The following is a 288,358-nucleotide window of genomic DNA, read 5'->3' on the forward strand; positions in this document are numbered from 1 at the left end:
AAATTGATGGTTTAAATAAATAGTTATGATATATTTTACCAGAAAGGACAAAATTATTTAATTCAAAACATCTGTGAAACTGAAACCAAAATCTTAATGTATGTTTAATAATAGGATTAAGGTCTTGTCTACCAAACTTAGAGAGCAGAAAAGGAAGAGGAGCTCCCAGTAGAGAGGCCAAGGAATACCCCTTTACCGAGTTTTTCTCCAATTCTACCCATAAAGGACAGTCATATATGTCTGAATAATGAATCCAACAAGTAATATATCGGATATTGATTGCCCAGTAGTACAGTCTAAGATTTGGCAAAGCCATACCACCGTCCTTTTTTAATTTCTGCAATAAAGATTTACTCAATCTAGGATTTTCATTATTCCAAATATAGGATAAAATTTTAGAGCCTATTCTGTCAAAAAAACATTTAGGAACAAATAAAGGAACTGCTTGAAATTTGTATAAGAATTTCAGTAGAACTATCATTTTAATAGCATTAATTTGACCAATTAATGATAGCGTCATAGAAGACCATTTAGAAAGTGCTTGTTGGGTATAATCAATTAATGGGAGAAAATTATATTTATTCAGATCTTTAAAATTTTTAGTAACTTTAATACCAAAGTAAGTAAATTGATTTTTAGCAATACTAAAAGGTAATTGCTCATACTGATCCAATGATTATAAATAGGAAGTAACTCACTTTTGTATAAATTTAACTTATATCCAGAAAAACTTATAAATTCTGAGAATATGGATAACATAGAAGGAATAGATTTCTTAGGATCCGAAATGAAGACTAACAAGTTGTCTGCATACAACAAAACCTTATGCATTTTATCTCCTCTCTTAATACCTTGAATATTATTGGAATTCCGAAGAGCAATAGCAAGAGGTTCTAGAGCCAAGTTAAATAACAAAGGACTAAGAGGACAGCCCTGCCGGGTACCTCTGTATAGTCTAAAATTGGGAGATTTTTGATTGTTAGTTATAACCACAGCCATAGGAGCTTGGTAGATCAATTTGATCCAGGAAATGAAACTCAGACCAAAATTAAATCTTTCTAAAATTTCAAATTAATAAAACCACTCCACCCTATCAAGGTTTTTCTCTGCATCAAGGGAAACAACACATTGAGGTTCTTTGGATGGAGAGGAATAAATAAAGTTCAGTAGTCTCTGAATGTTGAAGTATGAATATCTATTCTTAATAAATCCAGTTTGATCGTTAGAGATAACTTTAGATAAATATTCTCGATCCTATTAGCCAAAATTTTAGAAATAATTTTAGAATCCACATTTAGAAAATAAATTAGTCTATAAGAGTCTCATTCAGATAAATCTTTTCCGTTTTTAGGAATTAGTGAAATTAATGGCTCATAAAAAGTTTTCGGGAGAGACCCAAAGGATACAGAATCAGTGAAAACGACATAAATGAGGTGTAAGAATCTCAGTAAAAGTCTTTAAAAATTCTACTATATATCCATCTGGTCCCGGAGCCTTACCTGATTGAAGAGAGGATATAGCCCTTGGTATTTCCTCTTGTTTAATATACAATGTCACAAATGCGTGGAATCGCACTAGTTACAAGTTTACTTTCAGGTAAATAGCAGTTTTGTCATCACGTTACATTTCTTCATGGCAGTTGTGCCTGATGCAGATGGCATCTCAAAATGATTGAAACACTGATGCCTTAGGCTGATAAGGCCTCCAGCTAAGAGTCCTTCTCCTTGGTCCTCCTCATCCATCTTTCAGTAACTTACCTCAGACCCTTGCTCCTCTGCTCATTCCTCCAATTTTCTGACAGTTACTAATCACAAAAAGGGTAACATCTGATTTATGCAGAAGTCTCTAACACTGAACAATGTCTTGAAGCAACTTGTGCATCCATCTCCGTGAATTTTGTTAATTTTAAACAACAAGCAAAAGTTCAATAAGCAGAATCACAGCAGCAGCCAACAGAAATTTAATCAGCAACTAATAAGTTATAAAAAGAGAAAAGCTGGAAGAATTGAAAGCAGCATTTGCGAAAAGCAAAAAACAGAATTAACATTTTGGGTTGGGGCTATCAGCCTGCTATGTTAACATTGCTTCCCTTTGCATAGATGATGCTCATCTACTGAAGATTTCTTGCATTTTCTGTTTTAGCCATAGACTTCTAACATCTGCAGTTTCATTCATGGATCTGTAGCTAATAACTCCCTATGCATAACTCTAGTGGGGAGCCCTTCTGGCTAAAGAAGGATCATATGTCTATGTGAGTTTTAGAGAAAGCAATAGATAAAGGGTTAAGTATATTTCATGCTACAGTGCTTCCTCCACATACATCAACAGGCATCATTCATTGAAAGCCTAACACCCTCACCAATTCTGTATCTGATATATTTTTAGCACAAGCACATTACTTTGAAACCAATTCACTAACCACAGGAAAGACTCTCTATATGTAAAACCCCCAACTCAAGTCACAACATACATATTATTTTAAAGTGTTTATGTTTTTTGAAAAAACGTCCCTGATGCAAGGAATAGCTTTTTCTAGATCTTGATTTCGAGGTCATGGCAAGTAATTGTCTTCAAACAGATATTGTTGAATATTTTAAACATGAAGTCAAAATGACACAACTTTATTCAAACTTTTGTTGGTTAGACAGTATCTAAGGAAAAGATTAATGAGTCGATGTTTCAGGCTGAGACACTTCTTTCTAGCATCTGCCGAATCTCTTGTGTTCATGACACTCATTTGAGCTATTTATAACAAACTAGGTTTAGGCACACAGTTCGAAGTGATGGAAGACAAATGGATATTGAATTGAGTATTTTTAAATGAAGAATTAGTTTGATATGGGGTGACAGGGCAGCCTAGCAGATAGTATAATGCTTTACAGTGCCAGATATTCATTGGCAAACAGGTACTCAATTTCCACTGCTGTCTGTAAGAAGTTGGTGTGTTCTCCCAAAAACACGTGGGTCTCCTCCACTTGCTCCAGTTTCAGATCACAATCCATGCTATTTTGGTGCCGGAAGCACGGTAACACTCGCAAGCTGCCCCAGCACACTGTGTTTGTTGTTGATGCATTTCACTGTGTTTTTTGATATTTTGATGTACATGTGGCAAATAAAGCTTATCTTTAATCTTTACTTTTAGAATATTGTAATACCAAATCATAATTCCACTGTAGGCCACAGAAAAGCTGATGGATTTTAGCACTCTCAGCATAGTAAAAATACAATGCAAGTATTACCTCTGTTGAACAATTGAGTGATTAAAATAGATCCAAAATTTCCTCTAATGAATTCTCACCCATGGTTCATTACAACAAATACACTCCAATTAAAGTAAATGGACTATTCTTAGATGTGTGCCATGATTCATAATAAACAATAAAATGATTGGGGTCAGATTTATTAAATAAAGTTTTCTTCCTTTCAAACATTTAACATCTCTTCAAGACTCAATCCCTTTTTGTTTAGCTTTGTTTTCAAAAAGCTATGCTGTTGGTGATGAAGAACAGAGTGCACACCAAAAAAAATGCCTAGCGCCAGTTTCTTTTTTTCATTCAAACAAGATGACCACTGAGATATTTATGATGAGATCTACAGCTCCCTGAAATAACATGCATTTGATCCAACTATAAAATTGCATTCTTAATTCCAATTTATTTTATTACATTTTACTAATTTGAAAAAGTACTTTGATATCATTATAAAATGCTTTGCTTCATTTAAAAGGAATATTTAGAGAAAATTTGCATATAATTTTTTCAAGCCAGTTTAATATTTATTCTGTGGGTAAATACAACAAATTCACATTCTCCAGCAGGACTGTGTGAGGAAGGAGGAAATAAAAAGGAAAGGGGACAGCTGAAACCCAGAGTTTAAATGCTGAGATGCTGAAACACACCTGTATTTTCACATTGAATAATGTTCTACTTTATATTTCCTCAAACATGTTCATAGAAATAATGAATTACAAAATTTCTCTTCCAACTTAACTATTGCACCAGGACTGCTTGATATACATAAGGATGCTGATTCATTAGCTGCTTGAACAGTTCATCAATAGGAATTAAGGACTTTCTTTGTTGTTATAGTTGTCTTCAGTCACCATCTCAGCATTTCACGAGATAAAGGAAAGCAGTTAGAAATTGCAGGCACAAACCCACTTCAGACCAAAAAACCTGATTATAAAATCAGCTGAACTATGCAGAATTTGAACAAGTAGTGCATTAATCTGGGACCTAGCAATGGGCTTTGAATAAACTTGGAAAGATATTTAGGTTGCATAAGCACATAATATATCACTCAGATTCATCAATATAAGTGTGGAACAATACACAGATGTCCGAACATTGGGACCAGTACATTTTAGCCCTATTAAGCGGCTGCCCCAATTAACCAGTTTCATGAAAACAGTTTAAAAGATATAAAAAGGCATAAACTACCATTTAAGTGAGTAACAAATTATGTATTTAAATGAAATATAGAAAAATATAGAACACTACCAATACTACTCCAGTTCTGTTAAAACTGTATATTAGTTCCTAATAGTTATTGACAGCAGAATTTATCCAGTGAACGCTGCCATGTTCTTTAGATTGACTGTAAACGAACAAAATCAGCAGACAGCTAGTGTAGATAATGGACTGCCTTCATGCAATGCTTTTGACGATAGCTTTGCTTCCAGATGAACTCAATGCCTTCTATGCTCACTTTGACCATCAAAACACAGAGGAACCATCACAAACTCCCACAACCTCAGATGATCCTGTGATTTCAGTCTCTGAGGCCTATGGGAGGTTGAACCATGAAAAGCATCCAGCCTGGCCAAGTACTAAAGACCTGTGCTGATCATCTTGTTGGAGAGTTTACTGAGATGTTTAACATTTTGTTTCAGCTGTCTGAGGTACCCACCTGATTCAAGCAGACTTCACTTATACCAGTGCCTATAACCCATGTCAATGATTATTGTCCAGTAGCACTCATATCCACAGTGCTTAGGTGTTTCAAGAAGCTGCTGGTGAAACATATCAACATCTGCCTGAGAAGCAATTTGGATCCACTCCAACAGGTCCAAAGCAGATATCATCTCATTAGCTCTAAAGTTAAAACATCTGAACAGCCAAGATGCATACATCAGGATGCATTTTATCAACTAGATCTCTGCACTCAATCATTCCCTCAAAACTCATCAATAAGCTTCAAGACCTTGGCATCAATACCTCCTTTTGCAATTGGATCCTCAGTTTCCTCACTTGCAGACCCCAGTCAGATCAGATTGGTAACAACATCTCCACAGTCTCCATCGGCACAGGTGCAACATAAGGTTGTGTGGTTAGCCACCTGCTCTACTCGCTTTACACTTAGGACTGTGAGGCTAAACACTACTCCAATGGCATATTCAAGTTTGCTGATGACACCACTGTTACAGGCTGAATCAAAGGTGGTGACCAGCCAGCATTAGGAGGGAGATTGATAATCTGGCTGAATGGTGCCACAAGAATAACATCTTATTCAATTTCAGAAAGACCAAGAAGCTGACTTTTGACTTCAGGAGGAGGAAACCACAGGTCATCAGAGGATCAGAGGTGGAGAGGGTCAGCAGCTTTAAATTCCTCAGTGGTATTATGCGAAGGATCTGTCCTGGTTCCGGCACGTAGGTGCCATTACAAAGGGAGTACAGCAGTGCCTCTACCTCCTCAGATGTTTGCACAGATTTGGCATGACATCTAAAACTTTGACAAATGTGTCAAAGCCTGGTATGGAAACACCAATGCCCTTCAGTGGAAAATCTTACAAAAGGTAGTGGATTTGGGCCATTCCATCATGGGCAAAGCCCTTCCCACCAACGAGTACATCTACATGAAGCATTGTAGCAAAAAAAGGCAGCATTCACCATTAGGGGCCCCTGCTACACAGTTCATTCTGTCTAATCGCTGCTGTCCATCAGGGAGAAGGTACAGAAGCCTCAGGACTCACATCACCAGGTTCAGGAATAGTTATTATACCACAACCATCAGGCTCTTGAACCAAAAAGTATAACTTCACTTGCCCCATCATTGAAATGTTCTCACAACCTATGGACTCACTTTCAATGACTCTTCATCTCATCTTCTTGATACTTATTGTTTGTTTGTTTATTTATTTATTATTTCTTCAGTTTTGTATTTGCACACTGGTTGAATGTCCAAACTGGCACAGTCTTTCATTAATTCTATTATTGCTATTGTTTTATTACGGATCTATTGAGTATGCCCACAAGAAAATGAAACTCATGGTTTCACTTAGTGATATATATAATGATATACATGCATTTTGATAATAAATACACTTTGAACTTTGAATTCCAAATCTTCATTCTCATTGTTACTGTCATGGTCTGCTCCGAGAAGCCTGCGTTCTGGTTCACGGTCCGGTCCGTGGACTCCGGACTCCAGGTCTTCTGGCTGTCCATAGTTTCAGTTGGGCTTAATCACAGGCACCTGATTCTCATGTTGGGGCTGGAATATAAGTGGCCCTGGGTTCAAGTGTGGTTGCTGGGTTGTCTTGTTGGTATCCTATCCTTGCCTCTGTGGGGTAAGTCAGGCCGTTCTTGCCATTACCCTATGGTGGGATCTGTCCCTTCCTGTTCTTGCCTCTGTTGGGTAAGTCAGGCCGCCATTGCCGTTATCCTGAGGCTGGACTGTTCCCTTCCTTCTCTCTGAAGCCTGACCTGAAGCCCTGCCGGCAACATTGCCTGTGTCCTCGCCTGTACCGCCGTCAAGTTCAGCCGCTGGAGCAAGACCGGAGCTTTGCCACGCCAACAGAAGGAACTATCTATCGTTGAGCTTGGAACTGTCTCTTTGTGTCCCTGTGTTTAGTGTCTGTGTATGAATCCTGGCCCTCTGTCCTGTTCCCAAGGAGGGGTCCTGGTTCTGTGTTCTGTATCCCTGTGCTCAAGTCCAAGGCTCCGAGGAGGTTCCATTCCACGTCCAAGGCTCTGAGGAGGTTCCAGTCCATGTCCAAGGCTCCGAGGAGGTTCCATTCCATGTCCAAGGCTCTGAGGAGGTTCCATTCCATGTCCAAGGCTCTGAGGAGGTTCCATTCCATGTCCAAGGCTCTGAGGAGGTTCCATTCCATGTCCAAGGCTCTGAGGAGGTTCCATTCCATGTCCAAGGCTCTGAGGAGGTTCCATTCCATGTCCAAGGCTCTGAGGAGGTTCCATTCCATGTCCAAGGCTCTGAGGAGGTTCCATTCCATGTCCAAGGCTCTGAGGAGGTTCCATTCCATGTCCAAGGCTCTGAGGAGGTTCCATTCCATGTCCAAGGCTCCGAGGAGGTTCCATTCCATGTCCAAGGCTCCGAGGAGGTTCCATTCCATGTCCAAGGCTCCGAGGAGGTTCCAGTCCATGTCCAAGGCTCCGAGGAGGTTCCAGTCCATGTCCAAGGCTCCGAGGAGGTTCCATTCCATGTCCAAGGCTCCGAGGAGGTTCCATTCCATGTCCAAGGCTCTGAGGAGGTTCCATTCCATGTCCAAGGCTCTGAGGAGGTTCCATTCCATGTCCAAGGCTCTGAGGAGGTTCCATTCCATGTCCAAGGCTCTGAGGAGGTTCCATTCCATGTCCAAGGCTCTGAGGAGGTTCCATTCCATGTCCAAGGCTCTGAGGAGGTTCCATTCCATGTCCAAGGCTCTGAGGAGGTTCCAGTCCATGTCCAAGGCTCCGAGGAGGTTCCAGTCCATGTCCAAGGCTCCGAGGAGGTTCCAGTCCATGTCCAAGGCTCCGAGGAGGTTCCAGTCCATGTCCAAGTCCAAGTTGTAGTCTAGGTTTGAGTCCTGGTCTCATCCAGGGCTACTGTCCATGTCCAGCTATGCCTCTCTCCGCTTCTGCGTTCCTTCTCTCCCTCAATCAAGACCAAGTCTGAGCTTCATGTCCTCGTCCAGCCCTGGAGTCCCGCATCCTGCCCCCACGTCCAATCCTGTTGCCTTGCCACATCCAGTCCTCCCCTGGATCCGGAGTCTGAGCCCGAGTCAAGACCCAGGTTCCGGGTCCCTGTCCAGTCTCTGGCTCAGAGTCCTTGTCCAGGTTCCTAGTTCCTAGTTCCTCATCCAGGTCCCACTTTCCTACTCTAGTCTTAGCCCATGCCGAGTTTCCTAGTCTTGTCCAGGGCCTGCGTCTTGTCCAGTGCAGTTTCTTCCCCCTTCCCTTGCTTTCTTGATACACCTAGTCCTCTCCCTAGTACTTCAATGTCTCTTGCATTTGGGTCCATTCCCAACGCCCACCCTATGACAGTTACAGTCAAGATGATTGTTGATAGTTTCAAGTTCTTTGTAGTACCTAACTTGTTGAAGTAGTGAAGACATTTAATTTTCACTTCCAGCTGCTTTTGGCATCTCCAAGCATGAATGCTTGAAACCACAGTGAGTGAGACAGTTCTGAATTGTCCTTATTGCTTATTTCTTGCCAACTATCACTGACAAAAATCACTGCTTTTTGATCACAAACATATGCAACCGGATCTAAGCATGGTGCAATGTCTAACAGCCACAACAACTCAATGTGACTGACACTAATTTGAAACCATTCGGCTACAGCCTCCTGCCCCAATTAAGCAGCATGGTGTCCCAAATAAATGAAAGGAATCCAACTATTTTCTCAATTAGTATTTGTTCTTTAAGAGTTGCCCTGATTAACCGATGGTCCAATTAACTGGAATCCAGTGTATATCCAGATGTTAAAATTCAGATAAGAATGATAATCTATAAAAACTCAACTGCTGCTGCATCATTTCTTCCCATGAAGGATGTGAATGATGTATAACAGCCATGATCAAGCAATCAAAGGAATTGGTTTCAATCTGAATATTGATTTATTGATGAAGAAACGCAAAACACTAGTTGGCAAGGCCTGCAACACTAGGAATACCATGAGCATCAAAATGATGATTGGTAATTGGTTTATTATAGTCACATGTTCTAAACCATAAAGGAAAAACTTGGTTTTGCATGCCAGTCATGCAGATCATTTCACAATATCAGTCCATTGAGGTAGTACAAAGGAAAAGCAATAACAGAATACAGAATATGGTGTTGCAATTACAGAGAAAGTACAGTACAGGCAGACAGTACAGTGCAAGGCTATGACGAGGTAGATTGCAGGGTAGACAATACAGGCAGACAATACAGTGCAAGGCCATAATGAGGTAATCTGCAAGGTCAAGAGTCTATCTTATTGCATCGTTCATCTATTCAATAACAGTGGGACAGCTGTCTTTGAGCCTGCTGATAAGGCTTTTGATAAGGAGAAGAGAGAATATCCAGAGTGTGTGGATGTTTGATTATGTTGGCATTTTTTCTGAGGCAGTGAGAAGTGTAGACAAAGTCAATGGAGGAAAGGTTGATTTCTAGGATGGACAGAGCTCTGTCCACAACTCTTACGTTTCTGGAGGTCTTGGACAAAGCAGTTGCTATACCAGATTGGGAGATCCAGTTCTGTTGTTATATATCATCCTCCAGAGTGTAAGCATCATAATATCATTATACTCTACAGAGGAGCAAGAGGAAGAAGATATGGAAAAAGAGAATTAGAAGGAAGAGTAAGAAAGGAAAGACATGACAAAAGGAAAGAGAAGAATATGATGAAGAGAGGATTCTGAGTATGTCTTTATTTATAGCTTGCCTTCCTCTTCTGAGTTCTCAAGGAGAGAAACTGACTGTAACTGCATTTTCTGTCAAACTGGTAGAGAAAGCTTCGCTTGTCCCCTGCCAGAACTCTAGATCATTTATGGCCCAGTGACTTATCACAATCAGAACTGATTTCTCATGACTGAATATCGGCAGTGGCAAGATCTGAACTGGGGAATGCAACTACCTGACAGTATCTTCTTCTTTAGCCTTTAATGACTTATTAATCAGGACATGAGCTTCAGATATCATTTATGAAATAAGTACCGTATATAAATATATAAATATAGTGAAGTGGTGGGAATCAGGTGAAGGGAGAACATTTAAGCAATCAAAGCTTTGACATATCAACAATTTCAGTAATACCTTAACCTTGGCTCCACTTCTCAATTCAAACTAAGCCTGGGAGCCTTCCTCCTGTTTGCTGCCATTTCCTCCTGAAGGAGAGAAGAATGTTGGTGAATGCATTGCAGTATGTAACTTGTCCATGCCTAGTTGACTAGCTGGAGAGGTATGTAGTTATATATTATTGTGCAAGTAGTGTAATGGTGCTAAGTGTGTGATTGTACAATGGAGAATTTAGCCATTAGTTAAGGCTGCTGATGAATGATGATGATGGAGCATAGTTGCCTTTGTTGGCAGAGAAACAATGATTCGTGTGTGAAGTTAATACTTATCTGGCGCTGGTATGGAATTCTTAGAAAATCATTTTGGATTTGAATTCCTTGGTTACCACATCCTATTGATGCCATTTGGAGTCTGGAGGTCTTCTAACGGTTCACAACAGAGAGTAAAATGCTAAGGTCAACAGTGATACAATCAGTTGCCTGCTTTGGGAATGTAATGATATGCTTTCTCTACGTAGTCCTTAAGACAGCAATGGTTGGAGTCAGCAATGTTTCTCCCTTTAAAGATATACAGGAACAATGAGAAATAATGCTTCTGAGTTTGAGCAATACACAGAACTTCTAAAGTTGTGCACAATTTACATGCAATAATACAGATAAGCAATTGACAGTCCGAGGTGGTTAAATCTAAGTGCAAAGGCAAAAATCATGTCAACAATACCTACTGTCCACTGAAATTAGAACACAATAACTAAATGGGATACTATTGGATTCTACAAATAATATTGTTACATTTTAGACAATGACACAGATGTTTAATGACCATAACACGACTAGAAATTTAATCAGTAAAGTCAATGCTAAAGGAAAATTTAATCTGCCTGTTCCAGCTTAGTTAGAATGGATGTCATTTATTTTATTTTCTCCTTTTACAAGACTGACTCTAATTCCCTTTCTTCGTGATCAATTTACTTACCCTTCCATCTGCTATTATACCTAGTTGTCTTCTATGTTTATCTACTATTTGGTGCTGTAATGCAGTTTGTGAAGTGCTATTGCTAGACAGAGCCTATAATTGTTTAAACTTCTATTGAAATCTTTTGATTAGTTAGAGAAATCCTAAGCTAACTTTCCGAAGGAATTCTTTAATTTAATATTTAACAAAAAGGCAAGAAAATGTTTATTGAGGGAGAGAAATTGGGGACAAGGGAAACTGAAAGAATAAGGAAAGTGAGAAAATCTCATTATTTGGGTGGAAGGCATGTAAAAATATGACAGAGCAATAAGGGAAATTTAACATAAATGATAAAGGAGGAAACATTCAACAGCAGCAATGATGAAAATTGTTGGAAAAGAATGAAAAATGAGAAATAGTGAGGCAAGAGTTTAAACCAGATATTTCAATAGCATTTCTGTCACATACCAGGACCAAATAACAAGACCATGTGCCCTCTAGTCAATGACTTTCCATTAAGATTAATTGATATGTACCATTGGTATTCATAAACATGAGGTAGAAAATCATAATTTTAAAGGGAATATAAAAGAGCATTTAGAGAAATATTAGGGGAAAATAGTTTGCAAAGACTTTAGTAACTCAGAAGAATGACAACAAAGAGAATAAATTATAAATGCTTTAAGGCAACATATATTTAAGAAGCCAGTGGTCTAAATGTTCTATTACACTGGGCAACAATTTTGTGTATTTTACATGACACTATTCATGCAAGATGAGACTGGTAAACATCAAATCAAGGTCATTGGAGGAAGTTTGGTGCAGAAAAGACCTTTAATTGGCAATGTGCTGATGGGGTACTTAAAGGAAAAGGATCAAGCTTGGAGTTGAGTGGAACAGGACCATTAGGAAGTGGTACATCAGCGGATGGGATATTGGGAACGGGGAATCAAGGATCAGCATGCTCACGTATGAAGTCTAGTCAGTGTCTGAGAGAAGTACCGAGATGTAAGCTCAATGCTTACAAGAGAGTTATGAGTGAATTCCATGAAATGAAAAGAGAAAAAAAATTCTTTTCTTCCCTTTTTGTCAAGCTTTACTACTCCTGTAGTCAAACTGAATGTAGCAATTATGATTTTGCAATGCTTATAATTCTTGGTCAAACAAAATTTTCAAAAGCACAATTATCTATTACTTCTTGAAGGTGTTATTTCTCTGCCATGCTGGTATTTCTAAACATTGATGATTTCTTCAGAATATTGAAGAGACCACTTTGCAAAACTGTTTGTCATCTCATATCCTGTTTTGACCCAAATTGTCAGCAATTCTTTTTCCCTTATAGATGCTGATTCACCTGCTGAGTTCTTCCAGTAGATTGCTTGTTGCTCCAATTACAGCATCTGAAATCACTTGTGTTTTCATATCCTGTGCTGTTGACCGAGACCTCACCAATCTATTGCTCAGACTACTCAGGGTATGTTATGCTTGTCTGTGATATATTCAACAGGCAACTTAGTTGCTGTCTGTGTGGGGGTTTCATGTTCTCTCCATCACTGCATGGGTTTCCACTGGTTACTCTGATTTCCTTTCAAAGATCTGCTAATGTTTGACTACTGTAAGCTACTGCTTAGGATAAACCGTAACTAAAGCATCAAGTGGGACTTGATGGGCATATGTGAGGAAAACACTTTACAGGGTTTAGGGAAATAAGGAAAGGAAGAATGGGACTGATGGAATTGCTGTGGTGGGAGGCAGCATCAATCCATGGGGTTGAAGGCCTCCTTCAGTGTGAAGTAAATAGGTAGTAATGACTCAACTCTGCTACAGAATGTATTAGCGGGGCATGGGTACCACCATATGATTACCATTTATAATAGCTTGGGCCCTGAGAAATTCAGACTCCTAAATAAAAGTTCAGTGTTGTCTTGTTGCTACTGGCTATTCACAGGGAATCTGATGAAACAACTAACACAGGAAGAAAATAAATGTGTCTTTACCTGATGTGCTTCTGAATAACTGATTAGCTCTGGTTTTGGATTCTTACAACTATCACAAAGAATTCATGAGTCAAATAACATAGGTGCATCTTGGCGAAAGATGATTAAACAGATGAAGATGAAGGAGGAATAAATAATTTATGCAGGTATAAGGATGGGACAGGTTTGTGTAGAGCAAAAACACCATTGGTTGCTTCTTTGCTTTATATTCTATGAATTACATGTATAAAGGGGAACCCTGAATGGAGAAACTCAGTATAGCCTCATCTATTAATATTATATGATAGATAATTTTGAATGTTTGAGACCGAAAGCAGTGAAGTAAAGGCAAAAACACCTGTGCAATGGAAGGGAATAACTGCCTGAAATATCAAGTGGTGTTATTTTATCAACATCCTGCAAATATTGCTACTTGATAACCAATAAACTACAAACTGCTTAAATACAGAATGAAAGACCAGATGTAAATTAATGGTATCCTCTGACAGAAAACACAAAGTTAAAAGTCTAGTGGCTTCCTTTCTTTATTTTTTATTCTATTGTCCTTAACTTCTTGGGAGGTGCAGGAGTCTTGAGACCCATGCAGCAGGTTCAGGAGTATCACGAACAAGAGAAAATCTGCAATTGCTGGAAATCCGAAGCAACACACACAAAATGCTGGAGGAACTCCGTAGGGCAGGCAGCATTGATAGAAAAGAGTAAACAGTTGATGTTTCAGGCTGAAGCCCTTCAACAGGATGACAAGTAGTTGGTGGCCTGTGATCATCAGGCTCCTGGACTGGCTTCACTTGTCTCTGTACTGAACCGACTCTAAAGCTCTGGACTCATCTTTTCGGACTCTGCAGTTCATGTTCTATGTGTTATTTGGTTCCCTTTTTTTACTCTTTGCACAATTTGTCCTCTTTTACATATTGGATATGTGGTGGTCTTTGTTGTGTGTGGCTTTTCTTGGGTTCTATTGTGTTTCTTTGTTTTGTGGGAGCCTGCAAGAAGATGAACTTCAAGGTTGTATATAATATACATGCTTTGATCATAAATTTGAACTTTGAACTTCATCAATTAGGAATGGCCAGTTGTCTGACATGAATCACATGTGCCTTTCCTGTTCCTTGAAGTGTGTTTTTAAACATTTTGTTCAGCTGCCAACATTCAAAAGACACAAAAATAGCAAAAGTATGTACACAATTACAAAGAATAATCACTCACTCCACTTTCATTGGCACGTTGTAATATATATTCTTTCAATTTATTGCAATATACATGCAAAGGGAGCAATAAATTACTTCACTCCTGTCTTCACATTTGCAGTTACACAGCATTATGAAGAAATCACAGCAGTTCTTCTCCTGCTGTTCACTGGACCGTTAATCTTTCATCTGAATTGTCAGTAGGTTGCAATAAAGAAAACCTTCCACTGAGCACCTGTGCACCATCTGACACAAGTGGGACTTCCCTGTGGCCAAACATTTTAATTTTGATTCCCATTCCCATTCCGATGCATCGGTCCATGGCTTCCTCGTGCCAAGATGAGGCCACCCTCTAGGTGTCGGTCTGGTCCGTGGATTCCGTATTCTGGCTATTCCTTTTTTCCCTTGTTCCATTGGACGCTGTAATTGAGGTCCCTGATTCTCGTTTCGGGTTGGCAACACAAATAGCTCTGGGGTCCAGTGATTCCTTGCTGGACTGTCCTCGTCAGTAACCTTATCAGAACCCACAACCAGAAACTCAGCTCTGTGTCCCGTGTCCAAGAAGAGTCCCAGATCTGTGTTCTGTCTTCAAGAAGTGTCCCGGCTCTGTGTCCTGTGTCCAAGCTGAGCCTGAGTCTAGTCCAAGCCAGGTCCAAGTTCTAGTCAAGAGCCAAGCCTAGACCCAGGTACCGAGTCCCTGCCAAGTCCCGAGTTCTGAGTCATGAGCTGAGTTCCCTGTCCAGTTCAAGTCCCAAGTCCATGTCCAGGCTTTCCATTTAGTCACTCTATGTCTACGTTCTTGTTATCTTTTTGTCCTCGCTCCTTGGCTTCCCTAGCATTCTTAATAAATATAGTCCACTTCCTAGTACTTCAGCATCTGTATCTTGCATTTGGGTCTGCTACGAACACCACCTTATGACACTGGGTGGAGAAGCAAAATCATATATTCCGTCTAGGTTCCCTCCAATCTGCATTTTGGAAGGACAAGCCAGGAGGCTGAATACAGAGTTAATGGTTGGTTACTTAAGGATATGGATGAACAGAGGGACCTTGGGGTTCAAATCCATACATCCCTCAAGGTCGCTGCACAGGTTGACAGGGTAGTTAAGAAGGCCTAGGGAATGCTAGGCTTCATTAATAGGGGGAATTAGTTCAAGAGTAGAGAGGTCATGTTGCAACTCTACAAATCTCTGGTGAGACCACACTGAGAGTATTGTGTTCAGTTCTGGTCATCTCACTACAGGAAGGATGTGGAAGCTATGGAGAGAGTGCAGAGGAGATTTACCAGGACATTGCCTGGATTGGAAAACTAGTCTTATGAGGCAAGGTTAGCAGAGCTGGGACTTTTCTCTTTGGAGCATAGAAGGATGAGAGGAGGCTTGATAGAGGTCTACAAGATTATGAGAGGCATAGATAGGGTGGATAGTCAGTACCTGTTTCCCAGGGCACCAATAGCAAACACCAGAGGGCATATGTACAAAGTTAAGGGAGGGAAGTTTAGGGGAGACATCAGGGGTAAGTTTTTTACACAGAGGGTTATGGGTGCCTGGAATGACTTGCCAGGGATGGTGGTGGAGGCTAAAACATTAGGGGTATTTAAGAGCCTCTTGGACAGGCACATGGATGAAAGAAAAATAGTGGGTTACGGGGTAGTGTGGGTTTAGTTCTTTTATTTAAGGAATATGGGTCAGCACAACATCGAGGGCTGAAGGGCCTGTAGTGTGCTGTAGCATTCTAGTGTTCTATTGTTCTAATCTGATGGCATGAATGTTGATTTTTCCTTCCAGTAAGCAAATCCCCCCCTCCTTTCCTCTATTCCCCACTCTGACCTTTTACTTCTTCTCACCTGCCTTTCATTTCCCCCTGGGTCCCCTCCCTCCTCCTATGCTCCACTCTCCTCTCCTATCAGATTCCTCCTTCTCCAACCCTTGATCTTCCCCACCCACTTGGCTTCACCAATCAGCTTCCATATATCTTTCTTCCCCTTCCTCACCACCTTTTTATTCTGTTGTCTTCCCCCTTCCTTCTGAAGAGGCATCTCAGCCTGAAACATTGACAGTCTATTTATTTCCATAGACGTTGCCTGACTTACTGAGTTCCTCCAGCATTTTGTGTGTTGCTCATGTCCTAATCTGGTGGTTCTTGAAAAAGTTTATGATGAATAATGTAGATAATAAACACAAAAAAAATCTGCAGATGCTGGAAATCCAAAGCAACACACACAAAATACTGAAGGAACTCAGCAGGTCAGGCAGCATCTTTGGAAAAGAGTAAACAGTTGACGTTTCAGGGCGTGACCCTTTTTTAGGACTGGGAAGGAAGGGGAGAAGTCAGAGCCAGAACGTGGAGGGAGGGAGGAACAAGTACCAGGTAGCAGGTGGTAGTTGAAACATAGAGGGGGAGGGTGAAGTAAAGAACTGGGAAACTGATTGGTGAAAGGGCTGGAGATGTGGGTATCTGATTTGGGAGGACCAAAGACCGTGGAAGAAAGGGAACGTGAGGAGACCATCCGGGAAATGATGGAAATCCGGGAAGATAAGGTGAAAGAAGGAAGCAGGAATGGGAGTGGTGAAGGAGCGGTCGCCGTAACTTCGAGAAATCGATGTTTGTGTCATCAGGGTTGGCGGCTACCTAGACGGACTATACGGAGTTGCTCCTCCAACCTGAGTGTGGCCTCATCCTGGCATCCATGGACTGACGTGTGGGAATGGGAACGGGAATTAGAATTGAAATTGGTGGCCACCGGGACATCCCGCTTTTTGAGTAGGATGGCGCGAAGGTGCTCGGCGAAGTGGCCTCCCACCCCACACCGGGTCTCACCGGTATACGGGAGGCCACACCAGACACAGCAGATGGTCCCGACAAACTCATGGGTGAAGTGTCGCCTCACCTGGAAGGACTTTTTGGAGCCCTGAATGGTAGTGAGAGAGGAAGTGTTGGGGCTGGTGTAGCACTTGTTCCGCTTGCAAGGTTTAAGTGGCAGGAGGGAGATCAGCAGTGGGGAGGGACGAATGGACAAGGGATTCGCGTAGGGAGAGATCCCTGCGGAGAGCAGAAAGTGGGTGGGGGGGGGCGGAGGGCAGATATGCGCGAAATGAAAGAGATGCGGCAGCGTTGATGGTGGAGGAAGAGAGGTCCTTTCTTTGAAGAAGGGGGACATCAGGAATGAAAAGCCTCATCCTGAGAGCAAATGCGGCGGAGACGAAGGAACTGAGAGAAGGGGATGGCATTTTTACAAGGGTGAGAAGAGGTATAGTCCAGATAGCTGTTGGTCAGTGGGTTTATAAAAGATATCAATAGATAAACTGATGATATAATGGATGAAATCTTCCATCATTTCCTCAAACGTCTTCCAAACAATAGAATGGTTAAAGCATTCTGGATGATTTTATCTTCCGCAGTCCCGCCCCCCACACACACACAGACCTCTACCCTCGGTTTTGTGTCACCTCGTCCTGCAAAAGAATGTGTCATAAAGTGGCAGTGGTCTGCTGTCAATACGTGACTGAGTGCTGTCTGTCACACCTGTTTGTTGCCATTGCTATTTGGCTTTCATGGTCTCTCGATGGAAAAAAATGTTCTCCCAACACCACCACCCCCCCTCTCTTGCAATGAAACTTCAGTGCAATATTGTTAAACCACTCTCAGCAGTGCCATTACTGTATCATTTTTACGTACAATACACATTTTTTAATAAAAGCACTTTGGTGTTTAAGTAATCCAGGCTAGCTTTCCTGGTTGCGGCTATTCAGTGGTAGGGTCGGTACTCGCTGCCTGCCGCAGTCACACTAATTAGCAGGCGACATCGTAAATAACGAGCGCAGATTGATCCCCCGTCGATATCTGTATGCCACTTTCCGAGGCCGGGGGATTTAGGTTCTTTATATCTTTCTCTTGGCTGGAACATTTTATTTGTCCATTGGGCTTTGAATGTCGCAGCATAACAGATGTTAAGTAGGTCGGCGGGGAAGAATTGCTAAGTTTAATAAGGTTTTAGCAATATATTATCGCCGAAAACGACATTTGCACATAGTACTATTATGGTTAAAAAAAATTGGCCTATTTGTGAATGCAGTCAAACGTATTGGAAATAATGATTTCAAAGTAAATATGATTGGAGTAAGTTATTTTTTATAAAACTAACGATCAAAAATACTTTATTAAAATGGCCGCTGTTTAGACAAATGTGTAAGAAAATGCGTTAAAATGAAAAGTTGGGAACTGACTGCCTGATATAATTGCAAAGATGTAACACATGTTTGAAATAAGCGATGACGACACAGCAGAACATACTGTACAAATTGTTTTGTGTGGAGGTGAGGTGGTGAGTGGGACGACAGTGGTGGGGAATCCCGAGGAGTGCTCTCCGCTTTCAGGACTCCTCTGCAGCTTCGGGCTGCCAGCGAGCACGGGGAATCGGCGGGCAGTGGGCGGGAGAGCCCGGCTCCGGCGCTCGGCGGCATCCGTGTAGCGGGCGGCGGTGACAGGCTCTGTCAGTCAAGGGTCGGAGGCGCGCCGAGGTAACCGGAGCAACCGGGAGCGCCGCCCTCGCAGGATCAGCGTGTGCCGCTCCGGCCGGGGACTGACAGTCGGGGGTAGGGAGGGAGGATGCCCCGGCGGTCCTGACCTACCCCGGGCAGCACCGACGAGGGGAGCAATACGTGTGGGAGGGGCGCTGGAGGAGCCCGGCAGGGCTGAACTGATAAGCAACCTGGACCATGGCGACTTACAACCTCACCGACTACGAGCGTACGGAAGCTTGGCTCGATGACAATTCAGACTTTGCACATTCATACTTCGTTCGGAAGGCCACCAGGTAAGAAGACTAAAACGAAAGACCGGCAAGCCTGTTTTGCAGAGATCAAACGCATGCGATCGGACAGGGGCGCGTGGTTCTCGACCTTTATATGTAGTAGCGCAGCATTGAAATGAATTACATTTGCTGGCCCCTTTGGGGGTTGTTGACAACGACGCGGCGCGGTAAAATAACTTATTTAAGTTTGATCGGCGTTTAGGCGATCAGATATGACTAGACTGAAAGTGCTCGAACTCTACGAATCGGTAGAAGCGGCGTGAAGGGAAAGCCAGGGTTCGCAAACCCTCGACAAACATCCTATGATTTCTAGGATTTTTTGGAGATAGGTTTTGGCAGATGCTAACAACGCTTTCCTAGATTGCGCTTTCTACTTGTTGTGTGGTGGGAATTTCGAATTGCGGAGTATTACTGAACGCGGATTATAATGATCAAGGATTATAACATCAAGAAGTCATTCTTGTACTATTTTATAGAAATCAGTCGCCACGAAAGACCTAATAATATTTCACGGCGAGATTGAGGAATGCATAAACCAGAAGTTGACAGACCAGTATATAAGAAGTATATTTGTATTGGGCACAACCCAAGTCAAATCAGATATTAAATGACTATTGGATTTTAAAGAAACTGTAAGTTGCAAATCTGAAGCTGTAGGAGAAAATACTCAGCAGGTCAGACAGCATCTGTGGGCAAGAAACAGAGTTAAAGTTTCAGATGGGAGATGGGAGGTTACAGCAGAAACAAAGTTAATACTCCAGGTCACTGATGGCAGAGGTAGGCAACCAAAACCATTAACTACCTTTCTGTTTCTGCTTGTGCTGCTGGTCCACTGCATGAAATCACCCTGATATGAGTTTTATAAATAAAAATATGTTGCAGTTCCATATTAAAATTATATTTCAGAAGTAGGAAAGGATAAAAACATTAATCGTTTTTTTAATGAAAGAGCATTGATGTTTCTTACAGTTTAAAGCACATTCCTCAAATTTTAAATAACATGCTTATGGCTATCGTTTGTGAAATAACTTCTGTAAATCTTATAATATTTGAACATTTTCAAAGACTAAAAATATTAGTTGTAGCACACAGAATGCTGAAGGAACTCAGCAGGCCAGGCAGATCCTGTGGAAAAGAGTAAACAGTTGAAGTTTCAAGCCCAGAGCCTTCATCAGGACAGATGCTTCGCTGAGCATCTACGCTATGTCTGCCAGAACAAGTGGGATCTCCCAGTGGCCATCCATTTAATTCCGCTTCCCATTCCCATTCCTATATGTTCATCCATGGCCTCCTTCACTGTCGGGATAAGTCCACAATTAGATTGGAGGAACAACACCTTACATTCCATTTGGGTAGCCTCCAACCTGATGGCACAAACATCGATTTCTCAAACTTCCAGTAATGCTTCCCCCCCCCCTTCATTTCCCATCTCCTTGTCCGTCTCTCATGTTGTCTCCTTGCCCACCCGTCACCTCCCTCTGGGGCTCCTCTATTCCCCCCCCCCACACTTTTCTTCTTTCCTCCATGGCCTTCTGTATCTCATCAATCAACTTCCTAACTCTTTGCTTCATCTCTCCCGCTCCAATTTTCACTAATCGCCTGGCGTTTCTCTCTGCCCTCCCCCCACCTTTTATAACTACTCCTCAGCTTTTTTTCTCCAGTCCTGCCGAATGATTTCGGCCTGAAACATCGACTGTACTTCTTTTCCATAGACGCTGCCTGGCCTGCTGAGCTCCTCCAGCATTTTGTGTGTATTATTTTTTTACAGCATCTGCAGATTTTCTCTTGTACGTGAAAAATATTTAGTGCAGTATTTCTATATGGAATAGAAGTTTGTTCTCTGATAATTGATTTATATAAATTTGTTTGAACATCAATCTCTCGAACGCCCAGTAATTGCCCCCATCCCCGTTCACCATTCCCATCCCCTTTTCCCTCTCTCATCCTATATCACCTCCCTCTGGTGCTCCTCCCCCTTTCTTCCATGGCCTTCGGTCCTCTGCTGTCAATTTCTTTCTTCTCCAGCCCTGTATCTCTTTCACCAATCAACTTCCCAGCTCTTCACTTCACCCCTCCCCCTCCCGGTTTCACCCTCCCTTCCCCCCACCTTATAACTCCACTCATCTTATTTTTTCCAGTCTGCTGAAGGGATTCGGACTGAAACGTCGACTGTACTCTTTTCCGTAGATGTTGCCTGGCCTGCTGAGTTCCTCCAGCATTTTGCGATCTGTTGCTAAAAAAAATGTAATCTAATTTGAAATTATTTTGCTAGAACAGCAAAAATATTATGGTTTTAGATACCATATTAAATATTAAAAGTATTGATACTGATACCAAATATAGAATAAATAGAGCAGGTTTTCATTGGTGCAGAAAACATATGTAAATATATTACAACTATTTTCATAATGCAAATGTAATGATTTGGGTTTGTTAAAACAAACTAAAACATAGTGGCAAAGCTTCATATAGCTGCTGCAATATATTGTTTCACCTTTGTGATTTTCTTACTAACAATATACCATTTGAGTGTACTTTTTAATTAAAGAAAATTTCACAGTAATGGAATGGAATAGAATGAAAGGGGCAGTGATATCCTGCATAACAAATTTGCTTTGGGACAGGAAGGGGAGAAATGTAGTGAATGGTGTGGGAGAAGGAATGCACTGGTGCTTCTCAAGGGCACTAGCGTTTGGAAGTATAATGAGTATTGAGGAAAAAGAGTATTTTGACAGGCTGGTGGAATAGGCAGCTGTATGATGGATGAAGTTTAATATAAAGTACAATGTAATATATATTCATTAGGAGAATCTAGAATATGTTCTGAAGGGACAATGGGTTGAAAATACTTTAAAATAATATTTGTCAATAAACCTTTGAATTTGGAAGGACAGATTCAGAAAACTGTTAAAACATGATGGAGTCCTGAGCTTTATAAAGAATCCCATAGAGTTAAAAAATAGAGTAATGTGTTGTACCTCTGTAGAACATTAGTTTGACTGCAGTTGTCTGCACCATTCAACGGTATGAGGCAACACCAGAGAGGGTTCAGTAGAACACTCTCAGTGATTTCGAGTTTCACATACACAGGTGGACTGGAAAATTTGAAAATGTTTTCCTTGAAGAAGAGGAATTTGTGAGGTGATTTAATAGCTGCATTCAAGATTAAGTGAATAAATGGGGGTGGATTCTGTTGACGGAAGCCAGAGCTCATGGCTTAAACTGATTGGCAAAAGCATAAGGTTCAACATTAGGAATCTTGTTTTTCAGGCAGTGTCTCAGTTGGAAGTTACTGCCTGAAAGGTTGGAGAAAATTTGATCTTGAATTCCAAAAGAAATTAGTTGACTGTTTGAGGAAGAGAAGAAAAAAATGACTACTGGAAAAGAGCTCGGGCAATGGACCTGACTATACTGTATTTATTACAGAAGCATTATCTGAAGCTTGTTTTGGGGTCCAAGCAGGACAAAGAGAAGTGAACAGACTGGTTCAGTGTTGATTCTCATTGACACACGGATGAGTTCAGAAGAAACAGAAGGAAGTTTCTACTCTCCTTGCAGTGCATGTGTGTACAAAGCTAAGCAGGGAGTTAAACCCCACTCAAAAGTTACCTGAGTCAGAAACTGTCTTCAGGGTTTTTAAAGAGAAAAACTTGTGCAACTACAGAAAGTTTAAGTAAAATACGTACTAAATTCAATACAGAATCTTTATTCATGTGAATATACTAATACTATCAATTCTTCTCACGATCAGCGTTAACCAAGGAAATTATGTTTAAGGCATCCGTACAGGAAGTGGCATTCATGCAAAATGAACAGCACCTCTAGCAGCCAGAACACTCCCCATAAGATGTCAAACTTAACTACTTAAACTAAAGGTCAAATTATTATTTCAATATGTCTTTGGCAAAAGAAAGGACAGTCTCAGTCTTGAAATTGCCTTACTGCATAATCTTTAACCGTTTTCATTTCGAAAATGTCGGCCTTGATGACATACAAGGGGTGATTGATAAGTTCATGGCCTAAGGTAGAAGGAGTCAATTTTAGAAAACCTAGCACATTTATTTTTCAACATAGTCCCCTCCTACATTTACACACTTAGTCCAGCGGTCATGGAGCATACGGATCTTGGACCTCCAGAAAGTGTCCACAGCATGGGGTAATTGATATGTTTGAGGCCGAAGGTAGAAGGAGGTGAGTTATACAGCTCTCGTTACATGCACATGCAGTTCAACTCTTTGAGTGATTATGCAGAAAGTTTGAAGTTAATAACTCAACAATTAATAACTCATCAGGGGTGATTGATAAGTTTGTGGCCTAAGGTAGAAAGAGGTGAGTTATTAACTTCAAACTTTCTGCATAATCACTCAAGGAGTTGAACTGCATGTGCATGTAACGAGAGCTGTATAACTCACCTCCTTCTACCTTAGGCCACGAACTTATCAATCACCCCTGCTGTGAACACTTTCTGGAGGTTCAAGATCCGTATGCTCCACGACCGCTGGACTAAGTGTGTAAATGTAGGAGGGGACTATGTTGAAAAATAAATGTGCTAGGTTTTCTAAAAGTGACTCCTTCTACCTTAGGCCACAAACTTATCAATCACCCCTCGTACTTGCTCCTGGTTATGTCAGATGAGCAGACCGGTGACACGGTGCTAACCCAGAATGAAGATTGGGTGAGGTACCTCTGAAGTGACTGGTGTACTCTTAATTTGTCCTCCAATTCACTGTAGCCCCTCAAAGTCAAGAAAGGGACAGAGACAGATTTTCTTTGGATTCAGAAATGTTCCTGCTTTGTGATGCATTGCAATTTCTCTGCACACACCTGTCACTGACCAACAAGAAGGGTTCTAACGTTTGCCCAATTCAGTTGGTCTGCACTGAGAAGTTGCTTACAACTGTGCCAAACACTGTGAAGGCTTTCTTTGACTAATGCTATAATCTTCTCTTTCATATACTGTACTTCTCTGTCAGGGTCTGAAATGACTTGTGCGCCCATTCTCCAGGACATTAGTCTTAAGTGGACTGACAGTTGGCTGATGAGCACCATCGAGGAGGACTTCACTCACTATGAACCCACCCATATACAGTTGTTGGATATAAAGTACATCGTGTTGACCATTGCTGTGCTCCTGTCATTTTATGCACAGATGGTGTCTCTGCCTAGCAACAGGAGAATCTCAGCAAAAGAGTCAAATCAAATCAAGTTTAATTATCATTCAAACATACATGGATACAGCCGAACAAAACAGCATTCCTCAGGGGCCAAGGCACAAAGCATACACAGCACATTCAAAATAGTGAGAAAAAGAAACATAGTCACTAAAGAAAACACATAAACAGTCCAAGACCATGAGCAGTGTGTCCCGCAAATTGATGGTACAGTTACTGGCAATCCAGCCTGTTATTCCACCAATTGAACACTGGAGGGCAGCAGTGATGGGCGAGGCCAGCCCCAAATGAGCATGGATGCCATGCTGTGCCGCCTCCAGTGTCTCCTCGCCTGGATTGCAGCAGAAGACAAGCCTGCGGCTTGAGGCCTAGTCCTTGCTGCAACTGATGCCACACTGCTGCCTCGCTGTCTGTTGCTCCACCAAACAAGGGAAGTAGGGTTGTGGCACCTTACATTATCAATGCACAACAGGGTCTTGCGATCGCAAGACAGGTGTCCAAGGTTGTGGGGGAATCTTGTCGACTATGTCTAAGGTGTGAATGACCACGTGCAGCTTCACGAGCTGGGGTTCAAACCTGTTTTTGGGAATATGGACGCACTCAGTGACGGTTAGCAAGTGTAGGTAGATCTTCCCTCCTGTTGACTCCATGACAAATCCACGGGCTCTGCTTCCAACAACTACTGATGTTCCAGGACATGTCTATAGAGTATACGTATAAGGAAGTAGCTACATCTGATGGATGCTACTGCTGCACATTGTTATCATCAAAGGAGTGTCCCTTGTCCTTTAGGTGTAGATATACAGCCTATACCTAAACATAAACAGCAATATTGTATATGCTACCCAACGCAATGAGAACTGCACAGATCTGTATATCAGCAGGTCAGAACAACCACTTTTCAAACCAGTGGTCCAACATAGGAGAGCTAACACCTCAGATCAAGACTCAGCTGTATGTCTACACCTAAAGGACAAGGGAAACTCCTTTGATAACAATGTGCACGTTTTGGACAGGGAGGACAGGTGTTTGAAAGAGGGGTTAAAAAACCATCTTTGTCAAACTGGAAAACCCATCCCTGAACAGAGGGGGTGGGGTATGATACCACCTATCAGCTACTTACAGTGCTGTCCTAACATCACTACCCCAGTGTCTCTACAACAGTTCACACCTCCATTCCTGCAAAGATAAGACTAGTGACCTTCTCATTACCTTTACGACTCTTAACAACTCTCATGTGATTACTACATGTTTAAACAACTCACAGAGTTTATAAACCTGAAAACTGCCCACCGTGGATCAGAACTGAAGAAGCTTCTTGGATAAGTAGCAAAACATCTTTTAGACAACACAGCAAGTCCATTTGCCTTGATTTGCTACTGTTCTTGAAGACTCAATTAATGAATGATGTTGGTGTATTGGTAAAGATTGTCTTAATGGCTTTTGTCAGCACCAGCATAACCCTAAATCAGCTTGCAATGTGAGATAGAATATAGAAATCTACAGCACATTACAGGCCCTTTGGCTCACAATTTGTGTGGAACATGTAACCTACTCTAGAAACTGCCTAGAATTTCCCTCAACACATAGCCCTCGATTTTTCCAAGCTCCATGTACCTATCTAAGAGTCTCTTAAAAACCCTATTGTATCTGCCTCTACCAACTTCGCTGCCAGTGTTTTCCACACACCCACCACTTTCTGCGTGAAAAACTTACCTCTGACCTCCCCCTTGTATCTACTTCCAAGCACCTTGAAACTGTGCCCTCTCGTATTAGCCATTTTAGCCCTGGGAAAAAGCCTCTGACTATCCACACAATCAATGCCTCTCATCATCTTATACACCTCTCATCTTCCATCGTTCCAAGGAGAAAAGGCCGAGTTCACACAACCTACTCTAATAAGGCATGCTCTCCAATCCAGGCAACATCCTTGTACATCTCCTTTGCACCCTGTCTATAGCATCCACAGCCCTCCTGTAGTGAGGTGACCAGAAATGAACACAGTACTCCAAGTGAGGTCTGACCAGGGTCTTATATATACCTGTAACATTACCTCATGGCTCACATGGTTGATTAAGGTGTCGTTAATGTTATTGTATGTGTATGTAGACTGAATAGAAATCACAATCACTTGTGCTAACCATCATGCCAAACCTACTGTAATGAAGAGTCATAAAGGCAAATTTATTCTGCGTGAATTTCTTGCAAAATTTCCATATTCTCTCTGGAGACATTAACTTCAATTTTCTGTCCATGTTCACTCTCCTTCCTCGGTGAAAGCTTTATATGGTCTTAAATTACAGCTGAAAAAGGAGTTAAAATGCAGAAAACACTTGTCTGCATTTCATTTATTTCCACTTTCTTACTTCTTTGTTCACTTTCTCATCTGTATGAGCAATTAAAATTGCCGCCTCACAGATACAAACAATTATCTTTTACTTTCTATGGCAGCAAACACCAATAGAAATAATTGGATTGTCCCAAAATTATTTTTCTGCTTCTCTAGAATAGTAAGAGATGTAGCATTAACAAAAGTAACAGGAAGTGTAGGCCAAATGGCCACACAAACTTTGTTAACTGTTCAGTGACATCATAGCTAATCTTACTCAATCTGGTCCATTTTCCCATCTGATTCATATATTCTGTGATTTCCAAAAAAAAAAATCCCAAAATATATAGGCAAGGGGAATGTATTTATAACACAGAATTTGAGACTTATACATCGTCTTAGCTTTTTTATATATGTAAATTTCACATCAACAATGTTATAGAGACATACAAAAGTACAGAACAGAAACAGACCCTTTGGTCCATCTAGTCCATGCTGAACATTTAAAATGCCTAGACCCATCGACCTGCACACAGACCACAGCCCTTCATACCCCTACCATCCATGTACTTGTCAACATTTCTCTTAAACTTTGAAACTGAGCTTGCATGCACCACTTGTACTGTCAGCTCATTCCACACTATCACAACCCTCTGAGTGAAGAAGTTCCCCCTCATGTTCCCCTTAAACTTTTCACCTATCACCCTTTACACATGACCTCTACTTGTAGTCCCACCCAACCTCAGTGGAAAAAGCTTGCTTGCATTTACCCTATCTATACCCCCTCATAGTTTTGCATACCTCTATCAAATATCCTCTCAGTCTTCTATGTTCCAAGGAATAAAGTCCTAACCTATTCAATTTTTCCTTATAACTCAGGTCCTCTAAACCTGGCAATGTCATTGTAAACTTTCTCTGCACTCTTTTAACCTTATTTACATCTTTCTTATAGGCAGGTGACCAAAACTGCACACAATATTTGAAATTAGGCCTAAACAATGTCTTATACAACTTCAAAATAACATCCAATCTCCTGTATTCATTGTCTTTATTTATGAAGGCCACTGTGCCAAAAGCTTTCTTTGTGATCCTGTCTACCTGTGCCACCACTTTCAATGAGTAATGGATATGTATTCCCAGATCCCTTTGTTCTACCGCATTCGCTGTGTAAGACCTACCCTGGTTGGTCCTCCCAAAGTTCAATACCTCACACTTGTCTGCATTACATTCCATCTGCCATTTTTCAGTCCATTTTTCCAGCTGGTCCTGATCCCACTGCAAGCTCTGATCATCATCTTCGCTGTCCATTACACCCTCACTCACGGTGTCATCCGCAAATTTGCTGATCCAATAAACCACATTATCATTAAGATTGTTAATATAGATGACAAACAACCATGGACCCAGCACCAGTCCCTGCGGCACTCCACTAGTCACAGATCTCCAGTCAGAGAGATAACCATCTACTGCCACTCTCTGGCTTCTCCCACAAAGCCAACGTCTGATCCAAGTTATTATCACATCTTGAATGCCAAGTGACTGAACCTTCCTGACCAGCCTCCCATGCGGGACCTTATCAAATGCCTTGCTCAAAATCCATGTAGACAATATCCACTGCCTTGCCTTCATCAACTTTCTTGGTAACTTCCTCAAAATACTCGAAGATTTAGACATGACCAACCAGACAAAGGCATTTAACTTATCCCTATTAAGTCCCTGTCAATCCAAATACTTGTATATCCAGTCCCATAGAACACCTTTCAATAACGTTACAATTTCTGATGTCAGGCTCAATAGCCTATAATTTCCTGGTTTATTTTTAGAGTCTTAAACAAAAGAACAACAATGGCTATCCTCCAATCCTCCGGAACCTCACTTGTCACTACAGGTGTTTTAAATATCTCTGCTAGGGCCCCAGTAATTTCTGCACTTGCCCCCTACAGGGTCCAGGTGAACACCCTGTCAAGACCTTGGGATTTATCCCCTCAATTGCCTCAAGATAGCAGACACCTTCACCTCTGTAATCAGTATAGGTTCCATGACCTCTCTGGTGCTTCGCCTCACTTCTATAGATTCCATATCCATCTCCTGAGTAAATACAGATACAAAAAAATTCATTTAAGATCTTTCCCATCTCTTCTGGCTCCATACATGAATTACCGTTCAGATCTTACAGAGCACCAATTTTGTCCCTTGCAATCCTTGCTTTTTTTTTTGAAGTTGTTTATTTTTTGGGTTGACATGTCACTAGGACAAAAACAATATTCTGAAAATAAGGTGCTAAAATCTGAAGCCCAAATTCCCACCAAACAACCAGGATACATTCTGGTAAATAAGGCTCCTTGCAGGTCTTTTAATTGACCAACAGAATTACACTCTGTTTTCCCAATGCAGCTCCAAGGATTTTAGATGAAAAAATATTGAATTAAAATTCAATAATATGTTTTCGAGTATTTTGCTGATGATTCAATCCTGTTATTACAAAATTTGTAATGAAAATATATTTATTTCAAATATCTATTTAAATGTAATCATTCTAAAACATCAGCTTTTTGTTTGAAATGTATTGGGATCAATTATAAAAATCATTTGATAGGCTGCGATCAAATGATTTGATCATTTGATATTTCCTGTCACTTTCAAGGCAAAAAAAGAAGCTATGTAGATTACATTGAGCATTGAAAATATTCACCAAAACAGATATTGCAGTTATTTATAGTTAGCTCTGAATATTTGGTGACATATTCACCAAATATAATTAATATATCACTGGGTGGACGTTAGGAACAGGAAGGGGTCAATAACTCTACTGTGTGTTTTTTATAGATCACCCAATAGAACCAGGGACGTTGAGGAGCAGATAGGGAGACAGATTCTGGAAAGCTGTAATAATAACAGGGTTGTTGTGATGGGAGATTTTAATTTCCCAAATATTGATTGGCATCTCCCTAGAGCAAGGGGTTTAGATGGGGTGGAGTTTGTTAGGTGTGTTCAGAAAAGTTTCTTGACAAAATATGTAGATAAGCCCTCAAGAGGAGAGACTGTACTTGATCTGGTATTGGGAAATGAATCTGGTCAGCTGTCAGATCTCTCAGTGGGAGGGTATTTTGGAGATAATGATCACAATTCTATCTCTTTTACCACAGCATTGGAGAGGGATAGGAACAGACACGTTAGGAGAGTGTTTAATTGGAGTAAGGGGAAATATGAGGCTATCAGGCAGGAACTTGGAAGCATAAATTGGAAACAGATGTTCTCAGGGAAACATACGAAAGAAATGTGGCAAATATTCAGGGAATATTTACATAGAATTCTGCATAGGTATGTTCCAGTAAGACAGGGAAAGGATAGTAGGGTACAGGAACCATGGTGTACAAAGGCTGTTGTAAATCTAGTCAAGAAAAGAAGAGCTTACAAAATGTTCAAAAAAACTAGGTAATGATAGAGATTAGAAGATTATAAGGCTAGCAGGAAGGAGCTGAAGAAAGAAATTAGGAGAGCCAGAAGGAGCCATGAGAAGGCCTTGGCAGACAGGTTTAAGGAAAACCCCAAGGCATTCTATATGTATGTGAAGAGCAAGAGGATAAGACATGAGAGAATAGGACCAATCAAGTGTGACAGTGGAAAAGTGTGTATGGAACCAGAGGAGATAGCAAAGGTACTTAATGAGTACTTTGCTTCAGTATTTACTACGGAAAAGGATATTGGCTATTGTAGGAATGACTTACAGTGGACTGAAAAGCTTGAGCATGTAGATATTAAGGAAGAGGATGTGCTGCAAATTTTGGAAAGCATCAAGTTGGATAAATCATCAGGATTAGACGAGATGTACCCCAGTGTCAGGAACGGGGGCCGGATGGACCCAAATGCAGGACGCAGAAACTGAGGTACTAGGGGGAGGACAGGATGGGGATGCCATGGCATGTAAGGGTTAATGCAGGCAGGGCTGGATCCAAGAGTTCATATGAGGCAGGCAGGCAGGAGGATCCCACGGTTTAGGGCAGGCAGATCCCACCATTCGGGGCAGGCAGGCAGGCAGGCAGATTCCTCATGGCGGGCCGCATGGATCCCAGGCAGGGCCACCTCCCCGGCAGAAAACAGAGGCCTGGGCCAGTCGCAGACACCTGGGCAGGTGCGGGGCACAACCCTTAGGGAGCAATAGGTGGAAGGGGCAGAACCCCCGCTGGGCAGCGGCAGTCCAGCCAGACCTGCCCAACAGAGGCAACAGGTAGGAGGGGGCAGAACCCCCACCGGGCATCAGCAGTCCAGCCAGACCCGCCCAACAGAGGCAACAGGTAGGAAGCTGGGTCCAGGGTAAGCAGCAAAACTACAGTGATCCACCAGGTACATTGGTAAATTGGGGAAGGCAACCGACAGCGTGGCAGCACAAGCAAGGAGAATAATGCGGACCAGTGGGACCAGCACACAGGAGAGAAGCAGGGGAACAAGATCAACCAGACAGAGCATATACAGAACAATCCAGCAACCAGGGCAAAGCAGGATTCCGAGCAGGGCAGCTACCAGGATAGGACAGAACAAAACAACCACCCACCCAGTCTCCGTTCCACGGCCCCTTATAAACACCTGCAGCCAAATTGGCCACAGGTGTGCCTCCTTGATCCAGGCTGATCTTAACAGGCTCAAAGGGGCTTGGAGAGACAGCTGCAAGACCAGGAGTCCGGAGCACTCGGACCGGATCGAGACCCGGAATGCTGATTTCGGACCGGACTGGACCCTGACACCCAGGCTACTGTGAGAGGTGAGGGAGGAGATTGCTGAACCTTTGGCAATGATCTTTGCATCCTCAATGGACATGGGAGAGGTTCCGGAGGATTGGAGGGTTGTGGATGTTTTTCCTTTATTCAAGAAAGGGAGTAGAGTTAGCCCAGGAAATTATAGACCAGTGAGTCTTACTTCAGTGGTTGGTAAGTTGATGGAGAAGATCCTGAGAGGCAAGATTTATGAACATTTAGAGAGGCATAATATGATTAGGAATAGTCAGAATGGCTTCTTCAAAGGCAGGCCATGCCTTACAAGCCTGATTGAATCTTTTGAGGATGTGAATAAATACATTGATGAAGGTAGAGCAGTAGATATAGTGTGATTGGATTTCAGCAAGGCATTTGATAAAGTATCCCAATCAGGGCTTATTCAAAAAATAAGGAGGCATGGGAGCCAAGAGGACATTGCTTTGTGGATCCAGAACTGGCTTGCCCACAGAAGGCAAAGACTGGTTGTAGACGGGTCATATTCTGCATGGAGGTCGGTCACCAATGGTGTGCCTCAAGGATCTGTTCTGGGACCCCTAATCTTTGTGATTTTTATAAATGACCTGGATGAGGAAGTAGAGGGATGGATTAGTAAATTTGCTGATGACACACAGGGTGGAGGTGTTGTGGATAGTGTGGAGGGCTGTCAGAGGTTACAGCGGGACATTGATAGGATACAAAACTGGACTGAGAAGTGACAGATGGCGTTCAATCCGGTTAACTGTGAGGTGGTTCATTTTGGTAGGTCAAATATGATGGCAGAATATAATATTAATGGTAAGACTCTTGGCAGTGTGGAGGATCAGAGGGATCTATGGGTCCGAGTTCAAGCTACGCAGCTTGACTCTGTGGTTAAGAAAGCATACAGTACATTGGCCTTCATCAATCCTGGGATTGGGTTTAAGAGCCGAGCGTTAATATTGCAGCTATATATGACCCTGGTCAGACCCAACTTGGAATACTGTGCTCAGTTCAGGTCACCTGACTACAGGAAGGATGTGGAAGCCATAGAAAGGGTGCAGAGGATATTTGCAAGGATATTGCCTGTTTTGGGGAGCACGTTTTATGAGAATAGGTTGAGTGAACTCAGCCTTTTCTCTTTGGTGCAACGGAGGATGAGAGGTGACCTGACAGAGGTGTACAAGATTATGAGAGGCATTGATCGTGTGGATAGTCAGAGGCTTTTTCCCAGGGCTGAAATGGCCAGCACGAGAGGGTATAGTTTTAAAGTGCTTGGAAGTAAGTACAGAGGAGATGTCAGAAGTAAGTTTATTACGCAGAGAGTGGTCAGTGTGTCGAATGGGCTGCTGGCGATGGTAGTGGAGACGGATACGATAGGGTCTTTTAAGAGACTCCTGGATAGATACATGGAGCTTAGAAAAATAGAGGGCAATGGGTAACACTAGGTAATTTCTAAGGTAAGGACATGTTTGGCACAGCTTTGTGGGCCGAAGAGCCTGTATTGTGCTGTAGGTTTACTATGTTTCTAATCAATCACACTTGCACCATTTGTAAATTTCTAAATTATCAGCCAGAACTGTTACCCAGCTTCCTTATTAACTCGAAACAGTTGATTGTCATAACCATTAGACCGTAAGGTATAATAGCAGAATTAGGCCATTTGTTTCATCAGATTTGCTATGCCATTCCATCACGGCTGATTTATTATCCCTCTCAACTTCATTCTCCTGACCTCTCCCCGTAATCTTTGACACCCTTACTAATCAAGAATCTATCAGCCTCTGCTTTAAACCTACCCAATGACTTCATGAAAGGTGTCCTCATAGGACATGCAAGCATTCCTGATTATCATGCTAATTTGATCTTAAAAGTTTCGGACAGATCTTAATTCCATGTCCTTAATAAGAAAAAAAATCAGTTGTTAATTTCCTACTCAGTTATTTGCTGTATTTACATATCGTTCTTCTACTTGAAGCAACTCAATGGTAGTTCACTATATTCAATTCATCAAGTCAGCCTCCTTGGGCCTATGTGTTTACTTCTTGTAACATATAACCATATAACAATTACAGCACGGAAACAGGACATCTCGGCCCTTCTTGTCCATGCCGAACGCTTACTCTCACCTAGTCCCACCTACCTGCACTCAGCCCATAACCCTCCATTCCTTCCCTGTCCATATATCTATCCAGTTTTTTTTTTAAATGACAAAATCGATCCTGCCTCTACCACTTCTACTGGAAGCTCGTTCCACACAGCTACCATTCTCTGAGTAAAGAAGTTCCCCCTCATGTTACCCCTAAACTTTTGCCCCTTAACTCTCAACTCATGTCCTCGTGTTTGAATCTCCCCTACTCTCAATGGAAAAAGCCTATCCACGTCAACTCTATCTATCCCCCTCATAATTTTAAATACCTCTATCAAGTCCCCCCTCAACCTTCTATGCTCCAAAGAATAAAGACCTAACTTGTTCAACCTTTCTCTGTAACTTAGGTGCTGAAACCCAGGTAACATTCTAGTAAATCTCCTCTGTACTCTCTCTAATTTGTTGACATCTTTCCTATAATTCGGTGACCAGAACTGTACACAATACTCCAAGTTTGGCCTCACCAATGCCTTGTACAATTTTAACATTACATCCCAATTCCTATACTCAATGCTCTGATTTATAAAAGCCAGCATACCAAAAGCTTTCTTCACCACCCTATCCACATGAGATTCCACCTTCAGGGAACTATGCACCATTATTCCTAGATCGCTCTGTTCTACTGCATTCCTCGATGCCCTACCATTTACCATAAGGTCCTACATAGAAGATTGGTGGGTAAAATCAAAGCTCAGGGCATCGGGGGGAAGGCATTGACATGGATAGAAATCTGGTTGGCAGATAGAAAGCAAAGGGTAGCGGGGAATGGGTGTTTCTTGGAATGGCAGGTGGTGACTAGTGGGGTGCCACAGGGCTCGGTATTGGGACCACAGCTGTTTACCATTTACGTTAACGATTTGGATGAAGGCATAGAAAATAACATCAGCAAATTTGCTGATGATACTAAGCTGGGTGGCAGTGTGACATGTGATGAGGATGTTAGGAGAATTCAGGGTGACTTGGATAGGCTGGGTGAGTGGGCAGATACTTGGCAGATGGCGTTTAATGTGAATAAGTGTGAGGTTATCCACTTTGGGAGTAAGAACAGGAAGGCAGATTATTATCTGAACGGTATAGAGTTGGGTAAGGGAGTAATACAAAGAGATCTCGGAGTCCTTGTTCATCAGTCACTAAAGGTGAATGAGCAAGTGCAGCAGGCAGTGAAGAAGGCTAATGGAATGTTGGCCTTTATTACAAAGGGAATTGAGTACAAGAGCAAGGAAATCCTCTTGCATTTGTACAGAGCCCTGGTGAGACCACACCTGGAGTATTGTGTACAGTTTTGGTCTCCAGGGTTAAGGAAGGACATCCTGGCTGTAGAGGAAGTGCAGCGTAGATTCACGAGGTTAATTCCTGGGATGTCTGGACTGTCTTACGCAGAGAGGTTAGAGAGACTGGGCTTGTACATGCTGGAATTAAGGAGATTGAGAGGGGATCTGATTGAAACATATAAGATTATTAAGGGATTGGACAAGATAGAGGCAGGAAATATGTTCCAGATGCTGGGAGAGTCCAGTACCAGAGGGCATGGTTTGAGAATAAGGGGTAGGTCATTTAGGACAGAGTTAAGGAAAAACTTCTTCTCCCAGAGAGTTGTGGGGGTCTGGAATGCACTGCCTCGGAAGGTAGTGGAGGCCAATTCTCTAGATGCTTTCAAGAAGGAGCTAGATAGGTATCTTATGGATGGGGAATCAAGGGATATGGGGACAAGGCAGGAACCGGGTATTGATGGTAATTGATCAGCCATGATCTCAAAATGGCGATGCAGGCTCGAGGGGCCGAATGGTCTACTTCTGCACCTATTGTCTATTGTCTATTTACCATGTATGTCCTATTTGGATTATTCCTACCAAAATGTAGCACCTCACACTTATCAGCATTAAACTCCATCTGCCATCGTTCAGCCCACTCTTCTAACTGGCCTAAATCTCTCTGCAAGCTTTGAAAACCTACTTCATTATCCACAATGCCACCTATCTTAGTATCACCTGCATACTTACTAATGCAATTTACCACCCCATCATCCAGATCATTAACGTATATGACAAACAACATTGGACCCAGTACAGATTCCTGAGGCATACCACTAGTCACCGGCCTCCAACCTGACAAACAGTTATCCACCACTACTCTCTGGCATCTCCCATCCAGCATCTGTTGAATCCATTTTACTACCTCAATATTAATACCTAACATCACCTACTGGTCCTGCCAACTATCACACTCCCTATCACCTTGCTTCTGCTACTGTCCCTTTCTAGCCAGAGACCCAAGCTGCTACTGCCTTATTCATGAAACCCGTGTGGGAAACACTGCCTTCCACTGAACTAGTTCAGGTATTATCCTGTGCGAGGAAAAATGTTTCAGTGATGGACAGTACTCATTTGCTTCATTCCGCGCTTCAAAACCTGCTATATTTTTGCTGAGTCCCTCCTTTTCCAATTTGATCACACTTTGCCTAAAGAAGAATTTCAGTGTGATGTAAAATAGGTAAAATGTTGCATTCTGAGTTCTCTTTCATAATAACCCCGCAATTTTCCATCAATTCATTTTAAAGTAGTGTAGATTTGATTTCCTAAAATGCACTGTATTTATAAGAGAACGCCTTTGTAGCATCAGCTCAGATTTTATATCATCACCACCAAGTACGTCTCTGAAGCATCTTTCCAGGACTGAACCGGCAGCTATTGAATATTCATCATCTCTCAGTGCTTGACTCGTAGAGACCACCCTCTCACCATTATTTTGTACCCAAATGTGAGCATGACAGTTTTAGCATCACTTCTCTTTTTATTCACTGATTTTCCAAAGAGCTTTATTGTTATTATGGACTTGGATATTGTGATCATAATAGCAATGAAGCATTTGGTGCAGTAACATTCTGAAATTTGCAGCAATTTTATGATTACATTTCCATCTCTATTTCATGCACTGCAAAGGGAGAATGGATAGACCAGGGTTGTTTCCCTTCAGTGAATGAGGCTGGTGGGTGACTTGAAAGAGGTTTATATGATGATGGGGGGCATTGATAGAGTGGATGGCCGTACTCGTTTTCCCAGGGTCAGAGAGCAGCTCTTTCATACAGAGGTGGCAATATATGGAATGAACCATCAGAGGAAATTGAAGGCATATGTACAATTACAACATTTCAAAGATATCTGGACAGGTACGTACAGATGATAGGAAAGATTTGAAGGAATATAAGCAAAAGGAAGGCGGATGAGATTAGTTCAGGAAGGCATGGGCAAGTTGATCGAAATGTGTTTCCTCGTGTTTGATTGAAAGGAGCTCTGTGCTGCATAACTCCATGACTCTACATGTTAGAAACATTTCTGAAAAAGTGTGCTTATTTCTTTATATTTAATTGAGGGAATTTTTAGCCTAACTGATCAACCCATTGTTGCTGAATTCCGGGGCCTGCTTTTAATTCATGTCTGATAGCAACTGGCGTCAAAATCAAGAAAGTGCACACTGGAGAAGTCAATACTTCAGGCTAGTTTTGTATAATGATGAACACCATCACTTTGACACTAACTGCAAAATCCAAGACATGGCGTTATTGATTCGTTGATGCAGTGACTTGTCATGTTGCTTGTCAAAGTTGTTAACTGTTCCTGAACTCTCTTGGCTAAATTGGCATGATTATTCTACAATTCTTCTTACTTGTATATCTGCACTGTATGTTATCTAGCACTGATCAAACTGCTAATATATTTTAGATAATTTATTTGTATATTATTAATTTCACAGATTCAGTCCTTCATCTGGTCAGTTAAATTAGTACACATGGGCTCCCTTATCTTTATGTTACTAAAATTAGGTAAGGCACCCCAGGTACACCTTGTAATCGTTCTCTTGGTATTCTCCAAGAATTTCTGCAGTGAATTATTCTCTTTCTTTTACAATCGCTGTCAGTTGACACCATTTTCACTCTTCTCTATGAGAAGACTATAGCTTTGTGGTCCATTTCAGAAAACCTAGATCGACACTCTATTGCAGGGAACGTTGTATGTTCCAAAAGAGATGTCATCCTTTGGAAGATACTTTAGATCTAGGTCTCCCAGATGGATGCATATTAAATATTTTGGGAAAAAGTACATCTATTTTTAAAGTATACCCCTGCTCCCTACTGAATCGATCGAAAAGGGTCAGTGGCATTTTCTATCTGTGCCCTTGGGTTGGTAGAAGTGAGTGAGAGAGAGAGAGAGTATGAAGGATTGAGGTCATCTCCCCATTCCCAGAATGGATGACATCTTGAAGTGTTGTCCGGTCCAGTCAATGGCAGGAGTGAGCATCACTGATTGTCGGTAGGTGTGGGGCTGTCACATTCCCACCCAATATCAACATGTGGCGCAGAATTTTCCAGAATTTGGCAGGCCTTAAGATAAACAGAGCTACCCATATCATGGCCACAAATTCCCAACGAGGGAAAGATGGATATTCAGTCGATTGAATCCTCCCAGGAGCACTGTGTCATATAATGACCAGTAATGAATCACTAACCTTCACTTATTCATAGTCAAAGTCAGCGACCCCATTCATGTCATGATCATGTTACATTTTCAGCCATCTGGCCCTTCCGCTCAGGGTATTTGTGTTCTGCACTGAGTCCAGCAGCTTCTGCATTGTAATGCACCAATGCAGAAGCAGGACATGGCTGAACCGCCAAGCAACACTGGCTACATGAGAAACAATGGTGACATTTTCCATCTGTGCTCTTGGGTCGGTAGAAGTGTAATATTCCACCTAGTTTCTTACCACAATCTTTGAGGAGTCATTAGAGTTGGAACTACATAGCAGTTTCATTTTCATAAGCTCGTGTGCTTACATTTCACAGGGAAATGGTCAATGCATGGTTCGCAGAGAGAGTACACACTTCGAATGAAACTGCGAGGGATTTGAACTTAGTGCATAATTTGGCCCGATCGGAGATTGCAATCCCAGGAACTCCTACCAGAAAAATCTCAGCTTCCGAATTTGACAGACCCCTCAGACCCATTCTTGTTAAAGACTCTGAAGGGTCTTTAACGTTTGTCTTTGATTCAGACAGGAAAGATCAGATGCCGTTGAAAGTCCGTAAACCTGCCTGTGAGGCCACACCAGTCGATGACCAGTGCTCCAGACTTCTAGAGCTTGTCAGAGACATTTCCAGCCATTTGGATGTCACAACACTCTGTCACAAAATCTTTCTGCATATTAATGAAGTGATCTCTGCAGACAGATATTCACTTTTCCTGGTGCACGAGGACAGCTCAAACGAAAAGTTTCTTGTGAGTAGGCTGTTTGATGTTGCAGAAGGTTCCACTCCTGAAGAAGCTTCAACTAACTGCATTCGCATAGAATGGAACAAAGGGATTGTAGGATATGTAGCAGCTACAGGAGAACCACTGAATATTAAAGATGCATATAAGGTTTGTACATCCCTTTATTTACAATGCAGAAATAATAGGGTTAATTACTCTCGATATCATTGATGTTACATTTCCTTTTTTACATCAAATTGGATTTTCATTTTGCACAATCAAGGACATTTTTTGTGTGGGGAATAATCTATGATAGTATTTATTTTATTGAGAGATATGTTATAGGGTAGGCCCTTCCCACAATTTGAGCCGTCCCACCCCAGCAACCCCGACGGCCCTGATTTAACTCTAGTCTAATCCCGGGACAATTTACAATGGCCAGTTAACCTACGTCTTTGGATTGTGGGAGAAGGTGGAGCATCCAAGGAAACCATGCATTCCACAGGGAGGATATACAAAGAACTCTGGAATTGCGCTCCAAACTCCAACATTCTGAGCTGTGATAGCACTAATCTACCGTGGTGCCCATGATGCTGGTACGATAAAACAGAATGGAAAATTTGACCACAAGCCCAAAGGACATAGGACAGAATTAAGCCGTTTGGCGCATCAGGTCTGCTCTGCCATTTCATCATGGCTGAGTTATTCTCTAAATCCATTCTCCCACCTTCCGCCTGTACCCTTTGGTGCTCTTACCGATCAACCCTGCTTTAAGTAGACCCAGTGACTTCGCTTCCACTCACCATGCTCTGGCTAAAGAAATTCTTCTTCATCTCTGCTCTTAAGGGGTGTCCCATTCTGAGGCTGTGCTTTCTGGCCCTAGCCTCCCCCACTACAGGAAACATCCTCTCCATGTCCACTCTGTCTAGTTCTATCAATATTTGATGAATCTCAATGTGATTCTCCCTCATTCCAGTGACTACAGGCCCAGAGGCAGATGCAGCTCCCTAGAGACTGTGTTAGGGAACTGGAGCTGCAGCTCAATGACCTTTGGCTTGTTAGGGTAAGCGAGGAGGTGATAGAGAGGAGCTACAGTGAAGTAGTCACCCTAAGGCTACAGGAGACAGATAAATGTGTGAATGTCAGGAGAGGAAAGGGGGAATGACAGATAGTGGAGAGTGTGGTGAACTACATATACCTGTCTGGACTGCTCCTGTGGCTCCTCCCACAGACACCTGCTGACTGCTCCTGTGGCTCCTCCCACAGACCCCTGCTGACTGCTCCTGTGGCTTCTCCCACAGACCCCGGCTGACTGCTCCTGTGGCTCCTCCCACAGACCCCTGCTGACTGCTCCTGTGGCTCCTCCCACAGACCCCCTGCTGACTGCTCCTGTGGCTCCTCCCACAGACACCTGCTGACTGCTCCTGTGGCTCCTCCCACAGACCCCGGCTGACTGCTCCTGTGGCTCCTCCCACAGACCCCGGCTGACTGCTCCTGTGGCTCCTCCCACTGACCCCTACTGACTGCTCCTGTGGCTCCTCCCACAGACCCCGGCTGACTGCTCCTGTGGCTCCTCCCACAGACCCCCTGCTGACTGCTCCTGTGGCTCCTCCCACAGACCCCTGCTGACTGCTCCTGTGGCTCCTCCCACAGACCCCTGCTGACTGCTCCTGTGGCTCCTCCCACAGACCCTGCTGACTGCTCCTGTGGCTCCTCCCACAGACCCCCGCTGACTGCTCCTGTGGCTCCTCCCACAGACCCTGCTGACTGCTCCTGTGGCTCCTCCCACAGACCCCGGCTGACTGCTCCTGTGGCTCCTCCCACAGACCCCCCCCCCCCCCGCTGACTGCTCCTGTGGCTCCTCCCACAGACCCCTGCTGACTCCTCCTGTGGCTCCTCCCACAGACCCTGCTGACTGCTCCTGTGGCTCCTCCCACAGACCCTGCTGACTGCTCCTGTGGCTCCTCCCACAGACCCCTGCTGACTGCTCCTGTGGCTCCTCCCACAGACCCCTGCTGACTGCTCCTGTGGCTCCTCCCACAGACCCCGGCTGACTGCTCCTGTGGCTCCTCCCACAGACCCCTGCTGACTGCTCCTGTGGCTCCTCCCACAGACCCCTGCTGACTGCTCCTGTGGCTCCTCCCACAGACCCCTGCTGACTGCTCCTGTGGCTCCTCCCACAGACCCCTGCTGACTGCTCCTGTGGCTCCTCCCACAGACCCCTGCTGACTGCTCCTGTGGCTCCTCCCACAGACCCCTGCTGACTGCTCCTGTGGCTCCTCCCACAGACCCCTGCTGACTGCTCCTGTGGCTCCTCCCACAGACCCCTGCTGACTGCTCCTGTGGCTCCTCCCACAGACCCCTGCTGACTGCTCCTGTGGCTCCTCCCACAGACCCCCCTGCTGACTGCTCCTGTGGCTCCTCCCACAGACCCCTGTATAAAGGCGACTGAGGCCTGTTGCCCAGCCTCATTCCCCAGGATGTAGTGTTGTTCATTCTTCCAGTCAATAAAAGCCGATACCTCGCTTCCTACGTCTCAGAGTGAGTTATTCATGGTGCATCAGAGAGCATCCCCTGTGGCTATCCCTCTCAACAATAAGTACTCCATTTTGAGTACTGTAGGGGGGAATGAGTAACCTGGGGGAAGTAACAGTGGCCATGCCTCTGGCACTGAGTCTGGCCCTGTGACTCAGAAGGGTAGGGAATGAAGAGGATGGCTGCAGTGATAGGGGGCTCTATAGTTAGGGGGACAGATAGGTAATTCTGTGGACGTGTAAAGGAAACACAGATACTACTTTGCCTCCCAGGTGCCAGGGTCCGTGATGTTTCTGAGCACGTCCAGAATATCCCGAAAAGGGAGGGTGAATAGCCAGAAGTCTAGTATACTGGTACCAATGACATAGGTAGAAAAGGGAGAAGATCCTAAAAACAGAATACAGGGAGTTGGGAAGGAAGCTGAGAAGCAGGACCTCAAGGGTAGTAATCTCGGGATTGCTGCCTGTACCACGTGACAGTGAGGATAGTAATTGAATGAGGTTGCAGATAAATGCGTGACTGAAGAATTGGAGTGGGGCGAGCATTCAGATTTCTGGATAACTGGAACCTCTCCTGGGGCAGGTGGCCTCTGTACAAAAGGGATGTGTTGCACTTGAATCCGTGGGGGACCAATATCCTTGTGGGCAGGTTTATTGAACCTGTTGGGAGTGGTTTAAACTAATATGGCAGGGGGATGGGAACCAGTATGATAGAGCTGAGGATGAGCCAGCAGGTTTACAAGTAGATGATGGGTGTAACATGAATGTAAGGAAGGTCAAGTCAATGATTGGGTACAAATGCAGACAGAGCAAAGAGTTTAATTGAACCACAAACGCAAAATTCAAAAGAGCAAAGAATGTAGGACTGAAGGTGCTGTATTTAAATGCTTGTAGCATTCAAAATAAGGTGGACGAACTCATGGCACAATTAGAGATCGGTTGGTAGGATGTTGTGGGCATCACTGAGCCGTGGCTGAAAGAAGATCATAGGTGGGAGATTAACATCAAAGGATATACTTTCTATCAAAAGGACAGGCAGGAAGGCAAGGCGGTGGTGTGACTCTGTTGGTAAGAGATCTTTAGAAAGAGGTGACATAGGGTCAGAGAATGTCGAATCTTCGTGGGTGGAGTTAAGAAAATGCAAGGTAAAAAAACCATGATGGGGATCATATATTGGCCTGCAAACAGTACCCAAGATGTGGGGTTGAGATTGCAAAGGGAGCTGGAAAAGGCACATTTAGGGTAATGACACAATAATAATGAGGTACTTCGATATGCAAGGGGATTGGGAAAATCAGGTTGGTGTTGGATCACAAAAGAGGGCATGTGTTGAATGCAAGATGGCTTTATAGAGCAGCTTATACTTGAGCCTACTCAGGGAAATGCTATCTTAGGTTGGCTATTGTGTAATAACCCAGATCTGATTAGGGAGCTTAATGTAAAGGAACTCTTAGGAGACAAAGATCATAATATGATTGAATTCATATTGTAATTTGAGAGGCAGAAGTATAAGTCACATGTATCAGTATCGCAATGGAGTAAAGGGAATTACAGAGGCACGAGAGAGGAGCTTGCCCAGGCAGATTGGAGGGGGATACTGGTGCGGATGACAGCAGAGCAGAGGTATCTGAAGCTTCTGGGAGTAGTTCACGAGGTGCAGGATAGAAATGTCCCACAGAAAAAGAAGTTAACCATAGAACACTACAGCACAGTACAGGCCCTTCAGCCCTCCATGTTGTGCTGACCCATATAATCCTTAAAAAAAAGTACTAAATCCACACTACCCTGTAACCTTCCATTTTTCTTTCATCCATGTGCCTGTCCAAGAGGCTCTTCAATATCCCTAATGTTTTAGCCTCCACCACTATCCCTGGCAAGTCATTCAGGCACCCACAACCCTCTGTGTAAAAAACTTACCCCTGATGTCTCCCCTAAACTTCCCTCCCTTAATTTTGTACATATGCCCTCTGGTGTTTGCTATTGGTGCCCTGGGAAACAGGTACTGACCATCCACCCTATCTATGCCTCTCATAATCTTGTAGACCTCTATCAAGTCCCCTCTCATTCTTCTATGCTCTAAAGAGAAAAGTCCCAGCTCTGCTAACCTTGCTTCATATGACTTGTTCTCCAATCCAGGCAACATCCTGGTAAATCTCCTCTGCACTCTCTCCATAGCTTCCACATCCTTCCTATAATGAGGTGACCAGAATTGAACACAATACTCTAAGTGCAGTCTCACCAGAGATATGTAGAGTTGCAACGTGACCTCTCTACTCTTGAACTCAATCCCCCTGTTAATGAAGCCTAGCATCCCATAGGCCTTCTTAACTACCCTATCAACCTGTGCAGCGACCTTGAGGGATGTATGGATTTGAACCCCAAGGTCCCCTTGTTCATCCACACTCTTAAGAAACTGACCATTAATGCTGTACTCAGTCTTCTGGTTTGTCTTTCCAAAATGCATCGTCTCACACTTGGCTGGATTGAATGCCATCTGCCATTTTTCTGCCCAACTCTGCAGCCAGTCTATATCCTCTTGTAACCTTCGACCACCTACAGCTCCATCCACAACTCCTCCAATCTTCGTGTCATCCGCAAACTTACTCACCCATCCTTCTGCCTCTACATCCAGGTCATTTATAAAAATCACAAATAGCAGGAGTCCCAAGACAGATCCCTGTGGCACTCCACTAGTCACCAACCTCCAGGCAGAATACTTTCCTTCCACAACTACCTTCTGCTTTCTTCCTTTAAGCCAATTTTTTATCCAAACAGCCAAGGTTCCACTTATCCCATGCCTCATGACTTTCTGGATGAGTCTCTCATGAGGGACCTTGTCAAATGCTTGGCTAAAGTCCATGTAGACCACATCCACTGTCCTACCTTCATCAACTTCTTTTGTTACCTCTTCAAAAAACTCAATCAGGCTTGTGAGGCATGATCTTCTCTTCACAAAGCCATGTTGACTATCCATGAGTAGACTGTACTTCTCCAAATGCTCATAGATCCTATCCTTAAGAATCCTTTACAGTAGCTTGCATACCACTGATGTAAGACTCACCGGTCTATAGTTCCCAAGTTTCTCCCTATTACCTTTTTTAAACAAGGGAACTACATTTGCCATTCTCCAGTCCTCCGGCACTTCCCCTGTAGCCAAAGAGGATTCAAAGATCATAGCTAATGCTCCTGCAATCTCTTCTCTCAATTCCCACAACAACCTGGGGTGTATCATATCCGGCCCTGGGGATTTATCAATCTTAATGTTTTTAAGAAGATCCGGCACTTCTTCTTCCCTAATCTCCACATTGTCCAGCACATAGGCCTGCTCAACTTCAACCTCATCCTGATGAAGATCCTTTTCACTTGTGAATACTGAAGCAAAGTATTCATTTAGGACCTCCCAACCTCCTCTGCCTCCAGGCACATGTTGCCCTCTTTATCCTTTAGCGGTCCCACCTTCGTTCTCGTCATCCTCCTATTCTTCACATACGCATAGAATGCCTTGGGGTTCTCCTTAATCCTACATGCCAAGGCCTTCTCATGCCCCCTTCAAGCTCTGCTAAGTCCTTTCTTTAGCTCCTTCCTGGCTACCCTATATTTCTCATAAGCCCCTCCAGTTCCTGCTTCTTATATCTAACATATGCTTCCTTTTTCCTCTTGACGAGTTGCCTCACGTGTTTCGTCAGCCACGGTTCCCTTTTCCTACCATTTTTTCCTTGCCTCAGTGGGACAAACCTATCCTGAACCCAGCTCAAGTGGTCCCTAAACTTCTCCCACATTATTTCTGTGCTTTCCCCTTTGAACATCTGTTTCCAATTTACTCTCGCTAGTAAATTGTTTCCTGTTTCCTGTCTCATCCCTTCAAAGTTAGCCCTTCTCCAGTTAAGCACTTTACCATTTCATCTGATTTTATCCCTTTCCGTAGCTATGCTGAAGCTAAGGGAGTTGTGGTCACTCTTACCAAAATGCTCCCCCACCAAGAGGTCTGTCACCTGACCAGGTTCATTACCCAGAACTAGATCCAGTGTAGCCTCTCCTCTTGTCAGCCAGCCCACTAACTGTGTCAGGAATCTTTCTTGAACACACCTGACAAATTCAGCCCCACCTATCCCCCTTGCACTCAGGAGGTGCCAGTCAATATGAGGGAAGTTGAAATCACCCATAACTACTACCCTGTATTTCCTGCTCCATTCTAAAATCTGCCTGCTTATCTGCTCCTTGGTGTCCCGAGGGATATTTGAGGGCTTATAGACTACTCCCAGCACAGTGATTGATCCGTTCCTATTTCTGACTTCCACCCAGACTGACTCCGTGGACACTCCTTCTGCAGCGTCCTCCCTTTCTATAGCCGTGATACTACCCCTGACCAGCAATGCCACTCCCCTCCCTTTTCCACCTCCCATCCTATTCCTTTTAAAACACCTGAACCCCAGGACCTGCATCATCCAATCCTGCCCTTCCTCCAACCAAGTTCCAGTAACGGTCACAACATCGTAGTTCCACATACTAATCCATGCTCTAAGTTCATCTTCCTTGTTCCTAATACTCCTAGCATTGAAATAGACACATTTCAACCCCTTTAACTGGCTACAATTATGTTCTGTCCCCTGCTTGTCCTTCCTCATCAACTCAAAACTCAGCATTAATTAATTAATTAATTAGCATTAATTAATCCTTCTACCTTAATCCCTGCACTCACATTCTGCTTCCCACCCCCCTGCCAAACTAGTTTAAACCCTCCCCAACAGCTCTATCAAACCTGCCCGCCAGGATATTGGTCCCCCTTGGGATTCAAGTGCAACCCGTCCTTTTTGTACAGGTCACACCCGCCCCAAAAGAGGTCCCAATGATCCAGAAATCTGAATCCCTGTCCCCTGCTCCAATCCCTCAGCCATGCATTTATCCTCCACCTCGTTCTATTCCTATTCTCACTGTCGCGTGGCACAGGCAGTAATCCTGAGATTACTACCTTTGAGGTCCTGCTTTACAACTTCTTTCCTAACTCCCTGTAGTCTTCTTTCAGAACCTCTTCCCTTTTCCTACCTATGTCATTGGTACCAATATGTACCACGACCTCTGGCTGTTCTCCCTCCCACAGCAGGATATCTTGGATGCGATCACAAACATCCCAGACCCTGGCACCTGGGAGGCAAACTACCATCCGAGTTTCTTTCCTGCGTCCACAGAATCGTCTGTCTGAACCCCTGACTATCGAGTCCCCTATCACTACTGCCTTCCTCTTCCTTTCCCTACCCTTCTGAGCCACAGGGCCAGACTCTGTGTCAGAGGCATGGCCACTGTTGCGTCCCCCAGGTAGGCTGTCCCCCCCCCCCAACAGTACTCAAACAGGAGTACTTATTGTCAAGGGGTACAGCCACTTGGGTACTCTCTAGTACCTGACTCTTCCCCTTCCCTCTCCTGACTGTGACCCATTTCTCTGTCCCCCGTGGCCCCAGAGTGACCACCTCTCTGTAACTCCTCTCTATCACCTCCTCACTCTCCCTGACCAGACGAAGGTCATCGAGCTGCAGCTCCAGTTCCCTAACACGGTCCCTTAGGAGTTGCATCTCGATGTACCGGGTGCAGATGTGGCCGTCCGGGACGCCAGGAGACTCCAGGACCTCCCACATCTGACACCGACCACAGAAAACTGGCCTCACACACATACTACCTCCTTTTGCAATCAACAACTGCCTCACCTCGTCCCGTTATGGTTGAAGCCCGTGGAGCCAAGGCCCTTTCACTCCGCTGCCTCTCACTCTGCTGCCCGCTCCCAACGCTGCCCGCTGGATATGGCTGCCTTCTTTCTGTTTGCGCTCAACTGGCTGCCGTCACGCGCCTGCGCAGTCTGGCCTCTCTCTTCATCCGAGAACTCAAAATGTCTTCCCACTAGAAATCCTTAGGTGCTCTCCTGCTTCCTTCTTGTTCCGAATCCCTCAAATGGCAGATTTGAATCTCTCAGTTCTGAATCAATGAGATTTGAATCTCTCAATTCCAAAGTTCTCAAATGGCAGGGGTAGGCAACTGTGTCTGACAAGGGAAATTAAGGACTGCATAAAAGTCAAGGAAAGGGAATATAATGTAGCAAAAGTGAGTGGGAAGTTGGATGATTGGGAAGATTTTAAAATTTAATAAAAGGCAACTAAAAAATCTATAGGAAGGGAAAAGATGAAATATGAGGGCAGACTAGCCAATAATATAAAGCAGGATACCAAACGTTTTTTCAAATTAAAAGGGAGGTGAGAGTTGATATTGGACCACTGGACAATGATGCTGGTGAGGGAGTAATGGGGGACAAAGTAACGGCGGACGAACTTAATGGATACTTTGTATCTGTCTTCACTGTGGAAGACACTAGCGGTGTGCCAGAGGTTCGTGAGCATCAGGGAGCAGGAGTGAGTGCCATTGCTATTACAAAGGAAAAAGTGTTAGGCAAACTCAAAGGTCTTAAGGTGGATAAGTCACCTGGACCAGATGGACAACATCCCAGAGTCCTGAGAGAGGTTGCTGAAGAGATAATGGATCCATTGGTCATGATCTTTCTAGAATCAGTTGATTCTGGCATGGCCCCAGAAGACTTGAATATTGCAAATGTCACTCCACTCTTTAAAAAAAGAGGAAGGGAAAAGAAAAGAAATTACAGGCCTGTAAGCTTCGCCTCAGTGGTTGGGAATGTGTTGGAGTCTATTATTAAGGATGTGGTTTTGGGCTACTTGGAAACTAAAGATAAAATAAATCAAGGTCAGCATGGTTTCTATAAAGCAAACTCTTGCCTGACTAATCTGTTAGAGTTCTTCGAGAAATAACAATAGGGTGGCAAAGGAGAGGCAGTGGATGTCATTTACTTGGATTTTCCAAAGACGTTTGATAAGGTGCCACACATGAGACTGCTTAATAGGGTAAAATCCAATGGCATTACAGGAAAGATACTGGCATGGATAGAGGAATGGCTGACAGGCAGGAAGCAATGAGTGCAAATAAAGGGAGCCTTTTCTGGTTTGCTGCCAGTAACTAGTGAGGTTCCTCATGTCAGTATTGGGACCACTACTTCTCACATTGTTTGTCAGTGATTTAGATAATGGAATTGATGGCTTTGTGGCAAAGTTTGCAGATGATGTGAAGCTAGCTGGAGGGGTTGATAGTGTTGAGGAAGTGACGTGATTGCAACAGGACTTAGGCAAATTGGAAGAATGGGCAAAAAGGTGGCAGAGAGAATAGTGTTGGGAAATGTACGATAATGCATTTGCGTAAAAGGAACAATAGTGTGGACTATTATCTAAATGGGGAGAAAATTCAAACATCAGGAATGCAGATGGACTTTGGAGTCCTCGGTGAACCTGTGATAAAAAAGGGAAATGTAATATTGGCATTTATTTCAAGGAGAATAGAATATAAAAGCAAGAAGATGATGCTGAGGATTTATAAGACACTAGTCAGGCCGCACTTGGAGTATTGTCAACAGTGTTGGGTCCTACATCTCAGAAAGGATGTGTTGTCATTGGAGAGAGTCCAGAGGAGGTTCACCAGGATGATTCTGGGAATGAATGGGTTAACATATAAGGAGCATTTGGCAGCTTTGGGCCTGTACTCACTGGAATTTAGAAGAATGCAGAAGGATCTCATTAAAACCTATCGAACGTTGAAAGGAAAAGATAACATAGATGTAGAGAGGATGTTTCCTCTGATGAGGGTACCCAGAACTAAAGGGCACAGCCTCAAAATTGAGGGGCATCCTTTTAGAACAGAGGAATTTCTTTTAATGAGAAGGTAGTGAATTTGTGCCACAGACATCTGTGGAAGCCAAATCTGTGGGTATAGTTAAAGTGGAAGTTGATCATTTCCTGATTGTCCAGGGCGTCACTTGATATGGTGAAAAGGCAGGTGTATGGGATTGAGTGGGATCTGTGACCAGCCATGATGGAATGGTAGAAGAGACTCGATAAGCTGAGTGACCTAATTCTGCTCCTCTAATTCTCAGGAGCAGATTAAGACATTTGACCCATCAACTCTGCTGCACCATTTCATCATGACTGATCCATTTCTCTCTCAGTCCCAATCTCCTGCTCTCATCCCGTATCCTCTCATGCCCTGACTGATCAAGAATCCATCAACCTCTGCCTTAAATATACTCAGTGACTTGGCCTCCACAGCCGCCAGTGGGAACAAATTCCACAGATTCACCACTCTCTCTAAAAAATCTCAACTCATCCCCATTCTTAAAGGATTCTATTCTGTGGCTGTGTCCTCTGGTCAATGAAGATTTGCTTAATATTTGCACACAAATATTAAGGAAATCTTGGTGATTAAAACATGCTTAGGATTTAAGTTGGAAAATCAATAATACTTAGTTTTGATTTAGTTTTCAGGGAGACTGGTCCTTGAACAACCACAGCATGGTAAACACAGCAAATTAAAATAAATGATTCAGGGTTGAAATGATTTCTGAAATATATGAACACCAGTCCAAAATATTACCATATACATCCAAAACATTCTCTTTAAACAATAACAATCCTAATAGAGCCTTTTTTATTGCATCATAGAAACACTTTCCTGCAACAGTCAAACTCTTCCAGGAAGCTCAATAAAATGTTACTTATTAATTTTCACTGTTATGTTTTAACTCGTGTGCCTGACCATGTTTCATAGTTCTTTTCTGACTTTTATACTTTATAAACAAGAAAATAATATGATTAGCAGGCTATTGAAATGTACGCTTTTCATCTGCTCATTCTGAATTGCAGCCAGGAATGTGAGATTATCATATAAAGAAGCATTTGCACGATTCACGGTTAATCAATTTTCAGTCTGGAATTGTTCAATAACTGCAATAAATATGAGTTAAATTTTAATTAAGAAAACAACTAATTGTGCCCTGCATTTGTGGGATTGCCTTTTAATTTGTAATGTTCTGCTTCTTATAAAGATGCTGTCTCAATATCAGTACCAGAGAACCATCAAGAACAATAGAACCAGTACAAACAACCAGGGCATGAACTCCAGCAATACTTTCCCTTTAGGAACAGCAGATAGTGATTTCTGATAGAATTTCCTCCCAAAATTTAACATGCTTCCGAGGAACAAATAGTGAAAACAGAATGACCCATTCTTCAGTCAGAGAATAAAAGTGAAGAAAAAAACAAGGTTAAAAATCCACAATCAGATGTTTGTTAATGTTGCATATTGCTATGTTTGGGGTTCTGTGTGCAAGCGCTGATAGTATCTCACAAAACATTCTCTAACCCTTGCAGGACCCTAGATTCAATGCTGAAGTTGACCAGATCACAGGGTACAAGACACAGAGTATTCTCTCCATGCCAATAAAGAACCACAAAGGAGAGGTAGCTATACTTTACTGACACATTATGCTTTCAAATTGATCTAAACCGTTGTGTAAGCTTTAACATAATTTATGTTACTATATTCTACACTTTCTTCGTAGCATGATGATTTCTTAGTAGTGTCTTTCTGGAGCAGTGCCCAGCATTCTGTGTAATGTAACTAGATACTTCACAACTCCAATGAGACTTCATGGGATTAAAACAGCAAGCCCTGCAAAAACAAAGCGGGACCATTTAGAAATTAAATTTGCTTTGTGACCTTGCATCCTACTTTTCTTCTTTATGCATGTTTGCAGTATAGTAATATGACAAACAGGAAATCTTTCAAAGCAACTCACACAGAATGCTGGGGGATCTCAGCAGGCCAGGCAGCACCGATGGAAGAGCGTGAACCGTTGGTGTTTTGGGCTGAGTCCCTTCATCAGGACTGGAAAGAAAGAGAAGAAGTCAGCAGCAGAACGGGGGGGGGGGGGGGGGAGAGAAACAAGTACAAGGTGGTCCCTGATAGATGAAAACAGCAGTTTTTACCCAACTTATAGAAAAAATGTGCTATGTTTCTTTATAAAATTTCAATGTAACTGCAACCCTAACCCTAGCCCTGATGAGCGGAACTTCCTGCAGCAGTTTACCACCAACTCTCAAGGGCAGTTAGGGATTGAAAATAGATCAGCTTTGCTAAGTACACTGTGACCCATGAATACATTTAAAATATTACAAGGGAAAAGAGGATGATTATAGGATAAATAAAGATCAAACAAAGTGTTTATGAATGTCAGTGGTTGTAGAAAATAGTAATCAGAAATTATTGAACTCAGTGTTGTGCTTGTGTCTGTAATTTGCTTGGTTGAAAGAATAGGCGCAGTTCTTTAAAGTCATGCTGTACTCAAACGATACAGGGGTCAAGGCCAGAGAAAACTTAATAGGAATGAGGTAAATGATGGTTGCCACCTCTCCAACTTTTATAATGAAGTATTATCAAACATATATTATAATATTTCTGCAAATGAAAATGAAAGAAAGGGTCTTTCGTTAAAAAGTCTTTGTGTCTCCTTTAGAGGTACTATAAGATTAGTACAAAGCTAAATGGTTTTGCTACAATTATCAATAAATTGAAAAATTCTTAATAAGGACTACATAATAACATATTTCTGATATCATGTAGTGTGATTTCTTGATATTGATTAATATTGTTCAGTCTACCATAAAGTTTCATAAAGGAGACAATAGAATTTTTTTTATCTATTAAGGGCTAAAGGCAATTTGCAGCTCTAACATACAGTAAAGGAAATGACCTCCTTCATGAAATAAGAACTGTATTGATTTTTGTTTGTGTTTGGTTTTGCGAGAGTTATAATTTATATAAGAGATTCTGTAAATGCTGGAAATCCAGAGCAACATACACACAAAATGTTGGAGGAACTCAGCAGGTCAGGCTACATCTATGGAAAGGAATAAAGAGTTGATGTTTCTGGCTGAGACCCTTCATCAGGACTGGAAAGGAAGTGGGAAGAAGCCAGAAGAAGAAGGTGGGGGAGGGAATGAAGCATAGGTGAGGGAGCGGGTAGGTGGCTAGGAGAATGGGGGATAAAGTGAGGAGCTGGCAGGTGATGGTTAGAGAAGGTAAAGGGCTGAAGAAGGGAGAAGAGAGTGGACCCAGAAGAAAAGGAGGGGGGAAGGGTGCCAGACGGAGGTGAAAAAGCAGGTAAGGAGCAGAGAAAAGTTAAGTGAGGAACCAGAATGGGGAATGGAAGAAGAAAAAGGGGTGACAAATTACCAGAAGTTAGAGAAATTAATGTTTTTGCTGCCAGATTGGAGGCTACCCAGACAGAATATGAGGTGTAGCTCCTCCAAACTGAGAGGCTGCAGCAGAGGAGCCCATGGACAAACATGTCAGAATGGGAATGGGGATTGGAATTAAAAGGGGAAATCCTACTTGTTGCAGATAGAGTGAAGGCGCTCAACAGAGCAGTCCCCTGATCTGTATCGGGTCTCACCGATGTAGATGAGACTGCACCTAAATGACCCAAACAATCTCACAGTTGAAGTGTTGCCTCATCTGAAAGAACTGTTTGGGGCCCTGAATAGGGGGGAAGGAGGAGGTGAATGGGCAGGTGTATCACTTTTTCCGTTTGGAGCGTTATCAGTTGATTGGATTCGAGCCTCATGTTAAAATGTAAACAATATTAGGGCAATTTTTATCAATTAATTTAAACATTGTGCTTTAATAAGAAAATAACCATGATTTGGCCAATATTTATTGCTGAAACTACAGCATGAATTTATTTTTAATTGTGGGATCCATTTATTGGCTATAAAATATTTTAAGGCATCCCAGGAGACATGAGTGACACTAACGATTTCTGTAATCTCTTCATCTTTCTTTTGGAATAACATATTGTGATTTGAACTATTAATAGGATAGTAATTGTTCTGATTAGTTATACCCAGTTAAAGGAGATGGCAGAGGTCACTGAAGAAATGATGGAGTTTACTGATCAGATGGTTGCTGTGGCAGAGATTTGGGAAGGTGATGGAGAGCGAACCAAAGAGGTAAAATGAGGAGGGGAGTGGCCAGGATAATTGCAAGGGTGCAAGATGTAACAAATTTATCTTGAGGAGGTTGATGCCTTGGGCTTCACAACAGTGGCCCAGGTAGGTATGGTCTGATTATAAGACAGAAATAAACCTCAACTCTCTGGCTGTTACCACTGTTCAAGGGTCATATTGTGTGCACATCTCATATTTGAAGCTAATTTGTGTGTCGCACCACAGTGCATGCCCAGTGGTTTCCATGCTTAATCACTTTTAAACCACTATAATAATCAGATTAGATATCTGGAAATGTCCCTTATTCATAAAAGTTGAACCTGATTGTGTTTAATGTCAGGATTTTAAATAAAATTAGATAATAGAGCATAGCAAGATGTTACCTTACGATAGGGTATTCCTAGGTTAGTGTATCCTTTGTTCACTTAGAACCTTCTGGAGATCTATCAATTACTTTAAGCGGTATCTGATTTCTATTTAACCATTTCTGTTTACCAGGTAGTCGGAGTTGCTCAGGCAATCAACAAGAAATGTGCAACTCATGGAACATTTACCAAAAATGATGAAAAGGTAGGATGGTATAATTAAAGACTAAATTCTTCATCTACCAATTCTGATTATTGTGATTAAAGGACATGAGGACACCACCACCCACAGGTTTTCCTCCCAGCTACACAATTCTCTGACTTTGAAATACTGTGCATCACTGTTCATAATTATGAACCTTCCTACCTTACTGCACTCATCAGAACATGTGCAGTGGTCAGGAAGACAGCTTACCAACGCTTTGGCCATGGAGAATAGTATGAAATCTGTCTCTAGTATTTAAGTATCAAACACTAAATCTGATAATTTGAACTTGTTGTTCCATCATGGCGTATGCTTTTAAATTTACTGATCAAGTTTTCTGAAGAACAATTACATTCAAACAGAACTGTAACAGTTTTGTATTTTACTTCTTAGTTCAGTGTGATTTGAGAGTAAAATGATATCAACCTGGTATATTCCTGAATTCCTCTTCTTGGAGTTCTTTGGGCTGTTGTGATTAGTTCTTCCTTTTCTGTTTTCTACTCCTCCACATCATTGTTTGAAAGCATTGACCCTTACTGAGGGAGAGCTCCATAATATTGATGGACATGTAGCAATTTTCTCAAACGCGTCACTAAAGTTGTTGAGATATTTACCCCTGGAGGCCTACAGCTCACCTGGATACGATGATCACTATCATTAAATGGCAAACAGACAAATGCTTAAAACAAGAGATTCTACCGATGCTGGAAATCCAGAGCAATATACACAAAATGTTGGAGGAACTCAAATGCTCCGGCAGTATCTATGGTGTCTTCATCAGAGTCTCTGCCTAAAATATTGACTGTTTACTCCTCTTCGTAGGAGCTACCTGGCCAGTGGAGTTCTCCAGCATTTGCTCTAGCTAATGCTTTATATTAACGTCAATATGATTCAAATATATTGGCGTCTGAGTCAGAGATTACAGTACAAGTTTCAGCTCAAATCTGAATGTACAATGTAGGGTAATGATTTTAAGAAATGCATCATCTTAAGTGGTATTGAAATCATAGATTCGCATACCAGAACAGTGAACAACTTGGCGCTGTGTGCCTTTGCAGGTGATTGAAAAATTTGTCCAGTTTGTGTGCATTGTACTCAGCTGTTATTTCCTTATGAAATGGTGGTTATTTGTCTTATTATTCAATTAATTATTTAAGGCAGCTTAGCAATATTTAAAGAAAAAAATTAATTATTATTTTACCATGAAACTTCAGAGTACTGGTTGTCTCAGAGCACATGACACATGTAGTACATTGAAGTGTACTGCTGCTTGCCTGACTGCAACTGCCTATGAATTTTATTATTTTCTTCCACTTATAACACAAGATTAGATTCATCCTCTTGACCAATATTCTCCTCTTAAACAAGATTATGAAAAAATAGATTTCTGCTTTTAGTATGTTGTGTGTAAATCTGTTATGTACTGCGCTTGAATTGTGAATATCAGGAATTTTTTTTAGAATATAAGTGTTATAAAACTGCAACTTTGTGTTTAACACAGGGACTAGCTTTCAAGTGTGTAGAAACATTTCCCCTGAGAGGGAAAGAATTCACATATTCAGTAACAAACATCACTGTTAGAGTGCCATGATTTCTTTTCATTACACCAAACTAAAAATTTGCCTTTTTATATTATGACAAAAGCTTAAGTGTTTAAAAATACCACAGACTTTAGATACTTTAGATTTTCAAGCTAAAATTCATACCTGATTGAATTCGATTTGGTTTGTCTGCTGATGGTGAAATATTACAATGAATTAAACTGCAGACGTAAGTGAATTAACTGAATTAGTTGTAAATTGAATAATTGAATAACTGAATCTATTAAAATTTCTGCTAGAAATCTTAATCATTGCAATTGTGGCTGTATAGCAATTCAAATTTACTTTTAGTTGTTGAAAAAAATGGTATAATTGAAGAGGAATGTAATTTGATTTCTACAGTCATACTCTCATATCCCCATTATCACCCGACTTACCTGTCATCGTGGTCCATCCTGTCACTGAAACTGGCCAAATTTGCATGGACCCAAAAACAGGCTGGAGCATCAATGGTAAACATAATGTACTCGAGTTTCTCCAATCTTAAATGTTGCCAATCACTTAGAATATAGAGGGGTATTAATCTAGCTACTGTCAGGTCTGTACAGGCAGGCACCTCCCAATCTCCACTTTGCTAACAAGACTCACCTACCACTTGTTTCCAGTTCATCACCTGCAGACCATTTAAACCCAACACTTATCCACAGTCCTTGGTGACCCGTGGAACCAGCCAGCCTCAACCAGTTGCTCCTAGCCTTAAATTATCTTGTTTTCTGAGAGTTCAGAATCTGTTCTTTCTTGTTTTGTGGCCCGCTATGGCTTGTTAGTTTGCAGTTGATCATTAAAGTTCTCACTCACTGCTAAATCATCTGCACTGCTCTGCTTTTGGGTCAGACCTCTACATTGCCTGACAGGATGGGTGAACCATCAATTGACCTAGCAGAATTTGCTTGTCTAAGGGAAATTGTTGGTCGTCAAGAGCACAAGATCCAGAAACAGTAGGAAACTATTGACCAAACAAGAGAAAATCTGCAGATGCTGGAAATCTGAGCAACGCACACAAAATGCTGGAGCAACTCAGCAGGCCTGGTTGCACCTATGGAAAAAAGCACAGTCGACATCTCGACCTGAAACATCAGCTGTACTTTTTTCCATAGATGCTGCCTAGGAAACTATTGACCATCTGCTTGCCACTCTCTTCCCACTCTACATCTCAATACAGCAACCCCATGACAGTCCCCCTCCTCACTCTGAGCCCCAGATTCCAATGCCCAAACACTTCAATGGATCCTCAACCTGCTGCTGCAACTTCCTGTCCCAGTGTGCCTTACACTTTCAGCTTCAGCCAGCTCTGTAATTTATGGACCAAGCCAAGATTGCCTTCATCATCTCTGTCTTGACTGTATGAGCTTTGACCTGGGCAGCCACCAACGGGGACAATAAAACCCCCATTTGCAATAAATTCACCGCTGAGGTGCACTGAGTTTTTGACCATCTGCGAAGTGGCAGTGGATCGGATATTTTGCCTGTATCAAGGCTCATGCTCAGTACTGGATTACACTATGGATCTTAGGACCCTCGTGGCGGAACGTGGTTGGAATGCGGAAGCATTGCTGGCCCATTACCGGCGCGGCCTTCTGGAGTGGTTGAAAGATGAGCTGTCAACCTGGGAGAAGCCTAATGACCTCACAAGTCTCATCACTCTGGCCCTTCAAACTGACAAGTGTCCAATGGAATGATCCTGCATATTATTAGCCAGAACCCCAGTTCCATTCCCAGCACCACTTCAGACTGCAGGACTCTCATCAGCAATATCTCCAGAACTCAGACAGCTCCCTCAACCCCGCCTTCTGCTCCCCCCCAAAGTGCATGAGCATTGGTGAAGAAACAGCTTGTACACTTGCTGTGGAGCCGCTGTTTGCCCATCAATCAAATGCCCAGTGCACCCAAGAAGCAGCATCAATGGGTAGAAATGAGGGGCTTTCTATTTGTTAAGCTCCACCTGCCCCTGGTCCCTTGTCCTAGCACATAGCCTGAAGCACTCTCTCTGTCCTCCTCCACACCCCGATAGGTCTACACACACAGGAGCCTCTGGTGGATTCCATCACAGCAGGCAACTTTCTGGACTGGACTCTTGTGTGCAGCTTGGACTCCCTACTGAACCTGTCTCTTACCCCTTCCGCATCACGGCCACTGACAGACATCCCTTGGGGTCTGGGATAGTCAGAACGCGCACACAGTCTTTGCACATTAGCGTTGGAGAGCACTGTGAGTTCATCCAATTCCTCCTTATCAACTCACCCAACACTCTAATCTTGGGTTACTCCTGGTTCTCCACTCAGGACCCTCACTTTGCCAGGTCAATCCAGTTCACTGCTGATCTGGGGTTTCACCTGCTGGACCACCTGCCTGCAACCTCAGTTGAATTCACCCCATAAATGCGTGGAGATGGAGGAGACCCTCAACCCCACCAAACTCCCACAGGAATACCACGAACTTGCCATCGCCTTCAGTAATAGGGAAGTCAGCACCCTGCAGCTGCACAGGCCTATGCAACTGTGCAGTTGTCCTCTTCCCAGACACCACCCCTCACCAAGGTTGGTTCTTCTTCCGCTCCCCTCCTAAGACCAGAGCCATGAATGATTGCATTATTGAGGTTCTTTGTCAAAAAGAAAAATGTGTGTTCTCTGTCCCTACATCAACTACCATGGACTCAACAAGTCACCGTTAAGAACCACTATCCACTCCCCTTGATGGAGAGCACATTGAAAACACTCCATGGGGCCTAGATTTTCAGCAAATTGGATCTAGGGAGTGCACACAACCACATCTGCCAGGGGGATGAGTGGAAGACAGCATTTATAACATCCACTGGCTACTATGTATACAGTGATGCCCTTTGGACTTTCCAACAGTCAACTGCTTTCCAAGCCTTCATTAACAAAATCCTCCAAGACATGCCACACGGGTATGTGTTCATCTACTCAACGATGTCTTTGCCTTCTCCAGGGACCCCCAAGACCACATCTGTCACATCCGTTCAGACATTCAGCGTCGTCTTGAAAACCAACGGTACTGCAAGTTAGGAAAGTGCCAGTTTCACACACAAGATATTTCCTTCCTGGGTTATGTCCTTCCACCCAAGGAATAACTGTGGACCCAGAGAAAGTGTGCATCATCATTAAATCGGCCCCAACCTCACACCCTCAAACAGCTCCAGTACTTTTTTGGCATCTCCAACATCTCTCACCATTTATCAAAATGACAGCCAAATTGTTGCTCTTCTCAAATCACCTACCTCACTGATAATCTGGTCTACTGCTGTGGACCACTCTTTCCAAGGCATTCAAGAGATGCCTCAGCACAGCACTCCACGATTTGAACCCCTCTGGACCTTTTGTGTTAGTGGTGAATGTATCTGACATGGGCATCAAGGCCATCATCTCCCAGTGAGCATCGGAAGGGAAGACACACCCTTGTGTCTTTTTACACATTCAACTTTGCACAGTGTCATTATGATGTAGGAGACAGAGAGTACTCACCATTAAATGGGCCTTGAAGGAATGGACACAACGGCTAATGGGAAATGCTGAGCCCTTCCTGAGCACTATTGACTACCAGAACCTCATATCCGAACAACAGGCCTGCCAGCTCAACCCATGTCAGGCTCACTGGGCTCTCTTCTTTGAGCAATTCAACTTCACTAATCTCCTACCAACTCAGCTTCAAGAACACTAAGGCGGATGCCCTGTCACAACAGTTTGAACCGGTTGAAATGGAGATCAACCCAGATCCTCACCCTGATATTCTGGGACCCTGAGAACCAGATCTGAGAGGCTGTACACCTTACGCTGTGAGGTACACCAGTGGGCCCACTCCTCACAACTCTCCAGTCATAACGGTGTGCAATGGACTCTGGAATTTCTGTAGTGTTAGTTCTGGCGGCCCACTATGATCGCAGGTGTAAGTCCATTCATTGCTGCCTGCCCTCAATGTGCCCAGTCTTATTCCTCCAACCAACTAGAGAAACTAACTATCAGCCCCTCAGGACATTGTGTCGGACTGGGGTCCACAACTTGTCTCCTGCTTCTGACATGCCTTCTGCTCTCTCCTTGGTGCCTCAGTGAGTTTGAGCTCTGGCTATTATCCCAGACCAACAGTCAGTCAGAGCGAGCCAATCTACAAGTGGAGAGGTTTCTGTGATGCTTTGCCAGCTCTAACCCATCCACATGCAAGAGGTATCTGCTCTGAGCTGAGTTGCCCACAATCCACATACGTCCTCTGCCACAGGTATGCCACCCTTTGAAGTGCTTCATGGCTACAAACCCCCTTTGTTTCCCATGGTTTGCTGCTGCCAGATTTCTTGGAACAGGGTACAATGTGCCATTCTAGCTGCCAACAGCACCTGCTGCTGTCAAGCCAGCCAACGGCAGTGCCCAACTAGACTACCCAAGATCTGCCCCAGCAGACCAATTGCAGCAAGTTCTCACCCCTGTTCATTGATCCCTCTACGATTACACAACACATCAATCCAGTCACTCACCATCTCCAGCTCTCACTGTTGCTAGGATCACACCTACCTTCCACGTGTCCTGCCTCAGGTCTGTTGACCATGGACCACTCAACCTACCTGTGTTTCCACCTCAAAAACCTAGGATGGTGGAAGCTGGTCTGGTGTACACAGTTTGCCGGTTCATGAATTCACGATGTTGTCAACAGGGTGTTCAGTACTGTACCTAGTTGATTGGAAAAGGTATGTCTCAGAGGAGAGATCTAGGGTGCTGTCCAGTTTCACTGAGGAGTTCTACCAGACCCATTTGGATCATCTTGTGTCGGAGTGAGACAGTGGTAGGAGAGAGGGGTCCCATCAAGCTTACACAGGCAGGCACCTTCTAGCCTCCACCCAGCCAACAGGAGTCACCTGCCACTCATTTCCAACTCATCACCTGCAGCCTATTTAATCCCAGCTCTCATCCACAGTCCTTGTTCACTCATCGAACCAGCCTGCCTCAACCAGTTGCTCCTAGCCATCAGTTACCCTGTTGTCTGTAAGTTTAGTTTCTGTTCCCTCTTGTTTTGTGGCCTCTCGTGGCTTGTTACTTTGCAGTAGATTATTAAAGTTATTGCTCAGAGCTAAATCGTCTGTACTGCTTTGTTTTTGAGTCAAGCCTCCTCCATTCCCTGACAGCTACATGCTTTACTCCTCTGCCTAAATTCCTAAATGAATTGTTTCTTTCTCTGTATTCCAAGAGTTAACTTGAACTTATCTAAATAATGCAACAAGAAGAGGTAAGATGTTGTTTATAATATCAGTATTTTCCTGATGACAATTTCCATCGTGTGACATTAATATTGTAAATATTTTAGGATTTTGCTGCCTATTTGACGTTTTGTGGGATTGTCCTCCACAATGCCAAAGTGTATGAGACTTCACGGCTTGAAAACAGACGCAATCAGGTATTACCGAGACCAAGAATGTAGCTACACATCTCAGTGTTAACATAAGTACTGGGCAGCAGAAATTGCTTGGCACGTTCACGTGGGGGAGCTGAGGTGACTGTAGGAGAAGGGAGTTGGGGGGAGGATTTCAGGTGAATTCTTGGAGTTGATTCTGTAAGGTTCAAAATACTGGAAAAACAATGTGTTTTTCCAAGATATCAAGCTTTTTCTCAGAAATTACCTAGAACTCCCACGAAAGGTTTGTAACAGATGCTGCCTGGTCTGCTGAGTATTTCAGGCACAAAAATGGCTGAGAGGTGTATCCCAAAATTTGCCATGTGCTCCTTACTTTCCAGCATCTTACATGGGTTTTATTGCCAGAGGTGGTGGTGTACAGAGGGGCAGGTTGGTTGACAAGAGGATGTGAAGTAAAACAATCATCCACTTGTATACTTCAGTGTATGAATTGACAATGGTCTGGAGCTGAGCATCTGAATAGATACAGCATCATCAGCTCACCCTTTTATAAACTCATGAAGCTAAACTCGAGATGAAAAATGCAGGATAAATTCCAAAGAGCAAGGCACAGCTGATTGAACAAATGCTGGGCAAAGTGCACGTAAGTTCAAAAACTGAAAAAAAATTCTGGAAATACTCAGGCAAGATACATGTGATCAAGGAAACAGAGTTAATGTTTCAGATGAAAGTCCCTTCATCAGAACCTGAAATGGTAACTTGATTTCCTTTCAAAGACTCTGGCCTCTGTTATCAGTATTTTAACTGTATTAATGAAGCTTAATTCACTTTGATTCCAAAATCATAAATCTTTTAATTCAAAGAAAGACATGGGAGTCCAGGGACATGGTCTACTTTGTCTTTACGTTGAGCGAGGTGTGTAGATGCATTGTGGTAGTGTAATGATGTATGCTATTAATGTATTTATACATAAAACTTGTGATTAATTATTTAAACGAACAAGAATGCTTAATCAACCAATATCTACAAGATCACTAAAATATTACTGAAATATTGAATACACAACAATTACCTTCTCCAAATTCTTGTTGGAAGAGTTGTTCAATTTAGGTTATTGATACAATCAAAGGAAATAGCATCCATTATCTATGTATCATGTTTTTTTTCAAAAGGTTCTACTTGATCTTGCAACTCTGATATTTGAAGAGCAACATTCCTTGGAAGTAATTTTGAAGAAGATTGCAGCAACTATCCTTTCATTCATACAGGCTCAGAGCTGTACCATATTCATTGTGGATGACAATTCTTCTGTAAGTGTTGTAGTATAGATGATTTAAAATTTGTCTATATTGTATGGTCCTTGCTAATATATGGGATAGGAATATAGGGAAGTACAAAATACTTCAGCTGTTGAATTTCCATAAATGTTCTCTCGAATCACCCTCAAGATAACTAGGACATAGTTGCTTTCTCCTAATGTTGTATGATGATTTCTGCAGGACACTTTAGGAGCAGATTATTTCAGGTTGAATTTGTATTCCATATGTTGTTCGTGTCAGTCTCAGGAGTTTTCATCATAAGGTTGGAGGAAAGTATGCAGACTGAGACAAGTAACATATCCTTCATTCCTTGCAAATGGAAATAGGTTGCAATTTGTGGATTGGAGATGAAAGATGGCTGGTATCATTGCTTAAACCCCAAACAACGAATTACAGTCCCCTCATAAAATAAATTAATTTCCTTGCTTCTGGGGCAGCTGGAATCAGTCTCCATTTGTCCCCACCTATTTACTCCCTGATCCGGTAGTAGTAATAGTTTTCACATTGTTTTGAACGGGCACACCCCATAAAGCACCCTGGAGTGTCTGGTGCCTACCACCTTGGTTCAAATGAGGAACCCATACCCTATTACTGCACATTCTTCCAGCTCAGTCTGAAAGATACCAGTGAATATGATGGCTGTGTGGGTACTAGGAATCATAATCCATAAATAATGGCCAAAATTGATTGGAAAAGAACACTGGCAGCAGATCAGCAATGGCTGGAATTTCTGAAAGCAATTCAGAAGGCACATACATCCCAAAGAGGAAGTATTCTAAAGGCAGGATGATACAACAGTGGCAGACAACATGAAAATCAAGGAGAGAACAAAAGCTAGATGATTGGGGGCTTTTAAAAATCATGAGAAGGCAACTAAAATTGTCATACAGAAGGAAAAGATGGAATGCAAATGTAAGATAGCCGATAATATTAATGAGGATACAAAAAGTTTCTTCAAATATATAAAATGTAAAGAAGAGGTGAGAGTAGATATGGGATAACTGGAAGATAATGCCGGAGAGGAAGTAATGGGGGACAAGGAAATGGCAGACAAGCTAAATAGGTATTTTGCCTCAGTCTTCACTGAGGAAGACACAAGCAGTATGCTAGAAGTTCAAGAGTGTCAGGGGGCAGAAGTGTGTGAAGTTGCCATTACTTGAGAGAAGGTTCTTGGAAAACTGCAAAGTCTGAAGGTAGATAGGTCACCGGGACCAGATGGTGTACACCCCAGGGTTCTGAAAGAGGTGCCTAAAGAAATTGTGGAGGAATTAATAATGATCTTTCAAGAATCAATGGATTCTGGCATGGTTCCTTAGGACTGGAAAATTGCAAATGTCACTCCACATCAAGAAGGGAGGAAGGAAATGATAGGCCAGTTAGTGTCACATCAGTGGTCGGGAAGATGTTGGAGTCGATTGTTAAGGATGTGGATTTCGGAGTACTTGGAGGCACGTGATAAAATAGGCCGTATTTAACATGGTTGCCTGAAGAGAAAATCTTGCCTGACAAATCTGTTGGAATTCTTTGAAGAAATAACATGCAAGAAAGACAAAGGAGAATTGGAAAATGTTGTGTACTTGGATTTTCAGAAAGACTTTGAGAAGATGACACACATGAGGCTACTTAACAAGTTCAGAGCCCATGGTATTACAGGAAAGATACTAGCATGGATACAGCAGGCAAAGAGTGGAAATAAGAGGAGCTTTTTCTGATTGACTGTCAGTGACTAGTGGTGTTTCACAGGATCTTTGTTGGGACCAATTCTTTTCAAGTTATATGTCAATGATTTGGTTGATAGGGTTGATGGCTTTAAAGCCAGGTTTAATGATGATACAAAGATAGGTGAAGGGGCAGGTGGATTTGAGGAAGTAGAGAGGCTACAGAAGGACTTTGACAGATTAGGAAAATAGGCAAAGAAGAGGCAGATGGAATGCATTGTTGGGTAGTGTGTGGTCATGCACTTTGTTCGAAGAAATAAAAGCGCAGACTATTTTCTAAATGGAGAAAAAATTCAAAAATTTGAGGTGCAAAGAGACTTACTACAGTGTCCTCTGCAGGATTCCCTAAAGGTTAAATGGCAGGTTGAGTTGGAGGTTCAATAGGTACATTTAATGTCAAAGAAACGTATACAATATACATCCTGAAATTCTTCTTCTTCGCAAACATCCTCAAAAACAGAGGCGCGCCCCATAAAATGAATGATAGTTAAACATCAGAACTCCAAAGAACCCCCCCAGTTCCCCCCCACGCACAAGCAGCAACAAGGCAACAACCTTCTCCCCCCCCCCCCACCCACCAGCAAAAAATTTTTGTTCAGGGTCTGCTTAGACACGGTGGAAGCTACATGGCAGAACAGGTTTTAGAAAAGGTATTCTTTTCTGTGAAGGATTTTGATATTTGAGACAGATATTTTCCAGAATAACTGATGCCAAGATTAAGGAGGACATTTTTGTTGGTCCACAAACCGAACAGGTAATCATTGACAAGCAATTCGAATAATTTCTAGTGGGACTGGAGAAAATCATATGGAAGCTATTCAAGGATGTTGTTGAAATTTGTCTTGGCAACTACAGAGCACCACTCTACATGCAACTGGTTGACAACATGCTTCAAGCATGCAAAACTGAGAAATGCAACATGTCACGAAAGATTCATTTTCCCATTTAGATTTCTTCCCTGCAAATCTTGGTGCTGTAAATCACGAGCATGGGGAAAGGTTCTACCAGGATCAGGGCAACTGGAATCCATCAATGCTGGCTGATTATTGTTGGACACTTAAGTGAGAAGCCTCAGCCACTGAGTACAAACAAAAACCATCAACAAAATATCTTTAGCTTAGTTGAACTATTGGAAAGCATCAGCACCATTATGCAATTAAATGCATTATATTCAATAAAAGTTAATATCTTATTTCTCTGAATTCCTGCGTGATACAAGTAGTCTGAAATTATATTTGTGTTTAGCTTCAAGTGGTCTATTATAAACAAAAAAAATTTGAGGAAGCAGCACTTTAGAAAAAAGTTGTTATCCAGTGTTAACTGCTTTCAAATCACCTTGGCAAATAAATACTTAGGTTTATTGCTGTTTTTTCAGCACATTGTACAAGAAAAATGATATTTTGTTCCAGACTGGAATGCCATAACAGTCATATCCTTGGCAAGTCATAATAGTTTTGGATCTTGATGTAAGTAGTAAGTATACCACTATATGAACAATGAATTCGATCTAATGTTTGAAAACATACTGTTTCAAAATTAAATCAGCTCAATTCTTTGTCTTCCGTTTTCTTGATCCTGGCACAAACAAAAAAATAGGCTCTAAATCCAAAATGTCTTAATTAACATAACATATAAAAAAATTAATGCAGATACCCAAGAAGGTTTGCATCTTTTGTTTCAATTTTGTAATTTAACTTTTGATAAAGCGTAAGGAAATTATATGTACCTGTAAGATAGATCTCTATTCTGCAAGAATTTAATTTCTTTGGTGGGGTAGGTATTATGAACAAGATGAAATTGTGTGTCTCAGGCTGGAACTAGGAAAGTCATTGGAAAACAGCTTGGGTCTAATTTCCCCAACTCTTTGCAGAATGTTGCACGAAGGAAATAGTAAGACTCCCTGCATGACTCAAGCAAAAATCATTTGAAGTTTTCAAAGATTTCAAAGGTACATTTAATGTCAGAGAAATGTATACAATATACGTCCTTAAATTCTTTTTCTTTGCAACCATCCACAAAAACAGAGGAGTGCCCCAAAGAATGAACAACAGTTAAACAATAAAACCCCAAAGCCCCCCCAGCTCCACGTATAAGCAGCAGCAAAGCAGCAATCCCCCTTCCCCACCAGCAAAAAAAGTATCGGCACCCCCCACCGAGCACTCAACCATGCAGCTAAGTATCAGTAAAGACACAGACTTGTACTCGTAGTACTCGTTCACCCGGTAATTCAACATACCACAGGCTCTCTCTCTCTCCCTAATCAGGGAAAAAGAGGTGTCTCGGTTTCACAGCGAAGGGGTAGACGTAACAAGCAACTCGCTGATTTACGATGTTGAAAGTCTGTTGCGTCGCTTTTTCCGAGCTCCGCGCCCAATGAACTCGGGTCTCTGGCACACAGCCAGCAACCAGCTTGCTGCCTTCGATCTTCCATCTCCCACGACACACTGATTTCCTGCCTCCAGAGCCATGAAATCCTGGAACCCTGGATGCACGCTAGTCTTCTAGGCCACGTCCTTGATATATCGAATAACTGCCAGTTGTGAGACCCCGAGAGCGGGTCCCATTCCCACAAAGAACCGAAGTCAGCATGTAACTCCAGGTCAGGGTCTTCAAAAGAAGCTTGAAAGAGAAAAGTAGAGATATTAAAGATAGAAACGGAGCTGTTTCAGAATATACAAGCAAAGGAGCCACTGTTAGGCGCCATCGTCCTCTTAAACTCCACCTCACCTTCAGGAAAGAACCAGTGAAGAGATCTAAAATTTTTTAGGCTGATAATAGTTTTGAAAGGGGAAATGACTGGCCTGAGGGTAAAAAATAGGAAGTCAAGTTAATCAAGTGGCTTTACTAAAAACCAGCACAGCAAGGTCAAGTGCGTCATCTCCTCGTGTCCTCTACTGTATGATATATGTTCTACATTGTAAATGATGAAAATATGTCATATCTAGCATTGATTTTTTTCAGACTTTGCCCATTTTTAAGGTTAGCAAATTGAGGGATGACAGTCTGAGAGAATAGAAGATTCTCAATTAGGCATCCAATGACAATTTCTGAGGGTAAAAATGGCAGAGAAGTGTTGTAATTTTGGCCACTTCCTACATCTCCTTGACTGCATCTCAGTTCACTCCAAATTCCATAATCCCTTGTCAATCAACAAAAGAAACATCTTGCAGTTTCACTGTTCTATACAGTATAAGGGTGGCATTTCTCTGCTGTGAATTCATAGATCTATTAAAAGAAAAGTGAATATTCAAATATAACGACATTCATAAATTAGTCACACTGTCAGTGCAGGAAGCTGTTCAACCTTTTGTTTAGACTGACCAATATAAGCATACTCAATAGAACTATTCTTAAACAAAGAATTGGAATAGAATGGGAATTGGATGCCAGTGGTTACATATTGTCAACTTCTTCTTTTGGACATTTGTTTCAGTTCATGCTATCAAAATAGGATTTGAAAGAACAGCTCAATGAATAATAAATTTGAAAAGGAAAAAACTAGACTTAACAAACAATTACACAATTGCTAACATTTTGGCATGTTGCATAAAGCAAACTTGCTATTTAGGAGAGTATTTTAAAACCATAACTTGAATAAAATTTAGACGACAGATAATTGGAATAATTTGTTGGAATGAAAGATCTCTATCTTTAATGATGCTGTTGTGTACCATAGAGATTTATAATTGCATTGTTTAGTAGCTAATATAAGTGAACAGAAAACATAGGTGAAACTAAAGGAGTGAAAAACAGAAAAATTATCAGTTATCCCAAACAATTGTGAGATGGCTTAATAAACTGACACATCTTAAATGTAGATCTAGTATATATACTGTAGGTGGTAAAGTACTTAACAGATAAGTTTTGAAAATAAATTAAGATAGTGTTGTTCTATTTTAACAAACATTAGCACGTTTCTTAGAATTTTTATGCTATTATTAGAAAAAGATATTAAATAGGAAAGACATAAAAGTATTTTGACAGCTATTAATTTATGATTTGGACAGTAATATTAGCTCTATCCATATCACAGCATTATTATAGCTTTATTCATGTGAATTTGTTTAATTATTTGAATGATCTGATGGATTAATTGATCATTGAATGTCTTTTAAAAATAATCAGATTACTGCCATGGCAACAATATTATTTAGCTTTAACAAAGAAGCATGAATATCTAATATGCGTTAACACATATGAAGTGTAGGGCTATGCCAAATGCTCGTGGTGTATTTAGACTGCAGTGGAATATTTGGCAGAACAGTATTACTTTTGTTTTTCCTCTCTGACAGTGTTTGAAATTTCCCTTAAATTTAGACTGTGCTGCTAGAGATATCAGCTCTTAGTGACTAGAGCTCAGTTAGATTTTGAAACATCTGGTGACTGAAATCTTGCTAGATTAATCCCTTTGCTACATTGCAATAAATTGTATGGTTTAATTGCATTTTCAGGACTCATTTTCCAATGTCTTTCACATGAATTCAATGGAGCTAGATGATCCAGCAGAGTTCCAGAGGAGGTAAGGCATTGTCTCATGAATCATCATTCCATGAAGCACAAAAACTGGGTTAGAAATGATGAACTTTGCTTTCACAATAAAAACAGTGCAGCTTTTATCCAATCATGCATGCTGCAGTTAAACCATAAATCTGAATTCTTTTTTACTCTGTAAATATCCTGGGGAAATTCATTAAAGGAAGCAATAAGTATACTTTGTTATTTGACTAGATAAATCCCAGTACTTGACATAGACTCTTCCAAATTTTAAACAAGTGAGAGAAACAATAATCAACTCTCAAATTAGCCTTTACAAAACATATGTGTGTACAGTACCTTGAAGAAGTATTCAGCTCCTATTTCTTTGTTCACATAAAAGAGTATTACGACCTGCATTTTGATCAATTTAACTGAGAATTTTTATTTGTGGATCACATGCTCCTTTTTCTCAACAGAGCCCCAAAACAGGGAAATTGTAAGGCATTAACAACTAAAAATTCAAAAACTATAATGTCAGCAGTTCAAAAGTATTCAGCCCCCTTTACTCATAACTTAAACAACCTCTCGCAGCTATTACAGCTAGAAGTCTTTTTGGATAAGTTTCTATTCGCTTTGTACAATGTGATGAAGCAAAATTTGCCCATTCATCCTTGCAAAATTGCCTAAGTTGTGCCAGGTTTGTTTGGGAGCAGTGATGGACAACAGTCTTGAGGTCTTGCCAGAGATGTTTGATTGGGTTAATGTCAGGTTTCTGACTGGGCTACATAAAATTTTCTTCATTAGAAGCCACTCTGGCAGTGTGCTTTGGGTCATTGTCCTACCGAGAGACAAACTTCCTCCTCAGTTTAAGCTTTCTGGCAGAGGCTAGCAGGATCTCTCTGTATTTAGTCGCATTTATCTTCCCATCATTCCTGAGCAGATTCCCAGTCCCTGCTGCTGAAAGGCACCCCCATAACATGATGCTACCTCCACCATAATTTACAGTAGAGATGGTGTTACCTGGCTGATCTTTACAGTACCTTCTAAGTGATGATTTGCAAAGTCTTTATGGGCAAGGATATGCTTTTCTTTAGAGCCAGGACTTCTTCCTTGTCACTCTTCCCTTTTTGTGTGAGGCCTCATAAATTGTGGAGCCATGAACTGCATCTCCAGTTGCAGCCTCTGAATTCTGCAGCTCACTCAGAGAGACTGTTAACGACACAGTAGCCTCTCTTACAAGTGTCGTTCTTCTCGGGTGACTGTTTACTGGGTCAGCCTGACCTAGGCAGTACTAGGCAGTGGTTTCATACTTTTTTCCACTGCATTGAGCTCTGACATATGTCAGTGCATTAGAGACAGTCTTGTACCCTTCCCCAGATTTGTGCTTTTCCCCTGACTTGCCTTGAATGTTCTTTTATCTTCACTTTGGTCTGGTCTGTTGAAAACATACTATATTGTAAGACCTTACAGAGAGAGGAGATACTTATTCAGCTAATCTTCCAATGTCCAACATCAACAAATTGGGTGCATTGGAAAGGTAATATACAGTATTGCACCTGAAGGAAGTTAGATTAGGTTAGATTAGATTCAACTTCATTGTCATTGTGCCGAGTACAGATACAAAGCCAAAGTCAATACAAAGTAGTTAGCATCTCACCAGAAATGCAAAGAATAGTAGTTATTTACAAAATAACTGGAAATAAAAAGTAAGTGCTGTAGTACACAAATATAAAAGTACTGAGACAGTCCAATATGGGTGCAATACTGCTTAGCGCTGTGATGTGAGGTTCAGCAGGGTCACAGCCTCAGGGAAGAAGCTCTTCCTGTGCCTGCTGGTGCGGGAGCGGAGGCTCCTGTAGTGCCTACTGGATGGGAGGAGAGTAAAAAGTCCATGGTTAGGGTGAGATGCATCCTTGATAATGCTTTTCGCCCTGCCCAGACAGTGTTTATGGTAGGTGTTCTCAATGGTGGGCAATTGGGTGCCGATAATCCGCTGGGCAGTTTACACCACACGCTAGAGTGCTTTGTGGTCCGATACACGACAATTGCCATACCACACTGAGATGCAATTAGTGAGCATGCTCTCAATGGTACAGCGGTAAAAGTCCATCAGTATCCTGGGAAAGGGGGTGAATACTTTTTCAGCCTCACCATTTTGGTTTTTAATTTTTAGTACATTGTTAATGCAAGAAAGTCTGCAGATGCTGGAAATCCAAAGCAACACACACAAAATGCACAGGTATCTATGGACATGAATAAACTGTTGACATTTCAGGCTGAGTCACTTCTTCAGGACTGTGAAGGAAAGGGGGAAATGCCAGAATGTAAAGGCAGGTCATAGAATCTAATAGGAGAGAAGAGTGGGCCAGAGAAGAAAGGGAAGACATAGAGGATTTAAATTGCAGCAAGAGGCGGACAGGGAAGAGGTAAAAGAAGCTCGGAGAGAAGCTGTTTTTTTTTAACTGATCACGGCAAAGAGGCTAGACTGCGCAGGCGCATGACGTAGCGCGCCAAAGGTTTAAAAAGAAAGACCGCCATATACAGCGGCCATCGTCGGAGTGGACTGAGGTAGAGTGGGTCGGCTTTGGCTCAATCAGGCTTCGGCGAGAACAGGCAGAATTGAAGTTTGAACGTGGCACAACTGCACAAGTGCGTGAAAGTCGGCCCGTGAGGCAGCGGGAGAATTTAAATAGCAAGCAGAGGCTGAGTAAGAGTTTCACTCCAGGTGAGGTAAGGCTGGGTAAGCTCCTTTAATTAATCTAATTAGTTTAGGAGTAGGTAATGGAGGCAGCAGTTAGGGCAGTTGAGTGCTCCGTTTGCAGTATGTGGGAAGTCAGGGCAAGCACAATTGTCCCTGATGACTACACCAGGTGCATCCAGCTGCAGCTCCTGAAAACTGTGTTAGGGAACTGGAGCTGGATGAACTTCGGATCATTCGGGAGGCAGAGGTAGAAATAGATAGGAGTTTCAGGGAGATAGTCACCCCTAAAAGTCAGGAGACAGGTAACTGGGTGACTGTCAGGAGAGGGAAGGGGAATAGACAGGAAGAGCAGAGCACCCCGGTGGCCGTTCCCATCAACAATAAGTATACCGTTTTGGATACTGTTGGTGGGAACGACCTACCAGGGACAAGTTGCAGTGGTTGTGTCTCTGGCACCGAGATTGGACTCTCAACTCAGAAGGGAAGGGAGGAAAAGAGGAGAGCAGTAGTGATAGGGGATTCGATAGTTAGGGGGACAGATAGGAGGTTCTGTGGAAGAGATCGAGAATCCCGGATGGTCTGTTGCCTCCCTGGTGCCAAGGTCCGCCATATCTCGGATCGAGTTCTCAGTATTCTCAAGAGGGAGGGTGAGCAGCCGGATGTCGTAGTCCATGTAGGGACCAATGATGTGGGTAGGAAGAGTGAGGAGGTCCTGAAAGGTGAATTTAGTGAGCTAGGTGCCAAGTTAAAGGACAGGACCTCCAGGAGGAGGTCCTGCAGTGCCACGTGCAGGTGGGTTTAGAAATAGTAAGATAGTGCAGATCAACACATGGTTGAAGACATTGTGCAGGAGGGAGGGCTTTAGATTTATAGATAATTGGGCAGTTTTCCAGGGAAGGTGGGACCTGTTCCGGTGGGACGGTTTACATCTGAACTGAAGGGGAACAAATATTCTTGCAGGTAGGTTTGCTAGAGAGGCTCCAGTGGATTTGAGCTAGATACAAGGGGGGAGGGGAACCAGAGTGTAGGAACAGATGTATGGGAGAAGGAAGAAAAAGAAGACAGTAAAGTTCTTTGTACTGTTAGAGATAAACAGAGAGGAAGAGGTGGAGAATTTCTTAAATGCATTTATTTTAATGCTAGGAGCATTGTAAGAAAGGTGGATGAGTTTAAAGCATGGATTGATACCTGGAAATATGATGTTGTAGCTATTAGTGAAACATGGTTGCAGGAGGGGTGTGATTGACAACTAAATATTCCTGGATTTCGTTGCTTCAGGTGTGATAGAATCGGAGGGACAAGGGGGGGGGGAGGTGTTGCATTGCTTGTCAGAGAAAATATTACAGTGGTGCTCTGGCAGAATAGATTAGAGGGCTCGTCTAGGGAGACTATTTGGGTGGAATTGAGGAATGGGAAAGGTGTAGTAACACTTTATAGGGGTGTATTATAGACCACCTAATGGGGATCAAGAATTGGAGGAGCAAATTTGCAAGGAGATAGCAGATATTTGTAGTAAGCACAGGGCTGTGATTGTGGGAGATTTTAATTTTCCACACATAGCCTGGGAAGCCCATACTGTAAAAGGGATGGATGGTTTGGAGTTTGTAAAATGTGTGCAGGTTAGTTTTTTGCAGCAATACATAGAGGCACCAACTAGAGAAGGGGCAGTGTTGGATCTTCTGTTAGGGAATGAAATAGGTCAGGTGACAGAGGTATGTGTTGGGGAGCACTTCGGGTCCAGTGATCACAATGCCATTAATTTCAATATAGTTATGGAGAAGGATCGGACTGGACCCAGGGTTGAGATTTTTGATTGGAGAAAGGCTAACTTTGAGGAGATGCAAAAGGATTTAGAAGGAGTGGATTGGAACAATTTGTTTTATGGGAAGGATGTAATAGAGAAATGGCGGTCATTTAAAGGTGAAATTTTAAGGGCACAGAATCTTTATGTTCCTGTTAGGTTAAAAGGAAAGGTTAAAAGTTTGAGAGAACCATGGTTTTTAAGGGATATTGGAAACTTGGTTAGGAAAAAGAGAGATATCTACAATAAATATAGGCAGCATGGAGTAAATAAGGTGCTCAAGGAATATAAAGAATGTAAGAAGAATCTTAAAAAAGAATTTATAAAAGCTAAAAGAAGATACGAGGTTGCTTTGGCAAGTAAGGTGAAAATAAATCCAAAGGGTTTCTACAGTTATATTAATAGCAAAAGGATAGTGAGGGATCAAATTGGTCCCTTAGAGAATCAGAGTGGACAGCTATGTGTGGAGCTGAAAGAGATGGGGGAGATTTTGAACAATTTCTTTTCGTCGGTATTCACTAAGGAGAAGCATATTGAATTGTGTAAGGTAAGGGAAACAAGTAGGGAAGTTATGGAAACTATGATGATTAAAGAGGAGGAAGTACTGGCACTTTTGAGGAATATAAAAGTGGATAAATCTCCAGATCCTGACAGGATATTCCTGAGAGAGGAACCTTGAGGGAGGTTAGTGTAAAAATAGCAGGGCCTCTGACAGAAATATTTCTAATGTCATTAGAAACGGGGATTGGCGTATTGCTCATGTGGTTCCATTGTTTAAAAAGGATTCTAAGAGTAAACCTAGCAATTATAGGCATGTCAGTTTGACGTCAGTGGTGGGTAAATTAATGGAAAGTATTCTTAGAGATGGTATATATAATTATCTGGATAGACAGGGTCTGATTAGGAACAGTCAACATGGATTTGTGTGTGGGAGGTCATGATTGACAAATCTTACTGAATTTTTTGAAGAGGTTATGAGGAAAGTTGACGAGGGTAAAGAAGTGGATGTTGTCTATATGGCCTTCAGTAAGGCCTTTGGCAAGGTTCCGCATGGAAGTTTATTTAGGAAGGTTCAATCGTTAGGTATTAATATTGAAGTAGTAAAATGGATTCAACAGTGGATGGATGGGAGATGCCAGAGAGTAGTGGTGGATAACTGTTTGTCAGGTTGGAGGCCGGTGACTAGTGGTATGCCTCAGGGATCTGTATTGGGTCCAATGTTGTTTGTCATATATATTAATGATATGGATGATGGGGTGGTAAATTGGATTAGTAAGTATGCAGATGATACTAAGGTAGGTGGATAATGAAGTAGGTTTTCAAGGCTTGCAGAGAGATTTAGGCCAGTTAGAAGAGTGGGCTAAGCGATGGCAGATGGAGTTTAATGCTGATAAGTGTGAGGTGCTACATTTTAGTAGGAATAATCCAAATAGGACATACATGGTAAATGGTGGGGCTTTGAAAAATGCAGTAGAACAGGGTGATCTAGGAATAATGGTGCATAGTTCCCTGAAGGTGGAATCTCATGTGAATAGGGTGGTGAAGAAAGCATTTGGTATGTTGGCCTTTATAAATCAGAGCATTGAGTATAGGAGTTGGGATGTGATGTTAAATTGTACAAAGCATTGGTAAGGCCAAATTTGGAGTATTGTGTACAGAATTATAGGAAAGATGTCAAGATGAAAAGCTATTTTTAAAAGCTATTATTAATGCTTTTTGAGATAGTGATTTAGATGCATATCATATTTTTTTACTGAGTTAAGTATTGTATGTAATTAGTTTTGCTACAACAAGTGTATGGGACATTGGAAAAAAAGTTGAATTTCCCCATGGGGATGAATAAAGTATCTATCTATCTATCTATCTATCTATCTAACAAAATAGAGAGAGTACAGAGAAGATTTACTAGAATGTTACCTGGGTTTCAGCACCTAAGTTACAGGGAAAGATTGAACAAGTTAGGTCTTTATTCTTTGGAGCGTAGAAGGTTGAGGGGGGGACTTGATAGAGGTATTTAAAATTATGAGGGGGATAGATAGTGTTGGATAGGTATATGGACAGGAAAGGAATGGAGGGTTATGGGCTGAGTGCGGGTCAGTAGGATTCTGGACAGAATAGAAGATGTTGCTCCTCCACCCTGAGAGTGGCCTCATCTTGGCACAAGCGGAGGTCATGGCCCCGGACAGGTCAGAATGGGCAGTGGTCCCCAGTTTATCACGGGTCTCATTAATGTAGACGAGAGCCCATGGGGAGCACCGAACGCAATAGGTGACCCCAGTAGATTTGCTGGTGAAGTCTTGCGTCACCTGGAAGGACTGCTTGGGGCCCTGAATAGACGTGAGGGAGGAAGTGTATGGACAGGCGTAGATTTAGGCTGCTTGCAGAGATAAATGTCGGGTGGGAAGTTAATGGGAGGGGACAAATGGACAAGGGAATCATGGAGGGTGCAATCCCTGTGTAAAGTGGGAAATGGAAGGGGGGAAGAGGTAAAGTTACATTCAGTGGCAGGATTCCGTTGGAGAAGTGAAAGTTGTGGGGGATGATGTGTTGGATACAGAGGCTGATCGGGTGGTAGGTAAGGACAAGAGGAACTCTTTAGCAGCAGGAAGATGGGATAAGCACCTGGCTTCACCTATCACTTTCTAGCTAGCCTCCCTCCCCCTCCCCCAGCTTCTTATTCTGGCGTCTTCCCCCTTCCTTTTCAGTCCTGAAGAAGTATCTCGTCCCGAAATGTCGACTGTTTAATCATTTCCATAGATGCTTACTGACGTGCTAATTTCCTGACTTTCCGCTTTAGTAAATTGTTGACAGGTTTTGGAATTTTTCTTTTGATTTGACATGATGCGCAATGTTTTGTAGATTAGCTCCAAAACATTCTACCTCAATGTATTTTGAGTTTAGAAAATGAGATCGTAAAATGTGAAAATAATTATGGGGGCTGAATCCTTTTTCAAGGTACTGTAAATACATAAGATAGCTTATATACATAGATTGATTGTATGGATTGATTATGGATAACTCTGAACATCCTCTACATAGCACCATCCAGAGACAGAGAAGCAGTTTCAGCGACAGGTTACTATCGATGCAATGCTCCTCAGACAGGATGAAGAGGTCAATACTCCCCAATGCCATTAGGCTTTACAATTCTACCGCCAGGACTTAAGAACTTTTTAAAAGCTATTATTAATGCTTTTTGAGATAGTGATTTAGATGCATATCATATTTTTTACTGAGTTAAGTATTGTATGTAATTAGTTTTGCTACAACAAGTGTATGGGACATTGGAAAAAAAGTTGAATTTCCCCATGGGGATGAATAAAGTATCTATCTATCTAACTATCTATCTATCTATCTATGTCCATAAAGTGCACAGGAGAGTTTGTACATAAGGTGATAAAGTAGTGGTGGTTGGAAATGTGGAGGAGTGGGTTTATGGGTGGAGCAGTTGATCAGCCTTACTGCTTTGAGTCTGATGGTCCTGGAGTGCATATGCTACATGGCCTCCTCCCTGGTGGGAATGGGACAGACAATGAATGGGCAGGGTGGGCAGATACTTCATGATGTTACTGGCCCTTTTCCAGCACCTTTCTGTATCTGTGTCCTTGATGGTGGGTAGGCTGGTGCCGGTGATGTGTTGGGCAGCTTTGACTATCACTGTACAGCATTCCTGTACTGTGCAGAGCAGATTCCACACCTTGCAGTGATGCAGCATGTTATGTGTGGAGAATGGTGTGAGGTTTTCTCCCATCCCATCCCATGCTAATTATTTTCTTTTACCCATTTTCTTAAGCAAACAAATAAACGGGCTCTTCAAAAACTAGTCACTGTAATTCTAAGGAATGAAAATGGAACTTCCAAAAACTAATGAACAGCAAAGAACAAATTTTGTAACTGTTTTCAGTCAGATTAGATCCTGGGTATGTATGTTATGAAGATTGCACTGGTGAAACATGGTAGTGAGCTTACAAAACTGCTCAATATACTTCATCTGAAATCCACTCACTGAAATCTGTAGCCTTTAATTTTCCCTTTAAGTAACATACTTTTGAACCGTCTTAACAAGTCAGAGACTTTACGATCTTCTGAAGTATTCTCTTAGAATACTTTCCAATAATGTTCACACAACTGATGTCAGTCTCACTGGCCTGTAATTTCCTGGTTTCTGTTTAGAGCCTTTTTTAAACAGCATAACAACATTGGCTATCCTCCAATCCTTTGGTACCTCTCCTGTCACTAAGGATGTTTTAAATATCTCTGCTAGAGCCCTGGCAATCGGTGTACTTGCCTTTTGCAGGGTCTGGCAGAACACCTTGTCAGGCCCTGGGGATTTATCCACACCTCCTCCGTTAACTGTACAGGATCCATGAAGTTGATACCACTTTGCCTACTTCCATAGGCTCTATGTCTATCTCCTGAGCAAATACAGATGCCAAGAATTCACTGAAGATGTCCCAACTATTTTGACTCAACACATGGATTACTGTTCTGGACTTCCAGAAGACAAATTTTGTCGCTTGTGATCCTTTTGCTTTTAACATATCTGTAGAATCCCTTTGGATTCTCCTTCACTTTGTCTGCTGGAGCAATTTCATGCATTCTTTTAGCTTTCCTGATTTCTTTCTTAAATGTTCTCTTGCATTTCTTAAACTCCATAAGCACCTCATTTGTTCCTACTTGCCTAAACCTGCTATGCACCTCCTTTTTCTCTTAACTAGGGCCTCAATATCTCTTCGAAACCAAGGTTCCCTACACTTATTATCTTTACTTTTTATTCTGACAGGCACGTACAAGCTTTGTCCTCTCAAAGTTTTGTTTGTGAAGGCTTCCCACTACCAAGTACGCCTTTGCCAGAAAGCAGCCTACCCCAGTCCAGATCAATCCTGATACCATCAAAATAGGCCTTTCTCCAATTTAGACTTTCAACCCATGGACCAGACCTATCTTTTTGCATATTTACTTTGAAACTAACGGTGTTGTGGTCACTGGATGTAAAGTGTTCCGCTACACAAAGTTCTGTCTCCTGCCCTGCCTCATTCCCTAATAGCATCTCCAGTATCACTTGCTGTCTCCTTGGGACTTCTACGTACCGATGAAGGGATTCCTCCTGAATACATTTATCCCATCTAGTCATTTTATAGCATAGGATTCCAGTTTCATCGATACAGTTGAAAGAAGAGGAGGAGGAAGAGGAGGAGGAGGGGAGGGGAGGAGGATGCAAGCTTGTCTGAAACACTGGGGAATGAGACTTCCTCTACCCAGCATATTGTTAGCAAATATGCAGTCTCTGGAGAACAAGACTGAGATTGCTGTATCATAGGGAAATGAGAAATTGCTGCATTCTATGTTGACAGAGACATGCTCACTCCTGACATACTGGATACATTAGTAAGACCTGGGGGCTTCTTGATGCACCTAATGGACTGGACTGCTGATTTGGAGAAGGCAAAAGGTGGGGGTCTGTGTTTCATGATGCCTGGATGCAGTGGTCTTGTCGCACTCTTCTTCCCTAGAACTGCAACAGCTGATGATTAAATACCAAACATTGTACATACCAACGGTCCTGACTACAGTTCACATTCCAACAAAGGCCGATGTTAAGCAGGCACTTAAGGTCCTGAGTACCATCATCAGCAAACAAGGAACAGCCTACTCCAGCAGCTTTCAGCAAACAGTCAGGGACTTCAATCAGGCATGTTTGAAGAAATTTCTGCCCAATTATCACCAACATATCACATGCAGCACCTGGGATCTCAACACAGTCAACCACTGCCACACTACCAGAAGGATTCCTAGACTGATTTTGGGAAAACTGATTGATTGTTTTGCTATCTACATACAGGCAGAGGCTAAAGAGCATGGCTATGGAGAAAAGGACAACAAAGGGGTGGTCACAGGAGGCTGAGGAGAAGCTACAGGATTGCTATGAGTCAGTGGACTAGGCTGTGTTCAGGGACTCATCAGACGCTCTGAATAGTACACCACATCTGTTGCAGACTTTATGAGAACAGTGTAGACGAGTGTGGCCCCACAGAATTATTCAGAGTCTTCCCCATTCGAAAGCCCTGGATGAACCAACAGATCCACAATCAGCTCAGGGCCAGATCAGTGGCATTCAGGTCTGACGACCAAGTGAAATACAATAGTTCCAGCTATGATCTCCGGAAAGCCAACTCAGGTGCGAAGTGGCAATTCCAGACCAACTTGAAGCAGTGAGGGGTGCTCAACAGTTGTGGCGGGGCTTTCATCTTCTACAAAGTGAGTTCCAGCAACAGATGACAACGAGGCCTGGCTCCCACATGAGCTCAATGCCTTTTATGCTTGCTTTCACCATCAACACGTGGTAACTGGTTCACAAACTCCCACAGTCCCCGATGACACTGTGATTTCAGTCTGTGAGGCAGATGTGAGAGCATCCTTCAGGAGGGTGCAACCATGGAAATTATCTGGCCCAGATGGGGTATCTGGCTGACATGTGCAGGTCAACTGGATGGAATGTTCGCTAAGATCTTTAACCTCTCGCTTCAGCAGTCTGAGGCACATATCTCTTTCAAGCAGGCTTCAATAATACCAGTGCCTAGGAAGAATGTGATAACCTGCCTCAAAGACTATCATCCAGTAGCACTTACATCCATAGTGATAAAATGCTTTGAAAGGTTGGTGATGAAATATATCAATTCCTGCCTGAGAAATGACTTAGACCTGCGCCATTTCACCCACCGTCACCAAGGTCAACAGCAGATGCCATCTCTTTGGATTTTCATTCAACCCTGGAACATCTAGGCAGTGAAGGTGTATGTAATAGAATGCTCTTCATTGACTACAGCTTGGTATTCAGTGCTATTATCCCCTTAAACTAATTAATAAGCTTCAAGACTTTGTCCTCAATAGATTCTTGTGCAACTGGATCCTCAATTTTCTCACTTGCAGACACCAGTCAGTTTGGCAACAGCATCTCCTCCACAATCTCTATTCACATAGGTGCATCACAAGACTATGTGCTTAGCCCCTGGCTCTACTTGCTTTGTATTCAGGACTGCCAGGCATAGCACAGCTCCAATGCAATATTTAAGTTTGCTGACAATACCACTGTCATTGACAGAATCAAAAGTGGTGGCAAATCAGCATATAGGAGAGAGATTGACTATCTGGCCGTGTGGTGCCATAACAACAACCTTTTCCGCAATGCCAACAAGACCAAGGAGTTGATCTGAGAAGAGGAAACCTGAAGTCCAAGAGCCAGTCCTCATCCCAGGATCAGAAGTGAAGAGGGTCAGCAACTTTAAATTCTTTGGTGTTATCACTTCAGTTGATCTGTCTAGGTCCAGCATGTCAATGCCATTATGAAGAAAGCATGACAGTGCCTCTACTTTCTTCCAAGTTCGTGAAGGCTTGATATGTTAACTAAAATTCTGACAAACTTCTGTAGATGTATGATGTAGAGTATATTGACTGGTTTGATCACAGCTTGGTATGGAAATATCAATGCTCTTGAACAGAAATTCCTACAAAAAATAGTGGATATGGCCCAGTCCACCGCAGGTAATGCTCTTGCCATCACTGAGTACATCTACACAGAGCACTGTCGCAGAAAAGCAGCTTCCCTCATCAAGGACCCCCACCATCTAGGCCATGCTCTCTTCTCACTGCTGCCATCAGGGAGAAGGTATAGGAGCCTCAGGACTCACACAACCAGGTTCAAGGACAATTATTACCCCTCAACCATTAGGCTCCTGAATCATAGAGAGTAACGCCACTCAGCACTGAACTCAACGTGTGGACTTACTTTCAAGGACTCTTCATCTCATGTTCTTGATATTTATTCTATATATATATGTGTGTATGTATTTGTGCAGTCTATGTTTTGCACACTGGTTGCTTGTCCATTCAGTTGGGTGCAGTCATTGATTGATTGTATTTACTTTGATTGCCTGCATGAAAATGAATCTCAGGGTTGTATAAGGTGATAGATGTGTACTTCGATAATAACTTTACTTTGAACTTTATTAAATTTACATAAAGAAAAGAGATTGGTAAGAACCATTACAAGAAATATAAATTGGCTTGTTAGGTAAGTGGGTGGTGGTGATATGTGTTGATGCTTTTACAGGGATTTAACTTAAACTTTGGGGTAATGAAGTTCTCCATTTTTTTCTTTAGAACTAATCTGAAAATAAGAAATCTGTGTGAATCCACTTAAGTAAATTATGCTTTTGGAGAAAATTTATCAGCAACACAAAGAAATATTGGGGTCAAGTGTACTGCTCTTCTGATTGTTGAGAGTGGATCAGTTTATCCTAAGCTAAGCATCTGCATGTTGCAAAATGGAATTTTGATGTGAGTCGTAGGTCAGATGCTAGAGACGTCCTCCTCCATCGATGAGTCCAGGGGCTGAGCAAACAAGTATTCTGGGCTTATACACATTGTTTCTGCTCCTTTGATTTATGGCTGATACATCTCGTGCAGGGGTGGCGAACCTTTTTGAGCGCCTATGCCCAAATTGGTGATAATCCAAAAAGTTATCTTGTGTGCCATGGTAATTTTGAGCAGAGATTATCACTAACTGATGACTAAGAAACAATAATTATGGACTTTTCTATGGAAAAAAAGATGAGTCCTGATACATATTACATGAATTTATTGTTTTACTATTAATAGAAGTGTAACACAGACAGATTTAAATAAACAAAGCATTTCAGAAAATCTGTTAAAAATTATTATTACTTTTTAAAGGACAATTGAAAAATAACATCCTTTCCATATAGTGTTGTTATTGTAACTATTTTCTATCCAAATACTGATGTGTTCTCCCAGGTCTGGGAGGATTTCAAAATGTATCATCCAAGATCACCTGTTCTCGCAACTGTCTAGCTGGCAGTAAGCTGGCATGAGGCGTTTCATGTGTGTGAATACATCTCATTGCTCTCAGGTTGTAAAAACAATTATTTGCTGCTCTTTTGGCAGTAAAAATCATCATTATTTATCTTTTTATTATGGGTGGTTCAAATAATTGAGGTGCTGAACTACATGCTGGGTGCCAACAAAATTTTGCACATGCCATGGACTCGTCACCCCTGATTGTGGACCAATGCTAATATGAATAAAGTTGCCAAACTTGATTGCAAAAGTACATGCTCTTCACTTTCCTGAACGCTGATGTTTCTGATTGATTTCTAGCACTGAAAGTCACGTTAAAGTTATTTACTTCCTCAGCTCCAAACGATCAGTTTTAAAGGAGAGGGAAATTAAAGCTTCTCTAATCGGCAGAGGCATTTAAACACTGTTCAAAGTTCTTTGAAAGCAGTTAGCTGTCCAATGACATGAGAGTAGACTGTGAGCAGGTCTTCTAAATGTGCTGCGTGAGGTCTAGTTGTCATAAGTGGGCTGATGTGCCTTGCAGAACGTCTCTATGGAAAGCCGCAATGTGCAGGGCCAGAAATACTGAAGTGTGACTGATGGAATGCATAGGGGTACATGTGCATTTGGCAAGCCAGAACAAGCACAGACCATTCCAATATAAACTGCTCTACATTTCCTAGTAGAGTTTGCGACAGCGGTTTCAAAATTACTGTATTTAACTCTTCCACGCCAGAAGTTGCTGCTAGTTTTACCCAATAATTAATGGGGGTGATGCTGGCCTTCTCATCATTACTGCAAATGATCATCCATTGTAATTGCTATTCAGAGTATAACACTCTCTCTCTCTCTCTCTCTCTCTCTCTCTCTCTCTCTCTCTCTCTCTCTCTCTCTCTCTCTCTCTCTCTCTCTCTCTCTCACTCTCACTCTCACTCTCACTCTCACTCTCACTCTCACTCTCACTCTCACTCTCACTCTCACTCTCACTCTCTCTCTCTCTCTCGCTCTCTCTCTCACTTCTCCTAATAGGCTTTTGTTTTTTACTGACTGTCTCTTATAACTTCTATATTTCTTCTGATCTTCATCTCTTAATTCCAGTTTTTACTTTATCTCATTATTCTGCTGTGTTAATTGTCCTTTTACTCCTTTTCATTATGTGAAAATCTGCATCCATCTTCTTACTTATTAAGCCTGCTCTCACTATTCCTGAAACAGTTCTTCTTGCAACATGACTTTTCTTTCAGCACAGTGGTGAAGCTTGCAGGGTGACACCAGCTCAGTGCACAGTTCCGGTATATCTGTGTGGAGTTTGCATTGTTCTCGTGAATGTAAGGGTTTCCTCCAGGTTCTCCAGTTTTTTTCCCATATCTCAAGACCCTCTGGTTGATAGGTTAACAGACTACGGAATAGATTTTGAGTAGAGTTGAGGGGGATATGGGAAGCATCTCAATCTGAAAGTTTGACTGTCCATCTCTCTCCGTAGATGCTGCCTGACACCCTGCGTTCCTTCAGCGTTTTGTGTGTTAGTGGGCACAAAGGTCTGTATCAGTGCCTATTAACCTTATCTGGCATGAAGTATTTATATGTCAGATCCCCTGTTAGAGGAGAGACAGATCAAAAATCTTCCCTTCTGCACTGTCCCAATTTAATTTAACTCTTTTGAGATATTGGACATTACTGATTCGGGAGGATTAACTCATGGTAGGCTTGTTCCTAACAAGATGCATCAGGCTACTGCCACACAAATTTCAGTAACACCATATTACGATGCACACTGTGGCAATGGAAGATCAAATTTTAAACCATGCAGAAATATTATAATTATTAACCTGTCATTTTACTTTTAGGCTGAGCATTTGACTGAGCTTTTCAGTGTATGGGTAGATGGAACCAGAAGGGAAAAAACAACAACTTTGAGCTGGCCCATTGCTTCGAAAAAGCAATATTCCACTACAAGTTCAGGGTCTTCCACCTTCTCTGCCTGATGGTTCTTTGAAGTAAATGTGTGCTATCTCCCTTTTGTCGTATATAGAAAGAATGGGGTGATGAGGTAGGAAGCTCTTGTTGCCTTGTTGTCTCCGTGGTACTGCCTACCTTTAAGTGGTCGAGCAGAGGAGAGCACAGACAGTCCTCTTGCATTCAAATTTCCCATTAACACCAATTCCAGACAACAAGACGAAAATATTCATCTTTAGTCACCAACATTAACTGTGTTTGAAGTATGGAATGAGGACCTTTTTCTTCCCCACATATTTACACTAATTCCAATAGAACCAGATGTTAAGAGATTTGTGAATACTGAGTGCATTTAGCATTTAGGGGAGATGAGGCTGAGTACAGGGCGACGGTGGGAAACTTGGTCACATGGAGCGAGCAGAATCATCTGCAGCTTAATGTGAAAAAGACTAAGGAGCTGGTGGTGGACCTGAGGAGGGCTAAGGCACTGGTGACCCCTGTTTCCATCCAAGGGGTCAGTGTGGATATGGTGGAGGATTACAAGTACCTGGGGATACAAATTGACAATAAACTGGACTGGTCAAAAAACACCGAGGCTGTCTACAAGAAGGGTCAGAGCCGTCTCTATTTCCTGAGGAGACTGAGGTCCTATAACATCTGCCGGAAGATGCTGAGGATGTTCTACGAGGCTGTGGTGGCCAGTGCTATCATGTTTGCTGTTGTGTGCTGGGGCAGCAGGCTGAGGGTAGCAGACACCAACAGAATCAACAAACTCATTCGTAAGGCCAGTGATGTTGTGGGGGTGGAACTGGACTCTCTGACAGTGGAGTCTGAAAAGAGGGTGCTGTCCAACTTGCATGCCATCTTGGACAATGACTCCCATCCACTCCATAATGTACTGGTTAGGCACAGGAGTACATTCAGCCAGAGATTCATTCCACCGAGATGTAACACTGAGTGTCATAGGAAGTCATTCCTACCTGTGGCCATCAAACTTTACAACTCCTCCCTCGGAGTGTCAGACACCCTGAGCCAATAGGCTGGTCCTGGACTTATTTCCACTTGGCATGATTAACTTATTATTATTTAATTATTTATGGTTTTATATTGCTATATTTCTTCACTATTCTTGGTTGGTGTGGCTGTGACGAAACCCAATTTCCCCTTGGGATCAATAAAGTATGTCTGTCTGTCTGTGATATATTTAACACCCAAGAAGTGTAGATTTAAAAGATGTGTGAGTGTAGCAAGGGTTGAGAGCTGTAAGTGATATCAGCACAAGTGAGAGGAGAGGAAATATCAGAGGTATGAAAGAACTACGGGGTGAGTGAGGGAAGTGTGCATGTTTATAGTAAGCATCTTCTGAGAGTCAGTAAAACACAGTAGAAAAGTGAGGCATATTCGGAATTGCAGTGTGTCACCTAATAGAAGATCATAAGCAGTATTCATGAAATGCACAGCAGCCCTCCTGATTATTAACGGGTAGAACTACAAGTTATGGTATTTACATGGGCCACAGTTAAATGCAGAAATCCAGGAGTTTCTGCCACTGCTATCATGCTCCAACACGGGCTTTGTTGTTCCTGCCTTCATAAATGAAAGCTGAATAGACATCACTCTTATAGCATAGGTTTAAGCTAATTACCCAGGATTATTAAACTTGAACCTGACAGAGTAGCAATCACTTTGTACCTGAAATGTGAAGCATCAAGTTACATTTGTCTCAGAAGATTTCTACCTTTGTAAATCCTTTGAGAAATCAAGAAGTGGCCTTTTCTTTAACATGGCTTTTGTGTTTTGTTACTTTGTACATTTCTTATAATCGGGTGTATTTCTTAATATTTATATTGCTTTTTGTACACTGATTTACAGGTCACTTTTTAAAACTTTCTGTATTGCTGTGTATGAGAATTTATCAATCTAATGAGTTGAATAGTCTCCATAGTGATTCACACGATCTCTAACATTGTAGATTACCAGGAGACTGGAAATATGCATTGTTAAATCCATTAAGTACAATAGATGCACACAAAGTGAATTTATATTTATAGAAAAGATCCATATTAATTTATTTTCAAATCTTACATCAACTTGCATTGCAATATTTTTATTAAATTATAAATTTCTATCATAATACCTGTGACAAAAACCAACCACATTATATTTTCAACACCTGCCATTTCCACAAGTGATTGTAATAGAAATTTGTTAAGACTATTCAGACAGATTCCATTGTAAAATATGAATGGAACACAGTATAAATATTAGGTCAGAAAAAGCTATTTTTAATAAAGAGACTGAATCAATAGAGTAACGTTAACTGTCCATTTCCATCCACAGATACAAAATGTTGGTGGCATGTAGCAGGCCAGGCAGCATCTATAGGGAGAAGCGCTGTCAACGTTTCGGGCTGAGACCCTTCGTCAGGACTAACTGAAAGGAAAGATAGTAAAAGATTTGAAAGTAGTGGGGGGAGGGGGAAATGTGAAATGATAGGAGAAGACTGGAGGGGGTGGGGTGAATCTGAGAGCCGGAAAGGTGATTGGCAAAAGGGATACAGAGCTGGAGAAGGGAAAGGATCATGGGATGGGAGGCCTAGGGAGAAAGAAAGAGGGAGGGGAGCACCAGAGGGAGATGGAGAACAGGCAGAGTGATGGGCAGAGAGAGAGAAAAAGGAGGAGGGGGGAAAAAACTATATCAGGGATGGGGTAAGAAGGGGAGGAGGGGCATTAACGGAAGTTAGAGAAGTCAATGTTCATGGCATCAGGTTGGAGGCTACCCAGGTGTTGTTCCTCCAACCTGAGTGTAGCTTCATCTTGACAGTAGAGGAGGCCATGGATAGACATATCAGAATGGGAATGGGATATGGAATTAAAATGTGTGGCCTCTGGGAGATCCTGCTTTCTCTGGTGGACAGACCGTAGGTGTTCAGTGAAACGGTCTCCCAGTCTGCGTCGGGTCTCACCAATATATAAAAGGCCACACCGGGAGCACTGGACTCAGTATACCACACTAGCCGACACACAGGTGGAGTGTTGCCTCACCTGGAAGGACTGTCTGGGGCCCTGAATGGTGGTGAGGGAGGAAGTGTAAGGGCAGGTGTAGCACTTGTTCCGCTTGCAAGGATAAGTGCCAGGAGGGAGATTGGTGGGAAGGGATGGGGGGGACGAATGGACAAGGGAGTCGCATAGGGAGCGATCCCTGCAGAAAACAGAAGGTGGGGGTGGTAAAGATGTGCTTGGTAGTGGGATCCCATTGGAGGTGGCAGAAGTTATGGAGAATTATACGTTGGACATGGAGGCTGGTGGGGTGGTAGGTGAGGACGAGGGGAACCCTATCCCGAGTGGGGAGGCGGGTGGATGGGGTGAGGGCAGATGTGCGGGAAATGGGAGAGATGCGTTTAAGAGCCGAGTTGATGGTGGATGAAGGGAAGCCCCTTTGTTTAAAAAAGGAAGACATCTCCTTTGTCCTGGAATGAAAAGCCTCATCCTGAGAGCAGATGTGGCAGAGACGGAGGAATTGTGAGAAGAGGATAGCATTTTTGCAAGAGACAGGGTGGGAAGAGAAATAGTCCAGGTAGCTGTGAGAGTCTGTAGGCTTATAGTAGATATCAGTAGATAAGCCATCTCCAGAGATGGAGACAGAAAGATCAAGAAAGGGGAGGGAGGTTTCAGAAATGGACCAGGTAAATTTGAGGGCAGGGTGAAAGTTGGAGGCAAAGTTAATGAAGTCAACGAGCTCAGCATGCGTGCAGGAGGCAGCACCAATGCAGTTGTCGACGTAGCGAAGGAAAAGAGGGGGACGGATACCCGTATAGGCTTGGAACATGGACTGTTCCACAAAGCCAACAAAAAGGCAGGCATAACTGGAACCCATGCGGGTGCCCATGGCTACACCTTTGGTTTGGAGGAAGTGGGAGGACCTGTGAGTCGACTGGTATGGTATACTGCATCGGGTGCTCCTGGTGTGGCCTTTTATATATTGGTGAGACCCGACACAGACTGGGAGACCGTTTTGCTGAACACCTACGCTCTGTCTGTCAGAGAAAGCAGGATCTCCCAGTGGCCACACATCTTATTTCCACGTCCCATTCCCATTCTGATATGTCTATCCATGGCCTCCTCTACTGTCAAGATGAAGCCACACTCAGGTTGGAGGAACAACACCTTATATACCGGCTGGGTAGCCTCCAACCTGATGCCATGAACATTGACTTCTCTAACTTCTGTTAATGCCCCTCCTCCCCTTCTTACCCCATCCCTGATATATTTAGTTTTTTCCCCCTCCTCCTTTTTCTCTCTCTCTGCCCATCACTCTGCCTGTTCTCCATCTCCCTCTGGTGCTCCCCTCCCTCTTTCTTTCTCCATAGGCCTCCCGTCCCATGATCCTTTCCCTTCTCCAGCTCTGTATCCCTTTTGCCAATCACATTTCCGGCTCTCAGCTTCACCCCACCCCCTCCGGTCTTCTCCTATTATTTCTCATTTCCCCCTCCCCCCACTACTTTCAAATCTTTTACTATCTTTCCTTTCAGTTAGACCTGACGAAGGGTCTCGGCCCGAAACGTCGACAGTGCTTCTCCCTATAGATGCTGCCTGGCCTGCTGTGTTCCACCAGCATTTTGTGTGTGTTGTTGTTTGAATTTCCAGCACCTGCAGATTTCCTCGTGTTTGCTTCCATCCACAGATGTTGCCTGGCGTTTTGCGTTCCTCCAGCACTTTTTTTTATTGTTTATCCATTAGGAATTTAATTAATCACTATCACCAAAAGTAGGTTTCAATCATAAGTGATAAGACTCAGCCCAAGAATAGCTTTAACAGATGGTGAGACCTTGCTCACTAGCTCACAAGCATTCAATATGGAGCATAGCACACTACAGTAGTGTACAGAGGTACAGGTGCCTCGGCCCATGTTATCCCTTATAACCTACTCTAAGAACATTTACAGAAGGAAAAAAATTGTTTTAATTAGCAAACAATAAAATACAGTAAATAAATAGCAGTAAATTTTAAAAATGATCTTATGCCAACACAATGACTTTAACTTGCCTTGTGTTCAGTTGGCAGATTTCCCAGCTGAAGTGTTACAAACATTTCAGTTGTTTAGACTCCCTTCTTCCATGAAGAGTCTGATTGACTTAGTGATGATCAGCTCTTCTGAAGGTTGAGAGTGCCACCTTAATTCAGGTATCTGAACTTCCACATTGTTGCAAAAGTGAAGTCCTTAACCCAGCAGGTTTGCAGAAGATCCAGATCTGTCTGTTAAAATATTCATTTATTGTCTTAGTATTTATACTCAGATCAAAATGCTCCATTAAAAATGTATTAATCCAGCATTAAATAAATTGAAGAGTCAGTTAGATTTAGATTTACTACTGCAAATGAATGTAGAAATTACAGATGGGTGCAAGACACAACAGAGCTTAGGGCCTTCTGGTAAAATAAGAAGGAAGCTTTGTTTAAAAAAAATGTATATTATTTATCTAATGGATAGGCAGATTGCTTGTAACTACTGAGCCTACTAACATAAATTTGTTTTTTTCTTAGCAGGAACTACAATATAAATAAAATCAACTATATGTTTGCAAAATATGCTAAAAACACAATGGAAACATTGAATATTACAGATCTTAGCAAGGATAAAAGGTTCATGTGGACAGTAAGTGAATATTTTAAATCCTCAACAAATTTATACAGATTTAGCCCTAGGACTATATAATTTAGTGATATTTGGAATATTCCCAGTAGCTTTTAACCCTATTTTTATTTGCTTGATAGAATGAAAATGCAGAAAGTACAAACAAGCAAATAAAAAGCTTGCTCTGCACCCCAATTAAAAATGGAAAGAAGAATAAAGTTATAGGTACTGGAGCTTCTCTGAACATTTTAATATATGTTTTTGTTGCTTGTATGTGTGGGGTTTTATGTACATTTTTATTCATTCTATCAGCAATCCTTAAATGTTCACTTCATATCTTCAAAGATGTTAGTTTGGTAGAGAAATAATAAATTTTTGGTTCTCTGCGGTCTTAAGTACTAATTTCACTGGGATGCATTAATTATTGAAAAAGCTTAGCTAAATACTGCGGGAGATTCTTGTTCCAATCTAAGTTCTTAGCACTGTTATTACTGAATTGAGAAATTTGGAAAGTACAAATTTAATTGTTCAATTATTCAAAGCTACAGCATGGTAACAGGCCCTTCCAGCTCAAAGTGCCCACGCCACATAACTACACTCATGAACAATTAATCCTTGCATCTTTGGAATGTGGGAGGAAACCAGAGCACTCGGAGGAAACTCGTGCAGTCAATGGAGAGAATGTACATACTCCTTACAGGCAGTGGCACAATTGAACTCCAGTTGCTGGTGTTGTAATAGCACTACAGTAACCATTTATCTGATAAAAAACAATAAAAATTTATTTCCCTAACTCTAAATAGGAATACATCCCTTTGAATTGCAGAACTATGGATGCATATAGATGGACAGATGAAGAATGGTGATGATAAATGTAGAGGGCAGGATCAAGATGAGTGGGTATAAATGAATGGATATTGGTGGATGAAGTGATAAATGGATTCAGACAGATGAACATAGATGAATTAAATTAACTGGGTGAATTTAGATGGAAGGAATTGATGAATGACTGTAGCTGGATAGATATAGATGGTAGACTTTGATGAATGAACATTGATGGATAGGTCTAATTATATAGATGCAGATGGAAGGATGTAATTTAATGGATATTGATGAAATGAGAAGGATGAATGATATAGAAGACTGATAGAATAGATGTGTATTGATTGAAGATGTAAATCAACAGAACTTATAAGCAGGTATAGAGGAAAGATACCTGTTTGCATGCCAGTTAATGGATTTAGATTGTTTAATATAGATAGATCGACTCCGATATAAGGACATAGATCAACGGATGGTGACAGATAGATTGATTATTTCTTTTATGTTCCTCATGAGCATTGAACCTGCATCAGTAACCAAGTTTGCCAAGTCATATGTTCTCTTCAACCAGGCATCAGGCCAAATGTTGTGCATGGAAAGATAGGAATTTATTATGTAATAGAAGAGATTTTCTTATGGACCATGTGTACATTCCTGCTAGTCTAGACAAAGCTTTAGTAAATCCCTAGATGTCAGCTTATTGTAAAGAATGGAGGAATGGTTTTCGGGGACCCAGGTAAAGTTTTGTTTAAGTTACATTTAATTAATTAACTTAATCTAAATTATTAATTCCTTTTTCACATTTTAGATAATATTCTTATTCTTTAAGTGGAGAATGCCAGAAGTTCCCCATAAAGTCCAGGCTTATATCTCTGACGGAGAAACATCATTTTTTTTAGCAAAAGTGGACTGAAATGTATAGAAAGAGAATGAAATTCATCTTTGTGATAGAACGGAGATGATAATAGTGTATCAGCTACTCCTTTGCATTCCAGATAATTTTCTCTTCCAAATGTGGAGGAAATGCACAATGGGCTACTGATACATGGTTGGATTTTTTACATATATTACATATAAATATATCACATTGCTCCTCTCTTATTAAGGAGGTTATTTTTGTTAACATGATATTTAACCTTTGAGCAGTGTTTTATAAATGTATGCAACATTAGAACTACCTTTCTTCTTTAAATGAAGAACTACAAACTTAGTCCTTTAATCTGTTTTCAGAATATTTCTGATTTCCTTACAACTTTTGATGTTTAACCAATTTTTAAACCTTTTGGTTTTAGATTTGAATTCAAAAAAAGAGCAGTTTCTCTGTCATATTGGCTTGGATTTGGCATCATTTCTTGAAGTTTGCTTTGGATCCAATTTGGACTCATTTCATAATGTAGTAGAAATTAAACTGCTGGATACTAATGCAGGGCGTCGACCCAAATGGTCAACAATTCCTCTACCTCCATAGATGCTGACTGATCCACTTTGTTCCCTCAGTAGTGTGTTTATTTGTTCCAGATTAAGGTATCTACAATCTCCTGTGTCTCCATTTTGTAATGCAGTGGGACCTGTTCTGCCTCTTAAGGTTCCTCTTGCTTCCGGTAAGATGGTGGCACACTCGGTCGCAGTGGTTTCTACAGGGTCAACAATAGGTGCTACTGACCTACTTAAATGTATTTATAGACAATAGACAATAGGTGCAGAAGTAGAACATTCGGCCCTTCGAGCCTGCACCGCCATTTGAGATCATGGCTGATCATCTACTATCAATACCCGGTTCCTGCCTTGTCCCCATATCCCTTGATTCCCCTATCCATAAGATACCTATCTAGCTCCTTCTTGAAAGCATCCAGAGAATTGGCCTCCACTACCTTCCGAGGCAGTGCATTCCACACCCCCACAACTCTCTGGGAGAAGAAGATTTTCCTTAACTCTGTCCTAAATGACCTACCCCTTATTCTCAAACCATGCCCTCTGGTACTGGACTCTCCCAGCATCTGGAACATATTTCCTGCCTCTATCTTGTCCAATCCCTTAATAATCTTATATGTTTCAATCAGATCCCCTCTCAATCTCCTTAATTCCAGCGTGTACAAGCCCAGTCTCTCTAACCTCTCTGCGTAAGACAGTCCATTAATCCCAGGAATTAACCTTGTGAATCTACGCTGCACTTCCTCTACAGCCAGGATGTCCTTCCTTAACCCTGGAGACCAAAACTGTACACAGTACTCCAGGTGTGGTCTCACCAGGGTCCTGTACAAATGCAAAAGGATTTCCTTGCTCTTGTATTCAATTCCCTTTGTAATAAAGGCCAACATTCCATTAGCCTTCTTCACTGCCTGCTGCACTTGCTCATTCACCTTCAGTGACTGATGAACAAGGACTCCTAGATCTCTTTGTATTTCTCCCTTACCTAACTCTACACCGTTCAGATAATAATCTGCCTTCCTGTTCTTACTCCCAAAGTGGATAACCTCACACTTATTCACATTAAACGTCATCTGCCAAGTATCTGCCCACTCACCCAGCCTATCCAAGTCACCCTGAATTCTCCTAACATCCTCATCACATGTCACACTGCCACCCAGCTTAGTATCATCAGCAAACTTGTTGATGTTATTCTCAATGCCTTCGTCTAAATCGTTGATGTAAATCATAAACAGCTGTGGTCCCAATACCGAGCCCTGTGGCACCCCACTAGTCACCACCTGCCATTCCGAGAAACACCCATTCACCGCTACCCTTTGCTTTCTATCTGCCAACCAGTTTTCTATCCATGTCCATATCTTCCCCCCAAAGCCATGAGCTCTGATTTTACCCACCAATCTCCTATGTGGGACCTTATCAAATGCCTTCTGAAAATCGAGGTACACTACATCCACTGGATCTCCCTTGTCTAACTTCCTGGTTACATCCTCGAAAAACTCCAATAGATTAGTCAAGCATGATTTGCCCTTAGTAAATCCATGCTGGCTCGGCCCAATCCTATCACTGCTATCTAGATATGCCACTATTTCATCTTTAATAATGGACTCTAGCATCTTCCCCACTACTGATGTTTTAGGCTGACAGGACGATAGTTCTCTGTTTTCTCCCTCTCTCCTTTCTTAAAAAGTGGGATAACATTAGCCATTCTCCAATCCTCAGGAACTGATCCTGAATCTAAGGAACATTGGAAAATGATTACCAATGCATCCGCAATTTCCAGGGCCACCTCCTTTAGTACCCTAGGGTGCAGACCATCTGGACCTGGGGATTTGTCAGCCTTCAGTCCCATCAGTCTACTCATCACTTCCTAATGTCAATCTGTTTCATTTCCTCTGTTACCCTATGTCCTTGGCCCATCCATACATCTGGGAGATTGCTTGTGTCTTCCTTAGTGAAAGCAGATCTAAAGTACTCATTAAATTCTTCTGCCATTTCTCTGTTTCCCATAACAATTTCACTCAATTCATTCTTCAAGGGCCCAACATTGTTCTTAACTATCTTCTTTCTCTTCACATACCTAAAAAAGCTTTTGCTATCTTCCTTTATATTCCTGGCTAGCTTGCATTCATACCTCATTTTTTCTCCCTATATTGCCTTTTTAGTTAAGTTCTGTTGTTTCTTAAAAACTTCCCAATCATCTGTCCTCCCACTCACCTTAGCTCTGTCATACTTCCTTTTTTTTAATGCTATGCAATCTCTGACTTCCTTTGTCAACCACTGTGGCCCCTTTCCCCCCTTTGAATCCTTCCTTCTCTGGGGGTTGAACTGATTTTGCATCTTGTGCATTATTCCCAAGAGTACCTGCCATTGCTGTTCCACTGTCTTTTCTGCTAGGCTATCCGTCCAGTCAACTTTGGCCAGCTCCTCCCTTATGGCTCCATAGTTTCCCCTGTTCAACAGCAACACTGACACCTCCGAGCTGCCCTTATCCTTCTCAAATTGCAGATAAAAACTTATCATATTATGATCACTACCTCCTAATGGCTCCTTTACTGCAAGATCGCTTATCAAATCCTGTTCATTACAAAACACTAAATCCAGAATAGTCTTGTCCCTGGTCAGCTCTCGTACAAGCTGTTCCAAGAATGCATCCCGTAGGCACTCTACAAACTCCCTATCCTGTGGTCCAGCACCAACCTAATTCTCCCAGTTCACCTGCATGTTGAAATCCCCCATAACTACTGCAACATTACCTTTGCCACATGCCAATGTTAACTCCCTATTCAACCTGCACCCAATATCCATGCTACTGTTTGGTGGCCTGTAGACAACACCCATTTGGGTCCTTTTGCCCTTACTGTTCCTCAGTTCTATTCACACAGACTCTACTTCTCCTGACCCTATGTCCCCCCTTGCAAAGGACTGAATCTCATTTCTTACCAACAGGGCCACCCCACCCCCTCTGCCCACATTTCTGTCCCTACGATAGCACGTATACCCTTGTACATTCATTTCCCAGGTCTGATCTCCCTGCAGCCATGTCTCTGTTATCCCAACAACATCATAGTTACCCATTCACACCCTGGGCTTCAAGCTCATCCGCCTTATTTCTGACACTTTGTGCATTCAGATATAGAATTTTTAGTCCATTTCTCCTCTCTCTGTTTGAATCGCAGCCTATTGTGCTTAACCCAGCTCCCCGAACTCCATTCGGGCTATACGCACCTAAAATTTTGTTGTCCTTCCTAAATTTACTTATTCTTTCAACACATTTAACTTCAAGTTCCATCAGACCATCCCTCTCTACATGTGTCATCCTTATCACTTGTTCCGCCTCACCTTTCTCTACTACACACTTAATATTCCAGAACCGTGTAGTCCCCACCTGTCCTTTATTCTTCCTCTCACTATCCTCTCTCACATTCTGGATCCCCGCCCCCTGCAAATTTAGTTTAAACTCCCCCAAGAAGCACTAGCAAACTTCCCTGCAAGAATGTTAGTACCGCTCCAGTTCAGGTGTAAACCGTCTCTTCGGAACAGATCCCACCTTCCCTGGAACAAAGCCCAATTATCTACAAACCTGAAGCCCTCCCTCCTGCACCATCCTCTCAGCCACGTATTAATCTTTATAATCTTTCTGTTCCTTGCCTCACTCGCACGTGGCACAGGTAGCAATCCTGAGATTGTTACGCTGGAGGTCCTGCTCTTAGCTTCACACCTAACTCCCTGAACTCCCTAGACAGGACCCCCTCACTCATCCTACCCACGTCATTGGTCCCTACATGGACCACAACATCTGGATTCTTGCCCTCCCTCTCGAGAATAACCTGCCCCCGATCTGAGATGTCTCGGACCCCGGCACCAGGGAAGCAACATACCATCCGAGATTCCCGATCTTCCTCACAAAATCTCCTATCCGCCCCCCTGACTATAGAATCCCCTATCAATACCGCTCTCTTCTCTTCCCTCCTCCCCTTCCTAGTCGAGGGTCCAACCTCAGTGCCAGAGACAGGACCACTGCAGCTTGTTCCTGGTAGGTCATCCCCACCAACAGTATCCAAAACGGTATACTTATTGTTGTTGGATAAGTAACCAATAACAATATTGGTTATTGTTATTGGCCACAACAATATTGGCCACAGGGGTGCTCTTCTCTTTCTGTCTGCTCCCCCTGCCTCTCTTGACTGTCACCCATTTGCCTGCTTCCTGTCTTTTCGGTGTGACTACCTCCCGATAACTCTTATCTATCTCTGCCTCTGCCTCCCGAATGATCCGTAGTTCATCCAGCTCCTGCTCCAATTCCCTAACTCGGTCTGATGGGAGCTGCAGCTGGATGCATCTATTGCAGGTGTAGTCATCAGGGACAACTGTGTTGACCCTGACCTCCCACATACTGCATACGGAGCACACCACTGCTCTAACTGTCTCCCCCATTACCTGATCCCAGATTAGTCAGAATAAATGAAAAGCACGTACTCAGGCTCACTGATTTCTTCTTGCCGAAGTCCTCTTGCGCTGAGCCAAAGCCCAGCACTCTGCTCCTGCACACTCCGCTCCTGAAAGTGTTCTGCTATACATTAAGAACTTAAAGTACTGCCGGACTATACTATCAGCAAGATGTTTGCTGGCAGAGAAAGTGCAGGAGCCGTGCAGTGTGCCGCTGCCTGAGTTGATGGAGACTTACAATCTAATAGCAAGTGGCCGTCTTCATCGCTTTCTTATGATCAGAAGACTCTTGATCATTGTTAATCATGTGTGCCGCAGATTTGATTCGCTGATTTATTGGCTGAGTGCAGAGGTGGGTAGCAGGGGAGCTGCAAGGCCTCAGTCATAATGTGGACTAGGCCTGAGATTGCAGAGTCACCTGTTTACAGCCGCCAGGAGAGAGGCGTCGTAGCCAGTGTGCTCCACCAGGGGGCGGTGTGGAGTGACGTCAGCGATGGAATCGGAGCTGTCCCTCCAGTGTTTGCTCCACAGAAGTCATCTCTGCTGTGGTCAACTGCTGCTTTTGGTGGCGTTCAGTGGAATCAAGGCCTCGAGCCGCGGGGTTACCTGTTTTACAGTGCCGGGACAGAGCCATCTGAGCTGGAGTGCACCACCAAGGGCAGCTTGGTGCAGCATCCGTGTTGGAATCAGTGCTGTCCCCCTCCTCCGTGGCCGAAGACAAGCTCTGTTGTCATCGACTGAAGATTTCAATGGACTGAAGGGTTTGGACTATATATTTTGCATGGTTATATTTTAGTGATATTCTATATGGTCTTGATATCTTGAATATGTGAGGACTAGGCCTCGAGGTGTGGTGTCACCCGAGAGAGGCACCGGAGCCAGTGCACTCCACTAGGGGTGGTGTGGCATGGCATCCAGGCTGGGGTAGGTGCTGCACTCCAGAGTTTGCTCGGCAGAAGACTAGCTCTTTTGTGGTCAGAACTGTAGATTGGTGATGTGAGTTTTGGACTATTTTACTGTGTGGTTGTGATATTATGTGTGCTGTGTGTGACTCTTTGTATTCTGTTTTGCACCTTGACCCCAGAGCTCTGCTGCTTTGTTTGATTGTATTTATGAATATTCATGCATGATTGAATGAGAATTGAATTAAAGAGTGCATTTATGCAAATTCTGTCATAAATTTTAGCTGAGTATTTCTTAGTTTTCAGTGCAGACTCGGCAAAGCTAAAAATGTCTTCCAATTAATGAGCAACATATGGAGATCGACCAAGTACAGCAAGGTGAAGCTGTACCAGAGCTGTGTTCTCTCCACGCTCTCGTACGGGTCAGAGTGCTGGCACATGACAGAGAGGGACCTTGCCAAGCTGTCATCATTCCACAATCTCTTGCAAGATCCTCTGTGTTTTCTGGCCAAGAAAGATTACAACCACGACATGGCCACAAACATCATCACCTGTTCTCACAGCTGTCCAGCTGGCACTAAGCTGGCATGAAACATTTCCTGTGAAAGCATCTCATTGCTCTCAGGTTGTAAAAACAATTATTTGCTATCTTAGTTAGCAGCAAATATAATTATTATGCTACTTTTTATTATGGGTGGTTCAAGTAATTGAGGGGCTGGACTGTGGGATGTGGGAAGATGGAGATGTCTAGTGGCCCTGACAACTACAACTGTGAAAAGTGCATCCAGCTGCAGCTTCTAACAAACCGTGTCAAAGAGTTGGAGCTGGAACTTGATCAACTCCAGCTCACTCGAGAGGCTGAGGGGGTGATAGAGAGGTAGTTACATCCAAGGTGCAGGACACAGGCGATGGGTGACAGTCTGGAGGGGAAAAGTGGTTAAGGAGCCAGTGCAGAGTAGCCCTGTGGCCATCCACCTCAACAACAGGTATGTCACTTTGGATACTGTTAACCTTACAGCGGAGAGTCACAGTGGCTGAGTCTTGGATCTCTGACTCAGAATCGAAGGGAGAGAAGAGGCATGCTGTGATGCAAGAGGGTTCATTAGGGGAACGGAGAGACGGTTCTGTGGGTGAGAATGAAATTCCCAGATGGTATGTAGCCTCCTGGGTGCCAGGCTCCAGAATATCTCAGATGGAGTCCCCAGCATCCTTAAATGGGCAAGTGAACAGCCAGAAGTCATGGTACCAGTGCCATGGGTAGGATGAGTGACGAAGTTCTGCATAGGGAGTTCAAGGAGTTAGGTGCAAAATTAGAGGGCAGGGTTGTGATCTCAGGATCGCTACCCATGCCACGTGCTAATGAGGCCAGTACTTGGAAGGTTATACAGTTTAATACATGGCTAAGGAGCTGCTGTACAAGAGAGGGCATAAGATTTGGATCATTTGGGCTCTCTTCTAGGGAAGGTGGGACCTGTACAGAAGGGATGGTTTGCACCTGAACTGGAGGGGAATTAATATCCTAGTAGGAAGGTTTATTAATGTTGCAAGGTTGTATTTATACTAGAATTGCTGGGGGATGGGAACCAGAGTGCCAGAACAGTGGAGAGATTGTGGAGGAAGATGTTGATCAGATCTCAGTCAAAGTTAGGAATTAAAACATTGAGCATGGTGCAACTAGTGTTCTGAGCTGTGTATATTGAAATGTATTGCAGGAAAGGTGGATAATAATGCTCAAAGTGAGGAGGCTGGTTTACAAAGTCAATATGTAGTAAGGAGAGGCTGTTGATAGGGCAAAATTGCAGTCAATTGCAGTCAACAGACACAAAATGCTAGTGGAACACAGCAGGCCAGGCAGCATCTATAGGGAGAAGCGCTGTCGACGTTTTGGGCCGAGACCCTTCGTCAGGACTAACTGAAGTTACGGAAAATTATACGTTGGACCTGGAGGTTGGTGGGGTGGTAGGTGAGGACAAGGGGGCAACTCTGCTCTCAAACGCATCTCTCCCATTTCCCGCACATCTGCCCTCACCCCATCTGCCCGCCAACCCACTCGGGATAGGGTTCCTCTTGTCCTCACCTACCACCCCACCAGCCTCCAGGTCTAATGTATAATTCTCCGTAACTTCCGCCACATCCAACGGCATCCCACTACCAAGCACATCTTTCCCTCCCCCCACTTTCTGCTTTCCACAGGAATCGCTCCCTACGCGATTCCCTTGTCCACTCATCCACCCCATCCCTTCCCACCGATCTCCCTCCTGGCACTTATCCTTGTAAGCAGGACAAGTGCTACACCTGCCCTTACACTTCCTCCCTCACCACCATTCAGGGCCCCAGACAGTCCTTCCAGGTGAGGCGACACTTCACCTGTGAGTCAGCTGGTGTGATATACTGCGTCTGGTGTGGTCTTTTATATATTGGTGAGACCTGACACAGACTGGGAGACCGTTTCGATGAACACCTACACTTGGTCTGCCAGAGAAAGCAGGATCTCCCAGTGGCCACACATTTTAATTCCACGTCCCATTCCCATTCTGATATGTCTATCTATGGCCTCCTCTACTGTCAAGATGAAGCCACACTCAGGATGGAGGAACAACACCTTATATACCGGCTGGGTAGCCTCCAACCTGATGGCATGAATATTGACTTCTCTAACTTCCGTTAATGCCCCTCCTCCCCTTCTTACCCCATCCCTGACATATTTAATTGTTTGTTTTTTTCTCTCTCTCTGCCCATCACTCTGCCTGTTCTCCATCTCCCTCTAGTTCCCCCCCCCCACTTTCTTTCTCCCAAGGCCTCCCGTCCCATGATCTTTTCCCTTCTCCAGCTCTGTATCACTTTCGCCAATCACCTTTCCAGCTCTTAGCTTCATCCCACTCCCTCCGGTCTACTCCTATCAATTCGCATTTCCCCCTCCCCCCCCCACTACTTTAAAATCTTTTACTATCTTTCCTTTCAGTTAGTCCTGACGAAGGGTCTCGGCTCAAAACGTCGACTGTGCTTCTCCCTATAGATGCTGCCTGGCCTGCTGTGTTCCACCAGCATTTTGTGTGTGTTGTTTGAATTTCCAGCATCTGCAGACTTCCTCATGTTTGCAGTCAACAGGATGAGTTGCAAGACAAAAAGTGAACAAAATCAAAAAGGGTGAATACAGGACTGAAGGTGTTGTATGTGAATGTGCGCAGTATACAGAATGAAGTTGCAGCACTGTTGCAAATTGGCAAATATGATGTAGGCGTCATTGAATCACGGCTGAAAGATTATAGCTGGAATGTTAATGTCCAAGGATAGGCAGGAAAGCAGAGGGGTGAATTGCTGAAAAAGGTGACATAGGATCGGAAGGTGATGAATCATTGTGGATAGAGATAAGGACCTGCAAGGGTAAAATGACCTGACGGGAGTTGTATGCAGACCTCAAACAGTAGTAAGGATGTGGCCTACTACATTATTGTCGGAGACAGAAAATGCATGCCATAAGGACAATGTTAAGACAGTCATGGGGGATTTCAATATGCAGGTAGATTGGGAAAAATCAGGTTGGTGCTGAATTCCAGGAGGAGCAATTTCTAGAATGCCTACAAGATGGCTTTTTAGAGCAGCTTGTGGTTGAGCCCACTAGGGGATCAGCTGTTCTGGATTGAGAGTTGTGCAATAAACCAGAATTGATTAGGGAGCTTAAGGTAAAAGAACCATTAGTGGCAAGTGATCATAATATGGTCATATTCATCCCGAAATTTGAAGGAGAAACTAAAGTCAGATGTATCAGTATTACAGTGGAGTAAAGGGAATTACAGAGGCATGAGAGAAGAGTTGGCCAGAATTGATTGGTAAAGAACACTGGCAGGGATGACAGCAGAGCAGCAATGTCTGGAATTTCTGGAAACAACTCGGAAGGAACAGGATATATACATCGCAAAGGAAAGATTCTGAAGGAAAGATGACATAACTTTGTCTAACTAGAGATGTCAGAGCCTGCTTTAAGCAGAGATTCTACCCAGTAGTTTTCTCACCCTGCTTCCAGATTCTTGTCAAAAGCTTGGAGCTTCCAAAACTTATACTAACCTCTGATGAAAGAAAGAGATCTCAGGTGATGCAAACAATCAGATGGGGAGAGTTTCCAGCAAAGGGTTTTAGGGGTGGGTACAGAAATTGGAACCTATGTGGAAACATTCACATGGAAAAGTTATCAAGGGCTAGGTGTAATTAATTGGGTAATAGTAAGAAGAGAGAAAGAAAATCAAATGCTGAGTCATCATAACGTGCAAATTCCATCACTTACACAAAGAAGACTTTTTTTTGGATATCCTTGAGTTAAAAAATATAATTTAGTTCTTAATTATTTACTTTGTGGAGTTGAAATATTTGATCCTTTTAGGAAATTGATGACAAAACGATGTTGTAGTAAAGCATGCTTAACATCTAATCAGTTCAATGTTAACATGAGGTACTATTGCCAATCTATAAGACTCTGGTTAGACCATATCTGGAGTATTGTGTTCATTTCTGGTTGTTTCACCATAGGAAGAATGTGGAAGCTTTAGAGAAAGATAATTACCAGGATGCTGCTTGAATTAGAGAGTATGTCTTATGAGGAATGGTGGAGCAAGTTCAGGTTTTTCTCTTTGAAGTGAAGAAGAATAAAAGATGATTCAACATGCAATTGTGAGAGGCACTGGTGGACAGCCAGTGCTTTACTCCCAAGATGGCAATGGCTAATACTGGAGGACATTCGTGTAAGGTGAATGGAGTAAATTTTAGAGTTGTTAGAGATGTCAAAGTTAGGTTTTTTTATGCAGAGTGTTAAGTGTCTGGAATGTACTGCCGGGGCTGGTGTCAGGGCTGATACATTATTTAAGAAACTCAGATAGACAAGTGGAAAAAAATAAAATTTGAGGATTATTGACCACGTAGGATGGAAGGGTGAGATTGATTTTTGAGCAAGTTAAAAGGTTGGGCCTGTAATCTGCTGTACCTTTCTATGTTCTTTGTTCTAAATGCATTTGTAATTGTGACTGATGAAATAATCATGTTTTCATAATTTTTGCACCCAAGTGTTTAATGATTTACACCTGCTGTCATGCTGAAACCTATTTTCAGTGCATGTCGTTATCTTTTACCTTCTGAACTTCCTGTCAGCCTAATCTGAATTATTTTCTGAACCACTGTTGCTTCTTTGTATAGCTTTGTCTCGTATACCTTTTCATCTGTTGATTATTACTTGACTAATGTTAACAGCGACAATATGGGTTTTGTTAAATCATTCTGATTTATTTGATTTTATATAAAATTTGTCTCATTAAAATGACATACGATCCCTACACATTTTAAAATTGGTAGTGAAAAATAACATAAATAGAAATGTAGCAATGTACACAAATGATTAATAAAGCCCCTGAAAATCTGTTGATTGAAAATGTTGTGCAAGGGTCTGAAAACACCCTAGAATCTTGAATAAGCTTGCCATCAGAGTATCTTACAAAGACATTCTGCTTCCACCCTTAAAACTTGAAAAGCAATATCAAAAATTGCTTCTGTCATTCTAATGTAGAATAAGGTATGCAGCCCTTAATCTCTGCATCAAATGAATACAAATTGTTGTTTCTTTGGTGCATAATTTTTTGTGCATGAGTTATATAATACTAAAGTATCACTACATTTAGATTACACAGGTGAAAATAGATTCTTAAATATAAAGCTATTCATGAAATTGGCATTATATACTATATAGTACTATTTTACAGGCTGATTTTAAGACAAAAAAAAAATTAAGACAAAAGACAATTTTAAGAATTGTAAGACAAAATAGACCATGACTGATTCAATTCACCTTGTACTTTTCTGGATTATGAATGATTCAATGAGAAACACGTTTTGATTAATCACAGCAATCCTGGGCAGTTATCTGCAAAATGCCCTGATTGAGACAAGGATACCACAAATCTATAGTTTTCACATTAACTGTGCGAAGGAAATGCCCACAGGCGCCAGAGTTTCCAAACGAGGTTCCAAAATTGTCCGATAAAATATTTACAAAGGCATTGAAAACTAGCATATTAGGAGATTAGCTTAATTATTTGCAAACAAAAATCAGATTGGGAGGGCACCAGATTCAGATTTCGTACTCTCAATTTCAGAAGATCAATGTTGTCAGAAATCCTGGAATTACCTCCTTTTTACAATATATAGCATTTGTTGTACATTTAAAAATCTTAATAATCTTATGGGAGAAAGTTGCCAGAACATGCAGTATTTAAAAGCCGAACACACTCAAAGGCACGTGGTCTTTTTCAAATTATAGGAAAGATATCAATAAATTAGAGAGAGTGCAGAGACGATTTACTAGGATGTTACCTGGGTTTCAGCACTTAAGTTACAGAGAAAGGTTGAACAAGTTAGGTCTCTATTCATTGGAGCGTAGAAGGTTGAGGGGGGATTTGATCGAGGTATTTAAAATGTTGAGAGGGATAGATAGAGTTGACGTGAATAGGCTGTTTCCATTGAGAGTAGGGGAGATTCAAACGAGAGGACATGATTTGAGAGTTAGGGGGCAAAAGTTTAAGGGAAACACGAGGGGGTATTTCTTTACTCAGAGAGTGATAGCTATGTGGAATGAGCTTCCTGTAGAAGTAGTAGAGGCCAGTTCAGTTGTGTCATTTAAGGTAAAATTGGATAGGTATATGGATAGGAAAGGAGTGGAGGGTTATGGGCTGAGTGCGGGTAGGTGGGACTAGGTGAGATTAAGAGTTCGGCACGGACTAGGAGGGCCGGAATGGCCTGTTTCCGTGCTGTGATTGTTATATGGTTATATGGTTATAAATGCAAGCTCGGGCTGCAAAGGAAGACTTGATCCTGTTTGTTTCTTACTAGACAAGTTGGGTTAAAATGATCACTTCGGTGAAGTTTTACGTCACCTCCCCATTTGTCAAATAACAGATCAAAGATCCACGAAGAATAGGCATAGGGCTGATTAATGACTTTCAGTTATGTATTAGTACTTTATATGTGGTTCCTTTTAACAACACTCCCAGAGAAACTGTACAAGAACTGTGAGTCTGGCTTTGTAGCTCAGCTGCTCTAAGTGACAGATACTTCTAAATAAAATTGGAAGAATTTGAATAATCCACCAGAATATCAGTTTGTTTTGTGGCTGTAAAAGATTGCATCATGCTGGCAAATAGGTGCCCATTATTCCAACCTCTGTGTAACATAATTTCAAACAACTACTTACAATGAACCAAACCTAAACACACAACTGTTAAAACATAGTCACAGTTAAATTATGATTTTAATTATCTGTGATTGTGCTCTGCAGGTGTCTGCCAGCTGGTGAACAAAATAGGTGAAACTTTTGACAAAATCAAGGCCTTCAACAAAAACGATGAGCAGTTTCTGGAAGCATTTGCCATTTTTTGTGGCTTGGGCATACAGAACACTCAAATGTATGAAACTGTTGAAATGGCAATGGCAAAACAGATGGTGACCCTTGAGGTAAGGGACATAAAGATGGAGCCTTTGATTTCTGTCGCAACCTTCCAAGCTCATTATTTGGTCCATCCTTATCCATTGATCTTCCTTCCCCAAGTAATTTGCTCTTCCAGAAATACTGTAGCTAGAGATATAATATCACAATTACTCTCCAAATGCTTTATGCTCATTGAAGGAATTGATCAAGCACTGTTACTAATGCATTTACATATATCTCAAGTCACTATCCAAAGGAAACCTTTTGGTATGGCCTGACCCTCTCATTCCTGCTATATGCAGCTGTAACGTGAAAGTTTAATCTTTCTGCTCTTCAAAAGCTGCTTCCTGCTGTGCCAGTCACGGATTGGCCTGTTTAAAGGATGCGGCAGCTTTCTCCCATTGGCTGACTTTCACGCCATGGCACCAGCTTCCGGTACTGGGCACCCTAGGGATACAAGAATAGCATGTGCGAGAGCCTCGGTCTCTTTTTGTTATGGAGCTCCCCTTCAGACTGGGCTGCAACCAAGGCTGAAGGACCATTGGGAAAGTGTGCTGCAGGAAGTTGGGCCTGTTCACATACTTAGATAAGTACCTGTTTAGTGTTGCAGTTGTGTAACTTGGGGGGGGGGGGGGCTTAACTAAGTACCTGCCTGAGTTAGAAGTCTTACTGAATGATTAACATTGTAGTTTTGCAACTTGGGACATAAGTAACTACTTGTTTGACTTTGCTGTTTGTAAATAAATGGTTAATGTGCCGACTTGCAACATGTCTTTGTCCCACCTACTGAGTCCACATAACACCAGCCTAAAGAATATTATCTATATTCAGGAAGACAAGGCTATGGGTAATTAGGTTTCACTGTTTGTTTATAAATAAATAGTTAATGTGCTAAGTTTCAATCAGTTTTTTTCTGTCCCACCTATCAAATCTGCAAACTTACTTCTGAATAACATCAGCCCTTATAATATTATCTATATTCAGAAAAATTTAGATGTGTATGACTAAATTAGGGCTGATAGGTAGGGATTATGGCTTACAAAGAGCCCTTTATAAGAAACTTCTTTGGTTTTGACCTGTGTAGCCCGGGAGAGTCTCGTGCTAGTTGTTAGCCCACAGAATATAACACATAATCAAGGCCTAGACTCCTAAATACTCAGACTGTAATACACGAGAAGATGCTGTCCTTTACAGTATTCCAGATTAAAGGTCACTGACACTGGGGATTGTCGGGTCCTTTCTGCTGTCCTCTGTGACAGGCATTACAGATAATGCACTCATTGGTGTAGGTTTGTGCTGGGATATTCAAATTTTAAGAATTCTACCAACTTTGCTTTCTCACTGGAGTTTTGCTCTTTCTAAAACTTCCCACCTGTACGGTTTCCACTGGCCCTTCATCCTCAGAAATCAAATGCATATTTTAAAGAGGAATTTTCCATTTTACCAGCTGGTTATGGCAGATTCCCTTTAGTTCCTCTTGGTTTAGGAACTGAAGATAACTGGTTAGAAAATGGGAATATTGATATGGATTTTCGTTAAGAAGCAACCAGAAAAAACACAAAAAGAACAGAATATGTTGAAGGATTACAATGGGTGGGAAGTGCATGCAGATCACTTACATTGAAAGTTTGCCTCCATTCTGTGAAATTCTAAGGGCTGCATAATTGCTTGACCTGTTCCATCCTTTGTGTTTGCTTCCTGTTGGATACCCACGGTGACACCTGCCGTTCAACAGTCGAGTGGCTTGTAGAGCCTTGGAAGTCTCACTGTCATGACTATTCCATGAAGAGGAGCATCCATCAGTGGGAACTTGACTTCAGCCTTGTTTGGACAATGACCTCCAGGCAGCCAATACAGTCAGAAAGCTTTTTCCACCATGATTAAATTTAGAGATTGTGGAAAGTCAATTAAGTAGTTACAAAAATATAAATTACTCTTTAATTAATTGAAATGTAACTAATTTATGTAAATAGATGAAAAATATTGATGTTAATTTCAGGCATAATAATGTGTTCAGAACATACTTCGATGATCTTTTTAGGTACTTTCATATCATGCATCTGCTACTGAAAATGAAACTGAGGAGCTTCAGGTAACAGCGGTAAAAACACTTTTTTTTCATCTGCATACTGTTATTTTGTATATATTTAATTAAAATTTTAATTACACCTAGGTTGTGACCATATCTGCTAACTTCTGATATTTGGGCAGGTAAATTTACAGAGTTTCATCGGTGGTGTAAGTGTCAAAACCTTTGTTCCTTCCAAGGTTAATCAAGGGGAAATAGTGAAGCATCCAAGAATGGATATAAGACAAACAGTTTGATAATACATTGAAAAGGGGAGGTAGTTGGAGGTAGATGTCATTATATGGAAAATTTCATATATGTAAGTGTATATGAAGAAAAATCTCTGAATGATTTCTCTAAAGGGCATTCTACAGATGTAATGAAGAGAGGGATAAACATAGATCCTGAGACATTGAAGCAGAGTTAGGCCATCATATCTGATCTGCTGTTCCATCATGGCTGATCCCAGATTCCACTCAACTCCATACACCTACCTTCTCACCATAAGCTTTGATGCCCTGACCAATCAGGAAAGGATCAAGTTTTGTCTTAAATATACCCATGATCTTGGCCCTCACAGCTGTCTGTGACAGAACATTCCACAGATTCACTACTCTCTGGCTAAAAACAATTCCTCCTTAACTCTGTTCTAAAGGGTCACCCCTCAATTTTGAGGCTGTGACCTCTAATTCTGGATACCTCCACCATAGGAAATTTCCTCTCAATATCCACCTTATCGAGTCCTTTCAAAATTTGGCAGGTTTTAATGAGGTCCCCCAGCATTCTTCTAAATTCCAGTGAGTACAGGCCCAAGGCTGCGAAACGCTCCTCATATGTTCACCCCTTCATTCCGGGAATCATCCTCATGAACCTCCACTGGACTCTCTCCAATGACAACACATCCTTTCAGAGATATGGGACTGTTGACAATACTCCAAATATGGCCTGACTAGTGCCTTAAAAAGGCTCAGATTATCTCCTTGCTTTTATATTCTATTCTCCTTGAAGTAAATGCCAACAGTGTATTTGCCTTCTTCACCACAGGCTCAACCTGTAAGTTAACCTTCTGGGGGTCTTGCACAAGGACACCTAAGTCCCTTTGCACCTCTGATGTTTGAAGTTTCTTGTCATTTAGATAGTAATCTGCACTTTTGTTCCTTTTACCAAAATACATTATCATACATTTCCCAACACTGTGTTCCATCTGCCATATTTTTTCCCATTCTTCCAATTTGTCTAAATCCTTCTGCACTAGCATTGCTTCCTCAGCACTACCTACCCCTCCACTTGTCCTTGTATCATCTGCAAACTTTGCCCACAAAGCCAACGATGCCATTATCTAAATCATTAACAAACAATATGAAAAGTAGCGGTCCCAATACTGACCACTGAGGAACACCAGTAGTCACTGGCAGCCAACTAGAAAAAGCCCTGTTTATTCCCAATTGCTGCCTCCTGTCTGTCAGCCATTCCTCTATCCATGCCAGTATTTTACCTGTAATGCTATGGGATTTTATCTTGTTAAGCAGCCTCATATATGGCACCTTATCAAATACTTTCTGAAAATCTAAGTAAATGACATTCACTGTCTTGTTTGTCCACCCTGCTTGTTACTTCCTCAAAGAACTCTAACAGATTTGTCAGTTAAGATTTCCCTTTCTAGAAACCATGCTGACTTTGACATATTTTAACATTAGTCTCCAAGTACCCCGAAACTTCATCCCAAATAATGTACTCCAGCACTTTCCCAACCACTGAGGTTAGGCTAACTGGCCTATAATTTCCTTTCTTTTGGCTTCCTCTCTTCTTAAAGAGTGGAGTGACATCTACAATTTTCCAGTTCTCTGGAACCATGCCAGAGTCAAGTGGTAACCAATGCATCTGTTATCTCTTCAGCAGCCTCTTTCAGAACTCTGTGATGTTGTCCATCAGGTTCAGGTGACTTGTCCCCCTTTAGACCTTTGAGTTTGCCTAACACTTTTTCCTTTGTAATATCAATGGCACTCACTCCTGCTCTCTGACACACTGCTAGTGTCTTCCACAGTGAAGACTAATGCAAAGTACTCATTAAGTTCATCTGTCATTTCCTTGTCCCAAATTACTACCTCACCAGCATCATTTTCCAGTGGTCCAATATCAATTTTCACTTCCCTTTTGCTCTTTATATAACTGGAAAAAGTTTTAGTATCCTACTTTATATTATTAGCTAGTTTGCCCTAATATTTTGTCTTTTCTCTTCTTATAGCTTTTTTAGTTGCCTTTTGTTCCCAATCATCCAACTTCCTAGTCACTTTTGCTACCTATATGCCCTTTCCTTGGATGTTATGCAATCCTTAATTTCCCTTGTCAGCCACAGTTGCCTACCCCTTCCATTTGAGAACTACTTTTTCTGTGGGACATATCTATCCTGTGCCTTGTGAACTACTCCCAGAAACTTCAGCCACCTCTGCTCTGCCATCATCCCTGCCACTATCCCCCTCTAATCCACTGGGCAAGCTCCTCTCTCATGCTTCTGTAATTCCCTTTATTCCATTGCAATACTGATACATCTGACTTATGTTTCTCCCTCTCAAATTGCAGCATGAATTCAATCATATTATGATCACTGTCTCCTAACCATTTCTTTATCTTAAGCTCCCTAATAAAATCTGGATTATTATACAACACCCAAACTAAAATAGCCTTTCCCTGAGTAGGCTCAAGGACAAGCTGCTCTAAGAAGCCATCCTGTAGGCATTCAACAAATTCCCTTTCTTGTGATCCAACGCCAACCTGATTTTCCCAAATCCCCTTGCTTATCGAAGTCCCCCATTACAATCCTTGAGATACACCAAAATAGAAAGGATAGAATTACTGTTAATTCTCTGCCTGTATTGCAGATGAAACAGTGAAAAGGACCTTCTGAACTATGAAGGAGTTGTGTTGGAGGAAGTTACTGTGTTTCACCATGTGAAAGGCTCCAGAAAGGTTGAAGTGAACAACGATGGTTAAAATAAACATGATCACAGTCGTTGAGGATATTATTATGAAATGGCTTAAAGAAACTTGTATTTCAGTGCTCTCTGAACGATTACTTTGTTCTGTCACATCATGTCTTAGTTAGAAATAAAAATTAAAATAGGAAAAACAGTAAATCTTGGTAACCATTCATCTTATGTTATGTTCATTCTTATAGGAATTATTTTCTTTTTTATAGGTCAAGACAGTACCTTCTGCTCATTCACTTAAGCTTCTAGATTTTAGCTTCAGTGATTTTGACTTGTCTGAAGTTGAGACAACATTGGCTGCCATCCGGATGTTCACAGACCTGAACTGTTTACAGAATTTTCAGATGAAGTATGAGGTATAACTAATTTTGAGAGCCACCATTGAGTTGAATTTTTTATATTGGTAGAAAGGAAGACAGTAATGTATTTTGGTAGGAGGGATGAAGAAAGTACTGTTAAAAACATTGAATTTTGAGCACTGTATCTTATAGATACAAGAACCTGATTTGTTTAGAAAAAGGAAGAAATTGATTACATTTTACATAACTTTGAATCAAATTCTTTAAACTGGAATGTAGTATAGAACCCATGTATCTTTCCTACATTCTCAATATGAAATTGGTAGAATTTATGAAACTTGCAACCATTTGGTCTGCAAGTGGGTTGAGAAGTACAGGTGTTCCCCCCCCCCCCCTTCACAAAGGTAGAGTGTTCCTATGAAATCTTTCTTAAGCCGAAATGGTGTAAAGCGAAGAACCATTAATTTATATGGGAAAATTTTTTGTAAAAGCAAAAATCCTCTTTGTAATGCAAAAACAGGTTGCCAATGTAGGTCTTTCGTAAAAGCGAAGTGGCATAAAGCAGGAGACACCTGTACTAGTTCTGTGTCTATAAAGGTAAATGCTTTTATTCTGTTCTCCTGTATTCTCAAGTAGAAATGAGGAATTGGCAACAAAACTCTGAATCCAAAGCTGCTGCCATTTTTACAAGCTTGAAATTATCTGTCAGAAATTTGCCACCCACTTATTTGGGACCTTGTTGAAATAGATTGACCTGACCTTCAGCTGAGTGAACCTGTATGATGCCACATTTTCCAATAGCATCACAATGTGAGTCGGGAAGGTGGGTGAAGAACAACCCTCAGGCATAACACAGTTAGCAAAATCTTTGACAACCAATGTAACCATGCATCAAAAGCAATTAAAACTTCTACCTTTCAGAAACGTTTAAGAATTACTAGAATCTATTAACAATATTCAAATTGTTATAAATAATATGTTGATAAAAAAAATTTTAAAAAGTTAAAACAAAAACATTTAAATGAAATTAAATAATTTTAAACTACTTTTTAAACAATAGTAATACTTATCATGGTCTGTTACAGCTGTCCTCCATTGAAATTATTGAAAAACTCATTGCAACACTTTTATTATGTGCAAAAATCTAAATGTTGTTGGCACTTACATAAGAAGTATAGTTGGAATTACCTGGAAAGTCCAGCCTATGACATCCCTCTGGAAAATGTTGTATTTTCTCAGCCCTGCTCTTCTTGCCTGGTATTCGATGCTCAGAGCTCTGTTAATGCTGTAAATGATAAAGAGCTCCTGATGTTACCATATTAAATAAAAACATTCTCTTATGGACAGTTATTTCTAAATTTCCTTGTTATTTATTTGCTGTCATTCCCTGCTTGAGAGAGTTTGTCCTTATCAATGTTTTTCAGCTGCAAAGCTCATTCAGGACAAATTACCTTTCTATTTACCTTTCTGTGGGAAGTGTTTTGCCTTCATTTCTCATTGTCTGCATTGAAAGAAAGGGAATTATGGTTTGATGTTTAGATAATTTTAAAATAGTAAAATAATCTTTAATATCCTTAAAGATTATTTTAAAGATCTTTAAAATAATCTTAAAGACATATTTTTAAATATTGAAATCTTCAATATGTTTAAAGATTAGTTTATAATAAGTCATTACAATTTTTTTTAGTTAAGTGGCCATTCTCTTACTAACGTTTTGTCACAACTAACTGATGTTTATGTTCAAATAAAATTGAAAATTGTATAGGAAAATCCCAAGAACTTTCACGGTGATTCAGATCTATTTCACAGATGGAGGACATCCTTTGACAGCTTTCATCTTCTAGTGTTGCCAATATTCAGTATAAATTGTTAATACAGTGTAAGCAATATGGTGAATAATCATTCAAAAACTCCCACTGCATAGATGAGAATATTTTTTCATATTATATTGGGAATGGAACAAAGCCATTTATTCTCTAGTGCGAGGAAACTAAGTACAGTACACAAATAAAACAAGATGAGTAGCTTATCTTACCCTATGTGGTAAATGCTTTCAGCTTGAGACATATTTTTAATCTTCTACTTCATGTATATCATCCATTCCAAATGTGCTTCTGGTATTTTTTGAATTAATAGTAAAAGTTTATAGGTTTGACCCCAAAGCTCTGATTTTTTCTGGAAGTAGGGTAAGATTCAATGTGTAGCATATAATGTAATTGACCAACACAAAGTACACTGCAGATGCTGGGGTCAAAGCAACACGTACAACATGCTGGAAGAACTCAGCAGGTCGGGCAGCATCCGTGGAAACGAGCAGTCAATGTTTCAGGCCAAGACCCTTTATCAGGACTGAAGAGGGAGGGGGCAGGGGCCCTATAAAGAAGGTGGGGAGAAGATGGAAGGTGCCAGGTGAAAAACCAATCAGAGGAAAGATCAAGGGGTGGGGGAGGGGAAGCAGGGAGGGGATAGGCAGGAAAGGTGAAGAAGGAATGTAAGGGGAAAACACTGTGGGTGGTAGAAGAAGGCAGAATCATGAGAGAGGTGATAAGCAGCTGGAAGAGGAGGTGGAGTAGAACTGGGATGGGGGAAGGGAGAGGGAGGGAATTACCGGAAGTTGGAGAATTCGATGTTCATGCCAATGCAACTAATACTAGATAAGCCTCAGCAAAGCTAAGCCACAAGTGCTAGGTCTATTTCCCAAATATTGCTAAGTAACTTAGAAACAACAGCATGCAACTATAAAGTGTGCAGACCTGGGTCCAGTTTACAAACTTGACGGTACTGAATTCCCTGCCCTGAAAATGGATGTAATGATTGCGTGCACAAGTAATCCATTGCATTGAAATTTCACTGCAGTAGTGGGATTATAGAAGACTGATTAACTAACTTAGAACACTTTCAAACTCACTCATTTATCACTACCTACACCCCCCACATCTCAGTCCCTGCCTCCCCATCACTGTTTGAGAAACTGGAACTAATTTTGTAAGCAAAATAGCCTAATGAATCAGTAATCTAAAGACACATTCATATTACACCAGATGAACCTGGACATTACATTTGCTAAAGCAAATAATCAGAAAATATAAAGCAAAATCTTACTTAGATTGGCTTCTAAATTGACAATTACACCATAGAAGACTGAGCAAGCATGCAAGTCTATTGGTATAGCACTTTTCAAATACAAGGCAGTTCAAATGGCTTTACAGGAGATTATAATTAAAAGCTACAGTGAAAAGAAAAGTTTTAAGCCTCAATTTAACAGAACTTAAAGTTGGGGCAGACTTCGGGTCCTCTGGAAGGTTGTTCCTGATTTGTGGAGCATGGTAACTAAAAGCTGCTTCACCATGTTTAGGTTTGACCCTGGGGACAGTAAGCAGACCCGAGAGCTCAGGAAGGTCTATAATGCAGCAAGAGATCGCGGATGTATTTTGGCCCCAGGTCATTCAGTGCTTTATAAAACAGTAAGACTTTAAACTCAATCCTCTGATAGACAGCCAGTAGAGCGATTTGAGAACTGGGATGATATGTTCTACTTTCCTGGTCTTAGTGAGGACAATAGTGGCACCGGTCTGAATGAGCTGCTGCTGTCTGAGGGATTTTTTGCAGAGATCTGTGAAAACGCCATTACAGCAGTTAAGCCTACTAAAGATACATGCATGGACGAGTTTTTCTAAATCTTGCTGAGACCTAACTCCTTTAACTCCTGCTATATTTTTAAGATGGCAGTAGGCTGACTTTGTAATTGCCTTAATGTGCAGTTAAAATTTAAGTCAGAGTCCATCACAACACCAAGGCTTCTGGCTTGTTTTGTGGTTTGCAATGACTGGAATGTGAAGTGAGCACTGATTTAGATGGAGAATAAGAGTGAAGGGGTGCTATTCCGACTGAGGTCTGTGACCGGTGGTGTTCCACAAGGATCAATGCTAGGATCTCAGTTATTTGTAACATACACTCAGTGGCTGCTTTACTTGGTATCTCCTGTACCTAACAAGATGGACACTGAGTGTATGTCTGCGGTCATCTTCTGCTGTAGCCCATCCACTTTAAGGTTCGACATGTGGGTTCAGGGATGCTCTTCTGCACACCACAGTTGTAAAGTGTGGTCATTTGAGTTACTATTGCCTTCCTGTCAGCTTGAACCAGTCTGACCATTTTCCTTTCTCATTAACAAGGCATTTTCACCCACAGAACTACCGCTTTTTTTTATCGCATCATTCTCTGTAAATTCTAGAGACTGTTGTGCATGAAAATCCCTAGAGATCAGTTTCTGAGATACTCAAACCATCCCATCCGGCAGCAACAATCATTCCACATGCAGTGAGCTGCCCTGGGGAGTGTTGTACAATAGAGAGGTTGAGGAGTACAAGTACATGGTTCCCTGAAGGTGACGTCACCGATAGACACAGTGGTGGAGAGGGCATCAGTGAATATAGAAAATGAAATGCTGTATTTGTACAGGATATTGGTGAGGCCATGTTTGCAATATTGTGCTTACTTTGGGCCACTTTGCTAAAGATATGATGCCATTAAGCTGGAAAGAGAGCAGAAAAGGTTTATGAGGATGTGGAATGGTTGGAGAAACAAGAAATTGAGGGCATGGTGAGAGGGAAAAAATTTAATAGGAACCTGAGGGGCAAGTATTTTACCCAGCAGGTAGTTAGCATATCAAATAGACTGCCAGAGGTCGTGGTTAAGGCAGGTACATTAACAACATTTCAAAGACACTTGGATAGGTGCCTGGATCAGAAAGGTTTGGAGAAGGGGTTCCCAACTTTTTTTATGCTTTGGACCCCTACGATTAACTGAGGGGTCTGTGAACCCCAGGATGGGAACCCCTGGTTTAGAGGGAAACATGGGTAAATTGCACTAGCTTAGATTGACATCTTGGTCAGCGTGGACTCACTGGGCTGACTCTGTGAATCTAGTGAGCGGTAGCACCATTGCGTTGATCCAAGTTGAATATTTCTTTCTATAAAGTCGCAGTTACGTAACTATTGATTCTTTTCCCCCTCTCACAGGTTCTTTGCCGTTGGATTTTAACTGTTAAAAAAAACTATCGAAGGCATGTAGCATATCACAATTGGAGGCATGCATTCAATACCACTCAATGTATGTTTGCTGTGCTGAAGTCTGGCAGGATTCAGGTTTGTTCCTATTCATTTTGCATTTATGTGCTCTATTATTGCTGCTGATTATTATTCAGGCTCAGCTGTGATCCCTCATGTTAGATAGATCTTGAGTATAACAGTGATTTTGCATACCTCTTCCTCCACTTGTTTAACATCCACCTACTCTTAAAATAGAATATTTTCTCAAATTTAGAATTTAAAAGTCCTGTTGCCTTTTGTTACAGAGCAAGTTAACAGATCTAGAGATTTTAGCTCTCATCATAGCAACACTGAGTCATGATCTGGACCACAGAGGAGTGAATAATGCTTTCATAAAGAGGTAAATGTAATGAGTCAAACATATTCTCGACAGTGAATGGATATTAGTACTGATGTGTCGTTATACTGTGTCTTTGACTGGTTTGCGAATGAATTCAGGGCTTCAGTCTCTCCCAAATCTATAACTTTCTCCAGCCTTTTAATCCTCTGTAAATTCAGGAAATTTGGTCTAATTTGCCCCACTCTGTTTTCATTGCTATAACATTAATGCTTGTGTTACTTAGGCTGCCAAATGCTTGAATTAGTATCAATCTTAGAGCAATACAGCACGGATAAAGGCCTTACAGCCTAATGCCGACCAGTTCTCCAATCTCCTGTGTTTGGCCCATATCCCTCTAAACCACACCCCTCCATATACCTATCGAAGGGCTTCCTAAATGATACTAATATACCTGCCTCACCCACTTCTTCCAGCATCATGTTCCATATACCCAAAGATGCTCCTCAGGTCCCTTTTAATTCATTCTCTGTCATCTTAAATCTGTGGCCCTAGTTTTCCCCTACCCTGGGGAGAACACTGTTACTACCCGCTTTATCTACACTTCGTACAATTTTAAACATTTCTATAAGGTCACCCACTCATTCTCCCATATTTCAAGGATTAAAGAACCTCTGCTTATAAATCAGGCCCTCTGGTCTTGGCAAACTCCTCATAGATCTTTTTGCACTCTTTCCAGTTTAACCACATTTGCCTTCAACAGGATGACCAAAATTGTATGCATGCAGCCTCACCAATGACTTACGCAACTACAACATAAAAATGGATTCACTTTAAATAAACTTCTACCCCTCCCTCATCAAGATATGCCTTGCAGTTACTATCACAAGGGAGAAGGTGCTCAAAAAGCTGAAAGACCTAAGGGTGCATAAGTCACCCGGACCAGATGAACTGCACCCTAGGGTTCTGAAAGAGGTAGCGATAGAGATTGTGGTGGCATTAGCAATGATCTTTCAAAATCATTAGACTCTGGCTTGGTGCCAGAGGACTGGAAAATTGCAAATGTCACTCCACTCTTTAAGAAAGGAGGAAGGCAGCAGAAAGGATATTGTAGACTAGTTAGCCTGACCTCAGTGTTTGGGAAGATGTTAGAGTCAATTGTTAAGGATGAGGTGATGGAGTACTTGGTGACACAGGACAAGACAGGACAAAGTCAGCATGGTTTCCTTCAGGGAAAATTTTCCCTGAGAAACCTGTTGGAATTCTTTGAGGAGATTACAGGTAGGATAGTAAAAGGGGATACAGTGGATGTTGTAAATTTGAACTTTCAGAAGGCCTTTGACAAGGTGCCACACATGACGCTGCTTACCAAGTTAAGAGCTCATGGTATTACAAGAAAGTTACTGACATGGTTAGAGTACTGGCTGGTTGGTAGGAGGCAGTGAGTGGGAATAAAAGGATCCTTTTCTGGTTGGCTGCCAGTGACTAGTGATGTTCTGCAGGGGCCGGTGTTGGGACCGCTTCTTTTTATGCTCTATATCAATGATTTAGATGATGGAATAGATGGCTTTGTTGCCAAGTTTGCAGATGATATGAAGATTGGTGGAGGGGCAGGTAGACTTGAGGAAACAGGGAAACTGCAGAAGCACTTAGATCAGGAGAATGGGCAAAAGAGTGGCAAATGAAATACAACGTTGGAAAATGCATGGTCATGCACTTTGGTAGGAGAAATAAACGTGCAGACTATTTTCTAAACAGGAAGAAAATCCAAAAATCTGAGAAGCAAAGGGCATTGGGAGTCCTTGTGCAGAACACCCTAAAGGTTAACTTGCAGTTTTGAGTCGGTGGTGAGGAAGGCAAATGCAATGTTTGTATTAACTTCGAGAGGTCTAGAATACAACAGTAGGGATGTGCTGCTGAGGCTTTATAAGGCAGTGGTGAGGCCTCACCTTAAGTATTGTGAACAGTTTTGGGCTCCTCACCTAAGAAAAGATGTGCTGGCATTGGAGAGGGTCCAGAGGTGGTTTACCAGGATGATAGTGGGAATTAAAGGGTTATCCTATGAGGAATGTTTGATGGCTCAGGGTCTGTACTCTCTGGAATTAGTAAGGATGAGGGGGGATCTCATTGAAACCTTTCAAATGTTTAAAGGCCTAGCCAGAATAGATTTGGAAAGGATGCTTCCCATGGTGGGGCAGAGCCTCAGGATAGAGGTTAAAACAGAGATATAGAGAAATTTCTTTAGCCGGGGGTGGTGAATTTGTGGAATTTGTTACTACATGCAACTGTGGAGGTCAGGTCATTGGGTGTATTTAAGGCAGGGATTGATAGGTTCCTGATTGGACATAGCAGCAAAGGTTACGGGGAGAAGGCTGGGGACTGGGGTGGAAGAGGGGAAAAAGAATCAGCTATGATTGAATGGTGGAGCAGACTTGATGGGCCAAATGGCCTAATTCTGCTCCTAAGTCTTATGGTCTCATCATACTGCCCTGCCTTGAGTATCACGTGGACAGCTGGGACGCAACATCCGCGGCGGGCCCCAACCAACAGAGGGCCTCAACTTACAAATCATATTTTCCCACCGTCCCATCAACCCCCAATAATTCTACCACCCACCTTCAAAATGGAAGTAATTTATATTGGCCAATAAACCCGCACCCCCCCCCCCAAGCTGCACATCTTTGGTGTGTGGGAGGATATCAGAGCACCCGAGGAAAGCCACTCAGTCACAGGGAGAACACACGAAGTTCACACAGACAGTTCTGGAGTTTCAGACTGAACTGGGGTCACCGTGCTGTGGAGCAATAGCTCTGGTAGCTGCACTGATTCCTTGTGAATTGACACTTCTGCATGTAACAGCTATTTCCTTGTCCAATCAAAATCCAACCTTCATGTTATTCCCTGAGGTTGTTTCAGGGAGAAAAACAGTATGGTTCTTGAAATAAAGCCGAAAGTGAAAATATTGGACATCAGAACAGAGCTAACATTTCAAGTTGCAGCTTTCATGTAGATCTGGAGTTAGACATTTACGAAGATCATGAAGAAAAGAAGCTCCAAGAACATTGCCATTCTTAATGGTGGCAGAGCCTAGCATGTGAGTGTTAGAGGAAATGTATCTGCAGCCATGTTCAGCTAGAAATGTTGAAAAGATGATCCATTGCATCTGCCTCCCAAAATGCATACTATCACATAAGCCAGTCTGTAGCAAATTGGATTTATTCCACATGCTACCAAGAAACAGCAGCCGTGGATACAACAAACTTAATGGAGCCAGATAATAGCCCAGATGTAGCACTGAAAGTCTGTGCTGAAGAATTAACTGAGCTTCTAGCCAAATTTCTTGGCAACAGTTATAGCATTGGTATATTTCCTCCATTGTGGAAAGTGGCCTAGGCATGCCCCATTCACAAAAAAAGGCAGGGCAAATCCAATGTGGCCAATTACCACTCAGTCGGTTGTCAATAATGCCATCAAGTGGCATGTATTCACCCACTGCCTACTTATTGATGCCCAAGTTGGGCTTTCTCCAGATCGTTTGAGTTCAGAGATCATTATAGCTTTGAACTGAATAGCTGAATTCTAAAGTTGAGGTGAGAGTGACAGTCCTTGGTAAGAAGGAAGTCTTTGGCCAAATGAGGATTCAAAGCACCATATTACTACTATCACTGGAAAAATCTCCAGTGGTCAGTCATCCTTCACACGATGGAATCTTGGAGGTTGATCTTCTGAGCCAACAACATTGCTTTAGAATTTCCTCAGGGCAGTGTTCTAACCCCAACCATCTTTAGCTTAATGGCTTTCTTTCCATTAAAAAGGTCAGAAGATGGGATAGTTGCTGATGGGTTCATATAGACATTTTCCTGGATAAAATGTCTATAGAGATAGTGATAGACATTTCCTGGATAAAATGTCTATAGAGATAGAGATAGATATTTCCTGGATAAAATGTCTATAGAGATAGACATTTTCCTGGATAAAAATGGCATTAGGGGATACGGTGAGCGAGCAGGTAAGTGGACATGAGGCTAGGTTTAGATCAGCCATGTGATCTCCTGGACCAGTTTTCGATAGCCTGGATGGGTCGGAGAGGAATTTTCCAGATTTTTTCTCCTCAATTGGCAACTCGTTTTTTTTCCCCCGGGTGATCACATGGGTTTGGGCGGGATGAATAATAAAATAAAATGGGCGGCATGGTGCCCTGTTGGTTGGCACTGTTGCCTTGTGGGATTTGGTGAAAACTAGAGTTAAGATTGGATCAGCCATGATCTTGTTGAATGGCGGAGCAGGCTTGAGGGGCCGATTGGCCTACTCCTGCTCCTATCTCTTATGTTATGTTCTTATGTTATATTGTTCATTTCCATTTGCTACACCTCACCATGCGCACATGCAGGAAGTTGTAGACAACATGGTCTGAGGAGTTCGCTCTGCAGCAATGGCAAGCAGTAACCACCTCCAACAAAAGAGAATCTAATCACTAAGCATCAGCACTCAGTGACCTTACCATTGCATCATCAGTATCCCGCTCAACAACATTAATGTATCCAGTAACTTCCCAAAGGCCTTTCCTATTAACTACAAGGTACAAGTAAGAAGTGTGATAGAAATCTTCCCACTTGCCTGGGTCAGTGTGGCACCAACAACATTAAACAAAATATTCAATGCCATCCAGGATGAAACATCTTCCTTTACTGATACCCATCAACCACTCCAAACACTCATTCCCTCCATTACTGGCATGTACTGGTTATGTGCGTGCCATGTACAAAATGCACTGCATGGTTTAATCAGTCAGTTTGACACCACCTTCCACAGGCAATTGGGGATGGACAATAATGTTGGCCTTGCTAGTAGCATCCAGGTTCTGGGCAAAAATTTAAAAAAATGCAACGGGAATGGAGATTGAACAGAGGAGAATGGCTACATTAACCTACAAGGGGAGATGTGATAGAGGTTTACAAGAATATGAGAGATATGGATAGAGTGGACAGAGAGCATCTGTTTCCCAGGGTTGAAATGTCTAATACCAGAGGGCATGCATTGAAGGTGAGAGGGGGAAGGTTCAAAGGGGACGTGAGGGGTAAGTTTTCTACTGATAGTCACAGATGCCTTGAATGTGCTGCCAGCTATGGTGGTAGAGGCAAATACATTAGACGTCTGGTTAGGCACATGGATGTAAGGAAGATGGAGAGATATGGACATGGCGTAGTTAGGAGGAATTAGTGTATGGGTGGTTTTGATTTGCTTTGTAGCTGGTTGTTCCTGTGCTGTACTGTCTAACGTTCTAATGCATTCTTGAATTCACTATTAAGCACTGGAAGGCTGTGCTGTGCCTAAACAAAAGATGAGCTGCTGGCCTTCAAGCTTAGTAATCAATATTTGTTTCTTAGAGAAATAAAAGCTACTTCAACTGTGAATTATCATTTGCAGAAGGAACCCAGTTTAAAGCATTATTTTGGTAGTTTAGTGAAACAAATAATATGAAAATCCTCTATTTGATTGATGCTGTGTAGGAGTGAACACCCTCTGGCTCAGCTCTACTGTCATTCCATGATGGAACATCATCATTTTGACCAGTGCGTGATGATACTCAACACTCCAGTAAGTGACTGACTCATTATTTTTGTGTTTCATATTCATGAGTAAAGCTGATACTCCTAATATTACAAAGGCTGGAGCTTTATTTTCAGCAGCTATCCATTACCTCTCTGTAACTATTGCAGCATTGCTGGGAGATTTTGTTACATCTATTTTAGCATAACATATTGCAAACATTAGAGTCCAGGAGGTGAAGGTAGAGTTAAAAATCATCTTGATTCTATCTATCATGACTCAATGCCTGGCAGTCATTAAATTCAGAAGCATGAGCATGCTAATCGAATCTGTTTTGTTTGACGATGAGCTGGCAATCTCATTCTTCATCCAAATCATCTAACAATCTTGAGCTGCTAATCATCCAAGTCAGAATTTGGAACCTACTTGTAATGTTTTCTCACTAGCCACAAACAAAAAATAAATGGCTTTTGTTGACAAGGATGCTAAAGGAGCAAACACATTTGCCAGCATAATTGAGCATTAATTGGGTTAAATTATTGATATTAATGGCGTATATGATGCACTCTGCATTTACTGTGAAGTTAATCAAAGGCTGTTATGGTTGGACCTTAATCAGTGACTAGATTTTCAGAATTCTTGAATTCTTCAGAAAACAAAAATAAAATCTGAAAAATGGAGTTAACATTTCAGGTTATTTTTCTTGCATTGTCATCTGAAAGGATAACTCTATTTCCCCCTACCCACATGCTGCTTGACCTGCTGAATATTTCCAGTTTTTTATGGTTTTATTTCAGCTTTACAGTATCTATAAAATCTTGTTTATGATTTGAATAATGTTCTTGCTGCCTCCAGGGAAACCAAATTCTGAGCAGCCTTTCTCTAGATGAATATAAAGCCACACTGAAGATGGTTGAGAAGGCAATTCTAGCCACTGACCTGGCAGTCTACATGAAGTAAGTATTGAGAAAATGATTGCCTATGGGGAATGGTCAGGGTAAGCTGGGTTAGCCATGATCTTATTGAATGGCAGAGCAGCCTGAAAGGAGGGATCGTCCTTTCCTGTCCCCCTATCCAGTGGTGTGAAGTAGTTCGGTTAGAAGAGCAGCAAGGAGTAGTCAGAAGCCTAATCACACATTTTTAAGCTGAAATTCTGAATTCCAAAACACAAACATTGACCTTGTGTTTTAGATAAGAGATAAAAAGAAATAGAATGTACTCTATGTTAGGTAATGGTAATAAATTCACACACAGGGCATTATGGAATTGGGAGCAGAAGAGTTGAATGATTTTGGGTAATCTGGAGACTCTAGACCAGTGGTTCCCAACCTTTTTTTGGCCATGCCCCACCTAATCACCTCTAAAATCCTGATGCCCCCTGTGGTGATATATAATTCTTATTATTCAAAAAGTGAACTATTCACCTGGAGGAAGCCTAAAAGACCATTAACTTGGTTTAAACAAGCTTCCAAAGAACATGGCATTCATGAAAGAGAAAAATAAAAGAACCAAAGGACTGTTAAAGTTCTGAGGAAGAAAATACTAAGAAATTGTTAAAAAAAGAACATTAAGTGATATTAAAATAATAATAATAATAAATAAAACAATGCCGATTTGTTTCTACAGCATACAAAGACAGGTACACTGTTTAAAAGAGATGACATAATGTACACACCTTCACATCACCAAGAACCGAAAGCTACTGCAAAAAGCAGCATTGGCGTGACCTCGTACGAGTTTCTTACGCGTTTGGACTTGTTCATTTGTTCCTTCCTACATCAGTCAATTCATTAACTTAATTATGAAAGCCATTTGATGGTTGTAATGATGGTGATACACTATATATACAGTACATACGCAATTACACATGTACATACACACAAGTATTTTTATGTATGCATACTGTATATACACATATGTATTAACTCGCACACACACTCATACTCACACAGACTTACTAGAAAAAATTCACTGTTAATAACTCATTCTCGAATTGCCCCCCTTAAAAATCAAATTACCCCCCTGTGGGGCGTATGCCCCACGTTGGGAACCACTGCTCTAGACAAATTCCTGCAAAGAAAACATGGATCAGTGTAATGAAGATATTTTAGGATTCATTCCTTGTTCTTTTGATTCAGCGGTAAGGTGTACCCGCAAACAAAGGAGGCACTGTACACGTGTTAAAGGTTGTAAGAAGTTACTTTATTTGAGTTGTATAAAGAATCTTCAACACATGACTCATCCAGGCCGCGGTCCCACATGCTTCAAATCAGCGCTATTATCCCTTTACCAAAGAACTCTACACCTTCAGAACTAAACAATTACTGCTTGACACCAGTCATCATGAGGTGCTTTGAATGACTGGTAATAGTACACATCAAAAACTCCATTCCTGCCACATTGGCCATTCACCAATAGACTTACCGAAAGAACTGCTCTACCATAGTTGCAATATCATCTGTCATGCACCTGGCACTGATGTACCTAGAAGATAAGAACACTTATGTCAGAATGCTGTTTCTGTATTTCACTTCAAGTCTCAAAGACCTTGATGAACAAACTCCTACTCCTTGGTCTAAATACACTACTTTCCAACTTAATGTTGAACTTCTATTGAACAGGTAGTCAGGATGCATAGCCGCTCCTCCCTCCCCATCATCCTCAACACGGTGCCTCCCAGGGCTGTGTACTGAGCCCATTGCTGTTCTCTCTGCTCACACACGACTGTACGGCCAAACACCCGAGATATCACCATCGTCAGGTTCGCCAATCCCACAACAGTGGTGAGGCTCTTCACCAACAATGATGAGGGGGCCTATAGAGAAAAAATCAAGACAAAGGAGATGGTTATTCACTTCAGAAGAACTCGCACTCCTCTTTACATCAGCGGCATAGCAGTGGAAACTGAGAGCAGTTGCAATCTAATGTGAGTGCACATCTCGCAACAACCTCTCATGGTCCCAGAACATTTCCTGCACACTCAGGAAAGCTCACCAATACCTCCACTGTTAGAGGAGGCTAAAGAGAGCTGGACTGTGCATTACTCACTCCATTCTTCAGAGAGTATCCTATATCACTGCATGCTACAAAACTGTACTGCAGAGGACAGAAACAGGTATCAAAGCTGCCCAGTGCATCGCCAGCATCAGCTTAACCACCCTGGAGGACAGACATACAGAAATGTGCTGGAAAAGTGCCAGTAACACCCTCCCTGCTCATTGATTGTTTTTCCCACTTCCATCAACATGCATACATGGACTGCCAGACTCAAAATCATTTACTCTCCCTAAGCAGTAAGAATGATCAACACTTCATCGATAAACCAACCCCTCCACATTTTCAACTACCACTATTTTATCACTTCTTGTCCGTCTTATGTACAAACAATATAGATATATGGTACCATAAATCTATATAAGCTACCTTATGTATTTACAGTGCCCTGAAAAAGTATTCAGCCCCTACAATTATTTTCACATTTTACTGTCTCATTTTCTAAATCTAAAATATATTGAAGGAGGATTTTTTCAGCTAATTGTGCATCATAGAAACATAGAAAGCCTACAGCACAATACAGGCCCGTCGGCCCACAAACACGTCCTTACCTTAGAAATTACCCAGTGTTACCCATTGCCCTCTATTTTTCTGAGCTCCATGTACCTATCCAGGAGTCTCTTAAGTCTATCCACCCTATCGTATCCACCTCCACCACTGTTGCCGGCAGCCCATTCCACACACTCACCACTCTCTGCGTAAAAAACTTACCCCTGATATCTCCTCTGTACCTAAGCCCCATAAAACTGTGCCCTCTCATGCTAGCCATTTCAGCCCTGGGAAAAAGCCTCTGACTATCCACACGATCAATGCCTCTCATCATCTTATACACCTCTATCAGGTCACCTCTCATCCTCCGTTGCTCCAAGAAAAAATGGCCGAGTTCACTCAACCTATTCTCATAAGGCATGCTCCCCATTCCGGGCAACATCCTTGTAAATCTCCTCTGCACCCTTTCTATGGTTTCCACATACTTCCTATAGTGAGGCGACCAGAACTGAGCACAGTACTCCAAGTGGGGTCTGACCAGGGACCTATATAGCTGCAACATTACCTCTTGGCTCCTAAACTCAATCCCACAATTGATGAAGGCCAATGTAACATATGCTTTCTTAACCAGAGTCAACCTGCGTAGCAGCTTTGAGTGTCCTATGCACTCGGACCCCAAGATCCCTCTGATCCTCCACAGTGCCAAGAGTCTTACCATTAATACTACATTCTATCATCATATTTGATATGCACTACATCTACTGCTCTACCTTCATCAATTTGTTTAGTCACAACCTGAAAAAATTCAATCAGGCTCATAATGCATGACTTCCCTTTGAAGAAGCCATTCTGACTGTTCCTAATTATATTATGCCTCTCCAAATGTTCATAAATCCTGCATCTCAGGATCTTCTCCATCAACTTACTAACCATTGAAGTAAGACTCATGGGTCTATAATTTCCTGGGCTATCTCTACTCCCTTTCTTGAATAATGGAACAACATCTGCAATGCTCCAGTCCTCTGGAACCTCTCCTGTCCCCAAAGATCACATCGCCAGAGGCTCAGCAATTTTCTCCCTTGCCTCCCACAGAAGCTTGCGGTACATCTCGTTCGGTCCTGGTGACTTATCCAGCTTGATGCTTTCCAAAATCTCAAGTTTTTCAGTCTACTGTAAGTCATCCCTACAATCGCCAAGATCCTTTTCTGTAGTGAATACTGAAGGAAAGTACTCATTAAGTACCTCTGCTATCTCCTCCAGTTCCATACACACTTTTCCACTGTCACACTTGATTGGTCCTATTTTCTGACGTCTTATCCTCTTGCTCTTCACAAACTTTTAGAATGCCTTGGGGTTTCCTTTAATCCTGTCTGCCAACGCCTTCTCATGCCTCTTCTGGCTCTCCCTTCTTAAGTTCCTTCCTGCTAGCTTTATAATCTTCTAGATCTCTATCATTAATTAGTTTTTTTGAACTTTTTGTAAGCTCTTCTTCTTGACTAGATTTACAACAGCCTTTGTACATCACAGTTCCTGTACCCTACCATCCTTTTCCTGTCTTATTGGAACGTACTTATGCAGAGCGCCATGCAAATATCCTCTAAACATCTGCTACATTTCTTTCGTACATTTCCCTAAGAATATCTGTTCCCAATTTATGCTTCCAAGTTCTTGCCTGATCGTCTCATATTTCCCCTTACTCCAATTAAACACTTTACTAACTTGTCTGTTCCATCCGTCTCCAGTGCTATGGTAAAGTGATAGAATTGTAATCACAATCTCGAAAATGCTCTCCCACTGAGAGATCTGACACCTGACCAGGTTCATTTCCTGATGCCAGATCAAGTACAGCCTTTCCTCTTGTAGGCTTATCTACATATTGTGGCAAGAAACCTTCTTGAACACACCTAACAAACTCCACCCCTCACTCTAGGGAGATGCCAATCAATATTTGGGAAATTAAAATCTCCCACCACAACAAGCCTGTTATTTTTACATCTTTCCAGAATCTGTCTCCCTATCTGCTCCTCAATGTCCCTGTTACTATTGGGTGGTCTATAAAAAAACACCCAGTAGAGTTATTGACCCCTTCCTGTTCCTGACTTCCACCCACAGAAACTCCGTAGACAATCCCTCCATGTCTTCCTCCTTTTCTGCAGCTGTGACATTATCTCTGATCAACAGTGCCACGCCCCCACCTCTTTTGCCTCCCTCCCTGTCCTTTCTGAAACATCTAAAGCCTGGTACTCAGAAGTAACGATTCCTGCCCCTGAGCCATCCAAGTCTCATGTCAAATCAAAAGAAACATTCCAAAACCTGTCAACAATTCATTTAAAAAATAAAAACCAAAATTGTGATGCTGACAGAGTATTCATCCCCTTTGTAATTACTACACTAACTTTCCTCTGGTGCAATATAGAGTATTATCTTCCCAACTCACCCAATTTGTTGATGTAGAAAATTGAATGATCACCTGAATAAATACCTCCTCTCTCTGTAAGGTCCAGCAGTATGGTAGATTTTCAACAGACCAAATCAAAATGTAGACAAAAGAGCATTCAAAACAAGACAGGGAAATGATAATAGAGAAGCACAAATCTGGGGAAGGGTACAACACCTTCTCAAAGGCACTGAACAGAGACAACAAATCTGTAGGGAGGTAAATATTCACCAATATCTAATCTCAAATATGTGTATCCATGCACATCTCCAGGCAATAGACTAATAATCACATTGTTCTCAATGCATTGTGTCTACCAGCTCCCTTGTACTTTCTCAAAACATTTTCACATCCCAGACCAACATAATTTTGTTTTACAAACTTCTATTTTGTGTTTTGCATTTTAACATATACTAAGGAGGAATCAAATTTAACTCTTTCCTTACAATCAGACACTGGAATTGTTGCAAAATTTCAATCATCACTGGAAAACACAAGAAGCACATATGGATGTGATGTGGAGCCGGGAGAAGGTTGTTTCCCTGATGAATTGAAAGGAGGAGTTTAGTTCTCAATTGAGTATTAAAGATATACAAAGATTGCATTTCGACACACTCAACCCATGCAGAGATGCCTAGATTTAGAATTTTTCATAGAAGCCAACTAAATGATTTTATGCATACCTGTAGACTTGAGGAAATTCCATTTCATCTGTAACTTGACATCTGCCAATAGATGGTGTTCAGAGTTGAAGGTTATGGACAGAGGTCTAGACATGATCATGGTCAACATTTGAAATGAAGATGATTTTTCTGAGCTTTTTTGGTCTTTTCAGTCTAGTTGTACTCGGAAAGAGATCCTCCCTTTATAGACCCTATTTGTGTAATATTCCAGGAATGTGCTGCCTGTCCTCCAGATGCCAAGATTAATGAATCACAGGGAAAGAGACAGTTTGTATAGAATCTAATGCAGATAAAATTATTTTTAGGAGAAGAGAAGAATTTTTTGATCTGGTGAAAACTAATCAATTTAACTGGGAAGATAAAAGTCATAAAGAGCTGTTAATGTAAGTAGTAATCCTATGTATCATCAATGCATCAAAATGTTGTGTCAAAATTATGTTATTTAATTGTGCCAAAATGTTGCCAGATTTGATAAAGAAAATGGAGTAAAGGGAAGACAATGCTATTGTTAGACAATCAGATTGTTTAAGATCAGTCGAAGTTTGCTTCCGTACATAACACAGACTGTGGGCCAGATGAAGTAGGTTAAAGATGTCAGACTGATATTTCCAATGAAAGAAACACTGGGAAAGGTAATGAATTAGAAAAAAATACTAGTAAGATCCAGTAAAAAATAGGACAAAATCAAGAGATAACAAAATAAACATTGAGACTGAGCATTAATGCGACAATATCAGAAGCAGTTTAACACGAAGTGTCGTGTAATATGCTTCTCAAGTAAGAATACCCTGTAAATGATAAAATATTGAAAAAGGGGAAGTGATAGTGGTAGGTGCTCTGTACAAAAGTCCAAGTAATTGATTTATTGGTAAGTAAATCATGTATACGTCATCTTGAGGAGAAATAGAGAGTCATAACTTCACGTACTTCTGCCAGGTTGGTGCACCAATGCTCCAGAGAATACAATCCAAGTTTGCCCAAGCTCTCCTTTTTGCTAATAACACCCCCCCCCCAAATTCAGGCAACGTCCTGGTGAACCTCTTTTAAAACCCTCTTCAAAGTCTCCACTTCTTTCCTGTAATGCAGTTATCTGAACTGCACACATTCTTCACTAACATATTTTGAAGTATTGCCTGACATACTAGTATGAGGGATTTATTTATTTATTTGCCTGTCTGTTTAGCTCAACAGTGCAGAGTAGGCCCTTCCAGCCCTTTGAGCCATGCCGGCAACCCTCGACAAACCCAATTAAACCAGTCTGCTCACGGGACAATTTACAATGACCAATCTACCTACCTGGAATGCCTTTAGACTGTGGGTAGAAACTGGAGGACCAGAGAAAGCCCACATTCCACGGTGGGGATGGTGGTGTGGGGTGCGTACAGAGACTCCTTACCCATTGTTGTCTAAATGACTGCAAAATCACTGTTGAAATTTTTAATTAACATATACTTTATTTCAAGAGGAATAGAATATAAAATCAAGGAGATAATACTGAGCATTTTTAAGACTCTAATACGGCTGTACTTGGAGTATTGTCATCAGTTTTGGGCCCCATATCTCAGAAAGGATGTGTTGTTATTGGTGAGTGTCCAGAGGAGGTTCATGAGGATGATTCCAGGAATGAAGGGGTTAACATATGAGGAGTGTTTGACAGCTTTGGGCCTGTACTCACTTGAATTTAGAAGAATGGTGGGGGGGACCTCATTGAAATGTTGAAGACTAGATAGGGTGAATGTGGAGAGCATATTTGGGGGGGGGGTTATCCAGAACTAGAGGGCACAGCCTCAAAATTGAGGGGCGACCTTTTAGAACAAAGGTAAGGAGAATTTATTTTAGCGAGAGAGTAGTGAAACTGGAATGCTCTGTCACAGACTGTGGTAGACGCCAAGTCCGTGGGTATATTTAAAACGGAAGTTGATTGTTTCCTGATCAGTCTGGGCATCAAGGATTATGGTGAGAAGGCAGGTGTATGAGGTTGAGTGGGATCTGGGATCAGCCATGATGGAATAGCAGAACAGACTTGATGGACTGAATGGCCTAATTCTGCTCATATGTCTTATGGTCTTATATAGTGTATTTAATGAAATTTTATACTTAATTTCACTAACGTTAACAGGGCGATGTTGATGACAGCGTGTGATGTGTCTGCAATAACCAAACCTTGGCCTGTTCAACAAAAGGTAATTTTGATAGTATTTTTTGTATATTCCTATAAAAATGTCTGAGAGAGTGTAACACTAAAATTGTTTTGGGAAACTTGGTTTATAGATATAAAAGGCCAGATTATGCCATCAGTTTAACAGGAAGGTTAGTGATCTCCCTGTCATTTATTTATAAGCAGTAGAGCTATTTAAAGGGCAAATGAAATTAAGATTTGATATATACCAGGCAGGGGACCGTTGGTGATCAGCAAGGTAAAGGCCTCAGGACCAGGCTATCCAATTCAACTTAGGGAGGGCCGATGTCTGTGATGTTCCCCTAATGCGGGTGCTCAACTGCAGAATTTTCTTTTGTAATAGATTTATGTCTTTTTACTTTACTGTTAAGTGATAATAAATGTGATTCTGATTTGGAAAATCCTGTAGTTACTGATTGAGTTCCATGAACTCAATAGCTCTCATCAAGTCTAAGCACATTTAACAATGTGAAAAGCATTAATTACTGCCAATCAGCTGCACTGACAAATAGTAATAGCAAATACTGAGTCTCCGTCGTTATGGAATTAATAAAACACAGGAAAGTGGAACACAGTACAGGCTTGTTCTAATCTTTTACCCTCCTCTGATCCTTCCCTTCTACATAACCCTCCATTTTTCTATCATCCAGGTGCCTATTATCTAAGAGTTTTGTAATTGTCCCTAATATATCTGCCTCCACCACCACCCTTGACATGACATTCCACACAGCTACCACATTTGTGCAAAGAAGTTTACTCTGACATTGCCCCTATATTTTCCTCCAATCACTTTAAAAGTATGCCCCTTGTATTAGCTAATTCCACTCTGGAAAAAACTCACGCTGATTATTCCTAATCAGACTGTGCATCTCTAACTGCTCGTAAATCCTGTCTCCAAGAGTCTTCTCCAATAGTTTCCCTACCACTGAAGTCAGACTCATTGGGCAATAATTCCCAGGATTTTCCCTACTCTCTTTTGAAACATCTAAACCCCTTGGACATCCAGCAGCTATTCCTGCCCTTGTGACAGCCAAGTCTCTGTATTGGCCACAGTATTGTAGTTCCATACACTGACCTGTGCTCTAAGTTCATCACCGTTGTTCCTTATCCATCTTGCATTAAAATAGGGTTCACCTAACCCTAGATGTGTGGCAGAGTATTAGTTCATTGAATAGAGTTAAGTAGAGATGGTGTTTGGTGCACTTGCATTAGTGACTAAATTTTCAAAGGCTTATTTAATATATTTAGTATCAGAGAAGAAAAGTTTGAATCATGTTGGGCCCAGAACTTATTGGGGTGTAGCAGAGTATGAAGGTGAGGCCTTGCTGAAGATGGACCACTCTGAAAAAGGGGGTCAGAGGGCAAAGTGCAAACATGGCAGGAAGTGGAACTGGAGTCTGGCAGAGGATCAGGAGAGGGCAATGGGTGGAGGGCTTGGGGGGAGGAACGTGGTGGGGGTAGGGAGCAGAGAAGAGAGGTTGAGGGGTTTGGGGTGGTATATGGATTGAGGTGATATAGGAGATCTGGTGGGGGCAGTTAGATTGTGGTAATCAGCAACAGGGAAAAAGTGGCAGAATGGAGTACTGGAAGCCCTGACCTAGAGCCAGCCAGGTCAGTGGCTGCAGTTCAGAAGAATTGTCTCAAACCTAAATAGTGACGTTCTAATTCCCTTCATGGATGCAGTCTTACCCACTGAGTTCCTCCAGCATTTTTTGCTCCAAATTCCGGCATTACAGTCTTTGATGTCTCAGCTATCTGAAATTGTTCTTGGTCTGAGGAAGCGCCATCCTCTTGACACCTTAAAACAATAAAAGTTAAATATAGTCAAAAGGTTGGGCAGTCTTTACAGAAACATACAACTAATGTTTCAGGTCCAGGATCATTTGTCAATTCTGCCTGAGCTTCAGAGTGTTTCAAACTTCCAGTGCTATGATTTTTTTTAAAAAATTCATTTACACTTGATAGTTTGACTCTTACTTTCTCTGCAAATGTACCTTACTTTCCATCTATTCCCAAATCATGTTTTCTTTTTAGTTCACTTCTTCTTAAACATCATTAAATCATACAGCTGTATAAATAAAATATTTTTATCCTCTTTCATAACTGGGTAGCTTTCGTAGCTAAAGGTCATCAATTGAGCTTGACATTCCTAATCCTGCCCTAGTTATCTTTGAGCCAATCTTTGAAATAAAAACAGTCCTAGCCAATTCAACAACCCTTGTGATATATGCTAGCTATAAATATTTGTGGCAATGTGTTGCAATAGCTTATGATGGGTTAATTCACCTTATGAATACAGCTACATCATGCTCTTGGTATTCCAAAGCCAATCAGCGTTACAGGTTATGTTACACTGTGTTTTACAGACAGCTGAGCTTGTAGCAACAGAGTTTTTTCAACAAGGCGACAAAGAAAGGGAAGAGTTAAACATCGAACCCATTGTATGTATCAAATTCAAATAATTTCTATAAATATAAAACAAGATATACTTTTGAAACCTCAAATATCTGCTGCTATGCTATTTTGAAATGCAAATTTGCTTCTATGTAAGGAACAAAAATAAATAATGATTGTGATGTTTTTAAAATTTCCAATTGAAGGATTTAATGAATAGAGAAAAACGTGATCAGATCCCTAGCATGCAGGTTGGATTCATCGATGCAATCTGTATTCAACTATATGAGGTAACTTTTCCCTTTATTTCATATCCTTTATTAGAAGCATTTTCCTGCAGTTACATTACAAAGTGTTTGTTCCCTTATCTTTCTGTAAATTCACCACTACTTATTGCTAAACCTTGCAAATAATTAAGTTCTAACTCCAGCAAAATCACAGTGCACAGTGGGTGATGTGGGGATGGTTTGGTGGTGAAAGAAGTTGCCATCTAGAGCATTGGCTATTTAGACTTGAACTAATTAGCTTCTACCTTTTTAGAGCAAGCTATTTGCAGACAAACTCAAAATACTCATGCGCAGTTTGTAGAATTCTGGATGTTGTTGGATTTCTGTGTGTTATTTTCTGGACCACTGCCAGTGAGTGAGTGGGCCAGTGAAGGAGTGGAGCTTTGAGGCTTTGACTCGAGAGGCTTCGATGAGAAGAGGTGGAGGACAAGCTTGCTCCCAGTTAGGCTTTACAATGCCTCCTGAGATGGTGATGTGCCTCTCATGTGAGATGTGGCAGTCTTGGGGGAGCTCCCCTCTCCCGCACATCTGCCAGAAGTGCATGTGGCTGGCGATATGGAAGACCGTGTAAGGAATCTAGAGCAGCAGCTGGATGACCTTCGACATAAGGGAGAATGAGGCCGCCATAGATGAGAGCTACAGGGAGGTAGTCACACCTAGGCTGCAGGAAGCAGGTCGTTGGGTGACAGTCCAAGGGGGGGAAGCGAAGGTGAGTGGACAGGTAGTGCAGAGCACCCCTGTAGCCATTCCCCTGAATAATACGTTTACCGTCCTGGATATGTTTGCGGGGACGACCAACCAGGGGTGAGCCATGGTGGCAGGGCCTCTGACACTGAGTCTGACCCTGTGGTGCAGAAGGGTAAGACAGAGAAGAGGAGAGCTGTCATCATTGGGGACTCTATAGTCAGGGGAGCAGACAGAAGATTTTGTGGACATGAGAAGGACACCCGCATGGTTTGTTGCCTCCCGGGTGCCAGGGTCTGGGATGTCTCTGACCAGGTACATGACATCCTGGTACGAGAGGGAAAGCAACCAGAAGTCGTGATACATGTTGGGACCAACGACATAGGCAGGAAGAGGGATGAGGTCCTGAAGTATGAGTTTTGGGAACTAGGCAGATGGCTGAAGAACAGGACCTCAGGGTGGCGTTCTCAGGATTGCTGTCAGTGCTACGTGATAGTGATGGTAAAAATTGGAGGAGTTGGCAGTTGAATGCGTGGCTGAGGAGTTGGTGCAGGGGGCAGGGTTTTAGATTTTTGGATCATTGGGATCTCTTCTGGGGAAGGTGGGACCTGTACAGATTGGATGGGTTGCACCTGAACTCAAGGGAGAGCAATATCCTTGCTGGTAGGCTTGCTAGCATAGTTCAGGAGGGTTTAAACTAATTTGCAAGGGGGATGGGACCCGAAGCGATAGAGCAGTGAAAGAAGTGCATGGAATAAAGCCAGATCTAACATATAGAGAGGCTTTGAGGAAAGAGAAGTAGAATAAAGGGTGTAAAGATAGTAAGGTAGAAGGGCTAAAGTGCGTGTACTTCAATGCAAGAAGCATCAGGAACAAAGGTGATGAACTGAGAGCTTGGATACATACATGGAATTATGATGTAGTGGCCATTACGGAGACTTGGCTGGCACCAGGGCAGGAATGGATTCTCAATATTCCTGGATTTCAGTGTTTTAAAGGGGATAGAGAAGGGGGAAGAGGGGTGGCATTACTGGCCAGGGATACTACTACAACTACAGAAAGGGTGGGTAATGTAGCAGGATCCTCTTTTGAGTTAGTATGGATAGAAGTCAGGAACAGGAAGGGAGCAGTTACTCTATTGGGAGTATTCTATAGGCCTCCTGGTAGCAGCACAGATACCGAGGAGCAGATTGGGAGGCAGATTTTGGAAAGGTGCAAAAATAACAGGGTTGTTATCATGGATGACTTTAACTACCCTAATATTGATTAGCACCTGATTAGTTCCAAGGGTTTAGATGGGACAGAGTTTGTTAAGTGTGTCCAATATGGATTCCTGTCACAGTATGTTAACAGGCCGACTAGGCAGAATGCCATACTAGATCTAGTATTAGGTAACGAACCAGGTCAGGTCACAGATCTGTCAGTGGGTGAGCATCTGGGGGACAGTGACCACCGCTCCCTGGCCTTTAGCATTATCATGGAAAAGGATAGAATCAGCGAGGACAAGAAAATTTGTAGTTGGGGAAGGGCAAATTATGAGGATATAAGGCTAGAAATGGCGGGTGTGAATTGGGATGATGTTTTTGCAGGGAAATGTACTATGGACATGTGGTCGATGTTTAGGGATCTTTTGTAGGATGTTAGGGATAAATTTGTCCCAGTGAGGAAGATAAAGAGTGGTAGGGTGAAGGAACCATGGGTGACAAGTGAGGTGGAAAATCTAGTTAGGTGGAAGAAGGCAGCATACATGAGGTTTAGGAAGCAAGGATCAGATGGATCTATTGAGGAATATAGGGTAGCAAGAAAGGAGCTTAAGAAGGGGCTGAGAAGAGCAAGAAGGGGGCATGAGAAGGCCTTGGCGAGTAGGGTAAAGGAAAACCCCAAGGCATTCTTCAATTATGTGAAGAACAAAAGAATGACAGGAGTGAAGGTAGAATCGATTAGAGATAAAGGTGGGAAGATGTGCCTGGAGGCTGTAGAAGTGAGCGAGGTCCTCAATGAATACTTCTCTTCAGTATTCACCAATGAGAGGGAACTTGATGACGGTGAGGACAATATGAGTGAGGTTGATGTTCTGGAGCATGTTGATATTAAGGGAGAGGAGGTGTTGGAGTTGTTAAAATACATTAGGGTGGATAAGTCCCTGGGGCCTGATGGAATATTCCCCAGGCTGCTCCACGAGGTGAGGGAAGAGATTGCTGAGCCTCTGGCTAGGATCTTTATGTCCTCGCTGTCCACGGGAATGGTACCGGAGGATTGGAGGGAGGTGAACGTTGTCACCTTGTTCAAAGAAGGTAGTAGGGATAGTCCGGGTAATTATAGACCAGTGAGCCTTACATCTGTGGTGGGAAAGCTGTTGGAAAAGATTCTTAGAGATAGGATCTGTGGGCATTTAGAGAATCATGGTTTGATCAAGGACAGTCAGCATGGTTTTGTGAAGGGCAGATCGTGTCTAACAAGCCGGATAGAGTTCTTTGAGGAGGTGACCAAGCATATAGATGAGGGTAGTGCAGTGGATGTGATCTACATGGATATTAGTAAGGCATTTGACAAGGTTCCACACGGTAGGCTTATTCAGAATGTCAGAAGGCATGGGAAGTTTGGCCGGGTGGATTCAGAATTGGCTTGCCTGCAGAAAGCAGAGGGTCATGGTGGAGGAAGTACATTCAGATTGGAGGGTTGTGACTGGTGGAGTTCCACAAGTTTTGGGACCTCTACTTTTCGTGATTTTTATTAACGACCTGGATGTGGGGGTAGAAGGGTGGGTTGGCAAATTTGCAGACGTCAAAAAGGTTGGTGGTTTTGTGGATAGTGTAGAGGATTGTCGAAGGTTGCAGAGAGACATTGATAGAATTCAGAAGTGGGCTGAGAAGTGGCAGATGGAGTTCAACCCGGAGAAGTGTGAGGTGGTACACTTTGGAAGGACAAACTCCAAGGCAGAGTACAAAATAAATGACAGGATACTTGGGTGTGTGGAGGAGCAGAGGAATTTGGGGGTACGTGTCCACAGATCCCTGAAAGTTGCCTCAAAGGTAGATAGGGTAGTTAAGAAAGCTAATGGGGTGTTAGCTTTCATAAGTCGATGGATAGAGTTTAAGAGTCACGAGGTAATGATGCAGCTCTATGAAACCCTGGTTAGGCCACACTTGGAGTACTGTGTCCAGTTCTGGTCGCCTCACTATAGGAAGGATGTGGAAGCATTGGAAAGGGTACAGAGGAGACTTACCAGGATGCTGTCTGGTTTAGAGATTAAGGGAGCTAGGGCTTTACTCTTTGGAGAGAAGGAGGATGAGAGGAGACATGATAGAGGTATACAAGATATTGAAAGGAATAGATAGAGTGGACAGCCAGTGCCTCTTCCCCTGGGCACCACTACTCAATACAAGAGGACATGGCTTTAAGTTAAGGGGTAGGAAGTTCAAGGAGGATATTAGAGGAAGGGTTTTTACGCAGAGTGGTTGGTGCGTGAAATGCAGTGCATTCCACGTCAGTGGTGGAGGCAGATACACTAGTGAAATTGAAGAGACTACTAGACAGGTATATGGAAGAATTTAAGGTGGGGGGGGGTTATATGGGAGGCAGGGTTTAAGGGTTGGCACAACATTGTGGGCCAAAGGGCCTGTACTGTGCTGTACTATTTTATGTTCTATCTATTAAATAAAAGAAAAGGAAATGTGTTTGATATCTTGCTGAGGTTCTCAAGTGATTGGCAAAGGCCTGCAGTATACTGCATATATCTACTAAGATTGAAAATGAATTATATCAAAAGCTTTTTATTAATAGGGTTTTAGATCATGGTTGAACAGTAACAAACTACAGAAAATTTTCTCCAGGATAGTGAAAACATATGTTAAGTGTAACTTTTCATTCCTTGCATTAGTTAATAGGGATACAGATATCCCACATCATCCTTCCAAAAATAAGACCAGAAATTAGATTGTTGCATATTTGGGTTGGCTACAGATACCTGATCCAGTGGTTCTTGAACATAAACAGCCTGGTTGCCATCTACTGTGTGCAGCTAATAATGTGGTAGTGGAATATTTCTTTCAAAAAACTCCAATCATTTATTTTGCCCTGAAGCACAAACATCTATCCTATGCAAATTGTGAAAAACATTATTTATATCAGATGCTTACAAATACTTATTGTGTCTTTTCACAAACCCATGATGCTGCAGAACAGTACAAAGTTCAAAGATTAAAAGTACATATATTATCGAAGTATGTATGCGATATACAACCCTGAGATTTATCTTTCCCACAGACAGCCACGAAACAAAGGAAACCATGGAACCTGTAAAAGGGAAACATCGAACCTCCTCCCACACACAAAAAAAATTGTGCAGATACAACAAAAAAGAGCAAACACACATAATATAAAACATAAAATTGAAAACAGTTAATCATGCATTAAAGTTCTTTTAAAAATACCTTTCTAGAAAGATATTCTGAGGGTATAAGATTTCATATATTAATCAACCTGGATGATCTTGAACCACCATTGTCCATATGTTAAAAATATTCCCAGTGTATTTTTAGGTAAGAACCTCGAGAGTTTTGGTTCAACAATAAAGGAAGAATCCAGTAATCATTGTTGGTAGGTCAAATATGATGGCAGAATATAGTATTAGTGCTAAGACTCTTGGCAGTGTGGAGGATCAGAGGGATCTTGGGGTCCGAGGTGAGAGGCCATAGGACACTCAAAGCAGCTGCACAGATTGACTCTGTGGTTAAGAAGGCATATAGTGTATTGGCCTTCATCAATCGTGGAATTGAATTTAGAAGCTGAGAGGTAATGTTGCAGCTATATAGGACCCTGGTTAGACCTCACTTGGAGTACTGTGCTCAGTTCTAGTCACCTCACTACAGGAAGGATGTAGAAGCCATAGAAAGGCTGCAGAGGAGATTTACAAGGATGTTGCCTGGATTGGGGAGCATGCCTTATGAGAATAGGTTGAGTGAACTTGGCCTTTTCTCCTTGGAGCGACGGAGGATGAGAGGTGACCTGATAGAGGTGTATAAGATGATGACAGGCATTGAGCATGGGGATAGTCAGAGGCTTTTTCCCAGGGCTGAAATGGTTGCCACAAGAGGACACGGGTTTAAGGTGCTGAGGAGATGTAGGTACAGAGGAGATATCAGGGGCAAGTTTTTTATCCAGAGAGTGGTGAGTGTGTGGAATGGGCTGCCAGCAATGGTGGTGGAGGCGGATATGATAGGATCTTTTAAGAAACTTTTGGATAGGTACATGGAGCTTAGAAAAATAGAGGGCTATGGGTAAGCCCAGTAATTTCTAAGGTAGGAGCATTTTTGCACAAATTAGTGGGCTGAAGGGCCTGTATTGTGCTGTAGGTTTTCTATGTTTCTAACATAGCTTCCACTTTCCACATAGCATGTCCCCCACCTCCCCGCCCAACAGCATTGAAATTACTGTTTTGTTACACACTTTTAGTACTGTAGGAGGGGGAAGAAGTTGCCATCTCGAGCATTGGCTATTTAGTCTTGAACAAATTGGCCAGAATAACAATACTGTTATCCTTCAAATAGTTCCATTGGATCAATATCTTTGGATATCAATAAACTTTGGTTCAATATCTTATGTAAAAATTAAAGACAATTGACAGTACACCAATTGAGTATTAACGGGTAATTTTATGATAAAGTCCTGGAGTGAGGCTTGAAATATACACTCCACACTGATAAAAGCATCAATGAGAACAGGCTGATATCTGCACTTGTTAGGAAATCAAAATACGCATGATTTGATAGGCAGAGTTGCTTGCAAGATAATAGATATTCAACAAATGTCCTGCTAGGAAGCTAGACATAAAATTACATCAAGCCTATGTGAGTAATTTTTGCACCATTAGTCTTTAACATTCAGACATCTGTTATCCAAATCCAAATATCAAGGATATTCACTTAGCTAAATTTGGATTTTGGCATTAATCTGATATGCAGTTATTAGTAAAAAAAGGTTTCCAAGTTTAATTGTACTTTGCTGATTTATTGCACTTTTTTATTTGCTTTGCTAGGCTCTGGCAACAATTTCTGAAGCTTGTCTCCCTTTGCTTGAAGGCTGCAGAAGTAACCGAAGGAACTGGGAAATGCTAGCAGCACAAAATCTGTTGAATGGAGAAAAGAAATGACATGCAGAGATGAGAAAGCAGAAGTTTGGTGTGAATTTGGAGTTAGAAAGTTCTATAAAAGAGTAGTAAATATTTTCAGTACTCATTACTAGTGGGGTTATGTCCAATTCCACTTTGATCAGCTGTTCTTTTAAATTTCATTTTTATCACGAATACAGACCACAAAATAACCTCCATCTGCTGAATGTACCTGTTGTTTGCTGATGATAGTCAGGGAATGAAAAGGCAATCTTTTTTTCATCTTAAAGTAGCCAACTTACAACATTGCCCTGATACGTTCATGTAGCAAGCATGTTAATAATACGTAGTTTATATTTAAATGTGGAGGTCAAACATACAGTAAATGCACTGATCAATATTATTTAAAAACACCATGATAACCTGACACACATTTGCACATTGATTAATCACTTTTTATAAGTAACTCTGGCTTATTGAAGTTCAGTTACTTAAAGTGGTTTGATTATCAAGTTACTTCTTCACATGCACAAAATTTCTGTGAAGTTTTCACTGTGTACATGAATATACAATTGTTATTGGATGTTCATCTTTAGTGAATGAAGGAAAAGTATCAGCCTGGCCTAGAATGTATGATTTCCCCAGATAAGAGCACTTTTTCTTTTTAATTAATTATTTGGCTTCCATTGAACATATTCACATATTATTTAAGAATACCAAGATTTTGGTACACAAAATTATGTTTGTCTTTTGATCTTGCATGATGGAAAAATGATGGTCTGGTTTTATAAAAGTGTGTTGCCACATTTGATGGCATTTTCAGTAGTTTTATGTTGGGTAGCATGTTAACATTTTCAAGGTATATATATTTTAATGTTTGCTGTGGGAATGCAAGGCTGGAGCAAAAGAACATAACAATTTATTTTGCAATTTTGTATATTGTAACCAGTGAGATTGTGAAGATGTTTTTGCTCAGTGTCTACACAAATTGTATTTAGTTTAGTTATAAACGCCAACTTATGACAAATGCCAAAATAGTTGTAATGCAAGTTATTAATACTGGTGCCATGACTTTATTCACAAACCAGACTACTTTCAAGTGTGGTTTCCCATTGGGAACTTAAGATTAGTGATCTAACCAATTCATTTTATAAACTGTGTCAATTAATCACTTGCTGTCCATTGTAAATCTTTATATACTTGAAATAATTAGCTCAGTTCAATGATAAAGTTCACATGAGCCCAGCCTCCTAAAGAAATGTGATAGTATTGTGTGGGGTTAAATTCCAGGCAACTTTTTGAATTCATTATGGATAAAGGCACCTTTACTCGTCATTTTCGAGGGCAAGTCAAAGATATTGTTCGGTATCAAAACCTAGGGACAGAGAGGAATTAATTAAAATAATTAATTCAATACACTCTTTCATTTCAAAATATGAAGAAGAAAATAAAAGGCAGATGTCACACCAGTTTTCATAAACAAATCAGTGTGAATTACTACAGATAAGGAGAAGTTTCTTCAGTTTAGGTAAAACACCCAGAATAAGAATAGGTGGATAGTGCAATGATTGTTTGCAGCACTCTGCTTGCTGATACTCAATGTGATGTCTCTTCGATGTTAACCAAGATGTAAAATGCCTTGTGGCTTTTCCCATTCTTAGTAGTCTGTCTTCTGTAGTAGGTAGAGATCGTTCAATAAAGATGTTCCTAGAATGGTAATACGATAGTATTAAGCTACCATGTATATGACATGGAAATTAATTCAGTTATAAATCATAACCTAGATAGCTCGTGGCTACTTACAAGTGTGTGATTTAACACAACAGTTAGTAAATAGCAACAATAAAGAGGTTCTTTCAGTTATGCTGAAACAGCAGTAGTGAATAATATCTATAGATTTAATTCATTATTCTAAAATTATTCATGGTTAATGTTATTCTAGAACCTTGTGACACATTCCTCAACTGACTTGCTTCTTCAAGTTTTCCTGTAGAATATGGATGAGGAATGTCATTTTAAAATCTCCTTAAGTTGGTTCATACATTGATTGATCACTTTACTAATTCATGAAATTTGAAGAAACAGTTAATTCTCAAACTGTTGCTAAGAGGAAGGGAACTCTTGACTGCAGGTGCGACTCTGAGGGGAAGATCGGCCAAAAATTTTGGAATGTTTCATGAGGGCATCCTGGTGAGAGTCTCATATGTGATCAAACAGTGTGATCAATTTGTTGGATAGTTTTAAAGGGGTAATTTTAAATATACTCTGCTGGGCAAATATTACTTATTTGCATTTATTACATATGTAGTACAATAAGTTGTCGAACAGTTATATGGTTTCTGCATTAGTGGGGCACTGTAAGAATGGCAGTACCTGATGAAATTTTCCATAACATCAGTGGCATCAGCGTTCAGCGTTGTATTTCTAAACCACAAAACTAACAATAAATACTGTTTAATTTAGATTTAGATTATTTGTAACTATTGTAAAGTCTAAGTTTCAAAAGAGCTGTTGTGCAGTTAGATTCAGCACAGTTCCTCATGGACCAGAATTATACATTCCATAAATCTTATAGTTGCAGGATGACCGAGATTGATGGCATGAAACTGAATATAATTTGGCATTTTTTTCATGAAGGCATAGTGATGCCTGAAGATGGAAGTAACTGACCTCACTGTAGTATTGAAGCAAGTACTCATACAAGAGATCACAGTGAGGAAAAAGCACTAAGGCTGCTTTGACTGAATATAATATAAATAATTTTGAATGCAACAGAGGTCAATGGGATTGAAAGAGAAACTGTTATTGACTGGCATTGGACATTTCCTTCACTGTCATCTCAGAACCCTTAGAACAAGAAGTAGAAGAAAGGCAAACTCAACCCAAGGGATTGACCAGAAAGAAGATGAAGAAGACCTGAACAAAAGGAATGGTACAATTGTCAGAAACTCATCAATGCTAACCAGAATGTTACTGTAGAGATTGCTCAAGTGAGCTTCATTGGCCCAGCCATCTCCATCAGTGATCTTCCCCTACCTCATGTGGTATGCTCTTTAATGTTCAGTTCCTCTATAATGGAGTGAACAGTGTTGTTCTGTATCAAGTTGTCCTATACCTAAGAGCTCCTCCACTTCAGCCTCTTTCCTAACTCCCTGTATTCACTAAGTAGGATCTTTTCCCCATTTCTACCTGTGTCATTGGTGCCAATATGCACCACAATTGCTGGCTGCTCCCCTTCCCCCTTGAGAATATTCTGCGGCCACAATGATACATCCTGTATCCTAGTAGATGGGCGGTAACGTAGCGTCCTGGTGTCTCTTACAGCCACAGAAACTCCTGTCTGTCTCCCTAACTCTGCAGATCCCGGTCTGGGTTCTCCCAATGCCATGGGCTAGTGCAGGTAGGGATGAGCTGATAGCACAGATGAGATGGTGCAGGGGGAAGGGTTTCAAGTTCTTGGATCATTGGAGCCTTTTCTGGGGAAGGGGTAACCTGTACAAGAGGGATGGGTTGGACCTGAATTGGAGAGGAACCAATATCCTGGCCAGGAGTTTTGGTAATGCTACCTGGGAAGGTTTAAACTAGTTTTGCAGAGGACTGGGAACCGGAGCACTGGGTCAGTAAGTGAAGGATCAGACAGGGGAAGTATTGATAGGCAAAATCAAACTACCAGGTATGATGCAACAGATAATTTAAAGTGTGTGTATTTCAATGCAAGGAGTATTATGGGCGAAGGCGATGAACTTTTTGAAGTTGTAGAAAAGATAGAGAAAGAGGTAAAGGTGTGTGTGGGAGGGGGCTGGGGGGAGGGGTGATGTTGCCTTACTAATCAGGGAAAATATTCCAGCTGAACTCAGGAGAGACATAATGGAGGGTCAAACACTGAGTCTATTTGGGTAGAACTCAAGAATAGGAAGGATGCAATCACACTGATGGCTGTCATGTGGGGTTTCAACTTCCCTAATATAAACTGGAACTTTCTTAGTGCAAAGGGTTTAGATGGAGCAGAATTTGTTAAGTGTATCCAGGAGTGTTTCTTAAATCAACATGTGGATGGCCAAATGAGAGAGGGGCTGTACTGGATAAGGTGTTGGGTAATGAACCTGGCCAGCGTGGTTGAGCTATTGGGGTACAATGACCACAACTCCTTGACTTTCAGAATAGGTATAGATAAAGATAAGTATGGTCCTTGCAGGAGAGCCTTAAATTGGAGTAGTACAAATTACGAGAGCATTAGGCAGGAACTAAGGAGATTTAATAGAGAACTATTTCTGGCAAGTCCACATTAAGACATGTGGATGGTATTAAGATCAATTGGATAGAGTACAGGAAAAGTATGTTCCTGTTAAAAGGAAAGACAGGGACTGAAAGATAAGAGAACCTTGGATGTCCAGAAAGGTGGTGAATTTATTCAAGAAGAAAAAGGAAAAGTACGTAAAGCTTTGCAAGTTAGGATCAACTGGGGCACATGAGGATTATAAAGAAGACAGAAATGAACTCAAGGGAATTAGGAAATCCAGAAGGGGCCATGAAATGTCCTTGGCAAGTAGTATTAAGATGAATCTCAAGGCATTCTATTACAGACATCTAGAACAAGAGGATAACTGGGGAGAGGGTAGGAGTGCTAAATGAATATTTTACTTCAATATTTACCAAGGAATATACATGGAAGATCAGTGCTGAGTGTATAAACATTTTAGGGTGTTTAGTAGTCAAGGAGGAGAAAATATTGGATCTCCTAATGGGTATTAACATGCTTAAGTCCCCAGGGCCTGATGAGATTTACCCTAGGTTATTAAGGGAGGCAAAAGGTAAGTGCTGGAGCCTTGACTACTATCTCCATGTCTTCTCTAGACACCAATGAGGTCCTGGAGGACTGATGAGTGGCTAATATTGTACCTCTATTTAAGAAGGGAACAAGTGAAAATCCTGGACCATTGAGTCTCACATCAGTTGTAGGTAATTTCTGGGAAAAAAATTCTTAGAGATAGAATACATGAGCATTTGGAAACCCATGGCCTAACTATTAGGGAGAACCAGTATGGCTTTGTGTGGGGCAAGTCATGTCTTACCAACTTGATTGAGTTTTTTGACAAGGTGACGAGAGAGATTGATGAAGGTAGAGCAGTGTATGTTGAACATGGATCTTAGTAAGGCGTTTGACTAAGTCTCTCACAGGAGGCTAATCGAGAAGATTAAGATGCATAGGTTCAGAACTGGCTTGCACATTGAAGACAGAGGATAATGGTCGAAGGGACTCATTACAGATGGATACAGGCAGAGAAATGGCAGATGGTGTTTAGCCCAGATAAGAGTGAGGCATTGCACCTTGGTAGGGCAAATGTAAGGAGACAGTACACTATTAAGGACAAGACACTTAACAGTGTTGTTGAGCAGAGAGATCTTGGGGTCCAAGTTCATAGCTCCTTGAAAGTGATTACACAGGTCGATAGGGTGGTTAAGAAGACTTATGGAATCCTTGCTTTAATTAGTCAAGGCATTGAGTTCAAAAGTCAAGAGTTATGTTGCAACTTTATAAAACTCTGGTTCGGTCACATCTGGAGTGTTGCATACAGTTCTGGTCTCCCCACTATAGGAAGGATGTCGAGGCTTTGGAGAGGGTGCAGAAGAGATTACCAGGATGCTGTCTTTTTCAGAGGACATGTGCTATGAGAGGCTGGACCAACTTGGGTTGTTTTCTCTGGATTGGCAGGTGCGGAGGGGAGATCTGATAGAGGTTTATAAGATTATGAGAGGTACAGATAGAGTAGACATGGAGTATCTGTTTCCCAGGGTAGAAATGTCTAACACCAGATGGCATACGTTGAAGGTGAGAGGGAGTAGGTTCAAAATGGATGAGGGGTACGTTTTCTACTCAGAGACTGGAAAGCACTGCCTGGTACGGTGATTGTGGTAAGTACACCAGAGGCCTTTAAGATGTATAGATAGGCACATGAATGTAAGGGATATGGATATTGTGTAGGTAGGAAAGATTAATTTTTTAATAGGTTTTTCATTAACTTCTTAGCTGGTTCAGCACATCATTGTGGGCCAAATAGCCTGTTCCTTTGCTGTTTCATAGTCAATGTTCTATAAATCGCACTAGTGTCCAGTAAAGTCCAAATAATGCATGCAGTTTTGGCTTCTATTAAGGTGAAAGGTAATTTAAATTCACCCCCATGTTTAATTTTTTTCTTGGGGTGAATGTATTAAGAGTTTAAGGGCAGAAATGTTCAAACTCTTTCTAAGGAACTCCATTTGTAGATGTGTGGGAGTGCAGTGGAAGGTCAAGAACATAGACAGCTGTTGGAGTCACCAGATCCCATTGTTTACATGAAGCCTCCACATAAGTCTATAATACATAGAAGCAAAATTAGGCCATTTGGCCCATGGAATCTTCTCCATTTCATCATTCCCTGACAAATCAAGAATCATTTAATCTCTGCCTTAAATATACTCAATGACTTAGTCTCCACAGCCACCTGTGGCAGTGAGTTCCACAGATTCACCACTCTCTGGCTAGAGAAATTCCTCCTCATTTCCGTTCTAAAAGGACATCCTTCTACTGAGCCCCTTGTCAAAGTATTCTGAAAATCCAAGTACACAACATTAACTAATTCTCCCTCGTCTTTTCTTGTTATTTCTTCAAAGTATTTCAACAGATTTGTCAGGCAAGATTTCCCTTAAGAAAACCATTCAGACTGGCCAATTTTACCATGTGCCTCCAAGTACCCAGAAACCACATTCTTAACAATCGACTCCAACATCTTCTCAACCACTGAGGTCATAATAACTGGCCTATAATTTCCTTTCTTCTGCTTCTCTCCCTTGTAAAGTGGAGTGACATTTGAAGTTTTCCAGTCCTCTGGAACCATGCTAGTATCATTACAAATACTTCCACAATCTCTTCAGCCACCTCTTTCAAAACACTGCATGTAGACTATCTGGTCCAGGTAATTTATCTACCTTCAGACCTTTCAGTTTCCCAGCACTTTCTCCCTAGTAATGGTAACTTCACTCACTTCTGCCCCTGACACTCTTGAACTTCTGATGTACTGCTAGTGTCTTCCACAATGGAGACTGATGCAAAATACTTAATTCAGTTTGTTCGCAATTTCCTAGTTCCCCACTACTACCTCTCCAGTTGTTTGGTATCTACTCTTGCCTCTCCTTTACTCTTTATATATCTGAAGACTCTTTTAGAATCCTCTTTAATGTTATTGACTAGCCTTCCTTCTTTTCCCTTTTTTATCACATTTTCATCTGCTTTATGTAGGCTTTTAAAAGCTTCTGAATCTGCTAAGTTCCCATTTTTGCTCTATTATATGCCCTATCTTTGGCTTTTATGTTTGCTTTGACTTCTCTTGTCAGCCACAGTTGCATCATCCTGCCTTTAGAATACTTCTTCTTTGGAATGTATCTATCCTGTACCTTCCAAATTGCTTCCAGAAACTCCAGACATTGCTGCTCTGCCATCATTCCTTCCGGTGTCTCCTTCCAATTAACGTTGGCCATGTCCTCTCTCATGTCTCTGTAATTCCCTTTACACCACTGTAATACTGATATATCTGACATTAGCTTCTCTCTCTCAAATTGCAGAGTGAATTATATCATATTATTACCACCGTTCCCCAAGCATTCCTTGACTGTAAGCTTTATAATCAATTGCAGTTTTTTGCACAACACCCAATCCAGAATAGTTGATCCCCTAGTGGGCTCAATCTTGAGCGGCACTAAAAAACATCTTGGAGGGGTTCCACAAATTCCGCCTTGGGATCCAGCTCCAACCTTGCCAATCTTAGCTTCTTCGTCTGTGAGTGGGAGTCAAAGGCAGCTTCCTGGACCGTGAACTGTCATTGCGAGCCGCTGCAGCTGTGTTGGTAACTACAGCAGCTCACAACTGATGAGCAAATATAACCCAGCACATTGAGAAGCAACCAGAAATAAGGGCCGACAAATAACCAACTGAAAAATATGTATGGTTATGGACCAATGCATGCACATGGCCTCTCCAAAAATGGTCAGTTCAAATTTTAGGGCCAACTTTAACACACAAGGGGTGAGTAGGAATTCAATCCCAAGAAGCATGTGAGCATGTTTCTCCAGTCCTGATGAAGGGTCTTGGCCCAAAATGTCGATTGTACTCTCCTTTGCTTTTACATTAGCTTTGACTTCCCTTGTCAACCACAGTTGTACTATTTTGCCATTTGAGTATTTCTTTGCTTTTTGAATACATCTATCCTGCACCTTCCTCATTTTCCCCAAAAACTCAAGCCATTGCTGCTCTGCTGTCATCCCTGCATCTCCTTCCAATTTACTTTGGCCAACTCCTCTCTCATACCACTGTAATCTCCTTTACTTCACTGAAATACTGCTATGTCAGACTTTACTTCCTCCCTATCAAATTTCAAGTGGTATTGTGATCACTGCCTCCTAAGGGTTCCTTTACCTTAAGCTCCCTAATTGCCTCCTGTTTATTACATAACACCAATCCAGTATAGCTCATCCCCTAAAAGGTTCAACAACAACCTGGTCTAAAAAGCCTTCTTGTAGGCATTCAATAAATTCACTCTCTTGAGATCCATTACCAGCCTGATTTTCCCAGTTGACTTGTATGTTGAAATCTCCCGTGATATCATAACATTGCCCTTTTGACACGCCTTTTCTATTTCCCATTGTAATCTGTAGTCCACATCCCAGCTACTGTTTACAGGGCTGCATATAACTGCCATCGGGGTCCTTTTACTCTTGCAGTTTCTTAACTCAACCCACTAGGATACAACATCTTCCAATCCTATGTCACATTGTTCCAGTGATTTGATGCCATTCTTTACCAGCAGAGCCAAACCACTCCTTCTCCCTACATTTCTATCCCTCCAATACTATGTGTAACATTAGACATACAGCTCCCAACTACAACCATCCTTCAGCCATAATACAGTGATGGCCACAACATCATGTCTGACAATCTGTAGGAGTGCCACAAGATCAACCACTCTCGAGTTTATTATTTATTGTAATGTCGGCACTGTTTTGTGCACTTTATGAAGTCCTGGGTAGGTCTGTAGTCTAGTGTAGTTTTTCTTTCTGTGTTGTTTTTTACATAGTTCAGTCTAGTTTTTGTACTGTGTCATGTAACACCACGGTCCTGAAAAACATTGTCTCAGTTTTACTATGTACTGTCCCAGCAGTCATGATCAAAATGACAATAAAAAGTGACTTGACTTGACTTCTTCCAGATTGTTAATGTATATCATGAACAGTTGCAGGCTCAGCACCAACCCCTGCAGCATACCGCTCACCACTGACTGCCAACCAGAATAACACCCATACATCCCATCTCTCTGCTTTCTATTATTTAATCAATACTCTATCCATGCTAATACATCACCCCCGACTCTATGCATCCTTACCTTATGGATAAGAATTTTATGTGGCACCTTATCAAACACCTTCTGGAAATCCAAGAGCATTTAGTTTGATGCCTTCCTTTATTTCCTTAGTTATCCAAGGCTGGCTCTCCCCACTCTTATTGTTCTTGCTTTTAACTCGAATATACTTTTGTTGAGAACCGATAAAAATCTCTTTGAAAGTCTTCCACTGATCCTCAACTGTCCCATCACATAGCCTGTGTTCCCAGTCTACACTATCCTACTCCTCCATCATCCCATTGCAGTCTCCATTGTTTAGGCATAATACACTGGTTTTAGATAGAATTATTACACCCTCCATTTGTTTGAGAAACTCAGTCATACTGTGATCACTCTTTCCAAGAGGATCCCTGACTAGAAGATCACTAATTTTACCTGTCTTGTTGCACAGGACCAGATCTAAGATAGCACTTTCTCGTGTAGATCCAGTAACATGTTTTTCAAGAAAGCCATCACAGATGCATTCTATGAAGTCCTTTTCAAGACTGCTTCGACCAACTTGATTCACCCAATGTACATGCAAGTTAAAATCCCCCATGATAACTGCTGTTCCATTCTACATACCTCGGTATTTCTGTTTATTGCCTGTGCCACTGAAGTGTTATTATTTGGTGGCTTATAGATAACTCCCACCAGTGATTTTTTTCCCTTCGCTATTCCTAATCTCTACCCAGCTGGATTCAACTTTCTATTCCTTAGATCTTATATCGTCTCTCATTATCGCCCTGGTCTCATCTTTAATTAAGAGTGCTACCCCACCTCCCTTCCTTTCCTGCCTATCTTTCCGTATTACCTGATATCCTTGGATATTTAATTCCATATTCTGTCCACAATGCAACCACGTCTCTGTAATGGCCTCTTTGTGCCACAGGTACACGGACCTTGTTTCAAATACTATGGGCATTCAAATTAAGTGCCTTTACACTCATTGTGCTTTTAAAATCTTGTAATGTTTTATTCTTTTGCACTTGATTTTCTTCACTCCACTCTTACTTTTCTCTTTTTTATCTTTTGCTTTTTCTTTACCTTTATCCACACTTTTTTTTTACTTCTCCAATCTGTTGAACCGACCCCACTACTATTTAGTTTGAAGCTTTATCCACAGCCATAATTATGCAATCTGCTAGGATCCAAGTTCCATCACAGTTCAAGGTAGAACCCATCCCATTGCTATAGCTCCCTCCTTCCCCAATACTGGTGTCAATTTCCCATGAATTCAAACCCACTGCTCCCACACCATTTAACTCTCTAATCTTCTTGACCCTATGCCTATTTGCATGTGGCTCAGGTACTAATCCATAGTAAACCAACTTTTTAGTTCTGCTTTTTAAATATAGTCCCTAGCTGCTCAAATTCCCTTAGCAGAACCTCTTTTTTGTTCTACCTGTGTCATTGGTACCCACATAGACCATGACAACTGTTATTTTCCCCTCCTACTGCAGGTCAGATAAAACGTCCCAAACCTGGGCACCAGGCAGGCAACACAGCCTTTGAGATGTTCTATCCTCACAAAAGAGAACTCTTTCTATTCCCCTGACTATACTATCCCCAAAATCCACTACATTACTCTTCTCTCCCCCCTCTTGAATGGGGCTCCCTGAACTACGGTTCAACAGTTAGGTTGCTCATCCTTCCTACAGCCCCCACTGTCGTCCACACAGGGAGCAAGAATCTCAGAGCTGCTGGACAACCTCAAGGGCTGAGGCTCCTCCAGTACAGTCTCTTGAATCCCACCACCTTCCTCACTCGCAGTCACACCTTCTTGTCCCTGACCACAGACCAAATTTGAGGCAACTATGGCAGAATATAGTATTAATGCTAAGACTCCTGGCAGTGTGGAGGATCTGAGGGTCAGAGTTCATAGGATGTTCAAAGCAGCTGCACAGATTGACTCTGTGGTTAAGAAGGCATATGGTGTATTGGCCTTCATCAATCGTGGAATTGAATTTAGGAGCCAAGAGGTAATGTTGCAGCTATATAGGACCCTGGTCAGAGCCCACTTGGAGTACTGTGCTCAGTTCTGGTCGTCTCACTACAGGAAGGATGTGGAAACCATAGAAAGGGTGCAGAGGAGATTTACAAGGATGTTGCCTGGATTGGGCAGCATGCCTTATGAGAATAGGTTGAGTGAACTCGGCCTTTTCTCCTCAGAGTGGTGAAGGATGAGAGGTGACCAGATAGAGGTGTATAAGATGATGAGAGGCATTGATTGTGTGGATAGTCAGAGGCTTTTTCCCAGGGCTGAAATGATTACCACAAGAGGACGCAGGTTTAAGGTGCTGGGGAGTAGGTACAGAGGAGATGTCAGGGGTAAGGTTTTTACTCAGAGAGTGGTGAGTGTGTGGAATGGGCTGCCAGCAATGGTGGTGGAGGTGAATACGATAGGGTCTTTTAAGAAGCTTTTGGATAGGTACATGGAGCTTAGTAAAATAGAGGGCTATAGGTAACCCTAGTAATTTCTGAGGTAGGGACATGTTCAGCACAACTTTGTGGGCTGAAGAGCCTGTATTGTGCTGTAGGTTTTCTATGTTTCTAACTAATTAAATAAGTGTGACTACCTCTGAAACAGAGAATCCAGGTAACTCTCCCTCTCCCTGAGGTACCGGAGTGTTTGAAGTTCATTCCAGGTCATCAACTTTGAGCCTGAGTTCTTTGAGCAGTCAACACTTGCTGCAGATATGGTCACCAGGAACCACAATGGGGTCCAACAGCTCCCACATCATGCAGTTACAGCACATCACTTGATCATGTATCATCCCTTTATTTAATTAGCTTTAACAACTGGTTATACCATCTGGGTGTCCTGTTTACGTCCACCGTCTGTTCTGTCTGTTCCTCTATGAGTCTCGTATCACTACCAGTCCCCTCTTCTACCCCTTTCCCTTCTGCATCACGGACCCATGCTCAATACCAGTAACCTGATATCAGTGGCTTTCCCCTGGGAGGTCATCCCCCAAAACGGTATCCAAAATGCTATACTTATTATTGAGGGGAGTGGCAACAGGGGTGCTCCTTGCTAACTGCCTATTCATCTTCCCATTCCTTCTCCTGACAGTCACCCAGCTAGCCGCCTCCTGCAGCTTAGGGGTGACTACTTCCCTGTAACTGATTGATGATCTCTTGTACAAGCCAAAGATCATCCAGCTGCTGCTCCAGATTTCTAGGATCTTCTTCAAGGACCTGCAGCTGGATGCACATCACACAGATGTAGTTCCCTGGGAGAAGCTGGGTCTCCAAGGACTACAACATCTGGCATGAAGAACACACAGTGGCCATTTAAACTACTCTAAGTACCCCTGCCACAGTAAAAAAAAAAGAAAACTTAACAGAAACTTACCCGGACAACTTATCCAGAGCCAATGACTCCTTTGAGACAATGCCTGACACTCCCACCCTCACCATCTGCTCCCAATAATGGCTGCACGGCTTGTCCTTTCTGTACATTTACTTACTCTTCTCTGCACTGCTCCAGCCACTGATTTGGGCACCAGAATGACACCGAATGCCCACTAAGCTCTCCTTTTAAATGAGCACTGCCAACATGCAGGAAACTGCCTAGCTGTGTGCTTTTCCCTTTGCTGAAGCGTTAAGAGTTTCAAATTCAGTTTGGGCAGTTGTTTTTCTTAATATATTCTGATATGATACTCTTGGAAGGATCACATGTATAATAATGAATCCAAATGCATTTCATTATGATCGTGTTACATTATTCCAATTTAAATTTTATTTTGTAAAAGGTAGCTTATCCAGTATCAATTTGATAACATGTGTATTATTAATTCTCATATTAACAAAATTAATGGGACAAGATAATAAAGTAAAAAAAAACACATACACAGGTGCTGGAAATCTAAAATAAAAACAGAAAACTTTCAAAATAGTAAGTTGGGCATGGAGAAAGAATTAGAGGTAACTTTAGGCTGTGATCAAAGGTCAATGACCTGAAACGTTAACTCTATTTTTTTCACTACAAATGCTCCCGATCTGCTGAGTATTTCCAATATTTTCCGCTTTTATAACAATTGTTTGGCTTAAATTCATCAAACTAAATTACTTCTTAGTCTCCTTCCAGCCTGAACACAATTTTTATCTTCTCCTACTTACTCTTGTCGTTCTATTAATGCTATTTCCAAACCTATCTTGCTATTTCATATTCCTGTTATAATGACAATACAAAACACCCCTGCCTAGTCCATACATCAATTGTCGGCAAGACAGTTACCACTTTCCTTATTCATAGTTCTAAATTACAGTACCTCAGGTCATAAATAGTTTTCTTGGGAAGAGCATGTATGTTCAGTTTTTACAAACCATCTAGAAAACTTGGAGAAAGATTCAAGATTGTTTATTGTCATTCTTTAGTACATGAATATAAAGGAGAATGAAATGATTGTTACTTCAGATCTGATGCAACATCAAAAACACAAAAAACATAAAAAGCACAATAAATATAAAAGCAATCCCATATAGCACAATTTACAACTAACTTTATAAACTCTATGTACATAAAGTAACTTTAGGTGATGTGTATTAATGGGTGGTGGTGTTAATCAGGAAGTAACTGTTTTTGAACCTAGTGGTCCTGGGATATATAGCATCTTCCCTGATAGAAGTGAGACAAGCAGTCCGTAAGCAAGGTAGGTGAGTGATATTGCTTGTCTTTTCTCCGGCACCTCACTGTAAACACATCCTTGACGGTGGGTAAACTGGTGCAGGTGATGTAGTGTACTGCCCTGTTTGCTGCATTGCGGTTTCCAAAACAACATTGTGATGCAGCATGTTAGTATGCTCCCCACTGTGCACCTATAAAAGGTCGTTAATGCATTGACCAATTCTCTCCAGCCTCCTCAGAAAGGCATTGATGAGCCTTCTTGACTGTGGAGGATGTGTTTTGGGACTATGCGAGGTGTGCACTCCCAGGAGTTTGAAACTGCTTTGCCTTCAATGTGAAGAGGGGTGCGAGTGGTGTCAGTTTCCTGAAGTTGATAACCGTCTCCTTTGTCTTGTTGATATTAAGGAAGAAGTTATTTGCCTGGCACCAGGCCTCGAGCTTTTCCACCTCCTCTCTGTAGGGCCTTGTTGATGATCACTGTCGTGTCACAGGCGAACTTTCAATGTGATTGTTCAGGCATTTGACCTTGTGTGAGCGGAGTTTACTGCAGTGGGCTTGGGTTCTAACTGATGTACAGAATCTCAGATGAATGAAGAGTGGATGAAACTATTTTGTTCTTAAATTTTATATTAGAATCTTATTTGTTCACAACAGAAAAAAACATTGAATCTTCAAAAAAAATTTAATCATTTTTAATCTCAGCCCAAAGATCATCGAAGTCTGGTAGTTTATCAAATGAAAAGGCCTGCATTTCTACAACACCTTTCATAGTCTCAAAGCACAAAACTAATATACAACATTTGTAATTTTGGAATTACTGGCAGTCCCCGGGTTACGTATGAGTTATGTTCCTGAGTCCATCTTTAACTCGGATTTGTACGCAAGTCGGAATGAGTACATCGGTATTATTTAGTGTCAGTTCGTCAAATGTTTGTCTTAGTGTATAGTATATATTTCACCTTTCTATGCATATAAAACACTTGAGAAATGTATGCATTCCAATAATTAAACCACTGCGTTGCTTAGTAATAATTGTAGCTTTCACCGGGCAGGGCCTTTCACATGCTCCATTACTCTCACTTTATCCGTTATCCTTTAAAATTGTTCCAATCGTTGACCGACTGTAGCCTAACGCTTTTCCAATGACCGATGGCGTTTCACCTCTTTCCAAATGCTTTATTATTTCCACTTTATTTTCAATCGCAATCGCTTCCCATCAATGGAACAGAAACACTGCAGGCGGCGGGTTCCAAGCTCCGCTGGCTCCCGAGGTCCGCTGGATCCTAAGGACCACCACACTGAGACAGGTTAAATGGGCCAAGTGGGGGCTGTGCTGGGTTTGGGTATTTGATCCTCCACAATATTCCGCGTGGGAATTTAAACTGGAGGTGGCAGTGGTTTTTTTTTTAAACGAGGTTGAGTTGCGAGCTTGATTCAACCCGGCACGGATGGTACAGGAGTCACTAGATCGACATCAACCCAGCACAGGAGCGGTCTGTTACTGGATTGAACTCGGGAACCCCGGCACTGATCTCACTGTGCCACCAGCTGACCGGAATGGGGGTGGGGTGGGGTCAGGGTGAATCTTACTAAGAAAAGTTTAAGCCAAATACAAAGTTAACCACTCAACACACTGTCAAAGGCAATGACTTAAAATGGCAGATGACGTCGCGATCTAACTTAAAATGGCGGACAGCGTTCTCCTTCCTCGGTTCGTAAGTATGAGTTGTCTGTAAGTCGGACGTTCATAACTCAGGGACTACCTGTATATACTTGCTTTTGCAATGTAATCCTAAATTGAAAATAAATCTGAAGACATTTTGAGAATAAACAGATATTCATAAATAAAACATTTTGTCCAAATGTAGCAACAAATGGCCACTGTTTCTCTTCAAAAATAGCTTGTTCTATTATGGTAATGATTGTAAAAAAAGAAATTCCACAATGCAGTTCTCCAGCGTAATCAATTAGGATGTACAGTATATCATTACAACATTAGCATACCAAAACATTCAAACTTCTTTGTACAACAAACTAGTCTGGCAAAATTCTATAACCCTTCCATGATTTATGTACAACCATAAAACATTTAAGAATAGTGTTATTCAAATAACTGGGTGACATAAAAATTCCATCCACAATTGCTCTTTACTGTAAACTACAACTGCATTCAGCAAGCATGAATCATTGGGCACTATTTATAGTCCATTTTCTAACATGATCCCTTCTATGGGCATTGAGGATTCTGTGATGAGAACTTAAAAGGCTACCCACACCATCTTTTATATTGCAGTAGAACAAGGAGTTTATAAAAGTTAATGGGCATAAGATTAGTTGTACTTTTTATATTAGTCACAGCCAGGGTACTATGTATTTTCGGAATAATAACATTTTATCCACCACATGCGTGCCACCATTTGGAGCATCCCCACCTGCCCAACTTATTTTGTTGAAACCGTTCCTCTCTCAAATGTCCATCAAGTATCCTTGCACCCACCTACACTATGGGCAACATGCAACAGCCAACTCACCTGCAAGTATTTTCCTGGGATGTTGGAGGAAAAAGAAGCATCCAGGGAAAATCCACTCATGGGAACAACATACAATCTGCACACAGAAGTCACCAGAGATTGGTATCAAAACCAGATGGCAGTAGCAAAAGAAGCCAACAAAACAAATGCAGGTAGTTGCAGACCCTATAACAGTTAGAAAAGAACACTAGAGGTTCTCTCAATAATGCTAAAACACCGTAGTGAATAATATCTACAAATTGAATTCATAAGTCTAAAACAATTCAAGTTAAAATTATTCAAGAACCTTGCAACACGTTCCTCAACTGACCTACTACTTTAAGTTTTCCTGTAGAATATATGTGAGGAATGTCATTAAAACCATCTTAAGTTGTTACATACACTTACAATGATTGCTCACTTTTCTGATCCATGGCAAGTGAAGGAACAATTCATTCTCAAACTCTCACCAAGAGGAACTCTTGGTTGCAGTTGCAACTCTGAAGGGAGGATTGGCCAAAATGTTGGAATGTTTCATGTTATGAGATGTAATGTGGCTTTCATCAAGCTTCAATTTGATCATCTCACCTCTTCACTTACATGGTAAATTGAGGTCATTCTTCCTTTCTGCACAACATAGCATTGCAGAGGGATAGGAACAGACAAGCTAGGAAAGTGGTTTAATTGGAGTAAGGGGAATATGAGGCTAGCAGGCAAGAACTTGGAAGCATAAATTGGGAACAGATGTTCTCAGGGAAATGTACGGATCAAAAGTGGCAAACGTTCAGGGGATATTTGCATGGAGTTCTGCAGTTCTGTAACACTTACCCAACAGGCTGGTATATGTCTAGGGGAAAAGGAGATCCAGCCACTCACCAACCCCACCTCCCGTACACGCAGGTGCTGTGGGAATCAAGTTTATGCCTCGTGCACGCACACAGTATCAAATTCACACCAGATACCGTTATGAAATACACTTTAAAGATTTTACTAAAACTTAAAGAGTACTAGGCAATATAATATATATAAAAGAAAAGAAAAAGCAAAAGGCGCCAACTTATCAAAGTTCAGTCAGTTTAGTGCACATCGTTGGAGCTCAACCATCGAACCATTTGACCCCTCGTCACTTTCCACCGACCTCCATGTCTTCGCACCTGGGACCACCCCCGGTGGTCAACCAAGCAGTGCAGTGCACGTCCACCTTCCTTGGCATCTCTTCCCGACTCCCCTGAAAACCCGCGAAAACCCCCCAAGCTCCCAGCCTCACCAGACAAAATAACATTCCCCATTGGTTAACAAATGAATACAATCCCCAATACCCATATCAGCAAGTCTAAAGCTAAACAACTGCAAGAGAAACACTTATCAGACAAAGAAGCATTCCTACTCTTAACAAACCAAAGAAGCCATTTTGAGTAACATACACAGTACATTGTACAGTACATTCCAATGAGAAAGGGAAAAAATATTAGGGTACAGGAACCATGGTGTATGAAGGCTGTTGTAAATCTAGTCAAGAAGAAAAGAAGAGCTTACGAAAGGTTCAAAAAACTAGGCAATGATAGAGATCTAGAAGATTATAAGGCTCTCAGGAAGGAGCTTAAGAAAGTAATTAGGAGAGCCAGAAGGAGCCATGAGAAGGCCTTGGCAGACAGGTTTAAGGAAAACCCCAAGGCATTCTACAAGTACAGTCGGCCCTCCTTATCCACGGATTTCGTATGCACGGATTCAACCAACCACGGATTGGGAAAACCCGGAAGTTCTCTCTCCAGCACTCATTGCTTGACCATGTACAGACTATTTTCTCATGTCATTATTCCTAAACAATACAGTATAACAATTATTTACATAGCATTTACATTGTAATAGGTATTATAAGTAATCTAAAAATGACTTAAAAGTACAGGCAGTCCCCGGGTTTTGAATGAGTTCCATTCCTGAGTCCGTCTTTAAGTCGGATTTGAAGTCAGAACAGGTACATCCGGTATAATTTAGTGTCAGTTAGTCAAACATTTTTCTTAGTATATAGTACATATTTTACCTTTCTATGCATATAAAACACTTAAGAAACATACGTATTTCAATAATTTAACCACTGCATTGCTTAGTAATAATTGTAGCTTTCAGCGGGGCAGGGCCTTTCACATTCTCCATTAAAATTGTTCCGATTGTTGATTGACTGTAGCTTAGTGCTTTTCCAATGACCGATGGCATTTCACCTCTTTCCAATCGCTTTATTACTTCCACCTTATTTTCAATCACGATCGTGATTACTTTTGTGAACAGCAATACTGCGGATTCAGAGCTGCGCCGCCAGGTCCTAATGTCCACCGCACAGAGACGTGTTAAATAAAGTCCAGGGTTCCGCTGGGTCCTAAAGACCACCGCACTGATATATGTTAAATAAGGGACTTGAGCATCCGCGAATTTTGGTATCTGAGGGGGGTCCCGGAACCAATCCCCCGCGGATAAGGAGGGTCGACTGAATGTGAAGAGCAAGAGGATAAGAAGTGAGAGAATAAGACCAATCAAGTGTGACAGTGGAAAAGTGTGTATGGAACCGGAGGAGAGAGCAGAGGTAGTTTTCTTCAGTATTCACTATGAAAAAGGATCTTGGTGATTGTAGGGATGACTTACAGCAGACTGAAAAGCTTGCTTGTGTAGATATTAAGAAAGAGGATGTGCTGGAGCTTTTGGAAAGCATCAAGATGGATAAGTCATTGGGACCGAGCGAGATGTACCCCAGGCACTGTGGGAGGAGATTGCTGAGCCTCTAGCAATGATTTTGAGGATGTGACTAAACACATTGATGAAGGTAGAGCAGTAAGCGTAGTGTATATGGATTTCAGCAAGGCATTTGACAAGGTACCCCATGCAAGGCTTATTGAGAAAATAAGGAGGCATGGGATCCAAGGGGACATCGCGTTGTGGATCTAGAAATAGCTTGCCCACAGAAGGTAAAGAGTGGTTGTAGACAGGTCATATTCTGCATGGAGATCGGTGACCAGTGGAGTGCCTCAGGGACCCCTACTCTTTGTGATTTTTATAAATGACCTGGATGAGGAAGTGGAAGGATGGGTTAGTAAATTTGCTGATGACACAAAGGTTGGGGGTGTTGTGGATAGTGTGGAGGGCTGTCAGATGTGACAGTGGGACATTGATAGGATGCAAAACTGGGCTGACAAGTGGCAGATGGAGGTTAACCCAGATAAGTGTGAAGTGATTCATTTTGTTAGGTCAAATATGATGGCAGAATATAGCATTAATGGCAAGAGTACATGCTTGCTGAGGTAAAAAAGGTAAGGTTGGTAGGTACTTCTTTCATTTACTCTGACTAATCTGGGATCAGGTAATGGGGGAGACAGTTAGAGCAGTGGTGTGCTCCGTATGCAGTATGTGGGAGGTCAGGGTCAACACAGTTGTCCCTGATGACTACACCTGCAATAGATGCATCCAGCTGCAGCTCCTATCAGACCGAGTTAGGGAATTGGAGCAGGAGCTGGATGAACTACGGATCATTCGGGAGGCAGAGGCAGAGATAGATAAGAGTTATCGGGAGGTAGTCACACCGAAAAGACAGGAAGTAGGCAAATGGGTGACAGTCAAGAGAGGCAGGGGGAGCAGACAGAGAGAGCAGAGCACCCCTGTGGCCATTCCCATCAAAAATAAGTATACCGTTTTGGATACTGTTGGTGGGGATGACCTACCAGGAACAAGCTGCAGTGGTCCTGTCTCTGGCACCGAGACTGGACCCTCGACTAGGAAGGGGAGGAGGGAAGAGAAGAGAGCTGTAGTGATAGGGGATTCTATAGTCAGGGGGGCAGATAGGAGATTTTGTGGGGAAGATCGGGAGTCTCGGATGGTATGTTGCCTCCCTGGTGCCGGGGTCCGGGACATCTCAGATCAGGTGCAGGTTATTCTCGAGAGGGAGGGCAAGAACCCAGATGTTGTGGTCCATGTAGGGACCAACGACATAGGTAGGATGAGTGAGGGGGTCCTGCATAGTGAGTTTAGGGAGTTAGATGCGAAGCTGAAGGGCAGGACCTCCAGGGTAACAATCTCAGGATTGCTACCTGTGCCACATGCGAGTGAGGCAAGGAACAGGATTATAAAGATTAATACGTGGCTGAGAGGATGGTGCAGGAGGGAGGGCTTCCGGTTTTTAGATGATTGGGCTTTGTTCCAGGGAAGGTGGTATCTGTTCCGATGGGACGGTTTACACCTGAACTGGAGCGGTACTAAAAATTCTTGCAGGAAAGTTTGCTAGTGCTGCTCGGGTGGGGGGGGGGGGGGGGAGGCGTTTAAACTAAATTTGCAGGGGGCGGGGATCTAGAATGTGAGAGAGGATAGCGAGAGGAAGAATAAAGGACAGGTGGGGACTACACGGTTCCGGAATATTAAGTGTGTAGTAGAGAAAGGTGAGGCGGAACAAGTGATAAGGAGGACACATGTACAGAGGGATGGTCTGACGGAACATGGAGTTAAATGTGGAAGGACAACAAAATTCAAGGGGCGTATAGCCCGATGGGAGTTCGGGAAGCGACTTAAACAGAGAAAGGAGAAATGGGCTAAAAATTCTATATCTGAATGCACGAAGTGTCAGAAATAAGGCGGATGAGCTTGAAGGTCAGGTGAGAATGGGTAACTATGATGTAGTTGGGATAACGGAGACATGGTTGCAGGGAGATCAGACCTGGGAAATGAATGTACAAGGGTATACGTGCTATCGTAGGGACAGAAATGTGGGCAAAGGGGGTGGGGTGGCCCTGTTGGTGAGGAATGAGATTCAGTCCTTTGCAAGGGGGGACATAGGATCAGGAGAAGTAGAACTGTGTGGATAGAACTGAGGAACAGTAAGGGCAAAAAGACCCTAATGGATGTTGTCTACAGGCCCCCAAACAGTAGCATGGATATTGGGTGCAAGTTGAATAGGGAGTTAACATTGGCATGTGGCAAAGGTATTGTCGCAGTAGTTATGGGGGATTTCAACATGCAGGTGAACTGGGAGAATCAGGTTGGTGCTGGACCCCAGGATAGGGAGTTTGTAGAGTGCCTACGGGATGCATTCTTGGAACAGCTTGTACGAGAGCCGACCAGGGACAAGGCTATTCTGGATTTAGTGTTGTGTAATGAACAGGATTTGATAAGTTATCTTGAAGTAAAGGAGCCATTAGGAGGTAGTGACCATAATATGATAAGTTTTTATCTGCAATTTGAGAAGGATAAGGGCAGATCGGAGGTGTCAGTGTTGCAGTTGAACAAAGGAGACTATGGAGCCATGAGGGAGGAGCTGGCCAAAGTTAACTGGACGGATATCCTAGCAGAAAAGACAGTGGAACAGCAATGGCAGGTATTCTTGGGAATAATGCACAAGGTGCAAAATCAGTTCATCCCCTGGAGAAGGAAGGATTCAAAGGGGGGAAAGGGGCCACAGTGGTTGACAAAGGAAGTCAGAGATTGCATAGCATTAAAAAAAAAAGTATGACAGAGCTAAGGTGAGTGGGAAGACAGATGATTGGGAAATTTTTAAGGAACAACAGAACTTAACTAAAAAGGCAATATGGGGAGAAAAAATGAGGTACGAACGCAAGCTAGCCAGGAATATAAAGGAGGATAGCAAAAGCTTTTTTAGGTATGTGAAGAGAAAGAAGATAGTTAAGGACAATGTTGGGCCCTTGAAGAATGAATTGGGTGAAATTGTTATGGGAAACAGAGAAATGGCAGAAGAATTTAATGAGTACTTCAGATTTGTTTTCACTAAGGAAGACACAGGCAATCTCCCAGATGTATGGATGGGCCAAGGACATAGGGTAACAGAGGAAATGAAATAGATTGACATTAGGAAGGAAACGGTGATGAGTAGACTGATGGGACTGAAGGCTGACAAATCCCCAGGTCCAGATGGTCTGCACCCTAGGGTACTAAAGGAGGTGGCCCTGGAAATTGCGGATGCATTGGTAATCATTTTCCAATGTTCCTTAGATTCAGGATCATTTCCTGAGGATTGGAGAATGGCTAATGTTATCCCACTTTTTAAGAAAGGAGGGAGGGAGAAAACAGGGAACTATCGTCCTGTCAGCCTAACATCAGTAGTGGGGAAGATGCTAGAGTCCATTATTAAAGATGAAATAGTGGCATATCTAGATAGCAGTGATAGGATTGGGCCGAGCCAGCATGGATTTACTAAGGGAAAATCATGCTCAACTAATCTATTGGAGTTTTTCGAGGATGTAACCAGGAAGTTAGACAAGGGAGATCCAGTGGATGTAGTGTACCTCGATTTTCAGAAGGCATTTGTTAAGGTCCCACATAGGAGATTGGTGGGTAAAATCAGAGCTCATGGCATTGGGGGGAAGATATGGACATGGATAGAAAACTGGTTGGCAGATAGAAAGCAAAGGGTAGTGGTGAATGGGTGTTTCTCGGAATGGCAGGTGGTGACTAGTGGGGTGCCACAGGGCTCGGTATTGGGACCACAGCTGTTTACGATTTACATCAACGATTTAGACGAAGGCATTGAGAATAACATCAACAAGTTTGCTGATGATACTAAGCTGGGTGGCAGTGTGACATGTGATGAGGATGTTAGGAGAATTCAGGGTGACTTGGATAGGCTGGGTGAGTGGGCAGATACTTGGCAGATGACGTTTAATGTGAATAAATGTGAGGTTATCCACTTTGGGAGTAAGAACAGGAAGGCAGATTATTATCTGAACGGTGTAGAGTTAGGTAAGGGAGAAATACAAAGAGATCTAGGAGTCCTTGTTCATCAGTCACTGAAGGTGAATGAGCAAGTGCAGCAGGCAGTGAAGAAGGCTAATGGAATGTTGGCCTTTATTACAAAGGGAATTGAATACAAGAGCAAGGAAATCCTTTTGCATTTGTACAGGACCCTGGTGAGACCACACCTGGAGTACTGTGTACAGTTTTGGTCTCCAGGGTTAAGGAAGGACATCCTGGCTGTAGAGGAAGTGCAGCGTAGATTCACAAGGTTAATTCCTGGGATTAATGGACTGTCTTACGCAGAGAGTTTAGAGAGACTGGGCTTGTACATGCTGGAATTAAGGAGATTGAGAGGGGATCTGATTGCAGCATATAAGATTATTAAGGGATTGGACAAGATAGAGGCAGGAAATATGTTCCAGATGCTGGGAGAGTCCAGTACCAGAGGGCATGGTTTGAGAATAAGGGGTAGGTCATTTAGGACAGAGTTAAGGAAAAACTTCTTCTCCCAGAGAGTTGTGGGGGTGTGGAATGCACTGCCTCAGAAGGCAGTGGAGGCCAATTCTCTGGATGCTTTCAAGAAGGAGCTAGATAGGTATCTTATGGATAGGGGAATCAAGGGATATGGGGACAAGGCAGGAACCGGGTATTGATAGTAGATGATCAGCCATGATCTCAGAATGGCGGTGCAGGCTCGAAGGGCCGAATGGTCACTTCTGCACCTATTGTCTATTGACTCTTGGCAGTGTGGAGGATCAGGGGGATCTTGGGGTCCGAGTGCATATGACATTGAAAGCTTCTACGCAGGTTGACTCTGTGGTTAAGAAAGCATATGGTGTATTGGCCTTCATCAATTGTGGGATTAAGTTTAGGAGCCAAGAGGTAATGTTGCAGCTATATAGGACCCTGGTCAGACCCCACTTGGAGTATTGTGCTCAGTTCTGGTCGCATCACTATAGGAAGGATGTGGAAACCATAGAAAGGGTGCAGAGGAGTTTTACAAGGATATGGCATGGATTTGGGACCATATCTTACGAGAGCAGGGCGAGTGAACTTGGCCTTTTTTCCTTGGAGCGACAGAGGATGAGAGGTGACCTGATAGAGGTGTATAAGATGATGAGAGGCATTGATCGTGTGGATAGTCAGAGGCTTTTTCTCAGGGCTGAAATGGCTAGCACGAGAGGGCACAGTTTTGAGGTGCTTGGAAGTAGGTACAGAGGAGATAGGGTCTTTTAAGAGACTCCTGGACAGGAACATGGAGCTCAGAAAAATAGTGGGCTATGGGTAACCCTAGGTAATTTCTGAGGTAAGGACATGTTCAGCACAGCTTTGTGGGTCGAAGGGCCTGTATTGTGCTGTAGGCTTTCTATGTTTCTATATGTACAGTGGAAAGCATTCTGCATTATTGTCTGGTACGGAAGCCTCAATGAACAGGATTGAATGAGACTGCAAAGGGTTGTAGACTACCATCACAGTCACCCCGTCCAGAATTCAGGACATGCCCTCTTCTCATTGCAACCATTGAGGAGGTGGTACAGGAACATGAAAACCCACGCTTTATATTTTAGGAACAGCACTTCCCATCTGACACCAAATTTCTGAATGGTCCCATAAATACAACATTGTCACTCCTCTTCTCCACTCTATTTTTGTAATTTATAGTATTTTTTATGTACTGCACTACTGTTCCAAAATACTAAATTCCATGACAGTAAATTCTGATTCTGACAGCAGCAAAATCCCAATTGTGCTAGATTACAAAACACTGGAATAGCACCACTGAGTGGTTAAATTGTGCCATTGCAAAATAAGAAATCTTAGCTCCAAAATGCTGCAAAGGTTCATGCCATTTGGTGGAATTCCATCATCCTTCCACAAAGTTATGATGAACCTATGTACCAATTTCTACAGATAAGTTAATTTATTAATCAGATGAATATTGACTTATGTAAATAAACAAGTGTGTTGCGCTTGGGGGGGGGGATGATGTTCTCGTTGCCGTTTGCGTGTGTGGATAGTTGACGCTCTTGCTGCAGTTTGTGCAATTCATTTTCTTTTTCTCGTAGGGAGGTGTGGGGGTGGGGGTGTTGAGCTGATGTTTTTCTTTGAATGGGTTCCATGGTTTTGTTTCATGGCTATCTGCGATGAAGATGAATCACAGGATTGCACACATACTTTGATAATAACTGTACCTTGAACTCTTTTAATTGCGACCCAGTTGCAATTCTGACCGCAGCTTGTAGGGAGTTTGTACATTCTCCCCGTTACTGCATGGGTTGCCTCCAGGTGCTCCAGTTTCCTCCCAGTCCAAAGAGATACTGATTGGTAGATTTATTGGTCATTGTGAATTGTCCTGTGATGAAGCTAGGATTAAATTGGGAGGTTGCCAAGCAGCATGGCTCAATGGGCCAGAAGGGCCTACTCCATGCTATCTCAATAAAAATAAAGATTATAGTTAAACTGTTTAACTGGCATATCTGAGACTTCAGTTGTGAGACTAGATTATCAGATATATTGGATGTTATTCCCAGTAATACACTAACATTTTCCCCCCAAAAAAGGTTAGATAGTATTGGAGTATAAAAGTATAAATTTACCAAAACTATGAAGTCAGTTTAAAACTATGAAGTCAGTTTTGAAATTTGCTATGCATGTATCTTAAGAATGTGGAAGACAATGGTGTGCTAATGAGAGGTAGCTAAAGAGCTAAAGAAATGTAGATTAGAACATTGCTCAGTTCTGAGTTTGCTATTTGCTATGCATATATCCTAAAAATGTAGAAGACAATGATGTGTTAATAAGAAGTAGCTAAGAGATGTAGATTAGAACATGATTAAGTCAATTGATAGAAACAATAGGGACATGATATACGTGTAGTACGTGTAATACGCAACTATAGATCGATTACATATGCTAATACAACTGGACCAGGAGATTGCTATAAAAAATGCTGTGTCCGGGGATCGGTGGGCAATCAGCGACTAGCTCAATGACTGTCTCAGCTTTGATTTGCAAATTAAAGTTTAACCCTTCTTGAAGAATCTTCTGCGTCTCCTGGTCATTTGTGAGGCACGAAAAACCACGACAAAAGCAGCGTAATAAATGTGAAGCTTCCAAGGTTCAAGGATTAGTGACAAAAAACAGCAATGTGTTAGAGGCGTGGAATCAGCATTCTGCCAGTTACAGGCCAGAAAATGGATTTCCAAGTGATCAAATAGTTAATTTACTAAAAAAATGTATATAACCCTTCCCCCCTCCCCCCTAACTTCCCTATAGAAAAAAAAGAGAAAGAAAGAAAAAAAGAAAGAGTGCCTGGATGTTGGAAGATCTCCACATGCTCCATGGGGTTCGTAATAACTTTAGTGTATATATTTATTTCTTTCCCCAAGTAACCAATTGTTTCATCTTCAGAGCACCTATATATTTAGTCCTGTCTTTTGTAAATAATTTTTTTTTCTATACTTTACTCTGTAATCACTTAAAAATGCAATAAAAAAAAGTTAATTTACTGTAAACCAAAGTATGAACTAAGAGGTCAAAAGTTGTGATATTAAAGAGACCACAAATTGGGCTGCACCATTTGTGGAACATATGTCACAGGTAGATACAATATGTATTCGTTTGCAGATACAGCACCACTTGCGTGGCAGCTCATTCCACACTCAATTCTGAGTGAAGTTTCCCCTCATGTTCCCCGTAAACATTTCACCTTTCACCCTTAACCCATGAACTTTAGTTCCCACTCAACCTCAGTGGAAAAAGCCTGCTTGTATTTACCCTATCTATACCCCTGATAATTTTGTATACCTCTATCAAATCTCTCGCAATCTTCTACGCTCCAAGGAATAAAGTCTTAACCTATTCAATCATTCCTTATATCAGGTCCTCCAATTCTGGCAACATCCTTGTAAATTTTCTCTGTACACTTTCAACCTTTCTTACATCTTTCCTGCAGACCAAAACTGCAGATTAGATCTCATCAACATCTTATGCAACATCAATATAACATTCCATCTACTGTACTCAATAAAGGCCAAAGTGCCCAAAACCTTTTTTTTCTACATTACCCTAACTATCTGTGCCACACTTTCAAAGACCCTGCCGTTCTCTGCCCATATCTCCAACTGTACTACGTCATGTTGTACCCTCTGGCAAAATTCTACATATCTAGTGATGCCAACTTTTGTGTTATCTGCAAATTCATCCAGGATTTCATCCAAGATGTGGATTCGTTCTTGACCTTCCTTCTAAGTTGAAGTTGTTACGGATTCAACAACAATAAATATGTAAATGAGGCAGGGTTTTTTTTATAACAAATAAAACATTTATTAAACACTGAAAAATAAACCCCAAAAGTAAACAAACGACTAACGCAACTGGAAATCAGCTGCTGTGCGGCAACTTAAACAGTTCTTAAAGCGATAAAGCAAAAACAGTTCTTAAAGTGATGTTGCAAAAACAGTTCTTCAAAGCAGTACTGCGAAAGTTCAAAATGCTTACAGTCCATTAAAGGAGAGACTTTTTAGATGATTTAAATTCTCTTTCACGTCATGTTGCTGCAGTTCCCAGTCGAACTATACTTTTCCCGGAGAATTTACGAAGACGAAAATGAAACGGTTTAAAGGCACTGACCTTTCCTTGATGAAACTGTACCCAACCCTTTCTGCTATTATTGCAGGGGGTGACACGAGCACAGCCTATGAATTCCTTCCGAATGAGGATCAAACAAGGTCGAACCTGTTTCACTGTCAAAATCGACTTTCCTCGATCTTTTAGCTCCCAAACTCCGATCTTCACTCTCCACTGATTTTTAACTAGCAGTATTATAAGGAAACTGCTGGCAATGACCTTTTAAACTTTAGGCATTAAATAAAACTCCACCTTTCAACAGAACTGCGTCATAATATTGGACCACGCAGTATCCAATATACTGCGTAGAGTCAAAATGGCAAATCCAGCCACGAACTGCCCCTCCTCACAGGGAGGGGTCCTCCTTTTATACCCTGTTGAAAAAAAACTGTCACATGACCTCTACTGGCAGGAAAATGATGTCACTCCATCATCACAAGACCATTACCTTAGGTCCAGTATAGCTTCAACACCGTCACGTGACAAGTACAAGATACCCACAGGTACGTAACACCTCCCTCCAAAAAAAAAAATTTTGGTCTGTCAAGAACAAAATTTTAACAATTATTTACAAGAAAAAAAACAAATGTATAAATTTTATAACATACACAGTATACAGACTATTATCATATAGCATCTTACAACTTACAATACAGTAGGAGTGTTACAAATGTTAAAAAAAATCACTCCATAAAAAAATTACATTGTACATTCAACATTGATATAGACAATCAGCAATCACATTATCTTTACCTTTAATGAGTGGTCACAATATTGTACTCTTGTAACATCAAGTTCCAATTTAATAACCTTCTGTTTTTGTTTTTCATCTTACTCAGAAACACTAACAGATTATGATCAGTGTAAATGATAAGTGGTTTTTGAGTTGTACCAACATATACGTCAAAATGTTCTAAAGCTAAAACAAGAGATAACAATTCCTTCTCCATTGTCGAATAGTTTCTTTGATGCTTATTAAATTTCTTAGAAAGGTAAGCCACGGGATGATCAACTTCATCACCCTCATCCCTTTGCATTAGTACTGCCCCTGCAGCCTCATCACTAGCATCTACTGCTAATGAAAAAGGTTTTTCAAAGTCAGGTGCCTTGAGCACAGGTTATTGACATATCATAGTTTTCAATTTCTCAAATGCTTCTTGACAAGGCACTGTCCACACAAACTTCTCATTCTTCTTCAAGAGGTTAGTTAATGGAAGGGCAACATTAGCAAAATTCTTACAAAATTTTCGATAATATCCTACCATTCCCAAGAATCTCTTGAGAGTTATTTTTCCCCGTTGGGAGTGGGAATCTCTAAAATTGCCCGAACAGGAGCTACCTTACCTTGACCCACAACATAACCAAGTCACAGTGGCATGCCCAAATTCACTTTTAGCTAAATTATAGTTAATTTAGCTTTTGAAAGCCTTTCAAACAATTTCTCCACCGCAATAATGTGTGCTTCCCAAGTATCACTTCCTGTCACTAAATCATCAATATAAGCATCTGTATCTTTCAATCCCTGAATCACAGAGTTAATCATCCTCTGGAAAGTACCTGGGGCATTCTTCATCCCAAATGGAAGAACATTATATTCATATAGCCCAGATGGAGTTGCAAATGCAGAAATCTCTCTACCACTATCTGTTAGTGGAACACACCAATACCCTTTCAATAAATCAATCTTTGTAAGGAACTTTGCTTTTCCAACTTTATCTACACAATCATCTATTCTAGGAATTGGATATGCATCTGTTTTCATTACAGCATTTACTTTCCTATAGTCCGTACAAAACCTAATACTACCGTCTGGTTTTGGCACCATAACACAGGGTGAACTCCAATTCGAGTTAGAAGGTCTAATAATATTTTTCTCTAACATATATTTAATTTCTTTCTCAGCAAGTTCACGTTTTACTATGTTCATCCTATATGGGTGTTGTTTAATGGGTCTGGCATCTCCAACATCTACATCATATGAAGCTATAGTAGTCCTTCTTGGAACGTCTGGAAACAAATCCTTATACTTAAAAATTAATTGCTTCATCTGCTGTTTCTGCTCTGGTTGTAAATGTGCTAATTTTTCATCAATATTTTCCAGAATGGTTGAGTTTGGTAACCTGAGAGAAACAATGTTGGATTTAGAATGAAATTCAGATGAATCATCTATCATGTTCCTAGTTAGATCAGATTCATTATCATTCACCACAACAGTCACAGTAGCAGATTGTTTCTCATAATATGGCTTTATCATATTTATATGGGAAAGTTGTGTTGGCCTACGATCTGGAGTTTTTATCACGTAATCCACATAATTGATTTTAGACACGATTTCATAAGGACCATGAAATCTAGCTTGTAAGGGATTCGTTTGCACTGGGAAAAGAGCCAGCACCTTATCTCCAGGCTTAAACATTCTCATCCTAGCTTCTTTATCGTACCAGGTTTTCATTTTCTCCTGAGCCAATTTTAAATTTTCCTTGGCTAAGCTACAAGCTTTATGTAACCTGTCTTTAAATTTCAAAACATAGCCCAACAAATTAGTGTGTACTTCCTTACTAATCCAGTTCTTTTAATAAAGCTAAAGGTCCTCTAACTCTAACAAATTCAAATGGACTGAAACCTAAGGATTCTTGTACCAATTCCCTTAATGCAAATAAAAGTAAGTTTATACCCTCATCCCAATCACTTTCATTTTCCACACAACATGTCCTAATCATATTCTTGAGGGTAGAATGAAACCTCTCCAAGGCACCTTGCAATTCTGGATGGTATACAGACGAAGTGATTTGCTTAGCTGCCAATTTATAAACTATCTGTTGAAACAATTCAGAAATAAAATTACTGCCTTGATCAGTTTGTATTTCCTTAGGTAATCCAAAATAAGTAAAGAATTTTATAAGAGCCTTTGCTACTGTTTTAGCTGTTATGTTCCTAAATGGTACTGCCTCTGAAAACCTAGACGAAGTGCACATAATAGTAAACAAGTACAGATAACCAGTTTTTGTCTTTGGTAATGGACCAACACAATCTACAATAACTTTAGAAAACGGTTCACCAAATGCTGGAATAGGTTGTAATGGAGCTACTGGTGTAACTTGATTTGGTTTACCCACAATTTGACAAGTATGGCATGTTCTACAAAACATCGCCACATCTTTTCTTAGACCAGGCCAATAAAAATGTTTTAAAATCTTGTCCACAGTTTTCCTTACCCCTTGATGTCCACCTAAGGGCACACTATGAACTAAAGTCAAAATCTCATTTCGATAAACTTTAGGGACAACTACCTGGTAAACAATATTCCATTCATCACTTGCAGGAATTGTAGGTGGTCTCCACTTCCTCATCAACACTCCTTTTTCAAGGTAATATCCTACTGGCACCTTCTCAATTTCACTATCTGGTAGAGCTTGTTTTCTTAACTTTTATAATCTCGGGGTCTCTGCTCTGCTCTGCTATCATCTCCTTCCGAGACAGAGATAAATCTTCATAGTCAGACTTACTCCAAGAATCTTGTTCAAACAATGAAGGTAAGAAAGTCTCTGACACATCCTCAAAACTCGAATCCTGAGTTGAACAGTCATGAGTAACAACCTCATTCTGCGGATCAATCTTTTTAGCCATAGCTCTAGTCACAACACAGGAAGAATCTGTGTTAGAATTCATCTCTGGTTCCTCTGACTCCATTGTCAAATGCACTTCAGGAAAAACTTATCCACCTGCCAAGTCATTACTTAACAATAAAGAAATATCCTTCACAGGTAAGCTAGGCTGTAATCCTACTTTAACAAATCCTGTAACTAACCCTGACTTTAAATTTACTTTATGCAAATGTACAGGCATAAAGGCACTCCCAACACCTCGTATATAATTTACCTCACCAGTATCAAACTCTTCATTAAACTTCAATACATTGTCTAACATCAGTGATTGAGAAGCTCCAGTATCCCTAAGGATTTTTATTGGCACTGGAGTAGGTCCTTCTTTCAAGGATACAAACCCTTCAGTTATAAAATGATCATATCCCTTTTTAACTTGGTCAGACTCTAACAAAATCTCATTTGTGTTTATTGAACCCTGTAATTTTACAGGTGTTTCAGTATGTTGCACACAAGCATCTGGGACTGCTTCCTTCTCTTTCTTTTTCAATCAGAAACAGTTTGTTATTACATGGCCAGGTTTCTTACAATAGTTAGAAATAGGACCAAACTGTCTCTCCTTCCTCCTTACCTTTCTCATTAGCTTCTGATTTAATTTCTGGTTTACCTTGAGTCTCTGTGTTATTTTTCCTCTTAAAAATTCTGCCCTGAGGAAATTTATTGTTATGGATTAAAGCATACTCATCAACTAATTTAGCAGGGTCCTGCAATGTATCAGTGTCCCTCTCATTTAAGTAGGTCCTTACTTCAACAGGGATGTTTCTTTTAAATTCCTCCATTAAAATCAGCTCTTTCAATTTATTATAGTCCCCATTTATATTTTTAGAGGAAACCCATCTCTCAAAACACACAGCTTTATCATAGGCAAATTCCACATAAGTTTTTTTCCACAGACTTCTTCAAACTTCTGAATCTTTCTCTATAAGCTTCTGGGTCCAATTCATATGTCTTCATAATCTGCTGTTTCACAATATCATTATCAAGTGCTTGCACAGCAGTTAAAGCTGTATAAACTTGTTGTGCTTTGCTTTTAATTACACTCTGTAACAACACTGACCATTTATCTCTCGGCCACTCTGAAATCTGAGCAATTGTTTCGAAATGTTGGAAATATCTTTCTACTTCTGTTTCACTAAATGGAGGGACCAATTTAATTTCTTGACTAACAACAAACGGTTTTCTAGAACCAGGAGACTGATTCTCAGACTTTAATTCCGCCATCACATATTCAAATTCCCGAGGCCTCCCGTCCTATGATCCTTTCCCTTCTCCAGCTCTGTATCACTTTTGCCAATCACCTTTCCAGCTCTTAGCTTCATCCCACCCCCTCCGGTCTTCTATCATTTCGCATATCCACTACTTTCAAATCTTAGTATCTCTCCTTTCAGTTAGTCCTGATGAAGGGTCTCGGCCCGAAACATCATCAGTGCTTCTCCTTATAGATTCTGCCTTGCCTGCTGTGTTCCACCAGCATTTTATGTGTGTTGTCCCTCTTTTTCTTGTTTAGCTTCTAACCTACAATGCTCTAATTCTGCTTTACTTTGTTCCAACTTCATATGTTCGATTTGCAACTGCATCTCTAGATTACTTATCAGAAACGACTCTAAAATCGATTCATCAGAATCACCTGAACCTACATAGTGTGACATGATTTTTCTCTGTATTAGAGCCTTTGACATAGACCTTGAAATACCTTTAAGTTCCAATCTACTAGCTATCTCAGACACCTCATTTTTTTTCCGCCTTCACTAATAACTCTGCGTCTGGCGAAGCCAGAAACTCATCAATATCCATTGTTGCCGAATACCACTCACAAGCCAATCAAACAAAAGAATCGAGTATTCCCCTTTTCCAAAACACTGATTCAAAATGTAACAAGCATTTAAACTCAAAAATGGTTGATCCCGGATACAGCCCCCATATTTATGTTATGGATTCAGCAACAGTAAATATATAAATGAGGCAGGGTTTTTTTTTAATAACAAACAAAACATTTATTAAACACTGAAAAACAAACCCCCAAAAGTAAACAAATGACTAACGCAACCGGAAATCAGCTGCTGTGCTGCAGCTTAAACAGTTCTTAAAGGGATAAAGCAAAAACAGTTCTTAAAGCGATGTTGCAAAAACAGTTCTTCAAAGTAGTACTGCGAAAGTTCAAAATGCTTACAGTCCATTAAAGGAGAGACTTTTAGATTATTTAAATTCTCTTTCACATTGTGTTGCTGCGGTTCCCAGTCGAACTATACTTTTCCCGGAGAATTTACGAAGATGAAAATGAAATGGCTTAAAGACACTGACCTTTTCTTGACGAAACTGTACCCAACCCTTTCTGCTATTATTGCAGGGGTTAACACGGGCACAGCCAACGAATTCCTTCTGAATGAGGATCAAACAAGGTCGAATCTGTTTCACTGTCAAAATCGACTTTCCTCGATCTTTTAGCTCCCGAACTCCGATCTTCACTCTCCACTGATTTTTAATTGGCAGTATTACAAAGAAACTGCCGGCAATGACCTTTTAAACTTTAGGCATTAAATAAAACTCCACCTTTCAACGGAACTGCGTCATAATATTGGACCACGCAGTAGCATGGAGTCAAAATGGCAAATCCAGCCACGAACTGCCCCTCCTCACAGGGAGGAGTCCTCCTTTTATACCCTGTTGAAAAAAAACTGTCACACGACCTCTACTGGCAGGAAAATGATGTCACTCCACCATCACAAGACCATTACCTTAGGTCCAGTATAGCTTCAACACCACTGTCACGTGACAAGTACAAGATACCCACAGGTACGTAACAAAGGGCTTTGTACCAGCAGTACTCTTCCTCATGATTTTAACCACCACAGCCAGTCACAACCTACTGTTCCAAGAAATACATACTCCGAACTATCCATCAAAAGTCCTTCACCTACGTAACTGTTCAGAAAGGATGCAAACACGATTTGCTGATGCCCAAAGCTGGGCAAAATACTACAGTTGCTTGTGAATCAGTACTGCACAAGCTTTATCATCACTTATATTATATCATATTCCATGCCTTGCATGACAAGGCCAGATTGACTAAGCTATTGTCAACTTGACTCCTTCAACAAATTAGACGTGTATTCCCACGTTTTTAAAAATAGTTGTAACAACAATTTAATATCTCCTGTCCTCTCATCAAGATGTTATATTAGTCTAAAAGTTGAAAAGCAGTCAATGTTGTCTATCCTACAGAGTTGCTAAAATATATAAGCATACTATTTCAAGTGTTATGCAAAATAAGTATTAAAAGATTGTTTTGCATTAATGCCATCTACTGTCAGCCACCTGGCATCCATGGAAGAGATGGGTTGAAGTTCCCACAGAATTGCTCAAAACCAATAACTACATTACATACAACAGTATTCAATGTATAAACCTTTAAGTAAAATGCCACCTTGTTAGTCACCTTACCCTTCAATACTGCCATTTTATATTTTAAGGCTAAATAGTATTAATACAAAATACAGTAAAACTAAGTGTCTGATTGTGCTCAATGTCCTAAACCTTCAGAGGATGTTGCTGCTAATCAGCCTACAATTGCACTGTCCTTATGCTTTAATGTAAAACTAAATCTTTTAATACTTATTTTGCATAACACTTGAAATTTAGTGTTTGAACTTAAATTAATGAAAATAAAACCATCATGTGTAAGCTATGCATGAATTTTTATGCATAGTCTAATATAGGATGGGCTACTAAAATTAAAGTCACTTAATACTAAATGTCAGTGCAGTTTATTTGAAATATTCTGGAAACTCAGATGGCAGCTCATCAGCGTCAATGGAACTTCAGTAATAGGCAGAGGAGATTAAAGCTTCCCAGCCTTGTTGAATAGATCCTTTATGTCTGCTAGCTTACATATCCTCTTCTTTCTCTTATGCAAAAATTGTGATTAAAAGTAACAAAACTACAGTTTTGTTGCTCAATAAGTTCTAAGATATTTCAGAATCCTTCAGCAACAATCCAAGTGATATTTTCCTTAGAAGTTTTTACTGGTTGCATGAGAATTCCAGATGCAGTTATCAGATAAGCAAGTTATCTGTACTTATGTTTCCAAAGTAAATAGATCGTTCCATTAGAAATTATATAATCTGGCATTTAACCAGTAATTTTATTTTTAATACATTGAATGTAAAGACAATAAAGAAAATATTCAAATATGTAAAAGCTGAAAGAAATCCAGTGTTTTTCCAAACTCTTGTAGTCAAAGACAGTAAATATACAAGTACTGTAGCTTCTGTCGAATTAGTTTGATGTGACTGTAAGAATTAAGCATTTTGGTCTACTCTAATAATTACCTGCTTCTCTAGAGGGGAACTGATGCTGTCTTCAGATCTGCTGATGGCACACTAAACTTCCCAATACAATTACAAGTTGAAATGCATAAGAGTCAAATCTAATTTCTAATATATGGGTTAACCATACCATTTTCAAGAAACAATTCCCAAATGACTTTTGATTTAAATGTCTCAGCCCAGTTAAAGATATCTTGTACTTATTTTCTGGAGGGAAAAAAAACCACCAACATGTATCATCAATATTAGGGTTTCTTTTGGTGGGATGGGAAAAATTAGTAAACTGCACTTGAGAGAATTAAAAGTTGTAAAAACCCAAGATGCTGCACACTCATTCAGTTTATCACCTGCACATCAACTTTTGTTTTGAAAAGCTAAAATGCAATGCTATAAATTATCTTATTAAAACTGATTCCTAATGCAAAATATGTTACTAACACATGGGGAAAACATCTATGAATTATACCATGAGGGAAATAAAAGTTACAAAGAAATTTTTTCAAGCACATAGAAACCATAATTTGAAAATGGAAACCAAGATTAGACAATTGCAATGTGGCTTGCAATTGCAATGTTGACTCATTCCCAAGTATACATAAACTAGAAGTGAAACCATCAAGCAGAGGAATTTTTGTACAAATACACAGCTTACTATACAAAGCAATTCTGTACATTGTGCCTTATTAAATCGAATCACTTTTTTTGTATGCAACCATACTATTCACTTTGTGTATGGTGGTAGTGAAAGATCGTAGACGAACCTCTTCAGAATTGTTTATGAACTGTGGTCCTGACTCTTCCCATTTTTCTGGCACCTCCAGATCTTTATCCGTGTATATGAGAAGATCAAAAGAACCTGAAAAGCCAAAAATAAGCTGCATTGAAAACAAAATAGGGTGGCAGTACAGTGCCAAAAACAGTCATTCAGAATGATACAGAAGTCTCTTTAAAAAGTGATTTCAGTTTTCAGCTCTGCCACTCTAGTCATACATCCAGAATCACACACTGAAAATGACCTTTCCTGATACTAGCAAATTTTGAGATGTTATTCTCCAAACTTGTCTTTATGTTCTATTTACTACCTTAGATACAACAAGGTTGCACATCAGGTACCTTGCTCCCAAGCCAGAAAACTGATATCAGAGATCATTTTCAGTATTCAAGATAATTGTTACCCTGGATCCAATATAGAATAGAAAACAGAAGCATAATGAACAAAGAACACAATGAAAAAAAAAACACAATAAAGGTCATCATACAAAACAACGTACAAGTTATATGTAACTGTTATATACATGTACATAGACTGGTTGTAATATGCATAAACTGACTGTAATGAGGTGAATTAAAAGACCTTGGGGAAAAACTAACTTCATGTCCAACCATGCAGTTTTTGAAAACTTACTGTAAATTCTGGTGTACAAGCCAACCCACCCCCCCACCCCCCAGTTTCAAGATTATAAAAGTGACTTTTCCATGTTACCTTTGTATAAGCCGACCCCTTTTGTAGAGGTTTTTGATTTAACCAGAAAAGATCACAAGATCTCACATGCTGGTACTCAGCTTTGCCAGATCCGGAACATGGAAATTTTGTGAACCAGTACTTGCTAAGAAAATAGGCCTACACATTGTAGAGCATTATAAGCAAATTCTTAGTAAATAAATCAGGGAAGGGCGTTTGGGATTAGGTCCCAATGGTAAAGAATCCTCTGAAATGTAACCCCCGTGAAACCATTTAGTACTCATCGTAATTTCGTTAAAACATAACACGGGGTAGCGGGACCAGTACACGTACTCAGTATTGAGTTTACGACCACCCTGTACAAAAAGTTAAAATGAATGCAATATGATGCTGGCTTCAAGCTGAAGGTTGCTGATTTTGCTAAAGGAACGAATAATTCTACAGCTACTAAGAAGTTTAGTGTAAATGAGAAACAAGTGAGAGAGTGGAGAAAGGCAGAGGACACTCTGAGGGAAATGCCAAAGACGAAATGTGCAAAACATGGGAAAATATGCCAGTGGCCAGAACTGGAAGAAAAAGTTTTAGAGTGGGTGAATCACCAGTGATCCTCTGGATACATTGTAACCAGAGAAATTATTCGAGTTCAAGCATTGAACTGGGCCGAAATACACCGTGAGGTCAGTAAAAATTTCAAAGCTACGCGAAGTTGGTGCACCTGATTTATGAATAGACGTGATCTTGTGTTGAGACAAAAAACATAGATTGCTCAGAAACTGCCAGGTGACCTTGAGAATAAGATTACGGCCTTCCAATTGTTTGTAATCAAGCAGCAAAAGGCACACTCTTACCTTCTCTCACTGATTGGTAACATGGACAAGATACCAATGCTCTTTGATTTTACAGGCAACTGCACTGTCAATCAGAAGTGGGAGAAAACAGTCTTTGTCAAAGCAACTGGACACGAGAAGCAACATTTTACTGTATGGCTGATGGGACCAAACTACCACCAATCGTGATTTTTAAGAGGAAAACATACCCAAAGAAAGAAAAATTCCTGCACGATGTTGTTTACATTCAAGAACGCTGCTGGATGGACGAAGCGGGTTGCTTGAAGTGGGTTAAAGTGGTGTGGCGTCGACGTCCCAAAGGTTTCAGTAAGGAAAAGTTGCTACTTGTCTGGGGACATGTTCAAAGCGCACTTGCCAGGTGAGACAAAAGCAGCATTGAAAGCTGAAAATACAGACATTGCAGTCATCCCTGGTGGTTTGACATCCATGCTCCAGCCACTAGATGTGAGCTTAAACAAACCATTCAAAGAATTCATGCGTCGACAGTGGAACAAATGGATGATGTCTGGACATCAGTCATTCACTCCAGCAGGAAATATGAGGTTCGCACCTCTAGCTACAGTTTGCGAGTGGGTAGTGTTATTGTGGGAAGAAATGAAGGCCGAGTGCATTGTGAAGGCCTTCAAGAAGTGCAGCATCAGCAATGCTTTGGATGGCACTAAAGATAATTTGCTTTGGGAAGAAGATGACAGAGATTTGACAGCCAGTAAAGATGCAAATGATGATGCTGAAGCAGAAACTGACAATCCTTACGATGATATGGTGACTGCCAAAGAATGGGATGCGATTTTCGGAGAGTCAGGTAATGAAGAGTATGAGAGTTTCAAGCTCTGAACATTTGACGACAACAGTGTGTACAAGTAAATTGAGAAACAGAATGTGTTTTGTAGATCTTTACTTTTGTGCAGATTTCATAAGTGTTTGTATTTTCTTTTGTATTTGACTCAAAAACAGCCAATAAATATGACCTGTCTTCCGTGTATTCGTTTTTCCAAAGTTGGCACCCTCTGTATAAGCCGACCCCCTAATTTTAGGACCAAAATGTATAACCATATAACAATTACAGCATGGAAACAGGCCACCTCGGCCCTTCTAGTCCGTGTCGACGCTTACACTCACCTAGTCCCACTGGCCCACACTCAGCCCATAACCCTCCATTTCTTTCCTGTCCATATACCTATCCAATTTTACTTTAAATGACAATACCGAACCTGCCTCTACCACTTCTACTGGAAGCTCGTTCCACACAACTACCACTCCGAGTAAAGAGTAACTCGTGTTACCCTTAAACTTTTGCCCCCTAACTCTCAAATCATGTCCTCTTCTTTGAATCTCCCCTACTCTCAATGGAAAAAGCCTATCCACGTCAACTTTATCTATCCCCCTCATAATTGTAAATACCTCTATCAAGTTCCCCCCTCAACTTTCTACGCTCCAAAGAATAAAGACCTAACTTGTTCATCCTTTCCCTGTAACTTAGGTGCTGAAACCAAGGTAACATTCTAGTAAATCTTCTCTGTACTCTCTCTATTTTGTTGATATCTTTCCTATAATTTGGTGACCAGAACTGTACACAATACTCCAAATTCGGCCTTACCAATGCCTTGTACAATTTTAACATTACATCCCAACTCCTATACTCAATGCTCTGATTTATAAAGGCCATCATACCAAAAGCTTTCTTCACCACCCTATCCACATGAGATTCCACCTTCAGAGAACTATGCACCATTACTCCTAGATCATTCTGCTCTACTGCATTCTTCAATGCCCTACCATTTACCATGTATGTCCTATTTGGATTATTCCTACCAAAATGTAGCACTTCACACTTATCAGCATTAAACTCCATCTGCCATCATTCAGCCCACTCTTCTAACTCTCTCTGCAAGCTTTGAAAACCTACTTCATTATCAACAATGCCACCTACCTTAGTATCATCTGCATACTTACTAATCCAATTTACCACCCCATCATCCAGATCATTAATGTAAATGACAGACAACATTGGACCCAGTATAGATCCCTGAGGCACAACACTAGTCACCGGCCTCCAAGGGCCAAATTCTCAGCTTATACACCGGAATTTACGGTAATCAGTGATTTCTTTCTGTGTCTTGTATGAAGTGCAAATAATACTTAAAAGTAATTAACCAGCAAAACAATTCTTGGGAAAATTCTGAAGCAGCACTCCTGAACTAAAATAGAATCTACTGATTCATGAAATGAAAGTAAGAAAGTTATTTACGGTCACTTAACACATGGCAACTAGCAAAAGTCAAGAAATTAACAGGTTGCATTCAGTAATGAGCAGATGGTGGAAAGAAATCATTCAATAACAAATACAACAATATTATAATATAAATATTTACTTACATCCAGTATCAAGCAAAGGCAAAAACGTTACTGTAGCAGTAATCTGTCTAATGACAGACCGGATTTCATCTTGGATAGCCTTTTCTGCTTTCTCTCTTGCTTGACTGCAATGAATAGAGGTACAAGGGAATAATCATAGTGAAAGCAATTAACAGTATCAGCTATCACCGAGCTCAGGAAGTAAATTGGGGTATCAGCATCTGGTGGGAAATAGACTAAATATCTATTCTGATTGATAATTTTCTAAATACTGTTGGATGGGTAGCCGTTCTGGAAGAAAAGACTACTCAGGAACTTTAATGCATTCTTACCATAATTTTGAAATAATACGTTTTAAAATATTCCTAGCCTAGAAAAGCTGAATATAAAAATGCAACAAAGCAGCTGAAAACATCCAGGATAAATAAGCAGAACTGCAAAACAAGATTAAATATCTATAGCAACAGTTGCAGTAGGAAGAACTTGGGGTAATTATTACTGCATCAAAGCTCTAACCATGAAATCTAACCAGTAATATGCGATTCAAACTTAACTATTTCTGTTTTTGCCTTTATAAATAATCAGTCTAAAGTATCACCCAAAACTTAACATTGATAACAGTTCACAGGTAACAAGTGGATTAAAAAAGATCTTCAGAAAGGGGAAGTTGGGAGAATGCACACCTCATTGAGGGGGTCAGTGGTGAAGAGGATAAGCAGCCTCAAACTCGCCAACTCTCAGAGAATCTATCCTGGGCCCAACATATCAATGCAAATCACAAAACCGGCACACCAGCAGCTATAATTCATTAGGGGTTTGAGGATATTTGTTAAGTAAATTTCTACAGATGTACATTGGAGCGTATTTTGACTAGTTGCATCGCTACCTGTTATGAAGGCTCCAACATGTGGGATAGCAAGGTACTATCATCGGGGAGGAGGTGCAGGAGATTGAAGATCTACACTTAATGTTTCAGGAGCAGCTTCTCCCTCCTTGCCATCTGATTTCTGAATACACTAAACACCACATCACTATTCCCTTTTGCACTATTTATTTAGTGTAACTTGCAGCAATTGTTTTGTCTTGCACTGCAACGCTGCCACCAAAACAAATTTCATGACATAGGTTAGCGATAATAAACCTGATTCTGATTATACTCAAGGAGAAAAATTATGAATACCACATACCATTGATGATTTATAACTATGGAAGCAGAGACTTCCATGTCTCCCACTTGTGTAGTGTGCCTTTGCAAAGAACATAAACCAATAAATCTTTATTCAAATACATTTCACCTGAGCAAAGACTTTACAAGTCATACTTATTGGATGACCCTCTTTTCTCACATACACAAAATTTCCATTAAAAGGAAAAGTCTGAAAAATTCTAGGAAGTTATTTCACTAAAAGGGAAGCAATTAGTTCAAAACTTTGAAGCAGGTCAGCTATGTTATGACGTTTGGCTTACATTTTCATTTTGGAATTGTGCATAGTTCTCAATACTTACCTTTTATCCGTCATGGTTTTGTCACACTCTATGTCAAACTGCCACCTCTCCAGCACCTCATTTGTTTCAATACTGTTGATAACCACTACAAGCCGTTGAACAAAGTGATTACATAACCAATCTGAAACAAAAAGATACAAAACAAATACCATCTGGCAAAGATAAAAAGGACAATTTAATATCTCAACCAATTAAATGTATTAAATTTTCTCAACTTAACATTGTTTGGTGCACTATTGAAATAAGAACTTAACAGTTCAGAAACTGAACTACTACTGCTAAATGACATTTTAGACAGGAATGCCACACCAAATAGAACATAGAACAGTACAGTAACACTGTTCAAACCTTACAGCCTCTGATATTGTGCCAACATTTTAACCTATTCCACAGGCAATCTAACCCTTCCCTCCCACATAGCCCTCCATTTATGCCCATCTACTAGTCTCTTAAATGAAACTGATGCATCTTCCAATACCACTTCCTGCAGTGTTTCATGCATTTGCCAGTCTGTTGCAAAAAAAAAAAAAAGCCACCTGTGACCTCTCTTATACTTTCCTCCGATCACCTTAAAATTATGCCCACTTGTATTAGACATTTCCGCCCTGGGAAATAGTCTCTAACTATCCATTCGATTTGTGCCACTTAATCATCTTGTACACTACTACCAAGTCACCCCTTGTCCATCTTTACTCCAAAGAGAAAAGCCCGAGCTTGATCAATCTTTCCTCACGCTCTACAATCCAGGCGCATCTATCCTGCATCCTCTACAGCTCCAACATCCTTTCTGTATACGAGTTGCTGGTTGCAAGGGACTAAACGCCAATTTTAATCAGGAATTATGCGGATAGATTAATATCAAGAACCAGTCTTCCAAAATAAAATAAGCAATTTACAAGCAGTAATCATACAACATTGTCTGCAAAGATTGCAGACTACTGTTTCACAACTGGAAATATTTTGGAAAATTAAAGGGAAATCTTTTGCCCTTTTTACTTAGAGATATTTTATTAAACATCTTTAAAGACGCAGAAACCAGCCATTGGGCATGGGACATGCTGGTTTACACTATTATAAATTATGTAAAGAAACAAAAATGAATTTTTATATCAACTGAACCACAATGAAAATCTCAGGATAAGATCAGGGAATGAATTAAGTGTCTATACTGCCACCTAAAATCTATTAAAGACATTTGCTTTAATAATCAATATTTGGGTTATTTATATATGCAAGGAGCCTATCTTCAATACTGTGATAAAGAATTTAGGTATCTAGTTTTGTGCTCAGAAACCTTCACACCATCTACAGGTACAGTGGATTTTGATGAAATGGGATATCAGTTACTCTCAACGGTAGCATAGTGGTTAGCATGCGTCATCACAGCTTGGGGTGTTCCAGAGTTCAGGGTGCAATTCTGATGCCGTTCTATAAGGAGGCTCAGTACGCCCTCCCTGTAAAATGCATGGGTTTTCTCCGCGTCCTCCATTTTCCTCCCACAGTCCAAGACATAACAAGCAGGTTAAGTCAGCATTGTAAATTGTCCTGTGATAAGGTCAAGGTTAGTCTGGTTTGCCAGGGGTTGCTGGGGTGACGTGGCTTGAAAAGTTGAAAGGGCCTACTTCGCACTGTATTATTAAAAAATTAAAGAAAAACTAATTGAGAAAATAGGCGGGATTCCCTTCATTTATTGGGGACACAATGCCACTTAATTCGGACATAAGATTGTAGCCAAACAGTTTTTAACCAGCGTCAGTTGCAGGTACTTGTGTGGCTTGAAGACAAGGTAAGTGATGAAGATGACACATCTGACCTTGAGCAACTGACTATACAGGATGCCAGGAAATTTATTTTTGGATTATGACACTACTTCAAACAGGAAGGCAATGAAGGTAGTCCATTATCAGCACAAAGTGCCCGAGCTGACTTTGTTTATTTTCAGAACACAGCAAGGTACACTGTATTAATTTCTCCATCAAAACTATTAGGAACTAATACAGTTTTGTAGTACTGCAGTAGTATTGGTAGTGTTCTAATTTGTTCTGGATTTCATTCAGTTACTCAGTTAAACAGTAGTTTACCACTTTTATGCCTTTTTAACCACTAAGCTTCGATTAATTTGGGAAGCCGCTTAACTGGGCCAAGGGTACCAGTCCCAATGTATCCCAATTAACCAGAAGCCACTATTTGAATATTTTAAGTGTATTGCATCAGTTGAGATACAGTATGTTTCCATTTAAAATACCCAAATTACTTTTCTACACCCAAAATGTTGAAGTTGAAACATATCTTTGTGACTAAAAGTACTTTGAGTTCAGAGGGATTCTTCCAAAATGCCTACTTATGCAATGCATAGATGTTTTACATAAAACATAGAAAACCTACAGCACAATACAGGTCCTTTGGCCCACAAAGCTATGCCGAACAAGTCCTTACCGTAGAAATTACCTAGGGTTACCTATAGCCTTTTATTTTACTAAGCTCCATGTACCTATCCAAAAGTCTCTTAAAAGACCCTAACGTATCCACCTCCACCATTGTCACTGGCAGCCCATTCCACGCACTCACCACTCTTGCGTAAAAACTAACCGCTGACAACTCCTCTGTACCTACTTCCAAGCATCTTAAAACTGTGCCCTTTCGTGCTAGCCATTTCAGCCCTGCGGAAAAGCCTCTGGCTATCCACACAATCAATGCCTCTCATCATCTTATTAACCTCTATCAGGTCACATCTCATCCTCCGTCGCTCCAAGGAGAAAAGGTCAAGTTCACTCAACCTATTCTCATAAGGCATGCTCCTTAATCCAAGCAACATCCTTGTAAATCTCGTCTGCACTAGTTCTATTGTTTCCACATCCTTCTTGTAGTGAGGCGACCAGAATTGAGAACAGTACTCCAAGTGGGATCTGACTGAGGTCCTATATAACTACAACATTACTTCTTGGCTCCTAAACTCAATCCCATGATTGATGAAGGCCAATGCACCGTATGCTTTCTTAACATCAGAGTCAACTTGCGCAGCAGCTTTGAGTGTCCTATGGACTCGGACCCCAAGATCCCTCTGATCCTCCACACTGCTAAGAGTCTTACCATTAATACTATATTCTGCCATCATATTTGACCTACCAAAATGAAACACCTCACACTTATCTGGGTTGAACTCCATCTGCCACTTCTCAGCCCAGTTTTGCATCCTATCAATGTCCTGCTGTAACCTATGACAGCTCTCCACAATATCCACAACAACCCCAACCTTCGTGTCATCAGCAGTTTTACTAAGCCAACCCTCCACTTCCTCATCCAGGTCATTTATAAAAATCACAGAGTAGGGGATCCCAGAACAGATCCCTGAGGCACACTACTGGTCACCGAACTCCATGCAGAATATGTCGTGTCCACAACCACTCTTTGCCTTCTGTGGGCAAGCCAGTTCTGGATCCACAAAGCAATATCTTCTTGGATCCCATGCCTCCTTACTTTCTCAATAAGCCTTGCATGGGGTACCTTCTCAAATGCCTTACTGAGATCCAGATACACTACATCTACTGCTCTACCTTCAACAATGAGTTTAGTCACATCCTCAAAAAATTCAATCATACTCATAAGACACAACCTGCCTTTGACAAAGCCATGCTGACTATTCCTAATCATATTATGCCTCTCCAGATGTTCATAAATCCTGCCTCTCAGGATCTTCTCCATCAACTTACCAACAACTGAAGTAAGACTCATAGTCTATAATTTCCTGGGCTATCTCTACTCCCTTTCTTGAATAAAGGAACCACATTCGCAACCTTCCAATCCTCCGGAACTTCTCCCATCCCCATTGATGAGGCAAAGATCATCGCCAGAGGCTCAGCAATCTCCTTCTTCGCTTCCCACAGTAGTCTGGGGTACATCTCATCCTGTCCCAGTGACTTATCCATCTTGATGCTTTCCAAAAGCTCCAGCACATCCTCTTCCTTTATATCTACATGCTCAAGCTTTCAGTCCACTGCAAGTCATCACTACAATCACCAAGATCCTTTTCCATAGTGAATACTAAAGCAAAGTACTCATCAAGTACCTCTGCTATCTCCTCCAGTTCCATATACACTTTTCCATTGTCACACTTGGTTGGTCCTATTCTCTTACGTCTTATCCTCTTGCTCTTCGCATGCTCGTAGAATGCTACGGGGTTTTCCTTAATCCTGTCCACCAACGGCCTCCTCATGGCCCCTTCTGGCTCTCCTAACTTCATTTAATTTCTTCTTGCTAGCTTTATATAATCTTCTTTCTTTTTAACTCTTTTTATTGATTTTAAACAAACATAAATGAAACATGAATACAAAGAACTTGAGAGTACATAATTAATAGGTTAAGGTATAAATACAGGTAGATGATAATCCATATATAATAACCTCCCAAACTCATAGTAGTTACACAAAATGGAGAAAATAAGAACCCCCCCCCCCCCAAAAAATGGGGAAAAAAACCTAACCAACATGGGCCAATGTATTATATCAATTATACACAGTAGCGTCAATAACTCCACACCTCCATCCAAATAATTAAGGATGATAACAGTAAGGTTTAGGAAAAGTCAGTTTAGCTCATATGAAAATGTTGAATAAATGGTCTCCAAGTTTCTTCAAATTTAACTGAAGGGTCAAAGACAACACTTCTAATTTTTTCTAAACTCAAACAAGAAATAGTTTGAGAAAACCACTGAAATATAGTTGGAGGATTAATTTATTTCCAGTTCAATAGGATAGATCTTCTAGCCATTAATGTAACAAATGCAATCATCTGCCGGGCTGAGAGGGATAAACGACTATTATGCACCATTGATAAACCGAAAATTGCAGTAATAGGATGCGGTTGCAATTTAATATTCAGAACTGTTGAAATAATACCAAAAATATCTTTCCAATAATTTTGCAAACAGGGGCAAGACCAAAAAATGTGAGTCAATGAAGCGACTTCAGAATGACATCTGTCACAGGTTGGATTATATAATCTTGTAGATCTCTATCATTACCTAGTTTTTTTGAACCTTTCGTAATCTTTTCTTTTTTTCTTGACTCGATTTACAACAGCCTATGTACACCACGGTTCCTATACCCTACCACCCTTTCCCTGTCTTACTGGAATGTACCTATGCAGAACTCTGTGCAAATATCCCCTGAACATTTGCAACATTTATTCTGTACATTTCCCTGAGAAAGATCTGTTCAAAATCTATACTTCCAAGTTCCTGCAACACTTTTCTAACTTGTCTGTTCCTATCCCTCTCCAATGCTATGGTAAAGGAGATAGAACTGTGATCACTATCTCCAAAATGCTCTTCCACTGAGAGATCTGACACCTGACCAGGTTCATTTCACACTACCAGATGAAGTACAGCCTCTCCTCTTGTAGGCTTATCTACATACACTACATATCTACATCTAGAACAGTAACTTATTCCTTAAGCACTTACTGTTTCTAAACAGCTGATATGAGCATTAACGTGCTCAAAAATGTTAATAATTTAATGGAAAACATACTTCAATCAACTAATTTCTTTCTGGAATTAATCTCCCATGATATTTTTAATTATACTTCCCCCTTTCCGTCTCAATAACGATGATTTACACTCAGTAGCAGCAGCAACGAAAATGGGGGTTCAGGATAAAGAAATTGATGCAAAGATTAGCACCACATAGAATGGGTCAGTATCAGAAGCAAATAAGTACATTCCTGCAGAATGAGCTATACCAGCAAAATGCAACAGCAGGAAAGGTTGAAAGAGGAGATTTGTGGAGATAAAACAAAATGTTCTAATATAGTATCTTTAATTATCTTAATGAACCGAAAGCAATGGGAGCAATAGACTCCAGATAGTTTCTGTGGACAAATTAGACCAGAGGACCCATTTCCATGGTGTATAAAATTATGAAGTACAAGGCTGAAAATTAATTTCACTTCAGGACTAAATTTAACATGCACCTACTAAAACATTTCACAAAAATGTTCAAATTGCTGTAACAAAATAAAAAATAAATTAAGTCATACCTTTCAGCTGGCCAACTACATTCTTCAGATAATTGTTAAGGACAGGATCTGTTGTAACAAGCATTGTAAGCCCGTACTTCTGTACTCGTGTGAAAGATTCTGGTGGGTAGATTCCACGTTGGTACAAGATGCTGTTGATGCCATAATCTAAAAAAATTAAATTAACCCCAGCCGTTAAGACCAAACCATTTGCTCTATTATGCAGTTAGGTAATATTTCAGTATTGTATGACAAAACATTTAACCATATGCACTGGGTCACCAAAATGCTACCAAGCTGTACCTAGTTATAGATATGTCCGTGTTCCTGTGCACCACCAGATTGGGATATTTTCTGAAAACATTTTGCCATTTGACTTAAAATAATAGCTTTTGAAAACAGGATGAAGGGCCAATGTTATTTGCCATAAACATTTACATGTACATCTCCAGCCAAAGGAAAAATTATTGAGTGTAAGAACTAATTCCTAATAGTAATCAGAGAAATCCATGCAGTACACACTGCCAGGTTCTTCTGATTGATTGTAAATGAACACACACCTGTGTGCCTCTGGATTCTGTTTTGGGTTGGGGCTGATCTCCCCAATTGGTGCTGCCCTCCTGTGTTCAATTGTTGGAAAATAAGGTGGATTGCATTTGTTGTAAATTTAACATAGACAGTAAGTAATGTTTGAGTAACCTTGTATATACATTGGTTGATTAAGCACTCTTGTTCATTTAAATTCATTATGGGTTATACGTTTAAATACTTGAATCACAAATGTCATCATGCTACCATGTGATACGTGAGCTGAATGAAATCCCGAAGTTACACAACCATTTCAGACTTCTGCGTTTTCTTTCGAAATATTTTAATGTTTTTGGCGATGAGGTATTTTAAAAATAAACCCGAAACAGCTATTGACCTCTTGAGGAAGAGCAATATATTCTAACTAAAAAAAAGTGAGAAAGTAGTGTTTTTATTAAAAACAGCAGTGCACACCCACAGAGATAGTCATTAAAAGTGGTACAGTATGTTCTTTGGAATGGAAGACCCAATCATGTCTCTTTTTTTTAAAAAGTTAGAAAATGGAAGAATTCACAGGTTCATAAAGAGTGACTACTTGGTGACAATAATTTTAAAAAAAACAGAAATGACTGGCTATGTCAGAAAGACATTTAATTACACAACAGATAATTACCGTAGATGCCGGATTATAAGCCGCTACTTTTTCCCCACGCTTTGAACAGCTTTGAACACTGCGGCTTTTACTACAGTGCGGCTAATGCATGGTTTTTTTTCATGCCGCCAAAAACATTTTGCCTCGTAACAGTAGACCAGTAAAATTGATGAGTAGTTCACAGAGGTCCAATGAAATTGTACGATAAATCAAGCGCACTTTCACAATTAAATTATTGTAAATCAGTCATTTGTACTCACCCTCATCAACATGGAAAACACTCGAAGAAAAGCATTGTGCTGCCTTTATGGCAGTTATTTAGTTTATAATATTTTCGCTTAGTAATTCATTTGTTAGTATTTTCTAGTTAAAGTTAGAAGTGTTTTAACTATATTTGTTTTCTGTACTACATCCCGGGATGCTATGACGTCACATCCGGTTTCGCCGCGTCTTGTGGGAAATACCGGCTTGCGATAAACGGAAAGGTGGGGGGGAGCGCATTAGACCCGCGCGAGAACGCTGCTTTTAAGTTAAAGGCGATCAATAACTTTTCCTGGTAGGCTGCAGTATATATATTTTTTTACCAGTCGTTAGGAGATATTGGAATGTTGTTCGTGCACTGTTCAGTAAAAAAGTATACGCAACGTAATTTGTGTGTTACCGATACGTATGTATATTTAAAAGTAGCCGTGTTACAGGCACGGTTCGAAAAAAAGCATTTGCAATATGTATTTGTTTATGTTACCATACGGATTTAATTAAAAGTTAAAAAATCCTCACGTGTAATATCTTTCTGTGTAAATATCTCATATTACAACGTGGGACACCTGCGGCCTAAAATCCGGTGCGGCTTGTACAAGTACAAAATTGATTTTCTTTCTAAAATTAGAGCCTGCGGCTTTTAATCAGGTGCGCTCTGTAGTACGGAATCTACGGTAGATTTTATAAACTCAGCTAATTTAACAGTATTTTTTAAAGGAAATAAAATGGTCAATGAGAAACAAGTACCAGTTTTGCTAAGTGCATTGGGTTTAAAGGCATACAGTTTACTTCTAAGTTTAACTGCTGAAACCAAACTAGCAGAAATGAGATTCCGTGATATTGTCAAAATAATGCAGGAACATTTAGAACCAAAGCCATTCCTCCTCTTATTTACCCCTTGATCATGACCCCACTAAGGAGCACCAGGCCATTGTCTCCTATACCATCACCAACCTTATCAGCTCTGGGGATCTCCCATCCACTGTCACCAACTTCATAGTTCACACACCCCGCACTTCCCGTTTCAACCTCCTACCCAAGATCCACAAACCTGCCTGTTCAGGTAGACCTATTGTCTCAGCTTGCTCCTGCCCCACTGAACTCATTTCTGCATACTTTGACACTGTCTTATCCCCCCTTTTTCAATCTCTTCCCACCTATGTTCGTGACACTTCTCACACTTTGAATGTTTTCAATGATTTTAAGTTCCCTGGCCCCCACCGCCTTATTTTCACTATGGACGTCCAGTCCCTGTATACTTCCATCCCCCACCGAGATGGTCTCAAAGCTCTTCGCTTCTTTTTGGATTCCAGACCTAACCAATTCCCCTCTACCACCACTCTCCTCCATCTAGCGGAATTAGTTCTTACTCTCAATAATTTCTCCTTTGACTCCTCCCACTTCTTCCAAACCAAGGGTGTAGCCATGGGCACCCGTATGGGTCCCATTTATGCCTGCCTTTTTGTTGGCTTTGTGGAACAGTCCATGTTCCAAGTCTATACGGGTATCCATCACCCTCTTTTCCTTCGCTACATCGACGACTGCATTGGCGCTGCCTCCTGCACGCATGCTGAGCTCGTTGACTTCATTGACTTTGCCTCCAACTTTCACCCTGCCCTCAAATTTACCTGGCCCATTTCCGACACCTCCCCCCCCTTTCTTGATCTTTCTGTCTCCACTTCTGGAGACGGCTTATCTACTGATATCTACTATAAGCCTACAGATTCTCACAGCTACCTGGACCATTCCCCTTCCCACCCTGTCTCTTGCAAAAATGCTATCCCCTTCTCACAATTCCTCTATCTCCGCCGCATCTGCTCTCAGGATGAGGCTTTTCATTCCAGGATGAAGGAGATGTCTTCCTTTTTTAAACAAAGGGGCTTCCCTTCTTACACCATCAACTCTGCTCTCAAACGCATCTCTCCCATTTCTCGCTCATCTGCCCTCACCCCACTCGGGATAGGGTTCGCCTTGTCCTCACCTACCACCCCACCAGCCTCCAGGTCCAACATATAATTCTCCGTAACTTCCGCCACTTCCAACGGGATCCCACTACCCAGCACATCTTTCCCTCCCCCCACTTCTGCTTTCCGCAGGGATCGCTCCCTACGCGACTCCCTTGTCCACTCGTCCCCCCCCATCCCTTCCCACCGATATCCTTCCTGGCACTTATCCTTGTAAACGGAACAAGTGCTACACCTGCCCTTACACTTCCTCCCTCACCACCAATCAGGGCCCCAGACAGTCCTTCCAGGTGAGGCAACACTTCACCTGTGAGTCAGCTGGTGTGGTATACTGCGTCCAGTGCTCCCGGTGTGGCCTTTTATATATTGGTGAGACTGGGAGACCGTTTCGCTGAACACCTACGCTGGGTCCACCAGAGAAAGCAGGATCTCCCAGTGGCCACACATTTTAATTCCACGTCCCATTCCCATTCTGATATGTCTATCATGGCCTCCTCTACTGTCAAAATGAATCCAAACTCAGGTTGGAGGAACAACACCTTATATACCGTCTGGGTAGCCTCCAACCAGATGGCATGAACATTGACTCCTCTAACTTCCGTTAATGCCCCTCCTCCCCTTCTCACCCCATCCCTGACATATTTAGTTGTTAGTTTTTTTTCTTCTCTCTTTCTGCCCATCACTCTGCCTGTTCTCCATCTCTCTCTGGTGCTTCCCCCTCCCCTTTCTTTCTCCCGAGGCCTCCCGTCCCATGATCCTTTCCCTTCTCCTGCTCTGTATCACTTTCACCAATCACATTTCCAGCTCTTATCATTTCGCATTTCCCACTACCTTCAAATCTCTTAGTATCTCTCCTTTCAGTTAGTCCTGACGAAGGGTCTTGGCCCGAAACGTCAACAGTGCTTCTCCTTATAGATGCTGCCTGGCCTGCTGTGTTCCACCAGCATTTTGTGTGTGTTGGTTGAACCAAAGCCATTGTTGATTTCAAAATGCTTTAAGGTTCATAACCAAAATCAAAAGGAAGGGGAGTCCAATTTAGTGTATGTGGCTGAATTGAAGCAATTGTCTGAGTATTGCCAGTTCAGTAATGGGCTTAATGATACACTCATAAAGTGTTTAGTTTGTGGAATCTCATAAGACAGCATTCAAAAAGTACTCCTAACTGAAACACAACTCTAATTTTAAAAAGCATTTGAAATCGCTGTTTCAGTGGAAACTGCAGACAGAGATGCTACGAGTTGCAGTCAGGAACAAAACTGCAAAATCTAAACAGAGACCAGTCTGGCAGAAAAAAATCGTGTTGCTGTTGTAGCAGGAACTCACATTCACCAAACAAGTGCAGGTTTAAAAGGTGAAACTTGCAGAAAATGCAAAAAGTAGGACACACAGAGCACGCCAGGCAGATCAAAATAAATGCACTGTAGAGAGTAGAGAAAAAGATAAAAGTCAAGTTGCAGTTTTTAAAAAAAAGCACTAATTTGCATGCTGATGAAAAACCTGATAATGATGAGAGTGACAAAGGATTTATAGTGTAGCCTAGAGATTTATAGTGTGAAAATTAACAATAGACAAGCCATATGGGTTATGCCAGAAGTGAATGGCAAATTAATTAAAATGGAGTTGGGCACTGGCTCTGGAAATTAAACCAACAAGCTACATTGAGCTTGTATGTGATAAAAACAGAAGAACCAGCATTGTGGGGGTGATTGGCTATGAACTACAACTTGACCAGAGATCCATCCAAATTTGCATGCCTCATGCCCTGCAATGAAGCCATATGAATTAAGAAAGATACTGGATGATGCCACAGCAGTGTGGTTATTTAGAGTTGTTATGTCAACCAAGTTGAAAGCTGAAGTGTGGGAGGACTACACATCAGTCAGCTAGGCATGGCCATAATGAAAGCATTGGCTCAAAGCTTTGTCTGGTGGCCTGGGATAGATCAGCAGATGGAGCAGTTTGCCAAGCACCGTACAGGATGCTAACATGTCCAGAAGATGCCAAGTGCAGTGTCTCTCCATCTCTGGGAATGAGGATACATACAGATTTTGCCAAACTGTTCATGGGCACAAATTTCTTGGTAGTAGTGGATGCAGCCTCAAAGTAGCCAGCAGTGTTGAGAAGCCTCTTTACAAGGACTGGTGTTCCAGAACACTCAGTGACAATGGCAGAGGTTTCTGCCGTTCCTAAAAATGAACGGAATAAGACACATTACATTTGCCATAGCACACAGCCACAAATGATTTGGACAAAAGGTTTGTCCAGAGTATAAAGAACACACCGAGCAATGTCAGCAGAACACGTTACACTAATACCGAACCAGAATCTTACTTGGGATCCTGGATTGTCCTTTGCGTTTACTCTTGGATCTCATCAAACCTAATCTTAGGAGCAGGACATAGGACAAACAGCGGAGACAAACTGAAGGCTCCTCAAGCAAGGTGGTCCGATGCTACACTCCTGAGCAAGCAGTACTGGTGAGGGACTACAAAGGTGATCAAAAGTGGATAACTGGAAAGATTAAGAACAAAACAGGACCACTCTACTACACATCTGAGATGACACATCAGTCATTTGAGGAGTGCAGAGTCAACCGTTAGAGAAGAAAGTTGGCAACCACTACTTTCCTTGCAGTCTCAGGGTCAACTCTTATGACCACCATGGAGGAGGCCCCAGAACCTGAGATTGTTTCAGGGTCATCAGCCTCACCTGCCAAGCAGTGATGGACCTTGTCAGAAGATGTTATCACTCTTTACATCAACATTTGCATCAGTGCCCGGTATGGGGCTTCCCATGGACAGGATCAAGAGGTTGTAGTCTTTTCAGCTCCATCACATGCAGAAACCTCCCATCATGAAGGACATCTTTAAAAGGTGATGCTTCAAGACGGTAATGTCTATCATTAAGGACCCTCAGCATCCAGGATATGCCCTCTGCTCATTACTACCATAAGGGAGGAGGTACAATAGCCTGAAGACCCGCATTCTACATTTGGGGGACAGCATCTTTCCCTTTCTCATCAAATCTCTTAATAGTCTATGAACTCAGGGGCACTTCAGCACTATTTATTTTTATGACACGATTTGTACGTCTTACCCTGTACTGCTGCCACAAAACAGGAAATTTCATGATTCAGATAAAGTATCCACTGCCATAATAAAATTATGACATATTTTCCAGATTCTACAAATGGTAGTCTTGAAACTAAATACACCATGCTATAGTAGAGAAGTGACATTTACATTACAAAATACTTCATTACATCTTGAAAAGACTTCAAAGCTCAGTTATTAAATTGAAGACAAGACTGCAAATGCTGGAATATAGAATAAAAACAGAAGGCTGGAAATAGCCGGCCAGTCATTCAGCATTTGTGAAGGCACAAGGTGTAAGCTCACTTTTTAGGTTGAGATCTTCCATCATGACTCAGATGGACTAAGAAAGAGTGCCAATATATAACAGTACGAAGGGGAGAGGGATGGAGGCATGTAGGTGACCAGAGAACACAGATGGAAAAGGAATGATGTGGGGAGAGGGGGTTGGTATAATGAACAATTGGAGAAGTTAGTTTGACCTCTTCATTTCCATGGTGTAGCAGAATGAGATAGACCAGCTAGTTAAGTGGTATTGTAACAACAACCTTGCACTCAATGTCAGTAAGACCAAGGAAATTATTGTGGACCTTCAGACTGGGAAGTTGAGAGAACACATATCAGCCCTTCTCAAGGGGGTCAGTAAGGGGAAGGGTGACCTTGGAACCCAACAAACTTGTAAAATTACAAAAGGACATATCTATGGTTACATTCAATAAGGAGTTTGAATTACAGATTTAGCACGTCACCAAGGACTCTTGCAGACTTCCACAGATGTACTGTGGACAGCATTCTAACTGGTTGCATCATTGACTGATACCAAGAGACAACTGCTCAGGATCGGAAAAATCTGAAGAGGGTTATAAACTTAGCTTCAGCAGGGACACCCCCCCCCCCCCTATCATTGAGGACGTCTTCAAAAGGTGGCATCCATCATTAAGGACCTTCATCATCACCCAGGACATACCCTCTTCTCATTACTACTATCAGAAAGGAGGTAATGGAGCCTGAAGACACAAACTTAACATTTTAGGAACAACTTCCTCCCATCCACTACCAGATTTCTGGACAGAAAATGAACTAATGAACACTATCTCACTATTTTTTGTTCTACTTATTTGATCTTTTTGTACAATCTATTACATTTAATAGCATATTTTATGTATTGTACTTAGTTTACAACATATGCCAGTGAAAATGAACCTGATTCTGATTGGAGAAGGCTGAGAAAGGGTCAATGTGAGAGTGGGAAGGAATTAGAATTACATGCAACCGGAAGCTCGAGATGGCTGTTGCGGACAATGCTCTGTAAGACAGTCACTTAATTGAGCATTAGGTGTAGTAGTCTAGGTTGAAAAAGGTACAAGTGAACCTCAGCCTTAGGGCTGTTAAGTCCCTGGATGGTGGTGATCTTACTAGTGAAGCAACAGGTGCCGGGTTCAGAGAGGGTGTCTGGGAAGCAATGAGTAGACCAAGAAACCCAAAAAGCAGTTCCTAGCTGAAAACAATATGTGGGCAAAGAGGGAAAGACGTGAAGTGGCAGGGTCATGTTGGACCTGTTAGATGAATTTGTGTTTGATGTGGAAGTTGGTTGGGTGAAAGGTGAGGGCAAGGGAGCTCTCTTGCTTTTCTGTATCAATGGTGGGTAGGGGAGAAGAACAGATCATACTTACATGAAATAAAAAAGTACCTGTAAGGGCATGAACAGATGTGGTGCAGATGGGGCAAACTAGTAAAATGGAAAGCATTCTTACAGGACAGTCAATGTAACAGTCGGATTTGTGACATCTGGGTTTCTGTCTGATTCTAACAAAACAATAACATAAATAATGAATTTTCCAATTTCAGGCATTTCACAACTGCAGGTGTCTTTCCTCCTATACAAACTCACTTGTCACCCACATCCCCTTTTCTTTGGTCCATTCCTGCCATCTCCTGGTTCGGGCCATCACTCCCTCCCCACCTACCTACCAGTCCCTCTCCCACACACCTTCATATTGTTAATAAACTGGCAATCGTTTCCATTCTGAAACATTGACATTTTACTTCCCTCTACTAATGTTGATTCACCCATTGTTGTTCTTCCAACAGCCAATTTTTAAATTACAAAATTCCTTTCATCGCCATAAGTTGGTACTATTCACAAAACTTTGATGTCATTAAAAAGGATAAACACAAGAGATTCTGCAGATGCTGGAAATCTTGAGCAACAGATATAAAATGCTGAAGGAACTCAGCAGGTCTGGAAGCATCTATGGGGGGGGGGGGGAATAAACAGTCTATCTTTTGGACTAAGTCCCATCATCAGGACTGGAAGGGAGAGCAGAAGCCAGAATGAAAAGGTTGGAGGAGAGGAATGAAGAAGCTAGGAGGGAAGAGGGAATAGGTGGAAGCCTCGAAGGGCTGAGAAGAATCTAACAGGAAAATGCTACCCACCACTGAGGACATCTTCAAAAAGCAGTGACTCAAGAAAGCAGAAACCCTCATTAAGGACCCTCACTATCTGGAACAAGTCCTCTTCCCATTACTAACATCAGGAGGAGGTACAGTACAGGAGCCTGAAGACTCGCACAATATTTTAAGAACAGCTTCTTCACCTCTGCCATATTTTTGAATGGTCCAGGAGACCAAAAACATGACCTCGCTATTCTTCTTTTGCACTAGTTACTTATTTATAATTGCAGTTTTTAAACAATTGTATGTCTTGCACTCTACTGCTGCCACAAAACAAATGTCACAACATCTTACAATGAAAATAAACCTGATAGTGATATAGGCTGGCAAACTGACTGTGTTGAATTCTTCTCTCTCCTGAAATTCTCCTGCTGACATGATGTATACAACTGCATTATTAGAAACTTTGTCTAATATAAAAAGACAATTGAATTGACTTTATTATTTACATCCTTCATATACATGAGGTAAAAATCTTTACGTTACATCTCCATCTAAATGTGCAATGTGAAATTTATAATAAATAGTATGTACAATAGGACAGTCAATAACATATAAATACAATTGCATCAGCATGAATTAATCAGCCACTTGTTTAGTTTTAGCTCATTCTCTGCACACATCTGAATTTGCAGCATATTTTTTTCAGCCATTGTATTCAAATCATTCTACTTCTGTAACCTTACCCAATCCAGTAAACCGTGATCTGTGTCCAATCATTTCTGGGCACGAGTTCTCCAGAATTCCATGCCACACAGCTGAGCCTTTAGTTGTTCAGGCCCCAAAAATTTCTTCCTTAAGCATCACCTTTTTATCTGATCTCATTAAAGGTGCTGCTGAGTTTTTTTCACGCCAAAACACATGCAAAGACACAACTGTAAAGCATTTTTCTGTGGCAACAGTAACTATGCAAGTTATTTTCTTGTCCATATCAGTACTTATTATGTGATTAGGAAAAGCCCCATTCAATTTGGCATCAAATCTAAACCCATGTACAAAGCACATACATGTGTATATTTCAACAAAATTTCTGCTTCACAATCTACTCGTTTGTAGAGCAAACACGAGGAAATCTGCAGATGCTGGAAATTCAAACAACACCACACACAAAATGCTGGTGGAACACAGCAGGCCAGGCGGCATCAATAAGGAGAAGCACTGTCGACGTTTCGGGCCAAGACCCTTCATGAGGACTAACTGAAAGGACTTTCCTTTCAGATGCTGCCTGGCCTGCTGTGTTCCACCAGCATTTTGTGTGTTACTCGCTTGTAGTACACTTTAGGCATTGTTTAGGCACAGCACAGGAACAGATCTGAGCCCACAATATCAGTCAGTGGCTGGTCTGAAGCAAAATTAAGCTAATCCGTCTGTCAGCACATGACCCATGTCTCTCCACTCTTCAACATCATGCCCGCATCCAGCTCTCTTGAATGCCACTTGAAAAATCACCCTTCGGCCACGCAACGGCCCCCCGCAGTACCAACCTCGGCATCCACCTTCCTTTCCTTATTTCTGCCCTCGGGACGACCCGCCCCGGTACCCGAGTACTTACTGAAGAACTCCGCCACGATCTCGGCGCTGCCCCGGAGAGTAATCCCTTCCCGCGTCGCGACTTTACCCGCCATCACATTCAAACCCGCCGACAGAAAATGCGCATGCGCAGTCTGGACGGTCACCCCGCACCGCACCTGCGCAGTGAAAGGAAGGCGAGGAGCGTCGATCGTCACGCGTACGCGTATGCCTGCGCAGTGAAAACAGACGTGTGACGTAAACACGCTCAAGTGAATATGCTGGAAATCCGAGTTACGCAGCGCACAAAGTACTGGGGGATCTCAGCAGGCCAGGCAGCATCTTTGGAAAAGAGTACGGTCGACATTTCGGGACGAGACCCTTTGGCAGGACTGGAGAAAAAGTGCTGAGGAGTAGATTTGAAAGGTGGGGTGGGAGAGCGAAACGCCAGGCGATTGGTGAAACTTGGAGAGGGAGGGATGAAGCAAAGAGTTAGGAAATTGGTTGATGAGAGACAGAAGGCCATGGAAGTAAAGTGGGGGCAAGGAGCCTCAGAGGGAGGCAATGGGCGGGCAAAGAGAAAACACGAGAGAGGGACAAGGGGATAAGAAATGGTGAAGTGGGGGGATGGAGACATGATTGATAGTCTGAGAAATCGATGTTCATGCCATCAGGTTGGAGGCTACCCAAACGGAATATAAGGTGGTGTTCCTCCAACCTGCTTATCCTGTTCATGCCATCAGATTAGAGGCTACCCAAATGGCGTAGATTGGGAGACCGCTTTGCCGAGTATCTACACACTGTCCACTAGAACAAACAGGATCTGCCAGTGGTCACCCATTTCAATTCCACTTCCCATTCCAATATGTCCATCCATGGCCTCCTCCACGACCGGGACAAGGACACACTTAGGTTGGAGGAACAAAACCTTATATTCCATTTGGGTAGCCTCCAATCTGATGGCATGAACATCGATTTCTCAAACTATCAATCATGTCTCCTTTCCCCCTCTTCACCATTTCCCATACCCTTGTCCATCTCTCATGTTATCTCCTTGCCCATCCATCTCCTCCCTCTGGGGCTCCTCCCCCCTTTCTTTCTTCCATGGTCTTCTGTCTCTCATCAATCAAATTCCTAACTCTCTGCTTCATCCCTCCCCCTCCAAGCTTCACATAATGCCTGGTGTTTCTCTCTCCCTTCCCTCCCACCTTTCAAATCTACTCAGCTTTTTTTTTTCACCAGACTTGCCAAAGGGTTTCAGCCCGAAACATCGACTGTACATCTTTCCATAGATGCTGCCTGGCTTGCTGAGTTCCTCCAGTATTTTGTGTGTGTTACATAAACTAGGCCGTCTTCAGCATGATCTCCTCAAGGAAAAATCTTGCCCGAGAAATCTGTTGAAATTCCTTGAAGAAATAACAAGCAGGATGGACAATGGAGTATCAGTTGACTCGTACTTGGACTTTCAGAAGGCCTTTGACAAGGTGCCACACGTGAGGCTGCTTAACAAGCTACGAGCCCATGGTATTACAGGAAAGATTCTAGCATGGATAAAGCAATTAGTGATTGGCAGGAAGCTAAAAATGGGAATAAAGGGAGTCTTTTCTGGCTGGCTGCCGGTGACTCGTGGTGTTCCACAGGGGTACATGTTTTTTTCTATATGTCAATGATTTGGATGATGGAATTGATGGCTTTGGTGCAAAGTTTGCACCTGGTATGAAACTAGTGGAGGGGCAGGTTGTTTTGAGGAAGTAGGCTACAGAAGGACTTAAACAGATTAGGAGAATGGGCAAAGAAATGGCAGATGGAATACAGTGTGGGGATGTGTATGGTCATGCACTTTGGTAGAAGAAATGAAAGGGTGGACTATTTTCGAAATGGAGAGAAAGTACAAAAAAAACAGGTGCAAAGGAACGTGGAGTCCTTGTGCAGGATTCCCTAAAGGTTAATTTGCAGGTTGAGTCTGTGGTGAGGAAGGCAAATGCAACATTAGCATTCACTTCAAGAGAACGAAAATATAAAAGCAAGGATGTAATGTTGAAATTTTATAAAGCACTAGTGAGGTCTCAGAGTATTATGAGCAGTTTTAGGTTCCTTATCTTAGGAAGGATGTGCTGAAACTGAAGAGGGTTCAAAGAAGGTTCACAAAAAACATTCCAGGATTGAATGGTTTGTCATATGAAGAGCGTTTAATAGCTCTGGGCCTGTGTTCACTAGAATTCAAAAGATTGAGGGGTGATCTCATTGAAACCTATCAAATGGCGAAAGGCCATGATAGAGAGGATGTTTCCAATGGTGGGAAAGTCTAAGACCAGAGGATACAGCCTCAGAATAGAGGTGCGTCATTTTAGAATGGAGATGTTGAGGAATTTCTTTAGCCAGTGGGCGGTGAATCTGGAATTCTTTGCACAGGCAGCTGTGGAGGTCGTCTTTTTGTATATTTAAGGCAGAGGTTGAGAAGTTCTTGAGTGGTCATGGCTGAAGGGATACGGGGAGAAGGCAGGAGATTGGGGCTGAGAGGAAAATTGGATCAGCCATGATGAAATGGTGGAGCAGAATCGATGAGCCAAATGCCCTAATTCTACATAAATTTTACAAGATAGTAAAAAAATGCAAAATAAGGCATTAGTGCAAAAACGAGACACTTGCTACCACTGATTCAAAGTTCGAAGTATGGATATGTGACTAAATACAATCCTGAGATATATTTTCTTGTGGGCACACTCGGTAAATCCAAGAATCATAACTGAATTAATGAAAGACCACATTCAACAGAACAAACAATGTCCAAATACAAATGAAAGAAAATAATAAATAAGCAATAAATAAAAGTTCTAAGTAAATTCTATTACAAAGCACATACATGTCACCATATGCAATCCTAAATGAGATGGAAAAAGATGGTAGGGTACAGGAACCGTGGTGTACAAAGGCTGTTGTAAATTGAGTCAAGAAGAAAAGAAGAGCTTATGAAAGGTTCACAAAAGTGGATAATGATAGAGATCTAGAAGATTATAAGGCTAGCAGGAAGGAGCTTAAGAATAAAATTAGGAGAGCCAGAAGGGGCTATGAGAAGGCCTTGGTGGACAGGATTAAGGAAACCCCAAGGCATTCTACAAGTATGTGAAGAGCAAGAGGATAAGACATGAGAGAATAGGACCAATCAAGTGTGACAGTGGAAAGTTGTGTATGGAACCAGAGGAGATAGCAGAGGTACTTAATGGATACTTTGCTTCAGTATTTACTATGGAAAAGGATCTTCCGATCATAGGGATGACTTGCAGTGGACTGAACAGCTTGAGCATGTAGATATTAAGCAAGAGGATGTGCTGGAGCTTTTGGAAAGCATTAAGTTGGATAAGTCACTGGGACTGGATGAGATGTATCTATGGGAAGCGAGGGAGGAGGTTGCTGAGCCTCTGGCGATGATCTTTGCATCATCAATGGGGACGGGAGAGGTTCCGGAGGATTGGAGGGTTGCGGATGTTGTTCCTTTATTCAAGAAAGGGAGTAGGGATAACCCAGGAAATTATAGACCAGTGAGTCTTACTTTAGTGGTTGGTAAGTTGATGGAGAAGATCCTGAGAGACCCAAAAGACCCAATAGAACTTATTAAAAATGATGGGGCAAGTGAAGTTAAGTGAACCTATTACCTTTGATTCAGGAGCCTGATAGTTGAGGTGTAGTAATTGTTCCTGAACCTGGTGGTCTGAGTCCTGGGGTGCCTGTACTTTCTTCCTGATGGCAGCAGTGAGAAGCGAGCATGGCCTGGATGACATGTGCCCTTGATGATGGATGTTGCTTTCTTGTGAAAATAGTTCATGCAGATGTGCTCAATGATGGGGAGGGCTTTACTCATGGACTGGGCCATGTCCACTACTTTTTGTAGGATTTTCAATTTAACGGTATTGGTGTTTCCATATCAGTCGTTATGCTCTACACCACACATCTCTAGGGGTTTGTCAAAGTTTCAGATGTCATGCTGAATTTTCAGAAACTTCTAAAGAAAGTCTGATGAAAGGTCTGCACCTGAAACTGTTTATTCCTCTCCTTATTCCTCAGCCCGACCTGTTGAGTTGCTCCAACATTCCTTGAATATTTTGTGTTTGATGCTCTGGATTTCCAGTATCTGCACAATTGCTTGTGCTTATCACTTCTGAACATTTTAGCTGACAATCCTTTGTTGAACTGGGAAGGGAAGAAGTTGCACGGAGAGTATGGGAAGAATAGATCAGTCTAAAGGAATTCTTATATATATTCCTGTTCTTATAGGGTGAAGCCAGAATTGTACTGTGAGCGAATCTAAAGTAGGGCATCTGTTTAATGAGGACAATCTGGGAGTCAAATCAGGATCCTCTATTCACCAAAGCTACAAAATGTGGACAGTTGGAGAAAGAGAACTTAGACAACGAAATGCAGGGCTGCAGGACATGCCCAGTTGTTCAGGCCGTACTATTGGAGAGAGGTATACCTAGCCTATATCAGAGATGGATAGGATGGATTCTTCTGATACTAAAGGAGAAAGCGAGTTGCCTAAGATTGCAGAAATTGATTCTGAGTCCAGAAGACTGTATTGTACACAGAATTGAAACAAAATGCCAATTTACACAAGCCCTCATTTTAACAGATAGCTTTGAATGGGAGTGGAATTGAGAATTAAAGTGGCAGGAACTAGAAGCTCAGTGTCTCTTCTCCAGTGTAGAGTACACCACATTGTAAACGTCAGATGCAATATACTGGATGACAGAAGTGCGTTGGATCACATCTAACCTAGAAAGAGGGTTTGGATTTCAGAATGGTTGGAATGGAAGAGGTGAAAGAGCACATGTTGCATGTCCTGCAATTTTATGGGAATACACCGACACCAGGCAAGCAGTAGCAGAGAATGGGAAAGCAGACCAGGCAGCTGTGAACAGAATATCTCCTAGAAGTGCTGAAAGGGGAGGTGGCAAGGAGGTATGTCCGGTGCGCAAATATTTTTGAATGTAGAGGAAATTGCCAAGAATGATCCAATGAGTGTCATGGCTGGTGGAGTGGGAGATGACCAGGGGATCACTACCCTTGCTGTATGCGAGGAAAGAGGTTGAAAGCGGAGATACCAGAGGTAAGTGAGATGTGCTCATAGACTCTGTTACTATAGCAGAAGGGCAGCTTATGCACACCCTAACCCCAGTATAATGCAACAAAGCGCAAGATGGTAACTAACTTGAATTATACCCTGCCAATTCAATATTGTAGTTGCGCTGCAATATGATGATCTACAGGATACACCATTACAATTCACAATGGCCCTAGGACAAGAATTTTTTATGCCTTGGTCCCCTACCATTTACTGAAGGGTCTATGGTCCCCAGTTCAGAACCCCTACCCTTGAATTTTCAGAGACATAGTTCTTCTATCTTCTGGACAGAAGATACAAAAGCCTGAAAGCGCATACAAGCATGCTCAAGGATAGTTTCTGTCCCGCTGCTATAAGACTTTTGACTAGTTTCCTAATATAATAAGATAGGCTCTTGACCTCACAACCTACCTCATTATGGCCTTGCTCCTTATCATCTACCTGCACTGCACTTTCTCTGTAACTGTAACACTTCATTCTGCATTCTGTTATTATTTTGCCTTGAACAACCTCAATACACTGTGGTAATGAAATAACCTTTTTGGATGGCATGTAAACAAAGATTTTCACTGTTCCTCAGTAAATGTGATAATAATTTCTATTCACACATCAGCTTAACATAAAAATTGCAACACAGTTGTTCTATTATTGGGAGCATAAAATCTCAAGTTCCCAAGATGTCAGCCTACAACATGGCTTGGATTGCTATGGTTCATAATAAACTCTCAAAATAGGTCATGGGTTTGTTTTTGGTACATGCACCAGATTTGTTTTTCATGCATCCAGACGGATCATTTCAAACATATGATCGATGCAGTACAAAAGGAAACAATAGAACAAGATACATATTGTTACAGTTAAAGAGAAAGTGCAGTGCGGATAGAGCCTGGAGCAGAGAAGAGTACCCAGACAGTGGAAAACATCCTGTATTGTCCCGGTACCGAAGAAACCACAACCAAAGGAGTTGAATGACTTCAGACCTGTTGCCTTGACGTCGCACGTGATGAAGACCATGGAGCGGCTGATAATACAGAATCTGAGGCCACAAACCAGGCACGCCCAGGATCCTCTTCAGTTTGCGTATAAGGAGAAGGTGTGAGTGGAGGATGCTATCACGTATTTGCTGCACAAATCACTCTCTCACCTAGATGGGGTCAGTTGTGCTGTGAGGATTACATTCCTTGACTTCTCTAGTGCCTTTAACACCATCCAGCCCAAGATCTTAAGGCACAAACTAACGGAGATGGGAGTAGACTCTCACATGGTGGATTGGATAGTGGACTACTTGACAGATAGACCTCAGTATGTACGGTTGGGAGACTGTAGGTCTGACACGGTGGTCAGCAGCACAGGAGCGCCGCAGGGAACCGTACTCTCTCCGGTCCTGTTCACCCTGTACACATCAGACTTCCAATATAACTCGGAGTCCTGCCATGTGCAGAAGTTCGCTGATGACACGGCCATAGTGGGGTGTGTCAGGAATGGACAGGAGGAGGAGTATAGGAAACTGATACAGGACTTTGTGATATGGTGCAACTCAAACTACCTGCGTCTCAATATCACCAAGACCAAGGAGATGGTGGTGGACTTTAGGAGATCTAGGCCTCATATGGAGCCAGTGATCATTAATGGAGAATGTGTGGAGCAGGTTAAGACCTACAAGTATCTGGGAGTACAGTTAGACGAGAAGCTAGACTGGACTGCCAACACAGATGCCTTGTGCAGGAAGGCACAGAGTCGACTTTACTTCCTTAGAAGGTTGGCGTCATTCAATGTCTGTAGTGAGATGCTGAAGATGTTCTATAGGTCAGTTGTGGAGAGCGCCCTCTTCTTTGTGGTGGAGTGTTGGGGAGGAAGCATTAAGAAGAGGGACGCCTCACGTCTTAATAAGCTGGTAAGGAAGGTGGGCTCTGTCGTGGGCAAAGTACTGGAGAGTTTAACATCGGTAGCTGAGTGAAGGGCGCTGAGTAGGCTACGGTCAATTATGGAAAACTCTGAACATCCTCTACATAGCACCATCCAGAGACAGAGAAGCAGTTTCAGCGACAGGTTACTATCGATGCAATGCTCCTCAGACAGGATGAAGAGGTCAATACTCCCCAATGCCATTAGGCTTTACAATTCAACCGCCAGGACTTAAGAACTTTTTAAAAGCTATTATTAATGCTTTTTGAGATAGTGATTTAGATGCATATCATATTTTTTACTGAGTTAAGTATTGTATGTAATTAGTTTTGATACAACAAGTGTATGGGACATTGGAAAAAAAAAGTTGAATTTCCCCATGGGGATGAATAAAGTATCTATCTATCTATCTATCTATCTATCTATCTAGAACAAGATACATATTGTTACAGTTAAAGAGAAAGTGCAGTGCGGATAGACAAAAGAAGGTGCAAACGCTATGATGGGTAGATTGAGATATCAAGAGTTCGTCTTTATACTATAGAAGTTGGTAGAAGATTCTGGTGATATGTGTATTCAAGATTTTGTGTTTTCTGGTGACAGAAGTTTTGCATAATTAACATCATCTACATTGCCCAATAAATGTAAAACAAAAGTTAGTTTTCAGTTTATACTCCAGGTTCATTTATGAAGTGTGACTCTGGATGTATATGATCCGATTTGATTATTCCATGCAGCAGATCATTTCCACCCACTAGGTCATTAACAACAATAAACTATGTGTAATTAAATGTAACTTTTTGTCACGGATTGACAAGTGGTTTGGAGATTGATGACTGAATGAAGCTAAAGAAAATGTAGTTTGATTGGTACAATGTGGCAAGTGGTAATCCGTAGGGACCTGAGAAGGAAGCTCAGCTTTTCACCATATACTTTTCAATCATTTGGAGGAGGAAAGTGACTTAAATTTCCATGTACACAAATTATTTATAGTCTGATCATAGGTGCAGAAAAAACTCAAAAATAAAGATAATAGATTACTGGCTCTTCTCTCACAAGTTTGCAGAATACAAAGGAGAGGAAGTTATAATTCATTTATTGGAGACTTGGTTAGACCCCACCTGAAGTTTTGGGAACTGTGCCTCAGGAAGGAAACACCTTCAAGGGGATACTGTCGAGATTCATTGGAATGGTATCAGGTTTTAAAGAGATCAGATAAAGGACTCTGCTTATATCCACTTGATTAGCAGATTGAAAGACAACCTGATTAGAATAACAAAGTCAAAGTAATTCAATAAGGTAGGATGGATACAGGGAAACAAAATCGTTCACCTTATTAGATTGTAGCAGTGAGCCATGACATCCATGCTGGAGTCAGTGCTGCCCCCCAGTGTTCACTCAGCAGAAGACAAGTTGTATTGTGTTCGATTGTAGACTGGTGTAACGTTCACATACTCAGGGATTTGGACTATATATATATTTTTTTGTGTGCCTATTTTACTGCTAACTTATATGTGCTCTGTGTGCCCTTGAGCTGCGTGTGTTTCACACCTTGGTGCCAGAGTAACGTTTCATTTGGCCGTATTCATGGGTACTCATGTATGGTCGAATCACAATTAAACTTGATCCACTAGAAAATTGCTTCCATGCTATGGCCTCTCTTATAGAAAGATGTAATTACATCTAGAATAACTTCGCTTTTCATCTCACCTTTAAGAAGCACAAATAAGCATGAACCTTGCAGAAACTCTAAAAATTGGGCCCTGTGATAATGTGTTATAGACATCAACTCCAGAGTTATTGTTGGCTGGCTGCTGAAATTATGAAAACTAAATTATGAGGAATATTGGTCAGGTAAGTAGCAGGAAGCATTTCCATGTGGGAAAGGCTTCTATGACCAGAGCGAACTGGTTTAAGATAAGAAGAAGAATGTGTAAAGTAGATTTAAGGAAGGCCCTTTGGTTGCTTGCAAATTGGAATGGACTGTCTGCAAGTGTGGTAGAGTCAGAAAATCTTCACAACATTTAAGAAGTTTCTAGATGAATATTTGAATTATTGAGGCATATGGACCAGAGTTGGCAAATGGGATAGTGTAAATGAATACTTGATGGTAAACATAAAATAGTGGGCTGAATGGCCTGTTTCTGTGCTGTATGGCTCTATGACTATAATTCACTAAAATGTGAAGAAATTATGGTTTTCATGCATGGCCTGAAACAGGAATAGGTCATCATACATCATGATCTCAGCATCCGAGTTCCTGTTCTATCCAACACAGGCTCCTTCAACTCCAGACTGCATTACTACCGACCGTTATTCAGATTAAAATCATTTTTTGAATTGCCAGACACTTAATGTTATATTCATCAAGCCTGTGTACTTGTGGCGATGTTCATACTTATGGGAGACTGATCTGTTGCCCATTTCCTGGTTAGTTTAAACCACCATGAAAGAAGCTGCCCTTCCTGTTTACATTAACCACAGAACATGTGTCAGTCAGTTGTGGAGGATGACTCGTAGAGAAATGGAGGAGAATTTGATTTAAGTCTTAGTGTGTGATAATGCCTTTGGAGAAATGACCTATGGCTTCTGTTTCCTGCTATGGCAACATGTGTTTTCTGTAATATAGCTGATTTGTAGTAACCATCAGGAAGCAAAATAGTGACTGTTATAAATTTTAAATTGGGAGGAAGCATTTCTTCGTCAGTATCTGTCCAAGTGTTTGTAATTCGAGGACGATGCTTTGAAGCTAACAGACCACAAATAAGTTCCAAAACTGAAGCAGTCTTGAAATAGTCTTGCCTGTGGCATTTTCCTTCTCACTAGTATTTCTTAAACTAGAAAGACTAGTTTACCAAAGATTTAGTCATTCTAATTGTAATTGAATGTTACAAATATACTGCAAGGCATTGGAAAGGAGTTTGGTGCAATTTTGATTCAATTGACTGATAAAAATAGTTTAGTGGCACATTCAAACATCACTTCTGCTATGGAAATGTGAATCACTACCAGTCTGATTGGGCTTTGTAATAAGACTGAGTGCCTACAGCATATTATACAGTAGGCGCCTGATTAACTCACAAACTCATATATTCAAACCATTAGTTTTTGGAATAATTCATTGTTCCAATTCAAAAACTCCCAATTTAGAAACCGATCAAAAAAATGTTTAAGCAAATTATCAAGTTAGGCACTCCAAAATGAAACATTCTTTATGATGTCTGACCCTCCTAGGTTTTGCACTCTGCCTTTTCATTCCTCTTTAAATTAGCTGGACTAGCTGAAATCTATTATGGAATCTGAAAATATTCAGACCTCTCTAACTGATAAACTTATCTACTGAATGGTGAAGGGGCACAATCATGAAAACCGTATGGGTCTGAGAGTTCTGAAGAAGGACCTTGGCCCGAAACATTGACTGTTTATTCATTTCCACAGATGCTGCCTGACTTGTTAAGTTCCTCCAGCATTTTGTGTGTGTTGCTTTGGAATTCCAGCTTTATAGTCCTTGTATTGCTTTTCTGAGTGAGTGATAAACATGATACTCACATCTGGACAGATGGAAGCAGCTGCCCAAAAATCCACCATTGTATCACTTAATAAAACTCCACCATTATATCACATAATAAAACTCCGATAAGATAAAATCTGATTGCTCAGAAATCCTGATGGTTTGGAATTAAGCCATGTGTCCGGGGTGCATGCAGGGTGTACATCCAGAGCTGGAGGGTCAGTTCTGGGTATGGGAAACCAGATGCCAGGAACATTGGTAGGCTAGTGTTCAGAGCCAAGATCAGGAGTGCATAGGAACATAAGATCTTGTAGCAGAACTAGACCATTTGGCCCATCGGGCATCTTAGGCTCAAACCTGGAGTGTGGACCAGGCGTGCGGCCGAAGCTGGCATTGTAGTGTGTAATACAGAGTTCAGGATTGTGGTTAGGTTATCACTGGAGTGAGTATGTGGAGCACATTAAATTCACCAGATTCACTGGAAAAATTATTACTTCAAATATAATATGTAAAAATATGTAAGCTAAAATGTATATGGATATTAATAGGAGTATCATTCAATTGTATTGAAAATTGGCTCATCTGGACCCACAAAGATCCCAAGTACGTTGGGTTATCAGTGTTTTATTGTATACATGTTCCATGCATTTTATTTTAACAGACCCTTCAGGATGTACAAAATCATTCTGCTAAATTACACTGATGTGTCCAATTAATCCACTAACCTGTTTCTACGCCTTTGGAACGTGGCAGAAAATGGGACCACCCGGAGGAAACACACACAGTCATGGGGAGAGTGTACAAATTCCTTACGGACAGTGGCAGGAATCGAACCTGGGTCACTGGCACTGTGATAGCGTTGTGCTAGGCTCTACGCTACCATGCCGCCCTGTGTGAGTTTTATGTATGAGTCGAGTGCCTGTCATGTTTGTAACTGAGATGTATTACTCTTCTATGTTTCAGGGGTGCTGGAATAAATGGCATTAAAGTTGCAGAATGGATGTCAGATGTAGAATGCTCTGCAGTTCACTTCAGTTTATACTGTACATATTTAATCCGGATTAATAATTAACAGATATAGTACAGGTAGCTATTCTTGAACTTTTATTCTATGTGTTGTCTAACGTGCGGAAAGATGAACTTGAAAAACTCACACTCTCTGGAAAGATCGAGGGGAGCAAACCCACAGGAAGACCTCGGCTTATGTACATCAAAAGCCTAGCCAGGTAGCTACACATCGAGGAAATGGAAGAAATCCAATGAACAAGGGATAGATCTGTCTGGAAAACCATGGTCACCAACATCCGCGTCAGATATGGTACCTAGACAGACAGTTGTATAACGAAGAGTTGGGATAAACATTTTACTAAGATTTATTCAGGAGTGAATGCATTCTTTCAGTTTCTCCCATCTCTTCCAGACTGCTGCTACAATGTTCCTGGCACCAGTAACAGTGTTAGTCAGTTATCTAATTGACATGAAATATCTCCTAATCATGCTGATTGCTACTCAGTGAAACAATTATTTGTCTGGTTTCTCAATGTAAAGGTGATAGCCATAAACTTAATTGTCTACTTTCCAAAAGAATTAAAAGCTAAAATTCATATGTTCAAGGAAACCAGAAAGTTAGATCACTGATTACAGAGAGGAAGGAGGCTATTGGACCCACTGAACAATCCAGCCAGATCCTCATCCCCACCATCTCTCTATAGTCCTCCAAATACTTCCTTTTCAACCATTTAGTCATGTAGATTTTCCTCATTAATCTTTTTTTTGACAATCACCTTCATTCCATGGTTCTTGACATACTCTCCCAATGAGAAGTTTATTTGAATCTGCTCATGATTTCAATACTTCCATCAGATCATTTCTCAAGCTCTTTTACAAGCAGGACAACCTGTGCTTTTCCAGTCTTCCCATGATCCAACTCCTTATCTTGGAGTCACAGAATCATACAACTCCAAGAGGACCAGAACCTTGTCATAGGGTTTGGAAGCTTGTCTGCCTCAATGACCTGGAGAACTTAGCTGGCTGGAGTCAGGGCTTTGTGCTTTGGCTCTTGGTAGGGTCACCCACGCCAAACAGGTCAAAGCGTAGAGGCCAGACTAAGAGTGGTCCATCAGTTCTCCGGGTCTGGGGGGTTCAGCTCAGGGTTAACAACCCTGACTGGACAGAAAAAATTGTTACGAAACAGTAGTGAAGAATTCTTCTACATCTGTGTGCAGCCGTATTCCTGAATCTACAGCTGGGGTTTTCATGGCTGACAGTTGTGACACTGCCAAGACCAAGACCAAATTTGGTTTTGACAGAGATAGAGAACCTTCATTGCTGCCCTAAATCCCAGCAGTGTAATGGGCAGTAAGTAAGTATAGAATACTATGGCATAGAAATTAGCCCTTTGGTCCAGCATGATTATGTCAGACATCAAGTGTCTATCTATACTATTTCCACTTATCAGCATCTGATCTGTAGCCTACAATGTTTGAGTCCTTGAAATTATCCTAGAAATTTTCTTCTGCGCCATCTCTAAGGCCTTCCTAAGTTCTGTGGTCCAGGATTGGAGACAAATTCCATAAATGACAATATTTCTGTATGTACAGTAGCTAAATAAGATTCTTAGAATGGCAGACAGTGAAAAGGATAGCTAGAGAGTATCAGAAAATTCTTAATTCTCAGAGATCTCAATATTGTGCTGCATTGCACCATTAAACCATTGGCAAAATGGGCTGACAAATGGCAGATGGAGTTTAATGCAGACAAGTGTGAGGTATTGCACTTTGGAAGGACAAACCAAGGTAGAACATACAAGGTAAATGGTAGGACACTGAGGAGTGCAATAGAACAGAGGGATCTGGGAGTACAGATACATAATTCCCTAAAAGTGGTGTCACAAGTAGATAGGGTCATAAAGAGAGCTTTTGTTACATTGGCCTTTATGAATCAAAGTATTGAGTATAAGAGTTGGAATGTAATGGTGAGGTTGTATAAGACATTGGTGAGACCGAATTTGGAGTATTGTGTGCAATTTTGGTCACCTAATTACAGGAAGGATATTAATAAGGTTGAAAGAGTGCAGAGAAGGTTTACAAGGATGTTGCTGGGACTTGAGAAACTGAGTTACAGAGAAAGGTTGAATAGGTTAGGACTTTATTCCCTGGAGTGTAGAAGAATGAGGGGAGATTTGATAGAGGTATATAAAATTATGATGGATATAGAGTGAATGCAAGCAGGATTTTTCCACTGAGGCTAGGGGAGAAAAAAAACCAGAGGACATGGGTTAAGGGTGAAGGGGGAAAAGTTTAAAGGGAACATTGGGGGGGGGGGCTTCTTCACGCAGCAAGTGGTGGGAGTATGGAATGAGCTGCCAGATGAAGTGGTAAATGTGGGCTCACTTTTAACATTTAAGAAAAACTTGGACAGGTACATGGATGACAGGTGTATGGAGGGATATAGGCCGAGTGCAGGTTAGTGGGACTAGGCAGAAAAATGGTTTGGCACAGCCAAGAAGGGCCAAAAGGCCTGTTTCTGTGCTGTAATATTCTATGATTCTAAACAGTTTTCAGATTTACTTTTAGTTTCTCTTGCTATTACATTGGATTAGTCCAATTTAGGGGTGCATAGGGTGTATGGGAGGAGTAGCACCTCTAGATGGGGGGCTTGTCGCACCCCTTGGAGTGTCTCTTGGTCCCCACCAATGCCCAGCTCTCACCTGTGGCTCCTCATAGCTGTTTGCATGTGACAGCAGCCACACCCCGGGCAATGGCTTCGACAGCCGGATAAACCAGGTGGGGGTAGCCAACGGGTCTCATACCCTTGGTGAGATTGGAATTTGCTCATCCTAGCATGCGAAGACTGCTTCGGTGGATCAGGCGGAGGAAACCCCGGGGGTTCAACGGCTGAGAAGGCGTTGCAGCAGCGCATTGTGAGATGCGTAGGGCGCGGCAGAGCACTTAAGAAGACGTGGCCATCCAATGTAGCCGAGGAAGTTGCCAGACGTAACGATTCTTCGTGTCACTGGATCTTGACTTCTGAGGCCGAGAGAGTGGGATCGTCTCTGTGCAAGGCTTTTCCACTTTAATATCTTCCACACACTGGTTACATTGTGCAAAAGGTCGACTGGTGGCGCAGTGAGATCAGCGCTGGGCTCGAGAACGGAGGTTCCCGAGTTTGATCCAGTGACAGGCCGCCCCCGAGCACGCTCTCCATCCGTGCCGGGTTGATGTTGAGCTCGAAACTCGGCCTCGTAAAAAAAAACACTGCCACCCTGCATAATGTAGTCTTCCTCATCAACTCTGGAGGCCTTGCCACAATCAGTCTTCAAGACAGAGACAGATCAATTTTGAGATTTTAATAGTACATGGTGATATGGATTAATACAAGAAAGTGCTGCTGAGCTAAGTGTTAACCATAATACTTCAAGAGGTCTAGAATACAAGTGCAGGGATGTGATGCTAAAGCTTATATCATTGATGAGGCCTCACCTTGAGTATTGTGAACAGTTTTGGGCTCCTCATCTAAGAAAAGATGTGCTGACATTGGAGAGAGTTCAGGGGAGGTTCACAAGGATGATTCTGGGAATGAAGATGTTATCATACAAGTAACTTTTAATAGCTCTGGCTCTGTATTTGCTGGAATTTTAAAGGATGAGGGGAGATCTATGGAAACCTTTTGAATGTTGAAAGACCTAGACAGAGTAGATGTGGAAAGGATGTTTCCCATGGTGGGGGAGTCTAGGACAAAAGGGCACAGCCTCAGGATAGAGGTGTGTCCATTTAAAACAAATGAGGAGAATTTTTTTTAGCCCAAGGGTGGAGAATCTGTGGAATGTATTACCACAGGTGGCTGTGCGGCCAGGTTGTTGGGTGCATTTATGGCAGAGAATGATAGGTTTTTGATTAGACACAGCATCAAAGGTTATGGGGAAAAGACCGGGGTGTGGGGCAGAGTAGGGAAAAAGAAGGATCTGCCATGATTGAATGGTGGAGCAGACTCAATGCGCCAAATGGCTCCTATGTTTTATGGTCTTATGATCTTATTAAAAGTTAGAGAAGGTTAGAGCATGTACATACTGTAATTTTTTATTGTGAACACTTTGAATACTTGCTTTAGAAGATAAAAATGCCATGTCACTGTGACAGCCAAAGACTGTGGTTTTCAGGTGATTAAAAATGGCAGCCACCTCAGATTTACATGGTATCATTGAACACCCATTTACTTTAATGTACTTGCCCTCTCATTAATAACATAACCATTGGTGGGATCACTGATGGAGGACATCTCCAGGTGGAAATGCAATTTAATGGTTGGATTGTGGCAAATACTATTTTCGGTCTGTGCGTTTTCTGGCCCAAGCTATCTACATTCTGTAAGTGCAGATGTAATAGTGGAGACTTACAGGTGGGCCTGCACTCAATGGATATTGGAAGACCAGTCATTTTTTGGGTGAAAAACATGTAAATAATTCACTCTAATTAACATAACCAAGGGAAAATAAGTTACTTGTTTTTACGCTTTATTTTCTATAACCGAGCAAAACCTTCCATTATATGTTTTATACTGCTGTGAAAATCAGAATTAAAAATGGTTGCATTGAGTTGCACATGTGGTATGATGGGTCGAAGTCAAAATAACACTGGCTGTATATGAGCCTCAGTTCACCAGGAAGCTAAATATCATTGATAATCATTTTGATTTTTCTTGTTTTACGGTATTGCATGACACATGGTATCAATAAAACAACTGACCAGGGAACAATCAGATAAGTGAATAAAATTTGACTGGTGACATCAGGGGAAATGTAACCCATGGCCCCTTTAGTGTGGCTGGATTAAGAATTGCCATTTCCTCATGTCAGTCACCAAATTATTATCCTGTATCAGATTGTTGTACTCTAATATTAACTATTATGCTGATGGACACACAAAAGCTGCATGAAACCAGAATAATTTAAATATTAACTGGTTAATTAATGAAGATGTCATGCTGCTATATAGTGTTCCATTTAAAAAAGGCTTAATGAAATTGAAAGAAAAAATTACCACAATAAATGTCACAGCCATTCACTACATCAAAGTGGCCCAACTGGAGCTAATGCTTATGGAAATCTTCCAAGTGGAAAGTGTCTTCACAATAAATGCCTGGAGAAGTAATCTGGGAAGTTACAACAGAGATTTCTGCCCACTCACACTTCTATCCATATAAATCAGCCAGCTGTTTAATTCCTTAAGTAGGATTATTGGTTTGATTTGATAGATGTATTTATAATTGTTTTAATTCTTTGACAGTAAGTAATAAAAATAAAGAATAAAGAGAAGCCACATCCTCAAGGAATAAATTAAGATGAGGTACAAGAGGGGTTGAATGCTCTGTTCAGCTCACTGAAGCAGGGTTCCTCAGCAACCCTAGACTTTTAAAGGAACAAACCGTTCCAATGTAAGGAAAAGAGGAACAACAATTGATTATAAACCTGTTGGTTATTTCTGGTGGATTTGAAATAATGGGATTTTTAGTCAACATTTAAGTTTTAACACTTAACACCAGTTCAAGTTCACGTTTATTATCATTCCACTATCCATGAATATAGCTAAATGAATATAGCGTTCCTCTGGGGCCTAGGGGCAATACGTGTTATAAACAGCACACAACACATGACACATAGCACAAATACCACATATGGTTAAGATTTCAGAAAAAAAAGTCTCAAAGAAAAAAATATAGTCCAAGTCCTTGAATGATATGACTGTAGATTGACAGCAAATTGTCCTGTTCCAGCTTGTTCTTCCACTGAGTGAAAACTGGAGAGCAGCATCGAATGAACACTGGAGTGCAATACCGAGTGAACACTTGGGTGCAGCACCGAGTAAACACTGGAGAGCAGCACCGAGTGAACACTGGAGTACAGTATTGAGTGAACACTGGAGTGCAGCACCGAGTGAACGCTGGAGTGCAAAACCGAGTGAACACTGGAGTGCAGTACTGAGTGGAGTACAGTACTGAGTGAACACTGGAGTGCAGTATTGAGCGAACACTGGAGTGCAGTACTGAGTGAACACTGGAGTGCAGTATTGAGTGAACACTGGAGAGCAGTACTGAGTGGAGTACAGTGCTGAGTGAACACTGGAGTGCAGCACCGATTGAACACTGGAGTGCAGTATTGAGCGAACACTGGTGTGCAGTAGTGAGTGAACACTGGAGTGCAACACCGAGTGAGCACTGGAGAGCAGCACCGAGTGAACACTGGTGTGCAGTATTGAGTGAACACTGGTGTGTAGTAGTGAGTGAACACTGGAGTGCAACACCGTGTGAACACTGGAGTGCAGCACTGAGTGAACACTGGAGTGCAACACCGAGTGAACACTGGAGTGCAACACCGAGTGAGCACTGGAGAGCAGCACCGAGTGAACACTGGTGTGCAGTATTGAGCGAACACTGGTGTGCAGTAGTGAGTGAACACTGGAGTGCAACACCGAGTGAACACTGGAGTGCAACACCGAGTGAGCACTGGAGAGCAGCACCGAGTGAACACTGGTGTGCAGTATTGAGCGAACACTGGTGTGTAGTAGTGAGTGAACATTGGAGTGCAACACCGAGTGAACACTGGTGTGCAGCACCGAGTGAACACTGGAGTGCAGTACCGAGTGAACACTGGAGCACAGTACTGAGTGAACAATGGAGCGCAGTACTGAGTGAACACTGGAGTGCAATACCGAGCAAACACTGGGGTACTGCACTGAGCAAACACAGGAATGCAGCACCAAGTGAACACTGGAGTGCAGTATTGAGCGAACACTGGAGTGCAGTACTGAGCAAACACTGGAGTGCAGTACTGAGTGAACACTGGAGTACAGTACCGAGTGAACACTGGAATGCAGCACTGAGTGAACGCTGGAGTGCAGTATTGAGTGAACACTGGAGTGCAGTATTGAGTGAACACTGGAGTGCAGTACTGGGTGAACACTGGACTGCAGCACCAAGTGAACAATGGAGTGCATCACCGAGTGAACACTGGAGTGCAGTATTGAGGGAACACTGGAGTGCAGCACCGAGTGAACACTGGAGTGCAGTATTGAGTGAACACTGGAGTGCAGTACTGAGCAAACACTGGAGTGCAGTATTGAGTGAACACTGGAGTGCAGTACTGGGTGAACACTGGAGTGCAGTACTGGGTGAACACTGGACTGCAGCACCAAGTGAACAATGGAGTGCATCACCGAGTGAACACTGGAGTGCAGTATTGAGGGAACAATGGAGTGCATCACCGAGTGAACACTGGAGTGCAGTACTGAGCAAACACTGGAGTGCAGTACTGAGTGAACACTGGAGTGCAGTACTGGGTGAACACTGGAGTGCAGTACTGGGTGAACACTGGAGTGCAGTACTGAGCAAACACTGGAGTGCAATACTGAGCGAACACTGGAGTGATGCACCAAGTGAACACTGGAGTGCAGTACTGAGCGAACATTGGAGTATTTGTTTTTAAATCCAACTAAATGCAAGATAGGATTAAGAAACACTTACATTCACCTTATGAAGCTATTAGATTCAGTAATGTATCTAAAGATGCAGAGGAACAACCTAACAAATTGTCTATTTTAATCTGTAAGGAGATTTTCCTACATCTACTCGATGGATCAAATGACCTAATTCTGCTCCTAAGTATGGTGAGTATTGGTAATCTAGTGGAGCGGAGTATGCTTCTCCAGGATCATACCTGGTTTTCTACATTTGTTCTACCTCAGCAATTCTGAACAAAGGAAAATCTCCCTCTAATGAGTAATATCAAAATATTTTCATTTCAATGACACTTATAGTATAGTAAATCATTCCATGGTGCACCTCAATAGCATTGGTACACAAATGGTACTGAAGAGCAACATAAGGATATACCTGTAAACACAAAGTACACTGCAGGTGCTGTGGTCAAATCAACATGTACAAAAGCTGGATGAACTCAGCAGGTCGGGCAGCATTCGTTGAAATGAGCAGTCAACATTTCGGGCCAAGACCCTTCATCAGGACTGAAGAAGTAGGGGGCAGGAGCCCTATAAAGAAGGTGGGGGGAGGATGGAAGGTGCCAGGTGAAAACCAATCAGAGGAAAGATCAAGGGGTGGGAGAGGGGAAGCAGGGAGGGTATAGACAGGAGAGGTGAAGAAGGAATGTAAGGGGAAAGCACTATGGGTAGTGGAAGGAGGCAGAATCATGATCGAGGTGATAGGCAGCTGGAAGAGGAGGCAGACTGGAAGTGGGATGGGGAAAGGGAGTGGGAGGGAATTACTGGAAGTTGGAGAATTCGATGTTCATACCAAGGGGCTGGAGGTTACCCAGACGGTATATGAGGTGTGCTCATATAGAATATACCTGCGCAGATGACAAATAAATTAAGGAAAAAAGAGGAAGGCTCTAAAAAAGTATTTGTAAAGAGCTGAGGAAGAAAGGGAAACAATAAATATTCTGGAAGAGAAACCTAACTCTCAGGACAAAATTTTATGCAAATGTGTGTTCATGCAGATGTTTTATGAAAGTGTACCTAAAGAAATATAGTTTGTCCAATATATTGATTCAATATTCTATTAAAATGTGATTTTCAAAAGAAAGCCATTGAGTTGCTGTTGTGTGGAAGCATATTTGTGAGTTTCTGTAAGTTCGCTCTTGCATGTTGGTTGAACACTCATCCAAGTCACCCAAGCAATAGAAACATTCAATACACTTGTTAAATCTGTCCAAGTTACCCATCAAGATTAAACAAGCAATAAGCAACTAGGTGTACACTCGAAACATGAGCCCCCTCCCACCCAATAGCTGTAACACACCTTCCAAATGGTTTCTCCAGAATTACCTGTCTCACAGCCTGGAGTGGCTCAGGGTTTAGCATGTGCGTTCACCTTTAGACACCTGAAGACTGCAAACCAGTCACAGGTATCATAGCAGGTGACCTGGGATGAGAAACAGGTGCCACAGGGCACTGGAGCTAACCAAAAGCAAAGTGGTTACATACCTCAAGATTGAATGGCAAAAGCAACTTTCAGAACAGCGTTCAATCAGCAAATAAGTTTGCCTTCATATTACAGTTGCACAAGTTAATTAAAGTGTTCCTAACTTTACTTGTAGAGTCCGTTGTCCTTTAACCATGTGATTGGTAGTTAGGACCATAGACTTTCTTGTCATCAAATAATCCCTTTTGACAAACAAAAACTACAGGCAATAGTTAATGTGAATGCTGCATAGCTGATGTATCGGTTGTGTTAATTCATATTAATTAAACTGTTTTTCTATCTACCAACTCATTAATATTTCTTTCATCACAGAAATATATATTAAAACATATCAGTGAACACTTGCCAATCTTGGACATTTCTTTCTTTCTCTTTGCCTCAGATGAACAAGATTAGAAGGAGTGGTAACATGTCTCATTAGGTAGGCCTAACGTGAGCCCACAAGGGTTTCTGTCCCTGTGTCTTCAGAACTAAATTGCATTGTCATTTCTTGGATTTGCTTTTCCCTTGAAGGGACAATTCTTGGGAGAGTTTTAGCTGAGATAGAAAATGTAATAAACAGTTTTTCAGTAAGCATGGCATCTGCAGAGGTAGCATGGCTCCTTTCTGGCTTCCTACGAAATGTCAGGAAATGTAGAGGAAGCTTGACCCAAAATCAGAGCAGCAGAGACGATATAGCAGTAAACGATTCTTTACTAATAAACTACAAAATAACAAGTCATGACAGAGCACAAAACAAGAGTGAACAGATACTAAACACAACAGGCAAAAAGGTTGTTAAGTTTTGTAACTAGAACTAGTTGAATGTTAAACAAGGGATTTGAGGGCTTAGAGTCTCAGGTTTGTTTTTACTTTAAGAGAGGCCTGCACATATCATGTGGTGGCATGATTTTCTATGCCTTTTATGTACTTTTACAGATAACCCACAGTACATTATATCAACAACAAAGAATGCTTAATCAAATAATGCATTTACAATATTACTCAAACATTATTGAAATATCAAATACACAACACAGATAAACAAAGGTGAGGAACAACTGGTTAAGGCTGACTGGTTCGATGAGTGAACAGGGGCTGTGGCTGAGAGCAGGGTTTAAATAGGCTGCAGGTGACAAGTTGGAAATGAGTGGCAGGTGATTACCGTTAGCTGGGTGGAGACTGTGAGGTGGCTACTTGTGCAGGACTACCCTCCCCACCTCATATGGCTGGCACGTGATGGCTCAGTGCAATCTGAATGGGTCCAGTGGAACTCACTGACGAGTGATAGATCCAAGATGAAACTGGACGGTACCCAAGAATTCTCCTCTGGACTGCACCCTTCCGGTTAACTGGGTACTGCACTCCCTGTTCATGACGATTTGAACCGTGTACACTGGACTGCCTTCCACCATCCTGGCTTCCGGAAGTGCAGGCTCAGGTGGGTTGAGTGGTCCATGGACAACAGGGTTTGGTAGCCATGAAGCACTTCGAAAGATAGACATACCTATGGCAGAGGAGGTGTATAGGTTGTGGTACTGCTCACCCCAGAGCAAATACTTCTTGCACGTTGAAGAGTTAGAGACAGAGAAGCATCACAGAAAGCTTTCCACTTGCTTTTTTGGCTCTTTCTGACTGCCAGCTGGTCTGTGGATGATAAACTCACTAAGGTGCAGAGGAGAGAATAGAAGATTTGCCTGAAGTGGGAGATGGATTGTCGGCCTCTGTCCAACTCAATATCCTGAGGGAAGCTGTGGAAATGAACTACATGTAGTCAGTTGTCTCAGTGGCTGATGGAGGTTTGGAGAGGATAATGAAGTGGACCATCTTGGAGAACTGGTTCACCACTGTCATGATCACCGTGGCCTCAATGGAAGCTGGCAAAGTCATGAAAGTCATGGCAATATTGGACCATAGGTGTTGAGGGAGTACGGGAGCCCAGAGAGCCACTGGCTGAAGAAAGTGGACCAGGCATATTGAGGGCCGGCAACAATGAACTGATGTACATCTGCAATCATGGTGGGCCACCGCAACAGGTTTTGCAGAAAATTGAGAGTCTGACATGCACCTGGAGAGGGATGAGGAGTGAGTCCACTGGAGTGTGCCTCAGAGTGCATGGCTACCGGCACATACCTGTGACTTTCAGGGGAGCCAGCCAGAATGGGCTCGTGCTATAGTGCCTGATGAATCCAGTTCTCAAGGTCCCAGATGACTGGGACAGGAATCTAGGCGGATGGAATAATGGACTAGGTTTGATCTCCATTTCAAATGTTGTGACAGGGCATCAGCCTTAGTGTTCTTGGAGCTGGGTCAACAGAGGTTGGTGAAGTTGAATTGCTTGAAAAAGGGGGTCCAGCAAAACTGACATGGGTTGAGTTGGAGGGTCTGTTGTAAGGATATGAAGTTCTAACGGCCAGTCCAGATCAGGAAGGGCTCAGTGTTTTACCATCAGCCAGTGTTCCCATTCCTCCAAGGTCCATTTAATAGTGAGTAGCTCCCTATCTCCCACTGCAAAATGGTGCTGTGTAGATTTGAACTCATGAGAGAAGACGGCACGAGGGTGTACCTTTGCATCCAGTCATCACTGGGAGAGGCTGGCCCAGCACCCATGTCAGATGCATCCACTTCTATCACAAAAGGTTTGGATGGGAGCGGTGCTGAAGTGTCTCTTGAGCTGCTCAAAAGCATGATCTATTGAAGAAGAACAGACTACCCATGAGGTAGGTGACTTAGTGAGGGAGATGTGAGGAGCAGCGATTTAGCTGTTTGAGAGAGTGGGGTCAGGGCCACAGTGATGGCATACACTTTCTCTGGGTCCATGGGGTGAAAGGTTGTAACCTAGAAAGGAAAAGACTGGGGCGGGGAACTGGCATTTTTCTAACTTGCAGTACAGTTGGTTTTTCAGGAGACACTAAAGAACATGGCAGATATGGTTTTGGGGCATCCTTGAGATAGATGAACACATACCTCTGTAGCATGTCTCAGAGGATCTTGTTAATGAAGGCTTTGAAAGCAGCGGGACAGTTGGAAAGTCTGAATGGCATCACCAAGTATCGGCAGTGGCCAGCAGGTGTATTAAACACTGTCTTCCACTCACCCCCAGTGGATGTGGATCAGGTCTTTAGTAGGTGTACAAGTTGTTTCTCAGCTGATGGTTGCACTCATGGGGCATTAAGGGAGCTCTCCCAAGCTGCCTGGGTTCTGGAGGTTTTGCTGAGAAGAGTCCAGCAGCCTGAACTGGTTCTGGGTATGGAATAAAGTGTCTGGATGGTGATCTGGAGGGTTGATCCGTAAGATGCTTGACAATAAGGAGGGCCAGAGTGATGAGGCTTTCGAGGATGGTGGACATCTCCTGGGCAGACATCTCATCTTTCAAGCACTCTGAAATGCTGCAGTGGTAAGGGGCCAGCAGTGCTTCTACATTTTGGCTGCACTCTGCCACAAGAATCCTGATTTCTGCGGGGAATTCCAGCACTGAGAATGAGCTCTGATGCAGACTCAGTATCTGATCCTTCCAATTCCCGAATGGTCAAAAACCTGGTGCATCTCAGTGGTGAAATCCTCACATATGTTGCAAATGGGTGTCTTATCGTCCCAGTTAGCGGCAGCCCATGTCAGAGCTCACCCTGTCAGGAGAGAAATGTTGAAGACAATCTTGGCTCGGTCATAATATGCAGAGATGGCTGGAGGTTGAAATGGAAGATGCTCTGGGACAGAAAGCTGCAGCATTGAGTTGGCGGTCTGTCAGTGTGTTTGGGCTCTGGGACTGGGGACTCTGAGGGAGGAGGTTGACTAGAGTGGGCTGCTGTATTATGACAGAGAGTTGGTTGAGTGTGATGAGTAGATGGTCAGTTGTCCCTGCTGCTTCTGGGTTATGGTGTATGCTTATCTTGACCCAGAATTTTCTGGGTCAGTCACTGGTTCACTCACCCTGTCAGGAAATGTAGAGGAAGCTTGACCCAAAAATAGAGCAGAGGAGATATTTTAGCAGTAAACAATATTTTACTAACAAACAGAAAAATAGAAAGCCACAAAACAAGAGAGAACAGTTACTAAATGCACTAGGAGCACCTGGTTGAGGCTGGCTGGTTCGATGAGTGAAGAAGAACGGAGGATGTGAGCTGGGTTTAAATAGGCTGCAGGTGATGAATTGGAAAGGAGTGGCAGGTGATTCCTGTTAGCTGGGTGGAGACTGGGGGGTCTCTGCCTGTGCAGGCCTGATGGGAATACTCCTTTTTGCTGCAGAACAAAACTTTATTGGGAGTGATTATGATTCCCCTCTGAGGAGAATAAGAAGAGAATTTTGAATTTGCACTCAAGCTTCAGCAGTCATACTTTAAAATAGAATGGCACCAAAGTCCCTTCTTGAAGTACATTCCAATAATAGTTTACAGCAAAATCAAAGTGGGTACAGAAGTTTAGAATACTCGATATGTCGCCTGAAACTTCCTGACTAGTGTCAATTGCTATGTAACAATAGCCGCTGCTTGTCAATGTTGATAAATATGGAACGTTCCCTGAGGTGTTCTATAGATTTAATGGTGTTCTGTAAAAACAGTGCGTATGTTACAATATTTCATTTTCAGAGGTTTCTCCTTCTTAAAAGCTAGGTCAATATATTTACAACTAGTTCAAAGTAATAATATCAGAAATTTATTTTAATATTGTAGATTTTACTTGCCTATCCATGAATTATAGTGAATGAATAATAATATGAATTATGAATTACTGCGTAAAAACATTTGATCGAGATATTGAATTCTAAACCAAGCTAGTACTTCTGATTAATGAGTAAAGTTAAGTTCGATTCTTTGTCTGTTGACAGGTTATATTATAGAGGGTAGGACGCAGGATGATGCATGAGATATGATGGATTTCGATTTGAATCTTCTGGGAAGATATTGAGCAGAGAAAAGGAAAAAAGGGCAAGTCACTTGGGTCTCCTTAGATCAGAAATAGAGATGGATTGGACTGATATTCTGAGTAAGTATGTGTTACTGTGATTAACGTCAAGATGGGGCAAATGAGATAGTGAATCAAAAAAACCCATTATACTGCCTAATATGCCTGAGACAACACTTTAAATAAATTTCAAGTTCATCCCTTCTAATTTAAATCATTGTCTCTTTGATTTTTCTTCCTTCAAGTATCCTTTCAGACATTCAAGATCATAGGAATTAGCAGTGTAAATGATTTTTTGATCTTTACTCTGTGCCTTCTGAGTACCAACCCTTAAAAGGAATATTTCTTCCTTACTCACTCTATCAAAAGCCTTCATAATTTTGAAATTAATAAAGCTTTTTGAATCTTCTCTGCTCAGAAGAAAATAATCTTAGCTTTTCCCTTCTCCATAACTAACAAAGGTCCAGAATCCCTAGTCACTGCAGTGAACCTCCTCTGAATTCAAGAATCATGGCATCTTTCTTCGTGTGTGGTGCCCAGAATTAAACACAGCATTCCACCTGGACGTAGCTCGTGATTTTTAAAACATTAGCTGATGCTTTGCTTCCTGAGGTCAAAACCTTGACTGCCAACTTCCTTCCATAGATGTTGCCTGACCCACTGGGTTCCTATTGTGCTTTCTATGTTGCTTAAAACATAAACCTTGCTTTTATATCATATGGAAGAATTTTAATTCCCAGTGATGCGTGTTCTGAGAGTAGGTGGTGGTGTGAAAACTATTATTTTCTAAATAGGAGTTTAAAGAGCCCTGTGCCCCGAGTGTCTGCGAGGCACCTAAGCATCGCAATTTCTTAGCTGTGTACAGTTAGGTACCCACAGACATTCTTAACTTACTTATGAAATTGGATCTGAATTTATTACTCTTCAAAATCAAAATCAAGTTTATGGTCATATGCAGAAATACATGCAATTAGAAACATCACAGATACATAGCATTTCATAAGCAGCATTCTGAAGAAAAACATATAATAAACAGCTTGTTCACAATTTCTGAATAATGGGATCCCTTAATGGTATTTCATGGAATATCAGAAGGGGAAGAGCATCAGCATCTTGGGCAGCAAATACATTTTGTGGTGCGATCAGTGTGAGTAGAGGAGAAAGAATTTCACCGGCGTTGGGGGTGGATGGGGAGGGTTGTCTGCTGGAGGAGACTAAAGATGTGCAGATCATAGAGGACGAGAAGTAAAAGCATGAAGTTGGGTACTTGTTGCTACATTTAAAAGTAATATCTCTCTCTTGTAATCTTCACATCAGCATGCCTTCCCCACCTTCATATCTCTTTTACTCAAACAGCTATCCATTTTGTTAGTGTACATGAATTCTGGAGTTACTGTACATGAATTTAGCAGATATTAATTCAAGTAAGAATCAATCTTCACTTCTTAATGTAAATTCTAAATTGCAAGCAGTAAATTGAAGTTAGAAGCATGGCTTTGCAAATAAACAGTATTCTCTGTGAAGCACAGACTAAGAGACATAGTTTGTAAAATGGGTTTGCAATGCAACACAGGCAGTCAACTATAGGTTTAAGTAATTTGCACCTGTTATGATACCAGCCCCCTCCCTTGCGAGAATCGCAAGAGCCCTAGTGAAGGGGGGGTCAATGACCCAAGAGGGAGAGAGACGTGCTGAATAGACACAGGAAATGGGAGAGAGAGGGAGATGTGCTGAAGACCACGTTCCCCCGGGAAGCAGAATAAAGCGACTCTGACTATTGTCTCATGAAGACCACGTGTAAAGCCCCCGGGCAAAGTGGGCTGGTTGAGAGAGAGATTGACACCGGCGATCCCGTGAGGAAGTATAAAGGAGGGTCTGGGGGGGACGACCCCTTCAGACGCACCAGAAGACATGCTAGAAATCCTGCGACAGCGTTTTGATAGTGACAGCCGGTGGAGTTATTGCTGGTGCATCAGGGTGTGAAACTCATATTCCTGTATCTGGTGACTGGATGTTGGCTTTAGGTGTGCATTGAATTTTTTTTTGAAAATCTTGTCAAGACTGTCAGTTTCACTTATTTACAGATTTGAAAGTTCCAGTTCACATAACTGGACCTCCTGTCCACTGAAAAATGTTGTTAACCTTTTTATTACTTGCACCTTTCAGAAAACTTATGAACGTTAGCTTACACTGTTTGTTCTGAAGTCCACCATAAAACCTACCTGTGCATCTTACATTGGAACCCTACAGTCATTCAAGTCAGCCATGGCACTCTCAATGCATACAATCACTGATAATTAGTGGTGATTTTTTTAAGGGTCAAGTTTAGTGTTCGCATCATTCAGGTGGCATGGAATTCTTACTCACTATTGTTGCTCACACCATTTTATCATTCTCAGAGCTCTGTTTCTAAAATTATAATTTATAAATTCAAGTTGTTTAAACAGCATGTGTTTTCAGACCACAGGCCACATGCTACTGACATTCCTTACAGAATGAAGTGGCCATGCACTTTGGTAGAAGGAATAAAGGCATAGACTATCTTCTAAATAGGAAGCAAATTCAGAAATTAGAGGTACAAAGGGACTTCGGAGTCCTAGTGCAGGATTGCCTAAAGGTTAACTTGCAGGTTGAGTCGGTAGTAAGTAGGTCAGATGCAACATTAGCATTCTTTTCCAGAAATCTAAAATATAAAAACAAGGATGTAATGCTGAGGCTTTATAAGGCATTGGTCAGATTGCACTTGGAGTACCGTGAGTAGTTTTGGACCCCATATCTTTGAAAGGATGTGCTATCAGAGGAGGCTTATGAGAACGATTCTGGATGAAATGGTTTTACACGTCAGGAGAACCTGATCTTCTGGGCTGTGCTTGCTGGAGTTTAGAAGGATGAGGGTATATCTCACTAAAACCCATGAATATTGAAAGGCTTAGATAGACAGAACATAGAGAGGATGTTTTTAACAGTGGGAGAGTTTAGGACCAAAGGGCACTACTTCAGAATAGAAGGACAGAGATCTTCTATTAGAAAGCCTTTTAGAACGGAGAAGAGCAGGATTTTTTTTTCAGCCAGAGAGCCATGAACCTATGGAACTCATTGCCCCATATGGCTATGGACATCACATCATTGGGTATATTTAAAGTAGAGTTTGATAAGTTCTTGATTAGTAAAGGTGTCAAGGATTATAGAGAGAAGGCAAAAAAAACTGAGTTGAAAGGAAAATAAATCAGTCATAATATAATGGCTATCCCCAGCACAATCCTCGGACTGTGTTGGTCACTTTCTCAAAAACATGCATTTCACTGTATGCTTCAATATACATGTGATAAATAAAGTAAACTTTTTCTTACATATTGTACCTATAACTTAATTCTTCTAAACCCTGTTTTGACGTCATTGCTGTGTTGTTAACACAGTTAAAACTGGATTCATTGTATTTATGAATCTAACTTTTGGCCAAGTTACAGTAGGAATATAAGAGACATTCTGAGGAAATTTTTGGTTCAATTCAAATCCTAAAAGAAACAAAATTTCTCTAAGAAATAAAACAGAGGAAATCTTTCTGAGCACTTTTATGATTATTAATGATGAACAACTTTTATGGTTTTACTGCATGCAAAGGCAAAATCTTAGCCCCGCATCTTGACAGTTTAATGAAGTTTTAAGTCATATGTTGATACTCCCGAGGCCACAGATGTTTTACAAACCAAGGCTGATCAGAATTTAGACGTGAAACTGCTGAGTTCAACCCATGCTATTTTAAATTCAAATAAAATTAAAGTTAGGTTGTAGAAAAGGTGTACAATTCAACTTCTGATCAAAAGTCTTCATCACTGTTTCATTTGAGTTTGAAACTAGAAAAATTTTGACTTGCATTATTACATAACTGAGGCAAAAGAAAATGGAAAGTCATTCAGGATAAAAGGTGTACGTTGCCAGCAGATGGCACAGTTGGTGCATCTATACATACAAGTTAAAAGCTTGATCATAGCCATCAGTTTGACAATTACTGAATTGTTCAGAATCTAAGACAATGACTCAGAATTTACTGGGTTGGGAGTCTGGAGATCAGGTACTTTATTCTTCATCATTCAGAAGGAAAAAGTCATGTTTGTAAGTTTCAGGAAGTACAAGCTGTTAAAGAGATGCTGAGGGTAACAAGGAATGGGATGTTCATAAGGGTGTGGCCAACATTTTGTCTTCTTAGATAATGAGACATAGAAACAAAGCACAGGAGAGACTGAAACAGTGAGAATTAGAAAAAAAAAATTACAGGACATGGAAAGAGAACAAGAAAGATGGAGAGAAAGATTAAGAGGAAAAGATTCAACAAACATATCAGAATTAGGTTTATTATCACTGATATATGCCATGAAATTTGCAGCAGTGCAGCGCAGAACAGTGTTATGGGTTACAATAGAAATAAACTAAATGAATACTGCAAATGGGGAACAGTGAGGTAGTCTTCATGACTTCTTGAACCATTTAGAAATCTGATGGTGGAGGGGAAGAAGCTGTTCCTAGCATATTAACAAGAAAAAAGAAAGAACCATCATGTTTTACATTTTAAAGTTTACATTTCATGCTGCGAATATGTAATTGTCTATGATCAATACTTTATCTTCCCTGTTTCTGATCTGAGACCGTGAACAGTATTCAGGAGCATAAATTATGTCTCTAAAGGGGCCTGTGAATCATTAAGTTCTGTGCTGAATCCTCTGTGGTGAAGTTAACTCATTCTAATGGTACAAATCCATCGATTTCTTTACACTTACAGAGTATTTAACAACAGTTCAGCCTTGAAAATTTACTCCATGGAGGGGCTCTAATCATTCAGAATGATTTATATTTCATTGGATATCTCTTGTGAATAACAATTTACCCAATAATTTACCAACTAATATTAGCATGTGTTATGCATTTATCATTAATTGTTAACAAATTTTGGACTAACATTTATGACAAAAATAGTCAAGTTTCATACAGGCATTGTGACGTTAGTTGTTCCTCTCTGCACCTGTGGCACATTGGGCAGTAACCTTGCCATTTCTTTAGCATTTGTCTGCTTTTTTTTAATGAGGCCAAGTTGCTAGCTCAAGGCTTAACCCATGGATAGAAAGTGTGCAAGGAACGGGCCAGATTCGAATCTGGGACCACTCACTTTGAAGTCCAGTGCAAATGCCAATACACCACTGGCTGGCAATGAATATCAGTCCACACTGTTTTGAATAAATGATCTGATACAGATTATAATCACTTGATAGGTGGGATGTATTTGGCTATTGAGGCCAACAGTAAAAGTACATAATTGATAGCAACCAGTGCAGTTGGCTTGGTAGCATATTAGTTCTGAATAAGAAGGTAATTGGTTCAAATCTCTTTCTGAACATTTGACCAGAAAAGCACCTTGGTGTGGGAGGGTATATTGACTACCTTCCTAATGAGTGGTTAAGTTAAGGTCTGTCTACTCTCTCAGCTGGATATAAAAGATCTCATTGCATGATTTCAGAAACAAAAGCTGGGTGGTATTCTTGGTCATGTGGCCAGTACTTATCCTCAATCAAAGGCATTAAAACAGGTCTATGAGATCTTGTTGTGAACAAATTGCTCTTCATGTTTCCTTTAATATTTTTTTGAAAATACTACATTAGTTGTAAACTGATTTGTCCTGAGAACAATGTGAAAACATTTAATTTATCTTCCTAAATGCGTTAAAGCACGGTGATATGGACCCCGAGGTGTGTGAAATGGGAACTTTGCTCCTTTAGTTCATATTAAATTGTTGGATTTTATTTCTTATCTCCTGGACAACAACTTGGTAATTATCCTGTTGTGTATTTAATATTTCAATAATATTTGAGTAATCTTGTATATATATTGTTTCTTTAAGCATTCATGTTTGCTTAAGTAATTCATTACGGGGTATTATGTATAAATATGTGAATTGCATATGTCATCATGCTACCATGTGACACTTGCACGCCTCACTTAAAGTAAACTCAACCTTCACCTGTATTTCCAAACTCCTGTGTCTCCTTTGAATTAATTTAATGTTTTGAAGTTACAAAACATAACATTGGTGATGAGGTATTTTTAAAATGAAACTGAGACGGCTAGACGTTTGATCTAAAAAAAACACAGTGAGGAACATCGAGTAAAATACCCAGTCCAGCACCTGCAGTGAGACAGTTTAGTTTACAAAAAAGCAGCACAGCACATTTTCTTTAGAAGGGAAGACATGAATGGTATTTAAAAAGGTAAGAAAACAGAATAATTTACAGGTTCATAAAGAGTGTGTACCAGGTGATAATTTAAAAAAAAAACAGAAATGGCTGGTTATATTGGAAAAATTGACGAGTTTGATTATGTAACAGGTAATTGGTTCATATATATTGAACTACTGGAACAGCATTTTGAAGCAAATAAAATAGCTAAAGAGAAACAAATGCCAATTTTATAAAGTGCACTGGGTTTAAAGGCGTACAGTTTGATTTGACTGCTCCAAACAACCCATCAGAAATGAGCTTTGTTGCAATTGTCAGAGTAATGCAGGAACATTTAGAACCATATCAATTGCTGATTGCAGAATGCTTTAGGTTTTATAAGTGAAATCTAAAAGAAGGGGAGCCAATTTCAGTGCACGTGGCTGAATTGAAGAGATATTCTGAGCATTGTCAGTTCAGTAATGGGCTTAATGATACACTAAGGGATCATTTATTTTATGCAATCTTAAGAAAAACAATTCAAAAATGGCTTCTAACTGAAGCACAGCTTACTTTAAAAAGAGCAGTGGAAATCTCTGTTTCAATGGAAACCACAGACAGAGATGCAATTGAGCTGCAGGCAGGAATGAAAGTGAGTGAGTACAAAATTGCAGCGTCTAAACAGAAACTGCCGTGGCTGAACAAATTGTGTTGCCATTGTGACAGGGGCTCACATACACACAACAAATGCAGATATAAAGGTAAAACTTGCAGAAAATGCAACAAAGTAGGGCACACACAAGGAGCATGTCAGGCAGACAAAAATAGATGGACTGCACAGAGAAGAGTAAAAGACATAAGTCTAAGCTGCAGTTTCAAAAAGAGAAAAAATCTGCATTCTGCTGATGAAAAACCTGATAATGATGAGAGTGACACAGGACTGTATAACCTTGAGATTTACAGTGTTAATTTTAACACTAGACAAGCAATATTGCTTATGCCAGAGGTGAACAGCAAATTATTTAAAATGAAAATGGACATTGGCTCAGCTGTTTCAGTCATTAGAGAAAATGATTTTGAACAGCATTTCAAAGATACTAAACTGAAGCCTGCAGATGTCCAACGAAGAACTTATACTGGAGAAAAGATAACTCCTGTGGGAATGACATCCATGACAGTAAAATACAACAACCAAAAAGCCACGTTAAAGTTGTAAGGCGTAAAAACAGAAGGACCAGCATTGTGGGGACGTGACTGACTGAGACAACCACAATCTGATTGGAGATCTATCTACCATTTGTATGCCACATGCCCTGCAATGAAGCCAACTGAAAGTGAATTAAGAAAGGTACCGGATGATGCCACAGCTGTCTCTATGCCAAAAACCAATAGAGGACTAACACGTGCTGGTGCCAGCCTCTGTGCCTGTGGTTGGAAATACTCTTGGACCAAGGCAGGACCATGGTGCTCAGAGGAATCATGAAACTGATGACAGCCGTCATCCGACTACATAAGTTTTCATAGGCAACATATTTGAGACAGCTTCTGATATGTTAATCAGGCAGTTATTTGTGAACCATGGCTTTGTTTTAGGCAGGAAGAGAGTTCAGGGAGCTTCAGGAAAGTTGCAAGCATTCGGCTTTTGTGAGTATAAGGAACCAGAACTTACCCCGTATGGATTAAGCTTATTACATGAACTTCAAGTGGGAGGCAAAAAACCGCTTGTAAAAGTAGATGCAAAGACCAAAGCCCAGCTGGATGATTGTAGGCCAAAAAGAAAGGAGTCAACAGAGATATGAAAACAGGCGATTCATCAGATGATGTTGTGGATGAGGAAACCAAAAGGAGAAATCAGATCATAAAGGGAGCAATAGAAGGATTGAAAAGTGAATACTCCAGTGATCTAAATGCACCTTCCCAAGATCAAGATGCACAAACTAGAAGAAGAAAAAGGAAGAAGAAGAAGAAAGGTGGCCACTGATGTCAAAACCGCTTCCTTCACTCTCAGAATCAGCTCCTACAGCCACTGTCAGAAGAGGCCCCAGAACCTTGGATTGTTTTCACAGCTGGAAGTCCCCCGTCCCCCTTGTCAGGAAAAACATTATCGCACAAGAGAAAGAAATCCTCCACAGTGATTAAATGTTTAGGCCTGAATGGGACAATTTAAAATTTACTATGCTGTGGATGTCTATATATAGAGTAGTTGCATTATATAATATACTGTGTATGTAGTTGAGATGCATACTCTATTGAGTTGGAGTTTATAGAGTTTATAGCTAAGCAGGGAGGAGCAGTGGGCATTTATTATTTTCAATAAAATTGAGTAATCTTGTGTGTGTGTGTATATATATATATATAGTTTCATTAAGCACTAATTTAATATTTTGAAGTTTCAAATCATAACAATCCACACTTTAGAGAAGCAGCCTAATTTTCATTCCATTAAAACCAATGGAATGAACATGAGTTGGGATCACTAGTATGCTGAATTCCACAATAATCAGGCCCCAACTATGGAAAGATGAACCACAGATAAGAGTGGTTCTGTTGTAGGCTGGTGGACTGATACACCTCCTCTTAATTGCCCCTTAAACAGGACTCCAATAAGAAGCACCAGACCATGGTCTCCTGCTCCATCACCAACCTCATTAACTCTGGATATCTCCCTAAGCCTCATAGTTCCTGTATCCCGCACTACTCAAAATTCACAAACAGAACTGTCTCAGTAGGTCCAGTATTTTTGCCTGCTCCTGCCCCACTGAACTTGTGTCTGCATACCTTGATTCTATTTTGCTCTCTTAGTTCAGTCCATTGCTACCTTCATCTGTGACACTTTACATCTCTTCAATAACTTTCAGTTCCCTCATCTTGATCACTTCATTGTCACTCTGGATGCTCAGTCCCCGTACACTTCTGTCCCCAGTCAGGAAGGTCTTGAGGCTCTTTGCTTCTTTCTGGACAACAGACCTGTTTCCCCTCTATCACCACCCTCCCGCATGTGGCAGAACTGGTTCTTACCCTCAACAATTTCTCTTTAAGCTCGTCCTACTTTCTCCAAACCAAAGGTGCAATCATGGCCATGCATATGGGACTCAGCAATGCCTGCCTTTGTGTTGTTGTGGAACAGCCACTGTTCCAAAGCTTCACTGGTAATGCTCCCCAGTCCTTCCTCAGCTACATTGACAACTGCATTGGTGCTGCTCTCTGCACCCATGCTGCACTCATCAAGTTCATCAATTTTACTCCAACTTCCACCCTGCCTTCAAATTTACTTGATCCATCTCTGACATTCTCTCTAATCTCTTAATCTTCCTGTCTCCATCTCTGGATACAGAGTATCTACTGACCACTTTTACAAACCCACTGACTCTATCAGTTATCTCTTCCCATCCTGCCACTTGTAAAAATGCTGTGGCCTTTTCCGTTGCTCCATCTGTTGACTGCCATGATGAGGTTGGAGGAGCAATACCTCATTTTCCACCCGAGTAGCCCTCAACCTGACAGCATGAAAATCGATTTCTCCACCTTACGTTAATCACTCCCCGCTGTTTTTTTCTTCACTTCTCTCTTTTTCCATTCCAATTTCAGATTAGCCTCTCAACCCTTCTTCTCACATTCCCCTTCGCCTGGTCTCGCTTATTACCTGCCAGCACATGCTCATCCCTCTTTCTCACCTTCAAGACAGTGGCTAGATGTTACAAATGTGCTGTTTATGGAGCTGCCTGATTGATAAATTAAAGAGGGCAATTCGAGAGACAGTAAACAAAGAAGGGGGACACATAAAACTGTGAAATACACATCAGAGTGGTTTCTAATACCTCCTTTGGGATTGAATGTCTGAATCTATAATTTCAGACAGTTCTGTTATGAAGTTATATCTGTCTGTTATATTAACTCAGCATTTCTCTCTCCAAAGATGCTACCCGATCTGCTTGGCATTTCCGAGACTCTCCTTCGAGTTTCAGGTTAGAGCCACAGCTCTGAGAAGCACTGCAAAGAAGCTCTCTCGGGAAGCAAGATGGGCAGCCATGGAGGTAAGGGAAAACAGGTGTGGCTGGGTAGATCATGCAGAGGGAGGAGAAATGTCACAAAGGTAAGGTGGAATTTAGGGCAGTGGAAGACTCAAAGGCACAGTATATTATCTTGAGAATATGAAGTAGACTGATCACGCCCTGTGTCATGTTTGGTGGCTGCACAGCAAGTTAATGAGCCATTAATAAGCAGCAGCTAGTAAAGAGATGTGATCTTCATCAATGTTACATAATTTTCTAAGGCCAGCGTTTGAGAGATCAATAAAATTGATGTCACATCTAGTTCTTGCTGTTGTTGCAGAGTGGACAATGAAGGTCGTATCTCATGATATTTTGATCTAATTTCTGTCAGTTCATTTTGCAATGAGCTCTGCAGGTTAACAACATCATCGCGTAGGCTTAAAATAATGGAGAAATGTCACCTGCTCTGAGGAAAAAGGCAACAACAGTTTCTCAAAGGCTAGGACCTGCTGAAAGTGAGCTCTTCAATGTGGGCAAAATTCTTTTTTATATTGCTATTCATTAAAAACTGGATCAATTTTCTAATTCATCTTCTAGATATAAGCATCTTAAGGCAAGATTAATATTAGTTATCAGGAAATATAGATAATTATTTTGCAGAACCTCCCCTGAAAATCTTAACCATGGAAATATTGTTTATAGAAAGTGACTGGTGAGAGTTGAAGAAGGCAGATCCCAAGTTTAAATTGACAGTTTAGGATTTTACAGAATTACTTTCAAGGGTGAGTTAATAGTTTCATAGGTCTTTATTTGGAACTTTTACCTGGAGGGTTTTACCTCCTCAGGAGATTAATATTTGGGCAGAGCCCTGGAAATACAATCGTTTGCAGGTTTTGCAAAGATCTAGATTAATGGAATAAATGGTTACCTGATATTTCATGTTTTCCTAATCTCAGTCTTGGCTGGAGCCTCTTAATAATTCTTCTTACTCCAGAAACTTAGGCTAAACATAACCTTCAGTAACCTTCCTTTTAGTTTCCAATTCACCTGCCCCTTCATTTATACTTGAATCATGAAGGATGTAGTTCAGTCTAAATGCTTAGATAGTGCTGACAGCAAGCCCTCTCTCCTCCTGGCTGGTCTTCATTCAAAACAGCAGTAGAGAGAATTGTAATATGAAGTACCATTCTTTTGACACAAATGAGGTCACAGAAAATTGTGGAGTCATCATGAGTTTGAAAGAGATTGGAATTTTTTGACTGGGTTCTCTGCACATCTAATAGGTTAATGCATAACAGTGTTTGCACCAAACACTGGGATGCTCTCTTTAGTTAACTGATGAACCTTTGGACAGGAGCAGATGTTGTCAGGTGGTGCCCAACCTTCATAGAGTGGTTCCACCCTTAACCACTACACTCTCCAGTTGGCAAGTCTACAGTTGTGGCCAAGTCCCTGCCCACCTGCTCCTGACTTCCAGCTCTACTCCTCTCGCCTGCTCCATATCCAACAAGAGACTCTTTCTGCTTCCTCCCCCATCCTGCGAGCTGTTTGGTTCTTGCTCTTTTCATCAAGGCCCAGCGCAGACAACAACCTCCATGCCGACCTTGTCGGAAATCATCTCCAGCTGATCTCCAATGTGAATAGCCACGTCTGTCATCCTTTGTCCCTGCACTCCTGGACTAAGGACTGGTACTTCAGGGCCTTCCTCTTGTGAGCCTTCCCGCATCCTTCCTCCCATGGTACTATGAGCTCCACCAGGACGATCTTCTTGCCTTCAGTGGAACACACAGTACAATGTCTGGTCGAAGTGTGGTTTGCACCACCTCTGATAACTACACCTTGCTCCCCACAATGACCCTTTGCTCCCCACACTGACCCTTAACTCCCCTGATTAGAGTTTGCAGCAGATTGGATTTAGGCCTCTTTGATATGACTGGTGTGGCCCTCCTTGATGAAAATGTCTGCTCTGTTTGCTTCTCTGCCAGCTGGTCTGTTTTTACACCTCTCCTGCTCCAGTGTGTCAGCAAGGGACAGCAGGACCTCTTCATGGCATCACCTATACCGTTCTTGTGTTAAAGCTGTTTTGCATCCTGACAGTATGTGTGCCAGTGAACCTTGCTGACCACAAAGCTTGCAGTTAGAGACCTCTCTCAGACCAAAGGTGTGCAGCTGTGATGGGGTAGGGAGGGTGCCATACACAGACTGCAGGAGAAAAGAAACGTGGAAGGGCTTCAGGCTCCAAAGTTCTGCCCAAGTGATCTTGCGCTTGGAAAGATCCCATTTTGTCCAGGCGCCCTGTGACCCCAACTCCACTGCCTTCAATAACCGCCTTTTGTCCTAATGGTTCCGTATCTCTGCCTGGACCATGTCAGGCCTGCCTCTTGCATTTGCACTCCCCCAGCTTTAGAAGTGTGGAGAGCCGAAGCCTTGCTGTCCCAAGCGTGGGCTGCCGATGACGTCTCTCGATTGCCGATGATGTCTCTCGATGCCTGGTCTGTGACCAAGTTGGTAGCCCACTTTTGGCCTGATCTTGTTGTAACTCCTGCTTGGTTTGTTAGCTTGTCGTTGGAGCCCCCCCCAGTGTTAACACTACTCTACACTTTGCCCTCTTGTGGTCCTCCACTACCAATGACATTGGGAGCTGTAGCTGGCCTGATCTTATAAGGTCATAAGATATAGGAGCAGCATTAGGCCAGTCAGTCCATCGAGTCTGCTCCACCCTTCCATGATGGCTGATCCTGGATCCCACTCAACCCCATACAACTGCTTTCTCACCATGTCCTTTGGTGCCCTGACTGATCAGGAAATAATCAACTTCTGCCTTAAATATACGTATGGACTTGACCTCCATCACAGCCTGAGGGAAAGCATTCCGCAGATTTACCACCCTCTGACTAAAAAAATTCCTCATTACCTCTGTTCTAAAGAGTCGTCCCTCAATTTTGAGGCTGTGCCCTCTGGTTCTGGACACCTCCATTATAGGAAACTTCCTCTCCACATCCACCCTATCAAGTCCATTCAGCATTCGGTAGGTTTCAATGAGATCCCCCTGCATTCTTCTAAATTCCAGTGAGTACAGGCCCAAAGCTGCCAAACGCTCCTTATATGTTAACCCATTCATTCCCAGAATCATCCTCGTGATTCTCACCAATGCCAACACATCCTTTATGAGATACGGGGTCCAAAACTGTTGACAATACTCCAAATACAGCCTGATTAGTTTACTATAAAGGCTCCAGCATTATCTCCTTGCTTTTATATTCTATTCCCCTTGAAGTAAATGCCAACAGTGCAATTTCCTTCTTTACCACAGATTCAACCTGTAACTTAACCTTCTGGGAGTCTTGTACGAGGACTCCTAAGTCCCTCTGCACCTCTAATGTTTGAACCCTCTCCCCATTTAAATAATGTCTGCACTATTGTTCCTTTTACCAAAATGCAATATCATTCATTTCTCAACACTGTATTCCATTTTCCACCGTTTTTCCCATTCTTCCAAAGTCCTGCTGCAAACACATTGCTTCCTCAGTACTACCTACCTCTCCACCAATCTTAGTATCATCCGCAAACTTTGCCACAAAGCCATCAATTCCATTATCTAAATCATTGACAAACAATGTGAGAAGTAGCAGTCCCAATACTGACCCCTGAGGAGCACCACTAGTCACTGGCAGCCAACCAGAATAGGCCCCCTTTATTTCCACTCGCTGCCTCCTGTCTGATAGCTATTCCATGCCAGTATCTTTCCTGTAATGCCATAGCATTTTATCTTATTAAGCAGCCTCATGTGTGGCACCTTATCAAATGCCACTGAAGAAAAACTTGTGGGTATCCCCAGCCACCTCTTCAGGTGTTTGTTGACTTTCCTCTCGATGCCTTCTACAGAGGTCATGGGAACTCATGCACTGTGAAAAGCCAGAGCAGCCTTGGTCAAAGATCATGTTGATACAGCCATGTCATAAATTTCCCAGGAGCCATGCATGAACCCCCGTATTGCTGGTTGTCAGATGCCGGGCTGCAACACTGGGCCTCGGGTTACGTCTGCTGCTGCTGACATGAGGAGGTTCATACCCCTGACAAACAAGATGGGGGAGATGGTACAGCCGGTTGGAATCACTTTTCAGAGATCTTGCCACCCAGTTGTAAAGTGTGCTGAAGTGAAGCATAGCTTGAATCCTCCTAGGTAGCTGGTGATCGTGTTGCACGTTACTGGTGGGATATGGCAGTGCTACAGGCCAACTGGATGAAGATGTGTGGAATTGATCTGTAGGCATTGGTTATATCTAACTAGACTACTGTTAGGTCACCTTTCTTCTGCCTGGCCTCGTGGATCATTTGATTGATTATTGAGGTGTGTTCAAGGCAGCCAGAAAAAGCCGGGATGCCACCTTTCAGGATGGATGTTTTGATATAGTGGTTCTCTAATAGTCTGCCTCAGGTCTGCCTGCAGAGATGGAGATAGAGAGATTGAGAAAGGGGAGGGAGTTGTCAGAAATAGACCAAATAAATATGAGGTAAGGGTGGAAGTTGGAAGCAAAGTTAATGAAATTGACGAGCTCAGCATAGGCACAGGAAACAGGAGCCATGCAGTTGTCGATGTAGTATAAAAAGAGTTGGTTACCAGTTACAAAGTTTGGAACAAAGACTGTTCCATGTAGTTGGTGAAAAGGCAGGCATTACTGGGACTGATGTGGATGCCCACAGCTACACCTCAGGTTTCAAAAAGGTGGGAGGAGCTGAAAGGGAAATTATTGAGGGTAAATTGAAGCACTAATTACATTAAGCTTTTTAATATTTTCAACCTACATAATTGAACGTCTTTTTGAATTTAAAAATTTCAATTTGATCTAATTTTTAAATTCAATTAAAAACAAATTAAATTAATAAAAGTGATTCGCTTTATTTAATCTCTTTAGCCTTGGTATCGAATGGCATATCTATTCTGTAATTCCTACCCCCTTCATCTCCATCCTCTTATGATCAGTATATCCTTCTTGAGATGTGAAGCCTAGAAGTTCTTTTTGTTGACCATGTCTGATTAAGACTCTGCAACTAAAACATCATATCCTCACATATGTACTCCAAACCCATGACACAAAAGCTAATTTTTATTTACAATTTACATTTATTTTTAAACATGACTTTGATTACCTAATTCTTTAGTTCCTTCTACAATTTCTAATCTCTTAACTCTTGATTTGTTTTAGTCCATTGAAAGGAGATTGTCTCACATGTCTTTATATTAAATTCTATTGAAAATGATATTTTTATTTTTATTCCTTTGAAACTCCTTTACTGAAGGTCACAACTGATTCAGCTTGCAGACTAAACCAGTTGCAAATGTGGATATGTAATATTCTATTTCTTCTTCCAAATCATTGATAAATATGCTGAAAAGTGGAGGTCTTTGTACAGATCTTGGCAAATACCACTCATCACCATTAGTAATATCTACAGGAAGTGGTGCCTTAAGAAGGGAATATCCACCATTATATATACTACCATTTGGGCCATGCTGCCTTCTTACAGCTACCATCAACAGGAGGTACAGAAGGTTGAAGTCCCACTCAATCAGGTTCAAGATAGCTACATGCCATCAGCCTTAAACCAACCGGCACAACCCCAATCTTTACATTTTATCAACACCATGACCACTTTGATTACTTTGCATTAAAATGAATATTGTTATTCCAATTGTATGCTTTCTTGTAAACGTAGTGTATAATTTCTGTTTTATTCATGTTTTTCTTGGGAATGTTGTTTACATGATACTATGTGCCTGGCACCACTGATCTTGTGTCATTGGCTCTCTCCCTCCACCCTTTGTTATATGTTCTCATTATTCTCCTTGTCTTTCTCTGCAAATTAAAATCTGTATGATTTCAAAGTTTTCTTACTTCTGACAGATGATCATACATCAAAAACATTGATTCCACTTAGCTCTCCACAGATGTTACATGACCTTCAGAGTATTTCCAGCATTTTCTGTTTCTATTTGAGATTTCAAGCCCCCGAAGTGTCTTTTTGCTTTTCAAAAGGGTAAGAAAAGATGAGCCACTTTTAGCTTGTAAGCTGAAATTAATAGGGTACAACAGGAATCAGCGATGGGTCTCACCTATTTACAATCTGTTTTATTGATTTAGGTGAAGGGAATGAATGAAACGCATTCAAATTTGTTGATGATACAAAGATGGGTGACAAAGTAATCTGAATGGAGGGCCTAGAGCAGCTACAAAAATAGATCAGCACTTGAGATAGAGTATCAAGTGGGGAGATATGAAATTGTTCTCTTTGATAGTAAAGTATTAGGAAAAAAGTTGAATATCATTGAAGTGAAATAATTAAATGTTGATGTTCAGATAAATCTGCAAGTCTTCTCATACATATTAAGCAAAGCTGGCACATACAGTACAGCAGGTGTAGCAAGTAAAAAGGGAAGAGAGTGGAATATTGGCTTTTATTGAAGCTCACAGTACGTATGCATTAGACAACCATGAGATTTGTTTCCTTGCAGACAGCCACAAAACAAAGAAACCCCAAAGAACCCATTAAGAAAAAGATTGTCAAACACCCATTGTGCAGAAAAAAGACACATCGTGCAAACAAGAAAAGTAAGCAAATAACATTCAGAACTGAAGTATACAAAAGTGAGTCTGTCCACAGCTTCATTTCAGTGCATGCTGAGCAAACGTCACTGTGGGGCAAGCAGTGATCTGAACTGGCTTGAATCTCACCTCCAGCCCTGACACCCGAACCTTTTCAATCCGGCCCAGTTCTTAAATCATCCAAATATCGTGTCATCCCTTGCTCTCAGACCCAAGCCCTGTCACTTCAATACGCTCTGGGACCTGCACACCGCCACCACAATTCAGCACATAACCGACCTTTCCAACTGAGCCTGGTGCTTAAATCAATCAGACCTCAGGTCTTTCCTCACTGTTGGAGTCAGGCTGGGGCTCCACCTTGACTCCGCCTTGCCTCAGCATGAATTAGAGAAATATAATACAGAACAAAAGAGTCAAAACTACTATGGATCCTACGTGTCAATTGTAACCTGTTCATGCCAAGGACAGAAATGCACTTGTTCTATCTGAAATTTTGTTTCTTGTTCTGCATCATGGTGATCTACCTGACTCAATACGTCCTATTCATTCCAGAAGCTAAAGTTGATTGAGTGGGACTGCAGTAGTCACTTCATCCAACATTGCGTGGGTTGTGCACTCCACAGGAGTGTGCGGAACTGATCAATACTTCAGCAGGTTCAGTAAGAAATTAGCCAAGTGAAGTTTTCTATGGAGTTTGGAATGTCTCTGCAACACTTGCTTCTTGAGAGCTTCTCTAGCTGTTTTGATTGCCTTAAGTATTTGAATCAGGATGATATGAAAACACAAGCATATGCTTGATAAACATTTACAAACTAGATTACAGATGAGGATTATTGTCACAAACAAGCTCTTGTTAAAATGATAACATGCATAGTAACTATTTGTACTGTATCTACTGTACTCTACCAAACTGTACCTACTGTAATGTACTGTACTGTAATGAACCTACTGTACTGTATCTGTACTGTACTGTGTACTGCATGGCATGTACTGTACTGTACTGCACAGTGTCGTACTGCACTGTATCTGTACATTTATTATGAAACTGCAGCACAGACACTGTACTATTTGTACAGTACAGTAGAAGCTACTAAAACCTATGAGAAGCAGACACCACATAACTCTGCTATCGAACGGGATCACAATATCAATGCTCAATGAAGTGTACCTGTGATAAATAAAGTGTTCAGAAAGAAGTCTGAATCCTTTCACATTATTATCAAGGTATTTCAGCACACAGGGGATTCTTGCCTTTATGCAAGGCTTTCCTAAAGTCCACCATGTAATACTTGAAATTGTCAGTGTTCTGGTTTAAAATTGTTTCAGTCTTGTCTAATCTATTGAAAGTTCCCACTTGGGTTTGCTTCATTCGTTTCAGACGGTCTGATATGTCAAAGGAAAATCTGAAGCAGATGGTTCCTCAAAAGATTGAAGCATTCTGACATGAATTAATTCCCACAACCTCTTTAAATCTAAATTGAGAAAATATCTTGAGTTATTTTCCAGGTGATCTGGTTGGTCGATGTAAAGCAAGTTAGTAGGTGTGTGGCAATAATTTGCCGTGAATGTAATGTGCCTGAGCCAGCTGACCAAGTCAGGTCACTCCAATACTCCAGTCCCATGAATTCTTTCATGTAGAGCGATGGAATACATCAGCATTGCTTAATATGATTGATTTAGTATGTCACTTGAAACATCAGTGGTTATTACCAAAATTAGTTAAATCTGAAGAAGAAGGAAAGCTGAACCTAAAGGTCTGCTGATGATAGTTTTAGACAGATTCACTCTGAAATTATCCCTTGGGTACAGCCTAGAAGCATAATATGTTTTCTAGCTGTACAAATTTATAATATTTCCGACAAAAGCAGAATAGTGGAGCTGCTGGATACCATGGGTCTAGTTCTCAAAAGAGGATAATTATCAATATGTAAAAGCATACTCTTTCCTGTAAGTGTACTTCAGTGTGCTCTGTATAATAGAACAGCTCTGTAAGTGAATTAATTCAACAGTTAATGGTAATGGCTGCAGTTAAGTGAATCAGTATTTAATCCACTGATTTAACTGCATCACAATACACATTAGAATAATAATTCATAGACTTATATTATTTGTGCTTTGTTACACACAATATTCACAGACTTTACTATATGAAATGTTCCTGAATTATTTGCTGAATTGTGATTCACTATGAATCACAAATGGTAGTGACTCCTCAATTAGATCAATGTCTTTTGAAAGGGAGAAGAACACTACCTGTGCCGATCCTCACAGGTAGGTATCATACTGGTGCCCAAGAAGGCTGGGATGAGTTGTCTCAATGAAATCACCTGGTAGCACTGACATCTACTGCAATGAAGTGCTTTGAGAGGTTGGTCATGGCTGGAATTAATTCCTGCCTGAACAAGGACCTGGGCCCGCTGTAATTCGCCACTAGCTTTCCATTGTGGTTTGGAGCATCTGGACAACTGCAAGACATACATTAGGCTGTTTATTGATTACAACTCAGTGTTCCATACCATCATTCATTCAGTGTTGATAACCACACTTCAAAAGATATGCCTCTGTACCTCTTTCTGCAACTGGATCCTTCCCTTCCATATCAGGAGACCAGAGTCGGTGTAAATTGTTGATTACATCTACTCCTTGTTGACAATGAACACAGGCACACCTCAGTGATGTGTGCTTGATCCACTACTTTACCCTCTGCATGCTCACAACTGCGTGGCTAGGCATAACTCAAATACCCATCAGTTTGGCGATAACACCACTGTTGTTGGCACACCACAAGGGCATGCTAAACACTTTCTTCATCTTTTAGACTTTCTTGAGGTATGTGGTGCTGGTCTCCAATATCGACCATAATTGGATTTGTTCTATTCTTGTAAAAAACGATTCAATTTGCATCACTACTAGAAAATGCTAGTAATAGTGAGCAAGTCACATATCAGAATGGTCATTGACCTGAAATGTTATCTCCAATTCTCCTTGCACAGATGGAAATTGACCTGCTGAGTACCTCCTGCCCTCCTGCAATTCTATTTTAGTTCATAGTTCCAGCATCCTGAGTGTTTTTGCAGTTCTATCAAAAAGTGTTTGATAGGCAGCTCCTTCTAAAGACAAGATACTTGATACAACACACACAGAGTGCTGGAGGAACTCAGCTGGTCAGACAGCATTTTTGGAGGGGATTGAAGAGTTCATACTTTAAACCAAGACCCTTCATCAGGACTGGAAAGGAAGGGGGCAGAAGCCAGAATAAGATGGTGGGAGGAGTGGAAGGAGTACAAGTTGGAATCTGATGGGTGAGACCAGATGAGGGGAAAGGTGGGGAGCTGGGAAAGGAGGTATGTAATGAGAAGCTACGATATAAAGTTCAAAGCTTAGAATCAGAATCTGGTTTAATATCACTGACATATGTTGTGAACTCATTTGCTTTGCAGTAGCAGTACAAAGCAATACATAAAAATATTATCAATTACAATAAGAAATATATATTAGAAATACATTAAATAAGTAGCGCAGAAAGGGAGCAAAAATAATGAGGTAGTGTTCATTGTCTATTCAGAAATTTGATGGTGAAGGGAAAGAAGCTGTTCTTAAAACATTGCAAGTCTTTCTTTAGGCTCCTGTATCTCCTCCCTGGGGGTAGTAAGAAGACAGCAAGCCTGGCTGATGGGGGTCCTTAATGATGGATGTTGCTTTTTTGAAAATGTCCTCGATGCTAGGGAGAGTGAAGTTCAATGTTCAAAGTAAACTTTATTATATAAATACATATATGTCACCTAATACAACCCTGAGATTCATTTCCTTGTAGGCATACTCAGCAAACCTATAGAAGTGTAACTATAAGAGGATCAGTGAAAGATCAGCCAGAGGGCAGAAGGCACCAAACTGCAAATGCAAATATATAATGAGAACATCAGTCAGATCGTGATGGCAAGGCAAGTCAGTGCAGTTACCCTTTTTTGTTCTAGAACCTGATGGTTGGGGATTAGTAACTGTTCTTGAACCTGATGGTGCAAGTCATGAGGATCTTGTTTCTTCTACCTGATGGTAGGAGTGAAAAAGAGCAAGTCCTGAGTGATGGGGATCTCTGATAATGGACGCTACTTCCCTATGACAGCATTTCATGTAGATGTGCTCAGTGGTTGGGAGGACTTTACCTGTGATATACTGGGCCGAATCCACCAGCTTTGTAGGGTTTTCTATTTAAAGGCATTTGTGTTTCCATACCAGGCCATGATGCAGCCAGTCAATACAGTCTCCACTACATATCTATAGAAGTTTGTCATGCTGAACCTCCACAGAATCCTAAGGAAGTAGAGGTGCTGCCATGCTTTGTTCGCAATTGCACATTGCAGGCCTCAATACATTCTTGTGCAATCAGATCCTGGATTTCCTCACTTGTAGACCCCAGTCAGTTCGAATTTGCAACAACATCTCCTCATGATGTCCATCAGCACCTAGTGCTGTGTGCTTAGCCTGCTGTTCTACTTGTTTTGTACCAATGACTATGTGGCTAAGCACAGCTCCAATACCATTTTCAAGATTGCTGATACACCACAGCTGTGTGCCGATTTAAAGGTGGTGTTGAATTAGCATACAGGATGGAATCTGAAAATTTGGCCGAGTGGTGTCATAACAACAACCTTTCGCTCATTGCCAGCAAGACCAAGGAACTGATTGTGGACCTCAGGAGAGGGAAATCAGAGGTCTATGAGCCCTTTTTGAGACACCATCTTTTCAAAATGTCCTCAATGCTGGGGAAGGTAGAGCTCATGATGGAGATGGCTGAGTCAGCAATCCCTTGTAATGTTTTCTGACCCTATGCAGTGGTCCCTTCATACAAGATGATGATGCTTGTTCAAAGTAAATTTTATTATCAAAGTATGTATATGTTACCTTGAGATTCTTTTTTTTGCAAGCGTTAACAGGAAAATAAAGAAATTCAATAGAATTGATAATAGTGATGATGGTGTTGAATTCTTTAACATATCCCTGTGACTAGGATACAGGCTGGGACCTAATCTTATGTGTTTACATGTAGAATTACAGGTCCAGGATATGTGTTACAGGCTGGGGATATAATCCCCAGGGTTTGGGGGAAGGGGGTTATGTATAGAATAACAGGTGCCCAGGAGTGGGTAGCAGGCTGAATTCTAATCCAGGGGTTTGGGGGGTTTATGTACTGTAAGTATAACAGATCCCCAGGAATGGGTTATAGGCTGGGATCTAATCAATAACTTTTAACTGGAGCCTGCCAGTGAGGAAATCGACGATCCAGTTGCACATGGAGGTATCAAGGCCCAGGTCTTGGAGCTTAGTAATGAGTTTTGAGGGGATGATAACGTTGCATGCTGAGCTGTCATCAATGAAGAACTTTCTGATATATGCATCTTCACTGTCTAGGTGTACCAGAGTTGAGAGAAGAGCCCATGAGATGGCATCTGTTGTTGACCTGTTGTGACAGTAAGCAAATCCAGGTCACTCCTCAGGGATCTGTCATTCTATATGTATCCCCTTCCCCACCCTTCCACAAACCCATGTATCATTTTTGTTTAAACTGCAAAATTGAATGTTTTCTCAGTCTTTCTTAATTGCTGTGAATTCAACAGAAAAAATGGAAGAAGCCATGTCCATAGATGACTAGATAAGTTTAGTTCAATAATAATGTTATTTGCACATGGAGCATTTGTCCATACTTGTAAAGGGACATCAGAAATACCTCAATCAAACAGGACCCAAAAATGACCGATTCACCATACATCTCCAGTCGAGGGAGCTAGAGGGCCTTAAACCACCAAAGACTGATTGGAGTGTATCGTTTGGTTCCCATAGGAATTTAATCGGTACTTTTAGAAAGTTAATTGATTTGAGATCAATAATTCTTTTTTGCAACAATTGAGTGCTACCAATGAATCATATCATTAATACTGTATCTTGTAACCTCTGAAATGTTGACTCTAACATCATCGAAGGTGGGTACAGTTACAGTGAGAAGAAGACTAGATAATGCAATGCCTTCAGGATCATTTACAAACATTCCACAGCATTTTACCATCAGTGAAATAGTGTAGTTACTGCTGCAATATGGGGGGGGGGGGGGGGAGGTGGGGGGAGGAGAGCAGCCAACTTATGCACACATGCTCCCAGGAAGAACCATACAGTAATGACCTGATCATTGGTTTTAGCAATTTTGATTGAGAGATGACTGATTGAAATAGTCTGCAGATTATCTCCCTTTATCTCCTTCAAAATGTTGTCATTGGATTTATTATGCTCAAAAGGAAGAACAAGCAAAGCCTGAGACTAAAGATTCATCTAAAATTTGCATAATTGATAGAGTAGTTGACTTTCACTGGAGTGCTGAATTTGAGTATGGAGCACAATTTGAATGTAGAGCCCCTAACTTTGAGGTGAGAACACTACCAACTCTGTTGATGTTAATTAATCTTCTAAAAACGCATATTCCCACGTGCAACTGAGTACAATACAACAAGGGAAACTCAGATTAATTGTGTGGTTTATATCTGCGCGTCCTCAATTATGATGCTTTCTGCATTGAAGTGTGTTGCTGCGTTTCCTGCAGGATTATCAGCAAACCTTTCTTTGTATCTTCTTCCCCTCGTTGGATGACTTGGCTTTGCCTGGATAGTTGTCTTTTAAATACCATATGAACAATGGTGAAGAGTCAGTTTTAACACATTGTTTTTACAATTGCCAAAAATTAGCCTCTGTCTTTATTACAAAGTTGTGATGTAATATTTATTTTAAAATACTAACAATACCTCTTTAACAATGAGCATCAGTGTCCTGACTTAGAGGTGTAATTCATAAACTCAGTTCTCATTCTTTGTAGTTCCCAAACTCATTTTGCTTTTTGCAATATATCTGTGGCATATGCTATGAATTAATTTCTTTTACACTAATTTTAATCCCTGTTTATGGCAAGATTAAGTGACCACTGTCACAAATTTCATCACAATCTAAAATTTATGAATATGTTGTATTTTATTCCATATATTCTCTAATGAACAATAAATCAGATAATTGACTGAAATGATCAGATGATTTATCAGTTCATAATGCTAGGAAGTAACTAACCCATATACTTACTGATGGTGTGCTGTGGCTTGTCAGTAAACCTTTGCTCCTTGACATTTGTCCTCTACATAACCTTTTAAACAGGATTATTTTCTACAGATTTATGGCTTTAAATATTAAAGCTGGGAGAATCAATGATGTTATTTCTAAATGTTATAATTTGGTACATATTAAAGAAATTGTATTCCTATTTTCCTGCAGTAGAGATGCAGTTGTCCTGATGAAATATTTTTAGCCCGGGTAACAATTTTAATTGATCCAAAACTGATAGATGATTAATCACGTAATAGCCATTTTAAGGTCTATCTCAGCTTTCACTGGTTTACAAGTGGTGAAAGGGAATCTTAGAGTAGATGTATTGTACAAATGGAAAGAAACATTAGCCTAGGTGTTATAGGGAATGTGATTCAAGTATTATTACCTCTAAATGATACCATGTTGAAAGGCTTTCTGAATGAATAAGCATTCTCTATAAATCTTGAATCTTACAACAAAACGCTTTCTGAGAAAGGAAGTATTGTTGCTTGTTCTCAAAGCCAAATCTGTAGGGAACAAAAAAAGATGAAATCTATTTACAGTCATAAACAATCCAACTGTACAGCTGTAAAGGAAATTTTGTCCTTTGGGGCATTAAAGCTTCACCTCCATTCTCCTGTCCAAAGCCCATGAGAGCTTTTCAAATGCCTAACTGAACCTCAACATTAACTCTGTAACAGGGAAAAATATTTTTTTATTTTAAGTTAGTCATACTTAAAGGATGTAAAATATCCTCTAGATGTTTAGATCCTGCTCCAGTCAGGTTGTGTAGCTGTGGAATGCAGGTAGAGTGAATGTCACAATTCTGGAGAATCAAAGGGATTATGATCTGCACACGGCTGACCTGGGTTGGTGTTTCATTTTCTTTCAGTCTGATTGATTTCCTTTCTAACAGTTTGGTTGTAGACCTTGAGATCTCTGTATTCCCTATGAGCTAGACAAACATAGGAGTAAACCCAACACAAAATTCCTGATTTGTTGAAAAAATGTCTCAAATTTGAATTAGTGTCATCATTCAATTGAAACTAAAGCAAATGATTGTTTTTTTGCACTATAAAAGCAAAGTTTCCTGGAATTACCAGTCCTAGGAGTACTGATAAATGTTTCAGTATTGATAGTGTTCATTGTTTCAAGCTATGAAGCACATACACAATTTTTAAGATGGCAATAGAGACTGTCTAGCTCTAAGTAATTGCCGTCAGTAGATTCCTGTACATGCTTAATTCAAATAAATAACGCTTTTGGTTAAAAGATTAATGGCAAGCAAGGAAGGGATTTTTAATGGCAAATGATGTAGGGTGTCAAATAGTGGAATCAGTGATACTGATTTGGTATGAACAAGGCAAACTTATGTCAGCTAGGTTTACTCACTGCGATCTAATGCAGAAGGTTATGATCTCATGTTTCACTTTACGATTTGAGCCATAATCTAAGCTGATGCTTCTGTACCGTGCTGAGAAAGTGCTGTATTGACGGATTTTACAGTATCGTACTTGAATTGTTAAACCAAGTGTGAGTGTAGTATTGATATATGATACTGAATATTCCTGGCTGCAACTTACCTTTTAATTGACCCTATCAAAAACATATTGATTTTTTAAAAATTCATACTTTAAATTTTCATCAATAGAGTAATGGGGAAATGCTATCTTCCAGGTAAATAACTCTGAGCTTTATCGTCCTGCTCAGTTCCTATTCATCTACATATCAAACAACCAATCAGACTGTCTGAAGAAAATAACTACTCTGGCTGCCATCACTTTCTCAATAAATATCATCTCATTGGTTTCTGTGCTTGCATAATGCAACAGTTTTGAAAATAATTCATTTTCTCAGATGTATGATGAATCATAATATAAATACAACATAGTCTATCCAGTTTCTGTAGAGTTGTTGTGGTTTAAGCATATAAATATTTAAATAGATTACAATGATATTGCTCTGCTAATATTCTAAAGGTTTTTGAACTCCCTTAAACACACATCCAGGGTCCTTAGAACTCAAAGCTGAATGGTTTCTGGATTTCCTCGTTGCCAAAGCAATTATCCTTTTAAACACAGAGTCCTTCCATTTCAGTATATTCACATGACCATCAGAAATATGATGTGTGTCTTCCTTTTGAGAATCTCAACCTAACTTCCCCCATGTGGGTCCTTTCTGCGTATGTACCAGGCACTATTTTACTCTGCACCAATGAAAAATGGTTGTGGGATTTCACATACAAGTCCAGGCCACAGAATAAACATGCTTCTTTCCATAGATGTTGCCTGGCCTGCCGAGTTCCTCCAGCATTTTGTCTGCGTTTCTATGCTTATTTATTGTTGTTTACACATTTTAAAAACATCAATATAAAATATTCACTTTTTAATATTCTAAATAAGACCTTGTGTGTAGTTTACTAGTAGATGCACCAATATCTCGTTTCATACCTGCCATAAATCACCTTCCTCTTCCTGTCTGTCACTGTGCTTTTTAGTTCTGATAACTTTGTCATCAGGTCACAGAATAATAAGTGTTGCTCTGAGGAATATTTCCACTCATTCCAATGGCTAAATTTTCACCTCCATCTTGTCACCATATCCAAGACATACTGTACATTACCATAACAGGAAAATTGCAAATGTCACTCCACTCTAAGCAGGGAGAGAGGCAGAAGAAAGTAAATTATAGACCACTTAGTCTGACCTCAGTGGTTGGGAAGGTGTTGAAGTGGATTGTTAAGGACGTATTTTCAGGGTACTTGACAAAATAGGCCAAAGTCAGCTTGGTTTCCTTCAGGAAAATCTTGCCTGACAAATCTGTTGGAAGTTTTTGAAGAAGTAACAAGTGGAATAGACAAAAGAGGACCAGTGGATGTTGCGTACATGGACTTTCAGAAGGCCTTTGACAAGGTGCCACTCCTGAGGCTGTTAAACATGGTAAAAGCCCATGGTATTACAGGAAAGGTAGTAGCATAGATAGAGCATTGGCTGATTGGCAGGAAGCAAAAAGTGGGAAAAAATGAGCTTTTTCTGATTGGCTGTCAGTGACTAGTGGTGCGCTACAGGGGTCAGTAATGTAACCGCTTCTTTTTATGGTGTAGGTGGAATACCGATGAAATACAATGTTGGGAAATGTATGATAATGCATTTTGGTTGAATTAACAATAGTGCAGACTTTTATCTAAATGGGGAGAAGGTTCAAACATCAGAGGTGCAGAGCGAGCTAGGAGTCCTTGTGTAAGACTCTCAGAAGGTTAATTTACAGGTTGAGTCAATGGTAAAGAAGGAAAATGCACTGTTGGCATTTACTTCAAGGGGAATAGAATACAAAAGCATGGAGATAATGCTGAGCCTTTATAAGACACTAGTCAGGCCACACTTGGAGTTTTATCAATAGTTTTGGGCCCCATATCTCAGAAAGGATGTGTTGTCATTGGAGATAGTCCAGGGAAGTTTCACAAGGATGATTCCAAGAATGAAGGGGTTAACATACGAGGAGAGTTTGGCAGCTTTGGGTCTGTACTCATTGGAATTTAAAAGAATGCAGGGGATCTCATTGAAACAGATCAAATTTTAAAAGGACTAGATAAGGTGGATGTGGAGAGGCTGTTTCTTATGGTGAGGGTATCCAGAACTAGAGGACACAGTCTCAAAATTGAGGGATGACCTTTCAGAACAGAGATAAAGAGGAATTTTTTAAACCAAAGATTAGTGAATCTGTGGAATACTCTGCGGTGGAGGCCAAGTCCATGGGTATATTTAAAGCGGAAGATTGTTTCCTGATTGGTCAGAGCGTCAAAGGATATGGTGAGAAGGCAGATTTATGGGGTTGAGTGGGATCTGGGATCAGCCATGATGGAATTGTGGGGCAGACTCGATGGGATGAATGGCTAAATTCAGCTCCTATGTGTTATGGTCAATGATATGGATGATGGAATTGTGGCCAAAGTTGTAGACGAAATGAAGATAGGTGGAGGAACAAGTAGTGTTGCGGAAGCAGAGAAGATACAGAGATATAGACAGAGTAGGAAAATGGGCAAAGAGGTGGCAGATGGAATACAGTGTCAGAACTTGTATAGTCATGCGCTTTGGTAGAAGGAATAAAAGCATAGACTATTTTCTAAACAGTGAGAAAATTCAAAACTCCAAGGTGCAAAGAGATTTGGCAGTGCAGGATTCCCTAAAAATTAATTTGCAGGTTGAATCTGTGGTGAGAAAGACAATTGCAAACTTAGCATTCATTTCAAGAGGATTGGAATATAACAGCAAATATATAATGCTGAGGCTTTGTGAGGCACTGGTCAGACCTCACTTGGAGTATTGTACGCAGTTTTGGGCCTTATTTAAGAAAGGATGTGCTGATATTGGAGAGGGTTCAGAGGAGGTTCACGAAAATGAATCCAAGAATCATTCAGGAATCAGGTTATCATATGAGCAGCAATTGAAGGTTCTGGGCCTGTACTCGGTGGAATTTAGAAGAATGAAGGGGAATGTCATTGAAAGGCCTAGATAGAGTGGGTGTAGAGAGGTTGTTTCCTATATGGGGGAGCTAGGACCAGAGGACAAAGCCTCAAAATAGAGGGATGTCCATGTAGAACAGAGAGGAGGAGGAACTTCTTCAGCTAGATGGTGGTAAATCAGTGGAATTCCTTGCCATGGGTGGCTGTGGAGGCCAACTCACTGGCTGCATTTAAGATAGAGGTTGATAGGCTCTTGATTAGTCAGGGCCTGAGAGTTACGAAGAAAAGGCAGGAAAATGGGGTTAAGAGGATCAGCCATGATGAAATGGTGGAGCAGACTCGATGGGCCAAATGGCCTAATTCTGCTCCTAAGTCTAGGAGAATTGTTTAGGTAAAACCTAGACAATTCTGTTCTCCATTTTTCTTCACACTTGATAACTGCCCTAGTAATCCTTCAAAAGTAACATCATAGGCATTGTTAATGTAGTGTCCTTTGTCTCTTGAGCTGTTGCTGCTTTGTACAGGCAAATAATAGTGGCAGAGTTAAAAACAGAATATCCTTTATTAAAGATGATAACTCTCAAACTCCAGCAGTGTTTGGTGCAACAATGCAATAAAATCATGGTTAAAAATGGTTCATTTCTTAATGATACAGGCCACAAATTTTACATCTATAGATTGGATAGGTCTGGTTTAATCATGGAGGTAAGAGGCCATCCTCAAGATGGCTTCAGTAAGTGGTGACCCTCTCCATACAGCTCCAATAGGAATCATCAAATATTCCCATGTAGGACTAATACAGCTGAAATCCAGTCACAGCTGTGAGTACTTCAGTAAGCAACATCGCTGTAAGACGATTAAAAAATCTGACAATACTCAGATCTAGTGATAGCATAGTGGTTGATGCTGGACTGCAGACTCGGGTTGCCAGTGCAGTTCCCCTTGAAGAAAACAAACATGGAAGCCATGCAGGCATGATTGAAATGCAGAAGCTTCAGATCCCAGTCCCAATTATTTTCTCTGAATGTACAGTCTCTGGAAAACCCTAACTGAAGACCTCAGAACAGGATGGCAGTACAAAAGGGACATCAGGGACTGCTGTGTACATTGCCTTAAGGAAACATTTTGGATACAGTGTTGCAACCTGAAGGCTTCACAATTCTCCGCAAAGACAGGACAGCTCAATCTTTTAAAGGAAGAGGAAGTGAAGTATGCTTTATGATTAACTCATCATGGTGCAAGACTTGGCAGTCTGCTCTCAGTCCTGCTCATCTGAACTGGAACATCTAGCAATCAAATGTTCTCCATTTTATCTGCCAAGGAAGCTTTTTGCCATCATCCCGGACAATGACCACCAACATATCAGCTGTGGAGCCAGTGCAGCCAACACGCTTGACCACTGTTATACCCCCATCAGGACTGCTGACCATGCCATCCCAAGTCCACACTTTGGAAAGTTGATCAATTGGTTGTACTTCTACTCCCAATGTGTAGTCAGAGACTAAAGACTGCAGCGTCAGCGGTAAGGATCAAGGGAAGTTGGGGAGTGATTACAGGACTGGACAAAGTTCAGAGATACATCTTTGAATCTGAATGAATACACTACTGTTGTCACCAACCTCATCAAGACCTGTATTGATGAGTGTGTGTATTCGAGAACATACTGGACATACCCAAACTAGAGGCCATGGATGAACCAATTTGTTGAGAGTTAGATCTGTGGCATTCAAGATCAGTGATCCAGAAGTATAAAAGAGGTCCATATACAACTTACAGAAGGCTATTTTAAGAGTAAAAAATCAATTCCAGTTGAAATTAGAGACTGAATTGGATGCATATCAACTCTGGCAAAGTTTGCAGACCATTACTTCCTACAGGGCAAAACCCAACATTGTGAATGGCTGTGATGCTTCACTCCCAGATGAGCTCAACATCTTTTATGCAAGCTTTGAAAAAAAATAAAACTACATCTGTGCAAGTTTCTGCAACATCTGCTGGCCTTGTGATCACTGTCTCAGAGGCCACATCAGAGCATCTTTCAAGAGGGTGAACCCTTGCAAAGTGTTAGGCCCCGATGGGGTACCTGGTAGGGTATTGAAAACCTGTGCCAACCAACAGGTGGGTATGTTCAAGGACTTCTTCAATCTCTCACTGCTGCAATCAGAGTTTCCCACCTGCTTCGAAAGGGCAACAATCATGCCAGTGCCCAAGAAGAGCAGAGTGAACTGCATTATTGCTGAGTGGCACTCACATCTACGGTGATGAAATGCTTTGAGGGGTTGGACATGGTCAAAATCAAATTTGCCAAAGCAAGGATCTGGACCCACTGCAATTTGCCTATCGCCACAACATGTCTACAGCGGATGCAATCTCACTGGCTCTCCACTTGGTCTTGGATCACCTGGACAATAACAATACCTATGGCAGGCTGCTGTTTATTAATTACAGCTCAGTGTTCAACACAATCATACTTTCAGTTCTAATTAACAAGCCCCAAAACCTGGGCCTCTGTACCTCCCTCTGCAACTGGATCCTTGACTTCCTCACTGAGAGACCATGGTCAGTGCCAATGAGAAATAATATCTTCTTGCTGACAATCAATACTGGCACACCTCAGGGATGTGTGCTTAGCCCACTGCTCTACTCTCTCTACACCCATGACTGTATGTCTAGGCACAGATCAAATGCCATCAATAAATTTGCTGATGACGTAACTTTTCCAGTGGGCTCTGGTCAGGGGGATAGTAACACCCCAATAGAGGGTCATAGGTTAACCTCAGCCATGTTGGGTATTTAGTTAAAGCAGCAGCTCCCCCTTTAAAGGGAGTGGTGTTGCCCTAACTGGACCAGTGAAAGTGGGTACTGTAGAAGCTGCCAAAAGATTATCGGAAGGACTAGAGTACACTGGGGAAGTCGGGTGTACAAGTTTGACAAATGGCCTGGGGTTGGAGGCTCTTGTTTGACCCGTAAGGAAATGTTTTTACCGTTGCTCACATTCAGGGTCCTGAGCGAGTAGGAGGATGGGGTTCCCACTCCAATCCTCTATGCCATGTGGGGGGAGCACTGCCAGGAGAAGAGAGGCTAGAAGGCAGACAGGGGAGAGGGTCATTCTCCGGGCTCCCTCTGTCCTCCACAGGATTCCTCTCATTAAGCTCAGGGTTCCTTGTATTCCTCAATGGAGGCTCTGAAAAAGACATCAGCAGCAGGTGTCGGGTGGTGGGTAGTGCCCATCTGCCCACTCAGACATTGGCTCACATTTAGCAGGGGCCAGAAGTCCAGGGGTGGGCGGCAGACTCTGGCATTTTGTAGGTGTTCCACAGCCCACCTATCCACAGGTGCCAGGGCTGTTTGAATGCATGAATGGGCTGTGGAAACAGCCGATCATGCCACTGACCCCCACCCACAGCTTTCAGGGTGGCTGAGTGTACTGCAGAAGGCAGTGGATGACCTAAACTCCAGGCTGGGAGGTCCGGGAGGGTCCCCAGTGTCCCGGCACTCAGCAGTGGACAACCTAAACTCCAGGCTGGGAGGTCCGGGAGGGTCCCCAGTGTCCTGGCACTCAGCAGTGGACAACCTAAACTCCAGGCTGGGAGGTCCGGGAGGGTCCCCAGTGTCCCGGCACTCAGCAGTGTTGGATCCTCCAAAGTTGGAAAATGTGGAGTTGGAGAAGGAATTGGGGAAGGTTTAGATGCAGCACCCACATGGGCTACCAGAGACAGAGAGACAGTGGTGTGCAGCCTGGGGAATATGTAATGGGGGGCATTACTGGGGGAAAGAAGGGTTGTCTGTCTGAATATCCAGCATCTAAGCAGGAGGGAGTGACCTTGTGCCTGCTTCATTACAGAATGGCAAAGTAGTGGAATCTGGAGGCAATGGCAATGTAACTTCTTAAAAAAGAGTTAATAGTGTATTTGAAATTTAGTCATCTGACCAATCAGATGGCAATAAGGAGGTATACAGGATTCAGATAGATTAACTAGTTGAGTGATGTTGCACTCAATGTCACAAGACCAAGGAATCGACTACGTATTTCAGGAAGGGGTAGTTGGGAGAACACACAGTCCCCGTTGGGGGATCAGCATGGAAAGAATGAGTAGCTTCCAGTTCCTGGGCATCAAGATCTTGGAGGAACAATTGTTGCAACGCATAGATGCAATCATGAAGAAGGCAAGCCAGCAGCTGTACTTCATTCGGAGGGTGAGGGAATTTGGTGTGTCTCCAAAGACAAGCAAATTTCGACAGATGTACTGTGGAGAGCTTTCTGATACATTGCATTACTGTCCAGTATGGAAGCTTTAATGAACAGGATTGAAAGAGGCTGAAGGGGTTACAGACTCTGCCAGCTCCATCACGGACATAACTCTACCCAGCATTCAGGATATCTTCAAGAGGCAGTATCTCTTCTCATTGCAGCCATTATGGAGGTGATACAGGAGCCCAAAAACTCACATTCTACATTTTCGGAACAGCTTCTTCTATCCAGCCTCTCTGGCTTTGGCATTTTGTTTTGGGGGTGCCTGGAGGGAGCAATCTCACCCCATCGTGTGGGAATGGCCTCAAAGAACTTGAGTTTTAGTAAATGTTGTTTTAAGGGCTGGTAGTTCATCAGAGAGCCATAAAAAAGTACAGCACTGTAACACACTGGGAAAGGTTTCACTGCCAATGTAATGGTTTTCTGTAGAAGCAGTGTTTGGCTTATGGTTAGAGATAAAAGGTGCTTTGGAATGTGAGCTGTCCAATGACAGGAGGGTGGTTTTATGCCGTGTGCCTGACCCCAGGGTGATCTGGGTCTTTTGTTTGGCGGGAGATGAAGGGAGAAGACAGAGGGTTCGTAGGTGTGGACTTGGGGAGGGGCCGGGAGTCGACGAAGCACGGGGAAATCGATGGAAGATTGGCGAAGGGGAAACCCTGAGCTCCAACTTATGCACATTAAACAGTTTCATTATAATGACCCTTTTTCTTTTTTTGTTTTATCTTTATTAATCCTTTAGTCAAATTAAGAAATATAAATCTAAATTGTTGAATTGTATGCAGTGTACTGTCTGTTATTTCGTGGTACTGATTTGTAACGGGGGAACAAATCACACTGCATCCACACAAACAGGGGGTTTCGGGTGAGCTTACACCTCAATCTCACGTTTGGCAGGGCCAGAGATTGTCTTCCCTAGACCTACATAGCCGACCGAACCTGAGTATTATGGCACAGTAACAGGACATTCAGCCCATCTAGTCTATGTCAAACCATTTAAATGACTTACACCCATCGACCTGCACAGGGGCCATAACTCTCCATACTCCTACCATCCATGTACCTATACAAACTTCACTTAAGCGTTGAAATTGAGTTCGCATGCACCACTTGTGCTGGCAGATTCTTCCACACTCTCATGACCCTCTGAATGACGAAGTTTCCCCTCATGCTCCCCTTAAACTTTTCGCTTTTCAGATTCAGATTTCAGTTTATTTTCATTTAGAAACCACAAACGCAATGCAGTTAAAAAATGAGACAACGTTCTCCGGGATGATATCACAAAAAAAGCACATGATGAAACAGACCACACAAGAAAAACCACATAACGTTTGGTAATCCCCAATCCAGAGTCCGGAAAGGCTGCTGCGTATCAATGGGTTCATCCTTAACCGATGACCTCTGGTTGTAGTCCCACCCAACCTCGGTGGAAAAAACCCACTTGCATTTACCCTATCTATACCCCTCATAATTTTGTATACACCTCTATCGGGTTTCCCTTCAATCTTCTCCGTTCCAATCTTTCCTTATAACTCAGGTCCTCCAGACCCAGCAACATCCTTGTAAATAATGTACTCTATCAACATTATTTTCATCTTTCCTGCAGGTAGGTGATCAAAACTGCACACAATATTCCAAATTAGACATCACCAACGTCTTATACAACTTCAACATAACATTCCATCTCCTGTACTCAATATTTTGATGTATGAAGGCAAATATGCCAGAAGTTTTCTTTATAATGCCATCAACCTGTGATGCCTTTTCAATGAATTATGGACCTGCATTCCAGATCCCTTTGCTCTGCCGTACTCCTCAGTGCCCTGCCATTCACTATATAAGACCTAACCTGGTTGGTCCACCAAAGGGCAACACCTTGCATTTGACTACATTAAATTCCATCTAACTTTTCACTTTCCACTTTTCCAGCTAGTGCAGATCCTACCGCAAGTCACAATAACCTTCCTTGCTAACCACTGCACCCCCAATCTTGGTGTCATCGGTAAAGCTGCTGATCCAGTTAACTACAGTACAGTTTCATCCAGATCACTGATACAGATGACCAACGACAAAGGATGCAGCACCGATCCCAGCAGCACACCACTAGTCACAGGCCTCCAGTCAGAGAGGCAAACCTTTACTCACACACTCTGGATATTTTCAATGACTGGCTACGATCATCTCATTTTCACCATGGATGTCCAATCCCTATACCCCTCCATTCCCTTATCAGGAGGGCCTTAAAGCTCTCCGCTTCTTTCTTAATAAGAGACCCAAACTGTCCCCTTCTACCGCCACTCTCCTTTGTCTGGCGGAACTGGTCCTCACTTTCAGTAATTTTTCCTTCAGCTCCTCCCACTTCCCCCAAACCGAAGTGTTGGGCTTGAAATTCTGCCCTGTGTTCGTTTGGAAGAGAGACAACCAACACCTGATTATAGTGAAACGTGGCTTTATTGCAGAATCGTAACTGGCACAGCGAGTACACGGCGTCGCTGGAGAAGGCGAATTCTGCCTTCCCCTTACATTCTTCTCTTATTTATACCCCTTTTTTCCCCAGCCCAACCCCTCGCTACACATATTTGGTAAGGCCGAACTTTGTTGTACATATTAGGTAATATTGGGCACTTGTGTCCCCCTTATTGGCCCGATGCCATTCACTCACGAGTTACCTGTTTCTTTTGTTTACTGAATCGCGTGACACTAGCAGTTTCGGTGCAGCGGAATCCTCAGTTTCGCTTCCTCCCTCCCTTGTACTCCTGTCTCCTAATATCACGCGAGCCACTCCTGACCTGTAGTGGCAGTCTCGAATTAACCCTAACATTAACCCTAACACTCCCTCCCTTGGCCTCCCTGAGGCCACATCCCTTACAAGCTTTTCCGCGGCTGCCGGGATCAGGCAGGGAGGTGAGCGTCCCCCGGCACTCTTTGGCGTGTCCTCCCTATTTGCTTATCCTGATTTGTCTGACCTAGGGTCACAAAATATGGGTAGGGGTTCCCTAAACATCAGCAATTTTTACAAGTAGCACGCAACATTTCAGAAAATTTATTCAAGAACAAATTCACAATCCCCCCCTTGCCATGGTCCATTCCAGTCCGTGTCCTCCCATAGCGCGTCCGCTTTCAGGAGGGCCTCGATCTCCCCTTCCACTGGGAACAAGGGTGCCTGGTACGCCGGTGGAGGTCCATCCTTTCCAGTCAAGGCTCGATCTATAGTTCGGACGACTAGGGTCCTGATACAGGGTATGCAACAACAACCACACGTGATAAAGATAGCAATTGAAATAGACAGTCCTAGAGCTGACTGTCCCAGAAACGCTCCCCACTTGCCAAAGGTCTTATTTAGCCAGTAGAAAATGATGCCAGTTATTGTCCCCCTCCCTTCTTACCTTTTAATGCCCTGTTGGAGACCTCGGTGACAGGGTATGGACCATGCCACCGTTTTTCGTTCCAGGTGAGCTTACCTGGGCCTCGGAGGAACACTTCCACTCCTACCTTGATGGTGTCCGACCCCTGCGGCTGCTCACTGTTAGATTATTGAACTCGCACAGTTATCAATTTTACCATATTTCTAAAAACTCTCATATACTCTGTTACTCAACACACAAATGTCTGAGTTTTGGTAACTTGAAATTGAAGTGCTCCATGGCTCCCTAGTACACAGAGAGGATCAAATGTGGGACGGTCGCCTTTCAAAACCTGACCTTCGCGTGGGAGATTTCTCCTCTTAACAACCAGTCTAAGGTAGGCGCCGTCAGTATCTCCGTGCACTACGGTGTACCGCGACACTTTTCTCCTCCTCACTCCTGAGACTTTTATGCCCTTCGTGGGCGGCGGGTACCCTCACTCAGAAGACTTTGCACCGGCGGAGGATCCTTCTAAAAACAGATAAGAAGAAATGAGTACTTACCAGTCACGATTCTGCACCGGGAATAATCTTTCCCAGGGTAATTTGGGGTTGGTGAGGTTCCATCAGCAGACAAGATCTAACTCGGTAATTCAACTATCTAATGGAAGTCTTCGATATAACAGGCACTTCCTGACCTTAATCGAGGTTGCGGCCGCAAGTTGTCTGCCGTCGGACCCGCCAGCCTGTGTTGTCTCTTCCCTCCCCACATCGGGGTCACCAAATTGTTGGGCTTGAAATTCTTCCCTGTGTTCGTTTGGAAGAGAGACAACCAACACCTGATTATAGTGAAATGTGGCTTTATTGCAGAATCGTAACTGGCACAGCGAGTACACGGCGTCACTGGAGAAGGCGCGTTCTGCCTTCCCCTTACATTCTTCTCTTATTTATACCCCTTTTTCCCCAGCCCAACCCCTCGCTACACATATTTGGTAAGGCCGAACTTTGTTGTACATATTAGGTAATATCGGGCACTTGTGTCCTCCTTATTGGCCCGATGCCATTCACTCACGAGTTACCTGTTTCTTTTGTTTACTGAATCGCATGACACTAGCAGTTTCAGTGCAGCGGAATCCTCAGTTTCGCTTCCTCCCTCCCTTGTACTCCTGTCTCCTAATATCACGCGAGCCACTCCTGACCTGTAGTGGCAGTCTCGAATTAACCCTAACATTAACCCTAACAGAAGGTGTAGCCATGGGCACTTGCATGGGTCCCAGCTATGCCTGCCTTTTCGTCAGCTACATGGAACTGTCTATGTTCCAAGCCTTCACTGATATCACTCCCCAACTTTTCCTTCGCCACATTAACGACTGCACTGGGGCTACTATGTGGACCCATGCTGAACTCACTGACTTCATAAATTTTGCTTCCAACTTCCACCCTGCCCCTAATTTTACCTGGTACTTTTCCAACACTTCCCTTCCCTTTCTCAATCTCTCTGTCTCTATCTCTGGAGACCATTTATCTATTGATATTTTTTACAAACCTACTGATTCTCATAGCTATCTGGACTATAACTCTTCCCACCCTGTCACTTGTAAAAATGCCATCCCCTTCTCTCAGTTCCTTCGTCTCCGCTGCATTTGCTCTCAGAATGAAGCTTTTCATTCCTGAACAACTGAAATGTCCCCCTTCTTCAAAGAAACAAGCTTCTCTTCCTCCACCATCAATGCTGCTCTCACCCACATCTCTTCCATTTCACACATGTCTGCTTTCACCCCATCCTCCTGCCACCCCACCAGGGATAGGGTTCCTCTTGACCAGCACATAACTCTCCGTAACTTCCGCCATCTCCAATGGGATCCCACCACCAAGTACATCTTTCCCTCCTTCCCACTTCCAGCTTTCCGCAGGGATCACTCCCTACGCGACTCTCTTGTCCATTCATCCCTCCCCACTGATCTGCCTCCTGGTACTTATCCTTGCAAGTGGAACAACTGCCATACCTGCCTCTACTCCTCCTCCCTCACTGCCACTCAGGACCTCAAACAATCCTTGCAGGTGAGGTGACACTTCACCTGCGAGTCTGGTGGTGCTTCCAGTGTGGCCTCCTGTATATCAGTGAGACACAATGTAGATTGGGAGATGGCTTCGCTGAGCACCTACGCTCCGTCAGTCAGAAAAAGCGGGATATCCCAGTGGCCGCCCACTTCAATTCTACTTGCCATTCCCAATCTCACATGTCAGTCCATGGCCTCCTCTACTGCCATGATGAGGCAACACTCAGGTTGGAGGAACAACACCTTATGTTCCATCTAGGTGGCCTCCAACCTGATGGCATGAACATTGATTTCTCAAGCTTCTGGTAATTGCATCCCCCCCTTCACTATTCCCCATTCCTGTTTCCCTCTCTCACCTTATCTCTTTACCTGCCCATCACTTTCCTCTGGTGCTCCTCCCCTTTTCCTTTCTTCCATGGTCTTCTGTCAGAATCCCCCTTCTCCAGCTCTTTATCTCTTTCCGCTCCCAGCTCTTTACTTCACCCTTCCCCCTCTCCCAGTTTCACCATCACTTGCCGCCTTGTATTTCTTCTTCCCTGTCACCCCCACCACCTTCTGTCCTCTAACTTCTCATCTTGATGAAGGGTCTCGGCCCAGAACATTGACTGTTTACTCTTTTCCATAGGTGCTGCCTGCCCTGATGAATTCCTCCAGCATTTTGTGTGTGCTGCTTTGATTTCCAGCATCTGCAGATTTCCTCGTCTTTGCACTACCACTCTCTGGCTTCTCCTGCAAAGCCAATGTCTAATCCAATTAACTATCTCATATTGAATACTGAGCGACTGAACCTTCTTGACCAAACTCCCATGCAGGACCTTGTCAATTTCCTTGCTAAAGTCCATGTAGGCAGCATCCACTGCCTTGCCTTCATCAACCTTCCTGGTAAATTCCTTGAAATCTCTGTGAGATTGGTTAGACATGATGTACAAAGCCATTATGACTATCCTTAATCAGTCCATGTCTAACTAAATATCATATATCTGGTTCCTTAGAATACCTTCCAATAACGACCTCTCTACCGATGACAGGTTCACCAGCCTATGAATTCCTGGTTTATTTTTAAAGCCTTTCTTAAAAAGCGGAACAACATTGGCTAGCCTCCAATCCTCTGGTGCCTCACCTGCCACTAAGGATGATTTAAATATCTCTGATAGGACCTCAGCAATTTCTACACTTGCAGAAGGGACTGAGGGAACACCTTGTCAGGCCCTGGAGATTTATCCACCCTAATTTGCAATAAACACATCCTCCTCTCTAATCTCTATAGGGTTCATGAAGTTCATGCTGTTTTGCCTCTCTTCTATTGACTCTGTGTCCATCTCCTGAGAACATACAGATGCAAAACGTTCATTTAAGATCTCCCCCATCTCTTTTGGCTCCACACAAGAATTACCATTCTGTTCTTCCAGAGGACCAATTTTGTGTCTTGCAATACTTTTGCTCTTGCTTCTCTACTTATGATTTGTCTAATCCCAAGCTCACGATTTGGAAGGTAATCCCACAGCCAGCAGGGAAGGGAAAGGAGTGAAGGTCTAAGTGGGGCACAATGAGTTGAGCATGAACAGTATCTTAAGATGAATATGTCAATACAGAATGGTGCTATGAATGTGGGCACTCCCTTGATGCTAAATGGTATGCACTGGATATGTGGTGCTCGGCCTATCCATGGAATGGTACGGCTGCAGATATCGGGAGTACATGGTGCCATACATACACCGTCTTTAAGCCTGTATGAGGGGTTGAATGTTATGGTAAATAAATAGTTAATTTACTTGCTGATGTTTTTGTTGTCTGTCGTTTCTGATGATGATGACTGTGCAGAGAAAACCTGTGTGGGAGGAGTTTTATAGTGAAAAAGCTGTTGCACTGAGGCAGTTCCACTCTCTCGGCCTCAAGAATCCTGGTCAAATGGTACAGAAAATTGTCACATCTGGATACTTCCTCGGCTGCAGGGGATAGCCAAAACAGCTTTTGTACCTTCGCTTTCCACGTAGCATTGCAGGATCACCTTCTTGCCTGATAGATCTTGCAGTTGACCTCATCTGCCCAGTCCGCCAGAACTGGCTTTACGTGCTGGGTAGGTATATCCCTAACCCGCCAGGGTTGGCGGTTCATGGCTACCCTCACCTGGTGTAGCCCACCTGTTGAAGTGCTGTACCAAGATGTGGCCACTGTCGCATGCAAACAGTTACTTGGAGCCACAGGTGGGAGATTGGTGGCAGGTAGGGACTGAAGGTGAATGTGCTGCCCCTGGACAGAGCTCCACAAGCCCATCCCTGGATACCCCATGCACCATATTATAGCAGCACACACAAAATGGTGGACGAACTCAGCAGGCCAGGTAGCATCTATGGAAAAAAGTACTGCAGACGTGTCAGCCAAAACTGTTCGGCAGGTCTGGAGAAACCTGGAAGGAGGGGGAGGATGAAGTAAATAGCTGGGAAGTTGATAGGTGAAAGAGACTGAAGGCCATGGAAGGAAAAAAGAGGGGAGGAGCACCAGAGGAAGGTGATGGGCGGGCAAGGAGATAAGGTGAGAGAGGGAAAAGGGGATGGGAAATGGTAAAGGGTGGGAGTGGGGGCTTACCAGAAGTTTGAGAAATTGATATTCATGCCATCAGGTTGGAGGCTACCCAAACGGAATACAATGTGTTGTTCCTCCACCTAAGTGTGGCCTGCCTCATCATGACAGTGGAGGAGGCCGGGGACAGACATATCAGGATGGGAAGAATTAAAAAGGGTGGCCACTGGGAGATCCTGCTTGTTCTGGCAGACTGAACGTAGATACTCGGCAAAGCGGTCTCCCAATCTACATCGGGTCTTATAGTTATACAGGATGCCACACTGGGAGCACTGAAAACAGTATACAACCCCAACAGACTCACAGCTGAAGTGTCACCTCACCTGGAGTGACTGAGGCCCTGAATGGTGGTGAAGGGGCAAGTGTAGCACTTGTTCCGCTTGCAAGGATAAGTACCTGGAGGGAGATCAGTGGGGAGCGATGAATGGACAAGGGATTTGTGTTGCGGAGAGCAGAAAGGGGGGGTAATGTGCTAGGTGGTGGGATCCCGTTGGAAGTGGCAGAAGTTTTGGATAATTATGTGCTGGATGCGGAGGCTGGTGGGGTGGTAGGTGAGGGCAAGAGGAGCCCTATCCCTGGAGGAGTGGTGGGAGGATGGGATGAGAGCAGACATGCGTGAAATGGGAGAGATGCGGTTGAGGGCAGTGTTGATGGTGGAAGAAGGGAAGCCCCTTTCTTTGAAAAAGAACGGCTTCTCCTTCATTCTAGAATGAAAAGACTCATCCTGAGAGCAGATGTGGCTGAGACAGAGGAATTGAGGGAAGAAGATGGTTTTATTTTTACAATTAACAGGGTGTTAAGGGTATAGTCCAGGTAGCTGTGAGAGTCAGTGTGTTTGTAATAGACATCGGTGGATAAGCTGTCTCCAGAAATAGAGACAGAGAGAGATTGAGGAAGTGGAGGGAGATGTTGGAATTGGAACAAGTAAATTCTAGAACAGAGTGGAAGTTGGAGGCCAAGTGGGTAAGGTAGACAAGTTCAGCACGGGTGCAGGAAGCAGCACCAATGCAATCATCGATGTAGTGTAGAAAAAATGCAGGATGGTCACCAGTGTAGGCTTGGAATATAGACAGTTCCACGTAGCCTTCAAAATGCCAGGCAGAGCTGAGACCCATGCAATCCCACCACATCTTTCCCTCCTCCCCACCACACTTTCTGATTTCCACAGGGATTGCTCCCTACGCGAAACCCTTGTCCATTCGTCCATCCTCACTGATCTCCATCCTGGCATTTATCCTTGCAAGCAAGTGGAACCAATGATACATCTGCCCTTACACCTCCTCCCTCACTACCATTCAGGGCTCCAAACTGTCCTTCCAGGTGAGGCGACACTTCACCTGTGAGTCTGTTGGGGTCAAATACTGTGTCCGGTACTCCTGGTGTGGCTGCCTGTATAACAGTGAGACCTGACATAGATTGGGAGACCGCTTTGCTGAGCGTCTATGCTCCATCCACCAGAACAAGCGGTATCTCCAGTGGCCACCCATTTTAATTCCACTTCCCACTGCCATTCCGACATGTCTATCCATGGCCTCCTCCACAACACCTTATATTCCATTTCAGTTGCTTCCAACCTGATGGCATGAACGTCATTTTCTCAAACTTCCGAAAATGCCCCCCACTTCCCCCACCTCACCATTCCCACCCCCTTTCCCTCTCTCACCTTATCTCCTTGCCCGCCAATTGGCTCCCTCTGGTGCTCCTCCCCCCTTTTTCTTTCTTCCGTGGCCTTCTGTCACTTTCACCAATCATCTTCCCAGCTCTTTACTTCATCTCCCCCCCTCCATGTTTCACCTACCACCTGACATTTCTCTCTGACCCCCCAACACCCCTCTTTTAAAATCTACTCCTCAACTTTTTCTCTCCAGTCCTGCCAAAGGGTTTCAACCCGAAATGTCGACTGTACTTTTTTCCATAGATGCTGCCTGGCCTGCTGAGTTCCTCCAGCATTTTGTGTGTGTTGCTTGGATTTCCAGCATCTGCAGATACTCTCTTGCCAGTAATATTAAACCTGATTCTGAGCATTTGGAGATCTGATGAAGTTTGTAGTCATACCAGAATGCAATCTTTGCCTTACATTAAAGCTCACCCATTTCCAATTTCAATGGCAGACATCCAGCATTAATTTTGAAATTATAAATTTGCTACTGCTTCTGAGAGGTTTTATTGTTCTGTTATTAATTGTGCTATGTCTCTGAACCATATATTATATTGATGCAATGCATACAGAGTATTCCATCCAGATTGTCCAGGGGTGATATTTCCCTGTACAGGATATGGTTCTGTGAAAGTTTTGCATGACAAAACAAAATGTGGTTCATGAAATACAAGGGCAAATTCATCTTAAACAGAAGAGCATTGGTGTACGGCAGAGCAGATTCTCTACAGAACAGACAGTTCTTAACCACTTAACAATTATTAGAACAGAATGGAGCAGTTTCTGCAGTGGATGAAAGATCTGCTCATTGGATTATTGCCCTGGTGATAAAGATTAAATTACACTTTGCTTGAATAGAATTGGGCAGACTTTAACATCATGTTTGATAGATAAAGTATAACTACAGCTTCATGAATTTAATCTAAAGATAGCTTCCCAGAGGAGTAGCTAGCAAGAGATGGTGACTGTACTGCACGGGGTTAACTGTTGTAACGTTAACACTTGAAAAAAACATTGTTTTCTTGGAATGAAACCATAATGGTCATCCTTGCCAATAAAAAAGTATCAAGGGGAAAAGTGAAACAGGAGGTAATTCACTCACTTTAGTCAGTTGGTCCTCATTTAAGAAAGGGAACAGAGATAATATACCCAAAACATTATGCAATAAAATTAATTTCCAAAGTGTTCCCATACTTATTTTTAGGCAATTCCTCTGGGTCAAAGATGACTCTCTTCCACTTTGTGAACATCCCTGAAATCTTTTCTCTGTCCCATTTGTAATTTCTTCCTGGCAAAGAGCTTGGGACTTGTGCTTCTGGAGTATGAAAGTGTATAGTGTCGAGAGTTTGCAGCAAGCAAGCAGCTCATGGCTTTCAGCAACAGTGCTTCCAATGTGTGCATCAAGAAAACCAGAAACAGATCCTGAGATAAAGATTTTCAAGGGACTCCCGCTTACCAAAGCCTGCAGTTACTTTCCTCCAATTGTTGTCAGGTTGAAGTTCCAGAGGTGAAGTAATTGGTTGATGGAAATTGTACATGGAACAATGGCAATTTACTTCATCTCTGTTACATCATTCCACTCGTTTTGAAACCTTGAGACAGTGGAGCCAAATTAAAATATCACCACCTTACATTCTTCTCCCTTTGATACTCTGGGTTGGTTACTGTACGTATTGACATTGCAAGTGTCATGAAACAAAGAATATTGGGTAATTTTGTCAACATCTTCCTTTGTTACCAAATGGAGAAAGATGATGAAGAAAAATAAAAGAAAAAGATTAATGTGAAATTTGTTCTTTGCGGCAGCAGTACAATACCTGATAGCACAGAGGGAAAAAGCTGTGAATTACAGTATATATGTAAATGTGTGTGTGTGTGTGTGTGTGTGTGTGTGTGTGTGTGTGTGTGTGTGTGTGTGTGTGTGTGTGTGTGTGTGTGTGTGTGTGTGTGTGTGTGTGTATAGATATATAGCAGATTAAGTAAGTAGTGCAAAAAAGAAATAAAAAGTAATGAGGTAACACTCATGGAGTCAATGTCCATTTAGAAATCAGATGGCAGAGGGGAAGAGGAAGTAGCAGTTCCTGAATTGCTGAATGTATACCTTCAGGTTTCTGTACCTCCTTCCTGACGATAGCAATGAGAAGAGGGCATGTCCTGGGTGGTGAGGGTCATTAATGATGGATGCTGCCTTTTTCAGGCCCCACTCCTTGAAGGTGTCCTGGATACTATGGAGGCTAGTGCTATTGATGGAGCTGATGAATTTTGCAACTCTCTGCAACTTACCTCAATTCTGTGCAGTAGCCCACCCATATCAGATGACAATGCAGCTAGCTGGAATGCTCTCCATGGTACATTTGTAGAAGTTTGTGAGTGTTTTAGGTGACATACCAAATCTCCTCAAATTCCTAATGAAATATAGCTGTTGCTTGCCTTCTTTATTGCTGCATCAATATGTTAGGTCCTCAGAGATATTGACACCTAGGAAATTGAAATTGCTCTATCTCTCCACTTCTGATCCCTCTATGAGAACTGGTGTGTACCCCTTCTGAAGTCCACAATCAGTTGTTTGGTTTTGCTGAATGTTGATTACAAGATTGTTGCTGTGACACCTCTCAACTAGCTGGTATATCTCATTCCTGTATGTCCTCTTGTCACCATCTGAGATGCTGCCAAAAATAGTTATATCATTAGCAAATTTATAAGTGGTATTTGAGCTTCCAACCTCCCAATATTTCTTCCAATATTTGTTTCTAAGTAGAAGGACAGAGCTGAGTATTCAGAAGTGTGTTATTGAGCATGAAGCATGGCATTCATTTGCTCATTTCTCACTTGTGAGAAAAATTGATTTAAAAAATGTCAATATTTGGACAGTTTGAATTGACTTCTACAAGCACTTTATAGAATCATGTACTTAGATTAAATAAACAGAGCTTTGCACCCAACAAACTGATGGATTGCAGAGTCATTAAAATAAGAGCTCACATATGCATCTTTAACTACCATTATTTTATAGCAATTCAATTGAAGACTACTCATTGGATCAAACAATTAGCAACACATATAAACAGAACTCTGTATTTAACCTAAATATTTTTGGTAGAGAAAAGATTTGCACATGTACATAAATTTGTGTAAAAAACCTTACCTCGACTCAGTTTGCAGATGTTAGACAGATCTGTATCAACATGCACAAATGTGAAACTAGGCTATCATATTTTTGGAGAATAAAGACACCCTGACATCAGAATTATTTAAATCAATACTTATATCACCATGTCTATTTTTAAAAATTAAAATAACAGGTGACAATTACACAACAGTGTAAAAGACCTGTCATTTTGATTTTGTAGATTAGGTTATGTGTCAAAATATTATAACAAATTTGTGGCATACCATATAAGTTATCACAGATTTGTCCCCTCTGCAATATTTACTCAATGACTGAACAAGCATACTGAATGAGCATAGTAGTGGTAATGTTGCAAGACCAATAATCCAGAGGCACTGAGGAGTACTCCAGCATCAGGCATTCAAATTTACTTCTGTTCATTCAATCAGTCAGAAATAGATAAGAAAGTCAAAAATCAGTGATGGTAATAATGAAATTACTGGATTATAATTTAAAAATAGTCAGTAGCATCATAAAGTCACAGGGAGATGTGTTGATCATTAACCAAAGTTGAAAGTTCAAAGTAAATTTATTATCAAAGGACATACATATTACCATATACAACCCTGAGGTTCATTTTCTTGTGGGCATACACTTCATCTTCTTTGTTCTTCTTCGTTTGTCCATTGGAATCCGATGATAACGTCCACTCCTTTAACGGTGAGATCTTTGATGACTATACAGTCCTATCCTGGACCCACAAGTTCTATTGCAGGTGGGACATGTAGATGTGGTAGTGGTGGTGGTAGTGATAGCAGCCATGGCTGCATTTTTCCTGGCTCTCTTCTGCTCTCTTCTGGTTGTTCTTTTCATCTCTAGAATACAAACCCCATCCCCACACAGCTGTCACCAAGTGTTACAGTCAGCAGCAACATCCTCCAGGTCCTCAGGTCTGATCTTGCACTTCCTTAAAGCGTTCTTCATCTGATCCTTATAGCGCTTCTTCGGTCCTCCAGCTGAGCGTTGACCGTGATGTAGCTGGCCGTATAACACTCTGCGGGGTAGCCGACATGGGGGCATCCTTATCACGTGCCCCAGCCACTGCAACTGACGCTGGGTGATCATGGCCTCAATACTTCTGCAGTTGGTCTTTACAAGTATTTCAGTGTGAAGCACCCGCTCACACCAGGTAATTCCCAGGATGCGCTGAAGGCAGCTTATGTGGAAGCGCTCCAAGGACTTGTGACGGCTGCAGGTTACCCAAGCTTCACAGCTATAGAGGAGGGTGGTGACACAGACCGCTTGGTATACGGCGACCTTTGTGGAGGGACGAAGGCTCCTGGTCTGAAAGACTCTATGCTGAAGTCTCCCAAAGGCAGCTGATGCCTGTTTAATGTGGCTCTGGATGTTGTTGTCAATGCCGCTATCCTCAGAGAGAATGCTCCCCAGATATTTGAAAGATGGCAGCTTTTCATCACCAACAGTGACGGCAGGTAGGGTGGGAGGGACACTGGTACTCCATTGGCAAACCACTTCTGTCCTGGTGCTATTGACAGTCAGCCCCATCCTGCTGTACGCTCTCACCGCCACAGCAAGGACAGTCTGAAGATCCTCCGGAGTATGGGCCACAAGAACACAGTTGTCTGCATACTGCAGCTCCAGGACCCGTACTCTATGGAGTTTGGTGGTTGCATGGAGCCTCCTGATGTCAAAGAGGTAGCCATCTAATCTGACGTCCACTGCCACACTGCTGCTATCCTCAATCTCGTTGTGGAGAAGCTTGGTAACACACAGGAGGAAGATGTTAAAGAGCACTGGTGCTAGCACACACCCCTGCCTCACCCGTGTGCGTACAAGGAAGGGCTCGGACTCTTGTCCTCCTATGGTCACCCTAGCAGTCATCCCATTGTGGAACTGGCAGAGGATGTTAACAAATTTATTGGGACAGCCAAACCTGAGGAGGACATCCCATAAGAGCTCTCTTTGCACAGGGTTGAAAGCTTTGGAGAGGTCGACAAAGCCCATAAACAGGTCTTGATGTTGCTCCCGGCACTTTTCCTGAAGCTGCCGGGCCATGAAGATCATGATGATTGTGCTCCTGTTCTTCCTAAATCCACACTGCGATTCAGGCAGCATTGACTCGGTGATGTTGCTGATGAGCCTCTGAAGCATCACCTTAGCCAGGACCTTTCCAGCAACAGAAAGGAGTGATATGCCCCTAATATTGCGGCAGATGAACTTGTCACCCTTGTTCTTATAAATGACAATGATGTTTGCACTTCTCCATTGCTGTGGAATGTTCTCATCAGTCCAGGCCTTGGTGATGTACTGGTAGAGGGTGCGCATACACATATACCCTCTGTTCTTCAGTAACTCAGCAGGGATATTGTCAGTGCCGGGGACTTGTTGTTCTTAAGGGAATGGACAGCTGATAGAACCTCCTGGAAGGTTGGTGGTAGACTGAGGTTGTGGATAGGAGGAAGTTCGGGCAGTTCGTCCAGGTTGGATGGGTCTGCGTCAGAATCCTGATTAAGCAGGGTGTTAAAATGCTCAGCCCACCTCAGCAGAATGGTATTCTGATTCTTCAGAAGTGTTTGACCATCTGCTGTTTTCAGGAGAGTAACGCATCGATTTATTGGGCCGTAGATGGTTTTAACAGCATTGTAAAAATTATGCATTTCATTATTATTGACAAAGGACTGGATTTCATGTGCCTTTTCAGTCCACCACTCATTTTGTATGGCCCGTATTGCCTTTTGCACTTTCCTCCAAGCTGCATGCCAATGCTGCCTGGTGCTGATGGATGAAGGGTTATCTAAAGTTGCTTGGTGTGCTTTGTGCATGTCCTTAAGCAAGTTGTGGATGGTATCTAAGTTATCGCCAAACCAGTCTTGGTGGTTTTTGATCTTATGGCCGATGGATTGGGCTACTGCCTCACAGAGCGCAGAGCTGATATAGATCCACAGTTGTTCCATGGTATTTTCTGAACTCAGACAAGGTTCCAGCTCCCTTAGTTTCTCAGCTAGGATGTGTCGAAACTCACTTCTTGCTTCTGTGTTTCTCAGGTGGCTGCAATTTAGCCACTTTTTATTGGATAAATCTATGAATCGCAGTAAATCTATGAAACACAATAGATACAATGAGGGATCATGCCCAACAGGATGGATAAACAACCATTGGAAAAAAGACAATGAACTGTGAAATACAAAAAAAAGTAATAAATATCAAGAACATGAGTTGAAAAGTCTTTGAAAGTGAGCCCATAGGTGTTGGAAACAATTCAGTGATTGGGTGAGTGATGTTATCCTCTCTGGTTCAAGAGCTTGATGGTTGAGAGGTAATATCTGTTCCTGAACATGATGGTGTGAGTCTTAAGGCTTCTGTATCTTCTTCCTGATGGCAGCAGTGAGAAAAGAGCATGGCCTGGAAGGTAGGAGCTTAATAATGAATGCTGCTTTCATGTGACAGTGTTCCATGTAGATGTGCTCAGTGGTGGTTAGGGCTTTACCTGTGATGGACTGGGCAGTATCCTTTATTTTTTGAAGGCATTGCAATTCCATGGCAATGGTGTTTCCATATCAGGCCCTAGTACAACCAGTCAGTATACTCTCCACCCCACATCTATAGAAGTTTGTCAATGTTTTTGATGTAAACTTCTAAGGAAGAAGAGATACTGCTCTGGTTTCTTCATAATGGCACTTACATGCTGGGCCCAGGACAAATCCTCTGAAATGATAACACCAAGAAATTTTAAGTTGCTGTCTTTCTCCACCTCTGATCCCCTGATGGACCTCTGTTTTTTCCCTGCTGAAGTCAATAATCAGCTCCTTGGTCTTGCTGACATTGAGTGAGAGGTTGTTGTTGTGGCACCACCCAGCCAGATTTTCAATTTCCCTCTTATCTGTTGATTCGTCACCACCTTTGCTTCGGCCAGTGGCCGTGGTGTCATCAGCAAACAGAAATATGGCATTGGAGCTCTGCTTAGACTCACATTTATCAGTATAAAGTGAGTAGAGCTGGGGGATAAGCACATAGCCTGTATTGACAGAGATTGTGGAGGAGATTTTGTTGCCAATCTGAATTGACTGGGGTCTACAAGTGAGGAAATCAAGGATCCATTTGCATAAGGAGGTATTGAGTCCGAGGTCTTGAAGCTTATTGACTAGTTTTGAGGGGTGGATGCTATTGAATACCAAGCAATAGTCAATAAAGAGTATCCGAATGTACGCATCTTCGAAGTCCAGATGCTCCAGTGTTGAGAGAAGAGCCAATAAAATGGCATCAGCTGTGGACCTGTTGAGATGGTAGGAAAATTAGAGTTGCTCCTCAGGCAGGCGTAGATAATGTTTCATCATCAACCACTCAAAGTATTTCTTCACAGTGGATGTAAGTCCTACGGGATGATAGCCATTGAATCAGATTACCATGTTCTTTTTAGCACCGGTGTAATTGAAGCCCGCTTGGAGGTGGATACCTCAGACTGCTGAAGAGAGAAGTTAAAGATATTGGTGAACACTCCAGCTATTTGATCAGCACAGTTCTTCAGTATTCAGCCAAGTACTCCATCTGGACTGGATGCTTTCTGTGGGTTCACTCTCCTGAAGGATGCTCTCACATTGGCCTCAGAGACTGAAATCACAGGGACATCATAGACTGAGGGAGTTTGTGAAGGTTCCTCCATGTTTTGACAGTCAAAGTGAGTGCACAAAGCACTGAGCTCATTTGAGAGCGAAACCTTGTTGTATCCTATGTTGTTTGGTTTCACTTTGTAAGGGGTAACAGCATTCAAGCCCTGTCACATCTGTCGAGCACCCTGCAAAGTTCAAAGTACATTTATTATCAAAGTCTGTATATATTATGCAACTGCAAACAAGAGAAAATCTGTAGATGCTGGACATGCAAGCAAAACACACACACACACACACACACACACACACAGTGCTGGAGGAACTCTGCAGGCTAGGCAGCATCTATGAGAAAGAGGAAACATCAACTGTACTCTTTTCAATGGTCTTCTCGAACTCATTCTCTCCCGACTTGGAACATCTAATGATTAAGTGCTGACCATTCTACTCACCAAGAAAGTTCTCCTCCATGATCCTGACCGTAGTTTACTTATTGCCAAAGGCAAACGTTAAGCAGGCACTCAAGGTACTTAGTGCCATCATTAGCGAACAAGACAGAGCCTACCCCAAAGCCTTTTAAATTCATTGCCAGGAACTTCACTCAGGCCTTTTTGAAGAAGTCTCTGAGATAGAGACAGGGAGGGAGGGAGAGAGGAAGGGAGAGAGGGAGGAGGAGAGGGAGGGGGAGAGGGGGAGGGGAGAGGGGGAGTGGGAGGGGGAGAGGGAGGGAGGGGAGAGAGAGAGAGAATCTATCTATCTATCTTCCACCAAGGGACAAGAAAGTATTCCAGAATCCAACCCATGTAAAATAAGGTTTCAACTTAATCCAATGAAGTATTATAAAATAAAAGAAAGTTTTGGCACCATGATTAAGTAGTTTTTTATGAGATGTCTTGCTTTTATTTGAGAATGTAAGTGCTTGTGCCGATTTTTATGAAGGCAGAGAAAAGCCAAAAGATCACAATTAAATTTGTGGTAGTGTGGTTCTGCTAATGTGCATCAATAAGTAGCTCTTAACTCATCTAATGGAATACACGATGGGTATTGTAACAATAGTTAATGGACTAAGTCATGACAGTAATACTTAAAGTGTTATTATTTTCTCTTGCTGATGTTCAATCGTCCAGAATCACTGTAGGTAATCCCATCTATTAAGGTCAGCTGTTTGATTTTGAAGTAAGTCTGCAGATCTAGCTCATGTTCAGTTGTTAGGGACTTTTGACTGCAGGAGGACTTATGTTAATCACATTATATCTAGGGAGCATAAGCTTTTTGGACTAAACTGTGAAGGAAAAGTTTCATCCATACATGTCCACCAGAGGTATACATCCATCCCCATCAACTGACAGAAAGCACGGGGAGATTCCACACATTTCACACAAGAAAAGAAAAGCTTACAAAAGGTTCAGAGAGCTAGGTAATGTTAGAGATCTAGAAGATTATAAGGCTACTAGGAAGGAGCTTAAGAAGGAAATTAGGAGAGCCAGTAGGGGCCATGAGAAGGCCTTGGCAGGCAGAATTAACGAAAATCCCAAGGCATTCTACAAGTATGTGAAGAGCAAGAGGATAAGATGTGAAAGAATAGGACCTATCAAATGTGACAGTGGGAAAGGGTGTGTATGGTACTGGAGGAAGTAGCAGAGGTACGTAATGAATACTTTGCTTCAGTATTCACTATGGAAAAGGATCTTGGTGATAGTAGTGATGACTTACAGCAGACTGAAAAGCTTGAGCATGTAGCTGTTAAGAAAGAGGATGTGCTGGAGCTTTTGGAAAGCATCAAGTTGGATAAGTCGCCAGGACCGGATGACATGTACCCCAGGCTACTGTGGGAGGAGAGGGAGGAGATTGCTGAGCCTCAGGTGATGATCTTTGCATCATCAATGGGGACGGGAGAGGTTCCCGAGGATTGGAGGGTTGTGAATACTGTTCCTTTATTCAAGAAAGGGAGTAGAGATAGCCCAGGAAATTATAGACCAGTGAGTCTTACCTCAGTGGTTGGGTAGGTTGATGGAGAAGATCCTGAGAGGCAGGATTTATGAACATTTGGAGAGGCATAATATGATTAGGAATAGTCAGCATGGCTTTGTCAAGGGCAGGTCGTGCCTTACGAGCCTGATTGAATTTTCTGAGGAGGTGACTAAACACATTGATGAAGGAAGAGCAGTAGATGTAGTGTATATGGATTTCAGCAAGGCATTTCACAAGGTACCCCATGCAAGGCTTATTGAGAAAGTAAGGAGGCATGGGATCCAAGGGGACATTGCTTTGTGGATCAAGAACTGGCTTGCCCACAGAAGGCAAAGAGTGGTTGTGGACAGGTCATATTCTGCATGGAGGTCGGTGACCAGTGGAGTGCCTCAGGGATCTGTTCTGGGACCCTTACTCTTCGTGATTTTTATAATTGACCTGGATGAGGAAGTGGAGGGAGGGGTTAGTAAGTTTGCTGATGACACAAAGGTTGGAGGTTTTGTGAATAGTGTGGAGGGCTGTCAGAGGTTACAATGGGGCATTGATATGATGCAAAACTGGGCTGAGAAATGGGAGATGGAGTTCAACTCAGATAAGTGTGAAGTTGTTTATTTTGGTAGGTCAAATATGATGGCAGAATATAATATTAATGGTAAGTCTCTTGGCAGTGTGGAGGATCAGAGGGATCTTGGGGTCTGAGTCCATAGGAGGCTTAAAGCAGCTGCGCAGGTTGACTCTGTGTTTAAGAAGGCATATGGTGTATTGGCCTTCATCAATCGTGGGATTGAGTTTAGGAGCCAAGAGGTAATGTTGCAGCTATATAGGACCCTGGTCAGACCCCACTTGGAATGCTGTGCTCAGTTCTGGTTGCTTCAGTACAGGAAGGATGTGGAAGCCATAGGGTGCAGAGGAGATTTACAAGGATGTTGCCTGGTTTGGGGAGCATGCCTTATGAGAATAGGTTGAGTGAACTCAGCCTTATCTCCTTGGAGTGAAGGAGGATGAGAGGTGACCTGATAGAGGTCTACAAGATGATGAGAGGCATTGATCATGTGGATAGTCAGAGGCTTTTTCCCAGGGCTGAAATGGTTCCCTCAAGAGGGCACAGGTTTAAGGTGCTGGGGAGCAGGTACAGAGGAGATGTCAGGGGTAAGGTTTTTACTCAGAGAGTGTTGAGTATGTGGAATGGGCTGCCGGCGACACTGGTGGAGGTGGATACAGTAGGGTCTTTTAAGAGGCCTTTAGATAGATACATGGAGCTTAGTGAAATAGAGGGCCATAGGTAAGCCTAGTAATTTCTAAGGTAGGGATGTGTTCGGCACAACTTTGTGGGCCAAAGGGCTTGTATTATGCTGTAAGTTTTCTATGTTTCTATGTTTCCAGAAAGAACAGGATCAGAATATAAAAACAAACATGTAATTTTGAGACTTTGTAAAGCATTGGTGAGTCCTCACTTGGAATATTGTGAGCCCCTTATCTAAGAAAGGATGTATTGGCATTGTAGAGGGTTCAAAGGAGTTTCACGAAAATGATTCCAGGAATGAAGGCTTATCATATGATGAGTGTTTGATGGCTCTGGGCTTGTACCTGCTGGAACATATAAGTACGGAGGTGGGGGGAATCTCATTGAAACCTTACTAACGTTGAAAGGCCACAATAGATTAGATGTGGAGAGGAGGTTTCCTATATTAAAGGAGTACAGGACCAGAGGGCACAATCTCAGAATAGAATGGAAATGAGGAAGAAATGCCTGAAAAATGGTGTCAGCAACCAATGTGACTAATGGTGACGTCATGAAACTACTTCTTCCTCTTCTTCTTTTAAATATACTTCTACTGCCAATTTGTGTGTGATTGAAGCCTGTAATTTACATTTTGATAATGTGTTTTTGGGCCAACTGAGTTATCTGGTGCTTTTGCTGTCTCAGAGGGAATTCGGTGTGGCTGAGAGCAAGGTTGAGAACTGACTGTGTGGCCTAATTGTAGAGTGCAAACCCATGATCGACTCCAATTCTCAAGCAATTCATCAATTAAAGTAGCAAACAAAATTGAAATCAATGAGGAAGAGCATGTTTTCAGGTCTCCCTCCACCTCTCACTCACTATTGTCAGAGGAAAGTGCACGAGTCTTGAGTCTTGGGCAAGGTTTGATCAGTGTGGTTAGGGGACATGTAAATTTTATTCAACTTTAGAGGACTGCAGTTCATGCTATATGTGTTTCTAGTTTACTGATTATTCATTTTTTAATTACTATTTTGCACAATTTTGATCGGGCAGACTGGCTCTGTGGTCTACTGTAGTCAATGAACTGCACAGCACTAAATTGAACTGAACATTCCTAGACTGTTTCAAGGACTGCAGTTTGATATTTAATATTCTGTGTGTCACTCGCTCATATTTTGCCGTTTGTGTGATTTTGTTCTGTTTTTGCATGTTAGGTGTTTAATGTTTTCTTTGAACAGATTTCATGGTGATTCTTTGCTTCATAGCTGTCTGTGGGAAAACAAATCTCAGGGCTGTATACCGCATACATACTTTGACAATAAATGTACTTTGACTTTGAATTTCTTTATCCAAAGCATGGTGAGTTGTTGCCACAGGCAGCTGAGGAGGCCAGGTCACTGGGTGTTCTTAGGCAGCGGCTGACAAATTCAGGGCATGTAAGGTTTCAGGGAGAAGGCAGAGAATGAGGTTGAGAGAGAAATGATCAGCCATGATCAAATGGAGGAACAGACTTGATAGACCAAATCGCCTAATTCTCTTTCCACGGCTTATGATTTTATGGTGAAAGCAATATGAATCTGAACACCACAATGGGATTGTCAATCCTGGGGCTAAAGACATTCTTTGTTAAAGCAGCAAATCCCATAAAGATCAATCAGCTGATGTCTTTCTAGATTATCTCTAAGCCTTATCAGAAACCAGTGCTTAACATAAACCACACTTTCTCATACCCTTTGAAAATTATTTGAAAGAGTTAACAATTGTAAAGTGTTTCATCATGTTCATCAGATGACTCAAATACTTCAGTGCCAATTTATTCCATAGTGAAAGATGATTTGTTCCATGGTGAACTGGTGATACTTAACCTGACAGATACCAGCACATTCAGGATCTCACATACAAATGAGACAGACCGGAATTTTCTTGAGGATGCCAACCACTGAACCTTTCAGAACACTTCTGCAGGTCTCTGCGCAGCAGTCGCCAGAGGGGTGTGAACCTGTTGAGACTCTCCTGCACTTAGGTCCTTCCCAAATAGCAGATCCAGTATTACACACACTCTCATTGGGACATCTATGTACTGATTAAGGAAATTTTCCTGAACGTACTTGACAAACACTGTCCCATCTAGTCCTTTTACAGTATGGGATTCCCAGTCAATATTTCCCAGTGGAAAGTTAAAATCACCTCCTATAACAACCTTATGTTTTTTGCAACAGTTTGCTGTCTCTTCACAAATCTTTTCCTTTAAATCCCGAGGACTGTTGGGTGGTCTGTAACGTAGCCCCATTAACATGGTCATACCTTTCCTATTCCTCAGTCCCACCCATAATGCCTCACTAGTCAAGTTCTCCGGTCTGTTCCGGTGTAATGTTTTCCTTGACTCCCCAACATCGCTCCTCCTTTAATCTCTCACATCTAAAACAACGGAACCCTGAAATATTGAGCTGCCAGTCCTGCCCCTCCCAGTCAACAAAATATTTAAAAAAACAATAATTGAAGGAAATGCCACATTTCTGTTAAAATAAAGGTTAGTGAAAGCGACTACGTAAATTTTTTCAAGTTCATGGACACCCTGGAATTGAGACCCCATGAACATGAGGAGTCCATGGACGCCAGCTTAGGAATCCTTGGTGTAGCTGGACAAAAAGGACTTTAATGTTACAATTCCCCTTACTTGTCATAGTGTAACAGAGTTGTACAGCACCAAAGCCGACACTCCAGCCACCATATCCATGACTCCTGAATCAACTACTCCATGTAAAAATCTTTCCTTCAAACTCCTTCTCAGATTGAGCATCTGCCTGTTTGTTTTGATACACCTGCCAAGGGGGAAAAGATTTCGATTGTCTACTTTATCAGTGTTTCTTACAATTTTAGGTATCTCTAGCATATCACCTCTTTGTCTCCTTTGCTTCAGAGAAAACAAACCCAGACTATCTAGTCTCCCTCTTTATTATAATTCAATGTTCAAAGTGAATTGAAACATCAGGAGCAGCCGGTTAGCTGCTGGAAGTTGTGTGTCCAGAGAGCTGTGACTTTCTGGGCACGGAGCTCGGAAAAAGCGACACAACAGACTTTTAACATCATAAATCAGCGAGTTGTTTGTTATGTCTCCCCTCTCGCTGTGAAATGGGGACACCCCTTTTTCCCTTACTAGGGACAGACAGCCTGTGGTATGTTGAATTACTGGGTGAATGAGTAGTTTTTGGGATACTGCAAGTCTGTGTCTTTATTGATGCTTGCTGCATGCTTGAGTGCTCAGTGGAGGGCACTGATGCTTTTTTTGCTGGTGGGGGTGCTGGGGGGGGGTTCTTTGCCTTGCTGCTGCTTGTGCGTGGGAGGGGGGAGCTTTGCAGTTCCAATGTTTAACTGTCATTCATTCTTTGGGGGACTCTTCTGTTTTCGTAGATATTTGTGCAGAAAAAGAATTTCAGGATGTATATTGTATACATTTCTCTGACATTAAATGTACCTGGTGAAACCTATTGAAATGTAACATCAAACTACATATATGCCACCATATATAATCCTGAGATTCATTTTCTTGCAGGCATGCAATAAATCCAAGAAACACAATAGAATCAAGGAAAGCCTCCACTCAATAGGACAAACAACCAATGTGCAAAAGGCAACTAATTGAGTAAATAGAGAGAAAAAAAATATCAAGTATATAAGTAGTAAGTATCGAGAACGTGAGATGAAGAGTTCCTGGAAATTAGCCCATAGGTTGTGGGAACTCTTCAGTGATGGAGTGAGTCAAGTTATCACTTCTGGTTCAAGAGCCTGATGGCTGAGGGGTAATAACTATTCCTGAACTTTGTGGTATGGGGCCTAAGGCCCTCTACCTCCTTCCTGATGGCTGCAGTGAGAAGAGAGTATGGACTGGGTGGTGGGGGCCATGATGGATGCTGTTTTCCTGCTGCCACATTGCTCCATGTGCTCAAAGGTGGAAAGGGATTTACTTGTGATGGGCTGGGCCATATCCACTGCTTTTTGTAGGATTTTTCATTCAAGGCCATTGGTGTTTCCATATCAGGCTGATGTGCAACCAGTCAATATACTCTCCACCACACATCTATGGAAGTTAATCAAAGCTTTAGATGTCATGCCAAATTTTCAGAAATTTCTAAGTTTCTAAGTAGAGGTACTGAATGACTTCTTTACATTGGCCTTACGTGCTGGGCTCAAGATAGATCCTCTGAAATGATAAGATTGAAGATTTGATGACAACCTTGCACTCAATGTCAGTAAGACCAAAGAGCTGTTTGTGGATTTCAGGAAGGCTAAGACGAGGGAACACAAACCAATCCTCACAGAAGGATCAGAATTGGAGACAGTGACCAATTTCAAGTTCCTGGGTGTCAATGTTTCTGAGGACCTAACCTGGACACAATATACTGATGCAGCTGTAAGTAAAGCAAGAAATGGACTATATTTAATTAAGAGCTTGAGGAGATTTGGTTTGTCAAATAAAACATTCAAAAGCTTCTTCAAATTTACTGTGGAGAACATTCTGACAGCCTGCATCACCATCGGATATGGGGATTGGGGCTACTGCACTAGATCAAAATAAGTTACAGAAATGTAAAAGTAGTCAGCTCTATTATGGGCACCAGCCTCCATAGTATCCAAGACATCTTGAGTGGTGCCTTCAGAAGGTGGTGACCAACATTAAAGATCCCTACCACCCAGGACATGCCCTCTTCATATTGCTACCATCAGGAAAGAGGTACAGAAGCCTTAAAGTACAGTCAGCGATTCACGAGGAGCTTCTTTCCCTGTCATCTGATTTCTAAATGGACATTGAACACTACCTCACTACTTTTTACTTTTGTACTATTTATTTTAACTTAACTACTTAATAGGTATATTATATAAAATGTAACTCAGATTTTTTTATCTCTACATTTTTTATCATGTATTGCATTGTACTGCTGCCATAAAGTTAATAAATTTCATGACATATACTGGTGATATTAAATCTGATTCTGATTTAAAGTTGCTGTTCCTCTCCACCTCTGATCCTCCGATGAGGACTTCCGGTTTCCTTCTACTGAAGTCAATAATCAGCTCCTTGGTCTTGCTGACACAGAGTAGGATTATTTTGCTGTTGCACCACTCTGCCAGATTTTCAATCTCCCTCAGCTGATTTGTCACCACCTGTGATTCAGCCAACAATAATAGTGTTATCAGCAACATAAATATGGCACTGGAGCTGTGCTTAGCTTCAGTCATAAATATAAAGCGAGTAGAGGAGGGGCTATATAGAGAGCTTTTATATTTATATTTATTGTTCTTATAATGTACTTTAAGCTTTTCCTCTTTATGCTGCGTCTGATGCAGAGTAACTATCATTTTGTTCTCCTTTACACTTGTGTACTGACAAATGATAATAAGCAATCTTGAACCCATATCTAAAGTCTCTGAATTCAGGCAGCATCCGAGTGAATCCCCTCTGCACTCTCTTCCACACAGCCACATCTTTTATATGATATGGCAACCAGAGCTGCTCAAAGTGCAATCTAACCAGCGACTGGTAAAGTTTGCCTAGCACTATGAAGGGAATCATGTCACGTATCAAAGGCTTCTTCATGAGAATCTGAAAGCTGTATCACTCAGAAGGATAGGGGCATCAAAGGGTTTTGACTTCTGTTGGGACTATAGCTCCATACTAGGTCATCAGATGCTGCGTGATGCTTATTCTGCTCAAGATGTAATGGATTGGCTTTTACTTACAAGACTGAAAGGTTGAGAACCAGTCTGTCTCTGTGCAAGTCAGAAGGCTTTCAGACAGGCACCAACGCCCCAGGCATTTCGATGTACATTCTCACCTTTGTATATTTATATGTCCTCATATGAAATCTCTTCTGAACTGTATTATATATGTGTGTGATCATTGATAGAATAATGATAAAGAGGGATGTAAGAGGTTAATTTTAAATTATCTGTAGCTTGAACATAAGATAAAGGAAGAGAGCATGTGTGATGTAAAATGAATTAGTTATGAGTATCGTGGCATTTTTAATCGCACAAGTGCAGCTGCTAGCCACACAGTCTGTGGCAACCACACTAGTAGTAGACAGTTCGTTCTTCTCGAGGAGAGAGGGAAGGAGGGTTGTTAGCAAGTGTTCTGCAATGCGTGCAGGTGAGTTATCTGCTGTAGTTGAACAGCAAAGTGTGTAAGTTGTGAGATATTACTATGACTGTTGGAGTGGCGGTGCAGACACATGTGAGTTACAAGTTCTGATGGAGATAATTTAAAGTGATTGGTAGCTCTGTACATTTATGTATCAATGTGTGAAGCAAATAGTGCAGTTGTTGAGGGGCATTTATTAGTACCTGCGTTGCCTTTAACTGTGTGCATTCTGAGTGCTTCATTCCTAAATGTTTCTCATTTACCAATTTGCTCCTAGTTCCTGATGGATTGATACACACTTTTTTTTCCTTGCTGATTAAAGCAATGGATAGCTGCTAATGCAGAAAAGAGCAGTCAGTGCTGGCTGGATTATAATGAGATGAGATCATATTTACTTGCATCAGACCTACCTGGTGATGACTAATTGTAGATTATGATCTCATTGTGCATTCTCCAGTGCCACCTCATATTTTGAATAGACAGATGATAATTTAATCTCACATTAGCAAAATGCATAACACTCTGTTGGCAAATTCTGGAAATGTCAGATTGTTTCCTGAACATGACATTCTCACTCAGGCAAGTTTGCAAACTTAAATTTTACTTCAAACTTCTGTTCCCTAGGTAACCCAGTGTTGAACTGAAAAAAGACTAACAGGATTAAAACCTCTGCTCCGATTAAATACCTTAAACAAACAGAACTAAAGGCTCAAATGTTAACCCAATTTATTAAAGGAATAAGTAGGAGAAAGGAAATACATAATGCAAAAAAATATAAAATCCCTTATAAAAAGCAGCCAACGGCAAAATACTTATCACAAAATTTGGACAACTGAACACACAACTTGCTGTGTCTTTGTGGTTGTGAATAAAACTGGCTTTTATTTACACCCGCTACTTTAGCTGGTTGAGTCCAATTATATCTCGAGTCCAGTGAAAACAGCTGAAGTAACGTTATATAACGGGAATTTCAGTCATCGTATGGACCAAAGAGAATGGAATAATAAAGCCCTTCATCAAAGTGACTTTTTCTGCTTGGCCAGAAAGTTTCCAGCCACTCAACAAAAGTAACTTTAACCATAAATGTGCTGTACAAATTAAACAGTTTTATTTTCCACTCTGGACTACATCAGGAACCCATAAACACTAAGTGCCAGAATCATTGAAGATTGAAATGTGTAATTAACTTTTGGAATTTTCCTCACAAATCAAACATACAAAGACCTTGGAAGTTCAAGATGTTAGGAGGTGCGTCAAAGTGACTAAAATGTTAAATTATACTGTGAGATAGAATAAACCAGGAGAACGGAATTCATCAAACAGCCACAAATATAATGTCAGTCTACTTAAAACGACCCTGTACTTTCATCCCAGGAAGCCCAAAGCTAGTTGTTTGCTGACTGCAAACTTTGTGATTGGGCAATAAAAAAAATTGCTGTGAAATAAAACCTCACTCTGGAGAAGCCTATCCCAAATGTGGTATGCAACAAACATTCCCAAATAAATACAACTCTGACACTATGGTGCTTGTTCAGTGGAAATAAATGAAATGTATCATTCAGTGACACTGTTGCAGACAATTTCTATTTTTGCTTAACATATAGGTAGGATATAAAAAATAGTTTAAAACATTTAGTGAGATTTAATAGGAAATAAGAACATTGCATTAGCTTCTATCCAGAAACAAAAATTTTTGACGATTTGATCCAACAAAGTTTCTGTTGTAGGATATTTACTCAATAACAACAACGTTATGGGATTCTAATTCAATATTGCTGCATTTGGTGCCTAATTTAGTAAGCTCAGCTCTCAACCCACACAGACGTTTGAACCACCACCAAACCAGCTCAGAGCCTCTTTCAGGCATGCCTGACCCAAAGTGTGTGTCTGCTTCATTTCATAGAAGAGAGGTCCTTGTGCCCTTTTTAAACTGGAATTCCTTTAGAACTGAAGGCTACCCAAAGAGGATCTGGGAGAAATCAGAAGGGGTAGTTTTCCTAATGATCCCACAGAAAAACTGTGGATGACTTAGAATAATTAAGACAACCTGGCAGCTTGAACATCAATTTCTCTACCTTCTGTTAATTTCTCCTTCCTCCCCTTCCTTTCTTTTCCATTCCCCATTCTGGCTCCCCTCCTACTCTTCTCTTCTCCTCACCTGCTTATCACCTCCCTCTGGTTCCTCTCCTCCTTCCCTTACTCTGATTGTCCACTCTCCTGTCCTATCAGATTCCTTCTTCTTCAGCCCTTTAACTGTTTATCAGTTGTTACTTCATCCCCCTCCATCCTCCACCTGCCTTCCCACTCTCCTGGGTACACCTGTCACCTGCCAGCCTGTACTCCTTCTCCTCTCACCCACTTACTTATTCTGGTGTTTTCCCCTTTCCTTTCCAGTCCTTAAGAAGGATCTTGGTCTGAAACATCAGCTGTTAATTCCCCTTCTCCTGACCTGAGGAGTTGCTCCAATATTTTGTGTGTTATTATGGATGTTGTTGAACCGTCCTTTTATAAGACCACTCACCACATACCTTCCCACCTGCCTATTGGGCATCATTCTGACAGGTAACATGCACAGGATCTCCCATCTGGGGCTCAAAGATTTATACGATAGTTAGTGATGAGGATATGGGGCAAATATAGGATGTTTCTTGGGTTTCTCTATTCTGGGATAATTGTAATGTTGTTGGAAACAGTTGACATAAGAGATTCTGCAGATACTGGAAATCTTGAACAACACACTCCAAATGCTGAAGGTCAGGCAGTGTCTATGGAGGGGAATAAACTCTCAATGTTTTAGGCCAAGATCCTTCACCAGGACTTACTCTGACCTCAGATGCTTATATATTGTGATATTAATAACACAAAATTCACCTGAGATTATGCATCCAAAAATATTTCTTTAGAATATATTAATTCAAGGCATGAATGAGGGTTATGCTGACAAGGCCAGCATTTATATACTTACCAACAGAACCACTCTACGACAAATGCCATAACATCTGTCATACACAGGGCTCTGACACATCTAGAAAACAAGAACACTTTCATCAGAATGCTGTTTCTGGATTTCAGTTTGGTATTTAACACTATTGTCCCATAGACCTTGGTTAAAAAACTCCCACTCCTTGTCTAAATACACCACTGTACAACTGGGTGTTGGACTTCCTCACCTCCAGCCTTCAGGTAGTCAGGATGCACAAACTTTCTTTCTCCCCCTTATTCTCATCATGGGTGCTCACCAGTACCCATTACTGTACCCTCTGCTTGCACATGACTGCTTTACTGCTTGCAGTAAATCCGAAAGGTTTCTACAGTTATATTAAAAGCAAGAGGATAGTGAGGGATAAAATTGGTCCCTTAGAGAATCAGGGTGGTCAGTTATGTGTGGAGCCGAGGGAGATGGGAGAGATTTTGAACGATTTCTTCTCTTCGGTATTCACTAAGGAGAAGGATATTGAATTGTGTAAGGTGTGAGAAACAAGTAAGGAAGTTATGGAACCTATGACAATTAAAGAGGTGGAAGTACTGGCGCTTTTAAGAAATTTAAAAGTGGATAAATCTCCAGATCCTGACAGGATATTCCCCAGGACCTTGAGGGAAGTTTGTGTAGAGATAGCAGGAGCTCTGATGGAGATCTTTCAGATGTCATTAGAAATGGGGATTGTGCCGGAGGATTGGCGTATTGCTCATGTGGTTCCATTGTTTAAAAAGGGTTCTAGAAGTAAGCCTAGCAATTATAGACCTGTCAGTTTGACATCAGTGGTGGGTAAATTAATGGAAAGTATTCTTAGAGATAGTATTTATAATTATCTGGATAGACAGGATCTGATTAGGAGTAGCCAGCATGGATTTGTGCGTGGAAGGTCATGTTTGACAAACCTTATTGAATTTTTTGAAGAAGTTACGAGGAATGTTGACGAGGGTAAGGCAGTGGATGTAGTCTATATGGACTTCAGCAAGGCCTTCGACAAAGTTCCACATGGAAGGTTAGTTAAGAAGGTTCAGTCGTTAGGTATAAATGCTGGAGTAATAAAATGGATTCAACAGTGGCTAGATGGGAGATGCCAGAGAGTAGTGGTGGATAATTGTTTATCGGGATGGAGGCCGGTGACTAGCGGGGTGCCTCGGGGATCTGTTTTGGGCCCAATGTTGTTTGTAATATACATAAATGATCTGGATGATGGGGTGGTAAATTGGATTAGTAAGTATGCCGATGATACTAAGGTAGGAGGTGTTGTGGATAATGAGGTGGGTTTTCAAAGCTCGCAGGGAGATTTATGCCAGTTAGAAGAATGAGCTGAACGTTGGCAGATGGAGTTTAATGCTGAGAAGTGTGAGGTTCTACATTTTGGCAGGAATAATCCAAATAGAACATACAGGGTAAATGGTAGGGCATTGAGGAATGCAGTGGAACAGAGAGATCTAGGAATAACAGTGCATGGTTCCCTGAAGGTGGAGTCTCATGTAGATAGGGTGGTGAAGAAGGCTTTTGGAACGCTGGCCTTTATAAATCAGAGCATTGAGTACAGAAGTTGGGATGTAATGTTAAAATTGTACAAGGCATTGGTAAGGCCAAATTTGGAATATTGTGTACAGTTCTGGTCACCGAATTATAGGAAAGATATCAATAAATTAGAGAGAGTGCAGAGACGATTTACTAGGATGTTACCTGGGTTTCAGCACTTAAGTTACAGAGAAAGGTTGAACAAGTTAGGTCTCTATTCATTGGAGCGTAGAAGGTTGAGGGGGGATTTGATCGAGGTATTTAAAATTTTGAGAGGGATAGATAGAGTTGACGTGAATAGGCTGTTTCCATTGAGAGTAGGGGAGATTCAAACGAGAGGACATGATTTGAGAGTTAGGGGGCAAAAGTTTAAGGGAAACACGAGGGGGTATTTCTTTACTCAGAGAGTGATAGCTGTGTGGAATGAGCTTCCTGTAGAAGTAGTAGAGGCCAGTTCAGTTGTGTCATTTAAGGTAAAATTGGATAGGTATATGGACAGGAAAGGAGTGGAGGGTTATGGGCTGAGTGCGGGTAGATGGGACTAGGTGAGATTAAGAGTTTGGCAGGGACTAGGAGGGCCGAAATGGCCTGTTTCCGTGCTGTGATTGTTATATATTATATATATATATGACTGCCAAAGCAATTGCAGTGTCAGCTTTGCTGATAACATGATAGTGGTGGGGCTCATCACCAACAACGATGAGACAGCCTACAGAGAGGAGGTGGAAGAGATCACGGCCTTGTGCCAGGAGAACAACCTCTTCCTTAATGTCAGCAAGACAAAGGAAATGATCATTGACTTCAGGAGAAGTTGCACCACTCACACCCCGCTTTACATCGACGGCACAGCAGTGGGAACTGAAAGCAGTTTGAAACTCCTGGCGGAACACATCAAACCAGAATCTCATGTCCCAGAACACATACTACACAGTTAAAAACACTCACCAACATCTCTACTTTCTGAAAAGGCTGAAGAGCGCTGGACTTTGCAGATCAACACTCAAGTAGTTCTACAGATGTACAGCAGAGCACAGCGTGACAAGCTGAATTACTGCTTGGTGTAGACACTGCACTGTAGTGGACGGGAATTCTCCATAAAGGAAAGTCACAAGTGCCCAACGCATCAGAGGCAACAGCCTACCCACCGTCAAGTACAGATATGGGGAAATATAATGTAAAAGAGGCAGTAATGTCATGAAGGATCCCACCCACTCCATCAGAGAGCAGGTTACATAGCATCCACACAAGGACCACTCGACCCACAAGCAGTTACTTTCCCTATGCAGTAAAGCTGATCAACACCTCCACCCACCAACTCCACCACTACCTTATTATTTCCTGTCAGTCACCTTGCGTTCAGCCTACAGTCATTTTATGGACATTCACTCAATCTGCAAGCTATCTTATGTAATTTAATTCAGTGTCTTTTTTAATTATGATCATGTTCCTTTATCTTTTGGGGGTTTTTTTTGTGATACATCGGATCCAGAGTGACAATTATTTCATTATTCTTTACACGTGTGTACAGGAAATGACAGTGTAGACAAAAATTGACATGAGTGTAATTACTTCTAATGTATACTTTATTCCCCACAGCAAACAATTGGTGACATAGTATAGAAAAAACCCTGTCCCAAAAACATAATAATGTATAACATAACAGTAACATACACAACAAACTGAAGTCTGGGTGAATTCTGCCTAATGAAATTAAGGAGTCCCTAGACCACCCTCCCCCCCAGAAACACCCTAACCAAGTCAGACGACCATGGGCCTGCGAAACTTGGCCGAACCTACTCCTGCCTTCACGGGCAGATGCTGGGGAGGAAGAGCAGTCATGTCAGAAGGTCTGGAGGTGCGAGGCTGGCCCCCTCCCACTGGAGAGTCCCGGTACAAATGGTCAGGCTTGAGACGACCCA

At 41.7% G+C, this 288,358-nt stretch overlaps 2 protein-coding genes across 4 annotated transcripts; one reads left to right on the top strand and one right to left on the bottom strand.

Moving 5' to 3' along the window:
- The first annotated feature begins 18,449 nt into the window (after nt 1-18,449).
- On the top strand, nt 18,450-140,373 carry pde5ab (phosphodiesterase 5A, cGMP-specific, b). 3 transcript variants are annotated; one of them, XM_073065175.1, is made up of 21 exons: nt 18,450-18,956; nt 38,167-38,740; nt 50,358-50,447; nt 53,493-53,564; nt 60,473-60,562; nt 61,693-61,830; nt 68,009-68,076; nt 88,891-89,002; nt 89,122-89,206; nt 103,895-104,070; nt 106,086-106,136; nt 109,309-109,455; nt 114,420-114,545; nt 114,755-114,849; nt 120,297-120,384; nt 121,192-121,292; nt 127,305-127,382; nt 129,119-129,182; nt 131,545-131,619; nt 131,779-131,862; nt 138,581-140,373. In XM_073065175.1, the coding sequence occupies exons 1-21, from the start codon at nt 18,859-18,861 to the stop codon at nt 138,692-138,694; spliced, it is 2,526 nt and encodes an 841-aa protein (XP_072921276.1). In that variant the 5' UTR covers nt 18,450-18,858; the 3' UTR covers nt 138,695-140,373. The 3 variants fall into 3 exon arrangements, with proteins under 3 accessions (XP_072921276.1, XP_072921274.1, XP_072921275.1); XM_073065173.1 differs by having other exon boundaries at nt 18,451-18,956; nt 106,086-106,145; XM_073065174.1 differs by having other exon boundaries at nt 18,451-18,956; nt 88,894-89,002; nt 106,086-106,145.
- A 33,956-nt stretch (nt 140,374-174,329) lies between these two features.
- On the bottom strand, nt 174,330-197,345 carry mad2l1 (MAD2 mitotic arrest deficient-like 1 (yeast)). Its single transcript, XM_073063976.1, has 5 exons — nt 197,234-197,345; nt 186,752-186,898; nt 180,716-180,836; nt 179,231-179,334; nt 174,330-175,400 (listed from the first exon to the last, which is right to left on the bottom strand). The coding sequence occupies exons 1-5, from the start codon at nt 197,304-197,306 to the stop codon at nt 175,228-175,230; spliced, it is 618 nt and encodes a 205-aa protein (XP_072920077.1). The 5' UTR covers nt 197,307-197,345; the 3' UTR covers nt 174,330-175,227.
- Nucleotides 197,346-288,358: the final 91,013 nt, after the last annotated feature.

Source organism: Hemitrygon akajei, chromosome 13 (assembly GCF_048418815.1).
Source record: "Hemitrygon akajei chromosome 13, sHemAka1.3, whole genome shotgun sequence".
In the NCBI taxonomy this organism is placed as follows: Eukaryota; Metazoa; Chordata; class Chondrichthyes; order Myliobatiformes; family Dasyatidae; genus Hemitrygon; species Hemitrygon akajei.

Coding starts and splice junctions, on each gene's coding strand:
- pde5ab (XM_073065173.1), top strand. CDS start 18,859: ATGGCGACTTACAACCTCACCGACTACGAGCGTACGGAAGCTTGGCTC. Junction 106,146..109,308: donor AGGAGCTTCAGGTAACAGCG/GTAAAAACACTT, acceptor TCTTTTTTATAG/GTCAAGACAGTACCTTCTGC. Junction 109,456..114,419: donor ATTTTCAGATGAAGTATGAG/GTATAACTAATT, acceptor CCCCTCTCACAG/GTTCTTTGCCGTTGGATTTT.
- mad2l1 (XM_073063976.1), bottom strand. CDS start 197,306: ATGGCGGGTAAAGTCGCGACGCGGGAAGGGATTACTCTCCGGGGCAGC. Junction 186,899..197,233: donor GATCGTGGCGGAGTTCTTCA/GTAAGTACTCGG, acceptor TAATTTTTTTAG/ATTATGGCATCAACAGCATC. Junction 179,335..180,715: donor AAAACCATGACGGATAAAAG/GTAAGTATTGAG, acceptor TATTCATTGCAG/TCAAGCAAGAGAGAAAGCAG.